Source organism: Trachurus trachurus (assembly GCF_905171665.1).
Source record: "Trachurus trachurus genome assembly, chromosome: 5".
Lineage (NCBI taxonomy): Eukaryota > Metazoa > Chordata > Actinopteri > Carangiformes > Carangidae > Trachurus > Trachurus trachurus.
In genome coordinates this window covers 27,357,107-27,645,464 of record NC_139896.1, presented here as the reverse complement: position 1 = coordinate 27,645,464, position 288,358 = coordinate 27,357,107, and the positions used below count along the sequence as shown (strand labels likewise).

The window sequence follows — 288,358 nt, the reverse complement described above, 5'->3', positions numbered from 1 at the left end:
TATAATTGTTAGTAACTCGCTGACAATGCCCACATCGATAATGCATTATAAATATAGTTATTATAATGTGTTATAATTGTCTTATAAATGTGTATAACTATCATTATAAACACTCATAAATTATAATAAGGCTTTATGACAATAAGCATTCCGCATCATAGAGCATTTTATAATGGTTTATAAGGTCAAGTATTATAATAGAGTTATAATGGTGATCATTTATGAGTGTTTATAACTGCATTATAACTCATTACTCATGTTTGACCTCCTTCCATCTCACTTTGACAGGGCCCGGCCTTGAAATGAATTCTCTCAGTCGTAGCCTATAGTCCTACATCAAGTCAGATTGACCTGGAATAAACAAAGAGACGTGATTTGGAGCTACATTTGTGGTTTTAGCGCAGACGGCACAGGAAACTATAATTTACAGTATTTTGTAAACTATCCAAAGATTTTAGGAAAAATCTTGATCTGATGCTCTAGTCGCCATTTTTCCATCAAATTCTTACCTGGTAAAGGACTCAGTGTCGCACAGAATGATAGGTTCATATAAAGTTTTAACAAGGCACAACACCAAAAGGTAGCAGTGTGCACGCAAACCCCAGTTCCTGGATGCATGTCATTGATTTTTCCATTAATAGAGCTCAGCTGCAGATGTTACAGATGTTGCTAGTGGTGTGCTATCCTCTCAGAGTAATGCCAGGGGCTATAGTGCTATACAATACACCACTGTCTTATGGATTCTCTGTGGAGATGGCTGTCATCCAGCTTTCCTTAAATTGTGTCCACATGCTGATGTGGTCGTTGGAACTGCTGGCTCTGAGAGAGTGATCATTATTTTCTCACTTAGCCAATAGTTGAACACTTTCAGAGATTCAACAAGGAAAGTTTTCCTCTCAGCCCCGGTCACAGATGCGCAGACAGAGTTACTTTCTGTCATTCTTTGTTTGTAGCTCGGCCACACTGGGTCCCAACTTTTTCTTTTTTTTTGTGACTCTCATAAGTCACAGATCCATGGATTCCATATAAAACAAATGCTACAAAGGAAAATCATTCAAGATTATCGTACAGATAAAGCTAACAAACCTTCCCCAAAAACCACAGTACTTCAAACAAGTTTAAACAGGGAGGAATTGTCATCATGGGGACATTATATTAAATCCATTCTGCTGAGTAAAGGAATCATTTTCAAACACAGTGAAAAATAGGCTGAAAACATGGAAACATTTTTATCATGGATATTCTCATATCAGGAAAGCCACGAGTCTAACTAATAACATTACATCTGGTGTTTCACTTACAGCATCCTGATTAAATGAGGGATGATTGCGTGTGTATATACATTATATATACATGTGTAGCCTACCTACATAATATGCTAACAAATGCAAAGCTAGTTGTACAAACTAGGGCTATCTATTTGTCAAATAATGATTAATCACATGGTTGTCCACAGATAATCACAATTAATCACATTCATTTCTTGATATCTTAACTTATACTCCTCAAAAATGTCATTATTTCAACCACTACTCAGTGTTTGACCATATTTGTAACAGGCAGTTTTCAGCCATAGCTTTTAAATAAACCCACACTCAGTTATTGCCCCTCAGGGATTCACAGGAAACGGTGCATGTGCGTATTGGATGTGATGTCAAAGACAAAAGCTGGTGCTTGTTCAAATTTCATGCAAAAACAGCCATTAATGATACATAATATAACAACATTGTTGAGCGCCGTCTTTATTAAAACAACATGAATTTCCAGTTGCCGTTCATCTGTTGCATTTCTGAGAGACCAGCAGCTGTAGGCAAGTTTGCTGCCCCCACTGGGAAATGCAAAGGTCATTTTACATGAAAATGTAAGTGAGCATCATATTTAATACAGAAAAGGCAACATTGGTAACCACAGATTTAATCAAATGAAGAATTGCAATATTAATTGTCGTTGTCCGTGCAGCTTTTCTTGTGGAAATGCAACAAAAGTGTTAAAGGGAGAAAAAGTGAGCACAATGCTTATGTCACAACATTCATATTTAAGAGAAAAGAGATAGAGATAGAGCTGTGGTTTGTTTTGGTTGGCAGTGTTCACACAAACCCTGCTTTTGTCACGCTAACATGATTTAGTTCTGCATGTGATTTCTGACCCCTCCACCACCACACACATGCTTCAGGTTAGGAACTAGAGAGTGACTGCTGGTTTATACCTGTGTGAGTGCACGGAAAGCACAGGGGCAGCTGTACCAACACACAGGTTTGTTATCCTTGTGTTGCAGTGACCCTCATGTGCTCCGACGTTCCCACAGCGGGGCTGCCTCCACACTTCACATCAGCGCGCCAAACGACTGTCACAACACTCTGACCTGATTTGAAAATATACCGATGAACTGATGATGTACATCGATGCTAAGTGAGCTTGAATCTGTGTCACACTCGGTGTATGTGTGGTCTGATGGATTGTAACACTGGATCCTTTCTCTGTCTCTGTTTACATGCCAGTCTCCGCACTGAAGAGACTTTCATCTGTTTCCTGTCGAGATATCTGTGTGGAACTAAGTTTCTTGTTTTGTTTTTTTTAAACAAAGAGAGAGAAGATACTCACACACTGATGTAACTGGGTGAAAAAGCCACAAAAATCACAAGCTGAGATAAATGCAAAACAGTCTCTTTATTTATAGTTTCTTCATCCTGGATGACTGAGTTGGGTCCCAAAATTGGGATTTTGGGGGGCACTATACCCACACATTTATCTTCTTGTTATCGTTGTTGCTCATTCCACAGATGCACTTACAAGTTGTACCTCATTCTCGTTGCAAAGGTGACGTTCATTCTTTCCAACAATATAAAATACAACACCAATTGGTATTATTAAAGGGGAGAAATGATTGACTGAATCGAATAATATTAGATTAGATTAGATAATATTATTATCTATAGATAGATAGATAGATAGATAGATAGATAGATAGATAGATAGATAGATAGATAGATAGATAGATAGATAGATAGATAGATAGATAGATAGATAGATAGATAGATAGATAGATAGTATTGTTGGCCCAGTTGGGAGATGATTTCAGCTAATTAACAGCAACAAGCAGCTGTCTGACTGATCACACCTTGTCTCTGCCTCTGTGTCTATCACCTTTTTGCACTTGTTTCATCAGAATGTCTTCATTAAAGAGGCTGTGTTGCATTTATCTCAGCCTGTGATTTTTGATAAGTGGGTGTGGGAGTATCTTCTCTCTCTGTTTGCTCATTTTTGTCCAGTCCCAACACACCCAAGTGTGCCGCAATGTGTGTAGATGCAGTTTTTAACCTTTAAAGTTTAAATTATGCCACTTCCAATAAAGGCTTTTTAACTTTTAGAACCCAAGAGTATAGTCATCTTCCTTTTTGTTACACCCAAGAGTTATTCTTTAATGCCTTGAGCAGGCCCAGTCTCACAGCATTGTGACAGTTTCTTTTTTAACCATCCAACTGTGCATTATATAGTATAGTCAGTATTGTAATTTGTCTGTGCTGCTGCTGAATGGGTTCCGGTGTGATAACCATGAAACGATTTATCCATTCATTTCTTGAGAACAGCCTGTCTTCAGTGCTCTGTCTGCAGCCTCACACCTATTGCTGCGTCACAGACATGCTGATATTCAGAGCATCACTCCCTCTCGTGTGATGTTGCCTAAATAACTTGCAAGAGTGGAATGTCCTCAAAAATCCCTGATGATTTGGTCAAAGGCGTCTTCGTTGTGGGAACATCATGACCCTGTCTGACCCGTCATCATAGTTCTGTTCCGGTTCGTTAACAATTTTAAACTTATGGTCTGATGGGGAATGTGTTTACTGGCTTCATTCATCTGGCATATATTTTTGGTAGAAGCCACAGCTGAGCTTGATTATTGACTGACAGGTGAGATCATACTGTAGGCAGATACTCAATTATCATGAGATTCGTGCATGTGTCCCTCTGAGGAAGAATCAAGTAGTTTAATGTGCAGTTGTACTGGACTTGGGTTTTCATGATTTTTCATTTCACTTTGTTATGGAAAATCTGGCTTTTGTTTAAAAAAAAATCAGTGAGTCATCATTCTCACTTATCCACTTTCATGGGCCTTGTTGTCATCTTTTTTTTTAACTACAGTCTCTGCAAAACACTGTAACACCTGTCCTTCTTATGTAATCATCATTAGATATGAATTAACTTCACAACAGACCATGAAGGAATACATCATCCTGCAGATTGAAATAATGTCTGACACATTATTATTATTATAGTCTTCATCTGTTGCTGCCAATACTTTAAGACGTGTTAGTTCCTATATAAAAAATAACTTCTTATACACACAGATATCTAATTTAACCCAGATCATTGCGTGGCACCTTTTCTTTTGTTACAGTAATGAGTACCAACCCCTGAGGTGAAAGGAAAGCAGCCAGGAGCTAAAAACAGAGAGAGTGAGCTGCCAGTTTTACCTCTTCATATCAGAAACATCCCATTGAATTTAAACGAATTCATTATTGTTGCATAAAAAGTGTTGTTTGTTTTTGTTTCAGATGTGTAAGCTGCGGTTTTATAACCCAAACCTTATTTACAATGAACATACATACCAGGTTCTATGTGAAACAACCTGTCGACCTTACTGTATCTCACAGGCATCTTAAAAATTAGCTGTTGGGGAGAACCCCCTGCTTGCCCAGCTGCTAATGCTTATTATGACAGTGTTACAGTGCATGTTGTTTAAAAATTAGTGGGGCCATGGTGCTACAAAAAAGTAATTAAATGCATGACATGATGTCTGACACTCAATACTGTATGTTAAAGCAGATTGATCAGTGATGTAGTTAGAAGTTTTTCTATAAATGATGAAAAAAATAACGTGTACAGACTTTTGGCTGATCCACTCGGAGCGAGCCTGAGGCATAAACAAACTGAGTGACTGCATGGGGCCATGCAGCCATTATACTTTAACACAACCAGCTTGATTTATTCCTCGATGACACTCAATCTGGTTTTGTTTTTTGCTTTTCCTTGCCTGTCCATGCTTCTTACATTATGTGTGAGTTATTTTTAAAACAACAGTGTGGATTTACATGAGAGGTTTCTGTATTTATGTTTTTATCTGAGCTCAGTTTGGAAACAGTACTGTTGTTGCACTGGGCTTCTGTGTACCAGTCAAGGCCTGACCACATGGGTTTGCTTATTCATACTGACAAAAAACTGTCCATGATCAAATATGATCAATCCACACTCACACACATACACTCACACACAGTAACACACTTTAAACTCCCAATTACAGAAGCGCCTAAGGGTGTTCTTGTCTAGATTTTTGGTTGTTGCTTGAAAGGCTTAGAACAGAATATGCTAAACATGCTGTATTTCTCAAAACATGCTTCTTCATAACATTTTTTCTACAATAAAATTAAAAGTTTGTCAATAATATTTTACACAGACTTTCAGCGAAAAGGCATATCTGGGATGAAATTTACTTGAGAAATGTGTCTTGCATCATGTTTCACCGGGAAAATGAAAGAATCTTGAACTGCTCTATATTAATGAATATTCTGAACAATTATTTGTACGATTTCTACATATTTATAGGTGCATTTGTCAACTTTCTTGTGTTTGGGTTCCTTGTTGTTTTGAAATTGAAACAATTATTTCTAAAAAAGAACCCCTGACATATCAGCTACCTGTGTTTGTGATGATGATCCCAGATGATGCTTAAAACAAAAACAGAAATGAATGAAAAAAAAGAGAGAAGAAGATTGCCTTAGATTTCTTTAATGACACCTTGTTTGACACATTTTGCATTCGACTGCTCCATCAACTAGAACTTGCGTTTGCTGGGTCTAGCTGTTCACACCCTTTACAGTATATTGACTCGGGAGAAAAAAGGCATGTCAGCCGTCTGGCATGCATCCAATACACTCCCACATGTCAGAATTTCTGTTTCTGTTCTTTTCACTGAAAGAAGAGGCTGGGGTGGGGAGTGTGTGTGTGTGTGTGTGTGTGTGTGTGTGGGGGGGGGGGGGGGGGGGGGGGGGGGGGTTGCAAAGTCAGACAGTTATGAGATGCTGTGCCATTATGTGCACTTTATTCTGCTCTCTGCAATTTCACTTGTGACATTCTTTTCAGGGAGATGTGAGGACCAATGACAGAGTGCAGAAATCCCCTTCTTTCTCTCTCTCTCTCTCTCTTTTTTTTTTTTTTTTTACTTTTTCAAACAATTTGTTTTCTTTTGTCCCAGATATCCTGGGTTACACATTTGAGAGACTTCCTTAACTTTTATACTGCAGTGCCAAAGCTTGTTCCTTACTGACAGCAAACAGGTAAACAGCAGGTCACCATGGCGACCCTGTTTCTTAACAAACAGATAACAATGATCTATAGGGAGCATGCAGTGATCATGCATAGCACTTATTTGAACGCTATGGCTGATCGGTGTACTGTATACACAGACTTAATCATCATGTCCCACCTAATTGAAAATGATAATAATTCCATAGATTTGCATACAGAACACTTTTTACAGTTCATGTTTGTGCAGCCAATCAAAACGGACTTAATCAGGTATGCAAATGATTTCTCCTGGGGGCAGCTTTGCATGAGCAAGGTTAAACTAAATTGATTCAAATGATTAATGATCATAGTAGTTTATGTAAAACCAGGACTACAAAATATAGCCTATTACCTTCTTTTAGGGAGATCACATCACTGTTGTTGGTTGCCAAGAACCGGCTCATGTATATTAGCAGTTCTCAAGGGAAAGAAGTGATCCATTTGTATCAATATGTTTTATTTATTTAACCTTTATTTGTCCAGGAAGGATCCGTTGAGATTTTACAATCTCCTTTTCAAGGATGTCCTGGTCAGGAAGGCAGTAGTACAAACAAAAGCAAACATACACAGCCAGATCAAGATAACAAGACACATCAGAAGTTAATTGTCAAAGGTGCAGCTGGTGACTTACAGTATAGTTCTGAGATTGTGTGTGAAGCCAGAAAGAGGGATCAGAGAGCCCAATCTCATCCCGACTGGTAGATCATTCCACGACCATGGCCCAAAGAAGGAGAGGGTCTTCATCCCTAACTCGGTCCTCATGAGGGGAACCGTAAATCGCAGCCAACTGATTGTGGGTCATCTGAACAGCAATAAAATTTGAGCAGATGTAGGACGGCAGCTTTCCTAGAGTGTGGTCAAATTGACGGTACATATTCAACAAGACATAAGGGCTATTCGGCTCAACAAAGGATGGACAATATACAGCACCTGCAAATCCCCCATCTCCCAGAGATTCTACCCTCACACATTAACCTTTAGCACAATTGTATTTGTACATTTTGTCATTCACTTACTTTGTATCATTATTAGTCTTTTTTTTTTTTTTTTTTACATCCCCTGCCACTGTGTGCTGTGCAGTTGTAACAAAACAATTTCCCCGTGGGGATCATTAAAGTGCCTTTTTGTGTGTCAGTAATTTTTAGTCTGAATGTGTTAAATGACTCAAAGGAACACATGTTTTTCACAGAGAACATGTGATGTTCGAGTACAAGTTCACAGTAAATCACTCTGCACAAAGTAGAGCAAAACTGAGTGCATTCTTTTCAAAACGGCTGAAGATAATAGATAATCACTAAAATGACTGATATCAGGTTAATGCTAAAAGATTTTCCATCAAGTCTATTGAAAATGAAAAAAAATGTATTAAGGCGAAGATGAAGTGGAAAGTTTTGTTCAAAAATGAGATATCTGTGAGCAGCAATTCTAACTGCTGAATGGAAGTAGAGCTGTCTTTGGATGCAGATTAATTATTGTGATTTTTTTTTTTGCAGTGACCTGAAAAAAAAGAAAGAATATTATTTAGAGTTAGGATGCAGAAATGCTTCCTTCATGACTTCCGGGGAGCATTTTTGAGAGAGAATATCACCCCTAGGGAATAAGTTATTTTTTACATCTGTTTGGTACGGTATGTTAAAATATAGCCACCATCAGCCCATTCTGGCTTGTTTGCTGTGAAACTGGATTGTCCTGTCACACTTCAATTATGTTTTTGTTGTTGTTGTTGTTTTACTTCACCTGCAGCTACCTCCTCTAGAGCCTGAACATGAAGTACCAGCCCACCATCTCGGTCTCAGTGGTAATTATATAGAACCAGAGCTCTTCCAGCTCCACATCTTTTTCCCATATTTGGTGGCTTCAGTTGAGAAGTGAGCCTAGAACAGAGCAGAGTTTTCTCTTTATTGGTTCAAGCAAGTGGTTTTCAGATAATTGAACTGCTAAAAGCATTGACTCAGAACTGCTCAATACCAGATAACATCTTGCTATTAAAGGACATTAGATTTTTTTTAAAAGCCCAATGCACCCCTCCAAGTCAAAAACCTCAAGTCAGTGTAGACCCACAGGGACAGAGAGAGTGAGAGAGAGAGAGAGAGAGAGAGAGAGAGAGAGAGAGAGAGAGAGAGAGAGAGAGAGAGAGAGAGAGAGAGAGAGAGAGAGAAAGAAATAGTCTGCTCATACGCAACAATTTCCTTCAGAGGAAAATAAAATGAGGGGAGGGGGTTACTGACATTGGTAGGATACAGAGCTCCAGCAAAGCACACATCAAACTGAACGCAGTGATGAGGACTGCGGTGCCTTGAGGTCCCACAGTAACAACGCAAAGGCTTGATTTAAAGGTAAGCTTCGTTTGGACAAGATCCCTTAGTTGATATGTTTATGCGGTTATGTTTGTTAAATAAAGTTTTAAGTTATAAGAAAAGCTAGTTCAAAGGACACAGATGTGTTTCTAGACAATAAGATAAAGATAAAGTGAAGACCTTCTGTTTTTTCTGCAGAATCTGAAACCAACTGGAGCAGAGCCACAGAGCGGTCCTCCGTCTGGGTCTGTGATGTGACCGCTGGCTGCGCCAAAAGTGGCGCTTTTACGCACGATGGAGGCACTTTTACGCGAGCAGGACAGTTGTGCGCAAAACGTTTCATGGAGCAACTCGAGTCTTGGAAACCAAAGCCACGTCGGGAACACCACGGTGAATCCTCTGAAGCGTAACGAAGAAGTGGCCAAAGTGGAAGTCACCGTCCTGGTCCTGGTGCTGCTGCTCGCTCTGACCGGGAACCTGTGCGTCCTGTGGGCGATCCACACCACCAAGCACAGCCAGTCTCGGATGTATTACTTCATGAAGCACCTGAGCATCGCGGACCTGGTCGTCGCGGTTTTCCAGGTCTTGCCGCAACTCATCTGGGACATCACCTTCCGCTTCTACGGGCCGGATCTGCTGTGCAGGCTGGTCAAATACCTCCAGGTCGTGGGGATGTTCGCCTCCACCTACATGCTCGTCCTGATGTCCGTGGACAGGTGCTTAGCCATCTGCCGGCCTCTGCGCTCCGTGCACAAGAGGAAGGATCGTTTCTGCGTGATCGCCTCGTGGGTGCTCAGCCTGGTATTCAGCACTCCTCAAGCCTATATATTTTCTCTACGGGAGGTCGGGAACGGTGTTTATGACTGCTGGGGGGACTTCGTGCAGCCGTGGGGCGCCAAAGCATACATTACATGGATGAGTCTCAGCATTTACATTTTCCCAGTGACAATTCTAAGCATCTGCTACGGTTTGATATGTTTTAAAATATGGCAGAATTTCAACTTAAAAACCAGGAGGGATCACTTCCTGGCTCTCACTCCCAGGGCCTCCAAAGCTGCTCACCCGCTCTCTCGCGTGAGCAGCGTGCGGCTGATCTCTAAAGCAAAGATCCGCACAGTGAAAATGACATTTGTGGTGGTTCTTGCCTACATTGTGTGCTGGACTCCCTTCTTCTTTGTCCAGATGTGGTCTGCGTGGGATCCAGCTGCACCAAGAGAAGGTAAAGACACTTTTATTTCTTTACTGGTGCAATTCTGAAGCATAAACATTCAAAAAAAAAAAAAAAAAAAAAAAAAAAACCCTGAGAGGTCCCTCTGTCCTTTTTATTTTTATTTTTTATTTTTACCTTTTTTCCCATTTTTCATTTTTTTCTGATTATTTTGGTTACAGCTTAAGATATGGGTTTCTGCAAGAAAGTTGACACATTTTTGAAATCTAATGTTGCTCTTACAGGTCATTTATACACTGGTAACACACACACAAAATATGAGATTTTTTACATAAAATGAATAGTGGAATAGTAGTCTTGGATAGGTCAAAATGTTTGACTCAAAAATGAGCACCAACATTGATTTCATTGTGTTACTAATTTTTATGTGGTGTCAGATTTTAATCACCCATTGGCCAAAAATGGACACACACAAGAACTGCTGTAAAATCATCATATAATGGATTACATTTATATAGCGCTTTTCTATTGTTACCCGATACCTAAAGCGCGTACAGTAACCATTATTCATTCATACACATTCACACCAGTAGCCTGGGGCAGACTGACGGAAGCGTGGCTGCCAATGTGCGCCAAACGGCCCCTCCGACCACCACCATGGTCATTCATGCGCATTCACACGAGGCAAGGCGGGTAATGTGTCTTAAGCCACTTCAGCTCTGCTAAAAACTACCAAACATTCAATCATTTACTGCAGTGAAGTTAGTTTGAAGTTGGATATTTGACAGACATTCGCTCACTCACTCGCTTCTCAATATATTAAAAATTCATATAAAATATTAGATGTGTTCAAATGCAATAAAAACAGGTGTGTCTCATAGAGGAGGCTTAGCCCTACCATCCTGTGTTGATTTTGAGCCAACAGGTCACATGACCTGAGAGTTATTGAGCTCTAATGCTCATATTTACAGTATAAAATACATAAAAAATTCATATAAAATATTAAATGTGTTTAAATACAATATAAACAGGTGTGTCTCATAGAGGAGGCTTAGCCCTACCATCCTGTGTTGATTTTGAGCCAACAGGTCACATGACCTAGGAGTTATTGAGCTATAATGCTCATATTTACAGTATAAAATAAATCAAAAATCCATATAAAATATTACATTCGTTTAAATGCAATAAAAACAGGTGTGTCTCATAGAGGAGGCTTAGCCCTACCATCCTATGTTGATTTTGAGCCAACAGGTCACATGACCTAGGAGTTATTGAGCTATAATGCTCATATTTACAGTATAAAATAAATCAAAAATCCATATAAAATATTACATTCGTTTAAATGCAATAAAAACAGGTGCGTGTCATAGAGGAGGCTTAGCTCTGCACCCTGTGTTGATTTTGAGCCAACAGGTCACATGACCTGGGAGTTATTGAGCTCTAATGCTCATATTTAGCCTACTGTATAAAATATATTAAAAATTCATATAAAATAGTAAATGTGTTTAAATGCAATAAAAACGGGTGTGTGTCATAGAGGAGACTTAGATCTTCTGTTCTGTGTTGATTTTGAGCCAACAGGTCACATGACCTAGGAGTTATTGAGCTCTAACACCCATATTTACTGTATAAAATATATAAAAAATTAATGTGACCTGTTGGCTCAAAATCAACACAGAATGGCAGATGTGAGCCTCCTCTATGACACACACCTGTTTATATTGCATTTAAACACATTTACTATTTTATATGAATATTTTATATATTTTATACAGTAAATATGAGCATTAATAGCTCAATAACTCCCAGGTCATGTGACCTGTTGGCTCAAAATCAACACAGGATGGTAGAGCTAAGCCTCTTCTATGACACATACACCTGTTTTTATTGTATTTAAACACATTTAATATTTTATATGAATTTTTAATGTATTTTATACTGTAAATATGAGCATTATAGCTCAATAACTCCTAGGTCATGGGACCTGTTGGCTCAAAATCAACATAGGATGGTAGGGCTAAGCCTCCTCTATGAGACACACCTGTTTTTATTGCATTTAAACGAATGTAATATTTTATATGGATTTTTGATTTATTTTATACTGTAAATATGAGCATTATAGCTCAATAACTCCTAGGTCATGGGACCTGTTGGCTCAAAATCAACACAGGATGGTAGAGCTAAGCCTCCTCTATGAGACACACCCGTTTTTATTGCATTTAAACACATTTACTATTTTATATGGATTTTTGATTTATTTTATACTGTAAATATGAGCATTATAGCTCAATAACTCCTAGGTCATGGGACCTGTTGGCTCAAAATCAACATAGGATGGTAGGGCTAAGCCTCCTCTATGAGACACACCTGTTTTTATTGCATTTAAACGAATGTAATATTTTATATGGATTTTTGATTTATTTTATACTGTAAATATGAGCATTATAGCTCAATAACTCCTAGGTCATGTGACCTGTTGGCTCAAAATCAACACAGGATGGTAGAGCTAAGCCTCCTCTATGACACACACCTGTTTTTATTGTATTTAAACACATTTAATATTTTATATGCATTTTTAATGTATTTTATACTGTAAATATGAGCATTAGAGCTCAATAACTCTCAGGTCATGTGACCTGTTGGCTCAAAATCAGCACAGGGTGGTAGAGCTAAGCCTCCTCTATGACACACACCTGTTTTTATTGCATTTAAACACATTTACTATTTTTTATGAATATTTTATATAGGCCTATTTTATACAGTAAATATGAGCATTAATAGCTCAATAACTCCCAGGTCATGTGACCTGTTGGCTCTAAATCAACACAGGATGGTAGAGCTAAGCCTCCTCTATGACACACACCTGTTTTTATTGTATTTAAACACATTTAATATTTTATATGAATTTTTAATGTATTTTATACTGTAAATATGAGCATTATAGCTCAATAACTCCTAGGTCATGTGACCTGTTGGCTCAAAATCAACACAGGATGGTAGGGCTAAGCCTCCTCTATGAGACACACCTGTTTTTATTGTATTTAAACACATTTAATATTTTATATGAATATTTTATATATTTTATACAGTAAATATGAGCATTATAGCTCAATAACTCCTAGGTCATGTGACCTGTTGACTCAGAATCAACACAGGATGGTAGGGCTAAGCCTCCTCTATGAGACACACCTGTTTTCATTGTATTTAAACACATTTAATATTTTATATGAATTTTTAATGTATTTTATACTGTAAATATGAGCATTAGAGCTCAATAACTCTCAGGTCATGTAACCTGTTGGCTCAAAATCAACACAGGATGGTAGGGCTAAGCCTCCTCTATGACACACACCTGTTTTTATTGCATTTAAACACATTAAATATTTTATATGAATTTTTAATGTATTTTATACTGTAAATATGAGCATTATAGCTCAATAACTCCTAGGTCATGTGACCTGTTGGCTCAAAATCGACACAGGATGGTAGAGCTAAGCCTCCTCTATGAGACACACCTGTTTTTATTGCATTTGAACACATCTAATATTTTATATGGATTTTTAATATATTGAGAAGCGAGTGAGTGAGCGAATGTCTGTCAAATATCCAACTTCAAACTAACTTCACTGCAGTCAATCATTTCTGGAATTTTAACCCTTTAAGTGCAAAAGAAAAGAGCAGAAAAAGAATATTGATATGTGATGATTTTATAGCAGTTCTTCTGATGGTCCATTTGTGGATATGAGGGTCCCAAAAGGATGAAAATTGAAGGACAAGGGTTAAAATAAAAGACTGCTATTTGCTCTGAGTCAGTCAGCACAGCATCACATCAAGATTGACACTGTTGTGTTCTCTGACATAACACAAAAACAGTTCTTCAGTAACACTAAGGGTCTTATACACACAAAGGGCATTCTCCCACCATACAATATGTCTGGGAATGCATAAGCAATCCTCCACTTTACTTCCAAGACAACACAATGGTGTTTAACTCCAGACTTCCCCCCAGAGTGAACACAGATGAATGGGAGTGTCATTTACAGTGGTTATCAGTTCAGAAAAAAAAGCCTCAGAGCCACTGGGAGAGCAAATGTACCGGGACATCAAAGAGCTTCTCTCTCTCTCTCCTCCCAGTGGTGGTTTATGTAATTTCCATTTAACTGCATAGTTTGTTCAGATTTATCCCTCGTATCTCTAGACATTAAAGGGGACAAGAGCAGCATGGCAGATATGCTCCATAAGCTTTAAAAGTGGTGTTATCCGGGTTAACATTGCATGAGCATTCAGTCTATAGACCTATCCTAAATAGTCTAGACTCTGGACTGAGCCCAGTTAATCGTCTTCCTGTTTTAGGCCTCTTCTGAGCAGTTTTGCACAACATGAGGAAAATAAACACATTAAAGGCAAGAATGCGTGTACCAATCTGGGGGCAATCTGGTTTAGATGGATGGACTCCATCACTACTGTATTTTCAGTCTAAACTTTGCTGTCCTTTAAAAACAACGTGTCACTGCAACGTTAACATTTCATTATCTATTTTCAGATACCACAACAGGCCTTTATTTGTTTGGTCTGTTAAATGGTGGGAGGAGTTCTATGAACTGAGAACAGGAACATCAGATCTTTGTTTATCAGGAAAACTCTACATTTCCATATCTGAAGATGTGTAGGCTACTTTTAATTGTAGATTAATCCAAGGTACATTATTGATGCAAATTCATTTTAAACAAGGTGAGCAAGAAAAGACAAATGTATGGTTTGCCTATGTGCAAGGGGGAAAGAAAGAAGAAAAGAGAGGGAAGAAGAACAGATACAATCAATTTGAAATCTCTCTATATTTTTTGGTATTTGGAGCAGTTGCAGGGAGGATGAACTGGTACAATGAATATAAATGAGCTGTTATGGATGCAATCCGTGATAACGACCTCTAGGTTTCAAAGAAAACTTTACAGAGGAAAAAAAGAAGCGTCTCTCCTGACCTCGGCACAAAAGTAAAGATAATTCAGATTTCGCTGAATCTATGCTCGGGACTTATTGCGCTCCCTTTGATTAATGCCACAGAGTTGGAACCCTGAACTTCATTAATATCATCACATTGTCCAACCTGCGGAGGATCCACCGACAGTGAAGCAGAATCTGAACCGTGCAGAAACCTTGTGCACTCACATCATGTTTGTTTAACCTTTTAGCTTCAGAATTATCTTCAACAGTGCGTGCTCTCTGCAAAATGATTGATGGCACTATTATCAAAGCCCTCCTCCTGATTGTCAACATCGCCGTCTTTCCCCATTTTTCCAACTTCAATCTCCAAAGAACAGTGCTGTACATCATGATATTATAGAGAAGGAGCCAAGCTTAATGTTTTTCTTTCATTTCTGGCAGCACAAAGGAAGTGGTGTGTTCACTGTGAGTCAAAGTCAAGTGTAGCGGGGTCAGAAAGAAGAGGTTTGAACGTTGTTACATAGTGGTATTTCACTTTGCGAGTGCAGTGGACCAGACTCCCTGCACCAAGCGATCTAGACGGGCCGCTTGACTTATCTGTTCCACAACTCTCATAACTTTGACGGGCCGTTTCTTTGACACCTCAGAGAATAAAGCAAAGAACTATAGGGAGTCAGAGCAGCATGAACAGAACAGCATTCTGACTGGAGGAGGGAAGAAGACAACATGCTTTAAATCTCTCTCACTCCATTAGGTTTAAGGAAAAAAAAAAAAAACTTGGACGCCTTCCACTTTCCACTGTTGAAATGGCGTGCTTCTTCAGTGTGCTCTGAGGCTGCAACAATTGGAAATTTAATCAACTGAATTAATGAGAAAATAAGGTGCATCCCAACCCCCCAAGGCAGCATCTTCTAATGGAGGCCATTTATCATAGTTGTGTCAAGCAACTTAAAATCCTATTAGTTTGGTGTCAGTCAAACTTCCATATATTTTCTTTATAGAATTCTAAATGTTCCATGGCTTGTCTGAAACACTTCAGCATGTCAGGTCATATAATTCTCTACAAATGGGGTGTAATGTAAGTGCAGCTGCCTCATACTGATGTAAAAGTAGAAGTAGAAAGCCAACCCCGCCCAGGGAGGAGTTTCATGTCACTTGGTGTGAACTTCTGTGTGAGTGATCTTTCATTTAAAAAAGAAAAAAAAGTGTTTGCACACTGGTAAATGCTCCCTAGGATTTAAAGCAGTACTAAAGAACTTTCAGTTTTGGTTGAGTTTGGCGGCGCCAGTGGCCCAAAGCGGTAGTGTTTTGCCTGAAGGAAGACTCCATTTCCCATGAGCACTAGCGCGTAGCGCCGTAAACATCCTGATCTCCCGGTGCATGGAAATGAACAGAAGATGTCCAAACTAAGTTTCTGTTACCAGCGTATCATTTCACAGTAAACACACATGCACAATCCAACGGAAAGGTGCCGCATTGCCTGCTCCCTCCTCGCCGTGACTCGCGAAAGTGAAAGTGAAACTTAAGTGAGAGCCAGTGTCCCGCCATGCTCCTCAAAGCTGTTTAGTGCCAGTGAAGGAGATACAGACACCCTCAGGCCATGACAGAGGTGTCATTCAACCTGTTGTAAGTCGTTTGTTGTAAGTTGTATGTACCATCACAGAAGTTATGAAAATATTATATGAAGGTTGAAAAGTTCCTTAGTGTTGGTTTAATGAGAGTGGAGGGTCAGTGTTTCAGTATTCAGTATATGGGACGCAAGACAAATTTCAGAGTGATCTGACAATAAAGTATTATCTTATCTTATTTACAGATCTTCTTCAGGACTAAACCAACAGGAAGTTAGTGGGAATGTCACACCATCATGCATCTGATTGGCTGGCACCGACTAAACTAAACTCAGTCTGAAGTCTCAGGGCCACCGTACGGTTGGATCGCTGCATCCAACACACCAAGTGGGTGCCAGCCAATCAGATGCATTGTGTGACATGCTCACTTCCTGTTAGTTTAGTCCTGCACTATTCTTGCACTATTCTTCTCTGTATTAATCTTTAATTTTAATTTAACATAGATAATTATAGATTTATTAACACAAGTGACCATTTGGGTGTTTTTTTTGTTGGTGTTTTTTGTTAAATAGTTACAATGGCCATAAATACCCATCTTATTGCTTCACTAATGTATAAACACAACACTGCTGAGTCTGGCTAATGCTGGAATTTTCACCTAATGATGCTGTTGATTAAGTGAAAAGTTGGAGGATCAGTGTCATTGTGCATTTATTAGACCAGGAATGGCTGGATTCCACCAAAGTAAACAAGTCATGTGATGTCTTAACAAAGGCTCATGGTAAACCATCCAATATTTATTCAGTCTGAACCAAAGCGTCACCAACATCCCCGTCCCTACAGAGCCGGGCTGCTCAACAGCACTTACAAGTGCTGTCTGAAAGAGACTCACTCGCACACTCACAAAAGCATAGAGTCTGGGCTCCAGCCCACCGAGGGATTACATCTTACTGGAACAGAGAGAAACGTGCTTCTTTAGTGGCTTTTTAAAGATCCACTCATCCACTCCTCTTCTAAACTGCTTAGTCTATTCTGAGCAGCAGGGGGTTGGAGCGGCTCCCAGCATGCATTTTTAGAGATCCACAGACACGGTGCACCCTTGACAGGCTGCAGGTGACTGATTCTCTTCTTTAAAAGGATAAGACTATAAGACTGGCTATATTCTATAAGGATAAATACAGCATATATTTAATCATTGTTTTGAATCCTTAAAAATGGTTCAAAATTGATTTTTTTCCCCCCTCAACAATACTCAAAGAGGAGTCAACTGTGTATTGGGACTGTTTCCATCAGAGCCCAAATGAATCATAATGAAGGTCACTGTCAGTGTGATGGTGTGGTTCGCTGAGGGGTTGTACTGACAGTAACTGACGCTTACTGTATGAGATGATGAAGATACAATGTAGAGGGAAAACCTACAGTAAGAAAGTATACGTACTGGTGCATCTCAATAAATGAGAATATCATGTAAAAGTCAAGATGCTGCTGATTAACTCCAAACACCTTCAAAGGTTTCCTGAGCCTTTAAAGGGACAACGAGAAGTTTGTATTTGGTTATAAAAAAGTCTCATATTAATGTTGATGAATCTACGTTACCCACACTTGCTAATGGCTCCATTTTCGATAAATATATCGTTTCATCGTTATTTTGTTATTATAATTTGAGTATCTTACTTTCGGTTTCGCGGACGCTGCCTGGCAGGTCATGATAATAACGCCGCCGAATTGCCGTTTATGGTTGGAACTACAACGGTATCTGATCATCTTCGAACCTCTGACTTTCATACTTGATGAATGAAAACATTCTTGGCAAGACGTCCGTCTTGCGCCGGTCCAAGAATTTCACTGTGCGCGCGGAGGCTCATGGTGTGAAAACACTTCGCTTTCCAAAACTCCTTGTTGTCCCTTTAAATGGTGTAGTCTGGTTCAGTAGCTCCACTATCATGACCTCCATCATATTCTACTTTATTCAGATGCGCCTGCAAGGAAATTAAATATTTTCAGCATGGAACACTTCCAAAAAATGTTCCCAGCCAACACTGCTGTAGTTTTCTTTATTTAGCACTGGCCTTCTCTGTCTCTCTCCACAGACATGGCCTTCATCATCGCCATGTTGCTGGCCAGCCTCAACAGCTGCTGCAACCCCTGGATCTACATGTTCTTTGCCGGTCACCTGTTCCACGACCTGACGCAGTGCTTCTTCTGCTGCTGCAGGCAGTATCTGACGGACCCGCCCTGCGGCTGCGATCGACAGTGCAGGCACAAGAGCAGCTCCTCCACCTACGTCATCAAGGACACCAGCAGCCAGCGGAGCCTCACGCACACGTCCAGCACAGGAGGCCCTGGACCCTGAGAAGCCAGCTGAAAGCCATCCAAAAGCTTCCTGCAGTCCAGTCATCTGGCAGTCACGCAAAGTTCCCACTCCCAGCCATTTGAATATCTGCAGCGCGGCTCCGCGGAGGCCGTTTCAACACGTTTGTTTTCAAATGTTTCAAAGGGAACCAGACAATAAACAGTAAAACTGTTTTACAGACAACACACACTGCAGCCAGTGATAACGCGAGCAGGACAAAATGTCATTGTGTCAGAGACGTGATGTGAAGTGAGACTTCTACACCAGTCACATTTGGCATCAGTTCCCAAAACATCACTTTCCTCCTGGACCACAGTCCTGCATAACTATTTTTTCTTCTGTTCTGCTTTTCTCTATAAACAACTGGGAGCATTTGGAAAGTTGTTTGCACACTCCTGTCCTTAAGTCCTGAATCTCAAAGTCTGTTTCCGATGGCTTGACCTTCAAAGGCAAATTATTATTATCACAGCAGCTACATCAGTGTTGTACAAGGACGTTCTAAAACTCTCAACTCCATTTGAAGATGCTGTTATTCAGTAGCCGTAATGACTGTTTACCCTTAAAAGCAGGATCACTTTGTGTACAAGCATCTTGTAGTCGTGTTATTCCAACGTGTGAGTGGCTGAATCAGAAATGTTGATATGCATGAACAACATCAAGGTTCCAGGAGTTAATTCCCGCTCTTGAGGTTCGGCTTAATGCAAAATATCTCCACTGCTAACGACACAAAAAAACAACTAATTCATCAACAAAGCAGAATCCACAAGGATGCATTTTACATCAAGGAGACTGGTTTCAGTGTTTCCAGCAGACTTTCTTGTATTATAGATCAAACAGTGTTTGTCCTTTTTGATGTAACATGAAATTCACTTTGTAAATACTTTCCACTGCTCCTCATACTGTACGTGTCTGCACATCATCATTTTGTATCGACTCCATCTCTGTTTTGTTTTAGATTTTGGGTGACTGGTGCAAATGGACTTCAGATTTCAGGCACTTTAAACCTGGTTGGGCTGTAGAACTAAAATAATGGTTCCCTCTTGTGGCAACATGTGATTATTCACACTGATGATCAGTGTCCTTGGTTTTAGGATCCGAGGAAATCTGGTGGGAGACTCTTATTCACATCCAATGTCACACAGTTTCAGTCATACAGATGATTTAAGAGATCTGTCATGCAGTACGGAATAAAAAAAACATTTCAGTTAAAACATTATTTATTTAAAGTTTGGCTGGCTTGTGCACAGGATTAGAAAAAGAGTAAAATTCATTGTTAGACGAGATTCAAACATCAGTGAAAACTTTGAGCTGGAATAAAGCGCTCATGTCTCTTTGCGTAGAACCACTTTGACCCCACTGTACATCTTCCCTATGGCCTCAAAGAACGGACTAATGAAGGTGTGGACGATGTTGAAGTACAGCTGACGCAGACAGTGGGTCTCGATCAGGCAGCTCTTAATGCACGGCACCACGGCCCAGATGTGGCAGAACGACAGACAGGCGAAATGGAAACCCCAGATCAGTGACAGAGGGATGGCAAAGATGGCCGTCAGGCAGCGATAACAGCAGTACTTGGACCCGATGAAAGCCATGTTGCTGCCTTCCCACACGCACTTCAGGCTGTGACTGCCTGCAGGCTCCGCGATGACATCATCAAAGTTCACCTAAAGCAGACGCAGAATTCTTTTGTTTAGTGATCAAAGCTCAAAGGGTCAAATTCTCTCCCCATAGCGCACAGAAACACTGATGGTATATTCATATCATGATGAAAACTCTTTAGGATGATGGCTCCTACAAGCTGGAAACAGACATTAATGTGTGTTTTTAGTGTTATTAATGAATTAATATGGTATGTGTATTTTTTCACTGTTATGGACAGAAGTAATAAGATAAGATAAGATGGTAACATTAACACATGAATACTCATTAGTATGTAGTTTATATACACAGTTAAAAATGTTTTACTCATCATTGATAAGCACTAACTGTATCATATACATACTACATACTAATGGGTATTCATGCATTATAAATGAAGAATTGAGTATTTATTAATGCTTAACTAATGCTTGATAGTGTGTACTTATGTTAAAGTGTTACCATCTTATCTTATCTTATTAAGTGTTACAGATAAGATAAGATAAGATAAGATAAGATAAGATAAGATAAGAGATAACTGATTGAACAACGTGTTAGTAGTCAGAGTCCTCTACTATCTTCAGTGTGTATCTCTCCACCACCTCCCCCAGTGTGTCCAACCTGGCTCCAATCACAGAGCCAGCTTTCCTAACTATCACATAACATAACACATAACTTGTGTTATGTGTTACATAAGTAACAGAAAACGTACGTATTAGATACATAAACCAAAGGACCTGTAATATTTTCTAACAGCAAAACATTGAATCATGGTAAAGGCATGATTGTTGCAGTATGTTGGAACCACTGCTTCAGCTATTTGCAGTAAACGCTCCCACATCATGATACTGCTGTCTTACATGTGTCCACTGCTGACTTTCTGTGATAGACAAAAGAGGATGGTTTGCACCTTGACCGTGTCCACGTTGATTCCCTTGGGGTCCCTGTTGATGAAATCGATCTCCCGGAAGAGGCTGTCCCCGGTAATCAACTCCTGCTGGCTGACGCTAGTCATGATCCCGTCCCTTAGACGGATGGAGCAGCTGAGGCTGAAGCTATGCAGAGGGCAAGGAGAGGCTGGATGAGAGGCTGGATGAGAGGCCGGCTGTGCTGTGGCTGCAGTCAGAGGCTCACAGGAGTGGCAAAGAATAAACTGAAACCTCACTCACTCTTAGTCCAACTCTGAAATCCCAGCGGGCAGCCGTCACTGATGACTACCTCAAACTGTCAGAAATACGGACTGACATATTGCTCACGCACTCACACACACAAACTCACACAGGCACATACACAATACCACAAACACCAGTGTTGTTCTGCAAATGTGACAACTCACACTGCCACTTAGCATTTTATAAAGAGGAAGCAGCCTCCTGTTGCATTTCACGCTGCCCTAAGGAAAAGCCATACGGAACAATAAATAGTCAGTGTCCCATTTGAAAAGACATTTAATCTTTTCCTTGCATATGAAGGAAGGCTATACTCATAAGCCAAGTAGCCAACATGGTATTTCATTATGAGCAGTTCAATGTAAGATTGCAGAAAAAAAACAGCACTCAAGTGTTGCCTGTATAAAACTATATAAAATACAAGTTATGAAATACACAGCTTGACCACAATGTTTGTTTTAAATCTTGAAAATCAATGTATAGATTTGTGAAGAAAATCGTATTGTATACAAGTACAAATCAGCATTGTGCTGAACTTCATGCATGCACTCGCACATAATGTAATAGACAATGGTTTCAATATCTGTTTCATTCTCAGTAATGAGTTGAAAGAGACACTGAGGTGTTTCTTCATCATGTTGCAGGGTGCTCTATTATTAAACTATTTGCCTCCCACTGGCCCTTCATTTCATTTAACAAAATAATGTGTTCTTGATCTCAAAACTCTATTCTCTGTCTTTTGTGCCATATCACCCCAGAAAACACTTCCAATATAATTTTACTACAAAACTAAATATTTCATATATTTTATTTACTTTGAATCAGGAACTTCTACAGTTAAAATTCAATCATCTAGTTGGATGTTTTTTGCTCTCAAAATTTTGTCAAACTACAAATTTAAGAAAATGTAAAACACAAATATTATGAGATTGTACAACATTCAGTTTGCCTAAAAGCAATTAATACTTGGAATCCTAAAAAGCATCCAGAGCCATAAACCCACTACAATATTAGTAAAAAATTCTGCAATCTCAATAAAAAGGTTCACCTTCATCAGTCACTGTAACATAAGCTATTAAGATACTAATGCTTAGTCACTGGTTATGTGGTTACAAACTTGAATCCTCTTTTCAGTCTCACTTCCCACTCTGAGGTTGAATTTTTTGAAAAATAGGCAGCTTGTTGAATTGCTGTGTCAAATCCAAATGATTCTCTGTCACATGCCTTGAGTATTAAAAACAAACCCAGTTGATACTGTCGAAGCTACACCGATCAGGCATAGCATTGTGACCACTGAGAGGTGAAGTGAATAACTCTTCATCATGACACCTAGTAGGTGGGATATATCAGGCAGCAGGTGAACATGTTCTCCTCAGAGTTGATGTGTTAGAAGCAGGAAAAATGTTCAGGTTAAGGATCTGATCCAGTTCTCCAAGGACGACTGGGTCTCTCTCTTGTGGCTGTTCCCAATCTGCAGTGGTCAGGATCTATCTAAAGTTGGTCCAAGGAAGGAAGAGTGGTGAAGCGGCCACAGGCTCATTGATACACGGGGGGAGAGAAGGCTGGCCCGTGTGCTCCCATCCAACAGACCAGATACTGTTGCTCAGACTGCTGAACAAGTTCATGCTGCTTCTGATAGAAAGCTGTCACAGCACACAGTGCAGAAGTGTGTTGTGTATTTGGCAGAAAAAGGGACCAACACAATATTAGACGGGTAGTCACAATGTTAGGCCTGATCGGTGTATATATTAACAGTGGTAAACTTTGTATGAAGTATTTAAGAATTAAACACCAATGCCCACTTGGGCTCAATCCACCAGTGCATTTCAGCACTTGATAAACAATCCCAGTCTGGATGTACAATGCATGTATGAGCCTCATTCTTTGGCCAGGTGAATGCTGAAGCCTCCACAGCATCTCCCAGCACTTGTGAACAAGGGACGCACAATGATGTCCAGCACAACACTCCACAGGCTCAGCAGCCAGCGGACGCCCATGCGGACACAGTGGACACAGGGAGAAACCATCCTGTCAAAGAGAGAAAAAAAACACACACACAAGAATAGGCGTTAGCTCAGTGAGTGATGCACTTATAGGAACTTTGTTATTTCTTAAAGGGATACTTAACCCAAAATCGATAATTCGCCAATTTTCTACTCACCGCCATTCAGCGGCGAATAGAACTCACTTTTGAAAATACCTCCATACTGCTCGTCCATACTGACCCAAGTGTCCTGAAGCTGCCACATGAAAAACTTGTTTGGAAAAAAAATGATTTGAGCTACTACTACAGAGCAGGGCCGGCCCTGTACATCTGGGGGCCCTAAGCAGGATAAAATTGGGGGCCCTGCCTCACAGTGTATATACCATCAAATATTCATAAAAACAGCTACCGTATGCAACCCTTGCATATTTTATTGTACCTCTATCAACATTATGGCGAGCAGATATTTTATTACTAATTAGAGTCACTGAAACACTTAAAGCTGTCTAATTGCACTTGTCATTTTTTCTTCTACTTTGTTTTTGTCTGAATGTTAATGTTAATATTGTGAATGGCAATAGGTGGCTCCAAACCTGCAGTATTAAATCACTACTTTTGATGTAGCAGAAAGATAAAAGATTCTACAAAAGATTACAGTTTGAACAGATTTATTCTCTTTAAATTATCTGTACAGCTAAATTCTAGAACCCTTAAAACAAAACTTCAGTTGAGAAGAAGATAGAGGATGTTGGTTGGTCAGCAGCATCATCAGCAGTAACCATTGGAGCTGTGGAGAAGATTAGTAGAATTTTTTAGCCACTTGTGTACACACAATTTAATTTTCCAACAGAGATAAACATATTGTGGCAACAAACAAGAAACTTACCAACTGTATGACTGGAACCAGCCACAGGGGAATGAGGATGTGGCAACATGACATATCTAATCAGCCATAAATAAATGGGTGATTGATCCTTTATCCCCTCACAGGAAAACAGCTGTTATCTTTTCACTGTAAACAGACCTTAAAATCAGCCAGGACATTGTGAACCATATGTTACCTGCAGCAGGCTGGTACATGTAGCAGCTAGCCAGCTAAGTGAGCTAACACAAGCACTGACATGTTTTTTGGCTAAACGTACATTTGGTAAACATAACATTAATTAGCCTTACCTTGTCCTTGTTTTTTTTTCATCCTCGGCCTTCTTCTTTTTCCTATTTTCTGCACCTGACGGATATGTCCTTTTGGACATCGTCACTGTTCAAAAGCTAATCACCTCCTCGCAAATCGCGATCTCAGTGAGTGAGGGAGGGAGGGGGCCAGGGGGGAGAGAAGGGGAAGGGGTGGTGCGCGCTCGTTACCGGACAACGGCCACAGTCTGCGTTACGTTTACGTATGCGTGTCACGATCATTGTTGCCAGTTGGGTCAAGAGTTACACGTTGCCGTTGTCAGAGACGGTTAGACAAATGATTGAGCAAAGTTTGGGGGCCCCCTAGTGGCTGCGGGGCCCTAAGCAGCTGCTTAGTTCGCTTATAGGGAGGGCCGGCTCTGCTACAGAGATCAGAACAGATATCAATTTTTTTGGGGGGGGAGGTATTTGGATGTTTCATAGTGTGTGTTTTGGACGATTCAAAAGTGAGCTCTACCCGCCACAATTATATGAAAATCTGTTGCTAGCCGGACCCCCCCTGGAACTCCAAAAGCGTTTTGATAACTCAGAAAATTCTCCAAACCCTTCCTTGGCATGACGGTGAATAAACATTTTGGGTGAAGTATCCCTTTAAGTGTTTAACAATCTGTCTTTTCATGCCAACTTAAGGGATAAAGATAGATAGAAGAGGAAGTTTTATAGGAACTTTGTTATTTGTTAACTGAGAGCATGTGCCTCTGTTTTTTAGCACCCACAGTTTCTCTTTATTTCAAAGGAGCATTATCGCAAATACAGCAGTAATAGCATAAAATAAGCTGAAATATGCAAAAGATGGGTCGGGGGGAGCCATAACTAAATTTACAAAAAAAATCGCCAACAGTATATAGTGTCCGTGGGGCAAATGCAGCATTTGCCTTTGTTATGATCCAAGCCGGCCCGGCGCTTGCTGCGTTCAATTGCACTCGGAACTCGCAAATCCGACCTCCGAACCGGGAAAATGCAACAGTAAATAGTAATGTAGCAGTGTCAGGCTGCTTACAGTCACTGAATCGCTCGGTAGAACACTTTGTCTCCACGTCCCTGTGTCTTTCTTCAGCTGTCCTCTCAGCGTTATTAAGGAGGAAGTTGCAGTTGCTGTTGTTGTCGTTGTTGTGCTTGTGCGCGACGTAGAGCTGCCGCTTCCACTAGCGAGTTTTCTTTTTCCCGCGATTGCACGTTCATTCAGCCTGGTGAGGGAGGAGGAGGGGGGAGGAGGGAGGAGGAGGAGGAGGAGGAGGAGGAGGGGGGGGGGGGGGGACGACAACGACGACGACTAAACGAGGCTGCTCTCTCTCTCTGACAGCTGCCCACTTGTTTATATCTGATATGCTCCGCCTGGCTCCATCTAGTGGCCGAATTAAGAATTTGGATTTGCGATAATGCTCCTTTAAAGCAGAAGTAAGCGATCCGGTCGTTTTGGCTAACTTCTTGTCAGCCGATGGAGTTAGCAGCCCCCGCCCTCGTCATGGATCTATTGGTCCTCGTTCCTACGTCACCACATTCACGCACATCCCTTAGCTGCACACACAGCCCTTCATGCCGTTCTCTCTCCTCATTGGATAAAGCTTGTAGGATACAAGGAATGTTTTCTCCTCGGCTCAGAGCAGAGCAGAGTGACTGACAGACCCGTGTTTCAGACCAAACACTCTATATAAGTGATTGCTGTCGGAAGATAGAACAATTTAAAGGGATAGTTCAACATTTTGGCAAATTGGCCCATTGCCATAATTGCTATAGTCATAGCAGTAGGTTCGTTACCTTTAATTTTAGGTGTAAGCTATTTTTAGTACAGCGGAGCGCAGCAGCAGGCTGCTCAGAGCTACGCTATGGAGGCTAAGGGAATTTCTTGGTTTCCCTCATCAAACTCATCAAATACAAAATCCCAAAACTCCACAGCGCTTTTGTAGACAAGTTGTGAGCTGCACAACCACCACGCTATGAGATAATGACGGAACGATACAAAACGGAGCCGTTTTCGAGGTAAATTCATACAAAACCGCTGATGCGCGTTGCGTTCAGGGACAGTTTTTCAGCAAGCAGTCTCCGTATTTACCCTGTATTTACCTCGAAAACGGCTCCGTTTCGTATCGTTCCGTCATTATCTCATAGCGTGGTGGTTGTACAGGTCACAACTTGTCTACAAAAGTGCTGTGGAGTTTTGGGATGTTGAATTTGATGAGTTTAATGAGGGAAACCAAGAAATTCCATTAGCCTCCATAGCGTAGCTCTGAGCAGCCAGCTGCTGCGCTCCGCCGTACTGAAAATAGCTTACACCTACAATTAAAGGTAATGGACCTACTGCTATGACTATAGCGATTATGGCAATGGGCCAATTTGCCAAAATGTTGAACTATCCCTTTAAGACATATTTATTATTTATTAACACAAACATTCCGCTTACTTCTGCTTTAACAAACTCTCATTTCAACATACTTTTGAATACAAAAGAATCTGAATTAAAATAATAATAATATAATAATAATAATAATGATGATGTTATGACTGTTAATTTATCAGAAACGTTCTTCTTAAATCAAAAATCTTTTGGGATGTTTTCACAAATCCCTGCAATGCACTTCTATGAATGTGGAGATCTCATCAGCGACAGTCTGAAAGAGTAATAATAAGTATCCGTCCAGCTGAGGCCTGACATATCTGGCATTTCCCATAATGCAGCTGGATAGCATCAACATAATTTCTGGTTCATTACTTAAAATATAATGCTGAGTGACAGATCTGTAGCATTAAGAAAAAGAAATATATAATAATAAGCTACTGAAATGAGATTGTATACCACTAAATTACATCTATATTTAATTATTCAAGTATGAATTAGGTTATTTAGTCAGGTGATTATTCATTTCATGAATCTTTTTATTATCAAACAATCAGAGTAGGTAACAGTGTTAACATGTGGAAGGCAGTGGGACCTAAACCTACCAGATGTGGAAACAGCTGAGGATGGCAAAGAGGAGACCGGATATGACCGACATGGGAATGGCCAGAAGCACCGTGAATATCCTGTAGATCCAAACCCGAGACACCTCGAACAGGGCGTGGCTCCAGATCCACACTCTGTCCCCGCTACGCACCGCTGGCGGCTCAGCGATCACATCCTCAAACGCCACCTGGTGATACAAGGAGAGAGTCGGTGCTGATGCTGCATAGGTGAAGGTTTACGTCATGCTCCTGTTTAGACTGATTTACTTCCAGCAAATATACATTATCCACTGGAGGGCAGTGCAATAAGCTCCTTTCTTCCATGTGCCAAAGACTGTGTGTGATTTTCTTTATCAGCTCTTTTTAATCAAGACATAAAACTCTGATAAAACAAAGATTAGAGTTCCAAGCAGGAGAATTCAGTACCTTGAGGCAGTCATTGATACCTCTGGGGTCTCTGACATTAATCAGAGGCTTGGTATCGCTGATTTCCACCAGGGTGGAAGTATGAATGTTCTCCTCTTCTTCCGGAGAGGGAGGGGCTCGCCACAGTGTCCGAGGTTCCTCCTCGTTATCAAATTCTTCAGGGCCGCTGGAATCTCCCAGGTCAATCTCTACCTCCTCTGAATCTTCCCCTTTCATCATGGTGTCCACCCAAACATGTAAAGAAAACACACGCCGAACAAGAGCAGAGTGTGTGTCAGAGCTCAGACTGAGGCTGCTGCCCGGACCCCTCAGCTGGCTCTGTGCACAGGGGGTTATATTGGGAACGTTACAGTGCCCTCGCTGGTATTCGCAGATGGTCTTTCAAGTCCAGATCATTTTCCTGCGCTGTGGGAGGACAGGAAGGATAGTAGGGGATATAAATACAGTGAGCATGGAGAGGACTCTGAATACACTGATACACCCCACTGGGAATGCAATCAGACTGACACACACACACAACATGAGACAGCTCTGCACATATGTGAGCAAAGATAGGGTGGGTCCCACCAGAATATTTGATTACTGAATATTTACTGGTATTTGTTGACCTTCATTCACTCCAGAGACTCAGGTGACTTACAGTAAACAAGGCATATCTTGTGCTCTTGTCTGGAAAGAGGTTGAGTTGTAAGACAATACTGCCTCCCTCTGGTCTCTGATTGACACTGAGATTCAATTATAATCATTTATCTTCACTGATAGAGTGGAATGTGTATGATTAACCCTGATGTAGTAAGATTTATTTCACCAAGAATCAGATGTAAAGATGTTCATGCATGGCCACATAGCCTATTTATGTCGGACTTTTCCCTTTTGGACCCTCTTTCAAAATATCAGGACGCTGTTGGATTGGGAAGACTCACTTTGTTATAACCTAAAGAGCCCAGAGATTTGATTATGACAAAATCAGTCTTGAAATACGGAAGCATTTTAGATTATGAAACGCAACTGAATGAGAAGCTCAGTCTCCTTCAACTAAAGCACATTTTCAGGTTTTAAATGCATAAAAGTACCACATCAAGACTTTTTGACTTTGTCAGGAACCTCTATTTAAACAAAATAAAACTTTTTTTTCACAAAATTCTAAAATGCTCTGGTTAAAATGATGACATTTGTGTTGTTAGGGTCAATTTTGACCCGGTTATAACGATAAGAACAATAATGAGAGTTAAAGCAGATATCAGCTTCACGGCCGTTTCGGCTAATGCTGCGTTCAAGGCAGGCTTTTGAAACCGTAAGTTACAGCTTCAAGTCACAACTACGACTTGGTAGCGTTCCAGGTAACCCGTAGCTCGTGTTTTTACCATCCTGTTGTCTGTGAAAGTTCCCTATAACGGCCACTCGTAACTTCCGACCCGTGAACTCGTACCAGATCGAACTGGTATGACTTCACAGGAAGGAAAAACACAAAGTACGAGTTTCTTTGAACGCACCATGAGTTAGCAGCCCCCGCCCTTGTCAGGCATCAATTGGTCCTCGTGCTACGTCACCACATTCACGCGCATCCCTTGGCTGCACACACAGCCCTTCATGCCGTTCTCTCTCCTCATTGGATAACACTTGTATCCCACAAGGAAAATTTTCTCCTCGGGTTACAGCAGAGCAGAGTGACGGAGAGACTCGTGTTTAGGCTGAAATACTTCATGTAAGTGATTGCTGACGGAAAATAGGACTATTTAGGACTTATATTAACAAAAACATTCCACTGATATCTGCTTTAAAACTGAAATCATAAGTGCAAAACCAAGCTTTTCATGGATAAGGAAGCCTAACAACCAAGAGATGAGAAACTAATGGGATGATAAATAATTGTTTTAGTGTGTTTTACAGCTGATTTAAGACTCGGGTCAAAACTGACCCTAACACCATAGATGGTAGCAGAAAGCTGACAAGAGGAAGGTTAAATTGAAGCCAAGTATACTGACAAAAAAGGCCCAGGGGGCCACACCAAAAAATATTGAAACCAGTGTTTTCATGGATAAGGAATCCTAACAATGTAACCAAGAGAAGAAAGTTTTAGTGTATTTTACAGCTGATTTAAAACAAAACCGACCCTAACCATAGATGGTAGCAGAAAGCTAACACAAGACGAGGGTTAATGACAACTATGACCGCGATGACAGCAAACCTACACAGCAAAACTAATTTGATGCAACATTAAAAAAAAAACATGTGTAACAGCATCCTGGCAACCTTAGTCAGACAAAAACAAGCCAGATTCTTGACTAAGATGATCCAGCGTCATGGTAGTCAAGATGACCCCTTATGGTATGTTTTCTTTTTTTCCACATTGGCCTTAATCCTCTTCTGTATCTTTATGACCTGTGTGACAAACCCTTTTTTTCATTGTAAATAAATGATCTGTTGAGATAATGGTATAATAATGATTTCATACAGTTCCTTTGCTGAGAGCACGTTGTACAGACTGAGAGACAGACATTGGCATTGGTGACCCAGAAACTTTTCACAAACTGTTTCTTCAACAAGCTAACCACTCACAATGCCTTAAATACCCGTTCATGCATGCATCCCCTCTCAGTCCCTACAACTTCATTTTGTGAGGCACGAGGATGAATCACTGCCTTGGTTTGCTCCGTCCATTATCCCGTGGAGGATATCCTGCATGCTGTCACAATATCCCCCTCTACAGGCCTGGATACTGTGAGGGGTTTGGTGTAAAGCGTCTCATTACAGGCGTTTATGGAAAAACCTCTCACCTCTGACGACCTTTGGACCCATTAACCAGACGAGACGTCCTCACTGCTATTAATAGGTCAGCTATAAATCCACAATCTCAGGTGTTATCAAAGTATTTTCAGCAACTCACCAGATCTTCAGCAGAATCCTCCTCCTCACCAAACAAGCCAGTGCAGTAGTCTGATAAAAAAAAAATAATAATAATAATAATTGAAAATTAGAAAAATTAACACACACCTGCACTTCAAATTTCACATGCAATGCTCTAACGTCGTGTAAAATAAATTGATGGAACATATAGCTTTTACTTTGTTTGACTGATGGTTGAGGCGAACACAATTAAACAGAGCTGAGAAAGAGAAATATAAATTCTTTCCTCCAATAAGCCAGTCTCCATGGTAATGAACATTTCTGCTGGATGAGGACAGAGAGAGAGAGAGAGAGAGAAAGAGCGCACACATGACAGAGAGCTTCCTGTGTCAGTGCAGGAGACCAGGGTATGCTAATGGACTGCACTCCCCTGGCAGATGGGCTTTGTTTGTGTCCGTGGCTGCACAGGTGAGGTCAGCAGCAGCAGGAGTGAGTGTGTGTGGAACAGAGGAAGAGAAAGACACATGTCACAGCTAATTGCGCCTTGGTGACATCACACAGGGGTCAAAGGGTTACAAGATCAGTTAGAGGACTTAGAATTTCAGCAATGATCTCTGTAGTTTTATGAAATTCTGAGCAGATTCAGCCTCGTAGGCTTGGCTTTGAAGAATCTTTCCACAACTATCTGACAAGACTAATGTGGATCAAAAAATGATCTGTTAACATTTTGCATTTCAAAGCATTTGTGTGTCTTGTCTTTTGTTTGGTTATTCTGGCTTTCACATAAAAATCAAAAATCACTTTTATATAGTAATAAATAGATCTATTTATTACTATATAAAAGTGATTTTTGATGTTTGATGTTTGATTTTTGATGAACTGATGTTCCATTCACAAGACCTGACTAAAACATCAGTTAGCTAATAAACTGTGTTGCTAAGCAAGAAGCAGTTTGCGGGATGCTGATGGCTTTTTTCAAAGATTGAAGTGACACTCACCTATGCATATGCAACAGAAAACAGATGGATGTGCAAATATTTTTTTTTGTAAACTTGAAACAATAAATAGCAATCCCATTTTCCAAATCCCTCAGCTTTATTAAATTGTACTTTATGTACATGAATGCTAAAAATAGATTCTAATATGCATTGAAGAAGCTTATGATATCCTTTTCCACCCACTTTAGACTAACAGAGACAGAAAATATTTGGGTCAAATAAACAGAAGCATCTTGTGACTTCAATATAATAATTAAAAATGTGAGCGATGTCAGGAAGTGTTCCTGTTTCAGCACCTGTCAGTCCAGCTGTTTTCAGTACAATAGGTCAGACTGATGATTTCACATATAGTTAACGACAGTCACTAATCTTCATGGGTCACATCCAACTCAACAACAGAAAAAAATGGGAATCATACAGTATATCTATCTTTATCTATTGGCAGACTGATTTTAGTGTTCCTCTGGTAACCACCATAATGTCATTCAATATATTAACAGGACGGGATATACAGTATTTACAATCCTCTCTGCAAAGGATTTATAAAGAAGAAATAAAAATATTTGGGCCTGGTATGAACAATGATCCAAATATAGGTGTGCCATGAATAATAAGATGGGTGTTATTCTTTTATCCTGTTACAGGCTGTGGAGGTGTTTAAAAATATTGTTGTTGTTGTTCCTACAAAACACGATTATCTGACTAAATTTATATAATTTGACCCAAATTTCCCCCTGATTTCCTCTCTCCATGGTGAAGCCTTATATTTACATAATGTAATAATATGATCCCATTTTCAATTGAATTGTTGTCAATTCAACAGAACTAAAACACTGTAGTAGCACAAAAGAGTCAATGCAAGTGACCAGAGATGGTCTGCAGGGTTGCGCACTATGGTGCTTTCTTTCCTGTCATTATAAGTTCTATGTGTAATATATGTTAATGGCACTTCTGTAATTCTGTAATGTGTTCTAGATGGCACTTTTGTGTTTATGTTTTATGTTATGTCGATTATATCTGTATCTGTGTGCTGTGGACGCATAAAAAAAAATGTATGGAGCACTGTGGGTCAGAGTACAAATTTCCCCAAGGGAACAATGTAGTGTATCATATCGTATTGTATCGTATCGTATCGTAGTGCACCGTATCGTATCATAGCTAATTGTGTCGTATCGTATATCATATCGTATTATCGTACCGTACTGTATCGTATCTTATTGTGTTGTATCGTATCGTATCGTTTTGTATCATATCGTATCGTATTGTATCGTATTAAAAATCCAGCCACAGTTTGGTGTTTGGTAGGGTTGATGTCTCATGTCAGTAGCCTACAGCAATGCTGGCAACCAGCCTGGTTAGCATAACCTAGTTCTGTCCAGGGGTAACATAATCTCTCTGCTCTCTCACTGACAAATTAACAAATGATATCTTGTTTGTTTTAATCCAGGACAAAATACTGAGTGTGAAAACAGAGGGTTGTGGTTTTGTTCTGGATCATTTCTGAGCCAGGAGCCTGTGATGTACACACCTCTGCCTCATCCTGGCTTTGGCTCTTTGTAGTGTGTGAACTCGGAGGATAGTTGAACAGTTGTCATGGTTTGCGTGTGCATGCAGCTCTCAGGAAGCTCATACTGTCACTGTTGGAGGGAGATTATGCGTTTCACTGTCAGTCATCAAGCCATCAGTCACACCTTCTCCCTTTGATTCCTTGGGAGTGTTTCTCTCATTATGACTGTGTGCAGCAGCAGATAGGCTCATCAAGTAGAATGTAAACAGACAGCTCCAGGTACAGCGCGGATGAGAACATTAGAAGTCTTTTCACCGGAGCTGCCATTAAGTGCAGACGAACAACAAAACTACCCTCGACCGAGCTCACAGCATGAAACCTCATTTTCTATAGAGAGCGGGCCCGTGTTTGATCTGTAATGAATATCCTTTCGAAAAGAGATGGACGGTGAGAGTGTGATTGTCTTGATTTAATAAAAGCATGCAGCGCCCTGAGGTGGGAGGTCTTTCACTTCAATTAGCAACTTATGAAGACCGCTCGGGCTCAAACACTCATCAGACACACTCTGGAAGCGGGGTGATGAAACAGGCTGCCAGCTCTTTGAAGTGTCTTTGTTATCACCTTATTTTGCATATATTTATTACACACAGTATGACATGTATATGTTAACTGTCTGAACCTGAAATCATTTTTGGAGAGCATTTTCAAGGCACAGCCCATGTTATGTATTTCTAATTCCTTAAATGTTGTTATTCCCTGCAGATTTCATAGAGGTGAGAAACTCGTCCTCCTCGGCTTTGTTTTTTTTTTTCTTTGGTTTTTTTTTTACTGTCTCTATTCTCCAGATGCAAAGATCCAGCCTGACATGTTTGGTAACATTTGCAAACAACTACTGGCTAATCAGTGAAAAAATAATCATTAACTTACAATGAATAAAGCTAAAACTGAGAGGATCACCATCAAAAAAGCGACCTGACATGATCCTTCTCTTTTAAACACCCCAGTTAAAAATCTTCTTTTAATTTATATTCTATATCTATTCTATTTCTATTGCGGTGGTGGTGATGATATCTTGTCGACTCAAGTGCTTTTTCATTCTCTTTCCGTGCATCACTGTTTGTTCTTGGCTCTGTTTTATCCTGTTGTTTTTTTGATAATAAAAGCAGTGCCATTATCAAAGTTGTTTTACATCTGGCACCTGAAGGTGTCCATGGCCAGAGACCATAAAGTGAGTCATATCTTGCTTTTAACATAATGGAGGGCTATAAATTGCTTTCCCTGATGTTTTTGGATGGCATTTTGTAAGTGTGTGTGTGTGTGTGTGTTTGTAGTGTGCATTTTATCCTTCTCATTCCTTCCCCTGACGTCCCAGTGTCAAGTAGTGTCAGTACTCGACAGCAAAACAGGGGTTATTTTTACACATTCTCCATCTCATCTGTTTATCTGTTTACTGATTTATTCCTCTAGATGGGATTTACAGATTTTGTGTAAATTTAGCTCAGTGTGCTCTTTTCACTTGCCACTCAGCATGTCCAACTAATGTCATCCCTTCTAATCTGTGATGGAGAGCTGTACCCTCATCATCAACAGTATATCATCATCAAACTGTCCCAATTGATAAATCTGTATAGAATAGACACAATTGACTTATTATAAACTGAACAAACTGCATACAGTAGGCTATATACCATAATTTGACAATTATATTTTTGGTAAGTACGTCATATTAACAGATGAATGCAAGGAAATATCATTTTTTTGTGGTTAATCTGCCAGCGTACACACATTAAGAGGGTCTTAGAGACAACCACTTCAGCTGTTATGAAATGGCATTTTCTCCTTATATAATCATGAGTTATGGCTCAGTCTTAGTCACATGGTTTTCATAAATGTATAGGGTCAAGCCTGAGAAATTCACAGAAACGAAATGTTACACTTGGACAAAAAAGGGATGCACATGCAGGTACCATTTTTTATAAGACTAATTTTAGTGTTCAGGGGGTGATTGCATTTTCACCTACTTACAGTGGGTGAGCTCAATGAGTTCTTGGACTGGACAGACTTTTATTTTGAAGGGCGGGTGTTGATCTAATGGTTGCAGGATGATGTTGCACCTTTAAATAAGTGATTCAACATGAACAGAGATAAAGTAATTGTGCTCTGCTGTCAGAATGTACAAAATCAACGATGACAAAAAAACTTTATATGATTGACTGGCCAGTGTGATATTTTTTGAATCATCTCTGTATACTCTGCAGCATCTGCTGGTGATTACGGCAGGATTAGTAAATGATTTCTTACCATGATTATAAATGACAAAAGTGACCAGTTTTTATTTGCACATTTAAAGCAATAATAAACAAGGAATTCTCAAACAGAAATGATGTGTCTCTTCTTTGAGCACAATAAATAAAGTTTACAGAAATTCCTGAAAAATAAATACAATATGAAAACATTGAATTGTTGAATATTTACCCATATGAGGATATTGCTGCTAAAATTACGTATAAAACAAGCGGCCACCTGAACTGATGGACATTGATAGTAAATAACTCTCATCCTCAGTAGATTGTAGATTCCTTCATTTTGAGATAACAGCCGGATATGTTGTTGTGACTCTTCAAGTATGATGTGATAACTTTTATTACTGTACGTGATTGTAGATAAACAGTAACTTTGCTTTAATATAGAAAGATTAGTGCTAGTTACACAATTAAAGAACTCTATCAGCTTTCTGTGTTTCTTATCTGTAGATAAAGGACAAGAGTCAAGTTTCAAACACCAAAGCTCAGAGTTTAATTCTGTCTCTAACTTTTTCTGTAACAGCTCTGCAGATGATTAAAGGAATAGTTCAACATTTTTTGCCATAATCCCTATAGTCATAGCAGTAGGTCTGTTACTTTTAATTGTCAGTGCAAGCTATTTTTAGAACGGTGGAGCAGAGCCACAAGCTGCTCAGAGCTACGCTAAAGAGGCTAATGGGATTTCTTGGTTTCCCTCATCCAGAGTTGTTTTCGAGGCAAATGCAGAGACTGCTTGCCAAAAAACTGCCCGCATCAGCGATTTTGCATGAATTTACCTCTAAAACAACTCCGTCTCGTAATATTCCGTTATTATTTCATAACGTGGTGAATGTGCAGGTCACAACTTGTCCACCAGAGCGTTTCGGAGTTGTTGGATTGTGTATTTGATGAGTTTGATGAGGGAAACGAAGAAATCCCATTAGCCTCCATAGCGTAGCTCTGAGCAGTTTGCGGCTCTGCTCCGCCATTCTAAAAAATAGCTTGCACCGACAAATAAAGGTAACAAACCTACTCCTAGGACTATAAGGATAATGGCAATGGGCCAATTTGCCAAAATGTCAAACTATAATCCTGTGGCACAGCACTGAGGTATATGACTAAGTGAACTCTTCTGGGATCTGCCCTGGTATCCTGAAGCCAGTCTGCCCATGATCCAGAGTACTTCTAGGACTGAACGTGGCAAAGCTCGCTTGTGTATCCAATGTGCAGCTGGTCCTGTGCAAGAACTGCAGGAAGTTCTCGTGTGCCGAGCCCTCGTGGCTGGAGACAGCCAGCTCCACCGGCCGGGCCGAGTAGCAGCGCCTCAGTTTGCACAGCTCCTCCCTGATCTGTCGGTTGAGAAGCCCGTAGAAAAACGGGTTGATAGCGAAGGAGGAGTACGCCAGCCAGGTGACTGCTTCCTCCAGGTCGTCGGGGACGTTGGGGTCTATTGTCAGATGGATATGGAAGGCAAAGTAAGGCAGCCAGCAGATGAGAAACTGGCCAACGATGACCACCAGGGTGAGAGCTGCTTTACCACCGCCAAAAGGCCGATCGCGCACAATCCTGCGCGGGGCGTTGCGTGTTGTGATGATGGTGGTCTGGCTGTTTATTGAGTCAGAGCGATGCTTCAGTTGACTGTGCGTCCACGAGGGCAGAGGTCCGTGCTGGCGGGCGGCCACACGGGCCACCTTATACACGTTACAGTAGACAGCAAATATGACCGCAGCAGGCAGGCAGAAGCAGGTGACACTGAAGAGAATGGAGAAAACTCGCCGGTGATCACTGTTGCTCCAGTGCAGAGAGCAGTGTGCCGCACTGATGGTGCTCAGGGTGCCATAAGACGGCCACCCAAACACCGTGGACAGGCCCAGCACGGCAGAGGCCACCCACACCATCGCCACGACAGCAGCGGTCAGCTTCAGAGTCATCTTTACCTCATAGCGCATAGGGTGGACGATGTAGTAGTAGCGCTCCACACTGATGGCTGTGATGGTGAAAATAGAGGCAGCTATGAGGATGACATTGAGGAACACGTAGACCTGACACTCCAGCACCGTGAACACGACGCCGGCAAAGTACGGAGAGCTGGACACGATCCCAAGAGGCATGAGCAGCATGGCACACAGCAGGTCCACTGCACACAGGTGACACACGAAGGCGAATTTCCTGAGGTGAGTGGCTTTCATCACAACGACTAGGACGGCCGTGTTGGCCAGAAGCGCCAGAACGTTCAGGGTCACCATGAAAAATATCCCCGTCAGGTCCTTGAAGTGCGTCTGGGGGTTGGGAAGGGTGCCCAGGTGTCTGCTGGGAGCTGAAGGCACCGGCGCCCAAGCGGTGGTGCTGTCATTGTAGTCAGGGGTCAGAAAGGAACTGTTTTCCTCCATGATTCATAATGAAGGTCTCAAAGTACACATATCTAGTCCAGTTCCTCCCATTGCTCAGTGGTGAGGTCAGAGGATCCTTCACACATCAGATGAGAGACTCCTCACACCTGTGGAGAGAAAATGAGCCCATTAAAACAGGATGTTTAACATTTATACATCTCGAATAAAAACATAATGAATTGTAATGGCCGATCAATTGATCACCACAGTTTTTTATTATATTATTTTACATGATGTCACCTTTAAGATGATATGGCTAACTTGTTGTTAAACTGCTATTAAACAGCACTGCATTTGAGAGTTTCTACCTTAATTTCATTATATTTGTGCAATGACAGTTGAGGGTTTCCAGTAGGTTAGGTTAGGTTAGGTTAAACTTTATTAATCCCTGATGGGAAATTAATTTGTCACAGTAGTATAAAACGAGAAACAGGTGATGAGTAAATACATATAATAAACTATATAAAATTAATATAGAATACATAATACATAAAAAATACTGTATCAGTATCTATATAATATTTTTTTGATATTCTTTTATATTATTGTTTTTGTCTCCACAAATATTGAGTGATTTGGCTCTTTAATGGCTAAATGCTCCATCTGTTCACCAGGTATCTGTGTCTGTTTAGTGCTGGGCAGGTACTATACAGCAAAGTCAGCAACACCTTCCAGTTGTTGATGAAAATAACACTGATGAGAGTGAAGACCATATAAACTACAGGCCATACAACCACAAAGATGAGCTGGATGTAAAGCTTAGTGGAGCCAGAGCTGGTTGATAAACCCTTAAGTGTTCATGGTAACTTTGTGACCTGTTGTTGATCTGGAAATCTTGATAATAACTGCTTTAAAGGAGACCATCAAACATTTAGATAAGGTCAAATTTAGCAATCAAAAAGTTGGGGTTTCATGAGAGACAGATTAGGGTCCAAATTAAAACAGCAGTGACTGTCACACAACATTTATAACAGAAAACCTGTGTTATTGAAGGTACGGAGTTTAAAACATGCTGAGATCCATAATTTTAGGGGCTTGATGTCTACTGGTCACTAAGAGTCAAGATCTCAGTCTAAAATGACATAACTTATGACATCACCATGACATCTTCTGGTTTGACAAAGCACCACCAGGTTTGTTGAAGACAATGTCACACTATGTAACTTTTTTTTTCATGCTGACTAAAACTAAACGTGACAAGTGAACTTTCCTGATCTAATCACATGTAGTAACTGTATTCATTACCTTTCATCCTACCATAGTGGAGATCCAGTGTCCACATATAAATATCTACAGATCCTCACCACATTGTCATAGCCGTAAAGAGGACAGATGCATGTATACCTTAGAGGTAGAGGAAAGTTAATCAATAACTGTTCTCATTAGTTGTGGGAATATTTTAGAGGTAATGCTCTCTCTCTCTTTCTCTGTCGTGAGGGAGAGGTTTGATCAATAGGAATAATTCATGGAGGACACCCTGTCTCTCCTCCATCCGTCCCCATCCTTTTGAAATGAAAGATAATGAGTGTGCTTGTTTTAGCCCAGCTGCAGGGAACTGGCTGGATTGATTAGTATGTGTTCAGTGTCACCGTGCACCACACCATCAAAGAAGAAACCTCTCACCAGGACAGGTCTGACACAACGTCACTGTGAAGTTACAAAAACTAAGAGGCCTGACACAGTCTGTTTTATTTAGGCTACTGTATCTACATGTCCATGAATCATCACACAGCAAATTAATCTAAAACATCTTTATGTGGTTGTATTGAAATGTGCCATCCCGTGCATGCAGGCCTATCCACCCATCTTGTCCTTATAATCATAATCAGGTTTTAAATGCATGAATGTGGAGGATGCTGTGTCCTAAATACATGTGCTTGGTCAGTGCCAGTGATCCACTGATGTTCTCCCCTGCTGTAATCTGCCGGTGCAGCTACAGTATTGGCATGCCACGTTCGCACTAAAATTTTATCCCCACGAAGGACTAGTACATGTACATTCTCATGCACATTATGTAAGGGTGTCCTCGTTTTCAGCATGTTCCAGTTGCAGCGCAGCATATGTTGCATCCTAAAAGTCCACCGTTTGCATTTGAAAGGGATCGTCGTTTACTTTACCACCAGTTTATTTAGTTATTTGAAGCCTTTTGTAATCATTAATGCAATATGAAATATAAATCCCCATTGCATAGTCCCTCTGCTGTTGCTCCTCTCTGTTATTAAAAGGAAATCAGCATCAGCAAATTATTTTTATACAGTACATTATAATGAGGATGAAGGAATTATGTGGGTCTTTTAATCCCCCATAAAATCTATGTTACTGTACGTTAAGTCTACACTGGGAAACCCCTTAATCCAACCCTCGGTGGTGACCTTTTTTTTTTATAATTATATTAATAATTTTAGTGCAATTACAAATATCATCATTACGATTAATTTGATATCAAATGAAAAGCATGTGAAGCATTAAACATTTCATAGATCAGTGTTGAATTGAGATTAAACAAAAGGAAATATAATTTAAATAGGTGTGTGATCTAAGTCACACAGAATTGAATGTAATAATAGCGACAGCACCTTTGAGGGGAAAAACAAATCAAACAAATATTGCATAAGTTGTGACCATATTTAATTGATATATTCTGATATTATAGTAATAGTGTCCTTTTATAGGAGATAAACCACACACTAGAAAATGAACAGTAGGTTCCACACTGTCCAAAAATCAGTGCAGAGTCGTTTTATTCAGCACATTTTTCTCAGCTTGTTATTCCTAATGCTGAAAAAAATCACACCTGTAATTATTGGATATTGATACCACTGGTCAATAATATCATCAGCTCCTTCTGAGTGTTCTTGGATGTTGCTAACCCCATGGACCAACTGTTTGCAAGTTGCTGCAATTTCACTAGACTGCAACATGACAGAGGTTTAGAGTCTAATGCACAGGGTAACTTTCACTACAGGATCACAACCACATACATATTTATTGCAATGTATTTAATTGCACTATACATCCTGTTGTGTATTACTGTCTATTTGTTTTTGTTTTAGTAGCATCATATTAATTGTCTCTCATTTATTGTCATTGTCTGCTGGTTTCTGTTTGGATATGTTCTATTCTTGCACTAATTTGTATGTCTCCTGTGTCCCTGTTTTAATGTATTATGATCTTTGTGTTCCTGTTGTATATTTTAATAGCTTTTTAATATCTTGCCGGAGGACTGCAGTTGAAAACTAGCCTCTGGCTAACACTGGCACTTTTACAGAAATGTTAATTAATGTGCACTGTCCTCTCCAAATAAAAAATGTTTTCTCTTCAGTAAACCTCTCAGGAAAAAAAAGCTGAGAATGGCCTAATACAGATTTCACATGTAGCCTAAATGTTATATAATGCTCACTGATAACCATCACAGATTGATACAACTGTAGAAAACTGGGTTTATCCTCTCATAACCACCGACTTAACTCCGTCTGACCGAGATAAAACAAGCAGCACTTACATGAAAAATTGGTTGAAGTTCCACCAAAAACTTTTTTCTCTCAACTTTGTGAAGTTGAGCAGCTCCAAAGCTTGTGTGACGTCTCATCACTGAAATCCTTGAAAAGCTCAGATGTTGTGTCCAGGTGTGTACAAGAGCTGGTCCACCTAACAGAGAAAAAAAAATAGTAAAAAAGGACCCCAGGGAATGCTGGTGCTGACAGGGAGAGAGGTGATGTGTTGAGTCCAGTGAGACAGCACAGCTGGCTCCAAGGGAAAGGAGGGGGAGGAGCCAGCAGGATGATTGTTCACATCACATCTTTCAAGAGAAGACGACTCTATCAAACCACCACACACACACCCACACACAGTCTTTCATCAGTCTGTATGTGGCAGTGACTGTCACACACTGTCACACATGCTCCTCTATTCTCCTCTTCAGAGCCTCAGAGAGAATGAAGACACTGGAGTATTGCATTCACAATTTCACACACACAACACACACTTTGTTCCTTCAATAGACTTAATCCTATTTCTTGATTTTGTAATGGCAACTTTCATTTCACAACAGTTGTGCCCGTTGGGGGGGGGGGGTGAATCAGGAGGAGCATGAAACAGAGCTCAGCACTGACATCTGTTGGTTGCTGGGAAACCAAAACCATTTTTCCAGGAAAGCACAGAGCATTGTGCGGCAAAGCAATGTGATGAAGGGGCCTGAGTAAGAAGAAGACAAGGATATCAGTTCAAAAGGTTTATTGGTCCTTACACAGTGAAGCACTACAAACAGATCAGGGGATGTAAGTGATGCTGTGGTACAGAAGGACATTACTACAGGATGGAATGCATGAACAACAAGGTACGAATGAGAGATCTGTTAGTTTAACAGTCTCCTACGTTCAAACACACAAACACCAGCTGACTAAAACGCAGTATAAATGTTTGACAGAGATCAACTTCACAAAGCTGTTAGACACAGCCACTCGCTACACTACCTCAGATTAAATAAGAACTCTTGTTTGTTTTTTACCACTGACAATTACACGTGACATTTTATAGTGCTGCTCTACTTCACACTTTTCGAAACATAAAATCCAAGAGACAAAAACGTCCAGGGTGAAAAAAGAGTTGATTAAATTACTGAAAAACAAGTTAATTAAATTATTGAAAAAAACTAAAAAAAAAAAAAAAAAAGGAACCTCTCTATCAGGAATGACAATCAACAAATGAAGGCAGACTTGAAATCCTATAAGCGAGAGTCATCTCTCATTGATTCATTTTCAGGCAGCAGTGAAGCCTCTTGGCAAAAGCTTTGATCAGCGCTGGGTTTGTTTTCAGCTTTACCCAAACCCAGCCTCTTCTTTAACAGTTTGTCCTCGTTATTCAACTTCGTCCGGATCGCCGTTTTTATTTGGCTGCAGTCCACACCGAACTTAGCCGCCACGTGATCTAGAAGAAGAGACAACATACCTCTTCATGAATTACGACGCCACGGCTGGTAATTCAGTGTTAAACTGTTGTCCTCAGACTGTTGAAATTAACACACACACCATACGGTACTCACACCACAGTATGCTGAGTAGATCGTAGCAAGACTGTGCAGTATTGTCTCACACCATGCAGTGCATTACGCAACACATCTTTTTATCTTCTTATTTTTGTTGTATTTATTTATACCTATTGCTCACAATGACACCTGTATTTGTATTTGTCATATTTATATATATTTTATTTTACAGTTGATCCAAGAGACAAAAACGTCCAAGGTGAAAAAAGAGTTGATTAAATTACTGAAAAACAAGTTAATTAAATTATTGAAAAAAAAAAAAAAAAAAATTGTGATGCTTTTGTGATGCTTTTAACTGCCACTTCATAAACTCTGGTAACCTCTTTGATCAATTGTATGATGGTGTGTCTATGGAGAATCTTGCTCCAAAAACTCTCCCTGAGAGCTCCCTCGAACTTTGTCCTCCCAACATAACATTTTCAATTACACCAGTTAATTGCATGGATGTTTTTGATGTACTCACAAGTTTAGGTATAAAGTCTAAAGGCGAAGACAATCTGGACCCCTATCTTTTACGGCTTAGTGCTACCTTGATTGCCTCTCCCATTGCTCATCTTTTTAATTTAACATTTGCTTCTGGCATAATCCCTGCTGTATGGAAGTCCGCACAAGTTGTACCCCTTTAAAGGTGGTGAGCCAGTTGTTCTCAATAACTACCGTCCAATCTCAAAGCTCTGTCATTTGGCTAAGGTTCTTGAATCCCTTGTTAATTCACAGTTACGGCATTTCCTGGAGGTAAACAACATTCTTCAGCCTCAACAATCCGGATTTAGGCCTGGACATAGTACCACAACAGCTGCAACACTGGTTGTCAATGACATACTCAATGCCCTTGATAATCGTTTGCACTGTGCGGCACTCTTTATCGATTTATCGAAAGCCTTTTACACTGTGGACCATAATATATTATTAAATAAACTGGTTTCTCTGGGTTTTGATAACTCCTCCATAAACTGGTTCAGTAATTATTTGTCTGGGAGGACTCAAACTGTTGTAGCGGATGGGTCTAGATCAAGTTTACTTAATGTGTACAAAGGTGTACCTCAAGGGTCAATTCTAGGCCCTCTTTTATTCACACTCTATATAAATAATATTGTTCCCTCTTTCGTGTCCTGTAATTTCCATTATTATGCGGATGACACGATTCTATATAGCATTGGCCCCACACCAGAAGCAACAGTCACAAATTTACAATCTGCTTTCAATATGTTTCAACAGGCTCTTGTTGAACATAAGCTTGTTTTAAACTCAGAAAAAACCAAATGCATGTTCTTTTCTAGGACTCAAGTAACTAATAATAACATTAGAATACACACCTTACAGAAAAACACACACATTGAGACTACTGATTCTTATAAGACTACTGATTCTTATAAATACTTAGGCATTTGGTTGGATAATAGGATGTCATTTCAAATTCATATAGAACAACTAATCAAAAAACTGAAAAAGAAACTTTGTTTCCTCTTTAGGAATAAATCATGTTTTTCTTTCACCAGTCGGAAAACAATAGTTCAATCTACAATTATGCCTGTCTTCGACTATGGGGACACTCTATATATGCATGCCTCTTCCTCCCTTCTGAGGCCTCTCGATGCAGTGTTTCATAGTGCCTTACGTTTTGTCACAGGCGATGGGTTCTCCACCCACCACTGTGTTTTATACGATAGAGTGGGTTGGTCCTCCCTCTCTTCTCGTAGAGAGCAACATTGCCTCTTGTTTATTTATAAAGCTTTGATTTGGGAAGCTCCCAACCTATTTGATGTCCTTGTTGCACTTGAGTCAACCTAGACCCACCCGCTCAGCATCATACATTAGGTTAGATATTCCACGGGTAAATACAGAGGGAGGAAAGAAAGCATTCAGTTTCTTTGCCCCAGACAAGTGGAATAAACTGCAGGACTCGCTAAAACTTAAACAGTTTTGTGGAGGCCTTCAGGAGTCTTTTAGACCTTGTCTTTCATATTGAATGTACTTGCTTTTCCTGATGTTGTTTTTCCTTGTGTCTGCTTAAGGTATCTTTAAATCTGACACCCGATGATTACACTGTGGACTGTTTATAATTGTGTCTTATTTTTGCTTTTATGCTTGATGCTTCGTTGGTGTCGCTGTTGTGTGTATTGATTGGTGTTGCTGTTGTGTGCGTTGTTCTATATTTGTGATCAGGGCGTCATTGTAAAAGAGAGCTTGCTCTCAATTGGCTTCCCTGAATAAATAAAGGTTTGAAAACAGTTCTTTTTAACCTGGTTAGTTTATCACAGTATTTTTATTTATTTGTGTTTATTGCGGCCTAATGCAATGTTCTACAGTACATTTTGGCATAATGTCCAAATGACAATAAACACTATCTATCTATCTATCTATCTATCTATCTATCTATCTATCTATCTATCTATCTATCTATCTATCTATCTATCTATCTATCTATCTACTAATGTTGATTTCTGAACTAAGTTTTAAAAAAAGAATGTTGTGAATGAATATGAACTTGTTTTCTTTGTATTATTCAAGGTCTGAAAACACTGCATCTTTTTTGGTATTTTATCAAGTTTTAATTTTCTGCAAATAAATGATAATATTTTTATTTTGGATTTGGGAGAAATGTTGTCCGTATTTCATGGAATAAAACAAAAGTGTTCATTTTACTCAAACACATAACCTATCATTTTGAAGAGGTCTCTTAACTTTTTCCAGAGCTGTATACTTATACACACACAGACACACACAATGCACACACATGTGTTGTGGTTTTGCTGCTACCTCTCAGTCATTACACCAAGAGTTCATTTCAGAGGATAGAAATCTCAAGTGGAGTCAAAATGACCTTTGTCTTACCGATTATACTTCTCAAGATGTCAGGCGGGAGTTGAGGCTTGTGACAGTCCTCTCCTGTGAAGGTGTTCCTCCGGCCTTGGAGAGAGTGTGTGGCCAGCGTTTCTCTGTCAAAAAGTATCATCAGCAGGGCTGAAGTGTACTTCTTGTAGTCTGCGATCTCTGAGATGCGCTCGTAAAGATTTTTTGGTACTCGGAGATTCTCAGCGAGAAACAGGAAGTTGAGGTCGTCCTGAGGGCAAAAAAAAAAAAGTTAGCTCCAAGTGATGATATTGAACCAGGTTAAACTTCACCGAGACTGAGCTGTTATTAGAAAACAACAAGTATATGAGGGCTGACCTCTGGGATATTATGGACCGCTCTCATCTCCGCCTCAGGCTCAGTCAGGAAAGAGAGGGCTTCCTCTTGAGAGTTTGGCGGTGCTACGGAGGGCTCGCCCCCCTGGAGGACGTGATCCAGGGTGACCCGGAGTTCATGTGCCGTGTGCCTCATCTGCATCATCAGAGTGTTCATCTCTGGAAAAATGTTGGGTTAGAAATGCCGACAATAGAACAGGAGTATTCTTTGAATGATTAAAGCTGGAGCACACAACATTTACTTTGTCTGTTAATGTGATTTAATATAAAACCTCTTTGTACGCCACAGTGTATCAGAGTTTTAATTCTGGTGTTGGCCAGTTATTATTCTAACTCAGCCAGCAATGACTGGTGTGCCAGAGCTGAAGAGGGAGGCAACTGTAGCAACAGTGGGATGTGAGTCTTTGGAGGATAAGCCAAAGAGGCATCCAAAAAATGTCTTAGGCTCTAAAAAAAATTAGCTGTTCAGAGGATGGATTACTGTATAAAGAAAAAAGTGATGAGAGGACCAACACTGACTAACATTAATGTCGTGTTTCCTCATTGGAGAGCACTGTTTGTGTAATTACTCTCACTGACTGAAGGGGGAGACAAAAGTCCCACAATGAAAGTTCATGGTCATATTGTCAGTGCACAGCCAAGACTCCCAGCTGCTGTCTGTTTTTGTTTTTGTTCGGAAAACCAACATCATAAATCTCCCCTTGTGACTATCACTATTCACATTATGTTTTTCACATGACTGTCCAATTTTTTTTTTATGGTATTGTCCAAATGTTATTCCTAAGCCTCCTCTGCACCTCATGGTTGTATTTTTGGCAGAGGATAATAAATCCTCTTTATCTAAATTGGGGAGTCACAAAACGAGTTTAACATTCCCTCGGAAAGTTTTGAGGGATGATCAATATAATTGAGTGCTGATTATAAAGAGAAATCCCCCATTGAAACACAGGCACATATTCATTTATCATTTATTTGAGACTTAATTATAAAAGTAAGTGTGTCACTGTGGAAACATTGTTATATTGTTGCATGTTCAGGTGACTTACACTACCCATTAATTATAACTTTTTAATTGTTAATGTAATTTTACATGTGCTGTCAGACCGTTCCTCACTGAATACACTTAGACCAATGTGCTGCTCTGCTCTATTCTAACATAACTTTAATCACAGCACTTAGTTTTTATTAGCTGATTTATTTATTGTCAATTATGTATTACTTATATACTTATTGATTATGTTTATTTAGGTATTATACTGCTTATTTTGATCTATGCATAGAAACTATAATTCTGTTATTGTATGCTGCTGGTCGTGGATATGAATTTCGTTTCATGTTTAAGCATGCAAACGACAATAAACGGAACCTTGAACCTTGAATTATGTAATTATGATAAGCATCAAATAACAGTGGACATTCCATCATTTTTGGAAATTATTCTGTATGGACATGTAAAATAAGGAAAATAAAGAATTAACTTTGTTTTATTTTATTTTTTGACAAGATGTTGAATCAAAAAATGTGACCTCTTCATTAATACGCCCATATTTAACAAAACCATGACCTCAGTGTGGGCTATGATCAGGATGAGGCACCTCCAGTGTGTGTGTGTGTGTGTGTGTGTGTGTGTGTGTGTGTGTGTGTGTGTGTGTGTGTGTGTGTGTGTGTGTGTGTGTGTGTGTTTGATGGGTAAAGCATGTTAATTAATAAACAATCATATTTTTCCACCCACCTTTCAGCTCCCTCAGCTCCCTCTCTGCCAATATTCTACATCTGCGTTCATACTTGAGTTGTGCCTGCAGTTGCTCTATTTTCATGAGGAGGCTGATGGTGTCTGTTCTGATGCCTGGACTTGCAACATTTTCATCGTCAAATTCAATGGTTTCATTCTGCCAAATGAGGAGGGAGGAGGGTTAGGGTTAGAAATCACATCAACGCTTCCCGTCCATGGAGAAGTAATCTGCTAGCATAATTGAATAATTGAACTGCCATCACCTCATTGTTGGGAAAAGGTGAGTAGTTGGACTCTTCAGCCAGTCTGTACTTATCCTCCATTGGATCACAGCCAAACTCCTGTCCCTCTGCGCCGATCTTGATCATCTTCATCGGCGGCAGTGCTGCTGAAGTCGCTGCTGCGTCTCTCTTGGGTGGCATGAGGGTAAAATGAATAAATAAAAAAAAAACTGGAGAGAGTAGAGATGCGGTCAGTTGACTCATCGGGTGCTGCTTCTCTGCACAGGGTGCACTTAAACTTTGACTCAAACTTTTTTTTCTTTCACTTTTCTTGTTTATTTACGGTTTCTTTCACAACTCAGTCATGCGACGCAATAATGGAAAGTTTAGTTCCCGTTACATCCCCCCACCCACCCCTGCCTCCTCCTCAACCCCACCTACCAGCGTCCAGATTGCCTCCACCTGAGTGACACAACCTGCCCCCTCACTACGTGATCAGTGCATGTGATGTGAGAAGATGGTCGAGGTGCTCAGAGGAGGCTCACCTGGCCGGTCAGCTCGACTTGAGGGATAAACTGTAACGCCACTCACTGAGGACAAAGACACAGCGCAGTAAATGGAAATACTGCGTAGTAGAGGAAGTAGTAGTACTACTGCAGTAGTACACTACATAGATCCTCATGCAGCGCCGGCTCCTTTTGAGCAGCCGCGCGAAACGTTTGCGGTTAAATATGTGTGAAATACTGCCTCCGCGTTTATCTTTTACTGTACACTGGTACACATATGTATAAGATCGCTGTGTTGAGAAATTTAGATTTTTACAATTATGTGCGGAACAAATCTGCGAAAAGTTTTTCCCCGAGGGAAGTATTTTCCTAAGTACAGTTTCCTGCTCATGCAAATTTTTGGCTTCAACCAATGGGAAATCGGAGTTTTAACAAAAGGCGGGACCAAGCGGGGCAGTCGTCGATATCAGCCAATCAGCGGCTGCGCTCGAACCTAACTTGACTATTGCAGCTGGGTTGGCGTGTACCTGTACCCATGTGGGGAAAGCAGTGTTGACTTGTGGCGTGAACTGGTTTACTTCGGTAACGCCGCGTTTAAGTGTTCAGTTATGTCGTCTTTTTTCATAAAGACGAAGGAAAAGCCCAAGTTGGCAAAGAAGGGGAAAAACACAGCGCTGACAAAACGGAAGGTGAGTTAGCGGGGTTGTTAGCAGGCTAAAAGCTAAACAGGAGGGTAACTCACGCGACTGAGCCGGTCCAACCTGGTGCTCTACCTCTACACGCTGCTTTCATTTCATTTTTATTTGTTCCATGCATTGACATTTTCGATTCATACATTACTGACAAAATGATAACAGAATATAATTTACATATTCCATGCATGGAAAGGAGCAGGGTGAAGAAAACGTATTTCTCCTTCCCCTTAATCAGTTCATGATGAAATAAGAACTAGATGGTCTGTTAAGTGCTTTATAATAAACATATCCGACAAAAAAAAGGAAAAAAGGTGGTAATGTAAGCTTTTTATAATTCGTCACAAACTTCAGGCTGATGGGGACTCTGCTGCGAAGAGCAAAGTGCGAGCTAAGAAACCGAACTCCAAATACAACGAAGAGATTTCCAGCGATTCCGAGGCAGAGGGGTGAGTGTCTGATGTGCCCACGTAGGTTTGTACTTTAAGAAACAAGGTTTTACCGAGCAGCTGTGAACCTGTCTGTCTGTCTGTGCTCAGACCCGTAGAGCCCAGGAAGAGACAGACACACGAGGAGCACGACTATGGGGAGACGCCGCAGGAGAAGAAGCTGAGATTAGCCAAACTTTACCTGGATCAGCTCAAGGACGAAGGTGAGCTGGTGCTACCTGACCGATTCAACTTCCACATGATCACATATTATATGTTGTAAACTGTTTTCTTGTCTGCCCGTCCTGGGTGAGGGATCCCTCCTCTGTCTCTCACCCTGAGCTTTCTCTTGTTTTTTCTATGGAGTTTTTCCTCAGTGGATGTGAGGGTCTAAGGACAGAGGATGTTGTTACGATGCAGTGTAAAGACCTTTGTGACAAACTGTTTGTGAAAATGAGCTGTACAAGTACACTTGCCTTATCCATGTCGGGCCAAAGTTACAGACAGTATGAGTGGGTACTGTATTTATTGTATGTCCGTTCTGTACAGAGGAACAGAAAGCAGAGGAGGACGAGTTTGAGACGGATCTGGTTGCAGGGAGACTTGAAGAAGAAGTGGTAAGAAGTATCTTTCATTGTAGACTAATAAGTAGATCATAAACCCGGGTACACTGATTTTGCTGTGAATTTAATTCTTGATAATATCAAGACAATTTACTTACTTAAGGATATATTTCATCTCTCCAGCTGGAACAGAAAGGAAAACTCCAGCGACTCGTTGCTAAAGATGTAAGTGTGGCATCTTTTAATCTCTAAGGTCACTATTACATTCATTCTAAACATATACAATATCATTGAATTTCAATCTCTGTTTCAGATCATACCACCAGATGCTTCAGAGATTCGAGTGTTGAGAGGACACAAACTACCCATCACCTGTCTGGTCATCTCCCCTGACGACAAGTACATCTTCTCTGCTGCCAAAGACTGCTCCATCATCAAGTGTTAGTGCACAGTGAAATACTGCAGAGCTGCTGTCTTATAGTTGCTAAAGCTGATCATATGATTGTTACGGTCTGAGATCTATTTTTTTCTTATCTTTAGGGGACATTGAGAGTGGGAAGAAACTGTATACGATACATGGTGGACGGAAAGGCACAGAGGACAGACATGTTGGACATACAGCCCACATCCTGTGCATGTCCATATCATCAGATGGAAAGTACTTGGTGAGTAGTGTGGTCTGCTCTTGTCAGTTTTGGAAAGAACCTTATAATTTTTAACAGCATTGACTTTCTCTACATTGTTTTAGGCCACTGGAGACATGAACAACCTGATTATGATTTGGGAGGCAGCAACATGTAAACATCTTTATAAATTCACTGGACACAAAGGCCCTGTGTCGGTATGCTCTTCTCTTTTCTCTCTCACATGTTTCTTTCTTCATATTTAGAAAATTACTGTATCTCCGAAGCCTTCCTGCGAATCATCATATGAATGTATTTGTCTTTTTCATTTTATTTTATTTCTTTATTAATAACAAACATAAAACACATATTCAACATAAAACTACAACAAAACACACATCCAACAACATAGAAATAGATCAAAACATATAATCAATATGTGCCCTCTATATCTCTCAACTTTTAATACACAAACCATAAATTCATATCGTAACTCTATCGTAAATAAATGATTAAGTAACTCACTATAGCCCCCCCCCCCCCCCCAAAAACATGTTAACCTATATAAAGGGATAGTTCAACATTTTGGCAAATTCGCTGTTTTTAGAATGGTGGAGCAGAGCCGTGAGCTGCTCAGAGCTACGCTACGGAGGCTCATGGAATTTCTTGGTTTCCCTCATCAAACTCATCAAATACATAATCCAACAACTCCAAAACACTCTGGTGGACAAGTTGTGACCTGCACATTCACCACGCTATGAGATGATAATAACAGAACGTTACGAGACAGAGGTATTTTAGAGGTAAATGCAGAGACTTCTTGCTGAAAAACCGCCCCGGACGGGAACGTGCATCAGAGGTTTTGCATGAATTTACCTCGTAAACAACTCTGTCTCGTAACGTTCTGTTATTATCATCTCATAGCGTGGTGAATGTGCAGGTCCCAACTTGTCCACCAGAGCGTTTTGGAGTTGTTGGATTGTGTATTTGATGAGTTTGATGAGGGAAACCAAGAAATTCCATTAGCGTAGCTCTGAGCAGCTCTGTTCCGCCGTTCTAAAAATAGCTTGCACCGACAATTAAAGGTAACGAACCTTCTCCTAAGACTAGGGATCTTGGCAATAGGCAAATTTGCCAAAATGTTGAACTATCCCTTTAAATCTTCATCCCAAGTTTTTGATATTGCCAAAACTTCCCATCTTTTTATCTCTGCACTGTTTTTCTTGTTTTTTGGCATTATCTTTGTTAGCAAATAATGATGTTTGATGAATCGTATAAAATATGGTATTGGTATAATGTATTTGTCTTCTCAGGGTCTGTCATTCAGGAAGGGAACTCACGATCTCTACAGCGCCTCTCATGACCGCTCGATCAAGGTGTGGAACGTGGACGAGAACGCATATGTGGAAACTCTGTGAGTAGAGGACGTCATTTGTGTGACAGCCAAATACATGCATTTGTTGTGAATGTTTGAATGTGACTTTGATCGTCCATCCGTGTAGTTTCGGGCACCAGGATGCCATCACGGGCCTGGACAGTCTGAGCCGCGAGCGCTGTGTGACCGCGGGAGGACGAGACCGCTCTGTGAGGGTGTGGAAGATAGCCGAGGAGTCCCAGCTCGTCTTCCACGGACACGAGTGAGTCTCCATCCGTCTCTTGCCCCTGAACCTCTGCTACTACTACTGCAGATGTGTAGAGTAGTGATAATATTGTAGCCTAGTATCTGTAAAAGTTCATTTATTGCAGTAGTTCAATTCAAATAGAGAAACTCATATTATTATATAGATTCATTACACACAGACCGACATATTTCATGTTTTTCTTTCTTTTAATTGTAACAATTATGGCTTACATGTAATGAAAACGCAAAATTCAGGATCTCAGAGAATTAGAATATAGTGAAAAAGTTCACTATTGTAACCTAATGATGTCTCACTTTAATCAGCTGATTAACTACAAAGGTTTCCTGAGCCTTTAAACGGTCTCTTAGTCTGGTTCAGTAGCTCCACTATCATGACCTCCATCATATTCTACTTTATTGAGATGCACCTGTTTATTTACTATGGCCACTATATTAGTCTGTGAGGTCAGCAGCTACAGTGTTTATAGATTTACCATTACCCCTCTATTAAACATCAACATGAAACCTTTAGTCTCCACTCTCCAGAGAAAACGGGGAGCAAGTCTGCATCTTTTCTTCACCAGCTTTGTTCATTTGAACAACAATCATTTTAATACATTAGATTTATTTTTATTTAATTAAGCGTTTTAATCTCAACCACTTCAAATCTCACGAAGTTCATTAGAGTGAGAGGTTACACTTAATATATCTCTGCTATGCTCGGCTAATTAGCTCTTAGCAGAAGTTATTATGGTGGTGGTGTTGCTCCTATTCTCCCCGGTGATGCATTTTAGCTCTTATTATGGAAACAAATTACAAACTCAGACACTAAGTTGGACTTGTGTTTTCTAGTTCTTAGTGGTTTTACATGTGCTTTTTTTTTTTTTGCGCACCAAATGTATAATTACATTTTAGGGCAGTATAGTAAAGCTCAGTGTATGTTTCCAGAGTAATGAAAAACTGATTTCTGTAACATGGTGTCATGGTTTTCCTACTGGGCTGTCATTTCTAAAGACTCCCACAACCTTGTGAAATCAGAATGGTTTTATTTGATTTTCTAATATTCAAGTATATGTCACAGCTTCCTACGATGTTTCCAGTCAACGACATCATCTGTAACTTCATGGTTGTGTCTTTCCACAGGGGTTCCATCGACTGTATCCAGCTGATAAACGAGGAGCACATGATAACAGGAGCCGACGACGGGTAAGACGCCGCCCACTCGTTTGGTTTCCTGGGATGTCTTTGTGCTCACAGATCCACTCATGTGTCTCCTCCTTGCCCCTTCCTCAATTTTTTTTTCTCAACGACCTCAGCTCCGTGTCTCTCTGGAGTGTGAACAAGAAGAAGCCTCTCAGCACCGTGAAGCAGGCCCACGGTTGCCATGGTGACACCGGGCTGCAGCAGCCCCATTGGGTCGCCTCGGTGGCGGCGCTTCACAACTCGGACACCGTCGCCTCAGGTGCCTCTGGCTGTGAGGGTCCTCCTTGCCATCTTCTTAGTGACACACACTTTAATATGAACAGGACACATGTTATTTTAAATAGCTTTCATATAAAGAGTTGATTTAATAAGTTATCCTGATATAAGTAACTGTGGTGTATATAAACCCTTTGGGGTTTCTTAGTTTTCTGCATGAATTGGTCATTATGTGATCCAATCTACATCTAAGTCACAAGTATTAACAAACACAATGTGCTTATAATATGTCATGTCTTTATTGAACATATCCATTAAACATTCACAGAGCAGGTGGAAAAGGGATTTAATAAGTGGTTGAAGCTCCTTTGGCAGCAACAACCTCAACCAAACATTTCCTGTAGCTGCAGATCAAACAGTACAACACTCAGGATGAATTCTGGACCATTGGTCCTGACAGAACTGCTTCAGCTCAGCCACGTTATTATAGGATGTCTGGTGTGAATGGCTCTCTGGGGGTCATTCCATAGCATCCTTATTGGATTCAGGTCTGGGCTCTGACTGGGCCGCTCCCAAAGGTGGATCTTCTTTTGTTGAAGCTACTCTAGATGAGATCGTAGATTTACTTAAATGTTTAGGCTCATTGTCCTGCTGAGTTTCATCTGATGCTGCTATGCAGAGCCATTTTACACCATATGTAAAAAAAAAAATACCAAAAAATTAAATTAGTTTCATCAGTCTACAAAACATTTCCCATTAGTGTTGTGGAGTGGCAAACGTCAGGCCTGCAATGGAAAGCAAAGCAACTAATGTAGAAAACTATGAAATTCCAAAGGGTTCACATACTTTTTCTTGCCACTGTACTCCCAGAAGCTCTACTTGAGATGCTCTGCAGTTCAATTAACAGTGATTCTTCTGCACAGGTTCACACAACTCACAGGTGCAGCTCTGGAAGTGTGCTCACAAATACCACGGACTGCAGCCTCTGTTCAGCATCCCAGTGGTGAGCTCTTAGCTGCTCCTCTCTCTTTTGTGAAAAGGTCACATCTGCATAAGACGCGCGTGTGTTCGTATTATTTCCGACAGCTTCAAAATATCTCACGTCGTCTCTCCCGTCTGCTTCCACCCTCAGCCCGGTTTCATCAACAGTCTGAAGTTTTCCAGCGCCGGTCAGTTCCTGGTGGCCGGAGTTGGACAGGAGCACAGGTAACTGAACTGACACTCATGTTTCCTGTTGAATCGCCATCAGCTAATTAACATCCATATGGTTTAATGTTCAATTAATGAAATGTCCACTAGATGACAGTGTTAATCCATTTATCAGCTTCTGCCACATGTGATGGAAATGCATTTATTTTTTTATTCCCAGTGCAGCATTGACATCAAGACAATAGTTGTTTACTTTAGGAGATGTATTTTTTTCCTTTTTTCATTTAGCTTAATACAAGAAAAATGACCATTAATGACACCATGCTGCATCCTCTACAAGATAAGCTGGATAATTAAAAACCTGCCCGGTACGGAAACGAAAACTGATATAATTGTCACCTTTTGACAGAACATTTTTAAGGACTTGTGATAAGCCTCAGATTTGAAGTGGTTGTTGAGATAACAGCCAATGACAGAGCTCACAAGCAGTTCTACTGGCTGTGGACGTCCGATGCCAGTTGTCCACAGCCAGCTCATCTCACTCTGAATGCACCATCTGTGATTTTTGGTGTTGGTGACCTTTAAGGACAGTTTCACATCTGATGCGATGAATAAATTGAGACGCCGTCCACAGAGAAATAACCTTTAATCTAATTCAAAACAACTCAAAAATGACAGTGCAAATCTGATTTTCAAATTCAATTTGTCCCAAAGCTGCAAGTTTAAAGCACTCTGGTCACAGATGACAAGTCTGACCCTAACCTGAAGGACAGTGACTCCAGTTAACTCCAGAAACTTTAGCAGTGGGAACTCCAGCAAGCGGTCTCATCAGGTCAAACCGGCTCCAGTGTCCTAACTTGACGTTTTTGTGTTGATATTTCCTCTGACGTCAGGGTCTGATGGACATGGATTCACTCTTTTCACACAGAACGTTTTGAGACTACATGAAGATGTTTAAGCAGCGGCATTAACACTCTGACATCTTGAGGATGTCAGATCAGTTGGAGTCTGCCAATAACACACCTAGATCAGTTCAAAATTGCGTCATGAAACAGGCTTTCATCCTTTTTATTTCCTGTTTCACATTTGGCGTCTCTTATCCTGATGTCACCTGTTTCACTTCTTACCATCACCTTTGATTTCTCTGTTTCTGTCTGCGTTTCCTCAGGTTGGGCCGATGGTGGAGGCTAAAAGACGCCAAGAACGGGATCTATGTTATTCCTCTGAAAAGGAGACCTCCTAATCCAGAGGAGGCAAAGCTGACTGAGTAGCAGTGGACTGTTAAATGTCTTTTTTCTTTTGTAAATTAAAGTTTTAAAAACTGCTCATGTATTTTTGTTTATCCACCAACTTATGTTGTAATAAAAAAGAGAACACCCTTTGTGGAGTGACTTCTAAAAACAGATATGGGCTGCAGTCTTTTGTTATTTGGAAGAAATTAGCAGCTGTTTGTGTGTGGTGGTCTTTCTTTGTCAATATCTGCTGACTGTTTCTCTACCAGAAGGAACAAAACCTAATGGGTTAAGTCAGAGCTTCAGCCTGTTGTCACTTCTCTGTAGGTAATTGCCAGCTCTGAGCCAGATGTAAAATTGCCATTAACTGAACAGAAGAATAGTTGATCTCAGTTGGTCGTGCACCTGCAGGGTCATTTAAATCTCACAAAAATGTAACTGCAACCAGAATATTAATAAGAACTAAAAGATGTTAAACAGTTGGACAGGAACAGGTTCCATCAGTTCGGAGGCAGTTTACCTCATCTGACTGGAGCTGTGACGAAGCGGAAGAAGTGTGCAAAACTCCTTTAATTACATCCAGTAGAGTGGTCATCAGGGTAACATAATTGGGGATGTAAAGCCATTAATGATATGTCATATGAAAGGCAACAATTACTGTTGCTGTATTATTATTATAGCCTGTTTAATTCCGTGCTGGCACATGAGTCGGCGTCCTGCAGGTGTCCTCCAGTGCAACTCCTCCTTTTAATGGTGTTTTTATTCGTTATATATGTCACGTACATAACAAATAATAGGGAGGGAAAAACATTTTCCATTTTTTTTACAGTCAAGCATATTGACAGCTACAGTTCACTGTAAAGTCTGATTGGACTACCTTAGTTAACTCAATGTACAATTAAACAGACAGACAGTGGGCACGTTGTTTACAGATGGTTATTACAATTTAATAATCAGGAATCTCCAGTCAGTATAAAATGTGATGAGAAAAGTCCAACTTGGGGGAATACTTTTTTTTTTTTTTTTATATAGACACTGTACATGTAGAATTCACATACTAACTCGGCTAGTAGTTACATCAGTAGTTATAACTTAGAGATCAGAGCACCAAATACATGTCTTGGTATTAGAGCAGAATTTAAAAAAAAAACATCATGCTGCACCAGTTGGAAAAAGAAAGTTAACACAAAAGTCCCATCAGCTGATTCCACCAAGACAACACACATTTGAATGTAAGTTCATTTGGTTTTGAAAAGGAAAACCTCGAACCCTGTGTGCAAAACACATGTTACCACTGTCTCTGAATAGCTGCATTTAGTTGGAGCAGTGTCAATGATTGCATGTGAGGTGTTGAAACCAAACACGTTCTTCACGATCATCTTTTAATATTAAAAAAGAACATTTTATTTACATAAATTACAAGAGCGAGCACATACTGTTACACCAGTCTACATTAACACATGTCCTTTATATTGTCTAGTTGCCTAGTTTCATCACATCCACTATGGTTAGTCACATATTTTGTTGAACAGAAATAGCTAAAATTCATTTCGTAGCATTTTTTTTTTCAACATTGTCTAAAACATTTGGATAGATTCACAGCACTCTAAGGACAAGATAAGAACAGCCTTTTGTTTGAGTGTAACACTATTGCTTCACAACCACCCATTTGACAACAAGACTCTTTAGGACAAGGCACGGTGCATGTAATCACATCTATCTGTAAACCAAAGAAATCACAGCATATTAAATCTATACAAAAAAAGGCTTTACATTTGATACACACTGCTCGCCGAAGGAATATCATTTAGCTTTCACAGTCAAAGTTACTCTAGCCACTTGTCAGGCGGTCTAACCCAGACAGTTTTATCTCTCCACAGCAGCATGTTGGATGGCATGGTGGGGGGTGGGGAGGGGGTCTGTGTCATTCACAGGCCTGTTTGATGAGGGGGAGATGGAGATGGTCTCTTGTGCTTAGAGAGAGGAACCTGTTTTCACAAAGAGGATGTTGTAGAGTCCACCACTTCACGGCCGTTGCAAACCGCTGGAACGTAGTTAGAGGCTGATCCTGGGAGAAGAAGACCAGCGGCGTTAGTAAGGGAACTGTTTTTCACTGTTTGGAGACAGGACTGTGAACCAGACATAAAGGCCTAGGCAGTGAGTCAGCAGAGTAGGGTGAAGCTCACGGTCCCAAACATGTTGAGAATAAATCTACTCAAATACTAAACTGAAGTACATTATAGATGAACTTCTACTCTGACTTTTCACTCTGTAATATTCTTTCAGAAACTCTGCTGATTTATTATGACACAATGGCATTAGCTTTACACTTTTTATGACCTCTATCTATCTATCTATCTATCTATCTATCTATCTATCTATCTATCTATCTATCTATCTATCTATCTATCTATATATATATATATATATATATATATATATATAGAGAGAGAGAGAGAGAGAGAGAGAGAGAGAGAGAATTCCAACAGAAGCACACCTGAACCAAAGCATATTTACTGTAACAAGGAAAACCATTGCTGTGATAAAAAAAAAGGGATTTTTCCACCAATGTTAATTTTCTGAACTAAGTTTAAAAAAAGGAATGTTGTGAATGAATATGAACTTGTTTTCTTTGCATTATTCAAGGTCTGAAAACACTGCATCTTTTGGGGTATTTTGTCAAGTTGTCATTTTCTGCAAATAAATGACAATATTTTTATTTCAGATTTGGGAGAAATGTTGTCGATATTTTATGGAATTAAAAAAAAGTGTTCATTTTACTCAAACACATACCTATAAATGGTAAAACCAGAGAATCTGATCATTTTGAAGAGGTCTCTTAATTTTTCCCAGAGCTGTATATACTTATATACACACAGACACAACACACACACACACACACACGTTGTGGTTTTGCTGCTACCTCTCAGTCTTTACACCAAGAGGATAGAAATATCAAGTGGAAGAGAAGAGGTAACAGGTAAATAAACGCAGATAAGCCTTTAAATGCTCAGTTCAAGCACACAGCATCTTACAATGGCACACTGAGCCTATGTAAACTTTGCATCTGTGTTTATGAATGAAGATGCTGTGTATTATTGGTCCGTTTAATAATAAGCTTTAGATAAGCCCGGCTCTTATCCAGTCTGAAAATAAACATAATGACTGGATTTTTAATTGCTTAACCATGGCTGATGTAAAATCAGAGAAACAAGCAGGCAGCAGATATCGTCCAGTTTCTATTCTCAGGTTTCTTTGCTCATGCTCTTGATTAATTAAACAGGCACATATAAAAAAGAGAATGCATTGCTGTAATACAACCAGAATTAAGGATTAAATTTCCAGTGGGTAACGTTTACTGGTGTTTGAAGCTATACCTTTAGAGTAGCTGGAGCTGGGAGCAGAAGCAGAGGCGGAGGCGGAGGCGGAGGCGGATGCAGAGGCAGAGGCAGACACCGTGGCACTGAAGCGGTTGGCCGTCACTCTGAGCGTGGCCACATTCTTCTGCGGCTGGAACAGGATGATGTGGACCTTGGGCGCGAAGAGGCAGCCGAGGACCACCGAACCACTCAGACTGACGGAGATGCACATGGTGGTGGTCTGCACCTGTCAGGGAGACGAGCACATTAGTCTGCACTTAGACGTCTGTTCCTTTTTGTCTACAAAGGACTAATGAAGTTTGTTCAAAGGCCCGTAGCTCCCCTCTCCCCTCACAAACACACACACACACACACACACCTGTTACCTCTCTAGTGTTTGATCAAACCAGTTCCACGTCTGGTGAATTTTGATGAATCTATTTTTCTTTGCTGCCTGTTCTGACAAATTTTGTTTTCTCTACAAATAGAGAAGAACTAGAGCTGAGAGAATGAATGGGTTGAGTTATTGGTCAAATAAAGGGACAATTAATCAGCAACTTGTTAAGTATAATCCTAATTGTTCTGCCATAATGTCAAACAGACACTGATTACAACTTCACTATTGTGAGATTTGTTTTCTTTTTCTTTTTTCATGTGAGAGTAAACACAACATATTTGAGTTTGGGGCTATTGACTGAACAAAATGAAAGATTCCTCAAGATGCCCCTTTGGGCTACTGTAATAAGAAAATTCACATTTCTTGACAAACAATAAATCATTTGCAGCCCTGTTGTATATTATGTACCATACATCATATGTACCTATTCAGATCAGTGTGTGTCAGCATCCTGAAAAAAACATTCCCTCATCATCCTCCCACCTCAGCTGGATCAGCTTGGGAGTGACAGGTTATTTTCAAGCCCACAAGAGGATGACTGAAGTAATAATGGATGTTGTCTTGTTCTGGTCTCAGGATACACCTTGACAACAGCTTTGATTTGGCTTCTCGAGTAAACATTAATAAGAATTTGGACAAAAATTGATGTTTTGTTTGACATATGATGATTACAATTTAGGTTGAAGGCAGCATAAACACGGCCCTGATGTGTTATTTAAACCTTTGGAATGTATTTATTAAAATGAGCAGAGGATTACTTGCATAAGCTTCATATATGGAGCAAAATTTACATTCATTTGGAGATTATTTTCAAAATGACAAGAGCAACAAGACTGAACCAAAGAAACCAAAGACAATAAAATGCTCCTTAGAGAACTGGGCTCATCTAACCTTGACCCAACCTTAACCCTACCCCAAACACCTAGTACCCCCCCTTTAACTGTACAACTGTAATTATTTTATTCTCAATGACAAAAATGCTCCTGGTGCATAATACTGCAGTCACCCCCCCAAAAAAATTTGTCTCACATTATTAGGCACATTTCCATTTTTAATTATGTATGCGCGTGTGAAGTTTTCAATTATGTATGTTAGCAATTCTAATTGTGTGTTTTTCTGTGCATGAATATGAGACAAGAAGAAGAAGGACGTGGGGAAAAGCACAGCTGGTTGTCCTGGAAAGTCAGCCTCTTGTTAGTCATATTTCAGCTGCTAATGTGAGCTGACTGCTGGGGTCATCTTCCTGAGCACCATCTCGTCCCTCCCTACCGGTTACCCCCGCAGCCCAGGAACTTCTATGTGCTTAATCGCAGCATGAAGTGAAATCCCTGCTAAGCACACCCCACAACGACAGTCCTCACACATTTTAGCTGCAAAAAAAAAAAGAAAGAAAAAGAAACCAGGACTGCAGGTAATATAACTTCAATTGCCTTTTGTCTGCAGCCCCTTATCTTGTTCGGCCATAACAGTGTCTTTCTAGCAGCTATTTCCATTTAACAGCTTTTGACACAAATAATTATCAAGCACCAAAAGGACATGCTGTGGCACCGACTGAACCCAACTGTGTTCCTACTTAAAAACCCGAAGCAAAGAGAATGAGGTTACCGTCCTCGCTTTAGTTAAAGCTTTATTTAGTTCCCCATTTAAAAGACTTTTACTGCATTTATATTACTGGCTTTATTATTAAATTGAGTTTTTCAGCAGATATTTGCATGGCCTTTCATAATTCAGAATTTTAATTTTCCTCAGGTAATCTTTAAAAAGTCCATTTAACAGTTAAAGTATGGCTGTACTATTAAACGGTGTATAGCGTGCATATTGCAGGAGAGGATTTATTTCTATAATGATAATCGAGTGCTGCAGGCTTGAGCCCTAAAACCTGCAAATTAGTTAGCAGCTTAGCACTTCCAGTTCCCTTGTTCAGAAGTCTGTAGATTTTTTGAGCCATATCAAACTACAAGTTGAAAAGTAAAGTAAAAGTGGTGCCGAAATCGTGTTCAATTGTGGAGGTTATTATGCTGCATTTAATGTGTAAAGCATCATAAACTTTTTTTTTTTTTTTTGGTGTTGTTGCAGAGTTTATTTTCTGTGGTTGCCTATGAAAAAAAAATCCCACATGTCTTTTGTCAAGAAAAACCAGGATGATGCCAAATTCTGTGTTGGCCTCCAAAAATAAGCCGTCCCCCAGGCGCTCCATATTGGCTTTTAAATAAAATAAAGTGAAGATTTTTCTGAATATATCTGCATCCATCTGTGAAACTTGGAGTTCATGATGAGTCTCTGGGCGAATAGGGCTTGTCTCTCATTAGAATATTTCTCTGCCATCCAACTGAAATTTGAAATGTGGCGACGGAACCCACAGCCATTATTACTGGTGTCACACAGAACCAAAGCGGTGAGGTTTCTGTTGCGGTGCCAAACCTCTTGTCTTTCAATTAGTCTCTGTGCTGCCTCTCCGGTGTTGGAGCCTTCCGTGTTCTACAGGGTTCAGCAGGTCTCGTAACTCCCACTGGGGGTCAGGGAAGGTAAAAGATCTGATCACTACAGACGTGCTAAGCCTGAGGTACCTCATGATGATCCAAAGCTTGTGTGATCCTAGACCCCCCCTCCCTCTGTTTGCACAATACAGGCCTTGTTGTATAACCCGGGCTAAATACTGAAGCAGTAGCCTTGAATTCACCTACGGCACCAGTGCTCAAAACTTACATGGTCTGTCAACTTCATGCCCAGTGTTTTGCCTTATTTGTCTTACTTTACACTGCATGGTGCAATGAATTGCCCTTGCAGCGGTATAATTTCTATTTGAGTTAAATAAAATGTCATTTTTTTATTTTTTGCTCTGCTGCAGCATTACAAACAATCCACTAATAGTTATGCATATTCATCCCATTCATTCATTGTTGCATTTACGTATTTTATGCAGGTTGCATTTAGCCTTTAGCCATTTGTGTAACGGCTAACGGGTGTAAAACTTTATCACCGTGTGTCAACGCTGCAGCCGACATGTAATGTTTCCTCTGACTATTAGGGAAGCAGCTAGGCCGTAAGCCAGTCAGCACTGTGTCCTTGCCTAAAATTATTTTTCTTCCCACAGGTCATGCTACTGTGTGGTTTTCAGCATTACCTTGGTTTTTAGTTCTTTAAACATTGAGTAATGCTGAGATTCATATAATCAGTTTGAAGGTCATGAATTATTTCCATCCGTACATTCAGGTTTCATCTGTCTCCTGGATCTTTGTTCTTGTCTTGAAAGATTCTCGAAGTCAGATGAAGAGAAAGCTCTTGTCTGTCATGAGTCTGGGCGGTGATCAAATGGAATGTGAAAGCAACACTTTCTTCCTTACACACAGCAAACACACAGGGGATATTCATTTATAGACATTGTTTACATTTCTGCACCACGGGGGTTTGAGAAGTTTCTAGAAATAAAGTACCAGTCAAAAGTTTGGACACAGTGCTTTTTCTTTATTTTCATTATTTCATTTTTTTTTAGCAGTCCACCACAGTGTGCATGGCATGAGTGAATGTATTTGTTTGCTGCTGTAACTGCTGGATAAATAAAGGCATACTTTACTTTACTTTATTACTTTCTACATTGTAGATTCAAACTGAAGACATCAAAACTATGAAAGAACACATTTGCAATTATGTAGTAAAAAAAAAAAAAAAGTTAAGCAAAGCAGAGTACTGTATGTTTTAGATTATTTGAAGTATCCATATTTTTGCTTTGATGCCAGCTTTGCACACTCTCGACCTTCTGTCATCAGCTTCATGAGCTTCATTAGTTTGCCTTCAGCATCTCAGTTGGGTTTAGGTCAGGTGACAGATAACACTTTGGTTTCAATTAAAACTTTTGTGTTTACAACATAACTCCATACAGTGCATGTTCCTTCATAGTTTTGATGTCTCCAGTATGAATCTACAATGTATACAGTGATAAAAAATAAAGACAAACCATTGATTGAGAAGGTGTGTCCAAACTTTTGACTGGTAGTGTATATCAGAAATACTTCATAAAAACAATTCCGGAGATGTAGTTACCCTGTAGTCACTGGCAGTGACGTAGAAGATGGGCTGGAAAGCGAGCCAGATGATGCAGGTCGTGTACATGGTGAACCCAATGAACTTGGCCTCATTGAAGTTCTCGGGGCACTTCCGTGTCTTGAAAGCGTAGACAGTGCACAGGATGATGAGGAGGCAGTTGTAGGCGAGTGACATGAGCATGCTGGAGTCCCTGCTGTTGCATTTGAGGGTCACCACGTCTCGCCTCTCCAGGCTCACCTCCTTCCGAACGCCCGGCACCTCCACCAGCAGCCAGGTGAGGGCCACCAGCAGCTGGCAGGAGATGAGGGCGCTGCAGATGGCCACCTGGGAGGCCGGGCTGATGAAGCGCGGCCGCTGGGCTCCGTCCTTCACCCCGCTGAAGATCCGGGCGATGCGGTTGGTCTTGGTGAGCAGGGCGGAGTAACACACGGCAAACGAGGTGCCCAGGCCCAGCCGACGTAGAGTGCAAACGGCGGTGGAGGGTTTGGCGATGTAGATGAAGGTCATACTGTAGCACATCAGCACCCCCAGCAAGAGGATGTAGGAGAGTTCACGTCCGCTTGCTTTAACCACAGGTGTCTCATTGTGCTTGAAGAACAGGCCCACTACCGACAGAGTGCACAGTATACCCAGGCAGGAGATGGTAACAGGCCCGATGGCCCAGGCGTCCTCCCACCGGATGTACTCTTCGGGCAGATCGTAGCAGCCGGTCAGGTTAGCCAGGGGCCACAGGCCGAAGCTGCAGTCAGCACAGGTGAACTCGTCCTGCAGGTACTGGTAGGGCTGACAGGGGATACAGATCCAGCAGCACACGTCTCCGGGTTGCATGCTCTTTATTTCGTTCTTCCTGCAGGGGTCGCTGCACTGGGAGGTGGGCGGCACGAGGCCCCGCCAGGACACCATGCTGTTGTTCAGGGTCAGGTTCTGGTCCCAGTAGCCCACCTTCCTGTAGACGAACTTACCCTCCTCTTTGTGGTAGTGGAAGATGTTGTAACGGCTGATGCTGTCCCCAACTGGGTTGAAGCGCACCATGTTTTCTGTCTCTGCAGGTCTGAATGGAGCTGGTGAGAAGCACAAATACAGCGATATTTATATGTCTTACATTATTAATGAGTATAAAAGTTACATCATTATCAGAACGAGTTACGTTATTTGGTGTCATATGCTACCAGACATCTTTGGGGTAGTAGTCCTTTTTTATTAATGATTATGAAATACATCAATCTGGCTCAAATAAATTGAAAATGCTGTTTCCAGGCATTTCATTGATTCTCAGAATAGTATGTCCTAGATAGCTTCCCCTCCCACTGATTTCTCCATGCTAATTCATGGATCATTTTTGCTAATTGAATAATTATAAAGCTTGTTTCAATGTGGAATGCAGAGGAAATGGATTTGAAGTCTAAATCCAGTGCAATGCCTATTTGCAACCTGCTTCACATTCAAACATTCTCAATTATTTCAAGCCCATTCAGAGCCATTTAAAAATAATTCACATTTCAGAATAGTATAACGTAAGAACTTCTGTTTCCTTTTGGTTGGTGTTCCTACCTTCAAACTTGGTCTTCAGGATGAACTCCTTGTAGAACCGTTTGCCGTTACCTGGTTTCATGGCATCGCAGACCTTGGATGTGTTGGAGCACACGGCTTGTCTCATGTTGTGCAGAGCGTAGGCCATGGCATAGACGGCGTTCACCACGAACATGATCTTGGACTCCTGCTCAAACGTTCCATCTCGCAGGTTGTGTTCGCTGCAGCCGTGCTCTTGGAGGCTGCAACTAAACCGGTGCTCCCAAAACTCCTTGAACCACGGGTTCCTTGTGTTGGTGTACGGGTTCAGCTTGGTGAAGTAGTCTTCAAACTCTCTGATCGTGTAGGAGGCCAGCTCGATGGTGAAAGCACCGTCTGCCGCGGTCTCGCTGCTCCTCACCACGCTCTCCTGCGCTCCCCACCCGTCGCTGGCCACCCAGATGAAGGAGACGTTCATGCGAGCGGCCGAGACCAGCAGCTCACGGGCGTCCTCGCTGCGCGTGAACAGGATGACCACCCTGGCGTTGGACTTCTGCTGCAGGGAGCGGATGACGTTGTCGTAGCCTTGGCGGTTCATCGAGCGACTCACCTTGGCCGAGGTGGCGATGCAGATTTGGCGGGTCCGGGCCTCCTGCTGGAAGGCGTCGATGCCGGTCTCGCCGTAGTCGCCCTCCGATGCCACCGTGGACACATAGGTCCAGTTGTAGTAGCGCAGGATCTCAGCCATGGCCTTGGCCTGGTAGAAGTCGGGGGGCACGGTGCGGGCAAAGTAGTCGTAGCGGGTTTTATCGCTGAGCTTCGCACTGGTGGAGGCATAGCTGATCTGAGGGATCTGGAACAGTCGCAGCAGGTTGGCGACCTGGAGAACAAATAGGAAATGTTAAGAGATTTAATTTCATACTTCAAAATACTTGATCATATACAGTATTCTTAGATATTAATACCCTGATATATAATTTCCCTTTATTGGGTCTCATTTCAAAATAGGCAGTGAATGGAATCATGGTGAGAAATAACAAACATAAGGTTTTCCTAACTGGTATCAAAATGAAAACATGGAAAGCATTAGTACTACCACTCAGACAATTGCCCTGGGAAACCATTATAGGATTAGACACCATGAGTTTCCACATGTATTTTAACTCCTGAGATCCAGCAATACATTTTTTACAGTGTAGTGCACAGCATGCGGCAGTGGCTCAGGAGGTAGAGCGGGTCGTTTGGCGCACATTGGCAGCCACGCTTCCGCCAGTCTGCCCCAGGGCAGCTGTGGCTGCAGTTGTAGCTTACCAGTTACCACCAGTGAATGTGGTATGAATGAATAATGTTTTTTTGTATGTGCTTTGGGTTTCAATAGAAAAGTGCTAATGTAAACCATCATGTTCCTTAAAGAGGACAACTAGCCCTTTACAATGATATCTTGTGTGTAGGGGTGTGACCTTTCAAACTCCTCTTATTAAAATGGTCGACATCTCAACAAGCACATTTTATGGGAAAAGTAAGTGAGCATGACAATTTTTGAATCCTATATTTTGATTGTTTATTATAAGTACTGTGGTGGACATCTGTACTTGGGTCAAAACCAAAACATAGGGGTTTGAGGTTTTTAACGAGCGTAAAATGATTTCCCATAGAAATATTTTCCCTTACATAGAGCCCATGATTTAATTCCTGACTCTAAATAATGATGAATCAATGAAAAATCTTAATGGATGGACAACAAGTCATTATGGTATCAAGCATACTATAGGAGCATAAGATGCAGCCTGTTTCTTTGTGTCTAAAAAGTCTGAATGCTCTATGAAATACCAACCCAGGATAAATATCTAATGATGAAATCACAAAAGTAATAGTAAAAAATCGACATTATTTTTTTTATGTTACTGTATTTTACTGGATAATTCTAGTCTTTTAATAAACATCAAAATATTGCATGTTTGAGAACAATATACAGTAGTCCTGTTGTCCACTAAGGCATGTAGACATGTACAATTTGAATGAAATTAAGTTTTCATTTTATTTTCTTTGCAGTTTGTTCTTCACCACCCCAACACTTAAAGCAGAAGTAAGCGGAATGTTTGTGTTAATCTAAGTCTTAAATAGTTATATCTTCCGACAGCAATCACCCGAAACACGGGTCTGTCAGTCACTCTGCTCTGCTCTGAGAAAACTTTCCTTGTATCCTACAACCTTTATCCAATGAGGAGAGAGAACGGCATAAAGGGGCGGTCCTCTCTGTGTGTGCAGCCAAGGGATGCGCGTGAATGTGGTGACGTAGGGATGAGGGCGGGGACTGCTAACTTTTTTTTAAGCAGTTGATACTAGGTTAGTTAATACATACAAGCTACTGTCAATTGTAGTAATTAAATGCTAGAGCTGGATGTTGAGGATTCTTGCTCTCAGTGATTTAGTTGCATAAAAAGTGCTCAGTCATAACATGACTGGTTTAAAGGGCACCTACAGCTGGACAGTTTTCAGCCCAATAAGGTCACATCTTCCCTTGTAATGAAGGTCATCATCTGAGGAGGTGCTATAATTGTGATAAAGATCTATAAAGTTGACATTAAAAAAAAAAGAAATATTTTAAAACTTGCTTGTTTGTTGTTTGGCCTTTTAACTTACAGATATCCATCTGGTCATAGGTGAAGTGGTGCCATTCGAGCTCAGGGCTCCTGTCTGATGTGCTTGATGTGCAGAGACCGGCAGAAGAAAACAGCTACGATTCAATGTTCCTCTATCTTCAACCTCTTTACTCTATTGCGGATTCATATCAGCAGCCAGTGCCACAAATCCCCTCAGATAGCAGTGGCAGATAACAACAGCAACAATGACACAGAGATAAGACTTCCATCAGTGCGTTATGCTGTCAAAGCAGTTCCGTCAAGTCATTTAAGTCTCCTGACAGATTCTGCCAGAAGTTTCAATTGCACCTATATCTAGACAAATATATTGATTTCTTTGCGGAGGTGATAACTGGTGATACTGAGCTGAACGGGGGCGGGTAATAATTTTTTAACTGAAAACCCCAAGCAGAGCATCCAGGTCAGACACAACCCTGTTGCAATAATTCTGTTGGAGTCGTATCATGAAATCATAGCAATTATTTTCCCCACACGTCATTACAGAGCCAACTCTGACAGGGAGCTGGTGAAAACTTGTCATTCTGCAGGATCATCCCATGAGACAGTGGGGTGATTAGTAAATACCCATGAGCTTCAAGATGACTATCTCCTCCCTCAGGCATCATGGTATGCCTGGAGGCTTCCCAAACAATGGCCTCCCCATGGATGTAGTAGCAACATTCAACTCTTCTTCAACCGTTCTGTCTAACAACTCACTCACTCCAACCCACGAGACCCTAAACAGCAATCAGTGCTTTCTGTCTTGTTGTAATTTATACATATACAGTACACGTTCTGTATAAGCACTAGCATACTAATTTTTAGCATGTGGTCAAGACCCCAAATCTTTTTTTAGCCCATCGCCAGCAGCTTGACTCCAGGGATGGAAATGTTGGTTGTTAGAGGCGACCCGGTGGCTCACCTGATAGAGGGCTTAGTCCTAATGGCAGCAGCTACCGTATGTGTTTGGATCCAACCTGTGGCCCTTTGCCGTATGTCATCTTCTCTCTCTCTCTCTCTCTCAACCTGACCTTCTCTGACCTATCTAAATAAAGGTCTACACAAAAAAATGCCCCCTCAATAAATAACTAGAAAAAATGGCCTGTAAGTGTGGAAAAGAAAAATGTCTGCAGTTCAGTCAGTCAGTTGTTCGATCAGTCCACCATTTAGATTCAGACTAAAATCTATAGCTTATACTATATCTATCTACTACTTGTCAGTTTTGGCGGTGGTGGATTTTAGTGGTTTTTGATTATTATGTTTTGCTATCAATGCACTGCAGTATTGAAAATATATTCTTACGGACGGAAAAGTTTATGTAGCATATAGGGCCCATGCCATTAGACCTACCGATCAGGCCTAACATTGTGACCACCTTCCTAATATTGTGTTGGTCCCTTTTGCTGCCAAATACACAACAAACTGCTGCACTGTGTGTTGTGACAGCTTTCTATCAGAAGCAGCATTAACTTGTTCAGCAGTCTGAGCAACAGTAGCTGGTCTGTTGGATGGGAGCACGGGCCAGCCTTTTCTCCCTACGTGTATCAATGAGCCTGTGGCCGCTTCACCACTCTTCCTTCCTCGGACGAGATAGTTCCTGACCACTGCAGACCGGGAACAGCCACAAGAGAGAGACCCAGTCGTCCTTGGAGAACTGGATCAGATCTTTACACTGAAGATTGTTCCTGCTTCTAACACATCAACTCTGAGGACATGTTCACATGCTGCCTGATATATCCCACCTACTAACAGGTGCCATGATGAAGTGTTACTCACTTCACCTGTCAGTGGTCCTATTGTTGTGCCTGATTGATGTATATATAGAATTTATACCTGTGTGCTGGTATGTTTGTGATGTGCTGTGATTATATGACCAAATCGATGATTGGTGAGGTTTCTGTGTCACTGTGTTTCAGTGTCTTTCTCTGTACTTGACTGAACCTGATCATGTTGAACAGTCACTTTTACTACTGCTTCAACCCAGAAAAGAGGGAAGACATCAGAGGAGATGATGTGAGTATATCCAGAGGGAGGGTCATTTTTTGTCTGACCATTAAAGGGATATTTCAACTTTTTGGCAAATTCGCCTATTGCCATAATCCCTATAGTCATAGGAGTAGGTTCATTACCTTTAATTGTTGGTGCAAGCTGTTTTTCGATCGGCGGGGCAGAGACGTGAGCTGCTCAGCTAACACAGCGGAGGCGCACGGTACTTCCACCTTTCCCTCATCAACTCATCAAATACACAATCGAACAACTCCAAAACACTATCGTGAAGTTGTGACCTGCACATTCACTAGCTATAAATAATAACATATAACATTACGACACATAAAGCAAATACTCCGAACTATTTGCGCTTTTGAAGTCACTCTGCCAAGGGGCCGTGTCTGGAAATGTAGTTCCCGCTTCGCATTTGCCTTGAAAACAACTCCGTCTCATAATGTTCCATTATCATTTAGTGTGGCGAACGTGCAGGTCACAACTTGTCCACGAGAGTGTTTTGGAATTGTTGGATTGTGTATTTAGTTTGATGAGGGAAAGGCAGAAATACCACGCGCCGTGCAGAGCTCACGTCTCTGCCCCGCCGATCTAAAAACAGCTTGCACTGACAATTAAAGGTAATGAACCTACTGCTAAGACTATAGAGATCATGGCAATTTGCCAAAAATGTTGAAATATCCATGCCAGTCACACCTTATAATGTGGTTGCATGTCTACTGGTGTGTACCTACAGCATCAATCCTCCATGCGATGGAGCATCTTAATATAAAGCAATACAATTGTAAACATGCATTACTGGACTGACACAAGCAGTAAAGACGACTTGGCATTGAAAAGGCAATACACATTACGTTTTTCATCAGAAATTACTAACATTAGCCTTCATCTGCGAGTGCCAGTGTGCTTAACCTCCTTTAGTTAAAACACCCTAAAGACATGAGTAGAAAATGCAGGCACAGTACAAGCTCTTGAGGGGATGAATGGAGTAAATATGATGTATTTAGACAAGTGCACAGCACCCAGCAGTAGTCCTCTCCACTGTCTCTAGTAGAATATAGGGCAGAGGTCTCATCACATTACCCACTGAGAGATGTGATTTCTGCTGAAAATGTACGGGCAAGCCTGATGAAAGCCGCTGCTTGATTTATGTGGTCTGCTGCTGAATATGCAGGGTTTCGTATGTGGCAGGGTAACGTATGCCACTGACAGTCAGTCAGTCACACTTGCATGGTGAGAAGGTAGTTTCCTCTTGCAGGCTTTACAGCCAGTTGGTCCTCATCGATAGATTCCTGGAGAAGCTTGACAGTGCACCTTTCAGGACGGCACTGGAGTGTGTGACAGTGACCGTCTGTTCGTCCTTGCGCTGTATTTTCCCTCTCACTCTTTCCATCAACAAGTCAGATGAACACTCACAGCACAGGCTCTGGAGTGTCATGCTGTGAATTAGCTCTCAGCGCATCAGGCTCCAAACACTCCAAATGTATTAATTAGGCTAAGTCCCACCGCTGTAGCACTACAGGCGCCTTGCTGACACTACTGTATGTTAAGACGAACCAATACCCTTACACCTATATACAGTACATACCCATAATCCTTTGTGAAGAAAAGGGCCGTAACAGCAAACAAATGAGGCACCACTCAAAAAGTCTGCTATAGGACATGGTACAGTGCAGTAATATGTGAATGCATTATATTTTATACAGGGACTCATTTTATATTTATACTCATTTTATATTTATAATGAGTATATTTTTTTGAGCTTTTGACACTGGACACTATAGAGAGGGGGGGAATTACATGCAGCAAAGGGCCACTGGATTCAGGATTCGAACCGGAGCCACTGCAGCAAGGAGTGTAGCCTCTGCATATGGGCACCTGCTCAACCCACTGAGCCATATGGCGCCCCATACAGGGACGAATATTACTGCACATTACCATATATGACCATATGGCATTTTTTTTATATGCAAATAATAATAAAGTGCAAATAAATGAAAAATCTAAATCAGTGGTTCCCAACTTGTGGGCTGAAGATTTGGGGAGAAAAATAGAAACAGTACAATTGAGTACAAATAATGTTTGAAAATGACTTCATATAGAATGATCTTTAACGGTAACCCTTTTTTTTCTCCTTCTCATATTAAGGCCTGTCACTGTACCAGTATATAAGTGTATAACTGTTTTGTTACAGGGTTCGAGGTGGGCCACACTCTCAAGAATTGATTTCTAGACAGAACAAACTCTTAACAAACTTTATAATTGTTGCCAGGGGGCTGGAACAAGCCAGCATGTGGTTAGTCCATAGCAACAAATTGTAATCAATATACACAAGGGTTGGCAGTTATTCTTTAAAGATCTTGGTCTTAAGACTCTACTGCATAGCTGGCAGTTGGTGCCGTGAGCCATGGCAACAGTATTACGGGATTTCAGACCGGTGTTCATTTAGAAGAGCAGAAATATGGAGGGAAAACATAAGACAGCTGGAACACAGGCAGCCTCTTACTCATGTGTCTGTCATGATTTCTTTCAACGTGGAAAGTCCCTTTCTGTTTCCCCAAGGTGCCTGTCAAGCTGAGCCCTACAGTAGATACAGTACATGACATGCAGAGTGAAACTTCAGGATGTACAATGCACCAGCCTGGCCACTCACCAAAGGTCTAGAAACACGTGCAGTGAATAATACATAGGAGTGCACAGGACTGATGGGTTAAATATAATATATTTAAACTGTAAAAGAGAGATGTCACTTTCAACATGTGACATTATCTCTCTGTGACTGAACATAATGTTTCTTTTTCATTGTAGTGCTCTCAAAATATCTAATTCCACAGATCTCGAATGAGGCGACCAAATGATCTGTGCCAGGCTCGTGTTAGGTTCAATTTGTGCAGACGAGAAATTATTCCTGAGCAAAAAATACAGCAAGGAGAGAAATAATAAACATGCTGATAAAGCTAAACACACACAAAAACCTGCAACATTCCATTTGAAGTAGTATTCAAATTTACACTTTACACTTTACTTGGCGGGTGGGCGCATAGCACATTCATAAAACCTTTTATAAGGTGTATGTATGTATTCTCGGCGGTTTCATGAGGCACAACTCATACAGCGGGTTGCATTTCTATGGAATAATGAACTTTTTTTCAAAATAAAAGTCCCCTAATGCACCTGATAATACAAGAACACACACAGTACAATACAGTCAGTGAAGGCTTCATAAGGGCTAGGAGTTATTTGTAAATCTTTCATGGATGGTTTATGAATGTTACTCTGCATGTCACTTTACTAAACAGAAGGGTTCATAACTGAATTACAAATGATGCTCTCGCTGGAATGGTTCAGTGTCTGGGCAACTTTGGGCGACAGGAACAAATAAAAGCAAACAATGCTTAAATTCTGCATACATGACTTTAACAAAGTCTTTGTATGAGTTGGCATTTTATTCCAGTAGGCCTTATTCCAGGTGCAATAAAGGGACTTTGATGAAACATCTGGGTAACACACTATGCATTTTGTGTCTGTCTTATGAGGCCTTCATGAACTGTTGCAATAGAATGCTGAATTATATTTTGTTCCCAGATTTCGAAGTGCAATTAGGGGATTTTTATTTTGAAAAACAATCCCAGTTTGTTATTCCATAGCAATGTAACCCAACATATAAATGATGAGTCATGCCTTATGAAGCCGTCGTGAATGCATTACGAACACCTTATGAAAGGTCTAATGAATGTGCTGTGCACCCATCCATCGAGTGAAGTGTTACCAAAATGTTACAATCTGTGCATTATAGTTCCATCATAGCAGGCTGGATCCAATCATTTGAATGTGATTGATTATTTGTGTGATGTACAGTCAAAGGCAATGACAGTTTTAGATGGTTTCATTTCTAATGTATGCAACAGTCTAAGCTTTGATCCCAACATTCATCAGGTGCAAGCAGCACCCAGGCTAAATCAGGCTGCAGTGGAGAGAGGCAGCTTGCCGGAGTGATTTGACTGATCCTGCAATATCACAAACAAACACGCCCTAAACTAAAGGTGCATTTTTCCGTGCTCATCCACTTGGATCCACTTTGTCCTCTCTGACATAATTTGAGCTCAGGCACGGAGAATGAGCCCTGTGTTCTTCAGTATGATTGCAGAGCCTCTCCTCCATCCAAGGCTTGTTCATCCAAATTGGATGAAATTGGAGAACAGCAAATTTCGCACTGCTGTACATCTCTGGCACATTCGCTACTTTGCATACTTTCTCCCACCTGATCTCTCAGCTCCAGGTTCATCTTAATATTTTCTTGTTTGCGCCCACTGCCAGTGAGGGAAAATCAGATCAATGGCCATGTATTATACTGTCCACCACCAACAGGCTGCTAACAAGGGCATGTTTTTTTTAATGAAAATAGAGAAACATGTTAATGCCATTCATTTAACAGTCAACCCTGTCCCCTAGAAATAACATCAACAATGGTAGAATGTTGATTGGACTGTGTTATCTCGCAGCATGATGATAAAATGTTAACAAACCTCATCAGTAAAATGTCCAATAATCATGTATTTTCCACAAAAATGTCAGATTTTGTGCAACAGTATAGTGAGTGCAGTGTTATTTGAATTTTAATGCTCATGTTTAGGCACTGGCGGCCAGGAGAGGGAAAGAACACGATTAGAGGTTTTCTACTAAAAAAGACAAACAATCTTACCTTTGCCAAAGAGCTTTTGTCGTCTACACCTAACAGCAGATGGGACTTGGGATGTGAACCCACGCCTGCCGTTCCCACCATGCACCTCTCTACTTCACCTCCTTCATTAAAAATAACACTGCATAATTGGCAACAACTGTTTTGTATATTCTGGGAGACAGGTTGGGCAATCCACAATACTGCATATTGATTTAAGAATAAGGGAAACCTTACAGTGGTTTTTATTTTCTTTCTTTTTTAGCAGATTTTGATGTGATCTCATTAGTGGAGGTAACACTACTGTAGGCACGACAAGATATTAATACATCCTTATTTTTTCCCTTTTTAAAAAAAAAAGCAAACCCAGTGTGCTTCATGAGAACTGCCTGCACCTGCACACACTGACACACAAACATAAAAAACTCACACAGAACAAAGACTCAAATGCTAAGACTCTAAGAACAGCAGGTGCACACGTAAACCAACATGTTTCCCACATAAGACCATATACTGCATGCTGATATATCGGGTGGTGGAGGTGAGGGGGGGGCGGGGGGTCAGAGCTCGTGTGATAAAAACTAATCATTAGCACGTGGAGAGCTCTGGAAGCAGAAGGAGAAATAAATATGTGTCGATACGTGTGCTTACGTGCATTATTTTTAGGGGGGGGGGGTGCAGTTCTTGTTATTGAACCTGCCCAGCAGAACAAAGCTGCTTACCAGAGAAACCTTCACATAGAGTTCAGGGACACATCTGAGAAAAATGCTGCTCTTTATCATCCGCTGTGTTTAACGCCTTTTAAATATTACTTCTAGCCTGCGGCAGTTTTGAAATAAGCTTGATAACTCCAACAGGTTCAACTGTTATTGAGACCGGAGAGCGATTCTCCCAACCACGGCGCTCTGGATAACAGCCACAGGTCCTGAGTAAAAGATTGAGTAATTTATTCCTGTGAAGATGCAGACGGACGGACAATATGGAGAGTGGGGTGTGCATGTGAAAATCGATAAGCTTGTATTATTATCGACCACGTGGGGTCCTGACTCCAAACCAACCTCCCAGCCAATACTGTGTTTCCCATCACTCTGAATGACATTCGCATGGTGCTAATTAAGGAGACGAGATGTGTTCACCAAACGTGCTAAAATTTCAAGCTTGGAAAATAACAGTTTCTGGAAGAGGAGGGGAAGAAAAGGGGTTGGGGGGGGTTCAACCATAATATCACATGATAAACAAGACCCTTTTGAAGATAACACCAAAGCAGGATTTTTTTTTTCTTTCCCACCCGATGCACTCTGTGAAGATGGAAACACAATAAAGACAAAGCCCTCGCTAGTTCCTCCGCGCGACGTATCAACACAATAAACCACCGCAAACCAAAAATATATTAAACATCAATATACAGCGTGGCAGGGCCGATATGAACTTATAACCTCTAATTACTGAGGACCTTCCCAGCAGCTGCAGCAGCGGTTAGACAGAGTTTGTCTAATAGTCTTGAAGGATTGTAGTGGGTGGTTTTTGGAGTTCAATTTTTAGTTTATTAAATTTTTACCATGCCACAGTCTCAGTAGCTGTCATGAGGGGAGAAGAAGTTTATAAAGTGCCACATTTTATGTTTATTTTATAGAAGAAGAGAGACTGAACCAGGATTTCATAGTTTCTATCGACACAAAAAACCAATTGATTTTTCCTCTTGTGCATCTTCTTGTTTAGTTTTAGAGATTTATGAAGAGAAAAAAATCTATATTGAAGTTGTGATTATGCCTCTAAGCAAATTCCAGCTTATTATTTTTGCAGTTGTGAAAGCTCAGGAACTTGAGGATTTGAAGATACAGATCTTTTATTAATGTTATTTTCCCAGAAAAGTGTGTTTTCATTCATTTTGACAATAATTTATGTATAATGTTGTCTTGTATTCACAGTGAAGAGACTGTGAGGAAGTGAGTCATCATCATCACACACGGTCAAGTCTATAGGTAACATCCCAGATGGCAATTAAGAGTATTTTCAAAAAACATTAACAGCAACCAGACAGAAAAAGGAGGAAAAACATATATCAGGACGAGCAAGGCGATGATGAAAGCCTCCTGAATGTTGCCGGGCTAATTACTAAAGAACCCCCTTTGATGCTGAGGAGAAACTGGCTCCGGCTCTCTCACCATCTTTCCCACATCTCGTCCTTGGCCCCTGTCACAAGCAGCCATCAGCCGCCTCTCCACACGCAGGTGGATGCGTCCTTGCCAGCCAATGGAGATGCACCCCACAGATGGGAAAAAGCAGCTCCTCTCAAAAACTTCCCCAGGACCATCGCTGGCACTTCTCCTCTTTTTTTATTTATTACACAAAGCTCTTCTCTGGGATGAAAAAAAAGGCTGTTTAAACCAGCAATCCTTCAAAAAAACATCCCACCACGGGCTCCTCGCCGCTCTCACGGCTCGATTCATTATAGTGACTGAATGTGGTATAACAAAGAGACGGTTGGGCACGGTGACAGTAGAGGTATGTATTCAAATTTGCATAAAAAAACTCAAAAGCTCCGAGTTTCTTTTGAATCCGTGCGAGTGTGTGGTCACTGAAGACTCATTCACTCGGGGAGATGCACAGGCAGTCCTTTTCATGCCTCTTGAAAACACGCTGTTCTTTTGTCAAATCATCATCAACGCCGCGAGAGAAGACACTCAATATCATCTGCCTCTTTTTAGGTGAAGAAGCCCCCCCCCCCCCCCCCCCCCGCTGTTTAACAGATTCAAAATGACTCCAACGTGGAAAGGTGGACATCCTCAGCCCAGTGTGAGTGACTCTCCTTTCAGCAGCAACGCACTGACATGAAGCATTCATCACTCCTAGAGAGAGCTAAATTATTCAGGCCTGGCTTGTACTCTGGTGTTGTTTTAACAGAAAATTAGCACAGGGCGAGGGGCGAGAGGCGTCAGCAGTCGACTTATTCAAAGAAGATGTGCGTCCCATTACATACTACACTGTGTGGAGGGATGTGGAGTTATGAACGATACCAATCTAATTTTCATGCTTCCAAAGGGAGAGCCATGAAAGTGACAAACACAGCGGGGGAGCGAGAGCCGACCAGCTCACTCCTCATCAAGGTTATGGCACAATGTCCAGAGGCTTTGATGCTGCATGTGTGGACTAAAAACACCACTTAAAAGGATTCAAAGGTTGTTTGAAAAGGTCAACACACTCATGTCTGACATTAATATATGAGGCTACTGTCAGGGGATATTTACATTAGGCAGTCAAGGCATGGTAATACCCCATACCACCTCAGCTTGTTTTCTTTGGTTTTATGCATGGGTTTAACCAATTAGATCAAATGTGTGAATCTGCAAATATTTTTGACCTTCTTTTATCTTAAGTTAAGAGCCTCTGTTACAGAAGTGCATTGCATTCACTTGAAATTCACTCTTTTTCTCAGAGTATTGTTCCGTATTTCAGATTATTAATTTCTTTTTCTGTAATTGATTTCTGTTTTTCTGTAATTTTAACCACTACAGCCAAGCCAGCCTCCACCATGGATGTAAGACTTCATATAAAACATCCATGGAGGCTGGCTTAATGTAAATTTGGATTAATATTAAAGGGAAACTGTTAATACAAAACAATGCTGACCCTGAGAAACTGGTTGTCTGGTCCATCATGCTCCACCTATGATGACCTCTGAAATGCACCCTGGGGTGGGGTATTATCGGTCTGAAGTGGAATTGTTCAGTAATAACGGGAAGTTCATTCTGAATATACGGGGAATACCATTTAAATATATACATATTTATAGGGCTTTTATTCTGAAATGCTACCAGATTGCTCTGATATTTTCTGAGTGAGGCAGGCAGGCAGGGTTATCTTGTTAATTCAGGAAAAAAAAAACTGAAGAAAAAAAACTGGAAAAAAAACCTCTAAAAAACGGAAAAGTAAATTACTCAGCCAAAAAAAATATATATATTACTCAGAAAAACTGAAAAAAAATGTCAAATTACTTTCAAGTGAGTGCAATATGCTTCCGTACTTTTTCTATAGTTGAGTATTGATTTTTGTCCTCATTTCACTTCATCAAATGGAAAATAATTTGTCACATTTATTAACTCTGGATTTCTTTAAACATATATATTCTGTCTCTCTCTGTTAAAATGAATTTACAATAAAAACTATAGACCGCCCATTTCTTTGTGGGGGAGCAAACTTAAAAGATCAGCAGGGGATCAAATACTTATTTACCCCACTGTATCTTATTCCAACTTCATGGGCAACACTGTGTATAAAAATGTTTCCTACATTGTTGAACCACCTCAATAATACAATAAGGCTATAGGATTATTTGAGGGGAATGTGAAAAGCTGGAGCACACCACAAGCCTAAAGTGGCTATACTGAATATTTGAATAATCACAATGAAGCTAACCTGGAAAACTCACTCAGTTTATCGAACCTTCAGAGAATCCTCACTCGGAGCTGTGTAGTGAGTTTCAGTGTAGTTTACTGTTTTGATGCACAGGAGGCATTTGATTTGCTCAGCATGTAACATCGGGCAGACACAGTTGGAGAGGAGCTGGCGTGGAACATTTAGCTGCTGAAGAGCCAGATATTTCCCCGAGGAGCGGGTAGAGACCAAAAACAGAGCTCAGATGGAGTTAACGTTGGACTTGTTTTCATCAAGTGGACACTGACAAGACTCCATATGAATGATAATGTGCCTCAGTAGCTGCTGGAAGTAAACAACAGTTTCCTAACAAGGCTGCAATCAAGATCATCAGCATTATATCTTACTGGTGTTAGTGTGTACTGTACCAATGTGGACTTCTTTGAAATGTTTTTCTCAACTGAACATTTGCAGCTGCTTTGCACATGGCTTGCATCTTCATACGGTGGCGTGCAGACTGATTAGAATGCATAAACACTGCTCCATATTCATGACTAGTGATTCAACCATCGACAGTTTTTTCCAGGTATAACATTAAATATTCATGGAGTGCTTAGTTTATATCATGTGTAAAATCGCCAGCATTAGTCACACTGTATGTGTATTGTGTAACTGTTGCAGGCAGGACATGTTTTCTCAAAGGTTACTTCTTTTCAATAAGCTTCTATACAGGGATGTGTTTCTTTAATGTGATACCTGGGGGTGGACTTTGTTTTCAAAGGTGTTTAAACTCTGTTAAAGCACGACCCCGCTGATCCTTGCTGTTTCACAAACTTTTTAATGAGATTAAATTTTTTATCATTTGAACGAGCCAAACTTAACGAGGACCCCTCAGTGTGATGTCACAAGTGGAGGAAAATTAATTACAAGGCAGGATCGATGATATTACAGGACAGGGAAAATAAGTGGTTTCATCAGAGCTCAAAACAAGTAGGCTAGATGTTTGATATTGGGGGGAAAAAAACACTTTGGATTCTTTGCATTATTAGCTATTAAGCCATATCAGGCACATTAGAGATACCATGTGTTCTTCAAAGAACTACTAAATCAGCATAATTCTGACATCTTTTCTGTTTAAATACATGAATAAGCTCATTAGTTTCACCAATAGTCAACCAAACAGACCAGAGGTCGTCCTGAGGGATGAAAATCTGGTATCATTGGACTGTAAACTGCTCCCTAAGCAAATTAATTGTACATCCACATGAGTGAACCAAACATTAAGTAGGACCTACAGCTACACACTTGGCTTTATATGCATAGAGTTTACTGTTTCCTTTCCAGGCTGTCACAAATAAAAAGGTTACGTTTTTGTATGTGTGTGTATGTGTGTGTGTATAAATAAATGTGTTAACTGCAGTTAGTGGAAAGTGTAGCCACATTTTATCTCACTAAAACCCTTAGTATCATAATTACGGCATGTGATGCCAATCAGAATTAATTAATTATGCTCAGATGCATCGCCTCTGGCAACCTTTCATACGTGTGTGAAAGGTCAGTTTTCTTTGCAAGGCGGAAATGAAGTCGCTGACAAAGTGACGGATGCCTCTGTGAATGTTGATGCTTCAAACAGAATCATCCCAGGTGGATTCATGCTCTTACAACTAAAGCAAAATCCCCTCCACTGAAGGCTGTGTCCTCAGGCTCAGTAAAACAGAGACGCAAGGCATTCATGGTTGTTTTCTGTATTTGTGGAAAGGAGGAGGAGTGTGTATAGGTAATGCAAGTTTATCCATCCCCTACTAACAGAATGCATACTGAATATGAATTAAACCATTTCACAGTTTACCTTAAGGCACTATATAAACATACAACATAAGGATTTGACTTGACGGGTTTGAATTGAACAGAAACATGTGAAGATACTGCACAGTACTGAGCTGAAACACCATTTAAATCTGCACCTGTACGTCTGTTTTAATTTACACAATTTATGCGAATTGCAATATGGTATTGTTAACGTTAAAGAAAGTTGTGGTCATGGTTAGGTGACAAGAAACTCTGTCAGGGTTTGGGAATAATAGCTGCCAGTTTATTGGCTACAACTAGAATGGAACAGTGTTCAATTTGGTTGAAACTGTTTTATAGAGACGTAATAAAACTTCACGGTTGTTTGGTGCTATTGAACTGCATCACATTATAGAGATGTGACTTGGTAATATTATATCAGGGGTGGACAAAATAATAGAAACACTTCTCATAGGCCTATAACAGTACAACTAGAACAACAGCTCCACACATTACTTTTTACCTCACCCTTTGCTTTTTACCTCACTAAATCGCCTCATCATCCAATGAGAACGTAATTGACCTATGGCTAAGCCCCGCCCTCAAACATAATGAGCCAATCATAGTGCATACACGGTACCCATTCCCATAAACCCGGACAGTCTCTGCCTGCACGTCCACTGAAACGCATTAGAGGAAGTCAGTTTCGTTCAGTTTTATGAGCTTTTTTTTTAAAGATTTGAAGTTTAAAAAATGATCAAACAGTGTGCATAGGGTAAATGCTTCTCAGACACAAGGTATCCTAACAGGCTGGACCAATGGGAGCCAGCACAATGATGTTACTGAAGCTCAGCCTGCCTGCCATGAGGACTACAGTAGCTAGTCCTTTGTTAGTTTGGCAAAACAACGTCATCCAACATCTACACTCACCGACATTTCAGATATTTATTATTGATGACACCGAATCGGGGTGTGTGTGTGACTCTGGTGTTAGCTCCAGCTAACGCTAGGTTGAGAAGCAAAAGTTAAAGCAGAAGTAAGCGATCCGGTCGTTTTGGCTAACTTTCTGTCAGCGGATGGAGTTAGCAGTCCCCGCCCTCGTCCCTACGTCACCACATTCGCACGCATCCCTTGGCTGCACACACAGAGAGGACTGCCCCTTTATGCCGTTCTCTCTCCTCATTGGATAAAGGTTGTAGGATACAAGGAAAGTTTTCTCCTCGGCTTACAGCAGAGCAGAGTGACTGACAGACCCGTGTTTCAGACCAAACACTCTATGTGATTCCCGTCGGAAGATATGACTATTTAAGACTTATATTAACACAAATATTCCGCTTACTTCTGCTTTAAGAGAAAACTTTTTATGAATCCTAAAAGGTATAAAAAATACGCTGCGTCTAGCCCACCCGTAAACATCTCTGGATAGAGCAACACTTGGTGTGGTGGCCCGGTGTCAGTTTATTCCTCCAGGAGCAACATGCTAGCTGGTTCTCAGCAGCTGTCTCTCAGCCACAGTGTCATTTGGGCTTTCAGCAGGACACTCCGCTGCTGTGAGATTTTGCCATATAAAGCCAACAAGGTCATTCTGTACATCAAGACTAGACAATAGCTAATAAATGTGCCCAGCCAGGAACAAGTCTCCCAAGGGGCATTTTGAGATATTTACAGATTCTGAATGTGTAGTTTCTAAGCTTCCAACCATGTCTAACACGGAATATATGTGCACTTGCCACCAACTGGGCAGGGGTGTTGATTGAAATGACAGACAAATGAGATGCGGTTTATCATGTCTGCAGTAGGAGCTTTAAATTTTGGTTTCAATTTGGTAATTGAAACATTTTGTTGACATTCTTTACAATAAAATGATTAATATATCCATCCAATGCCTAATCTTGATCATTTTGGTGACTTCACAATGACTTCTGAATTTTATGTTCACAAAAATCATCAATGATCCATCCGTAAAATGTCCATGTGAGTGGAGGGGGCGGGGCTTAGCCATAGGTCAATTCCTAGAGATACTGGGTTAAAGGGATACTTCACCCAAAATCGATAATAAATATATTAAATAAATTCTCCAATTTTCTACTCAGCGTCATGCCAAGGAAGGGTTTGGAGAACTTTTGGAGTCACCAAAACGCTTTTGGAGTTGCAGGGGGATCCGGCTGGCAACAGATTTTCATATGGCGGATAGTGCTCAATTTTGAATTGTCCAAAACACACACTTGGGTCATCAGTACGGACGACCAGTATGGAGGTATTTGGATGTTTCATAGTGTGTGTTATGGACGATTCAAAATAGTAGAAAATTGGTGAATTTATTTAATATTTATAATCGATTTTGGGTGAAGTATCCCTTTAATATCTAATTTTCCTTCATTGTAAATGTAGCATTGTAAACAGTGTACATGTCACTTACCTGGATGGAGACGTCACTGTACGACCCTCCGATGACCCCAGAGATGGCCAGCGGGACCTCGTTTTGGACGGGTCTGGATCCGTCCGGGCAGATGAAGCCTGGATCTTGCACCTTGGTGAGGGAGGCCCTGACGAAGTCCAGAGACTGCTCCAGAGCGTAGGTGTCCTTCGAGCACGTGTCCAGGATGTGGGCCCCCAGCTGGAGCCCGGGAAGGATGCGATCGCTGGAGTTGATCTCATCGAGCGCCAGCAGCATGGCCTCCAGTCTCTGGATCCCCCTCTCCTCGTTGATCTTCCCGCAGTCCTCCGTCCCGTCGCCTTTGTGGTGCACGGGGAACAGGCCTCCAATCACCAAATCCCCATCCATGATGATCTCGCGTTTGGCCGGGGGGGGCAATCTGGACATGCTGGGTAGGACCCCCGGTATCAAGAGCTCCAGCAGGACCATGTGGAGAGGCCAATAATAGGCCAAAGACCCGGGGCAGAGCATTACGCTCAGCATGGCAGGATCAGGTAGCGGGGTTCAGCTGGTCAGAGCGGAGCGGAGCAGAGGCTCACAAAGTCTGGAGGTGGATCACTTCAGAGTCTTCTCTCAGCGGGTGCAGCATGATTGATATTTCCTGAATGAATCAAAGGAGAAACTAATTACCCAATTAAGCCTATTTCATTATGATCTATCCACCCAGCTCTCCATCTATCCATCTATCCATCCATCCATCCATCCATCTATCTGTGTAGAATATCATCTATGGGGGATGATACTAATTAAATAGGAAAAGACTGAGCTGAGTAATAACATGATCATTATGTCTCAGACTGTGCGTTACTGCCGCCCACTGACAGCTTATATTTTTGTCCTTTGTCACTGATTGTCATTAGTACCATTACTCTTCTTCAGCTTTTCGCCCACATGGTTATTGGGGGATCTGAACAATCACACTAAGATAACTGTGTAAAAACAAGCAGATTATAGAAAAACTTTTTTTCCTTCCCTACATTTTTTCTTATTGATTCTTACTAATCTAATTAAGTTTTCCTCATCTTATTGTCAGGTAACAGACAAATCATCCTATCACTAGACAGTCCTAAACCTGAGAGTGTTTTGTCAGGAGGCTGAGATCACGCTCTGAATCTTATGAGTTGTTTTCTGAGGTGAGACAGAAGTAGATAATATTCCAACCCATCTCTCTGTGGTTGTGTGGGGTGAAATATAACCGCTGCAGTTTTTTATCTAACCGGCAAAACTCGGAGTCGCCTCCGTGGAATGACCACATCAGGCATTTATAGATATTTAAGGCAGCTCTCGAGTGAAGCGTAATTTCCAAGCTTACAACCCAGATATCACATAGATGGTGGTTCTCCTCAATAGTTGGGGTTGCCATGGAAACATGGTGGGTAAAAAAGAAATAAGGGTTGGACTGCAGGGAAGTGGGCAGTGAGACATGTATGCTAATATAGATTCACATCGTAGCAAGGTTACAGGTTTCGATCTCAGCAGGACTTGCGTTGATTAGGGGAGTGGGCCGCCTCAGCCAGACAAACAGAGGCACCAATCATGTTTCTTTAAACACACGGCCATACATCACATTCAGCAAACATACAAATAAGTTCAGCAACTCTATCGATTTACACGGTGACTCACATCTACAGTATTTTCAAGATCATTGTCAACATATCTGATGAAAGACAGAACAAGCAACAGGGAGCTTATTACTGACTTCTCTCCTGTTCCCTCGCACTGTGTTGTTGCCGATATTGTGATATTACGTACAAATGTCACTTGTAAGGACCCAAATGTACCATCAGTTCTATTATTAGTAGATATCTTCCTGACATTTTATTCAACCCGAGTGTGTCCTGTTTTTCCATGCTCACAGAAGCAGAAAACCCCTCACAGTGGGGTTTGCAGGGGTAGGCTACGAAAACACCAGATTCTGCAGCTACACCCAGATAAGTTCATCTGGTGTGTGTGTGTGTGTGTGTGTGTGTGTGTGTGTGTGTGTGTGTGTGTGTGTGTGTGTGTGCGTGTGCATGCGTGCGTGTGTGTGTGTGAGAGAGAGAGAGAGAGAGAGAAAGGGAGAGATAGAGAAAGCTTGTTTATGCACGGACATTTGAAGAATATCCAGCCGTATCCCAGGAGCAGTAGGGGCAACATGGAGGAAACAAGGAGGAAAAAGTGGAATGAATGCCGAATTTTCCAATCGGGTAAATATTACATTGGGCTGTGGATGGATAATGAATGCGCTATCCTCTGTTTTGCAAAGAGAATCACACGTTGTAGCTGATCAGATCTTGCGGGTGTCCTGGGCAGCAGGTGAAGTCATACAGGTGTTTGGTGTTGCTCCCTGTGCAACACCTTACCCTATTAATAGAGCCAAGGTGAGAAAGTAACTTGCGGAGTTCAACATTAAAGAGCCTAATTGCTCCTCTGTGCTGTCTGTTAGAGCAGATGGGAGCTTTCTAGCTGCAAAGACTGGGTCAAAGTGTGAATTAATGGTGCAATAAGGAAAAGCCAATTAGACGGGCATAATGCAAACTAGGCCAAAGTGAGGTTGGAGGTCCAGAGGAGCCTCTCCAAAACCTTTAAGAAGTGCTAATAAACGCCGGAGAGTCTGACGTGGACATTAAACATGCCTATCAAAACCTTATCCCACCAATTACTTGAAAACGCTATTATCAGCTGGCACGAGAGTTAAATCTCAGGCTGTGCTTAGTTGTGGAGAAGCTTCTATCAGGCCATCATTAAGACTATCTTGATGTGGAAACGGCTGTCACCCGCGCACGCCGCAGCCAAGAAAGTGGCTCGCTCCCCCAGCTGTCTTTGCACAAAATTCCCTCTGAAAGACGAGTTCAAAAAGGAAACGGCAGCGTTGCTTTACTCAGCTTTGAACCGTCGGCTAATGCATTTCCAGCGCAGGGGGAAGATTTCTCCAACATTAGCATAACGATGCTTTTGAGAACACCATTTCTCATTGTCTTATTATCCATACATACTACATGTGTAATGTGTGACTCACTGCACAGTCGCTCGCAGCAGTGATGGTGAGTGGCACGAACAGTGGTTACATGTAGTCTGCATGCGCTTTAAGGAGAAACACAGTGATATTCATGTATGGACAATGAGTTAAAGAGACAGCGCTAAAGACTGACCAACTGTTTCTAACAGTCATCAAGGTCCTCTATGATCAGGCAGGGGGGAAAAAAAGAATCTAACCGGTGTGTTATTTAATAGTGTTTTGTATAATGTGGTTACATAAAGCAGTGATCATGTCAGTATCATCACCTCAAGCATTTATAGACTTTTCTATCAGCTTTGTGTGGCACGTAGCCATGTGCACTTTTGTTGAATACTTGAACCTACATGACATGACATTTAATTTAGTATCTAATCCACTACACATGAATCATTGAGCCTGCTGAGTAATAACAGCCTCAACACAGCGCTCGTCCCTTGAGATAAGACTGAAGGGAGTTTAAAAAAGAAAAAATCTTTTTCTGACTTTTCATTGTTGACAAAAATCCACAAGATGGATAAATGGGCCGAGTGTCATCCCTGTGTTTCTCTTGGGGTTAGGCAATTTTACACTGTGCTGAAGGAATGTGGCTTTATAAAGGAACATCATGACATTTGATGATCCTCAATCTGAAGTTAACTGGCTCCTGAAAGCAGGAGACCTTTATCGACCAATAATGGTGAACAAAAATAGAGAAAAAACAACAACGCTGCACAACAATCTCCCTCATCATCCTCTCGAGTGGGGAACACTCGCTTTATCCCTCCACCTGGATTTGTCAGCCGGAGGAATTAGGCTGCCTCTGTGGTGGCCGGCAGCCAGTTGATAGTGAGTTTGAACACAGATCTAATGCGTCCGTTTGTTAAAATAGCACTGAGGGAAATCTGATCAAGAGTCTGTTCAAGCTTCTGGTGATTTCACTGAGCTAATAGACCACCTGGAATTTTTTATAGAATAAAATATATTGTCTCGATCATATAACTGAGTCTGAGAGACAAAGTGAAGCTCTGAGAGTGAGACAACAGGTTCTTTGTTGACTGTTGTTGGCCACCGTCTAATGACAAAATGACAACACCATTCATCCAGACATGGCATGTCTCCTTTAACTTACAACTCCTGCTGCTACATCCCATCCCATCTGATTAACTAACAACAATCTGATGCGTGCCACGGTGAATTTAAAATCACCCTCTGCCAAATCTTTTTTTTATTATTGATTATTATTACTCTCCACTGAATAAATACTTTCACAAACCTTTCAAACTGCAAAAACAGTCCAATTAATTTTCATAGCAGGATGCAATTATTTTGTTTAGGGCTGTGTATGAAAACAAAAGCTGGGGCTGCTGGAAAGGAACCAGTGCGATATTAGATTATGCAATTTTCATTAAGGGAAAACTGTGAGCTTGCTGAAGACTGTCTGGTAGACAGGAAGAAAAACAACAACTTTGCATATTAACAGTGAAACTCAGGTTTCCTGATGATAAAGTAGGCTGCCATAATAACATCAGATCAAGTTCAGCTCAATTTGTTTGGAGGCATGTCCATGGTGGGTGAGGTGTGTCAGAGATGGCAGGTGATATTTAAGTGGAATAAAGAGACATAGGAAATATTCCTCCATTGATAAGTGACGGACAATGCATTTCGTCTGTTTAAATGATGCTGTGGGGGGCTATGTTATAAGGAGAAGGTGGATTCGGCTGTAAACAGTTAAACAATGCACATGCAGGCACGTCGGGCATGAAAATACAGAGACAAAGTCATTTCTGTGATTAAAAAAAAAAGAAAAATCACCTTCATATCAAAGTTCTCATTCCTTACCTGTCCGTAGCTGCAGGTGGATCTCTCCGGATGCAAATGAAGCCCAAGGTGTTTTTTCCTCGCTCATAAGCTGCAGCCTACAACGCGGCAACACACAGACACACAACAGCGGGGAGCTTCATGTGACGAGTGGAGTCCAGATGTTGTTCACTTGGAGCATGTTTGCCAGCCGGTGCTGTTATTGGATCTGTCCTTGGTTCTGAAGTGTCGCTCACAACTGGCAAGTCGGACCAAACTCTCCTTCCGTCGGTAGTCTCTCTCTCTCTCTCTCTCTCTCTCTCTCTCTCTCTCTCTCTCTCTCTCTCTCTCTCTCTCTCTCCCAACTTGAGCCGTGCTGTGCTGTGCTGACCGACTCTCACCTACAGACCGGAGCGCAGCAGCAGCAGCAGCCCCCTCCGCCCAAGCGGCTCATACAATATGTCCACAAGCATCGGCAGCAGCGATGATGCTCCTGTGATTCTCTATGTGCGTGTCACAGGCGGCGGGAGTGGGAGTGGGAGGCGAGAGGAGAGAGGAGTGTCGGTTCAATAGTAGATGACACTTTGTTGTTGTTGTTGTTGTTGTCGTTGTTGTCGTTGTTGTCTCCTGCTCAGAGTCGCGTCCGCTCCCAAAGTTAATCAAATCTGCTTCAAACAAAAAACAGTGGAGAGATGATGTTGTGGCGCGCGCACGTGCAGTTTCTCTCGACGCTGCCCCCCCCCCCCCCCCCCCCCCCCGCCTCCAAAAAAAAAAACACAGCCGACCCCTGCGCTCCATGTGGGGTTTGTTTGCGAGTTTCGTTACAGAGGACAAGTGGAGTAATGGAATCGAACTCACGGCGGAGCGACGTGCGCTGTTTGCTGAGCTGGGAGCGGAGGGTGAGGAAACAAAGACGCGCTGATCAAACAAAAATCGCGTTAACGCAACTTCTCTCAGGTGTTTCTGCGTGACTCCCACAATGCACCTGTCTGCGTGTGTGTGTCAGTCTCACGTTTAATGATAAAGTGAAAGGGGGGAAAAAGACAGATCGCTGCCTCTGCCTCCAGCTAAATTTAGGAGGATGATGAAAGAGAAATGAGCATCAACTTTACTTTTTTTTTTTTTGTAGCTGTGTTTTGTTGTTCCCCTGTATGAAGGCCACTTCCTCATTCACCTCCATCTCATTAAAACTGAATCACACTCCAGTTGAGTGGCGTAACACTTCACAGAGAGGTAGGATGCACACTTTGTTTTTCACTGTAAAGGAGAGAGACACACACACACAACCTACAAGAGCTCATATCATTTAAGCAGTTGTTCAGTCATATCCAGGCTCACAGGGCAGAGGCCTTATAACCAGCTGCACACTGAAACAAAACATCAAAATCTCGTTTTTGAACATTTTCTGGCCAATAGAAATGACCCTCACTGGATTGGTTCAGCCCATTAAAACAACCATGCAGCCAGCTGTGGGACACAGGAGAGTCTCCATATGTTATCTTTCTCTCTATATAGTATAGGCTATATATATGAGGTATTTTGTAGAGACAAAAATTCCATGCTCCAAATTGTGCAATTTTTTCCTCCCCTCTCTCATTCACAACAATATTACATCATCAACATTCCTGCTGTATAATTAGCGGAGAGTGCAGAAGAGGTCTGCTGCACCAGTTTGCTTTGCAGTCCGACTTTGCCCGGCTGCACAACCAGTCACAATTAAAACCTGGAAATAGTCAAAGCAACAAACAAGTTAATTCCGTATGAATCATTCAGCTTCGTTACTCACCCATTTCTGTCACCTTCCAATCCTTAAGCACCACCACCGCCACCTCCTCCCGCCTCCTCTCACCCACACTTCCAGAACACCACCTCGCCATTTTCAGATGTTTCATTTCCAGACTAACAATAGCTGCTTTGCAGTCAGAGGTTGGGGGAAAGAAGAACTTTTCTGTGTACAGTAGCAATTAAAATGACGAGCGAGTCCTGCTTGTTGCATAATTCCCTCAGCTAACACAAAGGGACCAATTTCCTCCTGAAACAGAATTGTAGTTTACATTACAATAGTTGAGGGCATGTGGGTGGAATACAGAGTTTAGATAGGAACATGCCAATTAATGTCGAGGGGAAATTACAGAGGACAGAAACAAAGTGTTGGTATAGCCAGTGGTCAGGGCACATCAGCCTGACTGCTGCTTCCTCTGGGCCTCTCTGACTAATTTGACTTTATTGAATGACAGCAAAGCCACCAGCCCCTCTCTGTGTTCTTCTTTTGTTGATATCATTGAGTGATAAGTACAGAAATGTGTGGTCTTGTTATAAAAAAAAAAAAAGGCATGAAGTCCACCAGTGTGGACAGCACAAAGAGGAAGTTGCAGAATATCTTATGATCACAGAGCTTCTATGAGTCACTGCTTTGTGCTTTCAAGTACCTACGACTATTCCTCCACAACACAGTATCTACTGTGTATCAGCAGGGGGATTCGGTGTGAGCAGAATTAACTATTAAAAGGGTTAGTTCAACCAAATCACAACAGAAAAAGGTTTTCTCTTGTAGTTTCTAGCCATGTACGCTTATTCTACTTTCATTTTATGTTGTGGATGAGATGTAGTTTCTCTAGAATATGCAGAGACCTCAGTGTGAACCATCTCTTTTTGAAGCTGCTGAATTCAGCATGTTAGTAATAGTTTTTCCTGTTCAGATTTTCTATTTTCTATAGTTTTAGCACAGGCATGGATGGGCTTTTTAACCCGACTCGTCAAATATTGGGACAAAATTGTCCAAATTATAGCAAAGACCACAGACTTTGATGCAGTGGCAAAAAGGGAGACCAACAACCCTGCTCTCACTGAGACTGAATGTAATTTGAATACAAGTTGTCTTTTACTTTTAGGTGATGGCTTTTACATGTCACCCTCCATCCACCTGATACTGGTCATCAAATTTTAAAACTCATTGTGGCCCCTGAGCCAAAAAAGTTTGCCAACCCCTGGTTAAGCAGCACAAACTAAACTTATCTCACATTGTTTTGTTTAATCTGGGTGAACTTTACCACTTTAAGCAGCACTAAATAACCAGAGTCATGGCTTTAACTTTCCACCTGTGTTTAATTCTCTTTTATTATAGCTTGGTTGTAACAGGTCACTAAATTAACTGCTTGCAAAATGACTTCATGTGCATGGCACAGTCAAAGCAGGTAAGACAGAGCAGCCAGAGAGTCATCTGTAAATTGTGATGGATTTTTTAGACATCCAGCAATTACTTTGATGAGTGTAGTGGTATTATCACTAATGGGAATTATCATCGCAAAAATAAATGAACAAATGGTAATCAAGTGCAATTATCTTTTAAGTGAGCATCAATATAACACAATTTCACAGCCAGCTCCAGCTGACCTTATAGACGAGAGGCAGAGTTGAGCAAGTTACTGAGGCAGACCATGGACCAGCCACTGCTGCTGCAGAGGATTCATAATTATACATACGGTACAAAAAGCACCTCAGTGCTTCACTCTCACTCTTAAAGCCCACCCATCTTCTTTAACTTTCTCCTCTGGGAACTTAAGTAATCAGCATTTAGATTAAAAATGTAAAGACCGTTTATAGATCTTTTTCATTTGTAGTGTATTTGTCAGGTCAAAGCTCAGCATTCGGCCAATTAAGTCTGAGGCAACTCCAATTTAGAGTAAATTAATGAGTAATGAGACTGGGTTTGCTTGTTTGCTTTGGGTTTTTTTCCCCCACATCTGCGTGTTCCCTGACAAGCAAATGTCAACAAAATCACTCTAATGAGCAAGTAGGCAGCTAAAGAGCTATCTGACTGCAACGTTGAAACTGATCCCTGGACAGATCAGCAGAGAGAGGAGCAGTGGAGTTCAGTTAAAAATAATGAATCAACTTAATGTCTTGATTTTGCATTATCTAGTTTTTTGCTATAATTATATGTTGTGTAATGACTTTATTACAGGGGTGGGCAAACATTTTGGCCCAGGGGCCACAATGAGTTTTAAAGGAGACATATTCTGCCCCTTTTCCTCAAATTAAAATAGCTCCCAGGTGTCTTAAAGACACGTCTGTGACATGCTTTGGTCAAAATACCCCAAGGATCAAACATCACAGCACTTTTTTATCGGCCCAAAATAGCTGATAGTAGTAATAGTACAGAACGGCTGGTTTCAGTGCCTGTCCCTTTAAATGCAAATGTACCACTGCTCACCCAGCCAGCCACCTCTACCGGTACCAGTACTCACAGGTAGGGGTGGTATTATGCAAATTTGAAAACTAATTACATCATTGGATGACAACTGAGGGAACAGCTCGTAAAACCACATGGATTTCAACATAGGGAGCCTGAAAATCTGAGATTTTTTTTGGTCAACTCTCACTTTTTGGGGCCCAGAAGGCAAGACAAACACCCAAATAAAAAAGAGCCTTCAAAAAGTGATATTTCCATAATATGTCCCCTTTAAAATTTGATGGCTGGGTCAGTGTCAGATGCATGGAGCGTGTACTGTGAACTAATCTAAATGACGTGTACCTCAAAGTATAGGAAAATTTACATTTAAATTGCATTCAGTTTCAGTGGGAGCAGTGTTGTTGTTGGTCACCCTTTTTTACCAGTGCCTCAAAGTTTGAGGTCTTATCATTTGGACAATTTTGAACCAATATTTGATGGGCCGGATTAAAAAGCCCAACAGGCCGTAATTGGCCCGTGGGACCTGGATTGTTTGCCCATGCCTGCTCTATTATGAATGTGTAAAGAAGTTTTTAGATTAATAGAAAACTGTCTCCACTGAAGGTTTTCACTCCACTGAACCACAGTGTGATGGGTGAACATGTAGCCTTTACAGGATGACCCCCCATGCAGCAACAGCATAACTAAGAATCTGATGCTGAAGTTGCAGTTAAGGATCTCCTCTATAGTCAGAAAAAACAACAGGATGTGAGAGGCAGGATGACTCATTTCTGTCAAAGTGAAAATCATTATCTGGAAAATCTCAAATCCACATCCACGAGCTTTGACTATGCAAAAAAGCTTGTTTGTTTATGGCTCCTCTCTCACTTGACTTCACACATGCACATCCTTTCTGTGCTGCCAACACCTGAGCGTGGCTTGCTGTGAGAAGCTCTGTGTGATCTCTTGTTTGTTGGGAGATAAAGGATATGGATAAGACTGGACATACATTACAGGCCGAGGGTCATGAGGTGGTCTTTGAGGCTGCAGCTGCCATATTTATTTCAAAGAGTAGACAGAGAGCCAGAGCAAAAAGGTGAAAAAAACAAACAGGAATTTGCCTGTGCACAGAGACGGCATGACTGGAGAAAGGTTGGGAGAGGGAAAACAACAGGATTTGACATCTAAACAGAAAATGAAGAATCTTGGAATCAATGTGGGGAGGGTGTGTGTGTGTGTTGGGGGATAAATCAAGGATGCTGGAATGACTGTAAATACAAGGCAGATCCACAGGGCTTTGGTTGAGTCACAGTGAAATGAATATTAAGGGTCGGCCCACTTGTCACACACTCACCATAATCGTGTCCGAGCTCTCAGAGGTAGTCAGGGGGCTGACAGGGAGAAAGGAATCTTATCATATTCATTCACACCCTCTCTCTTTGGAAATCAGAGACAGAATTATGCCAATACACAACCTGGGAAAAACATACTTTTTTAAAAATGTATAATAAAAATATCCATAACGCAAGAAAACAACAACAGTACAGAATACTTTGTGAGGTCTATGTGCTTGTATCAATTCCAATGCCTTGTTTCAGTTACTAATGAATGAGACTTCTGTGTAAACAAGTCATTAAATATACTTGAAATGAACAGAATTTGCAGTATAGATTTTTTTTTGTAACAATCCCTTAAACAAATTCCTCATTAGAAAATAGAGGCCTGTCAGTCCAGCACAATAAAACATCTCTATAACATAACAGCTTTGATCATTCATTTCAAATAGAAATAGTTACAGATATTCAAGTAAAATATTCAGTTCAGTCATCTTGTATCATTTTTGACAAACAGCGTCACTTCTGTAAAAATGTTTCAAGAAACTCAGGCTACCTGAATATGATGTTCTGTTTTCTGACAACAAAATTGAACTGGTTTGAACACTTCCAACTGTGCAGTTTAAGGTTTCAAAGATAAAGTCTGGTGTTATTCTGTATTTTCCTTTTGCATATGTGGTCCAGAAATCCCACAAAAAGACCAAAATTAACAGTGAATTGAAATGTAATCTGCAAAGGCAAAGGCAGATCGCCTCATTCACAGACCTCCGCTGTTGACCAATAACTAATACAATCACACCAGTGAGACATGTTTCCTCATAACTATACATGCCTTCATTTATTTTCTATTGATCAATGTTGCTGCCATAAACACTGACTGGCACTCCAGATATGGATTAATCCACTGCTAAAAATAGTCCCAGACTAATGCTGTTTTACTCCAGTTTGGTTTAAATTCACTAAATTAAAAATAAAATAAAAACTGGCTGTTTTAGGGAATATCTTTGATCTTAATCTACAATAAAGTCATATTTTCATGGTCTGTTTTTAACAATTAACATCTTATTCTGTGGAGAATCCAATTACCGGTAAGCCATTGTTAGTTTTGATCTTTTCATGGATATAGAGATATTAGGATAAATAGGTAATAGCCTATTACCCATCATTTCCTTTATTCTCTCATTCTTAACCAATATGTCTCACTGAATTTTTACTCCTCCCCACCAACAACGCCCCACCACCTCGGAGCGGGAACCTCTGGGCTCTTCTGGCCACCGTGAGGCCACTCCTCTCCCTCCTCCTGCTGTCCACCAGCCTCTTCCCCCAAGTCCAGTTCTTTAAATGAGTTTCCCCCGGAGCTGCCGCCTCTGTGGTCTCTATCCTCTTGATCCCGGGTAAGCACAGAGGAGTGGACAGAGGAGGCCGCCAGGGACGTCTCTCTGCTGTCTGACAGGAGAACCCCACTCCCCGAGCTGTATTCACTGTTTGAGTCTGCACCTAGAGCAGTGATAAAACAAAGGGAGGGAGAGGACAGATGGTGAGAGGGCTTCTATAAACAAACGCCACATGAGAAAAGCCTGGCTGCCCAAAAAATCCACGGCTGGGATTCAACCAGAAATCTGCATGATGGTATTTGAGCTGCGCAGTGTTTTTTTTTTTTTGGCACAAAACGACTATTATCTCCTCCATTATGTTTCCTTTATTTTACACCAATATTATGAGTCATGTCTACCTCACATGCATGGAATCAAACATCTGAATATTCCCCTATGAAATCAAATGCTGTCATTTTATTGTAGTTGGCATGCTGCATGTTTTAGAGAGATTATTAAAATAGTCCAGGGCCACCAAAGTCACTGCCAGTGACAGAGGCAAGATAACAAATGACCTAAAGTGATAAAAGTCCTATAATTAATAGGATGACCCTGGCTTACAATGTCATTGAATGCATCCAACTGGTTTCCTCTGATGCAGTGGTTTAAAATAGAAAACCACTGCTGCATCTAGTTCATTCAGTCTGATTTGGTGTGACTGTTTTTTTATTTATTTATTTAGCGTTTCTCTGATGACAGTACACACACATTTTTCTGCTTGTTAATGAACTATGAGATTAGCAGCAACACTTCATGCTGCGACTTGAAGTTAATTAGAAACTCCTGGAAGCTAAAGGTCTTGTGCTCTCTAATTGGACGGCATTCAGATACGCGGCTCGGCTCCTTCTCCCCCTCAGTGTTTTCTGAGCTTGTGCTTCGCAGGTTAATAGGATCAATGTCGTACTGGCATGCTCCGGTCACTCGACCTTTTGTCTTTTTGGATGCGAGTGTTTGCATATAACGTTCTTCTCCAATCAATACGTGCTAACGCTAAGTCAGCCTGTCATCAACTGCAGAGCTGATGATGATAGTGATGATGATGATGATGATGATACACATGGATGGCAAGAACTAACCTTTCCTATGAAACAGTGGACGGGAGCCAGGAGGGGGCTAATCGTCATGTTGCAGGTGATAAATACTTTATGACATGGGGCAAGCTGGAGCTGAAGGTTGTTCTGTTCAGAGATCAGTCAGCTGACCGACTCCAAAACTGTATCCTAATGTCACAGGGCTTCACTGTTCAGAGTCGCCAATTATCAGTCAACTAAATGCACTTAACATTTCCATCCATGCATTCGCTATACCATTTATTCTTATAGGGTCACAGGATGGCTGGAGCCAAGCTGACAGTGGCTGAGGGCGGGGTACATCGTGGACAGGTCACATTTAGCATTTCATTGGGAAAACACAAATCAAACACACATTTCAAGATGCTTATAGCATGAGCTCTTTTTAAGAACTTTAAACTTTATCTGTTTTCTTTTATTTTACTTTTATTTGCTCTTGCTTTTAACTGTTTTATGCTTCTCTTTTTTTATGTTTTGTCTTTATGTAAAGCACATTGAGTTGCCTTGGTATGAAATGTGCTATATACATTGACAGAGACGAAGGCGGAGAAACCCAATGTAATGCCAATGTGACACTGAACAAGCGTTGCAGGTTCCTGTGCTCTGGAGGCGTGGCTTCAGAGAGAAGTCTGAGGAAAGGGGCTTGTTGACTTGTGTCTTTTCAAAATGTAGCCTGCTCAAACCGTTTTTACAGCATCTCCTACCCTACCTTCCTTTAACAAGACATTATGGATTACGGGGCATGTTTGTGACGTCGTGTCCATGTTTCTTGCAAGACGAGATATTGTAAGGTTGGTTTTCGGCCAAGAGATGGTAGGTGGAAGGCAGAGAGCCTCCATTGTCCAAGTCATTTAACCATCACAATTACTCCAAAACTGCTAAATGATGGTGAAAATCTCGCAGACACGTTGAATATCAGATGTTGATGTTAAGAGACTTTCAGTCCTAGAGGCAAAATGCAAACATAGAAAATAAAATACAAAACACACACTATGTTAATTACACTGACAACACTGAAAATTGTATCAGCAGTAACTGGCATTTCATGAAGAGATACCATATGTTTACGTGGGCTTACCCTGCATGCCATGTGTGCTGTGTTGCACTCGGTCAAAAGCACTAGAGGCTCATGTTGTGTCACACCATCCCCAAAATATGATATTAGAAAATAAGATGGTGAGGCAGGAGAGAGATATTGGAGTGGAAATGACCCAATGTTGACAGAGAATATGAGACTGGGGCTGGGATGGAGCACACGCCGGAGTTGGAACGTGAGGTGAAGCACAAGAATTCAAACCAACAGCATGTTAGCTGAAGGGCTAAGTGAATTATAAATCATTTATTACACTCCACAAATTCCATTAAAGTGGTGCTATGATTATTATCACCTGTTGGAAGAAAAGATGACTAGAATCAGGGCTAAATATGATGTACAGTAGAGAATTTACTCCAATTTATCTTCATGAACGTGCATTCAAAATTCTTTTTTAAATTAAAAAAACAAATTTCATTGTAGCCACGAGCTCTCTGATTAATTTACACCCACCTCGCGTGCATGTGATTGATGGAGGGGAGAGAAACATGAAAAAAGAGCATACTACGAAAGAGCAATGAGTTTGGGCTCATGTTGGTTTCTCCTCAGCTGCTTGAACGCCTAAAGCAAGTCACAAAATGTAATCAGTCTATGGGGAAGAAAAAATCCTGTTTGGATTGGAAGACACATTAGACATGATGTGTTCATCTTTTAAAGGTTAAATCTCTCTCTACGTTTGATTGGAGGGGTTTAGCGGTGCCTACAGGCATCGGTCGCTACATACAGTCAGACTGACGGTTGATGCGTTTTTGGAACATGAGCGTATAGATTTAATGTGCTGCACTCAACTTCCTTTACAGAAGGGTAATCATTTAGAACTTGTTATCAGTTCATGTACACGGTGACTGGCCAAGATATGGACTTGAAGACTTGGGCTCTCACTCCACTAAAGCTTGAACTTTTGTGAGATTGGGAGAGCAAAAATATTCAGCTGACAATGTTCAGGTGCATCTGAATAAAGTAGAATATGATGGAGGTCATGATAGTGGAGCTACTGAACCAGACTAAGAGACCGTTTAAAGGCTCAGGAAACCTTTGCAGAGTTAATCAGCTGGTAAGAGTGTGACACTATAGTGAACTTTTTCATTATTCTAGTTTTTTGATTTGGGTTTTTTTATTAAATGTAAGCCACAATCATTACACTTAAAATAAATAAAGAATAATTAACTTCCATGATATTCCAAATTATTGAGATGCACCTGTAAAAGCACAGTCTGACATCCAAACATTTTAGCAGCTATGGTCTTATTGTTTATTTGCTTTGCTGTTTTTATCTGTTCTGCTTTTTTACTTAATGTTGATTTTGTTCACTTTTTTCTGTGTAAAGCACTTTGGTCAACTTGGTTGTTTTTAAATGTGCTCTATAAATAAATTGGTTTGGATTGGATTGAAAAGCAATAAGAATAATTTTTAAGGGTTTTTAAGAAGTGGTCTCAACTCAAAAGAAAAAAAAAACTTGACAGGCTTGTCAGCATTCTTCAGCTGATGTCAGTGTAACGCTTTCCACTTCATGCAGCAGTTGGCTGGATGCGCAGAAATGAAGCGGTGGTTTGCACTCTTCCTCCAGGGCAGGTTTTTCACTTTAATTTTTCACACTTGCTTGTGTTACTTCAGAGAAACAACTCGAGTTTAATGCATCTGTGAAAGGCTTCATCTGACAGTGTGCACCATTACCATGAAAGACTACTGCATGGCTCCTCTCTTTGATGGGGGGCCTCCCTTCTCACCTTCCTCCAGTGTGGTCGTATAGAGCAGCCATAAACACTTTGACCTCACATCTAGCCGCAGCATGAGCTTAATTTATACTCGTGTGTTAAGGTGCGGAGACTACACTATAGCCTTCACACTGTGGTTAATGTGCACCCCTGTGGGCTACTGAGGTACAATGTATAGCGGTATAGGGACTGCAGCAGCCCCACCTTGTTTTCCCCTTCATGTTTGTGATGCTGTTGGAAACGTAAAGCAAGTTTCAAACCGTCTTTACACTGCATGGTTCAAGTGACACAATTCCAATTTTTCCCTCTCGAATGGCGCAGATCGGATCTGTAACATGAACGTGTAATTGTCAGATCCGATTCAGGCCTCCTCCATGTGGGAATAAACTGGATATGAAACGCCAATACGCCTGTGATCTAAACAGACAGACCAGATATTTCCTGGCATTGTGACTCATACATCATCAATAATGTGATGGTAGCGCATTTTGACGATAGCGTTGATAACCAATGTTGCAGCTATCACTGCTGCATACACCCAGGCCTTAAAGGGATATTCCAGCATAAGTTTAACCCATGATCTAATTAAAGCACTGTGAGGCCGAGTAGAATACCTCCTCCAGAGATCAAGTTTGCCGACCGCAAACTTCTCCAGTTGTAGCGACTTCAGCACAGACGGCCAGATAGCAAAATACTGCTGTCTTTGTAGCCAAGAGCCAACCGTGATCAAAAAAAGCCACTCATAGTCACAAATAATGCTCAGAACAGCACCAATCTCTTATGCCAGAAAATCCCTTCTTTCTCTTCCACCTTAAAATGCGACCAATATTCTGTGCACCTTCAAAAGTGCAATGTACAATGTCCATTTCGTCAGCGTTCCACGTTGATAGCCAAACCATGTCTGTGCATACGGGTTGTTTCACACAAGCCAAGCAGGTGTGAATGCAGATATCAGATATTGGTAACATCTAGACAACATGTAGACAAGGCATGTCCAAACCATTCGACAAAGGGCCGTGGCCGTGTGGCTGGAGGTTTTTGTACCAACAGCTTCTTTCCCACAGCCATTCAGACCCTCAACACAAACCGTCACTTTGTTTTCTTAAAGATGTGAAATTCTGGCTCATGCAATATGACAGAGAGGTTTTATCTCTGTGTTTCCTGACACTTTTAATTTGGTGTGTTTTATTCTACAATTCCTTTTATTCTTACATTAAAGAGTCTATAAAGGGTCTATTCCCAGACTCTTTAATCAACTGATCTCAGTCTTCAGACAGCTGATTGGTCGAACTGTTTGCTCTTGATTGGTTGCAAAAAAAACTTGCAGCCACACAGCCGTTCAGTGGAATATTTAGGACATGCCGGATTGAAAAAAGACAGTCAAGAAAAATCGTGTATAGGCAACATATTGGAATTGGGCATCAAGACCTGTAGTGTAAAGACAGCCAAGGCTTGTTATGTCTCCCTATCAAAGCCACTGTCACTGCTCTACATGGCACTGAATGACAGACTGTAAATATGACAACAACACTGGCATCCGTCTGGTGTTGTGGTGAAAAAATGGTATAACTTCTATTTGCCCCCAAAGAGTTAAAAACAGCTCCGGAAGCTGCGACGCAACCGAGAAAGAGAGTGACAGCACCATTTTTTTTGACAGCTGTCTGACAGAGTGAGGAGCCATGTGCTGAGGGGCCGGAGGTTTAATCCGGCCACTAATGAGTATGGAGGAGTGATTGGTCCATTGATTCCCAACCCATCCATCCGCTTCTCCAGAGAAGCCTCCGGTGTCCCAAATGCTCCACTGACCTGGGTAAGTTGATACCAGTGTGACAGGAGCATGGCTACCTGTCACATTATCATTCACAGTCATGGAGCAGAGTGGTACCTCTCCTCATGCACTGCGCTCGTGACACATGGAGAGCGGTGGATTTGTCAGCGTCGCTCAATTTCACTTTTTTTTTTCGCAGCAGAGATCCAGAGGGGAACTTCTGAGGCATGATGGGAGAAAGATGTGACACTAGATACCAGATACATATTCTAATCATGTGCTGGAAGTCCTGTGGCATGTGACGGGGTAATTGAGGGACTTCAAAGAAAAATAAGGAACCAAAATGAATATATATAAATTTGTTATATAATGATAATAATGAAATACATTTTTATAGAATCATCATTTCAAATATCAGATTTGACTGACAACACATCCCAGACCAAACCACGGAGGCTCACTTACGGCTTTATGCATCTTAGACAGTTTGGTTATACATATCCTGACAATATTTTAGACATTTTAGATAAAACCATTAATCACACTGTTCATAAAGTGACAAGGAAAAAAGAAAAAGAAAACTGTCATAAATTCATACAGAACACAATATTACATCTTTACATAGTTTTGTCCGTCCAACTGTCCAAAATCCTAAGATATTCCGTTTAGTTATGTTTCAAAACAGCCAAAAGCAGCAGCTTCTCATTGTTCAGAAGCTGGAACCAGAGCGGATATTTGGCATTAATTCATGATGGATGAGTTAAATAAATAATTAGAATTGAACAGTGTAGCTGATTAATTTTCTGTCAGTCTAAAAATTGCTTCAGAGCCAGTGATTTTCTATATAAGTCTAAACAACCAATTCAATCTTTTGCATGTGCACATTTAAATAAATTGTCTTGTGTATAGCCTATACTCATGTTCCTTCATATTGATTTGTGTCCTTTATCTTCCAACTGGGCTATATCTGTATTCACTGTGGCTCTATTGAATTTAACTGAATTGTAACAATAGGGCCTCTGTCACAATGCCGTAGCAATTAGGTGCAATGAAGCTCTTATCATCAAATGGGCTTATTTTAATTCTTCCATGTGAGCTCATCCCTTCATCTCCCTTCATCCACTTCTGACTCGTCCAAACACTCCTCCACCAGCTTTTATGTCTCCTGATGATAAGTTAGTGTCAAGTGGAATTGTGTTTTAAGGATTTGTGCTTCTTTTACAGCGAGGGGGGGCGTTTCCATATGGCGCCCACATAGCTGTGGACAGCCCCCGTGCCGAGTGTAAACACACTTCCACCAGAGGCCGTTGTGTCTGGCCTTTTCATTAACACCTACGAAGGTGTCAATCACAGTTTTTTTTGTGTGTCGGGGCTGCTCATAAACAAAACAGCAGTAGAAATAAGAGCCGATTCCCCTGGGTCCGACCCGAGTGGAAACATCCAACAGCTGAATGTTGAAGCTAAAAACACAGGCATCCTGACATTGAGGGCCCAAGGTGGCCACCAGGAACTCATGTTTTTTACTGTGTTGTTTTAAAGGCCTTTCTGTAGGAGCAACCAAAATATAAAGGCTAGGTCCAATCTAGACCGCCTGTGGTCAGGCGCTGTTTTTTTTAACTCTTTGGAGGCAAGTTCAAGTCAAATCAAAACTCAAGTCCATGGGAGCAAATCACAGTATGAGTCAAAAAGCATTCAGAATCCATCTGAGATCCGATCAGTCATTTCACATCCCTTTGTGTTTTGCAGTGTGAAAGAAAAAGTGTCCTGGTCACACTGAAGGAACTCTCACAGTCTAATTAGCCCCACCATAGTTTCATGATGAGTTTTTAGATGTGCATCCTAAATCGGTATTGGTGAGGGACAACTTTTAACCTTTAGAGTCTCTGTTAATCGGCAAGGCAAGGCACGTTTATTTGTATAGCCCATTTTTACAAATAGTTTGTCTCAAAGGGCTTTACACAGCATCATAACAACATCCTCTGCCCTTAGACCCTCACATCCACTGAGGAAAAACTCCCAGGAAAACAAAACAAAACAGGAGAAACCTCAGGGTGAGAGACAGAGGAATATGGAAAACATGGAGATGAAATTGTTACAATAATATGAGCCCAGGATAATATCCTAATGGTTAAAATTCATTAAGAGTTACCTCCACTATGTATCCTGTGTATCTTTGTTTTAAATTGTATATGTGGAATATGCAAATGTGTTTATTTTGCTGTTATGGGGTTTATCTACAGTATATAGCGGTAGGGTATTATTTTTATTTTATTTTAGAATTTTTTTTATCTACAGTAGTAGTAATAGTAGTAATAGTAGTTTATTCAGTCGTCATTACACTAGGGGTGGGCTAAAATATCGATATGGCGATATATCGCGATACTTTATGCCGCGATACGATATCGATATTCAATATTTAAATATCGATTTTTTTTTTCAATTTTTTTTTTCAAATAATAAATCATGTTTCAGACCTAAATCCAATTGAAATATGTTGTTGTAACTTGCACTTGTATAAAATGGCATGGATAATTTGAATTACATTGTTTTGACTCAGTTTGTCCCATGAATTATCACTATCATCTGATGTACATACAACTCGGATTTTAAGATGCATAACAAGTAAAATAAAGTAACAGTGTGCAGTACACTTTATTTTACTTGTTTTTTCTTGATTCTTGATTTGTAATTCATGTGAAATGGATTCAGTGCAATTAATAAATTCTGAATTTCTTCAGTGACACAGATATCGTGATGTATCGTGGATGAAATTTCTTGCAATATATCGATAATCGCAGAATCGCTGTACCGTGATATTATCGTTATCGTGGGTAAAATATCGTGATAGTATCGTATCGTGGGGTACCTAGTGATACCCAGCCCTACATTACACACAACCTAAAATTATACACTGATTTTTACATTAATAATGAATATATATAGCTAGATAGATAGATAGCTAGATAGATAGATAGCTAGATAGATAGCTAGATAGATAGATAGATAGATAGATAGATAGATAGATAGATAGATAGATAGATAGATAGATAGATAGATAGATAGATAGATAGATAGATAGATAGATAGATAGATAGATAGATAGATAGATACATAAATTTATTTTTAATTTATTTAATTAAAGCAGAAGTAAGCGATCCGGTCGTTTTGGCTAATGCTGCGTTCCAGGCCGGCTTTTGAAACCGTAAATTACAGCTTCAAGTCACAACTTACGACTTTGTAGCGTTCCAGGCAACCCACTCGTGTTTTTCCGACCTGTTTTACCGGTGAAAGTCACTATAACGGCCACTCGTAACTTCCGACCCGTGAACTCGTACCAGATCGAACTGGTACGACTTCACAGGTCGGAAAAACACGAGTTACGAGTTGCCTTGAACGCACCATAACAGTCCTCGTCCCTACGTCACCACATTCACGGCGTTCCTTGGCTGCACACACAGCCCTGCATGCTGTTCTCTCTCCTCATTGGATAAAAACTGTGGGATACGAGAAATGTTTTCTCCTCGGCTCAGAGCAGAGTGACTGGGAGACCCGTGTTTCGGTCCAAACACTCTATATAAGTGATTGCTGTCGGAAGATATAACTATTTAAGACTTATATTAACACAAATATATCACTTACTTCTGCTTTAATGTATGATGTTAATGACTGAAAAGGTATAGGCTGAAGCATACTGCTTTAATTTACCTATCTCTTATATTACATTTCATTGGTTCATTCTTCTATTTGGGAATTATTTCCCTTCAGGGATCAATAAAGTAATGCTGATTGTGAACAACCTCCCTTTAACTGTGTAGGGGAAATATAATCACTGAGCATGTTAAATTTAGATTTGCTGGCCCTCTCCTGTGCTGTATTGGTGATGGGACTTTGGGACATTACATCCCATCAGTCTTCCCTCAGCAGTAACACCAGTAAGCCTGTGGGCTTTGATTACTTCCCTGGTTACCTCAAAGTTCAACAATGAAGAACATGTACCTGAGATGTCTGTGTCACTGTCTAATTCCTCTTCTCCTGAGAGCCTCCTCTCCGCCTGCCGGGCCTCAGGCACATAGAAATCTCCCTGTCGAGCCAAGGGAGCCATGAAGTGGACCCGACCCCCCCTGTAGATCTCAAGGAACGGGTGTGCACACAGCCTCCTTTCCTGCAATACATCAAAATTCACACTTAATTCAAAATTACACACAATATAGTGTTGTTGATAGATATGCACCGATCAGGCCTAACATTATGACCACATTTCTCATCCTTTTGTCTGGTTTTAAATGTAAAATATCAGAGTTTTTAATCATGTGACTCTCAGCTGTGCAAGATCATTGTTATTTTGTTATTTTTATTTTGGTGTTTTACTGCTAGAATTTTTTTATTGATTGTAATTTTTAGTTAATCTGTTTGTATTCATGCACAATGGTCTGCTGCTCATCTTGGCCAGGACTTCCCTGAAAAAGAAATTGTTAATCTCAATGGATGTCTTCCTGGATAAATAAAGGTTACAGAAATTAAAAAAAAAAAAGAAAGACAACAAAGTGTTTTTCAGTGTTATTCATGTCATTTGTCATGATGTCATGCCTGATTGTTGAAATGTCACAAACAGTTGATTGTGTGTATACCTAGAAACACTTTGTGGTGATTGAATTCCCAGTGCAAAGATGAGTCATGTCACTAATTAACACATGAATTACATGTTCACATACATGTAATGCAAAGAGGAAACACCACGGTGGAATACAAGTGGAGACGTGCTAACACAAGTCTGAGAAAGCTGAAAACGGTACGTGGGAACCTCGCTGTTGGACTCAGATGAATTATTCTCTCTCTCTCTTCACACCCAACATGCAGCACATGCTGGCTCTGTATAATCTCCCTCCACACATGCTGGCCCGTCATGGCTGCCTCTGTCGAAGCCGCTGTCCTCTCTCCGTTACCCGCCTCACTCCTCCAGAGACAGGAAGTCTCACACGACCACTTCACTTCTTGCGGGCTCATTAACCTTTCATAAACCGTGCTTTGTTATTCCACTCATACGATGCCCGATGTCTGTTGCTTTCACAACATTCGGCATATGCTAAATGTCGAGCAATACTAGAAACTACTAGAAACTGTCAATGTTACTGTTAATGATTTGAATTTAATTAGTTTTAATTTGCTAAAATTGATGTCAGTTTTAACTTTGACTACTGTTTGATCTGATGTAACATTAAATAAAAAAACATTTAATACAGTTTGATATGAAGTTATTGCTTTAATTGAAAGAGCCTATAGCATTGGTTCAGTAAAACTGAGAATAAAAGCACTGTATTATGGTAATGCAGACCTCCGCCGCATTTAATTCCTTGCACTCTCCATCCATTTCCCTGAACCGTGTGTTTCATCACTCACTTGCACCACATTAGCCCGAGCCTTTTTAGACCATGAATCATTTCTTATACTTTGGCAAATGCATGACAACCAAGAAGAGTTGAAACCGTTGAGATTACTATAGTTTCTTGACAGATCCTGCGAGCACGGCGTCCCCGCGCCCCCCTCGCTGACGTGCCACTTCCAAGCAAAGCGGATGTCAACTGACAGGTAGATACTGTTTAATGGAACAACAGGAACGTCACACACGCAGGATATGATAATCAGGCTAGCAGGAACACACACACACTTCTGAGACACCCTTTGGAGGAGACAGCTAACTTCTTTTCAAACTCCGTCCTATCATCTCTCTCACCATCTGTCTCTCGGCCCAATTATGACAGCAGCAACACTCCTCGTGCTGCCGCGGAAACAACGTTGTCAGTTTTAGTGATTTCAGCAACATCAATTATTGGTGCACATTTTTCCTTCAGAAACATCTGTGTACCCTTCATTGGTTTGGCTCATCATCAGCCGGAGTCAGACGCAGGCTGCTACATATTGCATATTGACGTGCACGTATGCATGACGACATACACACAGCAGTTTAACGCCGCGTGTTCAGGTGCCATCAATAAATGATCAAATGGGGAAGAAACGGGAGTACGGCGCAGACACGTTGTCAATACAACGCCGACACACAGGGATTCAGAGTTGATACATTCTGATTTGTCAAGATTATCTTTGCTTTCACTTACAGAGGAAAATGGATGAGGCATTTCATTTGGCTTGTTGGTGTTTCATAACAAAAGGTTTGAGAGGACCTGACAGATACAATACTGTAGACAAGATGTACTAAATAAGAGGAGTCTCAACAGTCCAGTGGCACACTTTAAAAAGACCCAAGCATAAAAGCATTACAAGCCAGATGAGCAGAGTAAGAGTGGGTTTTTAAAAGCACTGCATTTACCCCGAGAAGAAAATAATGGTAACACCTACAAATGAATATAATGGACCTAAAATAGAGAGGAGCCACTCTGGACTGCTCTATTCTTGCTTCACTTCTTTCATATAAATCCCAGACTGTTTGAAAGGGAACAATCGAAGGAGCAGTGAGGGATGGAGGAGAAGTGGACACGTGCTTGCTTCACTACATCAGTGATCCCCAACCAGGGCTACGCAAGCACATTGCAGGAGGTACATGGAAACAATTATTCATTTATTTCCAAGATGATAAGTAAATATTCCAAGTCATTCCATAAGCTCATAAGTACGTGCACGCCACAACTAGTTTCCCCTTGAAGACAATAAGCTGTGGAACAACTCTGTAAAGACACATGTCAAGGCCACAGCAAACACCAAAACAACCAAATATAGGCTAGCTGCAAGCTAACAAGGATGAATGGCTCACATGTCCAGTTATTTTTGCTCTGGACTCAGGAGATGGTGGGGAGCCTGCTGATAAACAGAAGACAGAAGCCAGACTTAAAGTAACATTGCGGAGTTTTTCGGCCTTAAAATAATGTTTCCAGACTCATTGCAGTGATAGAAAAATGGTTAATAAGATGAATGGTGCTGCCGCCGCAGCCTGAGCCGGGTCACGTCGGCTGAAACTGCACTATGTAACTTCCCTGCACGGGTACGAAACACCGCCCCCCCTCCTCCCCCCTCCCCTCTGCGTCGAGGGAGAGACGTGGTGGGTAAAAGCGAAACTTACGGTTCTCCTCCGGTCGTCGCGGCCGCCCCCACACACCCCCTCCCCCCCTCCCCCGACCACCCGCCACACAGTCTCCTTGCAAACATGTGGGAAATACTGTCCTTTATTAATGGGAATAGACGCTGGATGCGCTGGCTGATAAGTTTCGTTTTCGTTTTTCCCCCCAGACGATAGCGCTTCTCAACCAGATGGTGGGAGCACTGAGCTGAAACTCTGCAATGTTGCTTTAAAGCAACACTATTTAGTGTTTTGACCTTAAAGGGATAGTTCAACATTTTTGAAAATTGGCCCATCGCCATGATCCCCCTAGTAATAGCGGTAGGTTCGTTACCTTTAATTGTTGGTCCAAGCTGCTTTTAGATCGGGGGAGAAGAATACCGAGCGGCGCAGCTACACTACGGAGGCTAATGGAATTTCTTGGTTTTGCTCATCAAACTCAGCAAATACACAACCAAAAAACTCAAAAACGCTGTGGTGGACAAGTTGTGACCTGCACATTTACCACGCTATGAGATAATAGCGGAAAGTTAAGAGAAGTGAAGCAAATACTCGGAACTACTTTCTTCAGTGAACCACTGGTCGGAGGGACACAGTGTGCGCACCTCAGCCAGTGCCGTAGTATACGGACGTATCTGCAGTAAACAGGCGCTTTTGAAATCACTCCGCCGAGCAGCCGTCTAGAGTGTAAAGTCCGACTTTGCCTCTAAAACAACTCCATCTCGCAACTTTCCGCTATTATCTCATAGCGTGGTGAATGTGCAGGTCACAACTTGTCCACCACAGCGTTTTTGAGTTTTTTGGTTGTGTATTTGCTGAGTTTGATGAGCAAAACCAAGAAATTCCATTAACCTCCGTAGTGTAGCTGCGCCGCTCGGTATTCTTCTCCCCCGATCTAAAAGCAGCTTGGACCAACAATTAAAGGTAACGAACCTACTGCTATTACTAGGGGGATCATGGCGATGGGCCAATTTTCAAAAATGTTGAACTATCCCTTTAAAGCTGTACAGAAAAGAAAATTTAATTTGAGCCCACTGTGGGTCTTAAAGCAGATATCAGCTTCACGGCCGTTTCGGCTAATGCTGCGTTCAAGGCAGGCTTTTGAAACCGTAAGTTACAACTTCAAGTCACAACTACGACTTGGTAGCGTTCCAGGTAACCCGTAGCTCGTGTTTTTACCATCCTGTTGTCTGTGAAAGTTCCCTATAACGGCCACTCGTAACTTCCGACCCGTGAACTCGTACCAGATCGAACTGGTATGACTTCACAGGAAGGAAAAACACAAAGTACGAGTTTCTTTGAACGCACCATGAGTTAGCAGCCCCCGCCCTTGTCAGGCATCAATTGGTCCTCGTGCTACGTCACCACATTCACGCGCATCCCTTGGCTGCACACACAGCCCTTCATGCCGTTCTCTCTCCTCATTGGATAACACTTGTATCCCACAAGGAAAATTTTCTCCTCGGGTTACAGCAGAGCAGAGTGACGGAGAGACTCGTGTTTAGGCTGAAATACTTCATGTAAGTGATTGCTGACGGAAAATAGGACTATTTAGGACTTATATTAACAAAAACATTCCACTGATATCTGCTTTAACATTAGTCTAATAACTCATCTATCAGACGATGGAGCCCAAACTTTGTGCAAAATTCTATTTTCGAGGAAAACCGGGATGAAAGTGTGTTTTTGTTTTTTTTCGCATTGGATAATGCAGGCGCACGGATTATACGTCACGCTGCTCATGATTCATCCACTGATATTGGATCCGTCATCCGTCAATCAAACGTCTGAGACACACACACACACACACCCAAGCTTTGAATATCCTGCCCCCTCGATAACGACCAATCAAATTTGTTTTCCTTACTCGGGTAAACTCGCGTGGAAACTCGGCGCGACAAACGGCCATTTCTGAACACCTTTAAAATAATGTTTCCAAACTCATTTAAGTGGTAGAAAAGAGGATGAATTGTGGCAATGGTATCTGTACCAGCAACGGCACCGGTACCGACGACGATGGTACCGGCAACAGCATCGTTACTGGCAACGCCAACAAATTCACACAGGCTACCGTGCTTCTCCCAGAAAGACACAGGTAGCAGATAGTTGCCCTTCTCAACCAGAGTACCAGCACCACTAATACTACATAGTGTTGTTTACACAGACAAAGGGGAACAATGCAAGTCCGGTCACCTTTCCTCTGTTTTGTTAACCCTCCTCCCAGCATGTGCATTTGTTTTTAACGAAGCTGACAAGAAAGCAATCCATGGAGCGGTGGATTACATTATTTAGGCTTGTCACGATATAGTTTCAGTAGTCGATAATACCAGTGAATTTTCACGATTCTTATACTCATTCGATACCACAAATTAAAAAAAATAAATTCACTACTTTATTAAAAACTGTTTCACATCAAACTAATATTTAATATAAGTATTTAAACTCTAATGTGCTTATTAATCTATTTATCAATCTGCACAGAATTTAAAGAGCAACCGAGGGTGAAAATGATATATTGTTTAGTTTTTCAGCTCGTACGTTTCGCATTGTTTTCACTCTGGTCCAAATGTCACACCACTGGCAGCATATAATTCCTCTTTTCACACAAGCAGGTCAGTGAAAACTGCATTTTGTATGGATTCACTGCATTTGCGGATCCACCACAGCCTCAGTGTGTCTTTTTGCTGTGAATGCAGACAGATTCTTATTTAATTTTATGTTTAATTTGTGTCTTTGTACAAATGAAAGTAAGAAATTAAAATGATTTTCATTTCATAATCAGTTGTGTTCCACCTTTAGGGAATCATCACAATGTAGGAGTGAGGGGGTTCTCATGGTCTGACAAATAGGCTCAGGGGGTACACAAGACAAAAAAGGTTGGCAAACAAGTGGACTACATCATGCAAAAAGAACGACAGGTTCAGGTGTGATGATACAGAACGATGCATTGGTAAGAGCGATTGTAAAATTTGCCGTACACACTGTACTAACGGGACCCTGCCTCTGGTGTAATGTCATCGAGACATTAGGGTTTTTGGGGGAATGGAAACATTGTGAGAAACCTGTGTTTACAAGGGAAATTATGGGGTATCACAGTCCTGCTGAGTGGCTCCGTATACCTCAGCAATTATGTGAAGGTGCAGAGAGAGAAAGCATCGAGATCTAATGGGTTCTGCAAGATGGTAAAAAAAAGACACTTCGGGTTAAAAACATGTTTTTGCTTTGCTCAAAATGTAAACAAAACTGAAAGCAGACAAAAAAAAACAGTCACCAGAGATCTAACTGCTCAGCCACTTTGACCTGAATGTAAGTCATTCTGGCTGCATCCTCACAGAAACACGCTTTTAACCAAGTGCACGTTCTATTCTATTAAATTATTACTCTTCTCGCCACATGTGCGTGTTTTAGGTTCTGCGACTGGTGCATTTTATAATTAGGACTTTATCGACACACTGGTGTCTTGTTTCTCTTGCTGCTACTTACAGTGTCTTTCTTCAGTTTTTTTTTTCATAAAAGCATCAGCTTTCTGTTCAAAGCTGAATGACTCATCTGTGCACCTTTTGTAATTATGTGAAGTTTTTTTTTTTTTAATATCTTATTGCTATTTTTTTTTTGTTAGATTTTGCCCACACACTGAACTTTTCCTTAAAATGAATTCCACCTGAAATTAATACTTTGAAGGCAAAAGCTCCCTCAGCAGACAGAAGTTGATGATGATTAATGAAAATCATTAATTAGTAATGTACAGTAAAAAAAAAAAAAAAAAAAAAAATCTGTTGTTCAGCAGGGGGTGGAGAGGTAAGCACCTCTGACTTGAAGGCCAGACATGTGTGGGTGGCTGCTGATTCACTCACTGTGGATTAATATTCAACAATAAGATCCAGCCTCTCCATGTGTGCTCTAACAGCCGCACTCCTTCAAAATAAAAGACTTTCAATAGATTTAAGTATAACCTAGATGAAGGTTTCAGCATTCAACAACCCCAGTCTGTCTCAGAGGCTTAGCCATTGAATACGTTTCATGTCCCACCTTATGCGTCAGCTGCACTGAAACGCAGATGAAATAGTGATCTACAAAGACAACAGGGCACAGAAAAGGGCAAAGTTTAGAGTATCTAATTAAGCAGTTTTCCAAATGAAAAAATAAAATACATGTTTTCTGCTTTTAGAGTGCTGGTCTAAGAATACAATCAATCACGCTGGGCTTTACAAAAACTGTGTTTTTTTTTGGAAAAAAAGCATATTTGTATAAAATATTTCAACCAAGAGACACATATGAAATGCAGAGAACCTCCATTCTCCCTGTAACAAGTTATATGTCATTTATTACTCAATTACTCTGACGCTGTTTAATTAAGGTAAAAATCCTGCATAGTTCCTCTTTTAGATCGGATATTAGCCCAATTGACTAAATAGCTGGATTGGGTATCAGATAATGGGGCTGATCCATGATGCCGATCTATTCACAAAGTTAGGAAAGTAATGTTTAAGTCTGAAAAAAGCGGATGAGTGCATCCCTCTTCACTGCTCGGTGCAAACTAACCCATGAAGCCGCGCAGACACAGTTATGTCAGTTGTGCTGTGTCTCATAAACCTGGGACAGAGGACAGGCTAATAATTAGACCTGATGTGGACTGTGCTCTGAACGCCTTTAGTAATAATTGGTATTGGGGAATGTGGCTAGCGTACTTATTGATTTTTGTTTGATTTTCTCCATAATCTCCTCCTACAGTATCAGGGGCCACAGAGACCCAGGAGAGCACTTAAGGCGGTCCAGAGCATCAGGGTCACAATGGGGCCATGTTTCCTTCACATCCTCCACTGCACAGAAATGGCAAGATTTTTGGACAGAAAGATATCTGTTATGTTGCTTCTCTGGCATGAAAACACCATTACACTGTGGTGTTATTAAGAAAACAGACATGGGAAATTACAGGGGGGCAGCAGAACGTGACCGCATCTTTGATTAAATTGATTAATCAAATAAAGAAAATAATAAAAACTGTAGAGGCAGGTCGGGATGTATCAATTTCAGCTCCTGTCGCTTGTTTTCTTGCTGTTGTTTTTTTATTTATTTTTGTCACTACTAGTTCACTCTTGCCAACCATGATTGCAAATGCAGAGTAGGTCATGAATTATAAATGGGTAAACGCAATCATCCTGGCCATCCCCAATACTTTGAAGTAGATTCTCCCCTTCACAAGCCTCACAAGTACGTATCAGCGCGTGCCAAAGCTGCTTCATTCAAAAGGTGCCACGGAAGCAATGTTAATCGTTATAGTGAGTTTAATTATTCAGCTAATTCACATGTCACAGTTAAATAAACCTTGTAATTGCGGCGCTTTGTTGTACTGAGGCTCTGCGAAAGGAAATCTGCATCAACAAGGATTAAAGACGAATGAAATTAGCCGGGGTGTCGGAGAATGTCCAAAAACATCCTGTGCAGGTGTGTGCGGCTCTGTAATCACCTCTCATACTTTCTCATGCTAGTTGTGTATAGCCACTCTGTACAGGCCCCGGAGGGAATATAGGGGAAGAATAGATGATGTTCATTAAGAATGAGGATGTGCTGCCGTCCTCCCTCTCCAGGTTTCTAGCCTGGAGACCAACATCTGCATGGAATCCCTGTGCAAACACATCACATGTGGCCTTGGATAAATAAATTAAAACTGTACGGGGTATTTTTAGAGCTCTAAAACAAGATATCCGGTCCCCACTTATACATTCAGACTACATTCTAGTTTGATGACTTACTCTTTCCTGGAAAGTCATAAAAGTTGCACACCAATTCATTACATGAAATGGCACATAAATGTTTGATTTTGAATGACAGTCTTTTTCTTCTTTTTTTTCTTCAGTGTTTACCACTAGATTTAGACACAGGTCGCATTATGGGCTAGATATACATGCATGCACTATAATCTGAGAACTAAGAGCATAGTTTGGAGTTAACAGGTTATAAATGAATGATTAGAGTGAGTTCTTCTCCGGCCCATGTTTTATCCTAGCCACAGCACTTCATTTCATTTGTGCAAAGCGACTGGCCACTCACCATTGATAAAACGTTTACTTCCTGGTAGGTGGAGAATCTGCTGAAGTTACTCTGTTTAAAGTTTAAAACTGTTGGATCTGCCTTTACCCAAACGTTAAGTTCCCACAGCCCTATGTTCCCTCAGCCCTATGTTCTCTCATTTCTAACTTTTGTTGTCACTGAAAATTAGGCCCTATGTTCCCTCAGCCCTTTGGTCCCACCATTGGTTGGGTTTAGGCAATGAAGAAAGGAGTTGGTTAAGTTTAGTAAAAAGACCAGGTAGAGGCTAGACAGGCCAGATAGGTAGAGTCCAGATAGGTAGAGAGAGTCCAGAGGGAACATAGGGCTGAGGGAACATAGGAATGACCCCATGTAGGTCATGCGCCAGAACACAATGAAGCCAAAGATACTACAAGATGGCCCATTACAAGCTGCGCCAATGATATGAAATGGTTAACACTTCCTGCCTCCTATGTGCGCGTCCTGTACCCCGCCTCGTTTCTGAGTGTTGTGAGTGTGGCTGGATAAAAGTTGTCAGCAGAGGTAAGGGAGCTATTTATTCTTTCTTCTGCTAACATTATATTTACACAGTTAACAGTCATGTAGCATTAGAAAAAATTTGTGAGCGAGGGCGTTCGTGAATGTTAGTTGATGTTACCTTGGAGATCTGTGCCAGATCTGGTGGTAGTGGGTTTTCTCTGTCTGAAATTTGCCATTTTAACATCAGAATGTTCAAAAGATGAAAAATGAGTCCAATGTTTACTTCTGTGACTGTGGGGCGACAGAATCAATCACATGTCTATTGGTTTATAGATGAGGGGTGTCAAATGTGTGACCCGCAGGCCAAAACCGGCCCACCAGAGGCTCCAATCCGGCCTGCAGGTTGAATTGTGTGAAAAAAATGTGAAGATTATAAGAAGACAGAAGAGGTATAATATTAATACTGCACGTATATTTCTCAAGAAATTTCAGGTTGTTCATAATATGTTTTGTTAAAGAGAGTTTATTAAAGGGACATTTCGACATTTTGGCAACTCTGCCCATTGCCATAATCCCTGCAGTAGGTTTCTTACCTTTAATTGTCGGTGCAAGCTGTTTTTAGATTAATGGGGCAGAGATACCTGAACATTCACCACGATATGAAATATGGAATGTTACGGGACAGAGTTGTTTTTGAGGTAAATGCAAAGGGTTAGGTGTTGTGCCTAAAAGAGACTGCTTGCCGAAAAACGACTGCCATCAACAGGAACGCACATCGGCGGCTTTGCATTTGCCTCGAAAACAACTCTGTCTCATAACGTTCGACTATTATTTCATAGCGTGGTGAATGTGCAGGTCACAACTTGTCCATCAGACCGTTTTGGAGTTGTTGGATTGTGTATTTGATGAGTTTTGAGGGAAAGCAGGAGGAATACTATGAGCCTCCGTAGCGCTAGCTGAGAAGCTCGTATCTCTGCCCCGCAGATCTCAAAATAGCTTGCACCGACAATTCAAGGTAATGAACCTACTCCTAAAACTGTAGGGATTATGGCAATGGGCCAATTTGCCAAAATGTTGAAATATCCCTTTAAATGTAATCCTCTTTATAAAATACTTGTACTTCTTTGCACTAAAACAAAGGGAAAATTTTAGAGTTCTTATTATTTGTGGGTCAAGCTATTACTAAACTGGTCTGGCCCACTTGAGATCAAATTGAGCTGTATGTTGCCCCTGAGCTAAAATGAGTTAGACGCCCCTGATATAGACCAACCTGCTGCAGTTCACAGACACTGAAGAAAGGAAGAGTAGCTACTAAGCAGCCGACAGTCATTACCAATGAAACCATTTCACCATAATGTTTCACTATATCAGCTCCTGTCAACATGCTAGCTTGGCAGTTATTAGCTTTATATGGGGAAAAATGGCATCGTTAGATTAAATAATTGAATACCATAATCATGTCTTGTCAAGAAATACCAGCTCTACCATTAGGCTCTGTGTGTCAAGACAAAAAGGGAAGGTTAAATACTTGTATTTATCTTTTGACCCGAGGAGCTGATTTGAATTGTTTATAATTATGGATTTTTTCCCCCATGACTATTCTTTTCTTTATTTATATTTTTAATTTTTTTTCTCTAAAGAAAGGTTGGGTGTGTACATCTTCCTTATCTGTTTTAACCAAGACATACTGTATATACTTTTTAAATGACATCTTGCTGCAATTTTCCTCACAAGCAAGCAATTCAACGATAAACAAAAGGAGGAGTAAATTTTTTTTCCAGTGTAGAGCTGCGAGTGTTAGTGGAGGAGATGCCCAGAGGCACTCTGGGACAACATAACAAACAGAGAATACATTTTACAGCAGACGAGTGATTTCAACAAGGAATAAAAGCAGTGGTGCTGTAGAGGAAGAATAACCAAAGTCAAGCCTGACACAAACAAAGCCTGTGAACAAGCTGCCAGAGGAGCCATTAAGTCCAAACACACAGAGAAATGAGACATGCTTTTTCCCAGGTGGCTTTGATGAATCACACCCTACTTTGAATTTTCATGAATCCCTACCTTCATCTGGCGGCTCGCATTATGGTGCAACCTCAGATTCATGTCAGACTGGTCCTAAATCCAAATAACAGGGTGACCTTAATGGACCACACAACCATACCAGTGCACATGGGGTTTCTGAAAGCAATAGAACGTGTCAACAATTTCCTATCAGCCAATCTTTATTAACGATAAATCTGTTGTATAATTTTATCATTGACTAATTAATATTTTAGTCTTTTTTAATACTGAAAATGTTGTTTCTTTGAGCTCTAATGTTCATAAGGTGTCACTGCCAGTTTAGCGTCTTGTGTTTTTATTAGCTAATTAACTCTACAGTAAACTAAATTGTATATATATGAAAAATGTACAACAGAGGCTGCTGTAATGGTCATAAACATGAGTAGTGAGAAAATGAAATGTTTGAATGGATGATGATGCCAGGTTACAACCACTCCCAGGGGCGAGGCTGATGAACTTTTTTTTTTTTTTTTTTTTTTACAACCAAACAGTCTAAAAAAGCAAAGCAAAGTAAATCTGTAAGTGTCGATAAGAATCACCTCTCCACCCAGCTGCCTGCCAAATGGAAAACAACAGACAACATGCCTGAATTGTCTACCATAGCCTGTAGGTTTCCACAGAACCTTGTCCCTTTGCAGATAATGGTGATAACACCGCAGCTGTTATGCTATCCAAGCTGGGCACAGTGCACACAGCAGTAACACAGGGAGAAATGAAGAGGCAATGCATCAGGCTGAGTGGGTGGAAGAAAATGCTACATAGGAATAGTAAATCAAATATAATGAAGAGCAAGTAAATGTAAGAATTTTAGTTGAGATTATATCAGTATTGAAGCATCTTTTTCACTGTTTTGTGCAAAATGTTTTGCAAGAATATACCAAAAACTGACTTGTACTGGAAGGAAGAAAAACAGATGTTACATTCAGAGGAAAACAGCCAACAAATGATCATCGCGAGCACTGAGTGAGACACAAACAGCATGGCCCCTGGTCTCCTGAGGAGAACAGCACAAAGAACCGAACACTACTATCAGCAGTGAAGAGGACGGCTGGTGGAAGAAAGTAGCAGATAAGTGCTGCCAACCATTGTACTGGACTGAGATAATGTGCAAACAGGGCTTCTTTTAAATACATCCAGTGTAATTTACCATTTCCTGGTGGGCGACAAGAATTGCAACACCAAGACCACCGCTTGAGCCATTTGGATTTAACTGTCAGTGTAACAAAACGACACGCAAGTAAACAAAATGCACCAGCGACACAACTGCCGACCCCCTGCTGAACCAACAAAAAAGGAAAAAAAGAAGGCACAAGTTGAGAATGAATAATAATCAAATTCGTTCTAAAAGGAATTTAATTCATTATCTTGAAAAGTCCACATAGTCAGCTTAGTGCTGTTCATTATACGACTTTTGGATTTGGAAAGTGGTAGAATTTTGTTTTGTTTTCTAAAAAAAAAAAAAAGCCAATCTGTATCCTGGAGGATGAGCAACTTTGTTTTACTTAGAAAGGCAGGAAAGACTTTGTCTCTGGGGATCTACTATACAAGTAAAAGTAGCCAGAGACAAGCAGACTGCATGCAAGATGGGTTTAGAAGGCTAGCAGAATTAAATGCATAATGTTATTCCTTCAGGGAAACTCTGCTGTGACATCTTTCAAAGGTGATCAGAAGCAAACTGGAGGCATTTTTCCCTCACTCCAGTGAGATCTCAAAGGGTGGTTTCACAATACAGAGATACATTTACATGAGACAACTATTAAGTTCTTTTATGGTGGGTCCCCTATAAGAGGACACACTGTGCCTGTTCAGCTCTACATGCTACATCCACTATATACTGTATATCCTCTGTTATAAGCTAAAATGACAAAAAGGACATAATTGACTTTTTCCAGCCCAGTCGTCATTTCAGGGTTATTCAGGTCATAATTTCTGAGGCATGTCTGGGTCCAAGATGTTGCCCACATATATCCAGTGAATATGAATTTAAGATTTCTCTTGCATAATACTTACAGCAGAGAAAGCATAGGGAGAACAGAAAAATTGCATCCATCAGTTGATATTCTCCCTTGAGCTTTAAAAAGAAATAAAAATTGAGAGCTGAGACATATTTGGGTGCTAAATGCTGCAGGAACACTACCAACTTAGGCTGCAGTAACTTCAAATGACTTCAAAAAGGTAATATTCACCTGATGGTTGATAATGACAGCAAGCTTTCACAGGCTGTAGGGCACAGAGACCGTCTCTGCTACAGATAATACGACCACTGGACCCAGCCTTCTATCTCACAACCAAAGGACATCAGGGGTTTTTTTTTCTCAACAGAGAGAAAATTTGAAGTTTGAAATTTGGATTGAGGCATAAATAAAAAATACTTGCGGAATGAAAAGGGTGCAGCAGCTGATGAAAACTGCTCTGGACTGGGTAAGAGGAAATAAAAGGATCAACATTAATAGTAAGTGTGTTCTTCCTTTGCACATTTTAGATGTCAGCTCTCTTATAATGTAGTTGAATGTACCGTATATGAACAAAAAGGATCTAAACTGTAGCTCTCAGCAGCAACTTAGAACATGTAATTGAGGGGACAGTGGTAGTTGACTGCTTCCTGTAGCGGGTTTGTTAATGACAGTAATCTGTGAGATTATGGAGGATACGGTTCTGTCGGAGGCGTACGACCCTCCTCTTCCTACCGAGTACCGACTTTACTTTCCCATCATTTCTCCTCTTTAACTTCTCTAATCGCATCCAGTCAACCTTTTTGATGTTTCGTTCTGTTACCGCTGTTTCGACATTCAAAATAACCAACTCGCAACGTTTCCTCCACAATGGAACAGTCTTTTCTTCTCGGTATCTCGTCCCCTTCACGCAGAGGAGGGGATGATGGAACGTGGTATCTCTACAGCCCTTTATAATCTACATTTCATTTCAAAGCCCAGAGGGGAGAGAAGTGGTTCAAAGGGACCGAGGGCATAATGAGTGACAGTAGTCGCTGCCGGTACGAACAATCCAGGTGTCACTCAAGCAACAACGCTCTTTACACAGACTTATTCAGCCCTGACAAATGAACAAGGACTGTTTGAAAGTCACTGAGCTGTACAAAGCAGTTAAGTCCTAAGCCGCTTTTTTTTCTTCTTCTTCTTTATCTTTCCCAGTTTTTTAACTTGGCTCACTTAGGTCTCAAACCTCTGCACCTTAGTGGCACCCTGTGGTCGGACTCATACTCGAATGGTTCTGAATTGGCCGTTGGATTGCTTTTCCCCTCCAGAGGAGATTGGAACAAATTCATTTCATTAGCACATTGGTGTCAGCAGAAAGACACCACCAAATTGTAGGAATATTTCAGCTGACACACAGGAATAAGTGTGTGTATTCTTCTTTTCTCAACCTATTATAAAGCAGGCTTCACAGATAAACAAACCGACCAGGTGTTCGTAAAGCGCCTCAGAAATGAAACTGATAATAAAGCAGAACGTCCACAATTTGTGAAAGGCTTTCCAGGCCGTTTCCCACCTGAAAGCGAGCGGACCAAAGAACTTTTTTATGACATATTGACATCCTGTCCTCGTCTCCCTACACTTGACATTAATTGGTTTGTAAACAGGCATGTGTATGACAGGGCTGGGCAGTTATGGCAAATATCAAAATCATGATTAACTGAGCTTTTTACCTCGATTACGATTAATGACCAATTACAACAACAGCTGTAAAAAGGAATATTTAAAAATTTTGGCAAATGTGCCCATTGCCATAATCTCTATAGTTTTAGGAGTAGGTTCGTTACCTTTAATTGTCGGTGCAAGCTGTTTTTAGATCGGCGGGGCAGAGACGTGAGCTGCATGGTATTTCCACGCTCTCATGGACAAGTTGTGACCTGCACATTCACCACGCTATGAGATAATAACTTTATGTAACATTACGACACATGAAGCAAATACTCGGAACTACTTCCTCTAAAACAACTCTGTCTCGTAACGTTCCATTGTTATTTCATAGCGTGACGAATGTGCAGGTCACAACTTGTCCACAAGAGTGTTTTGGAGTTGTTGGATTGTGTATTTGATGAGTTTGATGAGAGAAAGTACCGTGCACCATGCAGAGCTTGCGTCTCTGCCACAGTGATCTCAAAACAGCTTGCACCGATAATTAAATATAACCTACCCCTAAGACTGTAGGGATTATGGCAATAGGCTAATTTCCAAAAATGTTGAACTAACTACCGCGTTTGGTTGCAGCACCATCGCCATGTGTGTTTATGACAACAAAATAGCATGTAGTGAGAACATGAGCGCTGAAGGAGAGGAGATTATAAACAAAAAAGGACATGTTAGCTGGTGTTCGTCTTGTGCGCTTGCTCCAATTCTGAAGCGGACCGAATAGGGTGGTGTCACGTGACTACACAGCCAGCAGTGTGTTTTTGTGGTGATGGTGCATTAGGGAGAGACTTAAAGGGGGGAAAACCAAAATAACCGAGACGGGCAGGATTTCGTCGGTTAGAGGCTCTAAATGTCGGTTTTGATTATTCTTTGATTAACTGCCCAGCCCCATGTACCAAAGCTCTACTCAAATTAGCCAGTTAGCAAAGTAGCAATTTAGGAAAATGAATGGACAAGTTTGCATCGTAGCAACGATACTGTTATGGCTTTGCTACCATTAGCATCAACGCCATGCCCAATATGTGAGCCAAGTTCAGATTCAGATGAAAGTCCTCGTCATACTTCTTCTTGTGGCTAAACAACAGGACCTCCTGTTAAACCAACACTAAGTAACTTTTCAACATTCACATAATATTTTAAGAACAGGTTGAATGACACCTCTGTCATGGCCTGAGGGCGTCTGTATCGCCTTTACTGGCACTAAACAGCTTTGAGGTGGATGGTAGGAACCCCAAACTACAAATGTGCTGACTGCTTTACGGCATAAGTCTTAACCCTTAGTCATAACCCTTTCCCCATTCGTTATAAATACGAAAGTCGGCGTGAACGCTTATGTGGGATTACTGCTATCATGGCAGAAGCAGCAAGAAAACCAAAGAAATTAAAAGTTTTGTCTGAGGAGACTTAAAAAACAAAAGAGGGAGAGTTATGCGGAATGGCTGCAGCTCGGCAGCGGAGCCGATGTGTTTCTATCATAGTCAATGTGTGAGCTTCCACCGGCTGCTGCTCCACTGTGCAACACTGGACACTGGTGCACGGCGCATAAATTCAGCACAGAGCAGCCTGTGCAAGACAGGAAATTGTGTACAAAATACAAAACAAAACAGCCGGTTATTTTTCAAAATAAAATACACCGTGTTTACGGCGGATCATATTTCCCGCACTACACCTTTAAAACGTTGTAATGGGCTGAGGCCGGTCTGAAGTCAACAGGTCAGAGGTTTTCAGACACCATTTTACCCCGTTGGCACCGTGAAGGAGGAAACACTGATTGTAAAATCACAAAATAGGCAGATCAACAGGTCAGCACCGAGTTGTTGCACGCGACCAGGAGATCAGGATGTTTTTGACGCTACGCGCTGGTGCTCGTGGGAAATGGGGTCTTCCTTCAGGCAAAACACTACCGCTTTGGTCCACTGGCGCCGCCAAACTCAACCAAAACTGAAAGTTCTTAAGTATTGCTTAAAGGTTCAAAAGTCCGAACCATCAGGAAAAAAAAGCTTCGACACCACAACAGTCCAAACCATGGTTTGGTTTGGTTCCGACCGAGGCCACCTCTTTTGGTCGGACCAAATTTGGGGTCTCTGGTCAGGACCATGGTCCGGGGGAGCTTTCACACCTGTAAATTTGGTTTGGATCAAACGGACTGAACCAAACGAGGTAGGTGGGGGTGTAAAGGCCCCTTTAACTTTGTTTGGTAAATCAACCAATCACAGATAAGTCAGCAGTTGAAGCTTACTTTACTGATGCATCAATGGATTAGCAGGATTTTATTCTGTGGAGCTAGTTTTAAATGTGAATTCTGTTTCATATTCCTAAAAATATATACTTTACTTACTTTTTTGAAGGATGGATTTAGGAAATAATAATGATAATAAAATTTACATTGACTACTATACAATAGCATTCTTTGATGTCTACAAATCATTATATCAACACTGCTGATAGTGGACGAGGCATGGTATAAATTCAACAACACAATCACAGACCAATAACATCAAATCAGACAGCACACATCTTGAAAGCATTTGGTCGATATTCACATCCTAAGTGATTGATAAGATGGCCAATGGCACCAAGCAGTTTGTCCCATATCTAAAAATAACCATCCTTCTTAAATAGTAATCACACCCCCCTGCCTGATCTTGATTCAGAGTGACAGTGCAATAGAGAATAAAGTTTAAATCAGATCAATCATGTAGAAGTGACATTTAACACCAACAGTAGATTCCCAGCTTCTGGAGGATGAAAGTCATGTTTGAACATTTGAGAGACAAACTCCACAGAGCTTTGTGCGGGGAGACTTAGCTTGCAGGGTCATGACGCAACCTCCCTAATAAGGGGCCAAGTGATTTTGTACATCGATTTTTGTATTATGACAATTTTTTGACAATATTGCATTATAATTCAGAAATGTTCTCATTTTCAGAAGAAATAACATCTTATAGAAATGTTAAGGTCTTCAGCTAAGCTTATCAAGTACATAAGGAGTAATTAAGCATCTGCTTTCTCCAAACAGGCCTCTTGCTTAGGATAATAAGACACTGGAAGAGAATTAGGAATAAGAAAAAAAAAAAGCTTGACTGTATTGTCAATGCACAAAATTGAGGACATATTGAAAACTGTAGTCCATTGCATTCCTCTCTGCTTTAAGCCATTTATCTGTTTGCTCAAAATACAGCCAACCCCACAATAAAGATGTTCTCATTACATTTTTTTTTTATGTCTCTGTTGTTGGACAGCAGAATGGGCATGAAATACAGACTAAAGTACAGCCCATTAAGACCAGAAGTCATTTCCAAGTCATTTCCAAGCTGCTGCGTCACCTGTCAAAGTCACCATGAGTTAAACACAAAGACTGTGCTGTGATTTAGGCCCATTTACTTATTAAATTATTACTCAGAGATAAAGTTAGAAGTAACAAAGTATGCCTCTTATTTTGTCTTGAACTCCATGTGTAACAAACTGTTGCTCTATGTCTCTGCCTCTCACTGAACAGAGTAGATGTCGCTTAAAGACCCACTCCCGTGAAAATCGTGTTTTTTGAGCTTTTCACATGTTCCTGTGGCATTTTTCTTGTGTTAGAGCACATATCAGCAGAAAAGAAGTGCAAAATTGCATTTCTGAGTTTTTCTGCCTTCAAACTGCTGTGAACCAATGGCAGACGCAAACTGGCAGTTTCAGGGAGACTGGAGTTGAGGGTGTCACAGCTCCAGGGGAGGGCACTAGTGCTACAAGCTCCGCCCCACTCTGCATCTGGCTCAGAGGTGAAAGGCTTAACAGCTCGGTGTAGCTGTGAAAGTATAACAGGTATAGCTCACCTGGTAGAGCAGCTTTCACCGTGAGCAAGGACTATGTTCCAGTCTGGGATCGAATCCCAGTGTGGAGTTTTATGCTAAACGCGCTGAATCTGTAATTGTACAATGTTCAGCTGTCAGCGAGCGGGGAGGTGGCTGGGCGGGTGCAGAGCAGCGCAGTCTCCGCCCACCCTCCAGAGGTGCATTGCTAATGTGCATGGCTAATGAGCTGCTTTTAAAATGGCCGAAAAGGGTCGCGGGAGTGGGACTTTAAGCAAATTGTACTTTCTTGTCTGGAAAGCATCTAATCATTGTCATGCAGCTTCATTCGTCACTAAGCTTTTTTATTGATGTGTTTTTTATTGTTATACAGTTGAATTGTGTTGTGTTTATTAACCATACATTTTCCTATGACCTGTCCACATGTAGTATTATTGTCACAAAACATTTGCTTCCTACTTCCTGATTTTTCAAAACACTTTACCTCTGTCAATTAGCATTTCTGTGCAGTGCATTGTTCACATTCAACACTTCAAGCACCAGTTATTCTACAGAACACTTAAATTAAATGCAATGCTTAATTTATTCAAATGTATTTATTTATATTTATTCATGATTAATTTATATTCATCCAAGTCAGGGTTAAAACATAATTATCTTTGCTGATTGTTTTTTTTTGTTTTTTTCTAACTAGGTAGTGCTGCCACAAACCTCAGACAATAGACAGGAAACTGCAAATGCTTGTAACATTTTGACATTGCCGTCTACATCTTGGAGCTCTTTTAAGTTAGCATTCAAAATATATACAAATTAGTGACATGTCCATTTTATTTTTGAATGTATCTACCGTTATTATGTTACTAACACTTGCTTTTAGCATTACTATTGGCAAACATACCTAAATAAGACCTTAATAACAAAGGCAAGATTCTGTTTCATCTCATTTGTAACAGGTAACTAAAAACTATACATTTAGTCAAGTGTATTTTGTTAAAGATTTAAGAGGCTTGTATACTTATACTTGCTCGTATACTACAAGCAGATCGTACTATCCTTCATTCATAAATACTTGACTTTCACTCCATATCTTTTCATGTAAATTAGTTAATTGCAGATTAAGGTTGAAAATAACATGATCAATATTCAACAAGACAAGTATGATTAGAGAACATTATTATATCTATGCCATATTATTGTCAGCTCTTCTTAGATCATATTAAAGGAGAAGTTCTTTAAAAATTGTCATCGAACATTTTTTTGTTTTCCAATTAAATTATTTTGTCCAATAAGTGTGTGAAGTTACTGGAGCAGCAGAAAACCAATGCCATCACATTGATGGACTGAGCTCAGCGGTAGCCCTGGCCTTGTTGCTATACGGAGGCCTGTCTTCGTCCTGAGCCCCTGTGTGTGGCCCTGTGTGAACCTCCGACAGTGGACAAGCAACAGTGCGAGCTGCTGCACCACCTGCAACTCTCATTAGTTACCAAGATTGCAGCCAGGATGGCCCAGATGGTGCAGATTCCCACGACGTGCAGCACTGGCCAGACGTGCTCTCTCTACATCCAGATCTCATCTTTTTTGGGGGGGTTTGCAGAGCCGGCAGAGTGCTCTGTGATGTGGGCCTGCAGGGATTTAACAATGGACGCAACAACAGCTGATCTGACAGGATCACACACTCCCAAACTTCCTCGGTAGGCCTGCTATCACGGCCCTGCAGATCATCCTGATGTCCCTGCCGCTGGGGCAGGAACCGTCTCTCTCAGCGAGTCCCTGTGTTTGGTTCACCAGATGTTTAGTATGGGAGACCAAATCATGCTTTGTCTACACAACCAGAACATGGCATTTCCCAGATGTCGTCGTCTTGGCCTCACAGACAGAAGAAGGAAAATCTCTCGGTTTGTTGACTCAATCTCTTTGATTTTCTTCACTGGTTCCAGGTCTTCAGTGTCCTCTAGAATCAGCCTTTGGCCCTTTTCCCTGACATGAATTCATAATACACCTCTAGGAAAAGAGGGGGGGATCCACTGGGACTGTGGGTTGTTGATGTCCCCTCCATGTTCAAAGAATAGTCTCCCATCTCAGTGTTGACGTTGGAGTAAAAGGAAAAGAGTGCTGCTGATGCCGAACAAGTGCAGTGTCCATCTTTTAGAAATTTTCTCTGGTTCTTGAAATCTGGTCATTCATTTATCCTGCTCTGACAGTCTGTCAGCCAGTGTCTGTTTCTTGAAGCTGCTTTAAGTCAGTGCATTCAAAATTTAACACAATCCAGATACACATGTCTGCTACTAAATGGTGTTATCTCTGCAACACAAACAGAACAAGTCCTGAACACAAGGAGTGAAATGTTGCAGTTGTCCACAGCCTGGGTTATTTGTAAAATGTGTTCTTTTGTGTTTATATCCTGAAGTGCAACATTTTATCTTTACTGTTTTTGTTAAGTTAAAATTGTTACATTTATTTATCTATCTCTTCATGAATTTATTCATTTTTGCTTGAAGGATATTCATGCATTGGTTAGTTGTGAAAAACCTTACATTTGCAACACTTTTTGACTGACAGAAATTACCAAATTTTTATAGCAACTAAGGGCTGAAATTGTTTGATACATCTACTGTGAAAAACATTCTCTTCTCCTCCTCCTCCTCATCAGAAATAAAAAGAGAGAGGAAAAGTAGAACATTTTATAATGTTTAAGTTGCACAAGTATGTGAATTGCGTAATAGTTCTGTAGGTGACTGATATCTATACTTTTTAAATACAAATAATAATCATATCACAGAGTTAAGTGTGCAACAAAAAGGGTTTTGACTTTGTCTAATGTCACTTGGAGAGTTGCTGACAGAGAGCAGTGGGTACAGATGGTAAGTTTGTGCACAGACGGAATGTGAGATTTTGATGAATCCTAACTCCACCATTTGGGAATAAATGATGTATTAATGCAATCATGAAATCATAACCCCCAGATGTACAGTTATAATTACAGGCTTTCCCCTCTAAGTCTTCCAGCATATGACACTACCTCCATGACTTTGTCTGGTGTATAATCCCTATGACCTTTACTGACCTTTCGGATTGTACATCAGTTAGTTAAATGTCTGCGTGTTCAACAGGCCCTGCGGACTAGCATCTGTGCTCTGCTCTGCATCACTCTCGCCTATGCAGACAACACTAACAGAATTGGAAGAAACGGCACCTTCTGTCCCAAAAAACAGGGCTTCGTTTTTTCCACTGTGCTGAGGAAGACTTCATGATCACTTTACCATGTGTGTCAGTTGCTAAAAAAAAGGCCATTTCCCAAGAACAAAGGAAAACTTGCTTTATATTCAGCTCAGAACCTCTGTGCTGGCAAGAAATTTTGGTGCCCTCAAGCAAACAAATGTTCCATCGTCTGCCTTTCACAAACCTTTAGATCTTGGTGAATGTCAGCAATATTATCCTCCTACCCCAGTCCCCAATCCAGTCTGAAGGCCTGGCCACCGTGCTCGGATCAAATCTCAAGATGCCAAGGTGTCTGTGATGTAGCCCGGCACTAAAAAGCCAAGGCACAGAAGAAAAACACTGGGGCCGATCGATGGTCTAACTAGGCAAATATCAAGCCCAGCCATGGGGCAGCGACTCAAAGTGTCTGACAGACAGAAATCATTGTGCCATGACAAGCTGGGCATGCTAAATGCTGATGAGCTTGTTTGAAAAGGTCTCACCACTTGGGATATTTCAAGTGTCAGCGATCAACAGCATGCTTTATTCACAAAGAGAGAGAGGGGGAGCCATGGAGGACTGGCTGTGCTGTTGGGTTGGCTTCTGTTAAATGTGAGCCAAACTTCACTTGAAATATTGTTCTTGAATTAGAGATGCTGATAAACTATTTATAGAAGTCAAATGCTAATTTGGTTCTACTTGTAAGATTTCCAGGGAATTTGCTTTTCCCACAGATTCGAAATACGGTTAAAATATTCGATGATGAGGTGTCATCCCCGGTCAGCATTTAAGCCAGGAACACACCGGCCCGACCGTCGGGCGTCGGGGAGAGTCGGACGGCGTCGGGTCCGGTCTGTTTGGTGTGTTCATCTGCGTTGGAACGATGATTTTGCTGCCAAGCTTTGGTTTCCAAAACATTCAAAACGTCTTCTCAAAACTAATAACAAGCTAATGTTGTGTGCACTTTGTTTTTAAGCTCCATGGTTTCTTCTATGGTTTCTCCGTTACGGCATTTCCTGTTTTCATGTTTGGGATTACTGGCACGAGACTAGCGCTGCTCGTTGTTGGGGAGACTTTGCATTTCGCGCAAGCGTAGAACGTACAGGCTGCTGTGTAGTCGGCAGTAGTCAGGGCGGTGTGTTTCACTGCTTCCTTTCTCCTGACTGTGTCTGACGAGAGGCGACAGACTCGTCGGACAAAAGGCCGCCAGGGTCAGGTCGCGTCGGGGCGGTGTGTGTGGGGGCCTTTAGACACTAGACAATGCATGTGCGCATGCTTCACAGTAGAGACGGCACAAAGTGTAGCATCGATTGACAAAAGGGCCTGGCCGGAGTCAGGCCACTTTTTTTGGCCCGAACTCGGCCAAAAGAAAACAGCGACTGGGCTGATGCGTCCAGTGCATTTCATACAGTATAGTGACCAATGACAAAATGCTCAACAAAATAGCTATAACGTAGGGCTGGACGGTGACCTTAAATTCGTATAAATCGAAACCCTTCATGGTAACAGTATCGCGGTATAAATTTCAGCATAAAAATTATAATGGACATGTTTCTGAATGGGTTTGTAGCCCCTTAGCAAAGCTAAACTGATTTTGGGATTTTAGATTTTTTTTTAAGCAATAATGTAATTTTTAGAGTATTTATTGTGCAGAAAGTAGATCTCAAAACTCAAAATTAAAACCAGCACTTTATGGTGCAAATAGTGCAAACAAACACAAATAACAAAGCCATAAATAGTCAAATAAATTGCTCGTGTTGCCTTTGTTTGCTGTCACTGTCACTCCACACATCTTGCAAATTATCTTTTTCCACACACACACACACACACACACACACACACACACACACACACACACACACACACACACACACACACACACACACACACACACACACACACACACACACACACACACACACACACACACACACACACACACACACACACACACACACACACACACACAAGAAGTCTCCGGTTGCTAAGGTATGTCTTCTCTCTAAGAGGTTCATAAAGTTGCGGACTTTACTTTTTTCGTCAACTTACCAACTGTAGCTTTACAGCCGAACCGAGACCAAATCACGGACGCAGCAGCACCGTTTTTTTTTAACAAGCTCTCCTGCTCCGCTGTCTCTGAGGCAGGTGCGATGATGTCATCGACGATAGGACATTAGAGCGCAAATCCATACTGTGTACCAAATTTATATCATTTCTACCGTCTACCACGTATACCACGTAGCCCTACTATAACAGTGATTTTTTATTGGATTGGGCTAGGTGGGCCATGCCCACCCAAGCCCACCTGTAGACTCAAGCCATGTTAACTCCTTTTATACTTGGATTTCATTCTTACCGATACTTGAGCTACTTACTTTTTCTTTTCATTTTAAAAATCTTTCAATTCACTTTCTGACAGAATTAATTCTGACACACTTAAGCCCCTTTAACTTAACAATCACTCTAATATGAGGATATTTCATATCAAGGGTTCCAAAGACTTAATGGGTGAGTTATTGCAACAGTGTTCAGGTGCAGGTACACAACGTAAAGCATCTTTGCAAATTTTCATTTTTGTTTGACCTCCAAATGTGGTGTCGGTCAGTTTTCAGTGCCCACTGGTTGGAAAAGGAAGCACCAATGTGGACTATTGATTGTGGTTCACAGTATACATAAATATGACTATTTTAAATGCTCTAACACCTTCAAAATACAGTTTGTTTAGTCCATGGCTGACATTTTCTTGACAGTATATTTTAGCTGTTACTCTTTAACAGTTCCTGTGTAAACATATCAGTTTTATAAAAGTTAATTTCTCTGCCTTACGGGGCAACACTGCTTCTAAGAGAACAACGGGTCAATGTTTCATTCTGGGTGAATCTCTAAGAATCAACAAGCCATTGGATTATGCAAGGAGCACAAAATGAATTCCAACAAAACTGACTCAATTTAGGTGTTGTACAGCATCAGAGGAGAAACAGCTGCAAACTGCAACCTGCAAGCTTCAGCATGCATGCATTTAATAACTAAAATAGGTTCCTCTTAACATAACCAAATGATTTGGAACCAAATCCCTGGATCAGTTTGAGTTTCTGAGGCCAGCTGACAAGTTTTATTCCATCTTTTTTGCCTGTCTTCCTCCAGAAACATCGATATGAACAGAATTCTGTATGTGGGATTTTTTTTTCTTTACAGCAGTTGCATATCAATAATAGCTGGAGGGGAAATAATGGATGGAGGATAGAAATCCACCCACATGAGACACACATAACTAGAACAACTACTGGTTAGGGTGCTTGTCATACTATCACATTGTATTAGCAGGTTTTGTCCATCCCAACTCTTTTGTGGGGGTGTAGTAGTGTCCGACTCAAGATACTTAAATGATACTTGAAGTTCATAACTTTTATATTTAAAGTATGCCTCGTCTGTATGGATAGAAAACTCAGCAAAAATAATATCTTTCCATAACCAAAGACACAAATTCATAAAGGCTTCTCAGAGGTTATTCAATATGCAATATTATACCTAATATAATCTCTCTCTAACAAGTCACAATGGTAGAAAAATAGAATATAAAAAAAAAGAAAACCTCTGGAATAAAATGAAAGTAGAAAAACTTCTGTATTAGAAAAATCAACCTACAACAAATTTGTCCCGACCAAAAGGTAGGGTTGGAGATCCTGGAAAAATCTGTTGGAGCAGGCCACATTTTGAAAATACACGATTCAAAAGGCTTGGAGCCCCTTTCTTCAGACTTCTCTCTTAAGCAACGCCTCCAGAGCGCAGGAACGCGCAATGCTTGTTCTTTTCTGCCATAATGTTGCCTGACTGCACCTGAATGCAACATCAGTGCCTCCGTCCTTCTCACACTACACAGTGGTGACAGTTTTAACAGGCGCTACCTCAAAAAGTTTCTCCCCGAGCCGACAGCTCCGTGAGTTTCTGTGGTTACCTACGGTCACGCTGCCACTGAACGTAAAAAATGGCGATGCAACATGGCAGGAAAGGTTCGGTGCGCCCCCCCTGTATATTTGTAACGACTTGTAACAACTCATTCTAAGGTACGAGAAAGCTTTCATTTGTATGCGGGTGTGATTCGACTATAGTGAAATAGGTATTTATGAAAGTTATATTTAGATTTTTGCTAATAAAAAGCCATAAGTTACATACTGGGGCTTTAAAAAAAACAACAACAACAACAACAAAAAAAAACAGAAGTGCAGATTGGACATGTCCGGGCAAAAGAGGATGTTTGGTCACCCTAACGTATCAATACTCTAATAGCTATTGTTTCCTCTATCTCAGTGGTTCTCAAAGTGGGGTCCGGGGACCCCCAGCGGTCCTTGAGAGGGTTCAAGGGGATCCTCAACTTTTTTTTTCCAGAAATTTCTTGAACTCTCTCCAAAAATTCATGCCACTGGCAGTAATTTGAACACACATTGACAAAAAAAAAAAAAGTAACGTCATTCAGTCTCAGAACAAATATGTGTGTATTTCTGTTTTGTTTGTTTTTTTCCAAAATTGTGTCCAAAGGGGGGTCCGTGGTCTAATTTGTTTAGGGGTCCTTGATGTAAAAAGGTTTGAGAACCATCTACGTCTGATTCAACAAGTGTTGAGTCTTCAAACATGACAGTGAATATAGAGCAAGTGTAGAAAGACAGAAAAGAAGAAAAGAAGGTTTAATATTGTTGGTGAAGGAGACTGATGCCCAGTTTCATGCCTGTGGAAGCTGACCTTTCAGACAGGCTAAAGTGCCGCTGGAGCAGAGCCAGGCTCAACAGCGTCCAAGCAGATGGTAGAGCCGGCCAGACAGGACACACAAACACATTCCTCCTGAAGAGTGATTGAGGCGACCTGCCGTGTCGCCACCTATTTTCACACACTCCATAATGAAATCATATCTTCGAAAATTCTCTGCCCCATCGCAGTGACTCACTTTCCCAGCATCCCTCGAGCAGCACTCGGTGAGCTCATTCATCACGAAGTACCAAAAAGGTTCTCAACGTGTCCTCCTCTTTTCTCCTCTGTCTTCAAGTTCACTCCACGTCTCCATCTCCTCTCTAACCATCAATCGCTTCCCGCTGTACCGACCCAACACACACCCACCTGCCCTCCGAGGGATGCCGCAAAGAAGGTGAAAAGAAAAGAACGCACTTGTGCGGCTTTTCACAAATTACACCTTCGTGAAGCCTGAAAACAAACAGTGTGACTCAGATGCGCACGTGACGATCGTGAGGTTAAATATCGATCATGTGCTTGCAAGTGTTTGACGTAGTATCACCTCAGACTCAGCAATGATTCAATCTGCACACACATGAACACAAACACACACACACACACACTCACACATTTCCTTTCCCATTTTTGCACCTCTAAAATAAGCATACAAGCAGCTCACAATAGTTATTTACACCACCTGCTCCCATTTCCAAGAGGAAATAACTGGAAATAGTGTTTGAGTTTTTTTTTACAAATGCTCAGGATCTGAGTCCAAACAGAAACAGTGAAAGTTCACAGAAGATGTTCTAATGGTGCTCTGTGTGCTGACTCAGTGTGCGGCTAAGACACTGTGTGGGAAAGCTGAGGCCCATGGGACATCTATGTGATGGGCTTAAGATGCTGGTTGTTGTTTGCTTCACAGTAATGCAGAGTGGTTAGTGCACTCTCTCTTTACCCTAACATTTGGTTTACTTAGGGATTAAGTTCATACCTGAACCCACACAAGCAGGCATAGAAAACATCTGTCAGTGCATAGTGTACATGCATAATGTATGCTGCCATTAAATGATAGCCAAATCTATTACAGGTGCAATCTCAATAAATGAGAATAACACTGTCATGTGATAACTGACGATATCCTTTAAAATTTAATTATTTTTTACATTTTGTAAAACTGGGACATTTATGGATGGACACATCTCTTATTTATTTTCTCTGAACTTAAAGGGATAGTTCAATATTTTGGCAAATTGGCCCATTGCCATAATCGCTATAGTCTTAGCAGTAGGTTCGTTACCTTCAATTGTCGGTGTAAGCTGTTCTTAGAACGGCGGAGCAGAGCCGTGAGCTTTTCAGAGCTACACTACGGAGGTTAATGGGATTTCTTGGTTTCCCTCCAAAACGCTCTGGTGGACAAGTTGTGAACTGTACATTCACCACGCTATGAGATAATAATGGAACGCCACGAGACGGAGTCGTTTTCGATGTAAATTCATGCAAAACCACTGATGCACGCTCCTGTAAGGGGCAGTTTTTCGGCAAGCAGTCTCTGTATTTGCCTCGAAAACAACTCTGTCTCATAACGATTCGTTATTATCTCATAGCGTGGTGAATGTGCAGGTCACAACTTGTCTACGAGAGCATTTTGGAGTTGTCGGATTGTGTATTTGATGAGTTTGATGAGGGAAACCAAGAAATCCCATTAGCCTCTGTAGCATAGCTCTGAACAGCTCTGCTCAGCTCTGCTCCGCCATTCTAAAAATAGCTTGCACCGACAATTACCGGTAACAAACCTACTGCTATGACTATAGGGACTATGGCAATGAGCCAATTTGCCAAAATGTTGAACTATCCCTTTAAGCATTCAAGAGACTCCCAATTAAACTCCACTGTGGAGACATTAAATGAGTAAACATTCAGGTTCTCTGTTCTGAGCCTCAGAGACATTGTTGTGTTACAGTTGCTGGCTGATTGGCTTCCGACGCAGGAATCGGATACACAATATCTTCACAGGAATCATCTGATCAGAATCTGATTTTACTCACTGATTACATTACGTTACATATTGCAAGTGGTCAGATCCAATCAGCGTGTGTCTATATTGCATCTTTTGTCTTATCCACCATGATAACAGGCTATGCCCAGAAAAAAACAAACCGGACGACAGTGAACTGTGCTTGTTTCTGTCTCAATTCATCATGTGGAGCTGCAGCATAAATAGTCTGTTAATTGCAAAGAAGCGCCAGCAACCGAGGGCCTGCTGAGGTGTGCTGCCATCACCGCTGGAATGACAGGGGAAAGGGTGGACTGGTGCAGGCAGGCTGGTGGAATCGTGTGGTGGGGACGTTTGTTGATGGAGTGTGGCGCTTACATTTCTGGATGCCAGATCAGACATTCCGCATGATTTAATGCGCCTTGAATTAACGTCTGTCTCTTTGGCACTACGTTGTTGTTGTTGTTGTTGTTATTTGGTTCATGTCGCGCTGTGAGTGACGCAGGAGACACTTGGAGATCCTATCGAGCAACTGAGCTGTTCACATTGGAATAGATCTGTACAAATCTGATGAGAATCGCATTTGAAACCACCTCCGTATGGGGTTTGAATCAGATTTGTAAAAATCGGATCTCATGTGGTGTTTGGCTGTCAAAAACTTAAAATTTACCCTGTTTTTCCTTTGCTGAGGGTTTCCCTGCACAGCAGGTTCTCTGAATAAGGCAGGTCTTAGACCTTTATTGTAAACTTGATTCGTACTGTGGTGTGCTTCTATGAAATTATGTACAGTACTTGAATGGGTGATGTGTGAAGTACAGTGTTGTTGTGAGACATGTCTATGGTGACACCAAAGAGGAATTTCCACTCAGTGGATAATAAAATTTTCGTAATTCGTAATCGTAAAACTAGATACAGTCTGGATTATGCTACAAATCTGATTTGGAGTGGCAGTGTGAGCAAGGCCTAAGAGACCATTTAAAGGCTCAGGAAACCTTTGCAGGTGTCTGGATTTAATGAGTTTCACTTTTTGAATTGAACTACTGAAATAAATGAACTTTTCCATGATATTCTCATGCACGGTATATAGTAAACCAGTTATGACTTAGTCAAAGTTGAAAACTTAAAATTTCACAAAACATTTGTATTGATGGCGATATAGAAATATGATTGAAAGTGGTTTTGCAGAAAAGATTGTAAATTCATAATACCTTGATGTAGAGCTCCAGCCGTGGGTAGACTCTGTTCATTCTCATGAGAATAGAGAAGAGCGTCCTGTGGGGGAACGAGGTAGTGACCACGTGTGTGACTTCGGGAAAGGAAAAGACATTAAAGCCAGATGTTTCATAGAGTTTTAGAAACTCCTCATCGACCTGGTTTTCCCCCTCGCTCAGAATACTGCCGACGGCGTAGCGGCACTGCGGTCCAGGCACCTGCAAGAACAAAAGTTAGAACTGGTAAACAAGACAGACTGAGAGATTTATCAGATAGAAAACATGCCCACATTCTAATCTTACCAGCATTTAACCTTTTCCTCTTTTTTCCTTCACCCATTACAGTGATTTCAAATGTCACACAGAGACAACAGCACTGGCAGATTAATGCTATCGAGCAAAAAAAAAAGTTATCTGTCCGTTTCCAATATATAATCCTCAATGTTTACTTGTGTTTCAGAGATGGATGATGACTGCACATAACCATCTTTACTCGATCAATCATTCAGCCACCTGCCATCAACATTTACACGTTTTAAAAGGTTTACATTTTAGTTCCTAAGGACTGCTGAGCCATAAAAATAAGGCTATGTAACACAATTTCACAAGTAGGGGATATAGCTACACATTAGAAGAAAAACAATGAGGCGTTAGCTGAAAAAAGGATGTCTTCTGTGATGTCAGCTAGGCTCCAAAGTTAAAGAGGAGATATGCTCATTAATAGGAGCTCTAATTGGAGCATTTGGCAGCGCAGCAATTATTGCTCCTTCTTCCATTCTGAGCACCCTGGTGCCCATTAAAAAATAAGAAAAAGGAGACACTTTTTACAAATGAATGCTCCTGGGACATCTCTGACTTTCTCCCCACTGTGCTGAGCAGTGCACCACTGAAGGCTCGTGGAATAAATAAGCTGGAATGTTCCAATTTGTTCATAAACCTATCAATGCTACGCTTCAAGCACAGCCAGTGTGTCTGAGAATTGCCCATTTTCTCCTCTGTTCCTCAACACGTAAAGTCAGTGATGGATACAGTTGTGGTGTTCACCAAGCTCTGCAGACTAAGATTTTTTATTTTTTTTCAAACGCATACATCCTCAGAAGATGTGTGCAATCCTCATTAATTTATGATCTTAAGCCTTGTTTGATACCAGCACATGAACGACAAATGATCCTGTTCCCAGTATTATTATAATATGAAGATAAGATAAGATAAGATAAGATGAGATAAGATAAGATAAGATATTTATTAAGCCCCAAAGGGAAATTCAATACTGTAAGACTAAGCAATACAATAGGCAGATGGCCATGATGTTATATGTTATAATTCTATAATATACTATTCTAATCTACTTAATTAGAGGCTGGTAGAGTCATGATGAATTCTGATTATCAGATTATCAGATTATATGGAGCGATCACCATCGTCATCTGACCCTGTGACCATTTAACGGACTCACCCTCAGGGTACAGCCAGGACCGTGAATCAATTACCCAATTCATTGAGCAAGTTAAGTGTAATCAGCCACTAATCAGGAAGTGATCAAATATTTGCAACAGCAACAAATGCCAACAATTATCTGGAAGCAGCTTCTGCCAAGGTCCAAAAAAAAGAAGAGAAAACAAACAAACAAGTAAATTGCTTTTCTCCCTTCTTGTGTCAGCTCTGGTGTCAAGCATGGAGCAGCACACATGCATTATCAAGATCTGCTATTTGTGGCTGTGATATTTCAGAGATGAGAGTTAAACCGCACCAAGACTCTAGTGAGCATTGTTCTAAAATACACTGGTGGCATGAAGGCTAGGTTTAATAAGGACTCAGAAAAGGAAAGACGGATCACCCCCACCATCATCGCTAACAGTGTTTGTCACTATAGTTAAAGGAAGAGGATGGTCAACATCAAACACTCGGCTCAAAACAAACCAGATGGATTCTAAATGTCTAGTTTACGGCTCGTCTGATCTTAAGCTTTACTGCAAGTGCATCTGAGAAACTTTACACATGAGGATATTTCCAACACTTTGGATGTTTGTGGGGGTTCGCAGTGGGAAGTCTGAGCCGAGTGGATTTATTAATCATCACAGGACTCCAAGCGGGGAGTCCAGAACAAAGAGCCAGCGCCAAAAGCACCAAGCCTCTGTCCACACAGTGTTTTTTTTTTGTTTTTGTTTTGCCTCTCTGCACTCATCAAGGCACAAGAGTGCTGTCTTTTTAATGTTTTCTTCAATGGGCCGACAGCTCATCTGAAGCAAACGGCTCAGATATTCAATCGGAGGGATCCCTTCTTCTCGTCTCTGTAGCCGATCATCTGATCTGCAACGCAACACGAAAGACAAGCTACCTTCAGCTGCATGTTAAGTGTTTTATCCCCCCCCCTCCCCTCCCTCACCCGCACGCAGACCACACTCTGTGAGGTGGCTACAAATTTTTAAATGTTCTTCCGTGACTTTCTGAAAAAGGAACTTTATACTATTTCATCATTTTCTACAAAGACGGAGATTCAAAAGACATACGCAATATCTCCTGACTGGTCCCTCCCCCATGCAGCTGCCGTGCCCTCCAAGATCATCCGACACATGTGTCATTGCAGCTACTCCACTTGTCATCTGGGCTTTTTTTATTTAGACAATCCCTGTCTCCAGGGGCCACACACCCCCTGACCCCCGGTTGCCTACTTGGAAGATGGAGTTTGACAGAATACCACATGATCTGCCCATCTTATACCTCCCTCTGATGTTTACTGGATGCAGAGTGGGGGGTGGGGGGGTGGACGATGGAGAAGAAGGGAGCTGGATGATGAAGGTGAAGTGGGCACACCAGGTCAGAAACACAACAACCCCCCCCACACACACACACACACACAAATGGCTTTGAAACTGTGAGAAGGCTGGTGGAGGGCTCAGTGAGTGGAGCGCAGAAATTTGGTGTTGGCCGTTTGAAGGAACAGACAGAGCTGCCGCTGCCATGTCTCCATGGCAACCGTCTGAGGACCGACTCGAGTCCTCGTCGAGGTCTTTTGTTTCTCCAGAGGAAGTGATTAAAGGAGGTAAAAGTGAGAAAAGCGAGAACAGAGGGTGACTCCAGCCTCCGCACCGCTGACACTTCTCCTCTGTCAGTTGCACTTCTGAAAATCCTTCTCTTTGCAAATATCAATGGACAGTGTGTCCCACTATTTATCCACCAAATACCAGTCCTCCTATCTACCCGAGAGCAGTCTGGGGCTCCTGATGCGGGGACTGAATGGCATCCTGAGGCTCGGACGCTAATGAGCTGAGATCATTACACCAATTATTTTAACTTAGATCAGGACTTGGCTGTGACTGTGCGGAGGAACGAGGACCCACAGCTAGACTAATTGCTGGCTTGGGAAAAAGAGGATGAGCATAACAAAGGGGGTTCTGAAGCAAAGCTGGGACGGGTCTGTCGCTGAACTCTGGTTATACTCCATCAGGTTGTCGTGGATCAGGCTATGGCAGGTTCAAGCAGCGCCACTTAAGTCAATACCATTGAAAGCCAGTTCTCTAGTCTGAAGAGAGCGTTACTGTGAATATTACAGATAAGTCAAGCTGACAGAGGTAATATCACAGTATGGTTGACTCAATACTGATATGAAAGTTGGCTCTGACTATTGAGAGTTCCACAGTTTAATAATAGTATGAGGGAAGTGATCATTTCACTTCTCAATAAAGCTAATGTCATTATTATCTAAACTAGATGTACTGCGATTATACTAATTTGTTCAGATTATGGTAGAGTGCTAAATTTCTTTTTAGCCTCTCCACACAAAAGATTGCTCTATTACTATAACAATATGGCACAAAAATACTGTTCAGATTGATATTACAATAATTAGATGGTATCTAGTTTGATATGGGCCCCATCTCTCAGTTTCCATTAAAAACCATCTACACTCTCCGTTTTCCCTCTAGATACCCGGACCTCCAAACTGCTTGACCATTCTGTGTTCCGTTCCTTCTTGGTCTGTTTGGTCAAAGCCTTTTGAAAATGAACTCATGCTACTCACTTTAAAATGTGAGAACCAGCACCACATGATTTTTTGAGACCCCACTGAGTGAGCAGGATTAGGTATCAGGAAAACAGATCCAGCAGATTTTATTTCCTGCTGCTTATAGACACTCAGGTTTGGATGGATGAGTTCACACAGAGAACAGTTGATAGTGTGGGAAAACATCTCGAGAAGACAGCCAACCCACCAATTGTGTTTTTAGCCACAGTGGCCGAGAACCACAACAGTTGAAATGCTGGGAGCGTCTCTTGCTCAGTTTTGACCGTTGATCTTCATGCATTTTACGTCGTGAGATAATATCAAAACTTAGGTTTCATCATTATTTCCACTCCTGCGGTTGATTTTTATTTCACAATTAGCATTCTTTTTTTATAATTCTTCATTTAAATGCATTAAAATGACTAAGCTATAGTCAGAGGGTGAATGCAATAAACAGCTTGGAACTTAATCATTGATTATTCAAATTACACTATAACTAACAGTCACATGGCTGGTGTGCAATCCACCTGAGACTCTCTAGATAATTGCTCATTAGCATACAAGGATGCTATTGCAAAACCTTAGGTTGTTATCCTAGTAGCCTAGTTTAACACAACAGACAACATGTAAACTATAAAAGTAGACACATGGGGATTCATTTCAATAATGCAATAGAAAATTTAAATCCATGCCATAAAATTAAATTGCATAAGCCTATAGGCCTACTTCATAAGGCTACTTCATATACATTGTGATTCGTGTTATTACTGGGAAACAACTTTGAATGATTCAACATGCTTTGGTTTTATGTAGTCAGTATTCTTAAAGCTGAGAACTGCTGGATGTCAAGATGTCAACATGAAAAGCCATTAAACTAAACTGACCATCACATGTAGACCTCCTGCTGAGAACCGGGGATAGCCTACATCTTTCAGAGAATGGCGCTGTGGCCATCTAGCGGTGAACTGCGTTTCCTTATGTATTCTGTTAGATTTTTATGTGAAATTATTGCTCAAAGTGTGTGTAAACACCCTTGAAAAAGACTACTGTCCTATTACGAGTGCAGTGTGATGGATGTTTTACCTTTTTGGGATCGTCGTAAAATACTCCGATGCGTGACAGCGTTGGTCCAATACTCTGAGACTCCTTGAAAAGTTGTCCACAGTTTCTGTACGGTCCCTCTTGAAATTTATATGCGAAAGTAATTTTCTTAATGGGAGGAGAGCCGGTGAGCACGATAATGTCTGTGAGGAGTCCCGAGTAGAAGAAGATGTAAGCGGCTACTGACAGAAGACTGAACAACAGGCTGAGGACACAGAGACAGAGCCAGTCTGTCATGGTAGCTGCTAACAGGAGGAGCAGGTACCGTTATTCAGCCCCGGCAGCTGAGCGGATAAACACACAGTACCGTTGTTTATAAGATACCGTTTTGTTGTATTTCGGCGGGAACACAACTGTGCGATACTTGACTCAATTTAGATTTATTTCCCCCGAACGACAAAGCGCCAAAGATTACACGCTGCTCAGGACTTCCTGGAAGGTACCATTACTGCCGACCAACGGGGTGGTATTTCTACAAATCAACTGGTTAAAGGCAAATTCGCGGGGGGGAAGCACGTTCCTTTTAAATATATTATAATAATTCAGATTTTAAAATAGTTCAGATACTCGCGAAGTGTGTGTGTAAATATGGATAGGGCCTAATTAACTTTTCTATCAAGCTGTTTAGGCTATGGCTATCCTACTCATGTTAGTAACTTATTTATGGCAATTACAACAGTAAAGATTAATCATCATAGGTGAAGTGCATGTGAGAGATCGGCTACTTCCTCACTGTTCTGCTTTTAATGTGAGTTCCACATGGGATTTTGAACCCCATCTGGATAGCCTACCACAAAAAAAGTAAAATGAAATACTGAAATTGCAAGGTCACGTTTAGGCCTCGGGGTTGTGTACCTTATACAGTCATGCCCCGCCCCTTAAATTAAGTGAAGGCTGGACCTGTTGACACAGCAGCACCGTTTGGATAAATAACTTACAGTGTGACTTCCTAAAAGTGCAAACGTCTAGTAGTGCTACACCAGGGAGTCAGGACGATGGCGAAGACTGCGAAAAGGTTTTATGATCTGACGGCGAAGCTGCTGTCTGGAGAAACCTTCAGCTTCGCTTCACTGAAGGGGAAAGTTGTTCTCATTGAGAATGTGGCGTCTCTTTGAGGAACAACAGTCAGGGATTACACTCAGATGAACGAGCTCCACTCAACTTATTCTGACAAGGGACTTGTTATCCTGGGTGTACCCTGCAATCAGTTTGGTCATCAGGTAAGTCATGTGAATCCAGAGGTGGTCTTACTTATTTCTTTACAATTTAGTGTGCTATTTAATGAGAGGATACAGATCTAGCATTGGGGTTTGAAATTGTACTTTTTGATACTGTTGTCAGTCACTTTGGAATTCAAATATATCAAAACTAAAATCAAACTACTCATTAGAGTGCTCCATATAAAATTATAATAATGTTTTAAATATTAAGATATAGTTGTACGCTAAAGCTGGAGCAAGTCACTATTTGGCCAGATATTTAAAAATTTGCATTTGAAAATTTGAATGTAGGCCTACAACGCAGTCGGCTGACAACCTGTGTCACTAAAGTTACTAAAATATAGTGAAGTAAGTATGTAGTTATATTAGATGAACACACAATCATCTCCATGTTAAGCACTGCAGGAATGTACCACCAGGCCTCATTTTGTACATTTACATGAAAACCTCCAGTGACTGTTGATCATTTGAAACTGTCCATCTGCTCAACAATATCTTTATCTTTCTGTCTCTTTCATTACAGGAGAATGACAACAATGATGAAATCCTAAGATCTCTCAAGTATGTCCGTCCAGGGGATGGCTTTGAACCAAAGTTCCCACTCCTCGAAAAGGTTGATGTGAATGGAAAGGATGCACACCCCTTGTTTGTCCACCTCAAGGAAAATCTGCCATTTCCCAGTGATGATACCATGGCTCTCATGAGTGATCCAAAGTTCATCATTTGGAGTCCAGTGTGCAGGAATGATGTCTCCTGGAATTTTGAGAAGTTCCTGGTTAGTCCTGATGGAGAGCCCTACAAACGCTACAGCAGGCATTTCTTGACCAAAGATATTGAGGCTGATATTAAAGAGCTACTCAAGAGAGTTAAGTAACGTTTGTTACGACACACCCTGAGTGGCAGGAATTATCAGTTACATGCAGCTTGTCCATATTGAATAATCAGTAGTCATACATCTGTTTGGGGTATTTTATCACATTTTACACTTTCACTGCGCTAATCAGCTGCAGTAGGCCTACTACAAAGTAGCCACTGTGGAATTTCCAATGAAGTACATATGTATGTTCAGTCAGGTTTACTGAATGAAGACACTCCTTAAAACCTTTTTGTGAGGGGAGTTTCTGATGAACATGTAAAAAGGCTGACACAGCCATGTGTATAAGTCATAGAAATATACTGAGAGAAGAATTAAACATTTAATGTCAAAAAAAGTGCTCCTGTCGTATTTATACAATGCATACAAATTCTTAACAATCATGGAAATCTGTTTTGTGTTTGACAAAATCTAAAACCTGACTCAACAGGAATTATATTTTAGATGTTTGACTTTAGAAGTTGTTTAACATGAAGTTTCACATCTCCTACATGCAAATAATAATTTTATGATTTAGACTATTGCCCAAAAGCCTGGCACTGGGACATGGGACATAAATTCAAGCACTAGGCTATAGCATTGCTTAATTTCTTCCATTAATTAAACTATGGTGGCAGTTTGATACCAATGACTTAGATTGGCTTATTAGCAACGATTAAGATGAGACATTACTTAAATAGTAATAATAAATAATTCATTTTTGAATGAGTTTAAATAACATTACATACACTTAGCTCAGTTATAACAGCATCAAACAGGTTCATGTAGCTACGCCACACTTCCTGTAAGGGCGCAGGGAGCTATCCTTGACTGAACGCTACGCCGGGCTGCGACTCGTCCAACATGGCTGGCCAAGAAGACCCGGTGCAGAGAGAGATCCACCAAGACTGGGCGAATCGCGAGTACATAGAAGTAATTACGAGCAGTATCAAAAAAATCGCCGACTTCCTTAACTCATTTGGTAAGTTTTTATTGACAAATTTTACCGATGAGGTCACCAGTAATGCGGATGTTTTGTATTCACGGCTAGCTGCTCGAGCTAGCCATCCTGCTGTGGCTAGCACTGGTGTTGATGTTTTAAACGGCCACTCCCAGTTAGCAATTAGCTTTATGGTTAGCTGCGGGTTTGTTATTGTTTCCTCGTTAAACTATCTAAACAGTAAGGTGTAGGACATGCTTACACTTGTGTTTTGCTCGATAAGAAGTGTTGGCTGTGTAACAAATGTCGAATTATCGTAAGAGACGACAGACTCTTACGATTAGAGTACTGAAACAGCTGAGGCCAATGTTTTAGCCACTGCTAACGCTATTCTGCTGTCAGAATAATTACAGCAGCAGCTGCATCATTATGAATGCGTACGTACTGATGTTTGGTATTGATAGTACGGATACGTTGCAACACGTAGATTAAAATGGCATAACTGTTACAAAATGCAACTTATTTCCAACAGATATGTCGTGTCGATCCCGTTTGGCTACTCTCAATGAGAAGCTGACAGCGTTGGAGAGGAGGATTGAATACATTGAGGCGAGAGTAAGTGGGATATATTCTAATGAAATAATACGACGGTGTTTTTGTTTGTCTATTCTAACTAACATAACTATGATATGAATGTGTGTCTCATTTCAGGTGACAAAAGGAGAGACCTTGACCTAGGAATCATCGTTGTAATGCATAGCATCCTGGATCGACCTGCCCATCCCCCCCACCAAGAATCCTCGGAATCAGTGTGATGGATTTCACCCTACTTTTTGGGGCCATGTGGACCATTTTTATATTAAATGGCTGAATTTTGTGTTATTTTGTTTATCTCATGATGCATTTGTATAGAAGATAAGGCCCTTTTTTGGGCTTCAGTGAATCAAGCATCATCAATTTTACGAAATAAAAATGTGCAAAAAATGTTGTGGAGCTAAATTATGAATCTGGTATCAGCACAATTTATTGACCACCTGTGTTGTATACAGTATCATTACCACATCAGAGATTTATGAAAGGGAACTTTCTTGTGTGCCATGTTGAACAAGTAAATCTGTTGTCATCTTTATTAAGGACCTGCTTGTACAGTGAATTGTTTGGTGATGTTTCAGGATTTAAATACTGTAATAAATGATAAACTATGACTTTGTTTCATGTTGTAGCTTACAGACAGATTTAACTTAACTGATTAGAAAAAATGACAGAAGAAAACTGAACCAGTTTTCAGTAGCCCGTTTTTGCACTTAACAAAGCAGAGGTTTACAGACAAATTCAAACAGATGAGTGAACAGTGAAATATTTCTACTTTATTATACAAATTGTTACAAGGTTGCACACAAAGACATTGGTAGAATGCTATAATACAAGTTATAATATTCTGAATGAATAAGTTATATAGTAATAGGTTTATCAGCACACCATATATAAAACCATATTAAATGTATCCACACTGCCTTAACCCACTGATACATCAGTTAGCATGGTGTGAATAACATGCTAGAAGTAAAAATAATTATATCTCTACTGTGAAATCTTCAAAGTCCTGCAGTCCTTATGTGCTTCTCATCTTACAAAACTAAGCAGGCTTATATTACAAAGAGACTAGGTTTAAATCCTTATTTTTATTTTATTTTTTAAAGAGCCAGTGAGTCAGGCCCCCAGATCGATCAATATCTTACAATATTCCAATCATGATCTTGAAGATATGATTTATTCATGCTTTACTTTTTATAATAGTTTTACATATTTGTTCGCCGAAAAAAGTCACCACTTTACGTTAAACAGTAAGAGGGATTCGGCACCAGTAACCTGTTTAATTTAAAGGTGTCGAGTGAACATAATCAATTGATTTTTAATCCGTACGCTACGTTCAAGTCTTGGATGATTGCAGACAACATTGTGCAAATATGGCAAGCCAAAAAGGCTATGTCCTGCAAAATGGCGGAACTCTAACAGTCTTTTTGTTTGCCCTCCGAATAGGCTTTCAGGCAGTATTTCAACCATGGATCTATTGATTTCAACCAATTCACCATGTTCTACACATCTGAGTAAGTTACCCTACGATGTGTTCATTTTAAACATTGGTGAAGACACAGCTGTCACCAACTGTAATATCGACATAAACACTATTGAGTGTGAAACCTGAACTACATTCCTCCTGTGAGGTGAACTCTGGGCGAAATGTAACTCTTTACCCACAATGCACCATGTTATACACCAATGCATCCTGGGACAAAGAAAGTCCAGCCGTAGTGTTGTTGAAAGTCCTTGAGCGTGAGATGAATTTTCAGGCACAAAAATCGTCAATATAGTTTTGAAAATCTAACAGTGTGCAACAGTATTGTTGACAGACAACACCGGTGAGTTTATGATTATACAAATTTGAAACTGAAACGTCGAATAGCTTCTTATTTTTGTCGCTGTTTTTGGCATATGCTAACGTTAGACCGGGTTCATGTAACGTTAATGCGTTGCAAACATATGATGTGCTCTCTGCAGTCCGTGTAAAGTGGCCATAGGAGAGCTGGTCGGTGTCTGAGCGTGTTGATAGCTGAAAATATGATATTATGAGTGTATTAATAGAGGACTCGGCATTTTTGCTCTCTGTAGGTCCTGTGAGTGCCGAGGAAGAGAGAAAAATGGGGGCTGATAAAAGGTGAGTTGCAGCTAACGTTAGCGAAGTTCACCATGGTAGGTGTGGCTAACTATAATGACAGTGTTTTTTAATCACATTTTCGTTATTTTAAGGCTTTAAAGGTATGATACCTAAAACTAAAATAATTAGGTATAACCTGTGTATTCGGAATGTGCCACTTCCCTAGAGGTAATTCAGAGGAAGTGGCTAGGATTTTCTCTTAACAATGCAAATCATGTAGGACACTTCAGGGCAGTTATTTTACTGTCAAAATACCTGGTCATAATGACTGCCGCTTCATTGCCTCCATCAACCTGAACTGAAAAAACTGAAAAATAAAACTAGTCCAGCAGCCTTGATGTCTGATAGTGCTTTTTATGTAACGTTAATGATTAGGCCTAATACCATCTTTATAGCGTGAGGCCAAACAATCTTTATATAAGATGATTATTAGAACAGTGTGCTTGTTGAGAGTGATATAATAAAATGGGCCTTTGACCACTCTAATATACTTAATCCTGTTTAGAAGAGCTAGGCGTCTATTCAACCACTGAAATGCAGTGATCAACTCCGTGACGTCTTCATCACACAGTAGATCAAGCTTCTCTCTGTTCACATCACATAGTAAATCAAGGCTGACTGTAAAAATCCTTAGATCCTGATGCATCATATTTGAAGAAATAGTCATGGTTGTGCTAATTTTATTTCCTTGAATGTGTTCCTCAACAGGATTAGCCGGACAGAACGCAGTGGAAGATATGGCTCTGACCAGCCCCGTGATGAGTCAGACTGGCGTGACAGAAGAGAGAGGGATCAAGAGCGTGATCACAACATGCGCCGCTGGGGGGAAGATAGACGTGACCGTTATGAAGGAGGAGATCGTCGAGGATCAAGAGACAGTCCAGAGGTAGTTATTTTAATATCCAGCGATGTTGATAATGGTGCTGTGATGTGTTGGTGAAATGCTTTGATGTTTGTTGACATTGACACTGATACAAAACTGAACCATTTGTTTTAAAGCACCGAGAGAGGAAACGACGCAACAGCGATAGATCAGAAGATGGTTATCACTCTGATGGCGACTACCCTGAGCAGGATTATAGAAGGGACTCTGGGGAGGAGAAGAAGAGTAAGACCATCATGCTCTGGGGCCTGTCGCCTCATGTCACCGAGGATGATGTAAGTCTTTAGTTTTCTCTTGCACTTATAAACCCCTTTTTGCCTACCGTTAGTTTCTTTCTTTCCGAACTGAGCCGCTTTAGAACAATAACATTCTGTGTCTATGTTGTTATATAGATCCGGTTCGCCATAGACCAACTGGAGGGACCCCAGCCAGTGGATGTCAGGCTGATGAAAAAGAAAACAGGTGAGGGCCACCTATGAGGCGGATCCCAACCTTTCCCCCCAGTGTTTGACCACAGGGCCAATCTGCTGTCACTCGACCCATTTTCCCATAGCAACTAGGAGAAAATTTGTTACTAGGAAGGCGTTTTTAAATGTTAATTTTTACTTTCAGTTCATTAAGGATTCCTTTTTCAAGGTAAGTAACAGCAGCAATACTAGTTTTTGAGAAAGTCAATTGGCAGACACACACACTCTGTTGTTGAGTGTGGCTCAAACAGTGATATCCAGCAGGACTTTTTTTTGCTATGGTAAAACCCCTAAGGAGTGTGGCCCATTGTGTACCAAAAAGGGCCTGGGTTGTGAAGCAGTTTGTGGAAGAGTTTGAATAATATGCCCATGGACTCTTAACTAACACGCCTCCCGTCTATATTTGAATGCTGTCTCTAGGTATAAGCCGTGGTTTCGCCTTCGTGGACTTTTATCACTTGCAAGATGCTACCCGATGGATGGAGACCAATCAGGTTGCTTCACAATCGCCAAGTCTAGTTTTAATCTTGGGGTTCTGGAAAAATAACCCAAAAGGCAACCAAAGTGCATTGAATAAGTAGTGTGTAAACTGTCCAGATCTTTAAAAAAAAAAAATCATGGATTGTGTATTACAGAGCTAGATTAATAGAGATTATTGAGAGTATATTTATGGTTTCTGTTTTTAACAAGCATTTTAAAGTTTATTTTACTGTAAGGGCAGTAGCATCTAGGCTAAACTGCAGATCAGAGTTTATCATCTCCTTAACGAATTTGCTTTTAAGATGATGAACACATTACTCATAGAGGCATTATCAATGCTATGTCAGAGTTGAATGAAACCTCAGACAAGTCTGTTTCTGAGCCCCCTTTCAGTAAATGGGTTAGTTTTTTTTTTCTCCTTTTTTTTTCTCAAAGAAAACCCCTCCTGAACATGTTTATGGGAAACCAGTCAAACAATGTCTGTTAGGGTCACATTATACACACTGCTCCAGCTCAGTCTGGGCACACGGGTCCCAAACACCTAAAGAACCCTGCATACACCATGCTCACACATATATCCATGTGCCTGTCTTTAACACAAAGGCTATCTGTTGGGGGGAGGGTCCCTCTTCCCCTTCTCTCCCTTCCAACACTGCTTGCTCTGTTTGAGACGAACGCCCGCCACGAACACTTGACTGATTTTTTCCCCTCCTCTTTCAGAAACGTCTGACCATCCAAGGCAAAAATGTGGACATGCATTACAGTCACCCCAGAAACAAGTATGAAGACTGGCTCTGCAACACTGTAAGTTCATCATCCGTCTTGTTTTCACAGTCGCAATATCCAAACAAAGCTACTGCAGAACATTGCGCGCACACACGCACACTCACACTCAACAAGTTAGGTCTTTAAATTAAAATTGTCGCAGTCTTGTTAGCTCATTCTTTGGCACACCTGCATTTGAATAAGAGGTAAAGGTTAGATTGTGTCTCGGGTAAGTATGGTATGCTGCACCAATATAGACTCACTGCCTGTTCTCTGAGGCAGCACTGTGAAGGGCTTTAGTAGGTGTATAATAAAAATGATGTGAACGGTTACTTGCAGTGTGGCCTGTACAATTTCCGGAGGAGGCTGAAGTGCTTCAGGTGTGGAGCAGCCAAAGCTGGTAAGTAGTTAAATCAACAAAAGGCCACTGACAGACATCCGGGCTGCCTGACGCAGCAGTCCTCTGGGATGCAACGCAAATGTTGTGTTTTTTGGGGGTTATGGAGGCCAAGTAAAACAAAAAAACATGGACATGAGTGTTGTCACTGTCAGATGTAAGCAAAGAGCATAGATTTGAGAAATGGCATGCATCCGCCCTACACAAAATGGAGACAAAACACAACACAGTTTATGAACTGATACTGTAAACACAGACTCATTTTTAGCAGGTTTTTGACACTTATCACTTACCTAATACCTCGTCTCCACTTCTCTGATTTCCACTTTTCTGAAGGTTATGTTAATGCACCTCTTACCTCTGTCACTCTCTCAACAGAAGGTGAAACCAGCAGTAATACCGGAGTCTCTGAAACTCAACCTGGTGGAGATTTCTACGGTGACAGTAAGGACTGCTGTTTTATCAGATTTACATACATGGCTAATATTCTACCTTAGAGTGAGAAATATTTCACACACAATGGGTGGTTCTAAAATATAGACCTCTCTCCTTTGACAGCGATCATCCTGAGAAATATTGCCCCCCTGACCACCGTGGAAGCCATCATGACCGCCCTGGCGCCGTATGCTAATCTCTCATCCAACAACATTCGCCTCATCAAGGACAAGCAGACAGGCCAGAACAGAGGCTTTGCCTTTGTACAGCTGTCTTCTCCTCTGGTAAATCTACCAACCAACCACTTATCAATGCATTCTATTGGGATTCTCTGCCAATGTCTTAAAGGGATATTTCAACATTTTGGCAAATTTGCCTATTGCCATAATCCCTATAGTTTTAGGAGTAGGTTCATTACCTTAAATTGTCGGTGCAAGCTGTTTTTAGATCGGCGGGGCGGGGCGTGAGCTCTGCACGGCGCGCAGTATTTCCAGCTTTCCCTCATTAGACTCATCAAATACACAATCCAACAACTCCAAAATGCTCTCCTGGACAAGTTGGGACCTGAACATTCACCACGCTATGAAATAATAATAGAACGTTACAAGACAGAGTTGTTTTCGAGGTAAATACCTAACCGGAACTACATTCCAGACACAGCTGCTCGGCAGAGTGACTTGAATAGCGAAAGTAGTTCAGAGTATTTGCTTCATGTGTTGTAATGTTACATAATAATATGTTATTTTTTCATAGCATGGTGAATGTGCAGGTCACAACTTGTCCACAAGAGCGTTTTGGAGTTGTTGGATTGTGTATTTAGTTTGATTAGGGAAACGTAGAAATACCATTAGCCTCCGTTGCGTTAGCTGAGCAGCTCACATCTCTGCCCTGTCTATCTAAAAACAGCTTGCAATGACAATTAAAGGTAATGAACCTACTGCTATGACTATAGGTATTATGGCAATAGGCGAATTTGCCAAAATGTTGAAACATCCCTTTAAATTATTCTCCTGGACGAACTCGCCAATTCACTTCAAATTCAATATTGCTCTTCTTTCACAGGAGGCCTCTCAGCTGCTGACCATCTTACAAGGACTGCAGCCGCCTCTTAAACTGGATGGCAAAACAATTGGGGTGGATTATGCCAAGAGCGCTAGAAAGTGAGTGTAACAATAGTGTTATTGTGTGTGTACAGTGTAATGGTAGGAGAACCCAGCAGCTGTGATATAAAAAATGAAACATTTGTCTGTTTTAGGGACCTATTACTACCAGATGGGAATCGTGTCAGTGCCTTCTCTGTGGCCAGCACAGCCATTGCTGCAGCTCAGTGGTCTTCAAGTCAGGTGAGACCACGTACGCTCATTGTCACGTAATATGTCACACAGTAATTCATCCCCATGACGTTGCAGTGACACAGAATCCTTAATTCATGCTTTTACCTTTGTCCAATCCCAACAGAGCTCAGAGGGAATGTCAGAGTACAGCTACCTGCAAGAAGGCTACACTCCAATGTCACAGGTTAGTCGAGGGAAATAAACCATTAAGCTGCTTGAGATAAGATCATTTCTGATAGCTTTACATCAGTTTGATTTACTGTAGCAAATCACCACTGATGACATCACAGAAGATACGAGGTTGGGATGTGTATTTCATAGAAATGTTAAAAAACTTGAGCCACAATAGTAATTTTCTGCGTCATCCCAGGGTATGAGCTTAGATGAAGTAGTTTCACACCTTGAGCAAATTAATCTTTGTATCGTAATGATTGATTTTTTTCAATAGGAGTACCAGACATACTATCAGCAAGGAGCAGGAGCCAGCACCTCACAGGGAAATGGAATCCTTGGAGGTATATAATACTCTAGATGTTTGTTTGTTTGTTTTTGTCATCAAATTTTTTATTTTATTTATTCAGTGAAAATATAAACTTACAAAAAATGAAAAATACACATATGTGCACATATTACAATAATACAATGCAATGAGGAAATTATGATGTATCAATTTGAAGAAACAAAACAAAAAATAAATATTGAATGATTCAGATAATGAATATCTGACCATTTAATATCAGTATTGCATTGTTGTGAGGATACACAGCTGAAGTTACAAGATACTTAATTGTACTCACTCGACTTTTATTTGCTCACACTAAGCCTGGAGGAACAACAAACACAGACATGGTGGATTGGATAAAGCCTGTTTTTAGAGTCAACAGACACACACATCTCTGCTACATCTTCCACCATATGTTGTGATTTGGTTTTGTTTGCATACTGATGTTACACATTGGGAAAAAAATAGTTCCGATCTCTACCTATCCAATTTCAGCTGCCCCGGGTATCAAGATTGTTCCAACTGCAGCCGGAGTAGTAATCTCACAGAGCGCACAAGTCTACCAACCTCATGTAATTGCTCAGTCTGCAGTTCAGGTAACACACTGTTTTGTGTACACCTCGCGTTTTAACATTCACAGTTGAACAGTCCTAAAATAACACTTCCTTTGATTTCAGGTGTTGCCCCTTGCTCAGCAACTGGACACAAAGCCCCAGATGGGACACCTCCCTGGCATGGAAGCTGCATCTGTTCCTGTTCCTGTAGTTGTTGCCACTACCAGTACATTAATAGCTCCTGGACAGACAGCTGACACCACTGGTATGAGCACACAGGATCCCTGTAAAATCCGTTCTGTTCATGTACAATGTCTTTTATCGTCCTGAGGTCACTGTCACGCACATCGTTCCAAAGTGTTTCCCTGGACACAGATTGAACCTGCAAGGCTTTACAGGCTGCTTCTGTAGATTAGACAGCCATTACTAGCCTGTTATTACTTGAATCACTGCTGAAGCTGAGCTGTGTGTATGAAACAGTTATTCAAATGCTGTGGGTGTATTTTCTTTCTTATGTTTCTAAAAGAAGAAGCCCTAACGCCACTAAGACAACACTTAAAATGCATTTTGTCAAAACAGTATTTGGCCAAATGGAGAGTCCGCCTGGTACTGTCCTCCCTATAACCTTTATAAAATCTATATGCTTCGTCATAATCTCATCTACTTTGGTACAGGAGTGCTTGTAGAGTGATGTCAGAAGGCAAGCTTAGTTAACGTTAGTGCTGGGAACCTTCAGTTATTTCTGAAAGATGCACTTCTATCAATAGCTAAATGGTCCTTCGAGTTAAGTATGTATTTCTTAACCGACTACACTGCAAAAACTCAAAATCTTTCCAAGATTATTTGTCTTATTTTTTGTCCAGACGTCTCATTTCTAGTGAAAACTAATCTCTTTCCACTTAAGATAAGACTCATCACCTAACAATTAACTTGTTTTTAGATCATTTTCACTTGTTTGAAACAAATTTTCACTTGAAACTTGTAATAAGAAAGATAAACTTGCTCCACTATCAGATTCTTCTACTTACTTCAAGTGGAATAACAAAAAATGTCTAAAACAAGCTACTTTTTATGTGATGAGTCTTATTTTAAGCATAATGAGATTTGTTTTGACTAGAAATGACATTTTGACTAAAAATAAGACAAATATTTTTGGTAAGATTTTGAGTTTTTGCATTGTAACAAGGTGTACTGCCACCTGTTAATGGTGTAATGTTGTTTAATTGACAGCTGTTCCTGATACATCCACTTATCAGTATGATGAGTCCTCTGGCTACTACTATGATCCTCAAACTGGCCTCTACTACGATCCCACCACACATGTGAGTTAGTATGCACAGCCATTTAGTTTCCAGTCCTGCTGGTGCCAGTCAGAGGAGGTGACATTGTTTTCACTCTGTGCATTGTTTATGTCCTTTCAGTATTACTACAACTCTCAGACCCAGCAGTATCTGTACTGGGACAGTGAGAAGCAGGCATACGTACCCGCCCCGTCAGATGCATATGCCGGACAAAACGATTACGCAACAGCTTCGGCGATGGCGGGAGGCAAAGAAGCAAGAGAAGGCAAGGAGAAGAAGGAAAAGCCCAAAAGCAAGACGGCTCAGCAGGTCAGTGTCAACACATCCCATCCCAGCTCATATTGTCTGTTATACACATTCTGCTTCTACTTTATGAAACATTGTTTTATTGTTATGTATTTGAGTTCATCTTCAAATCTGTTTGACACTTTCAGATTGCTAAAGACATGGAGCGCTGGGCTAAAAGTCTTAACAAGCAGAAGGAGAACTTTAGGAGCAGCTTCCAGCCCATTAGTCATGAGGAGAGGAGGGAGGCAGCGGCTGCTGATGCTGGCTTCACACTGTTTGAAAAGAAGGTAATCCAGTGGTATTTAATACGTGAAAAAGTGTACATGCCTGTACCTTACACCTTAATGTACTAAATAGATTCTTTTGATTTTCTTTCTTTATAGCAGGCAGGAGCTCTTGAAAGACTCATGCCAGAGATGCCAAGGGCCCCCGAGGAGGAGCCACAAACCAGCTCAGTCAACCCCTCCAGGGTGAGTGTCTGCATCCCTGATTTTAGGGGGGTGGACTTTTATTTCATCAGTTGTGTTACAAGAGTCTGTGTCATCTGTATTTCATTGGGAATGTATGTGCTCTTCAGGTGGTATTTAGTTGAGCACTGTTTAAACCTGTTTTTATTCATCCATGTTGTGGTCAGTGTGGCCTTGTGGCAGCCTACAGTGGAGACAGCGACCCCGAGGAGGGAGTGGCGGAGGCAGATGGAGGCGACGGAATCCAGGACAAGATGACAGACTGGAAAAAGTTGGCCTGCTTGTTGTGTAGGAGACAGTTTCCCAATAAAGAGGGTCTTGTTCGCCACCAGCAACTCTCTGACCTCCACAAGGTAATATCGTGTCAACGACATGTCTACAGACTGAAGTACGGGTCTAGAGCGTCTTGTTGAGGTATTCATCTGTACACTCGCTTCTTTTTCCAGAAAAACCTGGAGGTTCACCGCAGATCCCAGATGACTGAAGCAGAGCTGGAAGAGCTGGAGAGGAAAGAGACCGAGGTTCGACCCCACACTGAATCACCCAGCTGCTGCTGTCAGACTGTTCCTCTTTCGCTGGCTTTAAAATTCCAATTGTTTTTATCCCTCCTGTGAACAGATGAAATACAGAGACAGAGCAGCTGAAAGAAGAGAAAAATACGGTATCCCTGAACCCCCAGCACCCAAAAAGAAGAAATTTAGCCAACCAGCCCAAGTCATGTAAGCAATTTGGTTTTTCAGATGTTTGTATCTTGCTGTTTTCCAGACTTTGCAGAGCTGACGTTGTTTATGTTGAATCTTTTCAGTAACGTAAAAAATGTCTCTCTTTTTCTTCCCTTTACAGTAACTATGAGCAGCCCACTAAGGACGGCCTCAACAGTGACAACATAGGGAACAAAATGCTGCAAGCTATGGGCTGGAAGGAGGGGAAAGGCCTGGGCCGCAACCAACAGGGCATCACTACGCCCATTGAGGTATTTACAGCAGCCAGGGTTACATGCTTAATCTCATACCAACTGTTTACGGAACGGATGTTTTACAGCCGTGTGACATAAGATCTCAATGGGTTCGGGCCGGGTTCAGGCTGAAATTTCATGCAAATGACTCGGGTTTTCTTTTTTGGCCAGGTTTGGGCTGAGAATTAATGCTAGTAAGGCGAGGTTGAGTTTTTTCACATGACTGATCAAAGCTGGAGGTCTGTCATCTGATTAGCACAGTAGTAGTCATTGTTTTGACACTTTTATTCAAGCATTTGCAAGTGAAGACACATCGAGACGGAGCATGTGCACGCACTTCACCGTTTACACGATACAATTTTACTTTGATTGGTTTGGGGGATGGAATATTCAACCCTTTCGAAACTGAATGGAATTCCATTGGTGTTGGACCTGTTTATTCTAGTTGAGATGTTTATGTGGAGCATTTTTATTTGGTTTGGACATCTGAACTGATTGTTATTGGAATATTTGGCTCCATGTAAACTGAGCTAATAACTGTAGATCACTTGCTTAAAACAAGTGCTGAAGTGTGTTGGTTGTCCTCCGCAGGCCCAGATGAGGACAAAAGGAGCTGGACTTGGCACTAAAGGCACCAACTACACCCTCTCTGCCTCAGACACGTACAAGGACGCAGTCCGCAAAGCCATGTTCGCTCGTTTCACTGAGTTGGAATGAGTCCAGTGACTCCACCTGCAGACGACCTGCTCCCTTCATGAGGAGGAGCCTCCACCACGTCCACATCAACAGGGACAACAGATCTGGCATGGGAGCGAAAGACTAGTTTTACTTCAGTGGTTTCACTCCTTGTATCATCCATGCCTTCTGCCATAAACCAGACCATAGACAAAACCTTAATTGAGGTATATCAAGATAGTGAATGACATAATTTATAAGTTGTACATATGCACAGTGAATTGACTTCCCTAGCTTACAGATTTCTTTTGTATTTCTTCTGTGGTAATGCCTTTTTTGTCCTGGAATGTTTAAAAGATTGTACAGTTTATACAAAATCTTTTGTTTGTACATTAAATAAATTACATAAGAGGTTACTGGTTGTGTTTGATGACTCATACAGTGGGAATGTACATTTTTATGCCAATGGCAGCAAGAGCCGGAGGGATATTACTGTCAGGTTGTCTGTCGGACCCATTCTCGTACTCAAAATAGCTGCGTTACGACTTGGTGGAGTTTCTTCAAGCTCGGCATGAACATTCACCAGTACTCAAGGATGAACTGATAACACTTGGTGGTCAAATTTCAAATCATATTGTCTTGGCCTTGTAAAATGCAATATCTCAAAGACAAAAGGTTGGGGAGGAAAAAGTACAAAGCCTTTAATGAGAACTATCAGTACCACCACACAGTCATTCTTGTATTTCTTTAAAGGTTCCTGCCAAGAGTTCCTTATCTTTGCGTAAGTCTTATTTACAATCATCTTGATGTGCTTCAGAGCACTCCAAGTTGTATACATAAAATTTGGCATAGCTGTCTTTCTATTAAGACATATCAGGTCATGCAACAAAGCTAATATGATAAGAGTTTACAGTGAACCACCAAACACATAAACTAGGCCAGAAAAGAAGTGAATCCACGGTGAAAAAGCTTCGATCATAATGCTAGTTCATAATGGAACAGATAAAATCAGCCAACATGTTTCAGCCACAGCAGCTTAACGATAAAGGACCCTGCACTACTCAAAAGGTTAATGATATTGGGCTTTCACATGGTATTTCAGTGCACTGTAACCTTTACAGGTGAACTTGGTGTGACCTCTAAACTTTTTAATAAATAAATCAGTCATAACATAACATGCTGTTCTCTAACAGGGTGATTCACCACAAACATCACAACAAGTGTCTGATCCACCCACCACTAAGTGTTCTGCTTCAGTGACACTTTACATTGAAACAGTCCCCTTCATCATGCTGTTCACACAGACAGAGACACACAGAGAGACAGAGAAGTGGACGTCCTCTGGGCAGTGGCCATGACAACTTATTCAGACATGGATGTGTTTTGTTGTGGTACACCCACTGTTGTTAGCTTTGGTTTCAATACGTTGTTTGAGATGAAGAAATGACCATTCCATACTTCTATTTAAATGCCCTATATCATGATATAATATCACTTTAGCATGAGCTTTTGACATTTTCCATAAAAACACCCAGAAGTCGAATATCCCTAAATTTCTGTGAGTAGTGTATAACACAGGTAGACAAATAAGACAGCCAGGTGAGGACTTCTCCACCAGAGGTCAGTGCAAACATCGGAGTGTTGAAAACACAGATTCTGTTTATGGTGAAACAAATATATCAGAAGCATCTACAGAAAAGCAACCATGTCAACACTGTCATTCACATCAGGAAATACCAACGCCTGGAGCTTATGGACCCGGCTGCTCTCTTTTTGGTTGAATGTTCTCTGTCTATCTCCTCTTCTAGGGGTTAAGGTCCAAGATCTGTACCAATAGCTGAAAAAGAGTCATCATTATGAGTAACCCTAAAATGTTTCACCATAACGTACTCACAATTACCGGTTTTGACAGCATATTTATGTTCGGCCAATCAAGGCTGCATGAGTCAAATGGGGAAAAAAACATTTTAGAAACCAAAGTTATATAAAGAAAGCCTGACTCACTGTTAACCATGTGTATCTTTTGTGATTTTTGATTGTGAAAAAAATTGCATGTCCTCATTTAGTGGGGGATTTGGTATTGTAGTGTGATTGTCTGTCCACTAGAGGACCCAGAGCTAAAGCCATGAGCCGACCGGTCCAACCTGCTGAGGTGTCCTCCAGCAGGACACCCAGTGTTTCCCAGTTCCAGGAGTTAAGTTGTTGTCTTAACTCCTTGTGAAAGTGACAGTAGAAATGTATTTCTCCAGTGAGACAAGACCTAACAGATAAATAGAGGGATGGGTTCTGAAGGGTTCTCCCAGCACATGTGGTCCAGGTCCAGCTGTCAGTAGCCTGTCCCATGCAGGCTCTTTCCTGTGCCTGATGTGCTCTCATCTGGTTGGAGCTTTAACTGTTGCAAATCAAGACACGGTGCAATGTAAAGGGGTTTTTCTCAGCTGTCTTGCAGGGTTGTGGACTGACTGACCAGAATAAAAAAAATAACACTGTATTAATACATACAGAGAGTGTGGGAACACCACGGAGGAGTTATTGCCTCATTACTACAGGGTGGCAGAAGTATTTGATCAGGGAAAATGTGGTTTCTAGAAATATTCTTCACCAAAGTTTGAAACATCAAGCAGAATATCGAATGCAGTATTTTAAATATCACGTCCTTCTTTGTTAGGGGCCGACAGAACATGACGTACAGTCTGTTTCAAATAACTATGTAATGCAAGGGTGGTTTTCCTTGTTGCTGTTCCAATAAACACTCCTGTGGAGTCTCTCTCTTATTTACACACGTGACCAGTGGAAGTATTGTATGTACAAATATGGACGTGAGCATGAATAAATTCTTTGTGTTGTCACAGTGGGACGTTTCTCAGGCTCAGAGAAAATACAGCGCCCAAGAACAAGTGGACATTCAGAAATTAACAACCTGTATTTCCTGTCATTTCCAGTGCATATTTGCAATTTGTCTCAGTAGTTTGCACTTGGAGTCCAAAAAGCCCTTTGTGATCATCCGCTGAAGGCCATTAACTTGAATACATATGAGCCAATCTTTAAACAGTGTATATACCAGTACATAAAGGCTATAGCCGGGGTGTGTAAATTATAAACAGATATTGTTCCTTCATACAAAGACGTGGTCGGTTTACGTGTCTCCCTGCTGGCGCTCCTTATGTAAACAGTGTGTTACACAATGAAACATAATACACTACATCCCTTGGGTTTGTTTCATGGGGTTCAGGGTTCCCCGGCCTTTGATTTTTCCACCTCTTGGGGAGAAATGTTCTGAACCTCACATCCACCTCTGTTACATAAATATACTGTAGTGATACGTCTTGACTCCCGTGGTCTTAGAAGAAATCGCTGCTGTTATACTCCCATCTTGCATTCTTGGAAAAAAACACAAAAATCAGACATCAATCCGCAGTGTGAGAAAGACAAGCCGTATCCCTCTCTCTATGAATGGCCTTACGTAATTCCTTTGAATAAATAAACTGTAAATTAATAAAGAGCTGTGGCATGATCAGGTTCTGCTCATTGCTTAATTGAGGTGTTGTGTAAGGCTGGAGTTCAGGGCAACATTTTGGAGTTTGATTCCACTCAATGTGATTTAAATGATTATGGAAACAATGGACCTCAAATATCAGTCAGGATTCCCAGCAGACAGAACCAGGAGAGTTTGTTTTTTTAAGGATCCTTAAACCCAAAGGCAGAGTAGAGTTTAGTTTCATGTTCATTCTTTGTTCTGTGAACGCTGTTATCTGTTCTTTGTAGTCAACATACCGTCAAACACCACACCTCAAAACCCTGCTGAGCGGTAGAAAAAGAAACAGTGTCCAGTATGTTAGCGATTGTCTTCGAGTCCTAGAGCTCGACATCCATTTCTTTCTGAAGGTATTGTCCAAATCCTAAAAGGCTCTTTTAACATCTGAATAAAAATATTTCTCAAGTTGCAACTAAATCCCCTGTCCTGCTACTGGAAATCTGCTTGTTCCTTTTTGTACAACACATCAATCAGAAATTATTTTAGATGGAAGTTCAAAATATTAGAAAAAATAGACAAACAGAACAGATTTGTACATTTTGCTATGGCCAGTGAAAACGTACATTGTTTTCAGTTTATCTCTTGTACACACTGAGCACAATGGCGGAGAGATTTTCAGGTGTGACTGTGGGTTTGTGGAATGCATGATTCATATCATCAGCAGGTGAAACCTGGTCTTATGTTGCTTACCTTGTTGGTTCCTTTCCTAACCAGGGAAGGGACAGACAGCTGAACTAATGAGTTAACTTACATAATATGTAAAGATGCAGTGGGAAGTTTTTATCAAATCACAATCACTTTCCTTTAAATATGTTTATTATTGTTTTAGGATGTCTTTTATGACTCATTAGTTTATTCAGCCATAGTAATTGTCACAAAATGTAGCTGTAGCTTATAACTGTAACATAAAACATATGGTATTAACTGGTTTACTTATGCTTTGTTCCAAGCTGTTTTCAGCCAGTCTACAGCACCATGTGAAATGTTTAGAAGTTGATATGTAGTATGTCTTTATTATCATTTATCAACAGCGCTTTGACAGGTGACACCTGATGTACATTTAAAGCCATTATAAGCAATATCACCTTCTTAAAGGGACATTTGGCACATTCACCTATTGCCATAATCCCTAAAGTCTTAGCAGTAGGTTCATTATAATTGTCAGTGCAAGCTGTTTTTAGATCGGCGGGGCAGAGCTGCATGGTATTTCCATGTTCCCCTCATCAAACTAAATACACAATACACAACAACTCCAACAACAAAACACTCTGGTGGTCGAGTTGTGCCAAAATTTGGCAAAATGTTGAAATATCCCTTTAACAGAGATCTAATGAATATTCAAAACCATTTCTTATACTATAGTACTATAAAGGAGCATGTACAGTCAAATGTTTCGCTCCGGTGGAGACCAACCAGTCATGAGTCCAGATGAAAGCTAATGTTGCTCCAGCCACTTTTTGTCACACAACTGTATGTCAGTGAGTGTTGCATTACCTACAGTTTAACGAATAACCACTAACTGGCAACCCTGAAATCAGAATCACACACCTCCCACAGGATCAGCTGTGTTTATAGGCTATTAATAATTATTGACATGGTTTTCAGTAGATTAATGCCCAAACCCAAAAAAACAAATATAAGAAAGAAAGAAAGAAAGAAAGAAAGAAAGAACCAGGTTGCTGTTGAACTGAGCAATTGACATCAGTTATGAGTCCCAGCAGTATTTTCTTTGCATCAGGTGTTGGATCACCCACTGCCAGCCTCGTGCGTCACTGTGTAGTGCCATTTATGCGCAGCTGGTCGGTGCCAAAGACAAGAGCAGCGTGACTCCGACTACATCTGCTTCTCCCAACACCTACTACTACGACGGAGTGCTGAAACGTGTGGCTGCGAGCATGAGGAGGAGGAGGAGGAGGAGGAGGAGGAGGTGGAGGGGCTGTGGGTGCGAAGGAGGCGGGTCTAGTGCGACCCCCACAGTTGAGCTCTGGAGGCTTTTACAATGCCCGACCATTTCTCAAAGCGCGTGTTATAGCTGCTGGACTGAAGAGCGACGGTCCGAGCGCGCGTGTAGATAGACAGAGGCAGAGTGGATCAGTGAGGAGAAAGAGACATCGAGCATCACATTGCTGCCACTCAGCAGAGGAATTAACGCTGAAGCTTCGTGGGCAGAGGCTTTGGTAAGACTCGAACAAACCTCATCTATTTCTCTTCACCAGGGGGAAAAAAAAACTGCTTTTGTTGCAGTCACGACGCAGCTGTGATTGACTTGACGTTTATAGCTTATTGAAGTGGTTTATGTGAAAGACTGAGGCTCGGGAATAATAATTGAAAACAATGGAACTAGTAGTAGGCTATGATTGCTTTTTTTCCCCCTCCCACCAACCACACAAGGAGCCCAGAGGGGACAGAATGAAAACACACAGCCGACAGTGGATATTGAAGATCCCATGGCACACTATAGTCAGGGATATATGGCTTTGTTTCCTATGAGTGGGTGATCGATACAGACAGAGCAGCGCTGTGTGGTCTCCCTGCAGTGAGCGCCAAGTCCAGATGTCACGACCATGTGGCTGGAGGAGAAGGAGTCGGTGACAGATCGTTGTTCATCTGTCGTGCGTGGGCTACGACTCGTTGCGCGTTTTCGGTCTTTCTCATTACTACACGTGTGAGTGTGAGAGTTTCAAGTGAAAGTCGTCCTGCAACAGGTCCAACAGAAATCTGGCTACTAGACCTTTGTGATCAGAGTGCAGCACAACCTGATTTTTTTTTTTTTTTTGTCTCAGTTTGGTCCAAGTGTCTCCAAATGTTTCCAAGCAAGTAATCCTTGGTTGTGATTGTGATAGTTGATTTCCAATCTATAGACTGCACCTCACCTCACTGTGTCCATGCCACATGACACCGTCTAAAGACAGCTTCCTTTCTCCTCCTGCCTGCCTCCGGTGGGGTTTCCCAGGCTGAGTGGTCTTTTCTCTGAACAGCACATTTCTAACACATTGACTCTGCATTAAGACAGTTTGTTGTGGCAGTTGTGGCCTTTTAAAGCACTCTGCCTCTGTTATTGTATTCTAAATATACCCATGTGGAGGAAGAGCACCCTGTGTGGGAATCTGCTGCCTGTTATCACCCGGCACTGACTGAGCCTGGTTCATGTGCTGCAGCCTTATTGTTGTGAGTCTGACAACTGGGGCTTGAAGGAGTGACACTTTTTTTTCCCCTTAACTCACTATAGTGTTTGTGGTTTTGCAGTTTTCTTTGGCAGGGAGTGTTAGATTTGTATTATAGATTCTTGAATTGTGTTGCTTCTTTTGACTTAGTTGGCAGTAAATTGAACATATTTGGATTCTGAACCACCGGTCAGACAGAATAAGAGATTTGGAGATTGATATTTCATTCACTAAATGACAAGCTGACCAACTGAGAGGATAATCACTTGTTAAAATCATTAGTTGTAACCTTTATTTACTTCAAAATCTATGTTAGATTGTTCATTTACTGTATATCCTGCAGTAACCCCAGGTTTCCACTGTTATAATCACAAGCGTTCTTCAAATTTTGTGTCTGACATGATGTTTTCCGGGAATAGAGTTCATTATACAGAAGAGTTTTTGGAACCATCGTGGTGGTTTTTAGTTTGTGTTAAAGGTTGAAACAGTTTCCGAGCGTGTTGCAGGTTACTGGTCTCAATCTCAAATGTGATCACTGCTGCGCCTCAACCGCTCAGATGACGTGAACTTCTCTCTGAGGGTTCAAGTTGGCGTGGGTGAGGCAGCACGTTTTTGACTTTGGCCTCTATCTAAACACCAACACCCTACATGGGTTTTCATGCTGGGGTTCATCACAGCGGAGACTGAGCAGATAAGACTGACCGCGGTCATGTGCTGGGAGTTTGAGCCGGACAGGTGCGGCGTGTGTGAGGGAACGAGGGGGGGGGGGGGGGGGGGGGTTGCTGTGTGTGTGTTTTATCTATGTGGGAAGCAGCCAGCTGTGTTCCTCTGTCACTCTGTAGAGACCTGTGAATATCTGCATTTGAGTCAGCCCAGAGTGTTAAGTATCAGCCACTCCAGAGGTTATTATTATCGGCGTCATTGGGCTCATAATCTGTAAGGGGGGGTGGGGGCGGTGGGGGGGCTGGGGTGAACCTGACCCCATCATGTGCTGCTGTCTATTTATATTGAAGTCGCTGGAAAGTCATTGTCCTTTGTTGACATTGTGTATTCAAACTGATTCATGTATGGAGGTATAAACTCTGAGTGAACCCAGTGAAAATATTCTTCCTGCAGTCCTTTCATCTTAAAGATTTTTTTCTTTTTTTTCTTTTTTTTTTTGGGGGGGGGGGGGGAGGAAAATTGTCCTGACAATTTATGCTTTGTTCCCTCTGGTGCAATCACTGCCAAAACATATGATGTTAAGCTGATGTATTCCGCTTTAAAGAATTCCACACAGAGCCACTTGTCATTGTGTTTGAACACTCATAAAACATGAATCATCATGTACTTGGCTGAATTAGACCCAAGGGGGGGGGGGGACCAAAACAGTGGCTGGCCGGAGAGGAGGGAATGTTGTTGTACTTCCTTATCATGACCATTGCCCCCACTCGCTTGTACACACAGGAATCTGTAAAACAACAAAAACATCACCGGCCCAGTTCTACACACTGAGTCATCACTGGCATCCTCATATACCTGTATTGATTAAATGTTGTTCCGGCAAATGTTTACCACCACACCTGACACCATGGTGCAGCCGGTGCGGAGGTGGGGAGTGGGGGGGGGGGGGTTGTTGTTGCTCTGCAAATCATCTTTGAAATGAGAGTGGAGCTTAATATTCTCAGTGAAACTCCTGTGTAAACAAAGATTGCGCTGGCTGCTTGTAAAAACAGCATGCAAAATTATGTCTTGGCTCTTTGTGCGCTCCACAAGTGCGGCTTCCCTTTACGTTCCCTTTAACGACGCAGTCGGTCAGTGTGTGTGTGTGTGTGAGGCAGAGGAGATGGTCTGTGTGTGAAGCCAAACACCCTGCAGCAGTCTCAGTGGGTTGAAATGATGGTTTATTAATCATTCTGTTAACTTTTATTATACTGGATATCACCTGTTTGTGATGTGCCCTCTTCCCTATTCAATAAAACATCTAGTCAAGGCTGCCTGAAAGCTGCTTCAGTGCAGATTTGTAATTGCTTTTAAATCTGGTGTTGAAAGCTGCAACACCAGAATGATCTCAGATATGGGACACCAATAACACACAGACTTTATGTTTTTATTCACTGGATATTATAATTGGTGGATACTTTTGGCTTTATTTGTTTCTGACGTATGTTTGTATTTAACATTCAGAGGACACTTCACAAGCATCCAGTAAACTCAATAAGTGTAAGTGTAAGATCAGGAACCTTTTACTGTCCAAGGTATAGATCAACGAATTTTGCAATTGGATTTTTTCATCCTGTTCCTAATTGTTACTTGTGCATTGTCTAAGAGACTGCAGCAGATGTTGTATGTGCATGGTAGGTAGACACACAGTAGCACCATATACACAAATTTGCTAAGATTTAAAACTGCTTTGCAGTCATTCTGTAGATTAAACATGAAACTTCTTCCTTTGTTGAAAAAAGCTTGTTTTGCCTGTGGCTCAGGAGCTGCCTTGTGATGTAGTTAAATCATTAGTGACTGTGTGTGCTTGGTCACGGGTAGTGATGCAGATAGAAGGTGAAAGGCTAATGCATGAATGTCACAGATAATGTCTTGTTGTGGGTATTTGAACATGGATGATAGCAGATTATCATGATGGCTGAGGGCCAGAGGAATATGTCTGATTTGCCATATCAATTCATTTAAAGGGTCAGTTTGTTATAGGTATAGTTCTGATATATTTTTTAAGCTGTTTTATACTGCAGGCAGTAGATGGTATATTTTATATATTTTCTTTACTGTACTTGAAAACATCGTAATTAATCTAGCTCAATAGCATGGAAAGAGAAGTAGTTTATTGTGAATTAAAGATTTATTCTTTACCTTTCTCTCACGATAACGGGTTGGTCATCAGTTGCATCATGTAGATTCAGTTTATAGCAATTAAAAAACTTTCAATTTTAGTTGTTAAAAGTTACTTTAGGGTTTAAAAAGAGATACTAATCCTAAGAGATTTACCATAATAAAAGCCCACATTGCCACAAAGTGGTGCTTTCAGGTGGTGGCCGATATGGCAGGACATGAGCATGTGTTCCTCTGTCCCCAGCAGAGCACGTGTCTGTGGATGAGCTGGTGCTGCCAGGCGCTCTTGGCTGAACCTCGTGCCTGTTCCTGATGCACCACCACATGGGCATCTCCTCATCTACATGTGCTCACCCATCCACTGTCCCCCACTTGTCCCGAGCCTCTGTCTGTTTCATGTCCAGCTGGCCCAACAAGACATGGGAAATAATTGCAGCATTTACAGTTTTTTTTTTTTTTGAGAGTAAAATGTTTTAGAAATATTTGCTGTCTTAATGGAAAAAGAAAGCTCAAGCAGCTAGTGGTAATTCACCCGCCCATCTGTTCGAACATTTCAAATGTCACGCAAGTCCAGTCACTCAGAATGGGACTTTACTTTTCACTCTCATGGCTCTTTGTGGCCCGATTTGTTGCGTAACAGGACTCACTGGGGCCTCCAGTAGACGTCTCAGTGTAATGTGACCCACCCGCCCCGTGGGGCTCGGGGCAAAACCATATGAAGAGTTCATTCGCAAAAGCAGATAAACACCATTTTGAAAAAAATGAGCTGATGCTTGTGAATTATTCTTTGCATGGTGTTGTTTTCAACAAAGCTTTATTTTTTTTCGAGATTTGTTTTATGCTTCATCTCCTTGGTCAAAGCCACTCAACTTTGGTTTGATATCACCTGGTGTAAATAACAGCGGTATCTGCTTTTGAAAATGAACTCTTCATATGCTCATAGGGCGTTTTCTCATATTGACAGAGATAAGTGTTAATTAACAGTAAGTAAGTATTAATAGGTTTAGAGAATGAATAATTTGAGGGTTTGGACATGCTCGTTTTTCATTGGCTTGGATACAGAGGCCAACCAGGACATGACCCAGGTCAGTCAGAAAGAGCAATATCAAGTTTTATCTCATCCATAACCTTTGCATCTCTTGACACAAACAATAAATGTATGTGCTCGGAGTTTGCACGACTGCTACAACATGGAGCTGCAACAATGTCAATTTTGTGCAGCACGCTCATCACCAGTCTTCATCTGAAATATTTGTTTTTAATCTTTTTTTACTGTGGATTAATTTATACAAATAATTTAATAATATAAATAAAATACTGTGACACTAAAGCTTGTTTGAAGAAATGTATTTTTCAATGAAAGAAGGAGACTGTAGCAGTAAAATTTAACCACATCTGTCAAGTCCCTAACAAGCTGCCCTGGGTCATCTTGACAGACACGTTAATGGACGCACATATGGTTAAAGTGTTTGGTCTGCCATCCACCCAGCACCAGATAATGTTACGCAGCAGAAATACAAGCAGCAGTAGCCATGTCTGTGTAAAGAACCAATTTAGCAAGCGGCTACCTGATCTCAGATCTGTTCTGTCCTTGGTCACTCAGTACACATCATGCTGTACAAACGCATGTGCCATGTCTCAGATCCGTCAGCTTGTTTTCCATGGTGCTGACTAATAGCAGGTGTTTTGGGTGAGATCAGTGCGGTGTAGTTGGTCTGGGTTTACCGGTGGTTGTTGTACCTTGATACTTTTACACAGAACTGCGGCAGGTTGAAACGGCCACACAGCCTTTATTGGTACTTCCTGGAAGCCAAACACCTGGCTGGAACATCAAAATAAAATAAAAGAAGCTGAAAGTTTCCCTGAAAGAACATTTATTATGTGGTTGTTATATTTAGGAAACCAGGGACATCCTGGGAAAAAGGTAAAATTTTAACTCAAGTAAATGTCCATTCATAATAATATTAATTGTAGGGGTCTCTACTGCCCACACACTATATTTTGAATTGTATTATTGCTGTGCTCTGAATATAAGATTTATTAGCACAGTGGCTCTCAAAGTAAAGTAGGCTACATCATAATGGATGGCTATTTTGCTCATTGTGTATTAAAATACCTAAAAGAAAAAAATGGAATGGGAGTCTAGTTTGTTTCACTTAGATTAAAATGTAAGAACATTAAATTGGAGTCAATTAGCAGGAAGTCCACCAGCGGAACACTGTCACGACCAAGGAGTGGTTTGGTTTCTTTGTGTAGAATCACATTCAATAGAGCTGCATTTTTCTTTTTTCTCAATATCACTGTCCCAAGCCAAGACCATATTTGTGTGATCTGTGACTTCTGTGGTTAATGGCTTTATATCACAATATCTACCTTACTGCCTCCTACTGACTTTGCTTTGACAAAAAAGTTGGTAAAAGTACAGTGCCTGCTTTTACCTGAATTATCCTGAAAATGTTCCAGGATACTGAAAGTGTAAACAACATCTTTCGATAGCCTAAACTTGATCAACACCAAGCTCTCTTCATTGCTTATGTCATTAATGAAATCTAGTTTTCAAATGTCATGAGACACACAGTATGTTTGCAAACACGTAGCCTACCGCATTGACGTACTGTTAATGATGTATAACATGACGCTAACTTACTGGGGTGTATTGTGAGGATACAACAGCAGGGTGAACATATGGGTGGAAAAATATGGCCATTGTCAGTAATGGGCCTCCTGCTGTATTTACTGTAAATGCAGCGGCTCCCGTTATGTTGCTGCTGGTGAGAAGAAGCCCTGATCCTCTGTTTTCTGGTTGCTCGTGAACAAAAACAGCGAGCGGACCCTGCATGGGCTGTGGTAACACAATATTCTATTCTATAACTTCTGCAAAAGTGTGTCACTCTACCTGTTTCTGATGTATAAAAGTGAAGTCTCGACCTGACCTCTCTATTGAAGTTGTGTGTTGCAACAGGAAGCACTGACATCAGGGTTTTTTTTCCAGATAGTGACGTTAGGGACGTGTTACCCCAAGGTAAATAGAACAGCTCTGTAGATGAAGCAATGTGAGGTTAACTGTAGGTTTAGACAAGATGCAGATTTCAACAATAATTTAAACATTCACTCCTTTATAAGCTGATTACTATGTGGAGTAGTATCATGCTGCGTGACTTGATGCTACTCCTGTCAGGTTCCCTTTGTAGCCGCAGCGGCTCGTGTCAATGACCCTCTTCAGCTGTACAGTATGAATAGCAGTATCAGTGATAGTCGGACACTGTGAACACTATTGAGCTGCTCACTGGTCACAGCGGAAGCTTCAAACAACACACTATTGTCTCTTTAATAGTGAAGAGGATTCATCGGGGTCATGGTGGGCTATGACAACTTTTGAGGTTTTACTCAGTAACAATAGTTGTCGGTTAACAAACCTAGCTGTACCGCTACAGAAATGCTTTAAACTCTATAATTATGGGATGACAGTAATAACTGTTTGGCATACTGCTTCCTCAGTAATTTAGGCGACTCTTGTTGTTAGTGATTTGGTTATTTTGTTTATCACACTGAGCTGATTCATTGTGTGGGATCTAGGACTTACTACACAAAATCAAAAAAAAAAATCAAAAAGACCTTGATCTTTGACCTGGTGCTTTGAACTTATTTGTCTTTGCTCAACACTGAAGTTCTGGAAAAGCATGAGAGAAACTTTGTCATGGTTTCCTGCCTTTTAAAAAAAAAATCTCAACCTGCCATCAGCGCACGCGCTGCAGATTCAGTGAATGAACTGAAGGAGGTCAGGTCTGGGGTGTTGGAAGTCACCGTGTCAACAGCAGAAGTTAGTCATCGCTGTACATTTGTTACATGGACAAATATTGAATAAAAGAAGCTGTGACGTCTGTCGCTGATTGCAGGATTTCTGAAAGCTGACATGTCCGTAGATAAATGCTAAACTCTGTAGGACACTATCAACTCCTTTTACAATACAGTTAGAAAAAGATTATCTAAATATGGTCCTACAAAATTGTGCAATTGGAGAGTGATTCACAATGTGGGCTGAGGTTTTGAGTCACACTCATAGAAAACTAAAATGATTAAATCCTTGCCACAATTAATGTGAAACTAGCTTTATTTGATCATAATGTTACCTATGGAGGTGGGCTGTGCTGAAATGACAGCTGGATAGCAACACAGAGAGAGCACTTTTAAATTTGACAGCTAACGACTGAACAACTGAACTTTCACTAAGCTTCATTAAATATTTAATGGTTGGAAATGGAAAACATCGTTAGCTGTTATTTGTCCAGAGTTTCCGACTCAGAGTGAGTGGGTGTTATTTAATCAGATTTGATCGATGGCCTTACTCTACATATTATCGCCAGGCGCTGATGAGTTCATGGAAAAAACATTTTATCGGCTTTTTCCAACCCAGTGGCAGCCACCTCAGACCAGTGACTAGAGGAAAGAAAAAAAAAAGCAGAAATCTTTCATGTGAAAAAACAAAAGTGTTGTTCTTGGGCAGAAAACTTCAATAGGACGCCATCTTGAATAGGAAGCTAAGTCATGCTTTCAGGGCCTTTCAAAGTGTGCTACACAATGAAACAAACTAAAAGTTAAACAAACGTGTGTCTTTTCTGTCTTTGCTCTATAGGTATTCAAGACACTGCGTGACTTTAAAGGATCACCTTCATTGAGCACATTTACAAAACAAAAAACAAAAAAAAGGTTGGATCATGGAGCCTTCTCAGTCAGAGATGAACATCCTATCCAACGGGAAAAGTCACGACCTCGGGGACGACATGGGCGTCCCAATGAAGACGTTGATGGAGGACGATCAGTGAGTATCCTCCCATTGTTCCACGTACAGATAAATGGCTGCTCTGTGGTGCTTATTTACTTGTAATGGCATTTAACACAGCATGTGTTAAAGTCCCTTTGACTTGAATTGGATTATTCATAATTCTAAAAAGTGAGATTTTGAATTATACACTATTTACCATTCCCATAAATTTTAACCAGGAGGTGGATGTGGTGAGCGACAGACAGTATGACTTACTTCTTGCATAATCTTGCTTTTTTTTAAATGCATGTTTACCTTGTTTTTGTGTTCGCATCAACGGACGGATCCTTATACAGAAATGGCACTCAAACAGTCAGGTATGTGCATGATCATTTGTATGAGGGGATTTTCCCTATGCATATGTGTTTTCATGCATATTGTGATGCAAAAAAATGAAAAATATGATGTGATATGTTGACTAACTGCACCACATCTGTGTGAAGTGTTTGGAGGTAGATAGAGAGACAATCATGTAACAGGCACAAATTCCTCCTCTAGATTTGATGATCCTGATGGAGGACTGGAGAATGAGGAATTCTTGCCCTCAGATGGAAAGAAACCTTTGCGCTTCACAGATGTGAGTGTAAAAGCCTAAATTTACAGAATCGAGACCAAGAAAGCATTACGTATTGTCATTTTTTTGTTTGTTTGTTTGCTTTATAAAACATGTTTAAGATTTTGTATTCTCTTTTTCGTTTTTTCCAAACAGTTTGAAGGAAAGACCTCCTTTGGCATGTCTGTCTTCAACCTGGGTAATGCTATTATGGGCAGTGGGATCCTGGGCTTGGCCTATGCCATGGCCAACACTGGCATCCTCCTCTTCTTGTAAGTAAATTAAAAAAACATGTTTTGCTTCTCAGACAGAGATGTAAATGGTTGGGCCACTGATTCCCTGACACAGTCTTTCCATGGACCTTTAGCTACGGTGGTGCACTCCATCACTGTAGCAGAGTGCGCCCAAAGCACTGCCAAGTCTTGAGTATCAAGTGTGAGGGACGTGCAGGTTTACATTGAGTGATTTGTCATCTGGAAACACGTCATGTACCACGATCTGATCACGCCTACACGTGACGTTTTGCTCAGCCCCCCCTTCTGTTCCACAAGGAGACCCCAGAAAGGCCAGAGCCCAGAATAACTGATCCTCCACACCCTGTATAGAGGCATCTGGATTGCTCATTTAGTTCCTATGACCCGGTGGTCTCTGCTGCAAGGAAGCCAGTAGCAGGACTGGAATAGGTTGTGGCTTCAACTGTGTAAAAAGGAAGTCAGATCTTTGCAAGAGCTTGTGGAGAAAAGCTCTTCTTATGAAATATCTGTAAGGAATGAGGTCGTGTTGTGACCTCTGTAACTGAATCATGGCTGTTTAGTGTAGGTAGTGAGAGAAGTTTCAGTTACATCTTAAGGCTTTCAAAGCAAACTGTAGGTTAACACATGATGGCACGTGTCGTGAATAGGCAGCATTTTTACTGTATACAGGGCCGTTGCTAGGAATTCAGGGCCCCCTGAAACAATACTAAAATGGGCCCCTGCTCCCTGACTTTTCCCCTTCTTTCTTAGACTACGTATGTATTGTCATTTTTTATTTACTTTGTTTGACGCTAATGCAGAGTATTAGTCAGGGTCATATGCAGAATAATTCAGTCATACAAAGATTAGACTATTGGGGTTTTTTGTGGGCCCTACTGGGCCCTGGGCCCCTAGAATTATCATCACCTTTCTCCCCTATACAACAGCCCTGACCGATATCAGAGTTTACAAATGGGCGTCACCTCCCGCTGTATGCCAGATTATGTAATCCTCCTACATGTTTAGATATACATGAAATGAAATGTACCCTTTTATTAGAATTCTTCAACATCATACATTAAATATTCTTGCTGAAACATAAAAAGACAATGGATTATTTGGAGAGACGACCAGTTTAATTTTATTTCAATATGAAGATTTGAGATTTCAATTCTAACAGTTTCAGCAATTTACATGTTTTGTATTCACACTCACTGTAAACTGGTCTATGCACGAAACGGAACCTTTTGCAAAAACCTTCCATAAAACACAATCTGCTTTTTAAAAATCTGTGTAATCCCTGATGTGTATGGCATGAAAGCCATGTGACTCTTGTATAAGGAACAGGATGTTTGAATTTAAAAAGCTTAATTCTTAGAAAGAAAACAAAAGAGCTTACTATGCACAGGAGCTTAATTATTTGGGTGGGTGAAAAACCTTGTGGGGTGCATATTGCTATTGGAGCACCTAATCAGAGGAGCATTGATAAAAGCTTTCAGGGAGACTGAATAATTATGTTGACTCTTTCATCAGAGCAGATCTGTTAAGAACACGTCCACTACAGTAATTACTCACATGTTCTTTCTTTCTATCTGGATTTGCTCTCGTCCCTCGTTGCCTCAGCGACATCGTCATTCGCCGGCTGCGATGCAAATAGACATTCTGAGTCCTCGTCAGCATATTTCCAGCGGCACACAGAAATAGAGCAGTTATGAAAAGCCAGGCGCCTTGCTGAATATTTGACCAGGGTGTGAGGACCCAGAGAAGGATACTTCTTCATTTAGACAAGGCATCAAATGTGGCTTTTCTGACAGACACAAATAAACACTAGTTTGTGAGTTGAGGGGGTTTGGGACAGTTCACACAGCCTTTGTAACAGTGGGATTTCAGGGCTTGATCTCTCATACCTTAGAGTCCCACTTTGTGGCTACAAGTAATGGTGGGAAAAAAGTCTGAGAAAGGTGATGGATCTGAGATCAGCCTCTGACTCTTCAGGAATGCTGGCCTGAAAGCCCCTGCCCAGGGCTCAGTTCCTCTGTAGGAGGAGGACCACCATAACTATGGGGTTATGGGAAATAGCATTTTCATCATTTTGGAAGACTACTGACCTTCATGAAAGGAGCAGAAGTCTAGAAAGACTTGCTCTTTCAAGAACACAATGTCTCCTCCTCATTATTTGGTTGAGCTGCTGATATTATGTTACAGTGATACAATTAACATTTTTGCAGCAATGACAGTGGTATTATGTTGTTTTTTTTTATGGCAGGTTTCTTCTGACTGCAGTAGCAGCCCTGTCGTGTTACTCCATCCACCTGCTGCTCAAATCCTCTGGCATTGTGGGTAAGCATTGTGCCATGTGCATGTTGAAATTGTGCAACTACTGTACAGTAGCTACATGTTTTAAGGTTTTGCTACCAAAATGCCAATGAATCAATGAACCAATGAATGATGTTGATCCATAGTCATTCCAAAAAAGGGCAAGGTTAACAGTCATATAGTTCACTGTTTAAGCAAATTAGGCAGTTAATTGAGTTGTAATGAAATGATTATTAAAGGGACAACGAGGAGTTTGTATTTGGTTATAAAAAAGTCTCATATTAATGTGGATGAATCTACGTTACACACTTGTTAATGGGTCCATTTTCGAAAAATATATCGTTTTGTCTTTATCGTTATTTTGTTATTATTATTAGTGGTGGAAACGCTGGGCAAGCCGACCAGCGTTTCATTACTTTCGGTTTAACGGATGCTGCCCGGCGGGTCATGGAAATAACGGCACTGAATCTCCGTTTATGGTCGGAACTACGACGGTATCTGATCGTCTTCGAACCTCTGACTTTCATTCTTGATGAATGAAAACATTCTTGGCAAGACGGACGTCTTGTCCAAGAATTTCACCGTTTTCACTGTGAAAACTACTTGTTGTCCCTTTAACGTTTCAGGTCCATATAGTTTCTTAAATTGTATTCAGACTGTTTAATCGAGTTAGTTAATCCTATAATCTGGTGTGTGGTAAGTTTTACAGTGTCTAGAAAGACTAATATTAAAAATGTTGTAATGACGGGTTCTTGGCCCACCAAACACACATTGGTCTGTTTTGACAGTGTTTCATTGTGAAAGGTATTGTTTTCTAATCTCTTTACAGGTATTCGTGCTTATGAGCAGCTGGGGTACAGAGCCTTTGGCACTCCTGGAAAAATGGCTGCTGGAATAGCAATTACCCTGCAGAATATTGGAGGTGAGGAGACACTGTGTGGTTAATATGTGACCTGTCTGTAAACTGCCTGTAGCAGAAAACATGAATTACACACCATTAAATGGATTAAAGTTTATAACCCCTTGTTACCCAGACCACCACACATCGATATTGATTCATACCACTAGCATTACGTTGGCTTGTTGTTGTTGGCTTGTTCTGTGAAATCCGGGTTTGTATAAAGGGCAAAGACCAGTAGAAACAGCTGTGTTCTCTGAGACTCACTGAGCAGCATCTGCGGTTGAGTTTTCTCTGAACAAAGATTTGTTGATCAGACTGTCATCTGCTAATTCAGTGGCACGACAGGTTAGATTCGCGGAGTTCAATGAAACGCTTTTCATTTTAATTTGCTTTTTTTCAGTCTGAAAGTCAGTCCGGGTACGAATGAAATACGGGTCAGGTACCAGGTGCTTCACATTTCCCAGAAGTATGCCATTAAGTAGCCTGACAGTGCCGTCAGTGGAGTTTCACATCAGACAGAAAAACAAGTCCTCACACTAGATAAGCTTAAACTTGATGCCACTTGATATTTTTGCTTGAAAAATGACTTTGCTGCTTTTGCAAGTGTTTCCATCAAATCAGTTAAACTCTGACGGAGGATATGTGTCTTCTCTGTGTAGTTCAAATGATTTATTTTTTGTCAAATAATCATTTTTAAAAAAGCATGGTAAACAAAAATGCCCTAATTCCCAGAAAAAAATATCCCAGAGGGCACGACCCCGGTGTCCTCAGTCATATCCTCTGCCACGTCACGTGATGCATGTTGTTGTGACACGGTGGTGTTTCCGACATTTGTTTGCCTGCGTGTCAGTCACCCTGGCGCGCTCGTTCACGCCCCCCGTCTGTCTCGTCTCGTTGCAGCCATGTCCAGCTACCTGTACATTGTTAAATCTGAGTTACCACTGGTCATCCAAGCTTTCCTGAAGGCAGATCCCAACTCTGAGTGAGTATTATCAATATTATTATTATTATGGTTGCTCTTCTTTTTTTTAAAGTATATTTTTGGGGCATTTTTGCCTTTATTGGATAGTATAGTAGCGAGAGACAGGAAATGGGGCGGCAGAGAGAGGGAATGACATGCAGTAAAGGGCATCAATGTGGCATCTGAACCGGGGGCGCCTGCTCTGCCAACTGTGCCACATGTGCCCCATTATTATGGTTGCTCTTCCTGATACCATCATCCGTGCCCTATTCATATAAATCACATGGTTCCTGTCTGCCGTTGGCCCAGAGCTCTGACACTGTGCTCAGGGGTCACGGGGGCCTGGCGGACTCTGTGGGCAGTGAATATGTCAGTTTGCACCATTCATTGATTCAGTCGGCGTGGGGGTGTGATGAGAATGGCAACCTGTAATTGGCTGAACACTGGAGGTTTGTGGAGGGAGGGATGGAGGGGGGTTACAGTTGGGCATCTGTCAGTTATGCATACACACAAGGTAAACCCTCAGCGCTGTCAGGCACCGCATACGTCGCAGTCATGCCACTCTGGCAGACACTCTGCATAAGGCCATGGAGGACTCGAGTGGATTCCAGCTGCCCGATGATTTCTATAAACAAACCTTGTGCTCTGGAGGCATCGCAGCGACTGCAGCCACTTCCCCTTTTCAAAACATCTCGCAGGCCTGAAAGATAAACTTTGCAGAAATGTCAGCAACCCTGTGTTTTTAAAAAATTCGGGGCAGAACAGACGGAACCAGACGGTCCTCTCAAGAAAGCTCACATTCAGAGCGATACACAATAAGCTAAGATACAAGGTTGTGGCCTGACCTGCCCCCTAATTGTGTAACTGCTGTTCTTATCCTGACAGGGCATGTCATCACTCTGTCATTGATCGGTTTTGAATCGGGATAAACTGATACCCTTCTATCTGTCTGTCTGTGTATTCCTGTCAGGGTCAGAGGCTTAGCTACAATCAAAATGGTATTATGACTCCTGCACTTTCTTTCTGTCTTTCTCTCTCTCTCACACACACACACACACACACACACACACACACACACACACACACACACACACACACACACACACACACACACACACACACTAATGACAGCAGCAGGTGGTGTAACATTGGTTGCCAAATTCCGAGGGCTGTGCATAAGGACAGGTCAGCTTAGGGCCGACTCTCAACAACCGATAAACACACACACACACACACACACATACTGTTGGTTTCCACTTGACGCACCCCCTGCTGTTCAGACCGTGGCGTCAGGAGGGCACAGTGGAATGAGGGGCGGCGGGTGGCAGGACTGTGGCTTTATTTATGACCCGTGGCTCTCTAAATATAGACAGCAAGGATGAGCAGCAGACAGACAGACAAGTATCTTTCACTTAAGATCGCCTGAGAGATGATAAAAATATATTTCCAAACTCAAATTTCCAAACATCAGGCTTTGACACTGCTGTGACTTGTGATATCTGATGATATAAATTATATAACAATACCGATATTCAACATTTTTCATAAAAAATAAGAAGGATGTATTGACTTTTGCTTTGTTTTGGTTGTTAAAGTCAAGTCAAGCTTTATTTATTTAGCACCTTTAGCCAAGGCGCTTTACAATTAAAAACAAATACAGTTACAGTTAAAGCAGATATCAGTGGAATGTTTTTGTTAATATAAGTCCTAAATAGTCCTATTTTCCGTCAGCAATCACTTACATGAAGTATTTCAGCCTAAACACGAGTCTCTCCGTCACTCTGCTCTGCTGTAACCCGAGGAGAAAATTTTCCTTGTGGGATACAAGTGTTATCCAATGAGGAGAGAGAACGGCATGAAGGGCTGTGTGTGCAGCCAAGGGATGCGCGTGAATGTGGTGACGTAGCACGAGGACCAATTGATGCCTGACAAGGGCGGGGGCTGCTAACTCATGGTGCGTTCAAAGAAACTCGTACTTTGTGTTTTTCCTTCCTGTGAAGTCATACCAGTTCGATCTGGTACGAGTTCACGGGTCGGAAGTTACGAGTGGCCGTTATAGGGAACTTTCACAGACAACAGGATGGTAAAAACACGAGCTACGGGTTACCTGGAACGCTACCAAGTCGTAGTTGTGACTTGAAGCTGTAACTTACGGTTTCAAAAGCCTGCCTTGAACGCAGCATTAGCCGAAACGGCCGTGAAGCTGATATCTGCTTTAAATACATCAGATAAAAGCACAATAAAATAAACGTAAAATCTAAGAAACAATAAGAACTGTCATAATAAAACAGTCAGTCAGTTAGGAGTGTTAAAAGCCAGGGAGAAGAGGTCAGTTTTGAGCAGGGATTTAAAATTTTCTACATTTGGAGCTGTTCTAATGCAGAATGGCAAGAGAGCTGAGATCAAGAGAGGTGCAAATGTTTCTCAGACATCATTGATCTTGTAAAAGTTTACCCCAAAAAGAAATGAAACATCTTCAATATTCATCATTATAAGACCAGTGTTTTGCAAAGTCATCCTCAACTATTCATAAACACAATCTCACGGAAGAATGTTCATATGCAAGACTTGCAATGTTCTTATGCGATCTTGGTAAACTGAAACGGGACTTGGATCTGGATCAACCTGTCCTGGGATGTGACTTTCCCTAAAGGGCTTTGGATCCACAGAAGCCACGAGAGAAAGGTGATCATCAGATGTGACCTACTGACAAGAAGTCCAAAGAGGACGTGACCTGTGACTCGTGTGACTTTTACTTCCCGTGCTTTCAAGGAAGAGACGCTGCCAGTCTGGTAGATCACTGGCTGTTACAGGCCTGTTGGCAGTGCTACATCCCACATTGTAGGATATATTTTATTATATATTTCTGTCTTATTCTTAGCCCTTTCTTCTCTTTGTATTTTATTTCCTATGCACATTTACTTTTGGAGCAACCTGGCATAAGAATTTCCTTCAGGATGAGTAAAGCTCTATCTAATCTAAAATAAAAACATCAGTTTGAATAGCTTGTAATGATTATCATGCAGTTGACAGACATTGTTGATATTGGCATGGTATCAGGTTTATAAACGGCAGTGGCACAGCCCCCTCTTTACTCTACCGGTGTATTATTTGAATATCTTAGTACTAAATGCACAATAACAAGGTAGGTTTATACATGGCACTATACCCAGTTTAATATAAAACACAGTTTTATACAGTAGGGGTCCCTGCTCCATCTCTCCATCAGTTCCGGGGTCCTTGGTCTGGTCTAACAGCTTGAAAAAAGAAGGTGTAGGCCACAAAGACCTTTCTATCGGAGGATTTAGGAGACAGTGGTCTTTAAAGGTTTATGTGATGTGTAAGATTTATGGTCGATATGTTCTCCTGAGCAAGACATGTGAGGGAAAACTAAACGTAGAACGGATTGATGGATGACTTGGACAAGTCTTCTATTTACATGACAATAAAAAAAAAACGGATTACTGTATACTGTCTGTTTACTATAAACGCTGATGGTCCTGTCTCACAGGAGTAGGTCACTGTGACAGATCAACACAGAACACAATGACACCAAGCTGCCGACATGTCCCCATGCGCTAAGGGCTCGCGTATGTATGTGCTGTCGGCTATTTAGGTTATACGAGGGTGTTTTACAGCGGGCATTCACAGGATGTCTGTGGCATGGGAGGAAATGTTTGGTGCCCACATATAGCGCATGATAATGCAGTGGCAAGGTCTCCTATTGGATTATAGGAGAAGCTAAGGGCTAACATTGGATGTGTCCTTCCATCCACATATGTTTCTCAGCCTTGATCCGAAAGCCTTTTATGTAAGCGATGCCTTTTTTTTTTTTTTTTTACAAGGGAACTGTTTTCAGATGTTAACAGAGCTGAGAAACAAAACCTGAAGGACAGAGATAGCAGGGTTGTGAGGCTGACACAGGCAACACACACTGACTTCTTCGGCGCTTTGTGTTGTATAGGTTTCCACTGTGTCCTCTTCCTCCTCCTGTCACATACACCATCTGTTATGTAAGGCTCTATTCCAGTGCTACTGTGGAGAGCAACGCAAGCACACATGCGTTTTTTCCACAATCTTGAGACCAGAGATGTTCCCAGCAGGCCGATGCTGTCCTCACTAAACCCAACACATCAGTCACTTGGCTGAAGTCGACTGTTCACAACCTGCTGACATTCAAACAGGTGCTCTCAGGTTATTTTCAGATTACTTAGAAAAAAGTAGTGCCGCCAGTTCTTTACCAAACGAATAAACCGAGTTCTCACCATCCAGATCCTCGGTCTATTTTTGTCTGTGTGTCTCTCTGTGTGTGCTGTGTCTGTGTGCCAGTGTTTGAAATATTGAGCTCACAAAAGTAAACTGGACTTTTTTTTCTCCAAACAGTCTGTGGTACATGAATGGAAACTACCTGGTCATCATGGTATCCGCCAGCGTCATCCTGCCCCTGGCTTTAATGAAGCAGCTCGGTGAGTATAGCAGTACTCTCAGGTATTCCTTCCCGTGCCCCTCTCCCTGACGTTTTCCTTTGAAACATCCACATCTAACATAACGGATGCTGGTGTAGCAGATGTGAATGAGACATTTAATATGTATTTTCCCTCTCCACGGTCTCAAGCTGTGAGCAGCGGTGGAAACCTTTTCAGCCGAGAGAAGCTTTATTGAATTCTTTATTCTGTTATTGTATTCCTTTTTCGCCCCTATCCCTATCCCTCTCCCTTTTGCAAGAGTGCCATTGTAAATGAGAATTTGTTCGTAATGACTTACCTAGTTCGATGAAATGAAATAGATACATTTATTGTCATCATATAAACACAGTGCATCAACATGATGGAATTCAAGGTGCATCTCCAGGTCAGTGCGATAAAAACACTCAGCTACAAAAGTAAATTCACTCAGGGTCACTTCATCAAAAGTGTAATTCCAAGTTGATAATGGTGATGACTTACTAAATAAAAGTGGGTTTTAGGTCATGACCAAACTGGGAGTAGGCCTGGAATCAAAAAAGATCCCTGTGCCCTGTTTTCTACTGGGTCGACTTCAGACTGAGTGACTCTCAGAAGTCTGAAATCCAGATTTATTGGCTCACATCAGGAGCTGAGAGGCTGGACATGACCAGCAGGATCCCCAGCTCCGGTCTGTCTGGGAACCTTTGTTTCATTGACGTCTTTCAAAAGTCTCCCATATAAAGGCTTAAAATGGCTATAGGCCCTTTTTATTATTATTATTGAAATTGCTAGATATTTAATAATAATTAAAATATCATAAATGTCATAATTCAGATGTATTCATAAATCATGCTGCATCTACTGGAAACTGGCTTCCATAAGTTTCTCCTGGAGTCTCTGGCACAGCTCCTGTTTCCCAAACGTCAAGTGACCATTAATCAATGATGTCCCTGCACTTCACTGCTTCTGTGGAACATTTTCTGTTTTTGCTCAAGCTTTGTTGTGCAGCTTGTATCTTGGCTCTACCGTCCAGACCCTTTAAGCTTTAGTTAGCTCTCTCTCTCTGTGTTTTGGCTCTTGGTCTTTACGTTTCAGAACGGCACGCTTATCTGTCTTATGCATGTACTTGTTTTGTTTTTTTCCCGGTGAAACATTTTTCTCTCTTTAATTAAGATGTGTTTTCCTCTGACCTCAGACCATCTTACATAAATAATGACGTTCTGACTGGGACTTTTACCTCAAAGTCAAGTCATTAGTGTGTTTTCATCCCACCGCTGGCTGTGGAAACAGCAGGAGCCCAATTAGACTCTATTTTTTTTTTGTTCTGAAATGATCACACTCTCTGAGCCACTCACTGCAACATGTAATAAACCTGCCCGTTCTGTTCCCATTGTGTTGTCAGGTCAAAATGGCAAATTTTAGGGATGTTTCATCATAAGACAAATCCTCCTCCTCCACTCTGTGTGTGACTAATGAGGCCTGTAAAGTCCTGAAGAACACATAAAGAGCTCCGTTCATTTAAAGAAGCCGTCTCCTTCACTGTCTTGTTCTCCTTCTTTTCAGGTTACCTGGGTTACACTAGTGGATTTTCTCTCAGCTGCATGGTGTTCTTTCTCAGCGCAGTAAGTTGGCCCCCACTCACATAGCGGCACATCATCGCTGTGACTCTTCACAAGGAGCCTCATTTGTTCTGGCATGTCATCTTGGCACATACGTTACTTGCTTTCCCACCCTCGTCCCTTTTCCCACACTCGTCTCTATTTTCAGTGGTATGTGGCTATGTTTGATAAGGCAAATTTAAGAGCTACTTACAGACATCAAAGGATGAGAGTAAAAAGCTAAGCACTTTAGAGGCTGAGTCACACTAATCTGATCCTTTCTTTGATTATATACCCCTGCTTTTCTTCCCTCCTTCTTCTGCGTCTCTCTGCAGGTTACCTATAAGAAGTTTCAGATCCCGTGCCCGTTCGAGGAGTTCTCGGCTAACAGCACCGCCGCCGCCGCCCACCTCGGCGTCAACGTCTCAAGCCACGGCCACGAGTACAGCAACGGTCTGGTCCACGCGGCTGACGACGACTCTCACTGCTACCCGCGCATGATCACCATCAACTCACAGGTATTCATAGGAGGCCGCCGTGAAGATTCAGTCGCTTTGAGCGCCGAGTTCTGCAGGTGTTCCCACATTTGGTCTTGAGAGGCGGCGGTTAGAAGAAGTCATGAGTTGACGTGTTTCTTCACAGACGGCGTACACCATCCCCATCTTGGCTTTCGCCTTCGTGTGCCACCCTGAGGTTCTGCCCATTTACACCGAGCTCCGCAAGTAAGACAGCCGCCACACTGTGACCTGCGGTGTTTGATAGCGCGTCGGTGCAGAATGTGGCGCTCACATAACCATAAAACTGTCTCTGATTTCAGTCCAACACAGAAGAAGATGCAGAAGGTGTCCAACCTCTCCATCCTTGTCATGTACACCATGTACTTTCTGGCCGCTCTCTTCGGCTACCTGACGTTTTACGGTGAGAACAGCTGTCTGTGCCGCTTCTTAGTTAGTTAGTTTAGAAACAGTGGGTTTTCTTTATTTTTTATCACTTTCTACATTGTAGATTGTAAACTGAAGACATCAAAACTGTGAAGGAACACATATGGAGTATTGTAGTAAAAAAAAGTGTTAATAAGTAAGATTTTTTGAAGTATCCACCTTTTGCTTTGATGCCAGCTTTAACAACTGTTGACCTTCTGTCATCAGCTTCATGAGGTCGTCATCTGGAACGGTTTTCCAACAGTCTTAAATGAGTTCCCAGAGGAGCTGAGAACTTGCTGGGTTTAGGTCAGGTGACAGATAACACTTTGGTTTTAAAAATAATAATACATTTAATTTATAATGCACTTTACATTTAAGCAATCTCAAAATGCTACAGTACAAGCTTGATTAAAAGGGACACATGTTAAGAAAAGTTAAGAAAAGACAATAAAAGGTGTACTAAAATTTAGCAGAAAGCTTTCTTTTCGTTTTAATGAACACTTTTGTGTTTACAACGTAACTCTATGCAGTGCATGTTCCTTCATAGTTTTGATGTCTCCAAACTTTTGACTTGTATTGTAGATGAATGCAGCTGTGTAAACCCAAATCAGTTATGGTTACAATTTACTTGAAGGTATCATCATAACAGGGACATGACACAGTCATGAACGTGTCATAAACATTATGTCAATGTCATAACGTTGTCATTAAGTGTCATTCTGTTTTGGTAGGGTTAGGGTTAACTGATTGACACTTAATGACAATGTTATGACGTTGACATAATGTTTAAATTGTTACCTTCAAAGGGTAAAGAACCATATGTAGACTTTACTGACTTTACTGACTTTAACTCTAATACCCTCTAATAATGCCCTGTAAAGGGTTAAAAAAAAAGGAAACGTCTACATGGTTGATGATAAATCTGTGACTGAGCCTGGAACAGAGTTGACTTATCTACTTTTCTATATGCGGTGTTGAAGCTCCCTCCTGTGGCAATGATGCATAATGATGTTGTGTGACATTCACATTGTATTAATCAAAATGATGTTCTCTTCATATTCCTGCAGACAAAGTGGAGCCTGAGCTGCTGCACACTTACAGCAGGATTGATCCTTATGACACTTTGATCCTGTGTGTGCGAGTGGCCGTCCTCACCGCCGTCACACTGACCGTCCCCATCGTGCTGTTCCCTGTAAGTCTGTAGTCCATCTGTCCGCTGCAGTCAATCTTACACTTACATTATTTCCTCATTAAATGCTCTGTTTGTGTGTGTCCACAGGTGCGCAGAGCCATCCAGCATATGCTGTTCCCCACCAAGGCTTTCAGCTGGTTGAATCACATCGGCATTGCTCTCGTTCTGCTCACGATCATCAACATGCTAGTGATATTTGCTCCAAACATTCTGGGCATCTTCGGCATCATTGGTTAGTTGCTACATTATCTAACATCTGCATTAACTGCTGTTTGGAAATGTTGTGTGTTCAAGCATCAAACTTCATTCCTTTACTCAACCAGAGCGAGCACAGCAACATTGACTGTTGTCTCTAACACGTCTTTTCCTCTACTGAAGTTACAGGAGTATGTTGACTAACTAGCCTTGGCCTGTTTTCCCAGTTTCTGAAAGCAATTAGTTAACAATGGCTGGAAGTCTTGTCAGAGAAAACTGAACTTGACATTTCTAGCAGCACAAATCTGAAAAGTACTGGTCTAGTCCCATTCAAGGGCTGTAACATGTAAAACTGTAGGAAGCACAGACCTCTTATGTCATTAGCTACTCCTGTTTATGTTTTATTTATTTTTTTCCAAATGGGACAGAACATATTAATGAAGATTCAGGATGTAAATATATGAGATTGTAGCCACGTGGCTAATATCCATCTCTTGTCCCATTGGCAGGCAGGTGTTAGATAAAACAATGAGAACAAACAAATTCAAAGGAAGAAGAAGAAAATTACAACAGACCATCAGAAAAAAAACAAAAACAAATATAGACTACGAGTTAATTTGAAAATACATATTTTTACTCTTAAAACTAATATATTATGGGAAAACTAGATTAAAACTAGATGAGAATAGAAAAATCCCTGACATTCTTAGAGAGAGGAAGTCTCATCTTATCCATATGCCTGGGTGTGTTTGAGCATAGGTTACATTCTACATACAGTGTGATGGTTGGTTACTTATTCTGTCTCTGTTGGCAGACTGAACCTCCTGTTTGGCATGGCAGTGTCGGTATGTTTCAGGCCCTCACAAGCAAAACTGAAAAACATGACTAGTGCGTGTTTGCTCAGGGATAAACCGACGGCCTCTGTCAATATTATTGTCGTGTTCTGTCGTCGGATTGGAGGCAACGATTCATAGGTCAGAGGTGAAAGTTGAAAAGATTTAAGTTAAAGCGCCACCAAGGACATCTTCAAAGCAGCGGCTCCTGCTTTGACAAACATGTGGATGCATTTAGGTACACATGGTACATGCGGAGCGGACATCATGTTACGGAAGCATGCAAACACCGCTCACACTGTCAGGTGATGCAACAGGCCAGGTTGGAACAACCCAGAGCTCACAATCTGAGCTGAAAAGCAGAAGCAAACAAAAAGATAAAAATAATCTTGGCAGTGCTTGTTACTATTTCTCTTAATTATTATTATTAAATCTCAGTCTGTGGTAGTATAGTAGTTAGTATATATCAGTTAGATTGGAGCTATATGTACATTCTTCTGTCACTACCCAGCAAATGTTCATTAACAGTTTAGGGAGGATAAGCGACTTCTGACTTCAAGTCATGATGCAAAGGTCCCCTTTGGCATGGAAGTACCTTAGGGTCATACAAATAAATCTATCCTAAGACACAAGTGAGATCACACTTTGTATCCGAAAAAAACATGTTTTTTTTAAATTGGCTGCCGACCATACTTGAGAGGCCCATGTCTTTGCTTCTGTTGTAGCTATAATAACAAATTTGGTGTCAAACTGTACATTTTCGGAGTCAAGGAATCCAATAAAATAGGTTCCAAGACTTAAAAAAAACGATGTTCTCCTTATTATGACAATTTGAGCCAATTCATTTTTTTTAAATTAAGAAAACACATTCCAAAAACACATTCCATTTAGAATGTCCAATATTTGTTTAGTCTTTAAAAAAAAAAATAATAATAATAATTCATTGCGGCCTTCAGTCCTCCCTGTGGCTCAGCATATTGTCCTCCTGGCAAGAGAACACTGGAAAGAGAAACAATGTACATTCTCCTAGAAAACCCCCAAATAAAGCATTTATTCCCTAATGACCCCTCCCTCTAATGTAAACATAGTTTAGATTAATTATTCTCTATATTTGATTGAATCGGATTTATCATCATGGAAACCAGGACGGACTAATATATATTTTCAGTGTTTGCATGTAGTCATTGATTTGAAACATTCTGTATTGATACTTTTAATGAATGTCATAGATTTTGTGCAGCTCAGTTAAACACACTATATGATGCACAAGGATCCAAAGTCTGGTCGAGAATATGCTGAAAGCAGATCTGAACCTCATAAAAGAAAACTGTTTTTATCACTGCATGCTTTGTTTCTCATTAGTCCTCTCTCTATTTGCCTTCCAGGTGCCACGTCGGCTCCGTGTCTCATTTTCATCTTCCCTGCTGTGTTCTACATCCGCATCGTCCCCAAAGAGGACGAACCCATGAGCTCTGTTCCTAAGATTGTGGTGAGCTATTAGAAACGTCATAGATTGTACTGATTGGGTGATCAACAGATGCTTTTGGTGCTATGAGTACTTGATAATTAAGCCTCTGTTCCACTGGTGTGTTGTCTACTTTTTCTCAGGCTGTCTGTTTTGCTGTTATGGGCGTCTCCTTCATGGTGATGAGTCTGAGCTTCATATTCTCTGACTGGATATCGGGGACCAGCCGTGCCGCCGGAGGCCACTAGAGGCCACTCCAGCGAGTGTGGGGGTTAGGAAACGGGGAAAAAGAACTGGTTAGTGTTAAGGGAGCACTTCCACCTCAGTGGACACACAACTGTTCAGCACACAGCCTGGGGTTTGTAACGGTGATATCCAGTAATACACAGTATCATGCGTGGGTTGGAATCACACCTCGTCTAATCCACGTCAAATTCACTTTTTGACTGTAACTTAACACATATCAGAACTAAACCCTTTCACAACACTTATAATTTAACGTAACATATTGCCATGATAATGTAATTTATATAAACGGAACAGGGTCTTTTATTTATCACCATATGTTTGTGTGTCCACATCCATGATAGTGAAATGGTCCTTTCCTGTTGCTTCCTCTTTATTTACACACAAAACAGCTGCAGCTGGTACTGTAAAGAAGCTTGGTCTGATTGTCTTACAGCCTGGGGACAGGAAGACATGAAGATTGCTAAATCACACAGAAGCTATTTTCACAAAAAATGTTAATTAATTGCCAGGAGACGCACAAAACAGGACTCATCCTGAACCAGCAGCACTTGCAACGTTGTGTAACATAAGACAGAAAGTGCTTCAAAGCCTTAAAGCGCGGTGAAATTTCGTTTTCATGAATTGTCAAGTGCTGAAGTTGTTATGTAGTGTTAGTATCATGCAGTCTGAGCTTTCGTTCCATTATGCACAAATCAGCATGATCATCACAAACCCTGGTGCCTTTCTGCATTTGGAACAGCACACAAACATACAGTATAAACAGGAGTGTATATTTATTTAGCTACTGTAACTTACTATAACTGTGTTTTTAATTTTAAATGGACTCTATTTAACTACTGTATATGATGACTTTAATCATCCAAAAAAACACTATGTATGATTTCTAGCTTTTTGTTTCGCTTTCAGTATGTAGTTAATGAAGTGTTACAGACAGACTATACTTTGGATGTTTGATGAAATAGAAAAGCTCAATTTAAGGATCTGATACCTCCCTTTTGTAAAACTTTAAGCACATACATGCCAAACTGTGACCTTGAATATAAACAAGCAGAAATCCTGACAGTCCACCTTTGAGTCTAGCTCCATAACCTCTTCTATTCTTGATTATTTCCCACCTTTTAAATTCCCCAACCAATCAGATTGAATTTAATTCATTTGTACCATAATGATGTAATAATAACACAGGCTCTGTCCACAATGTCCCAAATCATGCAGTTTTCCTCACTTATGTGAGGAAAATATGATAACATTGGTCTTTATGAGTCCCACAGGAATTCCCAATGTTTAAAATTAAACACTTAGAAATGATAAATAGTTAGTATGATATGTATTCTCCAATGTACATATCACAAAACGTATATAACAAACCCCAAATAATCATGGTTAGATATGACGAACTCACAAAGGTGAGATAGAAAACATGATTCTTTTTTTTTTTGTAATTTGTAAATTGGGTGAGCCAACCCTTTAAATCAGATTTTTGAGGGTATGATCAACACCCAGCCAAGCGATATGAACCCGTATAGATACACCCACTGGTGGGTCTGGCAGAATTGTCCTCGTTGGAGGATGTTTTAATGTGTTGTGGTTCGTGCTGTCCTGCTGGAGGGCTCTGATCTACTCTCACTCTCGTATTTAGACTTGAGGTTAATGTTGTGCATGTTGTTCTGTCCTGTCCGTCCTGTAGTTGGTATAGTGAACTGCACACACTGTCGTACATGGATGTTATTGTAATACTGTACAATTTGCATCTTGTAGTGATGTGTATTGAAGCTATATTTCTTATAATGTTATATTAGTATTATGAAGCCCTTCTTAAACATTGAGATGTTTCACATATTGCTGCTTCGATGTTTAGTCAGTGATGTCACATTCAATTATGAGATTACTTTTATGGATGTGGGTGATTCCTTCACATGTTTGTTGTCCCATAATAGCACTGACAAACTGCATATGAGTTCACTTTTTTTTTTTTTTTTTTACAGAGTACAGGTACATTTCTTCTAATAGAAAAAAAAAATATATATATATCACAAGTTAAGTTAAGACTAAAAAGAATGCAAAGTTTTGAATTTACAACTCAGAGAAATGTTATGACAAATACATTGTAACCAAAGAAGGTTTTATATTATATCACAACTCTCAGGCTTCAGAGAAGTCCAGTGTAAATCCTCACTTCTCTCAATTTATTTATGTTTTCCTCTATTGTGTGTTTCATTGAGTAGTTCTGATTTCCTGATCAAAGGTGTTCTGTTATTAGGGACAAATAATGAAGAAGAGCAGGAGAGATAACTAGTGCACGTATTGACCTCTGTCCCTTTGCTTTTCCACGTATTCACAGTGACTGTTGTGGTGCAGATGAAGGGTTAGTATTGTCATGTTTAGTGAACAGAGTTTGTATTCATTGCCTAAATAACTACCTACCTACTGCTTTGAGATGAATTTAACTTTTAAACAGGTACCACAGTTTAAATACCAGATACATTATATTCAATATACATTTTCATGTACCCAAACAAATAAATGTGATATTTTATTATAGCTGTTATTCAAGATGTGAGTCTATGAAATGACACAACTATAAGTAAGTAACAAGGTATATGAATTTTGGTTAATAAGATGTGGCTTTATATAAATAATGTATATAAATGTAAACCTTTTATATTTGTGATGCATATTTACAGTAGCTTATAAAGTGTAAATAGCTGGGACAGTTTTAGTTTGGCAATAAAATAATTGTAGATGTTTTTACATCGTCTGTGTTGTCGTCATTTCTTCTTCCCTGAAACTAATCCTGATTTAAGCAGCACGTACAAGCCTGTGAATATTCTCATTCATCCAGGTCATAGTTTTCAATTTCCTTGAGGCAGCACATACAAGTGTTAAATGAAATAAATTGACTATTTTTGTCTGTTGCTGTTTAGATTTGTGATTTTAATACACATGCACACATTTGACTATTGCATTATAGTAACCCCCTGAAAGATACACACACAAACATAGGTGGTCAGTGTCCTTCTCATCTCTGGCATGGCTAAGCTGTGTTTACCAAAACAGTCAGGGTCAGTGTGATCCCTGCCTGCTGACCTTGTTGTGTCAACACTGCAATAGTTTACTGTAACACAGCTTAACAAATTGATTTAGATTTGTTTGTTGTCAAAACTCCAAATGAGACATAGGCTTGTTTATTTCTGACACTCTGATAGGAATTGCTTGTTACTACATAACAACTCCATTAACCACAAGTAAACAGAAGCATCAACATTAACAGTAAAATGACACATTGCAGCTGAATTAGAAATCATTTTGTGGCCTATAGTCAAGTGTGCACTAGAGTCTTAATATATGAAGCTTTTATCAGCATCTTATCAGCAACGCTGTGTTGTACAAATGGAAACAAATACTACATATGACCTCAGTGTAGGACCACAGAGTGCTGCTGCTGTGACTGAAGTGGATGAAATCATGTTTTCATAGTTTAACAATGGAAGAAACAGTTTTAAAAGGCAAATTTGCTATTTTCATGGTGATTTTATTCGTTTTTTCCTCAATATTTATCATGTAGGCCTACTTCCCTCTGTTTGGGGTGTATTTGCATTATTCAAATTGATTACTTTAATGATTGTTTGGTGTAAAACTTTACTTTCTTAGACATAGTGCCATATAAATGAAGGATATTGTTACTTATCACGCATCACGTCCTCGTGTCTTCAAATAGAATGCAGAGGGAACAGGTGGACCTGTGTCCATTAGGCGGCGCTGTCCACCAACTCTTAAATCGGCCTAATTAACAGCAGTGCCAATGGTATTTTTTAGAAACATGGCACAAAGCAAAGGCTGAGATGTATAGCCATTAGGCCACTGTAGCATTGGCTGCTCCTGTGCAGCTCGTCCAGACACCGACGACAGCTCCGTCCACCCCAATGCTGTTGTGTTTACGGTCTGAGAGCTGCAGAGGAATGAGGCTGGCATAGCGCCCACTGCAGTCCCACACACACACACACACACACACACACACACACACACACACGGCTGGCTTTCCTCTCTCTTAATTGGTGACCAGCCGCGCACGAGCCACGGCGGAGGGCTCACCTGTTTTAATTGAACTATCGCGACAAGTTGTCCAAGTGACGTCGACAGGACTTATCGTTTGCCTTCAGTTGTGTCAGGGATAACTGAGGAGTTCCTAATTGAACACAGGTCGGAGGTGGTAAAAACAACAACACACTCACACACTGCAGCAGCCGCCGCTCCACCAGGCCGACGGACAGAAGCAGTAGCAGCGGAGCAGCGGCAGTGTTGTGCAGCGGAGCAGCGGAGCAGCGGAGCAGCCAGCACAGGCATCCGAGCCCGGTGCGTGCACGCAGGACTGAGAGGCTGAGGGGCTGTGGACGCTTTCGACATGGACCACCGGTAACAGCCTGAGAGTCGGTGAATAAAATTAAAAAAATTAATCAAAAAAAAACAACACATGATTCCGATGCAGCTGCTTCATCTGTGAGCTTCATCTTTTTTCGGACGGGGAGCGCAGGGATATTGACTTTAGACTGGGTGAGAACTCCACACTGTGCTTTCCCTCATTTGAAGCAAGAATCTGCTCTATCGTTTTCATTCCTGGCATCTGAGACGATCTTTTCTTTCTTTTTTAAAATTATATATATATACACTATATATATTTTTTATTTTTTATTTTTTTTGCACAAGTGGTCGGTGCGCCCCCGCGTTTGGAGCCATGGGTTGTACGGTGAGCGCCGAGGATAAGGCTGCAGCTGAGAGGTCAAAGATGATCGACAAAAACCTCCGAGAAGACGGAGAGAAGGCGGCCAGAGAAGTCAAACTGCTCTTATTAGGTAGGTGCCAGCGGGAGACACGCTCCTCTGCACACTTGAAGCACGACTATTAAAAGTAGCCGTTTGTCTCTGGAGAGATGTCTCCAGTGTTATGGAGTGAAATCCCCTAAGAAACCACCTGATTGATGATTAGGAGCTGGTCTGATCAGTGTGGACACAGCAATGTGAGGCAAATATGGAAAGCACTAAAGTTTGAAATCATATGACAAACTACCAGTTGGGAAACCACACTTCATGTGATGATGACAGGGCCCTGTGGGAATCATATGGAGGACAGAAAAAGGCAATTTCACTGCTTATGCACGGTATCCAGAAGTGAAAGTGTCTGTAATGCTGTCAGTAATTACCCAGCCCAAGTGTCTTCTACTCAGAGCTGAGTCAGATATCATCATGTCAACATGTCTGTGTTGGCTTCCTGCCCAGAAAGCTTTAATCCACTATATCAAAAGCTGTGGACCAGGACTAAACATTAACAGGGTTTCACTTCGGCACTACCAATCATAAATCCACATCAGTGTCTTCCTACAGCAAAACAATTCCTGTTTGTCTGCTGACAACAGTGGAAAAAAGGGGCAGGTTTTTTTTATTGAATAGACTCTGATGCAGGAAAAAACACTGTCTTCCTTCTTCTTTTGCCTTTCACTCTCTCTCTCACACACACACACACACGCACGCACACACACTCTAACAACAAACACAGCCTCCCACTCACTACACCAATGTCTCACTTCCCCTCTCATCCACTTGCGCTGTTTTTATTTGCCGTCGTCGTCTTCCTCTTGATTTGTCGTCCTCCTTCTCATCATTTCAACGCGCACTGAGCTCAGTGTGTGTGTGTTGCGGGATGGAGTGCAGTGTGTGATGGAGATGGGTGGCTGGGTGGGGTTGGATGGGTGTCATCTCACTGAGAGGAGCTATTAATAGAGGACAGGATCAGGCTAAGTGCTGGGGAGCTTGCTGGTTGTTAAGTTTTGATAACCTGAAGTCAGGCCTTCTTAATCATCAGCCTTGAAAGGATTCTGAGTGTTATGTCCTTAATTTCATCCTTCAACGAAACAGCTATTTTTTTTATTGGGAGGGAGAAGAGAAAATCTTCAAAAGAGCTGGAGGGGGAATCAAGCAGTGTTTGCGATATAAAAGCTCCTGATGTCACGTTCAGCTCTAATGCTACATGACCCATTAAATACAAACTTGTCTTTTATGTGACTATTTTATGCAGCAAAAAGAAAAACCCATCTGTCTGGTAAATTCTGAATCATTTTAATGGCTGATCATCACGTCCTCCTCTTCTGCTCTTTATCACACACAACCCCATGCTTTTTATTTTATTTTATTCTACATAGGGCGTGTATCTATGAAACTTTGTGTGTCAGGTCAACACAGTACAGCTGCTGTTGCGGAGGAACAATGAGAGACAATGACAGTTGACTGACATCACTGTGAGCCGGCAGAGCACAAGAGAAAAAAAAACATCATTAAAGGAGATATAAGAAAGAGAAACAGGAAGTGGAGACACGGTGTAGTGTTTGTGAGAACATCTGAATAGGTCACAGTTGGAAAGGCAGAGGTGTGAATTAAAAAAAGGGAAGGATGGCTGGATTCACTTGAGCTGCTGTAGATTTGAGACTCCTGGTAAAGTAAGTGCACTCTGGCTCACTGTTAGTGCTCACTGTTCATTTTGACAAATTGACCCATTGCCATAATCCCTATAGTTTTAGCAGTAGGTTCGTTACCTTTAATTGTCGGTGCAAGCTGTTTTTATAACAGCGGAGCAGAGCCGCGAGCTGCTCAGAGCTACGCTACGGAGGCAAATGGGATTTCTTGGTTTCCCTCATCAAACTCATCAAATACACAGTCCAACAACTCCAAAACGCTCTCATGGACAAGTTGTGAACCTGCACATTCACCACACTATGAGATAATAACAGAATGTTACGAGACTGAGTCGTTTTTGAGGTAAATTCATGCAAAGCTGCTGATGCGCGTTCACGGCGGGGGCAGTTTTTCTGCAAGCAGTCTCTGCATTTGCCTCGAAAACAACTCTGTCTCGTAATTTTCCGTTATTATCTCATAGCGTGGTGAATGTGCAGGTCACAACTTGTCCACGAGAGCGTTTTGGAGTTGTTGGATTGTGTATTTGATGAGTTTGATGAGGGAAACCAAGAAAGAAGGAATGTTGAACTATGCCTTTTAATGTGTATGTGTATCATGTACACTGATGTGTTTCTTGATATGATTGAACAGATGTTATCACAAATCTCTTTACAGTTGTTGTCCAGAACAATGAGGTCTCTAAGAAATAGACATAGTTTAGTATAGTAGGCTATTCATTTCTTTACATTGTAATTGTCATGCGACATTTTATTTTTATTTTTATTAGGGATACATGATGAACTGAGTTGATTTGGAGCAATAATATTGATTTTTGAAGGGACATAACTGTTTTTTGTTTTGTTGTGATTACAATTGTGATGTTGGTTATATTATTTTGTTAAGTCATGACAGAGGCAGAGCTATAATGTAAAATTCGTCTTAGTCTTTCTTCACATCAGGTGTGAATATATAAACTATTAAAAATGAGATTGGTTATCTGTAGCAACATTGGTTATGAGAAGCAGGAAGCTATCGGTTATAAAAAGGAAAAAAAAGGGTTATCATGCATCTCTGTTTTTTATCAAGATCAATCTATTGATTATTTTGATTGTAAAAAATGTCCCAATACCCCAATCTCCAAGGGCCCAAGATGATTGGTTTCAGCTTACCACCATAGAAGAAAACTACCACCAAAGAAAATTAGAAAATTTGCACATGACATGTAATTAAAAATGATGAATTATTATTAATCATCAAAATCGTTGCTTGTTGTTAGGGTTAGGGTTAGGGGTTAACCCTGACTCTATCAAGTTACCACTGTGGTGCGTGAGGTTTAATTTACTAGTTATGAAAGTTTATTCAGATGAGTTTGGTCTCATATAATCCATAACAACATCAGCTTTGATATTATATGAATACCATGGCAATTTTAACATAACTGTGCACCAATATTCAAAATGTCTTTATTACATTTCAAAACAAGGACCGGGATGATCAGGATATATTGTTATATATCCAACGAGACCGATGCGTTGCAAACTGCGGCGAAACGTCTTCCTCGACAAATACAAGTCAAGTTGCCTTTGATTCAATTTGTTGCCCACAGATCCAACAAAATAACAAATAATCAAGGATGCTCTGATCATCAATATCAATGGTCAGTGAGTGAGAATAGCTGATGCTGATTGTGTTGTTATGTTGTGGTGGACTGTTACATGTCAGTGCAGTGGACAAGGTGGGAGGTGGGCAGCACCTAGTGTTTCTTTTAGCGTTAACCCACAGATAATCAATTTTAAGTTGATCGGTTACTAGAAGCATTAATGATGATCTATTCAGTTTAAATGAAAGTCAGTGAATTGTGATCAACTAGAGCATCCTGATATAAACAATATAGTTGTTTATGTTTTGTTTCCATGCTTCACTTCAGTTATTGATTATCAGTACAATCATATCTGATTGAATCTGTGTTAGCAGCACTGCGACTGAATCCCCTCTGGTGACAGCCGAGCATCTGGTCCTAATGTTCTAACAAACAAAAACCATGGCGACCAATGAGTCAGGAGTCACACTGATAGATTTCAGAGAACCGAGAGCTCGCATGGTGTTATGCTTTCATAGTTGGCCTCAGTCCTTTTACAAAATGACCAGAGGAATCGTATGACATCATTCTGACCATGGGTGGCTCCATACGTGACTGTTTGTTGGCCAGGTGCTGCAGAGTCGCCTCACCCCGGGAAATCACTGCCTGACAGCAACGGTTCTTCTGACACAAGAGGACATGATGATGCAGATAACATAATGAGAAGATACAGAGTTGTTTTGGCAAAGAGAAGATGAGTCACTTGATGGTAGCCAGTGAAGCATGAAAGGGCTGCATTAGAAAAAAAAAATGTAATAGCTTTGCAGCATTTTGAAAATGTTTTTATTTTCTTCACTACAAGTTCTCAAGCCTCTTCTCTCTCTTTGTCTTGCAGAATGTAGAAGTTGTGCCTTTGCCAGCAGCACAGTGCATAGTAAACCAGATTACTCCTTAGCTGATTTTGCAGTTGATGGTACATTTTAGTAAGAAACCAATAACGTGGAGGGAATGAAGCTGATGAGCATTTTCCTATGTCCTTTAAGCGGCTGTGCTGATATATAAAGTCATATTTCAGCACAAGACACAAAGAAAACTTGACAGGTCTGTAGGAAATGCTTCTCTTGCTGCTCTCAATGTTGTAAGAAAACACTGATTTCACCATGTTGCACCATACTGGAGAGCACTCTGTGCAAGCGAGTGACTGGATGGCACGTCTTTATCACTGCTGGAGCCACACAAAAAAACCATGTTGCATAAATCTGTGATGCAACATCCAGGAAGTGAGGACCATCAGTGCTGGACATGTCTGTACTGATGAGTCATTTCCAGATGTTTACTTCCGATAATTAGATTTTGTGAAGTGGAACTTGTAAATGTTTTTTTTTAAGGAGCTTTGCTTTGTACCTTGAGAAGTGAAACCCAGGGCAGAGAGAGTGTGCTTGCAGAGGCTGGACAGGAAGGAGACTCTGTTTACAGAGGTTTCATTGGGTCAATCAGACAGACACCGACAAAACAAATTGCAGTGGAGACACGCCATTACCTGTGGAAATTACACCCAGCTTATTGGAACGTTTAAAGAAGTTGTAATTGTGGTGGCGATCGATAACAACCTACTGAGCCGCATCCCGTTATAACCGCCGAGTCTATAGCAACTGTTGTGCGGGCCCCCGGGAGGTACGGAGCCTCAGAGGAGGAAGACAGCTTGTCTAGCTGGATTATTTTCAGGTCCTGACTGTGAAGCAGTGGTAACACTGCTCTGCAGCCAAAAGTAGAGTGCACTCATGGATTGAGATGCAGACAGAAGTTTAAGCCATCAGAGAAATGAAATTTGTCAGTGCATGTGGAAATGCTGCAGTCGGATACAGGATTGTCACAGAGGCAATATCTGATCTGACGACAAATCTGCTTCTTAAGATGAGGTGTCAAAGATGATGATTCATATTTCTAATAATTATTCCAGCACATTTAGAGCCGTACTGTAGATATGATCTGTTATTACAGTTAGTCAGGTGGGAGTTTTACATTTAAAAGGGCACTGCTCTATCTAAGGGAGGGTTTCAGCTTCCCTTTTGCCCAAAAATGTCAAGTTATACTGTACATCTATCTATATATATATATCCAACTTATTTCTTTTGTGCTCCTCTTAAAATCAGCCTCCACTGCAGCTTATCTCTGATTCCTGCCCTGGGCAGAAGATAATAATAGTGCTTCACAGACATGACTCACTTCTCATGACAGAGAGAGGGGCTCAGGGTGAGGCTGTCTATCCAGAGATGACAACTTCACAACTACCCACTAACTGAAAGAATATACTTATGTACTGTTAGTCACGTCTCTGGTGAACGCCGCTAAGTCCTCGGTAAATCCATTTGTATCTGCGTGCTGAATCAGCAAGAAATGGCTCCTCGCTGCTGCAGTCATCCAGGACGCCCTGTTTCTGATGGAGATTCTTTGCACCTATGGGTGGTTCAGTAAGAGCAGAGAGGTAACAATGAGCTTCTCCCCGTGAAGAAAGTAAAATGGCTGAGCCCCTGCTCAGAGACCATCAGGGGCGATTTAAGGATTCCTCCTAATGAGGCGGCTTGGCTCAGGGTCACAGTGGACTAATGAGCAGGGGGCGGCACATCTTTCAGGCCGTGTGTGTGTGTGTGTGTCTGATTCTGGACATGGGTGAGATAATCCTTGTCTATACAAGACAGTGTGTACACAAGTCTGCTTTGGTTGAGGTGAGACCTGAATGTTTCCTGAGGCAGGATGGTGGATGGAGATCCTGTAAGAGTCTGCAAGAATTCTGACTTTAAAGGGAAATTGACTTTTTTTTTTTTTTTTACAATCTGGACCTTATTTCTAGCATAAAATATGATCATTTACTCACCCAGATAACTTTGGTTCATTACAAGTTGTTCCAGCGAAATTAGATCCAGCCGAGAGCCGCGTAGATATAATGCGAGTCTATAGGGCAGCGGAATGCAGCCTCTATAACACATTATCCGCCGCGAAACTCGTTCATTTCACCAATATTTTGTAATGATACGCTAGTGCTAGTCCCCTCTGAGTCCGGGGTTAGCTGTTATCAACATCCAGGGTCTGTAGGTTGACCTACTAACCTCTGACCTGGATGATGTCATCTCTGAGCGCCACGCCGCCCGGCGTGTTGCTACCGCTAATGCTACGGTTCGTTTCTGCGTGTTTCTGACTCAGAACAAAATGAGCAGCTGGGCGAAGTTCAGCTTCCACAGGCTTCCTCTCCACAGCATGGACTCATTAAAGCTCCAGCTAGTTGAGCTAAAAATGGACCCGAATGCCGAAGCAGAATGATTATTATCAGAATGAGGCGTGCAGTTGAGAGATGATATCATCCAGGTCAGAGGTTAGTAGGTCAACCTACAGACCCTGGATGTTGATAACAGTTCACCCCTCATAACAATATGACCCCCCCCCCCCCCCCCCAAAAAAAAAAAAAAAAATCAAATTCAAAGTATTCTGAGAAAAAAGTCAGAATACACAGTGGCCCTTATATCTCTAACAAAATTAGCTGCAGATTAAATATACCAATATGCAGTTGCCTGTGAACTAAGAAAAACTGTTGTGTAATATGGAATAGCATAATGAGATGGAATGCAAAGTATGTAATTTAGCACACAGAATACCTGCTGTATAACCTTTACCTTTTCGTTGTCCAATGTAATGAGAAACTATTTCTACTGATAATATACTGTAAATCTGTCTGCCCATTCATCATCCCACAGTTTATTATCCTCAAAGCACTGCATATGGAAGCGGGTGAATTAAGATAGTGTCCCCAGTCCTTTTGTGTGATTTTTGAAGCCATTTATATAAAGTTCGGCATTTTCCATCGCTGCAGTAGGAGGAAATGTGTCTTTCGACTGACTCGACTCTGTGATACCTGCAGTTCGTTATCCTGCAGCTTCTGCATTCCCTGAAGTTACAGTTGAAGTTCTAGCAGCAGAGGCATGTTTAATTAAATGCTATGTTTGCCACAGCGAGAGAGAATATGCAAAATAACGCTCCGCTCCCTGGGTCTATTCTCGGCCCTCGTCTTATGTTGGGTGCAGATGACAAACCTGATCCTTCCCAATCTTTCATTTTCCAATCACATTTCAGTTATGAGCCCCATTCATAATTTAAGCAGCTTCTCTAATCGCTCTCCCTCCTCTTCTTTTCACATGGACTCAGCCTCTTTCATACAGTAGGTGAAGAGTGCACAAGGAACTCAGATAAGACCGAGGTTTGTTACCTGAGTCAACAGCGGCCCGTCACATTAGTCATCTTGTCTGGGAAGCCAGCTGACGTTGGAGGTGCCGAGTGTTGACCTCATAATTGGTTTTTCAAAAAGAACAATGTCAGTTGGATGCAGGGTGGAGAGCATTAGTGTGATGGAGGAGGAGAGACAGTGGTAATAGGGAGAATAAACAGAGCGAGGGAGAGAGGCATTAACCTCACTGCCTGATTAAATTGAGATATTTATGATTCCCTTTAATAATTTAGACTAAGAAATGACCTTCTGACAATGCTGATAAAGAAATTAACAATATCAAATAACTATGACTGTTAAACCTAAGCTGTATTCACATAGATAGCTAAGGCTAAAAGCACAATAATCTCATAACTAGATACAGTAAAGCTTATTTATGATGTTAATGTTACTTCTCTACTCAATTAATTTGCTGATAGTACAAGTTGTCTGATAATCACTTCATCATAAAGTCAAAAAATGTAAAAAACAAAAACAAAAAAAAAACAAGTTTAAGTGGCACAGTACAGCAGCAAATCCTCATGTTTGGAAACTTGAACCACAGGATGTTTGGCACCTTTGCTTGATAATAGCTTATTGCATTATCTGATTTATCTGAGATTTTCCTTGATGTTTCAAATGACTGATCATGAGTGCTCAGTGGACTCCAGCTGCAGGTCCTGGACTGTAAACAAAATGGTGAACCAGGAGTTTCTCAGTTGGGGAAAAAAAGTGTCAGAATACTTTAAAGGGCAGAGGCCATGTGAAATGTCAGTGGGATTTGATTTATGAACCTCTCCACCAACATTCCTGTATTCATCATTTGTTCACTGGTACAGTGAAACCTCCTGGAGGCGAGAACAAATGCTCTCTCTCTCGCTCCCTCTCTCTCTCCTCTTCTACTGTGCTCACACTTTTCTACCAAACACAATGGCCCAGAGGGAAACAGGTGACTGTGCTGGTATATTACACTTGCATATAATCACCTATTAGTCACACACTTCCAATTCCCATATTCTTCCGAAGTACTGTTAATTAAAAGAACTGCAGGCACCATCTTCATCTTCGGTGGCAGCAGGTAAATCACAAGTGGAGCTGATTGTGCTCACGGACGGGGCATCCGAGGTTTAGCTTCGGATTCAGCCCTCAGACCTGTTCACCGACTGATAAAAGCCGGTGCCATTTGAAATCATCTGAATGTAGAAGCAGGAGTGGATACTTAAAATAAAAGTTGCCATAGCAGCCATTAGAAGTTGCTGCATGAACACACCTCAGCTACAGCAAGTGGAAATCAAAGCTCTGGATCTCTGCAGTGGTGAGTGAGATTTTCAGTGTTGCACTGAGCATCCCAAATGAATGATTTATTTGTAGCTGTTTTTGGCTAAAAGTGTGCTGTGGGTCAGACCAGACCATCCAGATAAAGCGTTTAGCCCGGGGACATCTGCTGAAGTTTTCACTTTGTTATTAACATGAAAACTCTCCCATGGATTTCCCGACACACAAATCTATTGTGTGCAAATCCAAATTAATACAATATTGTAACATCTTGCACATGAACCACTTGCACCCTAGGCTGTTTTTGACAATTTCAGCCTGATATGACATGCCCAAAGTAGATCAGTAGTTGCTCAACAACTGGAGTATCAATCAATCTTGGTGTCTATAGAAAGGTAACAGATTTTGTCTACTTTCCTGAAGCTGGAGGGACGTTTATACATTGTAGGGAGGTTTTATTTGAAAGGGGAGAATGTCCTCATGTGTTTTGAAGTATAATATGCAGTATAAAGTTACAGGACCGCTTTTCTAGCTCCCTTTTGTTGCCGTGGCCACTCATGCTGGAGGTGCTAATAAATAATACATAAAATGTTTTTTATTCTTGAAATCAGACAAAACCTTTGGTGGAATATTCAGTCACAGATGTTTAGACACAGTCCAGCACCCTCTAGCAGAATTATTATCAGTTTGAAAAGAGAGGGAAACTCTATGAAACATGGAACTGAATCAAGCTTTTAGATCAACAAATAATTGTGAAAATAATGTAAATCTAATATCATACAATATTTTTAGTTGCTCAGAACTAGGGGATGATAGGAGTGTTACCACATATCCTACAAAGACCTCTGTAGACTCTCAAAATAGTGCAATAAATAACCAGGGACGGGCGTGCAAAGGTCTTCCCAGTGCTCTACCTTCCTTCAACATTTTTGGGGCAGTAATTAGTTCACATTACCGACATCACCTGTGGCTCCTGCTGCTGCTGCATTAAAGGTCACTCATCGATCTAGCTGGGAGTTAATTCCTGGCATAGCCATCAGCTCCTCCCCTACACACACCACACCCATAAATTCATAAAAAATAGAGCAGGGATCACTTTGGTATTACCACATTGACTGAATAACACAATCTAAGTTTCTGCAGTGTTATTCAGCAGCTTTATCCGAACTTTTGAAGTTGTTAGGAAAGCTAATGAAAACTCCATAGGAGGGACCACTGCTGTCAAAAACAGCCCAGGGTGCACTTTTAAATCCAGGTTAAAAACATTTCTCTTTTCATGTGCTTATGTGCTCTTTTAAATCATAATCTTGGATTTGCACTGTAAGTCCTGTTATTTGTTTTATTTTTTATTTTTTGTATATATATACATACACACACACACACACACACACACACACACACACACACACACACACACACACACACACACACACACACACACACACACACACACACACACACACACACACTATTCTTTTTGTTTGTTTGTTTGGAGCACCTATTGTTCACAGAAGCAAACTGAAAAGTGAAGACAGAAGTCTCAGTAGATTCTGTGATAGAGCCTCTACATTAGTTTCCAGGATGGCAACACTATAATGAGGCACAAGCCAATAGATGATGTGATTTGCGCCTACGTAGAGGCAGGAGTTGCATTGCCAGGAGGAGCACTGTGTTGGCGAGATGGTGTCATCTGCAGAAACACAGGCACAGCACCTGCATTGCAGAGCCACTGTGTCTGTGTGTTTTTTTTGGGGGGTTAAAGGCACAAAAAGTTAGCTAAATGTGTATTAAGGCAGTGCAGAATCCTTCCTTTTGCCGTGTGTGAACCTTTATCTTGTTTTCTGTGAGATTAAAAAATGTGTGCATTTGTATCCAAAAGAGCAGAGCCAGAGAAAGTGTCATTATGGGTTTACTCAGTGTGTGAAATCTTTTGGTGAATGAAGTTAAAATAGTTATCTCAGTTCTTCCAGTTGACAAAAACGAACCAACCTTGCCTCCAGTGCTCTTTGCCTGGTTGCTATGGTTATATCCGTACTGAATGATGCTTTTAATATATGTTTTTTTAATCCTGTTCCACTCTGCAGGAGCAGCAGCCACAAAAATGCTTTCACTTGTTTTGTTTTTTACCCTACCTGAATGTAAAACCAGTCCACACTTACTGCTTTTTGAAACAGACTTGTTCACTTAACAGGAGGAACAGATATTATATATTCTGGCCATGACAGCTTTAAATGAGGGTTTTGGTAAATTGACTTTTTTATTATCCTATGAGAAAAGTTTAATTATTATTCTGTTAGAAATAAATTCTAAAAAGACTTCTCCTGCAGAACATTCATGCATTCAGCTGTTGAATATTCAGCTGTTTTACAGAGTTTTCCAAAGTATTAAAAGTCCAATCTTACCACTGAGAGAACTTTACACCTCCAGCTCCTCTCCTTTCAAGCGTATGATGATAAAAATCAGGAGGCACCTCCTGATGGTGACCTCAATATTTCTTGCCACCACGGGGCATCAGCCATTTCTTTTGAGTCTATCACAGATTCAAGTCTTTTCAGAGATTTCAGAAGTTGTTTTAAAGGGGACATATTATGGAATTATCACTTTTTGAAGGCTCTTTAACATATTTGATGTTTGTCTTGCCTTCCGGCCCCCAAAATGTGAGAATTGACAAATCTGTAATTTTCAGGCTCCCTAGGTTGAAATCCATGTGGTTTTACGAGCTGTTCCCTCAGTTGACCTCCAGTGATGTAACTAGGATTTGAATTTGCATAATACCACCCCTACCTGGGACCAGTAAAAAGAGCTGTGATGTTTGATGCTTGGGGTATTTTGACAAAAGTCTGTCACAGACATGTCTTTAAGACGCCTGGGAACTATTTTAATTTGTGGAAAGGGGGCAGAATATGTCTCCTTTAACTATTATTTCTAATATCTTATGTTATTTAGCTGCGGGCATGTGCTCTCAGCTCAAACAGCAACTTAAGTAATATTTACGTGAGTGATTATTGTGTTTAATTGATAGCCTATCGGTTGCATGACCAAGAGTCATAAATCAGCATTATGCGTCAAAGCTAATGAGTCATTAATGTATTCTACCTTAGATGATGTGCATGGACCATCGACACATCATTTTGCTTTAACAGGCAGGTTTCTGTTGCAGCTGGGCAGATTTTGATTTTCCCTCTGTTATTTCTTACTTGAGTCACTTTAAAGTCTACAGTAGCAGCCAGGGAGAAGCCTGGAGAGTTTCCATAAACTAATTTGACAAAGTTTTACTCCCACAGAGAGGAAGCTGAAATGTGAAGCAATAAAATGGAACCTTATTAAATTCATATCCATAGACTTTGGAGTTTTTGCTACCAATCTCTTTGGTCAGGTCTTTAACAGTAGTTTATTTTTGCTAATACTGGCAAATCATTAGATTGATGTAACTAATTGGTGTTATTATTTTATGTCACAGACTTTATGATTCTTGTCTGCTTCTCCTCAGTTTACTGTGCAGGAGAATAATAATATGTAATGCAAAACTTAATATATTCATATAAAATGCAACACAATAAGACCTACAAAGTCAGTATGGGAAATGGTATCAGAATGTCTCTACATTAAAGTAAGATGGAGAATCTTCCTGTAAGTGCCACTTGTGGCCACTTTTCAGTCAAATTTGCATAGTTTTTATTTAACGTCCTTACAGTATCAATCATCTTGACATACATGCCAGATATGGAAATTCTGCAGCCAACAATGGGAAATCTGAAGGTTTTAGGAATTAATGAAAATAAAATTAAAAAAAGGAAACAGAAGCCACTAAAATATGACAGAAATTCTTAGGTAACGTTAGCTCAGATGGCAAAAGCAAATTAAAGCAGAAGTGAGTGATATATTTGTGTTAATATAAGTCTTAAATAGTTATATCTTCCGACAGCAATCACTTACATAGAGTGTTTGGTCTGAAACACGGGTCTGTCAGTCACTCTGCTCTGCTCTGAGCCGAAGAGAAAACATTTATCGTATCCTACAGTTTTTATCCAATGAGGAGAGAGAACGGCATGCAGGGCTGTGTGTGCAGCCAAGGAACGCCGTGAATGTGGTGACGTAGCGACGAGGACTGTTATGGTGCGTTCAAGGAAACTCGTATTTTTCCGACCGTGAAGTGGTACCAGTTCGATCTGGTACGAGTTCACCGGTCGGAAGTTACGAGTGGCCGTTATAGTGACTTTCACCGGTAAAACAGGTCGGAAAAACACGAGTGGGTTGCCTGGAACGCTACAAAGTCGTAAGTTGTGACTTGAAGCTGTAATTTACGATTTCAAAAGCCTGCCTGGAACGCAGCATTAGCGAAAACGACCGGATCACTCACTTCTGCTTTAATCGTGATTAAAAGAGATGACATGATGGAGTTTCTCAAAGGCAGAGTGATCTCATTGCCCTGTGAGTTTTCCTCTGTGAAACATCACTTAAATGTATAACCTATACTGGAAAATGATAGGGGGTACAATTTTAAACATAGTTTATTTCCTACCACTTCTGTCAGATTAATTATGATATAAAAAGTGTCCATTCACATTAGCATTGTCAGCATTTGCAGCTCAGAACAGGAGGGAGAGCAACAGTCTGTTTGAACTGCATTTAGTTTTACAGTCAACTATTCTAACTATGCTGGATCTGCCCTGCCTCCCTCTCCTTGTCCTCTCTCTGGATAGCATAAAAATAAAGTGGCCATGCACATTTTTTAATTGCTCTACTTTGTTTAAAAGTTCATGTGGGACCTACTTTGGTTGGATCCACTCTGAATGAAGGTACCATTAATTTGACAGTTACCCATGAGTTATATACTATGCAGCAGCATGGTTGTATCATTAATGCCACGGGGCTAGCACTGCCAGGCACTGACCTCTACAACTAGCTTTTATAGTTTTTGATCAATCACTATTCATGATCATTTTTGGAAATGTTGAGATTGGTGATGGGTGTGCAGTGTTTCCCATTCATTCACGAGACTATGGGTCCGCCATAGTCTCTCACAGAAAAAAAAAATAATTATGTTTTTTTAACAGCTTTTCACCAAAGCACTCTCCCTTGCGCGCTGGCGCACACACACAAACACGGGTGCATGGACAGGTAACGCTATAACAGTAATAAACACTAAATGCGCTAAATTGCGCTATGTTCAAATTACACCGTGATCGTGATGACCAACAGGTTGACAGCTCCTCAATGTCAGTGCTCAGAGAAAAATTATCATGTGTCTGTCTGATTAGCTTTTTCTTGATTTTAATATACATACAGTGTACAGTGTGTGTGTGTGTGTGTATGTATATATATATATATATATATATATATATATATATATATATATACACATATACACACATTTGAATATAGGGTAACACTTTATAATAAGCACACACTATTAAGCATTAATTTAGCATTAAATACTGAATTCATCATTTATAACGCATGAATACTCATTAGTATGTCGTCAACACAACACAGTTAAAAATGTTAAACTACATACTAATGAGTATTCATGCATTATAAATGAAGAATTCAGTATTTATTATTGCTTAACTAATGCTTAATAGTGTGTAGTTAAAGTGTTACCGAATATAGACGCATGAACAGATGAGATTATCATGTCAACTTGTCTCAGCTTTGACTTGTCATTGACTCCTGTTTTGCTGAGAGTGGAGTGAGACCTGGGACTAATCAGTGATATACATCCTTCACTGCTCCTCACTAAACAACCCACAAATCCAGTTAAGAGTTTATTGATCTCCAGCTCTCTCTGCAATTCACATGAGATTTAAGGGGGCCCTATTCCTCAGATTAATGAACAAGCTAGGTGTTTAAGTCAAAGCTGCCAGTACAGCATGCACGCTGTCTGAATGTTTATTAGCATGTCAGTGCCCTTAAGCGTTCATGTTAAGGTGTGTGTCTCTCCATTTTTCATGGCATGAGAAACATGAAAATTCAGTTTCACAATATGGTGACGACATGATATGCTGAGCAGTGGATCTTGTAAAACATGCTAAATAAATTTGCTCAGTGGGAAATCGATGCGCGTGATGGAATGATGGCGTCAATTTCTGTTTTACATCGTCTCTAAAGGAATCGTCCCTTTTGTTGCAAAGAATTAGATGAACCGATCAATACCACTCTTGAATAAGAAGCTACCACCAGCAGCTAGTTATTAGTTATCTTGGCGCAATGACTGGAAATTGATTGATTTTTTTTTTAAAGAAAGAAAAAAAAAAAAACTTAGCAAGCTAAACTTTGTATTACACAAACAAGAAATAACTTGTGCTTTAATGAGCTTTTCTTACCTTACAGACTCATATTAGCTCCATTTTCATTTTCCCCATGCCTCCATAGCTAGCTGGCAGCTGGTAGAAACGATATTGAAGTGGTATCGATCTTACCAAAGTGAATACGCTTATTTCCCAAAAACAGTTGACTCCCTTCAGAGAAGAATCCATTAGTCGGTTAATCCTTAATTGATAAGTATTATAAGCACTAAATAATGAAAAACTGAAAATTGTTTCATCATCAAACATTTACTGGTATAGCCTACTGCTCATCATGTGTTTATTTCCGGCCATCATAACTTCAATTTTGCCAACGCCAAAGATGCTGCACAAGAATACTGATACAATACTGTGGCTTTTGTCATTGAGGAACCATTAATGGCAAAACGCCGTATCAAATAGAAATGGAGATACCGGTAGTCAAAACAGCCTTGTTGATAGTAACTTGTGCTTCCTGTGACCTGCAGGGTTTGGTATATTCCATTGTTCCTTGATTTCATTGGACACATTTTACTTAGACCTGATTAGCTTTGAAAGTGGATTTGCAAAAAGCGAAAGCGTGCTAGACCATTAGTGGTAAGGTATCAGTTATTATGACAGTCAGAATGAATAAATAAGTAATTTCATTGCCACATAAGAAAGTTCAATTGTCGGTCTTATAGCTATAGCCTAACATAATGATAAATGACTATTATTACTATAATTTGACAAAACAAGCAGTGGATAAATACTGCTGGTGCCCTTTATATCACTGTTCAACCAAAACACAACAAATTGACTTTAAAATATGGCACAAAAAACTTAATAACTTACTTAATGAGTTTTTGGTTTGAGAGTGTTGTGGTTTTCTACAGTTGACCCTCACAAATGTGTGAATGAGTTGATGTTTTTTTTGGTGTGGCTGTGGTGCTGTAACCATGGCAACAAATCCAGTGCATGCAGGCCACCCCTGGTTTCATTGGCTCCTCTGCCAGGTCCATCCCAAATGCTAACATTTAGACATGTTTTCTTTCCATTTGGAAGCAGCACAGTGTCTCACTTCTCTCCCAGAATATGACACCCATCAGGTCAGATGAAATGAGACAGCATGCACCCCATGGCCATGTGGAAGTTAAATTGTTTTAGGTTTAACAGATACGGTGTCATCCCATACAAATACACAGCAAAGGTGAGTTCAATAAATTGTCCTGCACATACTTTAAAAGTTTGATGTACTCTCCTCCTTTTCTGTACTTCACCTTTAGATTTGACTTCCTGGTTCTTTGAAAGATAATTTACCTGTTTAACCAAATTTGTAAAATTATCCCATAAGATGTTGTCAGCTGTACCCAATGGTCTGCGCCATTAATTTGAGTAAACACTCCACACTAACCCTGACAGTGTAGTTTTGTAGAGTGCCTCGAACGCTGCAGCCAAATCAGCCAGACAGTGTCTCATCTGTTTGCTGACGTGTATGTGGGACCATAAAGTAAAAGCTTACCAGCCAGTAAGCATCATCATGAGGAGTGGGAGAGTAGTAGAGTGATTGGCAGGGAAACACCAGCTGTGATGGGTTGAAATATATGAAACTGTATGTCATAGTCACACGTATGGGCCATCATAGGAGATGGGATATTTTTCAGAGAGAATTTACTTGTGATGCAGAACAAGAGATGAGAAAGAAAGAGAACATTTTACTTTGAATATGAGCAGAGGGAAACTGGCTGTTAGTGTAATGTGTTGGCTCAGTCCAGACTTGTTTTGATGATACTTTCTGTCATTAAACAAATGGAATCTTTGTTTTAGCTCTGTTTGATGTGTGTCCATGTTGGCTTGATAGCAAATTGCTGGCACATCTGCTGTGTACTCAGTATTACGTATGTTAAAATTTGAATATTATCCTGTGATTGAATAGTAATATTGCCATATACACCCACAATACTAGATAATAGTCTTTCACTGAACACTTCCTGGACTGGAAGTATATGGAACTGACTTTTAGCTTAGCCAGTCCATCTGTGGTCCAAGTATCTAAATAGTGGTATAACATCTAGCTAAGTAAGGGATAATGTATAGTTCGAAGGTTGTCATACAACCTGAAGGGGTTTATTTCTCCATAACAACCGACCAACTATACATTATCCAGCTTATTACACGGTTTACGAGTGAAATAATTAATTTGAAACATAATGTTGATCAAAATACGACTTTCATCGATTTATAATTGCATCATTTAGCACATCTACAACACTGGAAAAACTCAACAACTGCTGATAAATGATCTTTGAAAATAGAAAAAAATATTGTTTTGCCTGAAAACCACTGGACAGCAGGTGCATGAAGGATTTGCTCCAATCGTTTTGCTACAGACATCGCTACGCAACATCGCTCTCTGCAATCATCTTTTAACTCCTGAACAAGGAAGGGGTGTTAGGTTAAAGAGCTTCTACATTTCAAGTTGTCATTGCTAATCAATACACATTCACTTGATTGTTGTAATTAATATGGTCTCCAGCAGGGCTGAGGACATATCGATCTTGTTATATAAGACCCAGCTGATTGGCATCTACCAATGTGCAATCAGCTCTCCTGACAGATTCTTTGTGCACTTAACATATATTAACATATATATTTATAGACCTAGGAAGGGAAAATAGGTGATCATCTTTCAACATATAATTCTGTTGAATAGTCCATGCCATCAACAGCTAATAGGTCTTGAGACATCTTAAAATTTCAAGGTCAAATTCCAATTTTAGTTATACCAGGTCTTAAATTTATTCTTAGATGATGCTTATATAGACCTATTTGAAATGATATAGACCCACAGTTGTTGAAATAGGGCTTTAAATTCTCTTTATCGAGGTCTTAAAGTGCAGCGACCCTGAATTACTGCTACATTTTCAGCACTGTATCCTCTAATGGTTACAAGTCTCTCTGTCTGCACTATTAAAACAAATGTAATGAAGTGTAGTAGTAGTAAAAGTCCATAAAAACATAGTTCACTTAGAATGTGTGGGTGTCAAATATGTTATAATAATAAATCAGTCTGTACAATGAGAATTTGGTATATCCATTTGCTAAATTAGCTCCTTATCCATGAATTTCCCATTCTTTTCCTTTAATTCAATGAAAAAAAAGGTATGTAGGCAAAAAATGACATGTAATTTTAATAGTTTCTGAGGGAATATGAGTCTTACATTTTCTCCTCGCCAATGTGTTTGAGCCAAGGATTAATAACATGACGAGACCAGAAAGCAAGTCAAGTAGAAACCTGTCCAACTGTCTGAATATGACATTATCAATGTAGCTCACTATAATAATGGAATTGTCTGTCGTTGAGGTTTGTTAAGGGAGTTTAATGAATTTCAAAATTGACCATTGGCATGCACTTGTTGCCACTGCAAATTAAATGATTCATTACTTGCAAGACAAAAATGTCAAATGTTAATGAGTGAGTGAGTTATAAAAAAAAAAAAAAAAAGAACCCCTGCAGTTGTCGTAAAGGGAATTTTTTGGGGGGGATGTTGACCTTTGGTTAAAACTCAAACACTAGGACTATAACATTGTTAATATATACTATTTATTTTTTAACCAGTGACAGCTTTAACCAGTGCAGCCAAATGCAAAATTGAGTCTTAAGGTTTTCTTGTGAAGCACTGATAACAGTAACATGAAATATTCCAAAGTTAGCTGAGAAAAAAAAGAGCAATTTATGATATATTACCAAATGTAAGAAGCAGGGCAGTGCCATACAGATAAATCTAATTAAAGCATGACATCACTGAGAAGAATTACCCACAAATGTGCTAATGTTGGCAGATAGAGTTATTTGTTGGAAATGGCAAAGTATTACTTCAGACTCCTTATCTCTGGGTGTCATACATTTTGAGATCTAACACTTGACATCATGAAGTCACTTTCCGAAAATGTCAAGAGTGGATGGATCATTGGCTTTTTAGGAGGAGACGCAGTCGGGAGTCAGTGGTGTAGTACTGAAATGATGCATTTCAACTGTGTGTTACACCGCCATGGGGGAGCATTTAGAAAGAAATGGATTAGACCGACAATGGCGCCTTGTGGCATGGCACGTGTGATGTTTGCTGAAGAGGAGGAGGAGGAGGAGGAGGAGGAGCAGCATTTGTCAGAGGAGGCTAATAAGGTTGCATTGATAGGTATGAACCAGTGAACAGCAGTGGCAACTGCCCACTATTTATTGGCATTCATTTCAAACGTGGTGATCAATGGTCCTGAAGGCAACACTGAGGTCTAAAAGGATTAAAAGAGGAAGCGCCTCTGTTATTAGCAGATGGTAATGAAGTGTGTCTGCTGTATTCCTCTCATGAGTTCAGTGCTCTTCCTCAGGCAGCAGGGATTGATCGTGTAGCATCCACTCAGCATCTGTACGTTGTGTAACAGCCACTCTTATGACTTATGCTCTGAGTGTAGTCTCAGTCTTTGATTTGTGTGCAGCAGCATGAGCTTCTAGTTGTCTTTCAGTTGTTCCTCCTTGATCCTTTCTTTCCCCAGACTGTTTTTGACATGAGTCTTGACAAGCTGCGCCTGTTTATTTTTCACCTGCTTTGCTTTCATTGATACAAGCTGCAGCTGCAGAGGTGGATCACGTGACTGCACCACACATAGAAACCAGAAAATACCGCCTCACAGCCGTGTTCCTCTGCCAAAACACATCTTGTGTTCTCGAGACACTGTGTTCTCGAGGCCAAAATTGTGTTTTGTGATGTCACCGGGACTTTCGCCCCTTGTCCAGCAAAATCTGATTACTGCATCCTTGAGTCCAAGGGAATGTTTGTGCCAAATTTGAAGGGATTGTCTTGAGGCCAAAATCATGTTTTGTGAGGTCACTCTGACCTTGACCATTGACCTTTGACTAGCAAAATTAAATCAGTTTGTCCATGTGTCAAGATGAAGATTTGTTCTAAATTTGAAGAAATTCCCTAGAAGCATAGATAGATATCACATCACAAACCCAAAATGATTTGTGAGTTCACTCTGACCAAAATCCAATCAGCTCATCCGTGAGTCCAATTGAATGTTTGTGCCAAATGAAGAAGTTCTGTCAAGACGTCACTGAGACATTCCGTCCATGAGGACGAGACGGGCAGACGGACAGGAGACATGAAAACAATCCGCCTCTGGCTCCGGCTGTCACAGGAGTGGAGACATGAAAAGGTGTTTCCTTCCAGTCTGAGGAGCTGCTGTCACTTTCTTTGTGTCTTCACTGTCTGACACACAATGCTCTACTCTGTCATTTTATATAAACTGTCATTTTATCATGTTCAAATGCAGAATTGTGGTCTTTACAATAAACATCCAGGTCACATCATGAATGTGTCGATGCTGCTTGTGTTCACACATAAAAAGGGATTAAACACTGTTAACACTGGCTGTACAGTCTGAGTGCAGTGAGCATCCGACTCTGCAGAGCAGTGAAGCTCCACTGCTCGCTACCAGGCTGATGACCTACTTTTCCACTCCAGGCGATAACATACTGTAATGTATCTAGCCATGCAAAATTCCTCAGTTGCTCTCCCCTCTGCATGTGAAATGGGTTGGGGTGGTGGTAGTGGTGGTAGTGGTGGTGGAGGAGGGGGCTGGCTGCCTGCCTGACTGCCTGCCTGACTGGCAGAAACACCTGTGCTGCTACTGATGCTGGTTTGTAGGCGTGCACCCACCAGAGCCTGCATGTAGAGATACAGTAAGCTAATCTGGGTCTTTGTTCTTTATCCCCCCCCCTCCCGGCACAGTGGTGGCATGAAATAATTCAAATGCTGCTGCTGTCCCCAGGTCAGCGGCATTAGGTGACTTCTAAAGACAGGCTGAAGGAGCCAGAGAACTGTCAGCAAAGAAATAACACGTGAAGTATAGATGAAAAATATGTGCAGTTTTACAGCAACCAATTAACTGACAATGACACACTCCAGTGACAATGCAGAAGCCTGTGTGCAGTCTCACACTTACTGCAGATCCTTCAGAGCAGAATTAAACAGTTTTGGATATTATGTTACACGATCAACTGTAAGGATGTAAATAAAATATCCGTCCAATAAACTTTAAAGAGGAACTATGCAAGATTTTTACCCTAATTAAACAGCTTCAGAGTGATTGTGATGGTTAAATGACTTGTAACAAGGAGAATGGAGGCTCTCTGCCGTCCACCCAGCAGCTCTGCAAGTTTTCAAACCCAGTGCTTCAAGTGGGCCGGTACGCACCGGCACTTCTAGATCTTAACCCTTGGCGTGCCGGGACTTTTTACGGCATACCAGGACTTCTCATGAGCTCATAGTACCCTGTCCTGTTCTTTTTCTCGCTCAGTGATTCGTGATGGTTACACTCCTATGGCTATACTACATTACCCAGTGTGCACTAGTACGCCTGTCCTTTTGCTCGCGAGACGTTCACTCGCAGGTCTCGTGGAGTCGAGTCTTCCAAAAAGGACGTGAAAAAGAAGAATGTCACATAAATGCGAGTCGCAACTGAAAGTTACATTTGATTCAGTACCAGTTGGAGTGGCCTTGTTCAACAACCTCCTGTCCAGTCGATTCCTCCAGTGATGTGAACTGTGAGGTGCCCTGCAGTCACAGTGTAGTTGGACACATTTGCATACAATGTTTATCATGTGTGTGTAATGTCATAACTGATCTCACAACAGTGGGAGCTGAGGGCAGTTTGACGTTGTCCACTTGTCTGTAGCTAGCTGTAGTAATTCAGATGACAAATATTCTACAATTATTAGTGAAAGGCCAAAAAATGGAGCCCTCCTCTTCGTTTGACAAACCTCAGCCTATGTCAACACCACACAGCCCCCACCACCCATGAAAATCTAAGAAATGTCTGGTGCAACGGCCGGTAGCTGATCCAGCTTTACTTCAGCTGCTGCCACCACAAGTGGGCAATAAATTGCATGATGGATGCAAACAGGCAATAGCACATCCTTTATGTGTCATAACACTGTTTAGATTAAGGAGAGATATTGCCTCCACTCAGAATTCCTCAGTCTCCTTGATGTCTATTTGTAACTTTAACTAGTCAAACACTTCTTGCTGTGGCATGCCGCCGCTGCTTCTGCTACGGGTCAAAACAAAGAGAGATAAAGGCTTGATTTCAGGCTGGATGGAAAAATAGGAGGCTGTTAATAATAGCCTGCTGATAGAGTGCAATGTACTAGAACCAAGTGAAACAGCAACAACAAAAAAACAGCTGCATTTATTCATGCAGGCCTTGAACTGAGTCTCGCATGTATACACATAATCAATGTCCAATTTCATATACAATCAGAAAGTGTGTTTAGGAACTGAGGCTGGACAACAGTATGTGTTATAGTTTCAAACTGTTAAAGGGACAACGAGGAGTTTTGGAAAGCGAAGTGTTTTCACATTACATTTCCGATGAGCGTCAACGGGCACGATGAAATTCTTTGACCGGCGCAAGACGGACGAAAGAGCGCTTTGTGGAGATGAATGAATGGAACGATATTGCGCTGGTCAAGCCAAAAGACGAAAAATGTATTTGTGGTGGACGTAAATTAGTTGGGAACGAATGAATGAACATATGGGGAAAAAAATTAATGAATAACAAAATAACTATAAAGACAAAACGATATATTTATCGAAAACTGACCCACTAACATGTGTGGGTAATGTAGATTCATCCACATTAATATGAGACTTTTTTATAACCAAAAGCAACCTCCTCATTGTCCCTTTAACTCAGTTATAGACCAGGGCCACTTCACTTTGTTACTGGCTGACACTACAATAATGAAGCCAAAACAGGTGAGATAAAGAGTTGGGCAGTAACTCCCTGCCGGTTCATCACTACGAGCAGCACTTTTCAAATTACACGGATCCATTTGATCCATTGTTCATATAAAAATGATTGGTAATAAGGAAAGTGCAGAACCCACTGCTCAAGTATGCCAATAAAATATAGAGCAAGGGATACTTGGTTATTTATGGGTAATGTCGGCATGTGACCGACTAAGGGAGCAGCAGTACCAATACCGACCAGTCTCACCAGTGTATTATTCACAAGTGATTGGCGACTAGAAGCTTTGCTGATCGTGTATTTTTAATGAGAATTAGTCTGCGGCTGATCAGACTGGACATCAGTCAGATAAAGCTTTGTCACTGAGTGACAAGGTTGATACTGGGTGGCCGGCCGGCCGAGTGTCTCTATAGTTTCTCAACTCTCTCTAGAACGGCGGAGCAGAGACGCGAGCTGCTCAGAGCTACACTATGGAGGCTAATGGGATGGTTTCCCTCATCAAACTCATCAAATACACAATCCAACAACTCCAAAACGCTCTGGTGGACAAGTTGTGACCTGCACATTTACCACACTATGAGATAATAACAGAACATTACAAGACAGAGTTGTTTTCGAGGTAAATTCATGCAAAACGGCTGATGCGCGTTCCTGTCAGGGGCAGTTTTTCGGCAAGCAGTCTCTGCATTTGCCTCGAAAACAACTCCGTCTCGTAAGTAATGTTCCGCGGTCAGCTCGCGGTTCAAAAAATAGTTTACACCGACAATTAAAGGTAACGAACCTAGAGATTATGGAAATGGGACAATTTTCCAAAATGTTGAACTATCCCTTTAAGGTTCAATACTGGAGTTAATAAATAAAATAGATAAATGCCACTGAAACCCATCCATACACTCACACACCAGCTACAGCAGGTGTCAGGAGGAAAAAAAAACTGTTAATTACAAAACATATTTGCTCAAAATAGCGTCACGTCTGCTGGTGTCCGTCTTCTCCCCCTGTACACTGCGACATTGGCTTTAAATAGCCACGGCATCATTGTTCTGTATTCTGCTCAGTGTCATCAGCGCCCAGAGGAGTTTAACCTTTAAATGGCTGTAAAAGCTGGTCGGATGCGAGCAGCCGTGACACCAATGGGTGGAGACGGGAGTCGTGTCACAGCCAGGCCAGTGAGTCATTCTCCCATGGCAGTGGCGTCGACAATAGATGGCCCATGACGCTACCATATGTTTAGACGTGTTACATGTCTCTACAGTAGAGATGCTGTAGCAGTGGGCCGTGTGACATAGAAATGTGAAACGCAGTGTTTGTGTCGAAGCCTCCTGAGGATGCGGTTATGTTGTGTTGAGATAGCAGAATGGATTTTTGATGTTGCTTGTTTCTAGAAGTGTGTGTGTTTGTCATTTCACAAATCCTCTACTGAGTTGTTTCTCCACTTCAGCAGCAGTGAATTTCTGCAGATTTTTTTTTTTTACCAGTGTTAGTGGTAAGGCTCCTGGGATGCCAGCCAGTTCACCACTTTGATCCAGACTGCACCACTATTGGATAGAAAGCCATGCAATTTTATACAAAGCATTCATGGAATCCAGAGGATAAATCTGACTTAACCTGTCCTTTCCTCTGGAGGCACCATGCAGTTTAAAAAAATATATGATTTGGGTCAGATATCCACAGTGGCCAGATGAATTCTAATGGTCTGTATGACCTGCTGACTTTGTATCTGGTACCATAGGACGGTCAAAGTTTTCTTCAGTGAAACTGCTCTGATAGATCGCCACTGAATTTTAATGATTCCAGATGAGTCCTCAGAAAATAGATCTCATCAGCTTTCACCTTGCACCACTAAGAGGGAGTCATTGTGGTTCTGAATTAGATATTTCAATGACTATTGGATGCATTTCCCCCCCCAAAAAAGCCGATGCACATTTGATTCCTCCCAAACAGGAAGTGTAACTCTGGCTGGTGGTGATCCCCTGACTTTTCATCTCATGCTACACTTCCGTTTGTCCACCACTTTTGGTTTATGATGAAATGTTTGCGTGTCTAATGAAATTCCTATCAGGCTGAGCAAACACTGGCATGCTACCACTGAGATGGTGAACATGGCAAACATTACACCTGTTTAACATGTAAGCAGTGTTGGTCGTGAGCTTGTTTGCGTGCTGCCTTCAGCGTGGCCGTAGTCTTTATTTCTATCCTCTATCCATCCTTTGCAAAGCAGAGTTGAGTTCCAAAGAGAGTACAGAGTGTGTTTTGCCTGCAGCCAGAGCAGAACCTCACTTACTCCTCCTGTAAGTCCAATGAGCCAGGACGGGCTTCATTTTTCAGAGACAGCTGCCTTTTTTTTTAATTAGCCTTTCCTGGATGGTTTCCCCTTGGCTTGTGGGACATAAGTGGACAGTCTTGTCCACTGAATTGCAAAATGAAAAATGTCAAACACAGTGTCCTGGAGCCCTGAAAGAAGCGTGCCATTTTGTCCACAAAGACTCTTTAACCTGGGTCTCACACTGTAAGAAGAGTCTCTATAACATACAGGAAATTGGTTTGTGTTGGAAATAAGTAAAGTAGGCTACAAAACAATATATATAAAATATTTTGCTTTTGTATTTTGAATATGGGCATGTAAATCTGTATCACTTTACTAGGGAAGCACTTGACTGATTAATAATTAATTTCTTTTCCCCCCTTTTCTTTCTTTCTTTCTTTTTTATAAATAATCAAAACAGTTAATAATTGATACTTCCATCTTCCATGGGTCAAAAATAATTTGTTAGATGTAAAAGTTACTAGAGCACAAAAGTAATATCTTTATATTTAACCAAGAGGCAACCCAATCCCAGTAAACGGAGCATGATAATAATTAGATTTTGTTCAAATCAAGTAGCCTAATGGGTTAACAAAGAAGCTGTTGCAACATTCAGCTCCCCCAACCCCCACCTGAGCTGCACTGCACTGTGTGTTACTTGTGGTATACGTTAGCTATGCTAATGCTACACCAGGATGGTTGATATGGTAAACTTTATAGGCTACCTGTCTAACATTTTGTCATTATGGCCATGGTTAGCATGCTAACACTATCACCTTGTTCTAAGAACTAAGTTCAGACTGCTACCACATCTATAGGTTCAGTCTTGATTAGTTTCCATCACACCACCAAAGGGGATTTTGGGTAATTTTGCTGCTGATCCTGCACTCTCACTTCTCACTGCTGCTGCCTTTTCTGTTTTTCTGTAGGTACACAAAAGAACATGCTAAACTTAAAGACTACATGCTTTATCACACTCCCCAATTTGATTAGACAGTGATGCCATAAATGCACAAAATATTTGTTCATAAACTTGTGTGCCCAACCAACAAATGTGAACTAATAATGCAATACAAGAGCGAGAAATTCTGTATCAAATATCTCTTAAAAGAGTTCATGGCCAACTACTGTAGATAAGGACGTCTTCATAATTACCTCACTTCTTCCTATTCATAACCAGTCATTGTGTTTTTCTAATTGACAGACAGCTTATAATGTGTTTCCCTTTCATTTCTGTGTTGCAAATTTTTTATTACGGGATAAATTTCAGGATCTAAAGCCAAAAATAAGTAACCTAACATTGTAAATTAACAACCTATAAAGGCGATACACTAATTCTGGTTTTAGTGCCATAATTAGTGAAGGTTCTTGGGAAGTAATTATATTAAGTGGGTCATTTAGTGGGGAGGTTGGTCTGTGCTGAAGTGGGAGTTTTAGGGCTCTTTGTAAGACACTCTGCTGGCTTGTGACTAACTCGTTTTTGCTGTTGCATGTAGTTTAGCAAAACCACTAAGCTGCTGCCAGTAAAGTGATGCAGAAAGCACCAAACAAGTGATTGCCTGCTGATGCTCACTGAATGCTCTCCAGCTCTCACTTGAACGGTACTCACTCCAACACTAAACATTAAGCCTCCATCCCTGACGTCGCTCTCAATTTTTGCTTGTAGTTGCTGAATATTGTATTTATCTATTTATTTATTTATTTATTTGGAGAGGACAGTGCACATTAATAAACATGTCTGTAAAAGTGCCAGTGTTAGCTAGAGGCTAATTTTTTAACTGTAGTCCTCTGGCAAGATGTTAAAATCCATTAAAATATACAATAAGGACACAAGGAACATAATACATAAAAACAGGGACACAAGAAACACAAAAATCAGCGCAAGAATAGAATGTATCCCAACAGAAAATTGGGCGAGAAAAAACTGTCAGGGATGGATCGATGAGATGGGGGTGCAGCAATGCAAGAACCAGAGCAGGGTTTCTTGTTGGAGTTGTGCTGAGATGGATTGAGAATCACAACGAAACTAAGAACATACAATGTAATAAAGTCTGCAACTGAGGCCCATTTTCCCCTGGTCAAAAGACCTGTGTCTAAGACCTGCACCTTCCATTGGCAATGCAAAAAATAGTTCAATCAGCATTCACATCTGGGTGAAATGACTCTGCAGTAGAAGTGAGTATTTATCAGCTCCACTGGTGTGAAAGCATCACCTGACTCTCACACATTCCCAGTCTCTCCGCATTATCATCCTCCTCCTCCTCCTCCTCCTCCTTTGTCGATGCTGTCCACCTCTACTCCCAGTGCCTCCATGTTCTCTTATTCAACTGCCCAATAATTACAGGGCTTTCTCTTCTCCAGCCTCCCCTCAATATCTCTACACCACACAGGGTTAACGTGGTAGGCCACTGTGTTAGCTCCTCTGAAGGGAATCTGTGCCCTGTGAGCTACACCAGAGCAAATTTGCCATCTCCCTGAGGTATGGAGTATTCTCAGCAAGTTTGTAATGTGACTTATCTTGGCCTCAAGCTCATAATTAAAGCACATTAATCAAATACAGAGCAGAGGAAGCCAGGTGTCACTGATACATTATGGATTTTTACTATTTCTGTTTTTTTTTTTTTTTTTCGTCTACATCCATTTTGGAGGAATAGCTCGTTTTTACTATTTCTGTTTTTTTTTTCGTCTACATCCATTTTGGAGGAATAGCTCCCTCTCTGACCGTTGCCATTGTCTCTTGGCCTGGGGAGGATGTAGACAACCATGAGAGCCACAGCAGCCACGTCTTTTTACCTGAAGACAAGTATGTTCACTGGTGTTGAACCCAAAGATCTGACACTCAACACTAAACAGTGTGTTGAAGTCACTATATTACAGTGATGGACACTCATGAACATAGTGGGAATGCCAGTTACACTAATTCATTAATTTACAGTTATCATCCATTTTCTTTTATATACTTTATTGTGAGATACAAGACAAACAACATAGCGGACATACATCATTGCATACACAAAGTGTGAACACGGTGTGCGTGTGTGTGTAATTCAGGTGGATGGTGATTGTAATAGTGCAGGAACTAGTGCAGTAAAGAAATTAAAGAATAATGATAGTAACATTGGTCATAATAATAATAACAACAGTATAAATGGTATTAAGGATAACAGTTGTGATAGCATTAGCTACACATAACTCGATAATAACAGTAATAATTCTTAAGAGAAAGAAAAATAGGAACAATAAGAACAAAGGATGAAAGACGGGAGGGAGCGGGGAGGATGGATGTTTAAATGGAATTTTTAAGAGAAAGAAAATAAATAAATAAATGAAATGAGTAAATGAAGCTGTGAGAACAGGAAAACAAAAATCATCCATTTTTGTCAACCAACAGTCCGAAGCAAATATTAAAAGTAGCAACAAAAAGCATTTTTTTCATATTTAAGAAGATGAAAACATATCACATGTCACATTGTTGTTTGATTTAAAGAAAGAAAGTTAAAACAATCAAGTAATTATCAAAATTGTGGTTGTGAATTTCCTAACGTAATAACAAACCACCAACCAATTGATTGCCCCCGTGTCCAGCTCAGGTGTAAATGAGGGTGGCTCTAGTTGACAGGTGGGGAGATTATGTGTGGATCTTTGTGCTTTTGCCAGGATCTGGGTGTCACATTGGACCATGAATGGAGACTTTGTGCCATCATCATCAGTGGTCGACTGAGACTGCGGCCGGGCTGTCATCGATTTGAGTGGCCTGTGAGAGCACTGGATGTGTAAAGAGAAACTATTCTGTTTTCTGTAGCCGGGGCCACTTGTGATCACCATGCTACAAATCATGTTGTTATCTTTGTTGTGTGCTCTGGTGCTCTCTGAAAAACCAACTGGGGAACAGCTATGAATAGTTGGGGTTGAAGAAGCTGAAAAAGGGAGGGGGGGGGGGGGTGAGGGGGTGGCATCGTCTTCTTGTTGCCAGAAAGTGATTCTGCTTCTCTTGTAACGGCACTAAATAGAAAGCGCTTGTCTGCTCTGCCAGCACACAACACAGAGGGGTCTTTGTAATTCTGATCAGTCCTCATTACTGCTCCAACTCCGTAGAATCACAGGCCTTCGTGTTCGATGGATACATCTGCTCAGTTGGAAGATACTGCAGATCAACCTCTAATTAGATGCTACTGCAGAATTAAATGTTTGTTTGTCCTCAGCTGAGTGGACACTCCCTGATATACCACTGTAGGAAATATCTGAGCTCAACATGAGTCAAGTATGCGTCTACTTGTTTTCTCACCACATAATGCTCTGTCGGTGTCCTGCTCTACTGAATAATCATGTGCAGGACAGTCCTTGTCCCCTGGTGATGGATTGTTTAGATTGTCAGCAACATCTGCACCTGAATTAACAATGTGACAATTTGATGGCGTCCCATCGGGACAAATGAATTGTTCTGCTGGTTTGTTCGTATGAGTAATTTGATTGGCGACGCTCTTTGTCGATTTCACGCCTGTGTTTCTCTCAGCACAGGTGGGCATCATTTCCTTTTTGTCCCTCGCCGTGCTATTTACAGCTGTGTGTGGACTGTAGTATGGTCATGGACTGTGTTGTGATCATGATACAGGTTCCTATGACATCATTGGATCAAGAGGTGAGAGGCCACCAAGCTACTCATCCTGCCAGGCCAGTCACAGCTGTCAAAGTGTTGACCATGGTCAAAGTCAGAGATACAGACACTGTGTCTCAATTCAGGGGCTGCAGCCTTCGGAGGACCCAGCCTACGCGGTCTCCGGAGGCAACGGCTTCGGGGGCTCCTCCGGGGGCCGCATCAACCGTCGGTAAATGGGACGGTCTAGCCTTCGGAGCATTTCCTGATCCGAACGTAAACAACGTCCTAACGTAAATAACGGCCGAACGTTAAACATTTAAAAGTGGCGCTTAGTTACAATGGCTCTACCGCTCCTCTGCCCCTCACTTTTTTTTTTTTTTAAGAAGTAGAATCAATACAAGGGCAGTTATCATTAATATACTAATAAACAAACCATTGAACAGCAGCCAGGGGGGTAGGCTGTTAAGTGAATAGAGAATAAAGAGCACAAGTAATGTGTTTTCATAGCTTTATTATTAAAAGTTGTCACACACAAGATGCTTTGCCTCCGCTCCTCACCTGTGCAGCCAGAGCAGAGCTCAGCAGTGGGCAGCCACACCTCCGAGCCGGCCGCACAGCCGGGTTACCGTGGCTACAGCACAGAGCTGCTACCGTTCGATAGCTAACGGCTAGGTTGCTAATAACAACAACGGTGCAGCAAAGCATCTTGGGATACGGGAGGCCGCGAAGGATAGTAGCGATGCATCCTCCGAATGCAGGGGAAAGGAGGACGCATTTGTAGGATGCATTTGGAGGACCCTTCGAATTTAGACGAATTGGGACAGCCTTCGCGCAGCGCTGTGACGTAATCGGCCTTCAAATCCACCCTCCGAAGGATGCAGCCCCTGAATTGGGACACAGCTACTGTCTACTCTAGCCTGACTCCGCCCACTTACACGCTTCCACTCAATTTTCAGCCAAGAGACGCTAGGTGGAAGGGAGAGAGACTCCATTCTCCCTGGAACAAGTCATAAACTGTTTAATTAGGGTATAAATCTTGCCTTGTTCCTGTTTAAGAATGGTTTGTGAATGAGGCTCATTGACGAGGTTATGCGCTAAGTTTGAAGTTGTAGTTCAGTTCAGCCGTGGAGATGGATGTTTGCGAAGCGATTTGTTCTGTTGTGGCAACTCTGCTGTCCTTGATGGACATCATTGTGTTACAGCCGGTTCCAGCGCATGATGTCACAACCAAACGTTTGGGTAAAGGCAGATCTTTACCTTCTTCTTTTAACAGTTTTAAACTTTTTTTTTTTTTTTGCTCCAAGTCTTTTTATTTATATTTGTACATACAAAGATAATGTACAGAGTACATAAATTCAAAAGTATAAATGATCAGGAGTAATACAAATATAAACAACAACCCCCACCCACCCCACCCCCACCCGCTCCAACGGAGCCCCATCCCTGCAACAATATTACTGCACCATTTTTACAATCTTGTGTTGAGTTGGTATGCAATTACTTGTATTACATGCATCACATACATATCAATATTTATATAAATAAAAAAGTGACACAATTAGAATAGTAAGAAAAATAGTCGTTAATTAAACCAAAACAGCATGATAAACAAGTAAATAAAAGAAAATAAATAATAAATAAAAAATCAACAAGTGATTGAGAGTGGTCCTTATGGGTTTCAAATTGTACATAATACAGTATCAGTCATATAAAACACCAAAATTAGTGACATCTTATTTCTCTATATAACTTAAAAACGGTCTCCATGTAGCATGAAATTTTTGAATACATCCTCTTGTAGAGTAACGAATCTTCTCTAGTACCAAATGATGTAGAAGGTCATTAATCCACATCTTAAAGGTTGGGGGAAGTTTCTCCTTCCACTTAAAAAGTATTAATCGCCTAGCTATAAGAGATGCAAAAGCTATCATATTCTGTGCCTGGCGGTTAAGGTGAGAATCTTGTTGAGTTATTCCAAATATGGCAGTAATGGCAGAAAGTTCAATAGGTACTTGTAAAACATCTGAAAAAGTTTTAAATATTGACTGCCAGAAGTTGACTAGTTTTGAACAAAACCAGAACATATGCGAGAGGGTAGCTGGTGCTTGCCTGCATCGATCACAAATGGGATCGACGTCAGGTGCAAACTTTGCTAGTCTCACTTTAGACCAATGAAGACGATGCATGACCTTGAACTGGATAACTGTGTGTCGTAAGCAGATTGAAGAGGAATGTATTCTATCTAAAGCTCTTTCCCAAATCTCCTCAGGAAGTTCAAACCCCAAATCGTCCTCCCACTGAATCTTTAATGATGTCAAAGGTTCCAAATTATATGTATTTAGTAAGGAATATACGTTCCCAATATTCCCTTTGGAACCTGAATTAAGCTTAAGAATGGAATTTAGGAGGGTATTGGGTGGTTGGGATGGGAAGTGAGTAAATGATGTTGATATGAAACTACGGAGCTGCAAAAATCTAAAAAGATGGGAGTTTGGGATGTTAAATTTTAATTTTAATTGATCAAAAGATGCAAAAATATTATCAATAAATAGATTCTCTATTGTGGCAACTCCTCTATTAGCCCATTCATGAAAAGCACCGTCTATGATTGATGGCATGAACTGGTGGTTTTTTGTTATAGGAGCACAAGTGGGCAGGTCCTTGAGAGAAAAACTCCGTCTGAACTGTGTCAGAATTTTAAAAGATTGTTTCACAATTGGATTTAAGGTGAATTTAGATATGGAATCCAAAAGAGGAAGTTTTGAGCATAGAAGTGAGTGTAAAGAAGCATGAAGACAAGAGGAGTTTTCCATTCGTAACCACTCAGGGGTGGTGTCACCATATGGAGAGTCTTTCCAAAACAACATAGACCTAATATTGGCAGCCCAATAGTAAAACTGGAAGTTAGGGAGGGATAGTCCTCCATGTTTACGATGTTGTTGTAAGATCTTTTTCCGTATTCGGGGGTTTTTCTTGTTCCATATAAATCCCGACACCAAATTGTCCACTGACATGAAAAAGGATTTAGATAGGTATAGGGGAATGCACTGAAATATGTACAGGAATTTGGGCAAAACATTCATTTTAATTATGTTAATTCTGCCTCCTAGTGACAGGGGGAGTAGACTCCAACGTTCCATATCTCGCTTAAGGTTAGCCAATAGTGGTGAAAAATTTGCTTTGAATATGTCTTTAAAGGCATGTGTTATCCAGATTCCTAAATATTTAAATTTTTGTGGACTGACTTTAAGCGGGAATAAACTAAAGTCAATTTGCTTAGCTGCTATATTCACTGGCATAATTTCACACTTCTGTAGGTTAATTTTATATCCTGATATTTTGCCGAATTCTTCAAGCAGGTTGAGAGTATTTGGTAGGCTAGTTAAAGGATGAGAGAGATATAAAAGCATATCATCAGCATATAAGGATACCTTATTATCCGAGTCATATCTCCGAATTCCCTTTATATTGATTTCACCACGTAACGCTAGAGCCAGTGGCTCAATCGCAATAGCGAACAGGAGTGGCGACAGAGGACAACCCTGTCGGGTGCCACGGTGGAGAGGGAAGTAGGAGGAGAGGTTATTGTTTGTTCGAACAGCTGCAAGTGGAGACGAATACAGAACTTTAATCCAGGAAATTAATTTTTCACCAAAACCAAATTGTTTGAGAGTGTAGAAGAGATAATCCCACTCCACCCGATCAAACGCCTTCTCTGCGTCAAGTGATAGTAATATTTCTGGAATGTCGGGTGGAGTGGGACCATAAAGAATATTAAATAGGCGTCTAATGTTAAAAAAGGAGTGGCGACCTTTAATAAAGCCAGTTTGGTCATCGGCTACAATTGAGGGCAAGACCACTTCTAAGCGGCAGGCCAGCATTTTGGAAAGGATTTTACTGTCTACATTTAAGAGTGAAATGGGACGATATGAGCCACAATCTAGAAGGTTTTTATCTTTTTTAGGAATAAGGGAGATGGTCGCTTGTCGCATAGTTAGAGGAAGAGAACCAGTGGCAAGTGACTCCTCGAATACAGAAAGCAGGATAGGAGACAGCTGGTCTGCAAATTTTTTAAAGAATTCGCTCGGGAACCCATCGGGTCCTGGGGACTTTCCAGCTTGCATGAGCTTAATTGCATTCATAAGTTCCTGTACAGAAAATGGTTTATCTAGCTCGGATGCAGTATTGTTATTAATTGTGGGGACATTTATTTTCCTGAAAAATGAATCAAGTAGGACATGGTCGCCAAGAGATTCACTATCATACAGCTTGGAGTAAAATCTATGAAAACATGAATTAATTTCAGAGTGATCTATATGCTTAGTGCCCGATTCATCATTTATCTCAGCTATAGTTCTATCCACAGTTTTCTGGTGGAGCTGATGGGCTAAAATCTTCCCTATCTTTTCACCACATTCGTATGTTTTACTCTGTGATTTATTTATTAGGTTTTCAATTTGTCTTGTTGATAGCAGATTGAACTCTGTTTGAAGAGTCAATCGCAGTTTGAATAAATCATCAGATGGGGTGACAGCAAGTGTAGTATCTAATTTGAGAATATCATTTGTTAGCTGTTCAAGTTTCATATTGTGACGTTTTCTTTGTTGTGCGCTATATGATATTATTTGACCCCTCAGGTACGCCTTCATGGATTCCCACACTATTAAAGGAGACATTCCTGGAGTCTGGTTATGCTCGAGGAAGAAAGTTATTTCAGAAGAGATACATTTAATAAAGTCTTCATCTGAAAGTAATAAAGTATTAAGACGCCAGGGGTGATAGTTGGCATGGGAAATTGGTATACATAAAGTCATCAACAGGGGAGCGTGATCTGAGATAATTATGGCTTGATACTCACACTTTCTTATTAATGGAAGAAGCCTTTTATCCAAAAAGAAATAATCTATGCGTGAGTATGTTCCGTGGACCGGTGAAAAGAAGGAATAGCTTCTAGCCGTAGGATTTTGAAAGCGCCATGTATCAACTATACCATTCGTATTAAGAAAAAGCTGCAGTTGAGACGCTGCACTGGATTTGGACGCAGTCCTAGACGAGCTACGGTCCAGAGTAGGTGATAATGTGCAGTTCATATCCCCTCCGAGGATAAGATGATGTGTGTCCATGTTGGGGATATGAGCAAAGAAATTTATAAAAAAAGAACTGTCATCCCAATGTGGTGCGTATACGTTCGCTAGTACAACTGGTGTATTATACAGTCTGCCCACCACAATTACATAACGCCCTGAGGAGTCTGTTTCAACCTTTGACATAACAAATGGGATGTTCTTATCAACAAGGATGGCCACACCTCTAGATTTGGAATGAAAATTAGAATGATATGATTGCCCAATCCATCCTCCCCTGAGTCGAAAATGGTCAAAGGTTCGGAGATGCGTCTCCTGGAGAAAGGCAATTCCCACCTTTAATTTTCTCAAATGAGTCAATACTTTCTTTCGTTTAGTGGGGTGGTTCAAGGATTTTACATTCCAGCTTATAAAGGTTACGTCACAATTAGTTGATTTGTTTGAAAAGTCTGTGTTAGTCGTAGCCATATTCAAAATAGGGAAAGATTAGCGATGCACTAAGTCTGCCTGTATGTATAGTTTCAAAAATGTTGAAAGGACCTTTAAAATATAAGTAAACATGACCAATGGACCAAGAGAAAAAGAAAAGAAAACCGATTGTAAACCCAGGTACAGCAAATCCCCAACCCTCACCTGAAAGAACTAGGTGACTCCCAAACCCCTCGCAACAGTATCTACACATTTAAGTGCTTGTATGAGGATACACTAGCTCTAAAAGAACAAACTCTGCTGTAGAACATAGTTTTGTATAAGGCACCTTAGAAAATGTTTTAAATTCAAAAGTTTTTTTTTTTTTCTTTTCTTTTTTTTTTTTCCTTTAAAGACAAAAAAAAATATTTCTTCTGTTGTCTAAGTGCTGAGTAAACAGAAAAGAAAATGATACTGACGGTGACACAACAGTATACTGACCATTCAAATTATTATCTGTTGTAAACAAAAACAAAAGAGTGAAAAACAGCACAGTTTTGATACCTTGGGTCTTCATCTGGAACAAACTGGAGCCATTTGGCTCTGTAGAGTGTATCAGTCAAGGTGATGTGTTTGCGTGACAGGATGGACAGCACCAACCTTATTCAGACGTAGAATTTAGCTATTCTCACTCATTTCAAGTCCTGGTCAGTCTTTGGAAGAGTCCGGTAGGATTCTGGTTTTCACATAGGTCATGGCTTCTCCCGCGTTTTGAAACTGCTTCTCAGTTCCGTTATGCGTGATCCGGAGCCGTGCTGGGTAGAGAAGACCGTATTTAACACCGTCTCGTCCACGTAGTAGTCGTCTCACCTCGCTGAAGGCGGATCTGGCCTGCACGACGCTCGGGGGGTAGTCCGGGAAGATGGAGATGTCGGTCCCTTTGAACCGGAGCGGCCCGGGCTCCCTGGCGCGGCGGAGGATGTCAGCACAATCTTGGTAGTAGTGGACTTTTGCCACGATGACACGGGGTTTACCGTCTTGGTTTCTCGGCTGTAGACCTCTGTGGGACCGATCGATCAGGACTTCTTTGTCTATTTTTAGCACTTCTTTTAATAATTTGGAGACAGCTGCCGGTGTGCTGGAGCCTGGAGTCTCTGGGACATTTAGTATGCGGATGTTGGAGCGTCTCATTCTTCCTTCCATATCAAGACATTTCTCCCGCAGGCTGCCGACCTCTGTCTCGAGTTTCCCCACTTTTGTTAACAATGTAGTCACGTCGTCTGAGCATGACGAGAGCCCCTGCTCCATGTGTGCCACTGTTGTTTTCATCGTCTCCACGTCGGAGCGAATAGCCGCGGTGTTGTTTGCTAGCTCCGTTTTTACTGCCTGTAGCTCGTACTTAATGTTTTCAAAATCTTCGGCCAGAGCGGTCTTGAGTTCCGACCTGAGCAGCATAGCTATGTCCATTTTCAACTCTGTGAGGATTTCTGCTTTCAGGTCCGCGGCATCCATTTGGTCTTCAGGCTCAGGTGTGTTACACCTGGGTGGTGAATCACTCGGGCTTGAGGCTTTGGGCCCAGTTGCGTTAGCTCCTCTGGTGAACTCAAATTTTCGCAAATTGTAGGCCATTCGCGCTGCGGCGTCACAATAAAAATGATTTACTGAAAAATAATTAACTCAGAACGATGTGTCGTAGTTTTCTGTTGGTATAAGGTGCCTAAAAAATAACTTTTAACCGAAATTCAGCAGAGCATGTTGCTTGTGCTGCCTACTCCATTGCCTGCTCGCTAGCGCCCCCAACAGTTTTAAACTTTAAAGGGGACATATTATGGAAATATCCCTAGGTTGAAATCTACGTTGTTTCATGAACTGTTCCCTCGGTTGTCTTCCAGTGATGTAACTAGGATTTGAATTTGCATAACCCCACCCCTACCTGGGACCAGTAGAAGGGGCGGGGCAAGCAGTGGTTCATTTGCATTTAAAGGGACAGGCACTGAAACCAGCCGTTCTGAACAGGGCTGTTTAGAGAGGATGAAAAGAGCTGTGATGTTTGATCCTTGGGGTATTTTGATCAAAGCATCACAGACATGTCTTCAAGACACCTGTGAACTATTTTTAATTTGTGGAAAGGAAGCAGAGTATGTCTCCTTTAACAGAGTATCCACCTACCAGGAGTAAATATCTCTCGATGGAGTGGTCAGTCTCTTTGCACAAATGAAGTGCAAGCAACTGGTTGGGACCAGGCTTTATCACCACAAAGTGGGCAGAGAGCATGCTGAAGTTGAAGTACTTCAGGAACAGGTGTATGGGGAGGCAAGGACTCACCCACTTCCAGCCCTCGGGAGAAGAGGAACCTGGGCAGATCAGATCAGAGCACCCACCCGTGAAGGACGGACAAAAGTTACAGGTACATACCATGGAACTTGTAAGGGTTCAAAGAGATGATTAAACAGGACTGACACTTCCAGTAACTAGTAAACCTGCACATCTGGGGGATGAGGGCGGACCCACTCTGGAAGTTCGTGTATAGAGATGCACACACTGGTATGGTGCGAGACTGCACTTAGCCAGGTGAGATACAAACATCATGACAAGGTCCTCAGAGCACCGGCTGACATGTTAAAGCAAGAGAGGGGTAAAAGTGTCAGACGCACATGAGACCAGCACCGCCCATATAGGTCATCAACAAGGGGAAGCAGTCCAGGAAGAGTCAGTGTCAGTGTGATGAAGGTGGACCTGTTGTCATCCAGATCCCCCGAGCCCCCCGAGGCCTGACAGAGTCTTCATCCTGATTGAGTCAGTACAGACAGAATCCTAACTTAACAAAAACTTTACCTGAGCTCTACAGTAACATGAGAGTGATACTGATCTTAATAAATATTGATATTGTGTTTTTGCTGAAAAGCTCCACAGTCAGGCCAGGTCTAGTCTATATATTTGTATTTCTCTGTGCAACATGGAGTAAAAGAGATGTGATGATCCATGCTGTTTATTTTGTATCACGATCAGGGTCAGCCTGGAGATGAATTCCAAACAGAGATTTTTTCTGTAGCAGTCTTTAGATTTTGGATTTTCTGCTGCTGTAAAATTTAAAGGTTTTCCCTTGAAGCAGCACAACAACACTGTCCGTCCCTCTCTTCTGTAACACCCTGAGCATGAAGAATGAGGATGCTGTCTTCTTTCTCTCTTCTGTTCACAAGTGTTCACCTCCCTTCAGGCTGAAATATTAATGGATGATTTTTATTCTGGAGTGAGGAAGGTGACCTTCACGCATGTGTGTGTCCACAGAGAGACTGAGATTCCACTTTCCATCACCTGCCTATTTTTAACGGGATATTTTTATACATGCCTATAAATCTGATGTATATTATTTTCTTTGTGTTTATCTCCCCAAAGTCAGACTTTGAAGTTTGGAAGTGAACTGTAGGCTAAGAGAAGAGACTTAACCCGCCCTGTCTTAAAACATTGTTTTCAGTGAGCGAGGCTGGCGAATGAATCGTAGCAGCAGCCTGATTACATAATCTTGATCAGCCTTAAGTAAGATTAAAAAGTTTCTGCCTCAGGATTCAGGTGTGGGTATTGAACAAAAAAAGGATCAAAGGGAAAGAAAAGCTTAGAGTGAAACTGAAGATTTTGGAACAAGAAAAAAGAACCCCATAATTGTATTAAATATAAAAAATACATCTTGTTTTCTGTGCACACTGGACTGTTTTTGTTCTAGTATATTTTTGTGCTTGAGACGCACCACCTGGACCTGGAGATCTGTCCAGCCCCCTCTCTCTGCCTTTGTTCCCAAGACGTGAGTGACAGCTCTTACGAAGGCGAGCGTAGCCCCAGACCTTGCTTTTACACCCCTCCCTCTGCCCTGGGTTCCTGCCTCTCTCTCAGAAAAGTGCTGGATGCCTGTGAATATGATGAATGTTGACAGCGCGAGGAGGAAGGAGGGAGCACCGCTGCTCCCACTTGCTCCATCAGCTTCAGCAAGGCTAATGTTTTTTGGCAGGGCTGGGTCAGGTGGCGTGATGGGACAGTTCATGGTGGCATGGTCCTGACAGCACAGTGGACGTGCCCAAGGCTTCTTTTTTTTCATTTAAACAAGCCTTTAGTGTTGAAGCACAGCTCACTGTAGATTTCTTTTGGGGGGGAGGGGCTTGGCTGTCAGAGCATTAATGCTCTTCATTTTTAATCCTAATGGATCTTTAATTCTTTACTTTTAATCTACAGAGTTTGGACTTTTCTGGCCCTTTAGGTCTTAAGTGTTTCCTGTGTCATATCTTTCTGGAGATTTCAGCTCATACACTATAGATACTCTATTATTTCCCAGACTGTATAAAATTCAGATTCTTCCATTCTGTTGATTGCAGTTGATACTCAGACACACTAAAGTAGGAATTTCCCTGTACACAAGGTAATGTTTACATTCCTTATGGTCAGATAAATGTGTTGCATGCATTTCCTTCCCTCTAAGACACTTACAAAATTGATGCTTAAAACTTCCCTTGAGTCAGGAATAGCATAACAAACAGTGGTAGTTTCTTGCATCCTCATGCACACGCTATACAAACAATACAGGGATTTGCTGATGATAACATTCCCTCATGAAGACATTGCTCTATTGTGCAACTAGTGGTCAAATACACCACGAAATTGCACAATTAATGGTTTCTTTTTGGTTTCAGTTTTTCACATATTATTGTGCCGTGGTATTTAGTAAATGGTTTCTGTCTGCCAGTTGACTCTTACACTCTCTTACTGTAGTTGTTGGTACATCTGATGGAGTTGGTTTCACTGCTTACAGCAACATTGCCATGAGGTGATGAGTGTGATGAAATAATAGGCTGTGAATAGTTAGTAGGTGATGTTTTCCTACCTTTGCAGAAGGTACTGGTGTGAGTGGAAACCAATGGCTGTCAAGACAGTGTTAAATCCAACTATATCTGTGGTGTGCTACACTTATTAGTTTATATTCAGTAAAGAAAAATATTCAAAACCACATTTAAATGATCTTTTATCATTATGCTTTTACCATAAGTTGGAAAAAGCATTAAATAATCAGTAGCCATGAATATAACGTTGACCATCTGTCATCTTCCCTGCACGCTTCTTCTACTACATTACAAAATAAACATGACTACAGGAAGTCCTCGTGCATATCTGTACATCAATCCCTAAAAATGGAAACATAAATAAACCAGACAACCCAGAGGACGAAATGTGATGTTGGCCTCAGGTCATCACTGGGTCTCTCATGCTTTTAAAGCTGAATCTAATGTTCATCTTTATTCCACTCAACAGCAACATGTTTGTGAAGTTTCTTTTGTAACTTGTGATCTTTTAATGTCCCAACAGGTGCTGGGGAGTCTGGGAAAAGCACCATTGTAAAGCAAATGAAGTAAGTTACAGAAGCAAATCCTTTCTTCTTATCTTTTAATATTTAATATTTAAACCTATAAATAGATTTTCCATTTCTCTGAGGTCATGGTGGTAGGCTGTGTGTTGGTTGAGCATTTGAAGAAGATAAACCAGCTGAATTTAACCAAATCTGGTTATATAGAAGAAAATATAAAGTGCAACATGTTACATGTGTCTCTCCTTTTTTATGTTTTTCCCTCTCTAGCTGTAGGTGATGAAAGCTTGTGATGAACCATCGTACTTGTCATGTTTCAGGAGCCAAATGTCCTAACTGCTGAGCTTAAAGGGATAGTTCAAACATTTTGGCAAATTGGCCCATTGCCATAATCCCTATAGTCATATCAGTAGGTTTGTTACCTTTATTTGTTGGTGCAAGCTATTTTTAGAACAGCGGAGCAGAGCCGTGAGCTGCTCAGAGCTATGCTACGGAGGCTAATGGGATTTCTTGGTTTTCCTTATCAAACTCATCAAATACACAATCCAACAACTCCAAAACACTCTGGTGGACAAGTTGTGACCTGCACATTCACCACGCTATGAAATAATAACGGAACTTTACAAGACAGAGTTGCTTTCAAGGTAAATTCTTGCAAAACCACTGATGCGTCTTCCTGTCGGGGGCAGTTTTCCGGCAAGCAGTCTCTGCATTTGCCTCTAAAACAACTCTGTCCCGTAACGTTCAGTTACGACATCCACGAGAGTGTTTTGGAGTTGTTGGATTGTGTATTTGATGAATTTGATGAGTTTGATGAGGGAAACCAAGAAATCCCATGAGCCTCTGTAGCGTAGCTCTGAGCAGCTCATGGCTCTGCTCCGCCGTTCTAAAAACAGCTAGTGTACCGACAATTAAAGGTAACAAACCTACTGCTATGACTATAGGGATTATGGCAATGGGCCAATTTGCCAAAATGTTGAAGTACAAATTAAAACTGTGTAATGCCGCCCACTTGTGAAGGTCATCTTCCTTCCAGAGCCTTTTTAAACCCAAACTAAACTCTTGCAACTGCTACATTTCTAAATAAGGATATTGCCAGTGGGACGGGAGCACCTTTGTGAAGATCATGTCTGGTACTAAATCCTAAATGATATATCACACTCTCCTAAGTCACATTGCAAGTTTTTAAGCAGTACTTTCCCAAGGGCCGCTGTGTTAGGAGCACTCGCCCCCTCCACCAGAGGCTCGGTCCATGATACTTTACGACCTTGGTTGTTATGACAGTGGCCATTGGGGACTGGGGTATCTTGACTCTCTCTCTCTGTGTCTTCACAGCTCCCCTTCACAATGAGCTATTCTTTAGGGCCTGTTTGTAAGTGAGACACTGCCGCAGCTACATCTGATTATTCCCTGCTACCGCACTTTGCTGATATTTTCCTCGGCTCAGGCACCGACCGTGAGGCAGATTAAATCAGAAGTTTGAGCTCAGTCGTTTACAATAGTAACCATGTCATTCTTAGATAAGATACATTTGAGTTTCCTCTATGTGGTTTCTAGGGGACGTCATGGCCTCCCCTGTTTGTTCTAGTCTTTTACTGCTCCTAGCTGCAAGAATAGCATGAAGGGTTTCTGAATACAGGACGATGTTGTAATGCCTGTGTATCAGTCTGACACACACACACACACACACACACACACACACACACACACACACACACACACACACACACACACACACAGGACCCTAAATGGCTTAATTATTCACATTCCTCTGGGCTAGCCAGGCATTGAATCCATTTTTTATGAGCTTGGAGCAGGAACAGTCTGGCTTTTTGAAGGCAGGTTATTAACACGTACAGGCATACAGATAAATCAGCCAGTAAGACTGAAACACTCACAACACTGGCCTGTTATGTAACATTACACATCCAAGCATCCTGTGTGAACTAGGCTTGGGCGGTATCCAAATTTTGATACCGTCAAACTTCCTCCACATTTTACCACGGTATAAGGTATTACCGTGACTAATTAAAAATGATGACGTAAGTGGCATTCGCTTGTGTCTTCACCATTCAGAAACTGAATACTAGGGCTAAACATTAGCAGACCAAAATCTCATTGGTCGATTGGTCGCAGGAAAAAAAACAAACATTTGTAGCCCTGTCTTGTCAAAATTAAGTCAAAATCAATATGACCGAACTGTATATGAAAGGCTATAGGGTGTGGGGTGTAAAAGTAGGCTAAAACATATTAAACTAACTGGAAATTCAACCACACATAAGTGCTACTGGACATATAATCAATTTTAGACATTAAATTACTTTTATTTAATATTTAATCCTTATCTCCTGTATAAGTGCATTGCATTTTTTCATGACGGTATTGAAACTGATACCGTTGCTATTTTTAAATACCTGCAGTATACGGTATTACCGCAATACCGCCCAAGCCTAGTGTGAACACAACATTACAGCAGAGAAAGTTAGGGAGACGTGACTGCATTCAAAACACCTCAAAATGTAGCTGCCATGTATCTGTGAAGCCGCTCCTGTTTGCATCAACACAATTATTTTAAAAGCTGTAGGCGGTTTTACTGTAACAATTGAAGTGAACTAGTCTCTGTTTTCTCTCTGTGCACTTTCCTAATGAAGTCTTGATGATTGCATCTCATGACAGGATGCACTCTTGTACATGCACAGACAATTAGTTTCCTCACTCTCAGGTCCAGAGTGATAATGTTATTAGAGGTAAACTCAGGATACTGCATCAAATGGATGCTGCAGCATTGAGGCAGCTCCAGTGTGTATGTGTGTGTGTATTAACCCCACTGCATCATCCTACACAGCATGCTGGTATGATAGATGTAATGCAGAGTGCATAGAATGTGCTTCTCAGGCATTGCACACAAACAGAAAAAGCAGCCTTTTCAGATGTGTATGTGTTGTAGCCAGTGGAACATTTAGCTCCCGAGTGGCAAAAAAAAAAATCTCCTTACTGCAGATTTAATGTCTACACCTTAATAAATGCTGCATGTTGTTGATATCCACAGAATCATCCATGAAGATGGCTACTCCGAAGACGAGTGTAAGCAGTACCGTGCAGTGGTTTACAGTAATACCATCCAGTCTATTATGGCCATTGTGAAAGCTATGGCCAGTCTCAAGATAGACTACAGCGCCCCTTCCAGAGTGGTAAGATGCACACCACACTTAAAAAATACAATGTTCTATGTAATATGTCTGTATATCATTATATCACTATGCATTATTTTCACCCCATAGTCTTATATCGGATGGAAGAAGCCTGGTTTGACCACAAACAAGAAAGACTTATCCCATGCTTAAAACTAGGCTGAATAGAGCTTCAGCTTATGCACCAGATACTAACTAACTAAACATACTGTCATACTAATGCAAAATATGCAGAGATTCACATAAGAGCAGCAAAGCCACAATCAGTGTGAGAGAATGCAGGATTCATCGGGCTGTATCCATCATGGACAGATCAGGATCTCCCTCAGGCCACAACAGAACAGAGGCTGTTTCATCAACAGCCTCTTAAAGCAAAGTACAACTTTACTGTCCCTGAAGGGAAATGTGTCTCGGGGACAGTGATAACGATCTGGCTGCTCACACGTCTCCGCTGCAGTCTTCTACTCAGGAAAGTGTGATGTCAGTGCAGGTAAAAACCCAAGTTCATCTTTTTAATCTGCATTAAAGTAATAGTTGTAGATGCATCTACTGCTCATTACCTCTCATCACAGAAATTGTTGCAGGACCGTGTTGGGTCAATAACATTGGTGAGTCGTGCCGGTGTTTTTAAAACAAATGAGGAATCGTCGTGTAATTTCTACATTCACCTATTCACAGCAGCCCTTTGTGTCGGCAGTGAAACTGCAGCAGCACTCTGAAACACTAATCTGATCCATTTCTGTAACATGCAGGGGAAACAGCGCTCGTCTTTTACAGACTTCACCTCCACCATCTTTTATCTGCTCTCTCCTCAGAGCTGTAATAGACAGAGAGGAGGCTGAGAGTGTGTCTAGCAGCAGCAGATAGGCCAATGAGGGCTGTGTTTTTTTCAGGAACTGAATTTATTCAAAATTATTGGCAGGACATATTTTAACAGCACACCTAGTTTGCCAGACTATGCAGCCTCAGCAGTGACAAATGAATTCCTTGTTCTGAAGGTTAACATCGAAAGTGAAGTCACAGCCGGCCCCGAATGGTCTGGTTTGTGTTTTTTAAGCAGCTGTGGTGTATCATTAGAATGAATATATGTCCCTCCTTTTTGTCTGGAGTAATATTACACTCTGTTCACACTGTTTTGAACAGTTGGACTTAATGACACTCCAGGGTGAACTTTGATTGGCTTTTGGGACAATATTGACATTTATTATTTGTGAAACGCTTCATCAATTATTCACAACAATTTGCTTAATCCATAATAAAGATAATCATTAACAGCTCTATCAGGCCCAATTAACGTACAGTCAGAGTATTCATTGATACAGAAACAGACCCACCCTGCACACACACACACACACACACACACACACACACACACACAGACACACACACAAAGACATGCACCACCATCAACAACAATAAGCAGCCTGCTGCTCCCTGTGAGCACTTATCAGCCGATGAAGGAGCTGCCACCGAGGTCCAACAGTGTCTGAACTTAATTCCTGTGGTGGAACGTGTGTCAGTGAGATTTTACACTGCAGTCGGCCTGTGTGCTCTGTGAGTGAAGCTGTAATAGAAGGATGGAGGACTCTGCTGCGGTCATTAGAGTGGGATGGATAGATGTTTCTGTTTTTTTGTTTTTTCTCCTCCCCCCTCACCGACAAATCTGTCAAATGGCTGTGTGTACGTGACAATACTCTCACACACTCCCACACATGGCAATTAGCGCAGCAGCCTGCCCATTCTTGCACACAGCAGCCCCTGTGGAAATGCACTCGTGTGTACACACACACACACACGTACAGATTGTGCTTGTGTGCACACATGCACAAACACGCATGAAACCAAAACACGCAGAGTTACACATTATCCAGGATATTGGTTGTTTGCTTTGGTTAAAGGAGCAGAATGAGCTCCGACAAACACCTCACGTTCTCCCAGAATCTCTGGTAGTTGAACAGCTGTATTTAAAGAAAAAAACAGCTGTTTCATTGGTGGTGTGTAAGCTCACCAGCCAGAATAAAACACACAAAATCCGAGTAAACTGGACTGTGAATGGCAATGGACAAGGCAAATAAATATCAATCAGCTGTTAAAAATATGAAAATGTGGCTGCACTACAAGGGGAGCATAGCTGTAGCAGTTGCATGGCAGGGAAGCAAAATGGATTTCTCCTCAAATGTGACCAACACTGTTATTGCAAGTGAATTTTTTATTTTTTATTTTAACGTTGACTACACAGCCCCTCCACAACCACTGCTACGCTGATATACAGTCAAGTCCAAGGATTAATTACTACTTTTTTGCGTTTTTATCATATCCCTCACCGTGACTAAAGCTCACAGAGAGGATGATTGGTTTCATGCCAACAGGAAAATGGAGTATAGAGAGAGAAAGATGAGCAACATGGCAAACGGCAGGAAATTTAAAACCACAGCCTGTTACAGCAACATAGCACCTTGAGTCACACCAACATATCTCACCTATCGCGCTCGGCCCAGACTGGTTTGGCATGGGCTTATTGGAGAATTGGGTGATATCATCATCACATTATATTGCTACTATCACAACCTTTGCTTCCTTGGCAGTAGTTCACAGATACAGCAATTACTTTGCCTTATGTGTCTAAAACGACCAGGGGATTCTTGCTGTATCATTTCTCACAGCCCAACAGATGATGCACAGGTTGCACTGATGTAAATGACAAATACTGTATATATTTTTTGTTTCACACTCCCACTGTGTAGATTTTTGCAGTTAACATTTTGCATCTGGATGTGTCATTGCAACAACCTCTGTGTCCTTACCGCCCCCTGCAGGACGACGCCCAGCAGCTCTTCGCCCTGTCTGCGGCCGCCGAGGAGCAGGGCGTCCTCCCCGACGACCTGGCCAACGTGATCAGGCGATTGTGGGGCGACAGCGGCATACAGAGCTGCTTCGCCAGGTCGCGAGAATACCAACTCAATGACTCTGCAGCATAGTGAGTGTGAATATGTGTGTGTGTGTGTGTGTGTGTGTGTGCGTTTTCTTGTGTGATCCTGCGTAGGAATCTAATAAGCGCCGACTATCACCTTAACAAGGTAATACCTTCCAGCAAATGGGCAAGCTAGATGAAATCTGTGATTTTCAATATCCTGCTCACTTTTGTAATAGCTACTCTGACTTTATCAGCATTGTCCCTACATATCCTCCACTACTTGTACATCAATCAATAGGCAATCTTCTCCCTAACACACTGCTGTGTTAACCCACTGTAACTGTAGCCAAGTGAGAAACTTCATACCCACCAGATAGATGAGCTCTTTGTCTGCTCCTGCATACCTGCTTGTAATTCATATTTGAAAAACAATTTTGCATAAGAAGCTGAAAGTGAGGCACTGTGCTTTATTATGATTTAAATAAGAATATTAAAAGAATATAAAACAGCTGGAGAGCGACAGTCAAGAGGTATTTTGGTGTTCATTTGCTTTTTTGCTTCTTTTTTTTTTCATTGGCTGCACTGATGACTTTTATGTTAGTGTCACATTGACGGCTGTTTATGTGACTGCCATTAGGGATGCTGTCAGTGTCGTGATGGATCTAATGGCATAGAGCTGTCAGTCTCTCCTATGTGCTGCCGTGACAAACCCCGACTTCTCTGGGGTTCTATAGAGACTGGAGGGATGGAAAAATGAGATGCAGAAAAAGTGTGTGTACTTGAAGTAAACTTAATCCAAATAAGCTTTGTGACACGAGACGATAGTAGAACCGCAAGGTGAACCTTTGGTTTTATCAGCCAGCAGAAATGTTGTTTTGGATGATCCTTATGACTCTGTCCTCACATTTGGAAATGTTTTGTAAAGGCTGCTTTGATTTGACGGGAAAAAATAGTTTATTTTATAATTTATGGTTTTATTCATCAAAATAAATTATTATTATTTGACATTCATTTATGTCACATCCACTGAAATGCTGGACATAACTCTTTCTGTCTGTGAAGTGTAGGTTGGCTGGACCACTAAAGCTCCCATCTGGCCTTGGGTGGTTATGCAATGCTTGTGTAAGTGGGGCAAGCTGTGTCAAGCATGGTGAAGATGCTTCCACACTCCCCTACTGACCAACAGTCTGTCAGAGAATAAGGGACAAACAGATAAGGGGCAGAAAGTGGGAAAAGAGAGTTATGAATGAAGAAACTGTGAAAAAGATGAATGCATTTTACCCATTTTTACCCATTTTACCCTTTGTGTGTTCTGTCCAAGACCCTGTGTGTAATGTTCTCTGGCATTTTCTCACAGTTCAAGTAACAACGTCTGCCTCTTTATAAGAGGAAAATCATCTGTACAAATTGATCTCACAGCCCTATTGATTGTATTTATAGAAAATAAAAGCAACAGCAAATACTCATATTTTTCACTATTAGCACACATCAAATTGACTTAAGTAGAGCAAATCAGTGAAGAATATGCACGTTGCCATAGAAATCCTCCCACTAAGGATAGGACGTAGTACTAGTGGGTCTGGTGGTAATCCCTTAGGGGTCTCATAGACATTTCAGTCAGCCATTTCACATTAGAATTTATTATGACTACAGAGTTGATACTTGGCATCCACACTCTGACCTCATCTCACTCCCCACGAACATACAGCGAGCTCAGCAGAGGCTGGAGTGATGATGAAAAATGAATCCCCAAGAAACTCCATTTGAGCCTTACACCGGTGTGTTGCCTGCATGCGAGGCAGGAGATGTAATATGAAGAGAACAGAAAGGGACAAAGTGAAACTCAGCAAGCCCACCTGATAGCAGCAAGCTGAAAATAATTAACCTCAGGAAATTCAAGACATCTCAAACGGGCAAATCATTCCTTAACAAATGTTTCTTTTTTTAAGGTAGCAGATGAGCAGAAATACACACGTTTTTGTAGATATTAGCAGTGAGTGCAGATGACTACCTACAGTATCTTGTATGCCTCAGTTTTCGGTAATGGCATTAGTACAGACAAATGATAATGTGAATGGGCTGCATAGATAACAGCCATGTTTCCATTACCAGAGCCAATATACAATATCACTCTCTACTAGAGACCTGATCAACAATGAGCTATTCAAACCCTCACAACAACAAAATCATCATGTAACCATGGCGATGGTGCAATAAACGTCGCCTAAGGTGATTAGAGAAGATAACTCGTCATTTTTATAGCAAGAATGTATCAATGACATGATGTGAAAGCAACGTGACCATTAATTGTACCCACTGTGCACGGTTTACTCAGCACCAAATGACAGAGAGACACAGTTAGCAACTAGCTGGTGCAGCATTTAAAGGGATAGTTCAACATTTTGGCAAATTGGCCCATTGCCATAAACCCATGGCAGTAGGTTCGTTACCTTTAATTGTCGATGCAAGCTATTTATAGAACGGCAGAGCAGAGCCGCGAGTTGCTCAGAGCTAGGCTACAGAGGCTCATGGGATTTTTTGGTTTCCCTCATCAAACTTATCAAATACACAATCCAACAACTCCAAAACGCTCTCATGGACATGTTGTGACCTGCACATTCACCACGCTATGAGATAATAACAGAACGTTATGAGACGGAGTTGTTTTTAGAGGTAAATTCCTGCAAAACCGCTGATGCACGTTCCCATCGGGGGCAGTTTGCATTTGCCTCGAAAACAACTCTGTCTCATAACATTCCGTTATTATCTCATAGCGTGGTGAATATCCAGATGACAACTTGTCCATGAGAGTGTTTTGGAGTTGTTGGATTGTGTATTTGATGACGAGTTTGATGAGGGAAACCAAGAAATCCCATGAGCCTCCGTAGCGTAGCTCTGAGCAGCTGGTGGTTCTGCCCTGCCATTCTAAAAACAGCTTGCACTGACAAAAAAAGGTAACGAACCTACTGCTTTGACTACAGGGATTATGGCAATGGGCCAATTTGCCAAAATGTTGAACTATACCTTTAACAATCTATGTTCCTTCAGGAGTCGGTGGTGGAGGCCAAACGGAGCTAAAAATGGGAAACTGTTTGACTTGCATTCACTAAGTGGCCATGGATACCAGGTGTTAGAAGGTCATAAGATGTCAGTGTTGCATCCATAACCTTTTTTCACTGCCAAATGATGTCTCTCATTACAGGCTTGTTCCTTGGTGACCCCTGGAAGGTCTTGAGGAACTCGGGACATAGCTTAGGAACCATTAATCAGCCTGTGTTCATGGCTGCTGCTGCTAATGCTGTGTTCACGTATATGTTCATGTCCATCGAACTGATTTCTCTCAACCCCAGTTGCGAGCTGTGGTTTTGAAAGGCGAAAGTCCGAGATAGAATAGATTCTGACCTGCATAATGCATTTGGTTATAACTTGACTAATTACCAAATCCTGGAGAGTACAATTCCTTGTAAGGCTTGAAAACCAATGAAATGCTTCGTGTGAAGTTTTGCAGTCAGATTAATGACTCAAGGTTCATTGCAGTTCAAAGCAGTTCAGTAAAATGCAGACTGATTTATGTTAATGCACCGCAAGTGCAGCAGTGACCTGTGTGTCCATGTGCTGTGTTGGCCTCTTTGTTTTCACTTGCTGTTTTGCAAGTTGAAAATCACACTGATCACTTTCTTTCACTCTGTCTCTGTCTCTGTCTCCGTCTCTGTCTCAGTTACCTGAACGACCTGGAGAGGATAGCTAAAGCAGATTATATCCCCAGCCAGCAGGATGTGCTGCGAACTCGGGTCAAGACCACCGGCATCGTGGAGACTCACTTCACTTTCAAGGAACTGCACTTCAAGTAAGGTCGAACCGCCCTTGCCCGTGGTGTGTCCATAACAAGCCATTCAGATATTTGCAACCAATGAGAGTGTCCGGAGAGATTATTTGACATTTAGTAACCTGAGTGGTTACATGACTCCTTTAGTTTTCACTCACCTCTCTAACTGTCCACACAACAGCACATGAACAGAAAGAGTAGAGTAAAATGTAACTGTCCTTGCTATTAAGTAGCAGTGTGGATACCGTTACATCAGCACAGTTGTTTTCATTGGTCCCATCAGTGGAGGCAGTGACACTGCAGTTCCAGCCTCCTCTGCACCTGCTTTGAACACTAAGCAATAGCATATAGCTATATACATAGTGCACACCGCGGTTGCTAGACTTAGTTGTGGTCCCAACATTAAAAGCATGAAGGGGCAACTGAACCTGCTGCCATAAAAAGTACATCTCTATTACACAGACGCCAAATTATACTAGTAATTAAAAGGCTAATTATCACAATTGCACCGAGAGCTGAATAAATAAATTAGACCCACCCACTCCTCACTTGTTCAATAACACTGGAGCTTTCTTTAATGTTAATGTTTCAGTGTGTCCTCAGTGGCATAGCACTGTAGATCTTACATAAAATATGCTCTTACCCAGTCTGAGCACTCATGTGTGGGACAGTAATGGATGTATAGATATAACTCTCGACAGAGGTGAACATGTGATATCAGGACCTACATGGAATATGTAAAAAGAAATCTATTATGTAAAAGTGCAGCAAGGAAAGATATGAAGGTATGTTTATGGAGCAGTGTATGAAATACTCAACCCTTGTGTTTTATAATGGTTGAGCCAAAGAGATCAGACTAATAATAATAATAATAATATATAACAAAAAAGGCAGCAACAGCCACATGGCTCTGGTGTGACCTGTTTCCTGATAAACTCTCTGATATTTACCTTCTGTCACTGCCTCAATATTTGGCCTGAATAATACATGCAGGCAATCAATAAGAAGAAAGTCACATTTTTATAATTCGGCCCGGTTTGCCATAATAAGTATGAAAAGAAAATACGTATAGATACAGAGAAATGTCATCTTTTGACAGTGGTTTTCGTTTCGATGCGTCAGAGCGGTGCTTGGTGGGCGTCGGCCGACCTAAACAGACTGTGCTCTCTCAAAAAAAAAAAAAAAACTAAACCTGGTGTATCTGAGTCTGTGTCTGAACATGGCAGCTGTCCTGGATGTTGTAGACTATTATCACTTCTGCGGGGTTTTTGCTCACACCTCTCTAACAGCTTCGATCACAGCACTTCAGCTTAGCCGGGGCCTTTGCTCTGGACGTATCCTGCCTGGTGTGGCCCGCTATGACCTTGCAATCTTTTATCAGCTTTCTGACGGACACCCCTCCGCCCCCTCGCCGCCACTTTTTTTTGTTCTGTGAGTGGCCTCATGAAAACTTAATGCACGTCCAGGGATGATGTGTCACTTTTAACTTTCTCCTTCCCTCTTCACTGTCGTTCTTCCCGAAGCGTCCTCTTCGACACCCTGTTCACCTTACTGTCTTTCATTGTGACCTCCTTCCACCCCTACTTGTGCACACACACACGCACACACACACACTGATACACACAGTGTGACTCCTGTCCCTCGTTTCCCTTTGCAGAATGTTTGATGTGGGAGGCCAACGCTCGGAGAGAAAGAAGTGGATTCACTGTTTTGAAGGAGTCACGGCCATCATCTTCTGTGTTGCACTGAGCGCTTACGACCTGGTGCTGGCTGAGGATGAGGAGATGGTGAGGAAGAAACCATCCTCTGATGCCTTTGCCTTCATTAGCATGGATGAATTTGATAAGCTGCGTAAATCTGCTCCTCTGCTCATTTGCAGTATAAGGTTTGTTTAGATTGTACGGCATTAGAAGGCAATTTAACATCACTCATCGCTTCTTATTATGGCTTAATGGTACTGAGCTCCAGGTGGTAAAATTGACTCATTGGAGTTTAATGATACATCTACAGCTGAACCAATGGAGAGCAATTATATAATAAAAGTCCTTATAGCTAATTCTTCGAGTGATTTGAACCGTGGGACCTCAATTTCTTGAACTTCTTATCAATTTAACAAGAGTGCTCAAGAGAGACAGGAGCAAACCACGCTCTGAGGAACACACCGGTTACTCCTCACATTTAAAATGCTACACAACATTGTCCCCTGGTGGCAGCTCTGTTGTGTTGTTGTGCTGCAGGCCGTATGTCATGACCACTCTTGACTCCTCTCTAGAATCGAATGCATGAGAGCATGAAGCTGTTCGACTCCATCTGCAACAACAAGTGGTTCACCGAGACCTCCATCATCCTCTTCCTCAACAAGAAGGATCTCTTTGAGGAGAAGATCACACGCAGTCCCTTATCCATCTGCTTCCCCGAGTACACAGGTATGGAGGGGGAGGGGGGTCATCAGTGGCCCAGTCGGCGTTGTACTGGCTCAAATCACAATTTAAGAAAATGTAACACATTTTCTAACACCACCTGCTCATCTCACCAGGAGCCAACAAGTTTGACGAAGCAGCCAGTTACATTCAGACCAAGTTCGAGGACCTGAACAAGAAGAAGGACACCAAGGAGATCTACACCCACTTCACCTGTGCCACTGACACCAAGAACGTGCAGTTTGTCTTTGACGCCGTCACTGACGTCATCATTAAGAACAACCTGAAAGACTGCGGTCTTTTCTAAAGGTAGGACAGAGGAAAGATGGCCGAGTATAATAGAATCTCATTGAACCTATGACTTGTATTTTCTTTAAGTGATGTATTGATTATACCCAATGATTGTACAGTTGTTCATTCATAAATAATATATGTAATAGTCCACAATGCACGCTTCAATCTGGAGATGAAACAATGAATCTATTAGTTCATGGACTAAAATTAATTGGCACCAATTTTTCAAATTTTAAATTGTTGGTGAAGGGAGCAAACCAAGTTATGTTGAGCTGTGGAAAATGCTAATGGTCATTTTAATTGTATTCTGACATTTTAAATAAGTAATTGATTTATCAAGAAATTGATTCATCAATAATGTAACAGGTACTTTCAACCACAAAGAAAATTAGAAACTCTAGCTGCTTTATTTTGGGTGGTTGGCAAATTTGAATTACTGCATCAATTTCTGGTAGGTTTGTACATTAGATGGTGAACAGGCAGAAATAATGCACTGTGGTCATGGTTACTTATCTTTTTGGTGCAACCTGACAGGACACATTAACTCTCAGGTTTTGTGAACGCTAAAGTCAGATCTTCAGGTCAGATTCAGTTGTACGATGCACTTTCTAATTGTCCTTGTCTGTCAATTACATAAATGACATTTTGAATAAATTCCACTGCCTCATGGTGGGTCAGCATGTCAGATTTAACTATCAGATTATGAATGGGACTACTTTTTGAGCTCCAACCCTGTCCCTGGCTCTAACTGTTTGTCATCTTTCTCTTCATGCAGGACGATGCCTGACGCACACAGACTGCATGAGAGACTGCAACAGCCATGTGATGATTACTGCTTTTCATAATGAAAACCATAACAGACTTGATTCCTAGGGGGGAAACCTCAAAGAACTTAAACAATCACTGATTTGCAACCATCACGTTCTCTGTCTAATGTGTTGTTATTATTATTTTATTTTTTTTATACATAATATTTCCTACTGCGCTTAATCAGGGGTTCTCATATTCATCCTGAGTTCCAATTAAACACTGGGCACATAGATATTTCACCTAGAACCCCCTCACTGGAAATCGACCACTAACAGTTCAGGCACTCACCTGAGAAATGGCTGTTTTTTTAATTAGAAGTAGAACATAAATTATATTAGCTGACTGGCTGAAGTGGAAAATGACTGTTGGAGGTAAAACTTATAATAATAACATTATCTTATCATGCCACATGGCAAATGAAAATACAGTAAAAATTAAAGTACTGTTCTTCCTCTATAAGCCTTTAAGGACCAGATAGGAAACCAATTTTAAAGGCTAGTTGCTTTGTATTCAGATTTGTGTTTGAGTTTTTTTTTTTAGGTATTTGTTTCCCTTTCCTTTTTGTTTTTGAGGTTTAATAAGAGGATACAGTACAAAAACAAGTTTTTATAAAACTCACATTAACTTATGTTAACTAATGTTGGCATTTTATGAACCTTTTGACTGCACAGAGCTTATTTTTTAGAAGAAAACAAACAAGCATGGAGAACGGAGATGGATTAAGGGAAAATGTTTTTTGTACAATGTTTACACAGAATCAATATTCAAAGTTGTATTATAGTGCATTGTTCTGCATGACTGTCCATAGATTAGCCTGTACCCCCCCACAAACTGAATAACATTCCTTAAGTAACTTCTTTAAAGAAACAAAAGAGAAATGGTTGTGTCACTTTTAAGATATCTGCAAGATTTTTAAGTGGTCATGTCTGTTCCTAACATGGATTGTTCTGTACTATTTGTTTCATTCCAAGTCTTTCTCCATATGTTTGTGCCTTGATATCTGTTTACACTTGTTCTTTAGAGACATGCTATCTTCATAGTGTGAATTAGGGCTATTTCTACTCCACTTCAGTTCACATAACCAATGATTTAAGATGCACCATGCCACTGAGACAAATGGATGATGGTCGTTCATTAATAATGTTCAATGTAAATAAAAGTTTGGTCACATTACCTTTTATTCTGTGGTGTGATGTGTCACGAGAAAATGCGCAAACACTATATAAATCTGTTCCTAAACTGTACTGAGGACCAACAAAAAAAAATACAATTGATAGAATAGAAATAGAAATGTACGATGAGTCAATCCTCCAGTCTGTGTGTTCATGTGTCCTTAGGCAAGATACTGAGCCCCAGTCTGTTCCATGTACAGGTGTGATGCATGAATGTGTGGCAGCGTTGAGTCTGAGTGGCCTTGAACACAAGAAAAGCACAATCCATAAGTGCAGTGCATGAGAATGCACAAGTGTGGTTTGTTCACTCAAAGCCCACACATATACTGATATTCTCCCTGAGATCTATAGGAAATAGATGTTTACTTGGCCATTTCCACTATAACCCTTTTTAATTTCACACTCCTGTATACTTATTTGATATACAGGTACATCTCAATAGGCCTAAATGAGAATATGATGGAGGTCATGATAGTGGAGCTTCTGAACCAGACAGATAATTTAAAGGCTCAGGAAACCTTCATATGTGTTTGGAGTTAATCAGATGATCAAGGTTAGACATCATTAGGTTACAAAATAGTCAATTTTTCCACTAAATTCTAATTAGGCTATTGATTTACAGAATTTGGGAGTTTTCATTAAATGTAAGCCAATCATTACAATTAAAAGAAATAAAGACATTGAATATTTTAGTCTATGTGTCATGAATGTATATTATATGTGTATTATTGTATTATTATTATTACTATTTTTATTGTTCTTTTGAGGTACTGTGCCTAACAACATCTGGCAGGGGGACTGCCAATGTAAATCAGCCCTGGCTGCAGTTGGGTACAGCCACATCCCTTCCTCTTTAGAAGGGAATGCTTAATACTGTACACAGTCCTCCAGAAAATAAATTAATTGAATTAAATTGAATTGCATATAATATATGAGTTTCACTATTTGAATTTAACTTTTCCATTATATTCTTTTTTATTGAGATGCACCTGTATTTACCAGCACTGATTAGATTGAGACTAAAAACATGATACGCTTAAAAATAAACTCCAACAAAACTAATGACAATCATCTGGTGTTTTATTGCATGACTACCAAATAAGGTAAAATTATCATTATATTATTAGTATTTCATTAAAAGGATGATAACCATGGGACTAAACCAGCTCCCTATATCCTTCATTGTATCAAGACTTTTTATTGATCCCACTTGCAACAGTAGCATAGACGTACTGGACATGTAAAGTAATAGTAACTTTACTATATACAAAAATATATATAAAACAAAATATGCTACACAATATTATTTAAGGAAAAAAACTAGCCTATATAGCTACATGTTGTTTGGTCAGAGATATTGCACAGTGTAGGTGGGCATGAATACATTTAAGTGTACAGCTTGTATGAACTGAGCAAGGTACAAATACACAAGGATAAATTATACAGAAGAGAAAAACTTTATAAATACAACTGGGTGAGGATTTTGACTTTGGCCTGTAGGCTAATGGATTTTTTTTTTTTTTTTTTTTTTGACATCTTAGAATTGGGGATTTAGCTCTAGTAAAGGCCATGGGCAATTCTCTCCCCATTGAATTACAATACAAAGTGTAATCAACATCCAAAGAGGTGAGGTGAGGAGGTGTAGTCATGCAGGCTTTGCTCATCTCCAAATGAAATGAATCTTTGCTTGATCCCTGAAGCATGTTTTGCATTTGTATGTCATAGGGGTGAACGGTGAATGGGCCGTTTGCAGCTTTGAAAAAGAGGCTGTGAAAAGGTTTATATTCAGGGACAATGAAGAATGGTAATAAGGGAGGTCCTGTTTACAAAGATCCACAAGAGGGCGTCATGCAGGCCCGGGTCTCAGTAGACCTGCACATGTGTGCAGTGCAACAGATTCACAGCATTTGTCCAAGGCAAGACAACTTATTGTGCATCGTATCAGATTCTGCATAAAAACGCACAAGAAATTGCACTGAAGAGCTGGTCTTCACAATCAAGTCAAATAAACTTCATAAAAATCAAATTTGTTTTTATTTTATAGTTTTTGAAAAAGTCAGCACGGGTTGAAAAGACTTTCAAAAGCCCTTGTGACAATTTATTTATAGTCCCACTGAAAGAAAATGGAATTATCCACCTCCAGATGTTGAGCGTGAACAGACAACACAACACAGTTACAGTACGGGCCACTGTAATGACTCGGGGGAGGGGTATGTGTGTGTGTGTGTGTGTGTGTGTGGGGGGGGGGGGGGGGGGGGGGGGGGGGGCGGTATCTCGTTTGAGGCTACTTGCTATTGGCTGATATTCTGCCGCTCTGCGCTGATTTGCTGCAGAGAAAAGCTGAGCATCGTCAAAGTCCCGCTGTCAGCCCCTCATCTGGCTCAGAGCGCAGGAGACTCACACACACACAGGCATCAGCTGGAGCTGCTCAACGTGTTGGGACTAATGTGTTAAAACCGATGCAAAGGTGAGTGTTATAACTTACTGCATCTGTGTAAATAATGAAGCTAACGAGAGAAGCACTGACCACTCACCTATGCTATGCCACGTGTTCTTCTGTTGCAGAAATAACTGACAAGATCCTGAACTTCACTTGAGACGTTTCCTCAAAAGCAATGGTGAGTTTTTTTTTCTTCCTTTTCTCTCACGTGCTTACAGGTAGTCAGTTTTTGCACAAACTGAAACTATAGAGTTCATCTTGCTCTTAAACTTTTTTTTTTCCCACCTAATTACTGTTTGAATAGTTGGTTTGTAAAGAAAGTGTGTCTCAGCCACAAAGTCACACTTAATTCAGACCAAACTGTCCTTGGCAAATGTACACAACTGAGTGAGTCACTTCTCCCTGTTGTGCGAAAGCGGCCAAGGGGAACAAGGTATTTTAAAAGTGGCAGACTGACCACAGAGCCCCACTGAGGATGTCTCTGTATGTCTGATAAGCCCCCCCCTCTCTCTTCCACAACCCCAAATGGTTCAGCACCCACAGCTGTGATAACACCATGGCATTGTGGTGTCCTTACAACTCCAACTCACAGGGGAGACTCAACTAATTGAATGTTACAGTAAATGGAAAAGAAAACAGAAAACTCTTCATCCTCTGGTTGTGCTTGAACTGATTTCACTCTCCCTAAAAAGCTTGATGATGATGTGACTCATAATTAAAACACGATCGCTGTGTAACTCAGGAAAGTTAAGAAGTCAACATCCTGTGAGTTAGAGGTGTCCAGAGAGGATATCGGAGCCTCTGCACTCCTCCATGATTCATACTTTGTTCAGACTTCCCCTCCTGCTTTAGGCCGGGTGCTTTCCCCAGTTTTAAAATGTGCATCCTGTCCTCAGAGTCCGCGGCTGTTCCATTTTCATACTGCATGGGATGGTCTCTACATAAAGCTGCTCTGAGGTTTTGTCAGGAATTCTTCACTTGTTGCATGGTCGCAGAGCGGAGTGATCTCAGCCTTGAAAAATCTTATTGGCCCAGTTGTGGAAATAACAGAGGGAGCCGTTGAAGCCTTGGCTCCAGAGGCCAGAAGCTCTGCTGTAAAAGTTGACCACAGCTCTTCTTAGTTTAGTTTGTTTTTGTACAAGTGTTCATTTTGAATGCCCACTAAATTTTTGTGTCTTCCTCCCTGTGTAGCTGTGTTTAGGCGATTCTACAGACTGCCTCCGGGACCAGATGCAGTACATGATGAGATCCCTGCAGGACCTGAAGGAGATGGGGAGGCCCAGGCCGCTGAGCGAACCGTGCGTCCGCTCCTTCGCTGCCACACGGCTGTGCAGACAGAGGGCACAGCAGGAGAGACTCACCCGGCTGCGAGCTTCCGACGCCAGTGACGCCAGCACGTACGACTCGGCCTGCTGCCTGGCGAGCCCCCTGGAAGAGGACGAAGAGCAGCAGGAGCACGAACGACTGGCCCGAGGCTCCCCGGCCAGCGAGAAGAGCGTGGACTTTGACTCGGGTTACTCTGAGGCTTCGTGGCACGATGAAGGTGTGGTGCTGAGGAGGACCAGGAACGTCAGGGTCTCCTCCTCGGCCTGCCTCCGCACAAACAGAGGACCCTCTCGCCGCATCCGTCCCAAATCCACCTCGGACGCTTGCCTGGAGCGCTGGACGTCGTTTGAGGCCAGCGACCCCGAGGACTGGACCACGTCGCTGCTGAGCCGCAGCAGGAACAGACAGCCTCTGGTTCTGGGGGACAACAGCTTTGCTGACCTTATAAAGAACTGGATGGACCTACCGGAGTGTCCCGAGCCGACGCAACTGAAGCCCAGCGGCGGCCGGCGTCTTGCCAAAGACATTTTGGTCAACATGCGCAAGAGACTGAGTGGGATGTCTAAAAGTGTGGAGGTGAGGCCGCGGCCGGCGGACTCGTCCAGGGTCAGCAGGGACGCAGGAGCTCCCAAACGGCTGTCCTGCCCCGTGGGACTCCAGGCTCTCAAGCCTTTTTTTCACCAGTCCCACACAGGACTGCATCAGCCGGACTCTGACTTCTACCGGTTCACAGCTCTGATGAAGACTGGCAGCCGACAGCCCATCATATGCAACGACATCATTGGATACATTTGAGAAAGGACTGACCCCTAAAGAGACATTAAGACGGTTCTATTTTCGTAACAGGATCTTGTCCATAGTGTTGATACGCCTGGAATAAATATTTTTTTGTGTGTATTTATGAAAATGTGTTCTATTCCTTCCTTGCTTTGAGAAAACCAAATGACTTTAGTCAGTTGCCATTTTATTTCTAACTCTTTATTTCCAATAACCATCTTTATACTTTGTCTGAGCTCAGTTTGGCAGAGTTAAAATAAAATACCATGGGAGTTTTCAGAAACATAAATTCAGCAGCTATCAACATTAAACCAGTTCAAAAACCACAGTATAACTCGATGGAAAGTGGGTGTTTGGGTGTGGCCAGCACAGCAGAGTATGTTTGTGTAAAAGATAGTAAGAGCAGAAGTGTTTTACTGAAGGACAATGATAGAACACGGTTCCTCATATATTTGGTTTATTGTTCAAACAGCACTTAATCACAGTCAGTGTCCTCAACTACAAGGGTTAAAAGCACAACTGTAAGCAGTTTTAGAATAAATGCAAGATAATTAATCATGACATGATTCAAATATAGTCAACAGAGACAATAGAACAGCTTAACAACAAGGTTTAAATGTGTGGGTGTGAGGTGAAGCAACTTGCAGTAAAGGGTTGGATATGCAGCTATCCAGGCAGACACATTTCCTTACAGATGAAGAAAACTGTTCTGACCAGCTGAGGGATGGAGGGAAGGAGGGAAAGAGGGGTGCACGTGTGCATTTGGAACAGGATTTATACAGGACAGCTGAGTCCAGATGGCAGCAAAAGTAAACCAACCAACCAGCAGCACCCTGAGTCGTCAAAGCACTTGGACCTGCTGTGCCAGCTGACTGGTCTGACTGCGCCCCTTCAACACCAAGCTCAGCCTGACCCAAATTAGTCCTGGAAACCAGTCCAGCGATGCCCCACCAGTGCCAGGTCGGCTAATCCATATGCTTTGGCAAAGATCTTAATAACCTCTTAGCTTGACCCCTCGAAAGACACAATTATCATGTTAACGTAAACTAATAGTCAGCAAACGGTCCTTTCTGCAATACATCTCTAGTTCTAATTATAAGGACATCAGAGGTTACCATGGTTTTTCTTGGGATGTAATGCAGTGACAAAAAAAGACCAAAAAGACACGACTCTTTCAGCATTTTGTCCTATTAAATGATGAAACTGTGATAATGGAATTGTTCATTTTGCATAGTTGAACAGTGATTAGTTAAAAGTCATATCAATATAAAGTGAAAGGAAGAGAAAGTCATACTGGAAGAAATCAGCTAAGGAACCAACATTCAGCTTGTTTTTAAAGTAAAGAATGTCACAGGAGTGTCGAAGTTTGCTTTTTTCACATTGATGCAGATCCACTGAGTTACAGGGTTTTCACTGGAACTCTGTGGAAACTTCCTGTCGATGGCGTCACACGAGCAGGTACCTGATGGGTGGGACCGACTCACAGTCTTCATCCTCTTCAAACGAGGGGATCAGCTCCAGCATCTTCTTGTGTGGAGGGATGTCTGCTTTGGTCACCTTTCTCACCAATTCAGACACTCTACAAAGAAAATACATCTAGTATGAAGATAGTGTGAATACGCTCATCAGTTAAACAAACATTTGAGCTCAGTTATCAATAGATCCAATTCATGTCATTTCAATGATTCCAATAAATCTTCTCGGTAACACTTTACAATAAGGGTCCCTTAATTAACGTTAGTTAGTACATTATTAAGCATTAATATATAAACTAACGTGTTAATTAATGCTGAGTAATGCATACATAATAACTAATTACATTATTCAACTTTTACATTGATTAACTAACTTTGAGTAGTAAACATTAATTAACTGCTTACTAATAGGTTACATTAATTAATGTGTTTCCTAATCCTAAATAATACATAATAATGATTGTTAATATATCTGTAAACAGTTAATTAATGCTTAATAATGTACTAACTAACATTAATTAAGGAGCCCTTATTGTAAAGTGTTACCACCTTCTCTTACCTAAACCTATATGTTCTTCAAGTTTTTGAACCAACATAAAAAACCAAATGTGTTAATAATCCACAGCTTAAAGTCCTGAACAAATCCACAGTTCTCTCTTCTTAGAAAACGAACTATTAAAACTACATATCTGTGACCTTGATTAAAGATTCGGGGCCTGCAGCCACAAACAGGCAGACTAATCAAAAATCAAAACAAAAAGGGATTATGGGAATTTTGGACAATAATAAAAACAGAGTTGGCCCAACACAGGAAGCTCTGCACAGGACGAGTGCACAGGAAGTCAGGAGTGGAGCAATCATTTGTCATGTGCAGCCTGCTGTCCACAGCACTCTGCCTGTAGCTTCATCTACACATAACACCAGCACCGGCTCCCAGGAGATTTCAACACAGACAGCAGAGAGGGACACGCATACACACAGCAAGTTGCAGGCACAGAGTGATTAGAATCAAATATTTCACTTTAACCAATAATTGACTTGCTATAAACTTTTCCCTGTCAAACCTGATTTATTGTCCTCACGTGTTTAATTGAAGGGGAGATATATGATTTACCTCAAATGGCCCGCGGCTTATAAAAACATGCCTTTAATGTGCTGCAGTGTTGAACAGGCCCAAACAGCATCCCAGGAAAAAAAAAAAAAAGTTCTGACTAATTTAACTCTTTAACTCTTCCTCAACAAACAGATGGAAACCTGAGCAGGAGCAGTCTCAATCATCAGTGCTCAGTGATGCATGTGAGTGTCAACAGGCTCTCTCCTCACAGGCTGAGAGGAAACACCTCATCCTGCCATTAGCCTCTAAACAAACAATGGGAGGCTGCTTATTGTGATTGTTTACATGTGCTATATGAGGTTTGTACTGTATCTTTGTCAGTGATAGACATACCTCTGCTGAAGCCGCTCCTCTTGCCCCATGTATAAGACAGCCGGTCCGTAGAAGAGGCCGCAGACAGTCAAGTTGTATTGTTCCTGCACAAACAATACATCATTTGGTTAAATCTGCAATAAAGTATCATTTTTCTTAATGAGCCATCATCAAATAAATAAATGCAGAGAATGCGGTTTCTATAAAGAATGTGGTCTACAGAGCTCAAAGGTCTGATGATGACCTGTGGAGGAAGCTCTGCTGTGTCTCCACAAACAAACCGGCCAGTCAAAGGTTAAACAAAACCTGGAGCAAATAAGAACACTTGCCAATTTATTTTCCCTTTGCCTCCTCAGAACAAACTCCAGCAGAATCAATAAACCAACTGTCTGTTCAGGGCGAGAAGGTGTGTGCATGAAAGAAATGGACTGAGAGTCATGTGCTGCTGCAAGCACAGACATCTTACCGATACTGTCCTACAGAGCTGGTAAGGTGTGGATTTGTGAGTTCTTGTCTTTTGGGTGATGACCTAGATTAACTAGATTCCTAGCCACAATACAGAAGTTATGAACTGATGTTTACCTATAAAATGGAACTGCAACTTGTGTATCTTCACATCTACAGTATTTAACCAGTACTTCTGTGTGTATTTTTTTTAAAAGGAGGAAGATGAAGTTTTCTCTAGTTTATTAACTTGAGACCTATTTTACTGATCATAAGAGAAGAAGTTAGTGCCTTAAAGGAAAGGTTTGACATTTTTGTAAAAAAACAAAACAAACATGATGGCAGAACAGAGTCCTGAAGTTGTGAATGGTGAGGTGTAAAACGCTCAGTCATTCCAAACAATGGCCATTGTGTGCATTAAATAAAATATGCACTCATTAGCACCGGGTGTGAAGAGAGTGTTTATTTCCTGTCTGTGTGGAATACGATAGTTGTACCTTGATATGCTGGAATAGATCTGCCAAGGTCATTTCCTGCTGATCGCGGCGTCTGCTCTCAACACGGAAGTCGTCCCACATGGTGTATTTCTGTCCTGCAACCTGCCGATGGACACGGTACATACAGCAACACACACACACACACACACACACACACACACACACACAGAGACAAAGTTGACAGATGGAGTACCACTTGCCGTGAGGGATGTGCAGAAGATGTCTGTGTCCATAACAAAAGTCCGAGACACATTAAGACACAGACCGACTGCATTTTTCATCACTGTGCTGTAAAGCAGCTGAGAACAATCAGCAGCAGTGTAGTAGACCCCGACTAGCTACCATGAGGTCAAGAAGGTGCTTCCTCCTATGTGATGGAGTGGCTCCTACTTTTTTTCAAGTTTCCACCTACAGGACTTACTTCTCACAGTTTTATAACCATCCTGCACTAGTAAAAAAAAAAAAAAACCCAGTCTCCATGTCAGTGTCTTGTGCAATTTGGGGTACATAATTTTAGAGCAACTTGAGAAAAAGCCTTATAAACCTGCATCTGCCTGAATATGTGTTGCTCCAGGCAGTGAAATAACAACATAGGAATTTTTCCAGACACCTTGCCAGACTGCACTTCAAGTAGCTGAAGTTTGAGCTGCAAGGGGCCGTTTCCTCTCTGCGTTTCCTGCAGATCTGTGAGTCCTGAGCGTTAAAGAAACACACCTGAAATCTGGCTGTGTAAACAGGCTTAAACTGTTGAGTCAAAACAGGGGATGATAGTCTATCTCTATCATAGCAGCTCTAGCACCCTGATATATATGGAGTATTTTCTTTTCAGTGTGATCTCATCACAAGATGACGTAGCTGGATTTATATTTGGACTATAATAAAATAAGCTTTCTGGACACACCGCTTTGTAATAAGTTAAACAAAACATTAGTAATAGATTGCTATGAAAAATCATTAGGTTTTGATTTTAAATGTGTCTATGAAACAAGACAAAGAGGCATTTAGTATGTTTACTGTTACATTCTGAGATTTGTTAGTGCTAAATACAAAATACAGCTGAGGCTGATGGGAATCTCATGAGTTTTTGCACACATCTGGTCATAAACCAAAGTATTGAACATACTGAAACTCTAACATGATGATGAATCTGGATGAAAAGTAAAAGCATCACCAAAGACACGAGCATCTGTTCAAAGTTTTATGGTAATCCAGTTCAATAGCTTTCTCTAAAAACAGAGACCGGGACATATCGTTGGCATCAGTGCAGACAAGATGCCTCAATCTTTATACAACATTAAATGGCAATACATTGAATAGTGTTGCAGTTTTTGACCATCTGACAATGCTGCTCAGCCAGTATGTGAACACGTCTACTATGACTGTGTCCTTTGCTATTTAAGAACCGCACACATTAAGACAAAGGAGTCATGTTTTCCAGTCTGCGTGTGCAGTGCATGTGATGATCGAGTCTCGTGAGGCTGAATAAAGCTCCGCTGTCATCCTCACACTCTGCTTGTCATGCCGCTCACATCTCACGGGATGGATGACCCCAGAGCAACTCCTCTACGCCACTATCCCTATAGGATCGACCTCTGGCCCCCAAACAGAGACAGAACAGCAGCAGAACCTCAGACAGATCAACTGAAACCCTACAAACACAAACACTGTTGTTTCTGCCGCCACTGCACAGATATCTTCACATGACACCATGTGTTTACCATTAACATCAGCATCCACACAGCTGAGACTTTAAGAAAAAAACAAACATCATCTGACCTGAAACGGGTCAGGATTCCTCACGTGCATAAAGAAAACGTGTCAACATTATGTTACAGGCAAATCCATCATCTGCTCCACACATTGCCGTCTGAATGACAAATGAAGTTTAAACTTCCCCCTTAAACATGACACAGCTGGTTCCGAAGAACGAGGGAACACGTTGACATTTAGAATCTGCTTCTCATCACAGAATGCATCAACGGAATACAATACAGTACAATACAATACATGTACCAGGTTCAGTCAGTCATATTTGAAAACACCACCATGTGTTAAGACCTGAAGAAAAAAAGGATCACCTGACCTGCTATGGGTCAGGATTCCTCACATGAGGGAAAGAAATGTCAAAACTTGTCACTTTGGTTGGACGGACCTGCTCATGCAGGCGCTGTCTCGTAAGAGGAGTCGTGAAGAGCAAAACTTGGCCCGAGATGTGAATACCAAAACTCCAGCTAAACCTGGCTCCAATTATCTCTGCTCCGGCAGCCAAGGGGAACTTTTTCGACTAGCCCTCGCGACTCCCACCACTCGTGGGTTTTGGGGGTTATGGAGACACACTCGAGGCATACCTCTCCCAAAGTCTGACTGGGTGTCTTGGTCCTTTGTCCCAGTTTTTCTGGACAAAGCATGTTTTGTCTTCTACGATGCACGTTTCATCCCTGGTCACGTTGGCTCCTTTAATATTGATGCAGTGTGAACTATCGGTGCAAATGTCAATTTTCCATGCAACTTCAGCACACAATGAACAGCGCACAAAACACTTTCCGCTTTTAAATGATCTTGCAAATGCAGTGTCATTGTAGGACTGTGAAACGGGGCCTTGTTTTTCATGGCGCAGTGCCAGGGATTCTCATAAACACTTAATGTGTGTTGCGGTAGATGCTGATTTTACACAATGCAAAGCGAGCATACAAGCTATTTTTACTCCCTCTCCTCCCTTCCCCTCTCTCTCATATCTGTCGCACAACTGTGGCAGGAACATGAAGCCCCGTCAGGACGTATGTAGGGTGACGTGAGCCCTTCAACGCTACAGCAGGGGAGAGAAGAAAAAAAAAAACATAAATGAGAATGCTGGAACCGAACTGGCTGCTGGAAACAATTACAAATGGTTTCCCACAAGCACAACTACAGTATCTCTTTGTCATGGAACTTCCACAAAAAAACAAAAAATGCCCCCAACAAAACAGTTATCTCTGGGGAAAGAGAAGAAATGAAATGGAAAGCAGAGTTTTTTTTTTTTTTTCCCCTCTGAGTGAAACAGTGAACAAAATCAGTACGGAAAATGACAAATGTTGATTCAACGTGCAGTTCTCACTATATACTTTTATTAATGTTTTTGACAAATACTTGACTTTAAAAAATATCTTAATAGACTCAATTATTGCTGGGTAATGTTGTCTTGTCACCTGTAAACTGACAACGATCACAAAGGACCAATCTGTGCCCAGTGTTGCTGAGCAACTGATAACATCTGCACAAGAGCTGTGACTTTTCACTGGTCTCAGTCTGAACACATAAAAAAAATATGTTTCTAATGTGGCAAAGAAAACAGAAATAGACATAAGAGGTTAAAACTGCAACGACAAAGGAGTCACATAACTTCCTCTAAATGCTGAAGTTGTGGCCTCCAGTGTGCCGTGTTGTCTTCTACCACTGTCCCCTCTCTCTGGGTGTCTGTGGATCCTGAGGTCTGTTTGGACATAAAGCAGAGCTGGCAGTCAGGATTCAGCGCTCAAGTTTTCGACTTCAGAGGATCGGTTCGAGACAAACGGCCACTTCACGAGCCCGAGCGAGGCAAAGCCACAGCGGTGCACTTATATAAGTTTATACTCTGTCTGCTCTTGCTGTTGGAGGACGGCCAAATCTCTCATCTGCTCCATATATTGTAGCCGGTATTATAAATGGAGCTTTAAACTTCCCCCTAAAACATGACACAGCTGCTCTTTCCAAAACAATAAAGGAACACAATGACATTTCAACTCAGTGTATACTGTCCTGAGTGGGGACCCTGGTTGTATCAGTTTCATTTATAATTTGGAAACACCATTATTTCACTGTAACAGCTAGACAAATCATTTTAATGATCACTAATGTAATGGTCCAAGTCTTAAATCAAAAGTTTGTCTCTTCTCATCTTCTTGTCCTGAGGGGAAAAGTCAAACTGTTCCTATCTCCTTACAATAATCTGTGTCTGTGTCTCCTGAAAAGGAGCCCAAGTCCTTCTACATGTTCTGTCTGTCTCTGGCCTCAGTCTTATTAAATACTGTGCAGGTTATGAATTCTCCCTGCCTCTGTTCCCAGTTCAGATTATGAAGTTATCGTCTTGCACGAACACCCGAAAATATCAGGCTGCTTCCTCTTGTTGACAGGAAGCCTGACAAGCTTCTCTGCTCTTCCTGAAAAATCTGAATATAGACAATAAAAGCTGACAGAAATGAAAACAATTATAACCACACACCTTTACTTCTTCTAATTTTAAACTGTTGCTTTATCACATATTTTCTCTCTGACAAAACTGTGAATGTGAAAATGGTTTCAATAACACAATGACCTATTTTTTCATTTATTTTCATCAGTTATGAAAACTGTACAAGATTTGACATTTTACCATACAGACACTGAAATATACTTAAAACACACACACACAACATCTTTGATATTGAACTCCATCAAGACCAAGGACCTTTAAAGGTCCAGTCTGTAAAATGGGGGTAAAACCTTGATATCTAGCGTTCAGATTTTAGATCGCAGCGCTCACTCGCTCGCTCGCATTCACCCCTCCCGTTGGCAAAGTGATGGTGGCCTAATATAGTATATTCCGATTTTGCTAATAAACCTCGACAATTATTACACACTGGACCTTTAAGATAAATGACCTTTTAGCAGATGTAGATGTAGATGTGAGCCGTTCACCTGGCCCCACAGTTCAACTTTACAGAATTACCTGATGAAAAAGGTCAAACAAATCTGACTTCATCATCACCAGGTATTATTTCCAGTAAGTCAGAGCTCAGTCTGCAATGTCTCTGAAAAGGTAATACTAATACGGCCTCAGTCTGGATCCACGATCATTTTTGCTTTAAATCTACTCTAATATTACAAATTTTGTCTTCACATTTAGTCTTATTTACATTTTAAAATGAGCCATGTCTCAAATACTTTCATTTTTCAAAATTACTATAAACAGATTTGCAAGGTTACGAGTAAGACATGTTATTCTTATTCTATTCTCTCTGTGTCCCAGAAAACCCCACTGGGCCAGTTAACAACACAGTGCCTGACAAACAATAAAGTCTCCTCTGATTGATGGAACCCAAAAATAGACGCCTCTGGCTGCAGATATACGTGAGGGCATGGGAATGCAGCGCAGTCGGAGGAAGTTCAGCCAAGTCGACTTGATAAGGAGGTAAAATGAATCCCAGTCTGATTGTGATCCCCCCCCTTCAGCACAACACAATCCCGCTGGTCATATTTTGCACCGGTCACTGCGTTCCGAGTGTAAGCAACTAAGCATAACGTTTTTCAGTCTTGCCCTTTAAGACAATGGAGCATTTCTGGAAACAGGAAGGGTTTCAGTAGGCAAAACCTCCATAAGTCCTCCTCCCTGCAGTCTGCCGCAAGAAATAGCACTGCTGAGGCACGCTCCTGCCTCAGCTTCATTATCTGGCCAGAATCCCAACAGTGGAAACATTTTTACAGCCCACTGTGGCTAGAGGCCTGTTTCTTCAAAGGCAACTCTGTTCCTTTGGTGTGCTTCAAAGTGAGCTTTAGGGGAGGCAGATGGAGGATCTGTGTGGTCTTTTTGGATCATATTTTCATCTTAATCCCTTTTAGCTTCCCTTAGCCTTCCTTTTGTAGACAATCTGGTAACTTCTCAGTAAGGCCCTGTGTCGCAGTCAAGTCCTCAACCAAGCCTCCAAAGTCAAGTACTTCACAGACTCCATGGCAGTGATGCTGCAGACTGCTAGACACAGGCGAGGTTCTACTTCTACATTCAGTATAATCAGATGTTTGAATTACCTTGCATAATATTGTAATGATTAAGATGACACTTTATCCTCATTAAAATGTAAAAAAAAAAACATTCATATACTGTATATTATTGCTAAGTGTTGCAGGAAACCGATTTTTTAAATGTATTCATTCCATTGGCTGCACTGGAGGCATAAATGGACAGTCAATATGCCTTGGCTTGTTTTACGTCAGAAATGAGCCAAAGGTGTTAGGTAGTAACGTCACAACATCAATGGATGGATGATCACAGCTGTAAACGGTCAGCAAGGTCACAGAGTGCCCCTGGAAATAACAGCACATGTAATGTGACTGTGTGTGTGCGTAACATTAACAGTGTAGTGATGTAATGAGCAGTGTGATCTGCAATAACCTTCCGCAACTGATAAACTACATCACCACATACTCTTTCTTCCTATTATCACAAAATGATGTTTTATTATTATAATTTTGACCATTGTTGTGAGGTCGGACACACCTGGATTAATCAATTGGTCCAATAATGTAAGACAGGAAATAAACAAGCTGTCTTATTTCAGGAAGTAGTGGAGCTGTGCATAAAGCCCATTGGACACCTTTGTTTTATAGTCTTAGTCTTAATTGCTTTGTGGAATCGGAAAATGTATTATGCCCTGATGCAAGAGTCTTTTAGAGTCTGTATATCAACAGCATCCTTTTCAGATGGGCATAAAAGCCTCTGCTGACCAAAGTGAGCTAGACATGCTTTATTTAATCTAATCTAGACAAAACCACCTAAAATCATTGTGATGTCACATGCGAACGCAGCCTCCAAATAGATTAAACTACATTAAAAATTCTGCTGATGCGGGAGCGGGCGAACTCCGTCGCCAGGAACATGTTTGTTTGTGTTTTGGTGTCTGGCGTTTATACAAAGGGACCAACAGTACTGTCATGTAAAAAGCACCCTTTGTCTGATGGAGAGTGTCATCTGCTACCTGATCACCGCTGATCAACACTGCAGCAAAGAAGCAGATGGCCTGGACCTCCAACCGCTCACTCCAGCCCTCTGCAATTATCTGCCAAACACCCCAGAGAATTGACAGAATACCAGTCTTACACACACACCTATAGATACATTAAGAAACTGGACAACCTGCTCTAAAGATTATTCAAATGTAAGACTGTGAACCATATGCTTTGAAGGATGACCTGCGGAGGGGGGGGAGCAGACACGTCTCAGCAGAGTGCCCAGTTTGACACACGCACTGAAAGCAGCCCGTTGCTTCTGAAAGGCTTCCATTGACGTGTAAAACTGCAAACAGAGTCTCAATGTGATTGTCTTTCAAATGAGAAGATAACAGCCCCTCCATCTGACTGAAAATGACCTGGGGCAGGAGGTCTGAGTCAATAAAAACACTCCTCTTTACAAATGGGCCACTGACACGTTGGAGCCTGCAGAGACAACTCAAACAGCACAAAGCTGATAAATGCTGCGGTTATAAAGCCTCAAGTTTCATCAAAATCCCTCCATGTGATTCATCTGATGCCCTAAATGCATGTCCCAGAAAAGTGCAATCCCATTTTTTTTCTTCTAATAAAACAGATGTCCCGTCAGCTTAAGTATTTTCTAAGTGCCCTTCGATGGTTGACTCTTTTATCTCCTGTGCAAAGTGGTAAACAGCATTGATTTCTTGTATACTGCCTGCGCACAAATGACCTCTCTGGTTACTTAAGCACATATTGGTATATAAAGTGGAATGGGGGGTCAATTATCTCTCCAAATACTTCATTGACCTGGAGCAATCCAGCATCAGTGTGTAACTCAGACTGTAAACTGATCAATGTGCCCTGTGCCACTTTAGCGATCAGAGGTCACAAAAGCTGATGTAATACAATATGGAATGATGCAACCTTTCCATGTATTGGTCACTGGAGCAAGTTATTGGTCTGCTTCTGTATTTGTAGGTCAATATGCTGTTCAGTTCTTGTCAGCAGTTAATAGACTGTTACTCTATCAGAAGCTGGACACAAACAAGGAAGATTGTGTAACATGACACTTACATGTTGCCCACTCACTAAATGTGGCAGAATAAATACAGCAGAGAAAATATTCCATCATTTCAGGTTTATTATAGTCTTAAATGTTGTTTTAGCTCATTCCAGAAGGGATAGTTCAACATTTTGGCAAATTGGCCCATTGCCATAATCCCTATAGTCATAGTAATAAGTTTGTTATCTTTATTTGTCGATGCGAGCTATTTTTAGAACGGCAGAGCCGCGAGCTGCTCAGAGCTATGCTACGTAGGCTAACGGAACGTTACGAGTTTTCCAGGTAAATTCATGCAAAACAGTTGATGCACGTTCCCGTCAGGGACAGTTTTTCAGCAAGCAGTCTCTGTATTTCCCTCGAAAACAACTCCAACTCGTAACGTTCCGTTATTATCTCATAGCGTGGTGAATGTGCAGGTCACAACTTGTCCAGGAGAGCGTTTTGGAGTTGTTGGATTGTGTATTTGATGAGTTTGATGAGGGAAACCAAGAAATCCCATTAGCCTCTGTAGCGTAGCTCTGAGCATCTCGCAGCTCTGCTCCACCGTTCTAAAAATAGCTCACACCGATAAATAAAGGTAACAAACCTACTGCTATGACTATTAGGGTTATGGCAATGGGCCAATTTGCCAAAATGTTGAACTATCCCTTTAATAAATTAAAAACTGAAGAACAACATCATCTAAGAGTCATTTTCTTTTACTGAACAAACTGAGTTGTCAAAACAACTAATGGAAAGTACATCTATTATACATGTTGTGGCTGTGGAAGCCAAGTGCACACGAATGTCACCAACTAGCCCTGCTCCAGGCATTTTAAAGGGAAATGAAATAAAAAGTACATCAAATTTTTTTATTAAGGCATAAGATTAGCACAAAATCCTTGACAATAACCCTTTCATCACGTATTTGCCACAGTCTTGCAGCCATAGTCTGTGCATTTCCATTCAATTATGAGCACATTCAAATTCTATTTCTATTTCCATTACAGAACATGGACATGTGTATATGGTTGGTCAGTGCCTCGTGTACTCTGCAGAAAACACAGTATGCACACAGGCAGTGCCTCACATAGCAAAGGACACAATTAAGCAGGTGTAAAACACCAACTGTGACATTCCTATTACATACAGTAAACTGAGCTGGGGGGGTTGGGGGCGGTGGTGTGGGCGTATGAGGTATAACGTTCGTGTTGGTAGAGAAATGAAGAAAAAAGGGAAGCAGGATGTGACAGAATGCCTTTAGAATTCAGAGTTAATGGGTAAATTTGTAAACTCATGACATCAGGAACGGCCCAGAAAGGTAAATTTAATGTCACTAATGAGAAGCCTGCAGCTCGTCTCCTGCCAGCCCTGCTGCTTTAATGAGAGAAAAGTGAAGCTGGGGGGACAGAGACCTCTAATAACTTCCACATGGTTCAACAGGCCTGAAGAAAAGAAGTTACTCGATTGCAACCACAGGTAGCGAGCCGAGCTTACATCTGCCCATTACATTAGAGCACTCATGCATACTGTTTACTCCGACCCTTAATGCTCCTGCTGTTTATTTTTATTTTTGGAAAAGTTAAAGAGAGATACCATCCTCCAAACCTAGAAGCCCGTCCTCTGCCCGTCTACGAAAGAACAGGCCAGGATCCAATGCCTTGCTCAAGGACCCTTCAGGGAAGTGATTACCGTCTCTGTGTTTTGTGTTCACACTGAGCCAGAGTGAATTAGCTGAAGGGCAGTTTATTGTGTCTCTCTCACACTCTGGCCTCTGGCTTTTTATGAGATGAGGAGATATGATTGAAGATGATTTGAAAGAGCTGCTAACTAACCAAACGCCTCTGGCTTTTTGACTTCAGCTTAATGAGGAGCATGTGTTCTGAGTTTATGAGGCACAGCGTACATGCTCCAAAATTAAAGCTGTGGATAGATCACTCATCTGATCGTACCTGTAACCTGTCTTGTAAACAGCCACCGCACACACTCGATGACAGCACAAATTGTGAAGAACTAAAGAATAGCGGTAGCGGAACAATGTGACGTAAAACGACAGATGACTTGACAACACAAGACCAAACACACAATGCCACCTATAACAACAACAACAAAAAAAAAGTGAAAACAACAGAGGGCACAGGCCGCCTATGTTCATCACAGATTACTCATTATCCTGTGAGCACTATTCATGTCTGGGTCTTGAGTTACAAACTGCACAATGCAGCTCCATGCAGCAGCTCCCAGAGGAGCAGTGGGGGCCTTGGATCATGTTCACCCTGTTTCTTTACCGGCACAGTCCAAGGAAACAACACAGATTTAACCACATGCAGGGTAAATCTCCCCCCTTTGTTGTTCTCTTGCCCAGCCTCTGTTATTTGTGTGACAGATGTGTGATCTTTAATCACATAAGTGCTCAAATCACAAATTCAATAGCTGCCGGTTTTACTGTCCACCTGTAAATGGATACATAACGCTGAATGAACACTTTGTCTTCTTCCTAACTTATCACTGCACATGAAGGCAACACCATGTCGGGTCTGATGAAGCAGAAGAACCCCCCCCCCTCCGCGCCTCCTCCTGGACCATACAGCAAGATCACCCAGCGCTCCCTTTGGAAATCTGGTTTCAATACATTGCTTCCTGTGAAGGCAGGAAATAGCCGTCATTTCTGCAGGCAATTAACAAAGAACCAGTGTGTGCATCGACTTTGGAGCGGCTTCCTTGAGATCAGGAGCCTTCCCTCCAACGCTGCTAATTCAATTAGAGGCTGAAAGGGCAAGTTGGGAAAGAGGGGCACCGGGGGAGCGTGAAAGGGCAAGAAGTTAAGACCAGGGTGTGGAGGATGTGTGTCCAGACATGGAAGAGGGAGTGCCTCCATGGCACACAACAGGCAGGGCAAAGTAAAGGCAGCATGCAGTGGGAGCATTTGGCAAACTGCAGGAGAGAGAGAAAGGGGGGGGGGGGGGGGGTAGATGGAGCTATTTAATACCCAGCTGACACATCCTCCTCTGTCCTGGCCTTGCTGATGTTTCTCTGTGTTCCAGCTCAGTTACAGCTGCAGGAGCACAACACACATTCATCTCTGCTGCTCTTGAATCTCCTTTAATGTCTTGTGGGGGTTTGTTTTCTGCAATAACATGCCTCTCTCTGCTCCGTCTGCTATCTGAGGTGAACTTAGGCCTACTTTACTGTGCAGCCACTTCCAACTTCCTACTGCACTGTACAACAACAAAGCTACTCTTAAATTTTAACACTTTTTTAAAACTGCAATACTGCAAACAACAACTCTCTGTCTGTCTAATATTACACACCTACAGCCCAGCCTGGGAGTTTTCAAAATGAAACAGGGTCAGCTAAGTTTCCATATATTTATCCAATGTTTGGAAAACTCCTAGTTACTGTAGAAGGGAGGCAAAATTGTAGCAAAAGGCATTTATTTTTAAACAGAAACATAGTAGTCTGGACTCTCTGAAAGAGTGTAACTAATCAAATAATGAATCTTTAGCTTCTGAATGATTCTCAGTGGTTCTACCAGTCACCCACTTTTGTAGAAAATAACTGCAGACAACCAGGTTAATATGTAAACTAAACACACTGTAACCCAGAACACTGAGCCGAAAGATGCTACTCCTTCAGTTAATGCTTTAGAGCTGAGGAACTTCAGCAATTTTTTATAATTATAACTAACTGCAGTCATACCATATCAGCTGGAAAGTTTCAACACTTAGAACATCAATATTCTTTTAGTATAAGATGACAGTAATGACAAGTATAGTGGCAACAGCATTGAAGGATATATTAGCTTATAACAGCCTCTCTACTGATATGTAATGGTATCTGTGCAGATTTTGTGCAAGCCATATTCAGGGATTTTTATTTCTGGGAGATTGCAAAACCTGCTCCTCCTTTAATGGTGTCTGCCTTGGCCTCCTCAACTGAAGAACATAAACACAGCAAGGAATCTGATACGTAGAAGTCACAGTGTTGAGCAGACAAGGACAACCTCCAGTTTGTTTACATATTTCTGCCTTCATACAGAGGAGAGAAGCAGCAGAGCGACACAAGAGGAACTTCCTATCTGGGGAACCAGCTTAGCTAAAGCAACAACCTCTGGTTGAGTGTAGTGGGAAAATGAGCGACCATTTATTTTAGTTATACGGTAGAGTGGGAAAATGGTGGTGTATGGACACGTTTACAACTCTTCTTCCATAAGGCTTCACTCACAACAATCATCTCACTCACTCACATATTTTTTGGCCCAGCGAGCGTTGCATGACGTGGACCGGCAAACATCTGGTTGATGCTGTGATGTGGTAAACTTTGGCCGAACACTGGGTGGGCCACCGGTGCTGCCACTGAGCTCCGAGTGTTGTTACTTGATATTAATGAACTGAGACTGATCTCGTGTAGGGAGAGGCCTAAGTCATTGCAAAAGTAAGCTGAGCTCTTGATACTGCATGTCTGATCAGTGATATTTAACAGCTGCACGTCTGCAGTTGCCTCAAAAGCTGCGTGATGAAGCCTTCATGCTGACGGGCACGCTCCTTCTTCTCTCTGCCTTCATTGCTGCAGGCTCATTTCTGCCATTATACCCTTCATTTGCTTTTATTAACACATCAGCAGAGCACAGAAAGAGTGGCATGACAGGGAGGACTGCCATGGACTAAATAAATGTATGAAGGGTTATAGCCTTGTATCATTCCATCCATTTGTTTTTGTGTTTCTGTGATTTATGTTCTTGTCTTGTCGTTGTTATGTATTTTCCCTTAGCCGCTGCTTGTGACATTTAAAATTTCCCCTTGGGGATTAAATAAAGTTATCTATCTATCTATCTATCTATCTATCTATCTATCTATCTATCTATCTATCTATCTATCTATCTATCTATCTATCTATCTATCTATCTATCTATCTATCTATCTATCTATCTATCTATCTATATATCTAAGACTGACACAGGAGATCTTTGGAGTACTGGATACAACTCTAAAATATCAATAAGCATCATCCAAGAATATTTGTATTTTGATTGAAATATTGTTACATGCTGCAGATCATGGTCAGATGTTACCAGCATTTATTTAAAAATCTGATTATAGTGGCCTTAGTCCTTTTATTTTTAGATAAAGATTAGATAAATATACTGTATATAGGGTGGTGTATATTAGCCTATGTGATGAGTATGGGAATGTACAAAACATTGTGTGAAATTTTATGTTTTATGGACTACAGATGGAAATGCACATTGTAATATATAATTATTAAATTATTAATAAAATCTATCTATCTATTAATCAATCATGAATAACAAAAATAAACTGTCAGTGCTCGGTGTATGTATGTATTTGGTACATAAATGGAGGGTTGGCATAATAACACTGCCCTGGCTTGGCCTGGAATATGAACTGCTATTGAACTGCTCAGATGCTATTTGACGGTTAACTCTGCCTTATCATCATTTTGTTACGTGTTTCAGATTGAAAATGTGGGTCATGCTCTAAATAGAGGAGAGGGAATGTATTTAAGACAAGATTATCAATCACTGCAGTGAGCAGATCTTTTCGCTCGAAGGTATCAACAGACAAGCTTAAACTTATCATGAAAACTAAAGACTGAGATGTTTTCTTTGGCAGACAGCAGAGAATCTCCCACTCAAACGGCTGAAGGTTTGGCAGCCGACCACCTCTCTCTCCTTCTCCCTCTGTGAGCGAGCGAACCCGCACGTGTGTGCGCCTCGCTTTCTAAGATTTGTCCCCGACTCTCAAAAACACTGACCCAGAGCCTCTGTTGGTGTCCTATCTCTGCTCTGTCTCCTCTGCTGAATAGCTCAGAGCTTAAAAGCTGATGCTGCAGCACTATAAGCCTCACTAAAAAAGCCTGGGTCTGGAAAATCTAATGTGTGCCCATCCCTCCGACTAAATGATTCAACGCTGGAATATAAACCTCTCCGGCTGGGATGATGTCATAAACTGTGAGTCCGCGTGAGTGCAATCACTCACTGACCAATGTTGCAACCTTAAGAAGACATTAAAAAAATGATAAAAGTACATGTAAAACATGCTGACTGACCAAGTCTGCCAACAACAACTGTGGGAACACCGGGGTCTTTGTACATAAGAGAAAGGGCATGTGTGGAACTTCAGGACTGCACTGAAAGTCACAGCTGCCTCTGTCTCTGTCATCGCAGCAGCCTTTTATGCAGCTGCAGCATTTTTGCCTGTAACTAAAGCTGAAACCAGACCCACACTGTCTCAGAGCCCCCCCCCCCCGTCACTGCACCCTCACGTCCCGCAGGACAGGGTTACCCCACACGCCGCCCCCCGGTGACCCCTGTCTGTCAGAGGTTCAACGCCCTGAGTGAGAGAGCCGGGCAGGGCAGCTCCAGTGTCTGATTCCCCACAGAGGTGAGATATCTCCAGGTCTGTAGGAGGCCTGTGGAATAGTCTGACTGGGCATCCGCTCAGATTTGATCTGTGACCCCAGGAGTTGTGTCTGTGTTTTAAAGCTGTAGTGCACCAGATGATGTTTTCCACATTCTGTGTTATAAACGCTTTTTTCGTCTGTATACAACATCTATTGCACATCTGCCCGTCCTGGGTGAGGGATCCCTCCTCTGTTGCTCACCCTGAGGTTTCTCCTGTTTTTCCCTGTTAAGGGTTCCCGGGAGTTTTCCCTCAGTGGATGTGAGGGTCTAAGGACAGAGGATGTTGTTATGATGCTGTGTAAAGCCCTTTGAGACAAACTGTTTGTAAAAATGGGCTATAGAAATAAAATTGCCAAAATGAACCTTGTATGACCTTATAAAGTCATGAATATCAAACATTATGGTCCATCTGATCCTCTGTCTTCAGAGAATAGGCTCCTTTTTTCCCTTTGAACAACAGTTACTTTGAATTCACTTCATTTGTGCAAACACAGAAGCAGACATGGATCTGTTTGTGTCGTACCTACGCTGAAACACCCAGAGGATCATAGTGAGCTGGCTGAAGACTGGGCTTATATGCAAGAGACTGGCAGTCAGCAGCGGTCTCTTACACTGAGAGCACTGATTCATGACTTAATGCTCTGCAGCAAGTGAGGAAAGACATAAATCTACAAAGGACTCACCAGATTTATCCCCAAAGCAGACGGGCTTAAATTATAAATGCATATACAGTAGGAGTCTGTCAGGCTGTATAAAGTGCCTTATACTCCGGTCCTGTAGGTGACTGACTGCTCCATAGATCCCTAAACCCCCTCAATCCCTATAGAATAACAAAAAGCGGCTGTGGGCGTACAGAGCTGTTACTCACCTCGAAGCCCGGGGGCCGAGACGGCTGGGACAGGACAAAGTACTGCACGGCCAGGTTGATGTAAGCTGTGCGGTAAGAGCTGATGTCCTGGTGACCCAGCACCAGTTTATACAGCTCCACACACATCAGGCCGGCCACTGCAGCTGTTGTGGTAGCTATGGCAGGGATGATCCTCCCAGCAATGCGCTTACTCTGAGGAGGAGATAAAGGGAAATTACTTTAAAAATGTAGAGAAGGTAATGAAGAGCTGAACAAGGATGTCATCCATTCATTATATTATCATTTATATAGACCATTAAATAAAAATCATACTGTGATGACCAGTGAGGAGTAACTAGATCATTTACTGAAGTACCTGCACTTTACTCCACTGCTTTTATTCTATGGTGTGCAACATCTTATTGCTATTTTATAGGCAGATGTTGTGATTCAGCATCAGTTCAGTTGAAATGACATGCCCCTTATGTCTTGAGAATATGATTTGCTGGTCTAAGCATCTCTGCAGCAAAGCAACACTTGAAAATAATGCTAATTTTACCTTTATCAAAAAAATTGCAACTCCAGCTATTTGGATATTGCACTTGGCTATGTTAGGATTTTGATTATATCGTGCAGCTTTGCTCTAAAGCTGTGGCTAGTTCAAGTTTATTTTAACAGAGCACACACAAGCTTTTAAAGTACAAGGAAACTACTCAACAGTGTATGATGTAGTAAACAACATAAGACTGACAGGAATCACAGTGCTGCATAGTGTGTTCTTTTACCTTTTGATAACTGAGGTACGTTTGGCTGCTTTTGTGCCTGTACTTCAGTAAAGATCTGAATCCAGGCTCCACAGGCTAGTAATGTTCTTGAAGTTTGTAAATTATCTGCATTTGATTCTGCAGAAATGCAGATTTCTAACAAACAGTGACCAGGGTTAAACAGAGGTAATGTTATTGAACACGTGGTCTCTGTGTGGTTACACAGAGGTAACCCTCTTTTGTCTCCTCTCCCTCAGCTCAGGTACCCATCCCCCCACCCTCCATCCTTCTTGGCCTTGTGTGTGTCTGCAGCAGCAGCAGCAGCAGCGGCAGCGGCTGCTACAAGGCCTGGCTCAGGTGTCACCTCCCAGGCGACAGGTAAAGTGCTGTGATTAGTTCTGCTCCTGGAACAATAGGTGAGTGGGCTGCTGCTGTGGCTTTAGGGCAGGTGTGTGCAGCGCCAACTAAAAACATGACCCCAAGGGAGGGGGGGCGGTGGCCTGTGGTATTTTTTTCTGATCTATACCACCTCTTACCTCAGCTTTCATTGCTTTGATTTTCCTGTAAATTTAGTTGAACCCTTCAGAGATTCATTACATAGATGATGCATTTAGTGAAAATGTTGACCTGCAGGTGATCGGCTGGAGGAATGTGGTAGTTATCTGCCCTCAGGTTGGAAGCAGCCACAATGTAGTCCATGTGGAAGTTACTGTCGTCATCCTGTGCCAGGGGAGATGTCAAGAGAAAAAAAAACACTAAATAAACAGAAATATATTACGGTAATATATGTATATTAATATATTCTTCTTATCACTAATATTTACTTATGTTTTAATGTTTTCCTTTTTTGTTGTTGTTGTATTTCAATATAAAATACAACAATTTTGAGGGCTTTCTCTAATTCCTAAAAAGAGATATGTGAATCAATTATTTGTGAAGTCCTGCAATAAAGTATATAAAAAAGGGGAGATGTCAAGCATGTACCACAGATGCATATAAATAACAAGAGCAATCCATAACGTTCTATGTATGACAAGAGGCAAATACACATAAAAACTCCATCAGAGGTTTGAAACTCTACATTCAGAGTTACCATAAGTGAACAAACTGCTACGAGGCTTGTGCATGCCAAGTGGATCTCTCAGTGATGCAGTTCTGAAGCTTTTACCCCTTTCCCACTGGCCAAAAAACCCGTTTAAACCCGCTAACAATCGGCTTTTGGTGGCAGTGGGAAAGGCGCACCGAGCCGAGTCGACCCGCGTCGACGCGGGTCAAACGACTCGGCAAGCGACGCGGGTTAAAATCGCCTTTAATCGGCTCGGCTCCGAACGGCTTGCAGTGGGAACGCCAGACCCGCGTCAACCCGCTAATTTACGTGATGACACTGAACGTTACGTGACGCTACGTCATCGCGCCGGTCGCGTCTCATATCACGTACCAAAACAAAGCTCTGCTCCGCTCTGCTCTCACTCGAGACTGGGATCAAAACATCAGAGAACACTGACCGAAAACGATAGAAAAAAAGAAAAGAAAAGAAGCGACAGTCTGTTTAACTGACGTGTTGTGCCACGGACGTCCGTCATCCGGCCGCAGCAGACTCTCTGTCCTCCGCGGTCCTGGTGCTCCAGGTCAGCCAGCCAGAGAGTCTGCCTCGGCGGACGGACACTCCGCGGCGGGCGGCTGTGGCATGACTGTGTGTGTCTCTTGCACCGCGGATGAGAGCGGGGCGACTGGTTTATGCTCTGTCTGATCCCTCAGCGGGGGGTCAGACTCGGCTCATTTTGGTCAATGGGAAAGGGGCCAAATGCCGATTGTTAGCGGGTCGACCCGCGTTTAAAAAACCCGCGTCGACCCGCTAATTTTAGTGGGAAAACGGCTTTTGAAGGCTTTGTTGTTGTTGTCCCTTTCATCCCCCCCCCAATGCGTGACTCTGTCATCCCATCGAATGCAGTGGAAATCAGATTTCTGTTTGATCGACATGGACAGTGAGGTCATGCTGCTGCTACCGCGGCCGCTACAAAGGCAAGCCAGGCGACTGTCACTCAGGGACGGCTTCAGGGGTTGTGAGGAAGCTCAGAGCGGGCAACCTGATGCCTCTGAAACCCTCCTACACACATTCCATCCATCCACAGCATGACCTGGGCACGTAGGGATAAAAATGAGGAGGAGGAGGAGGACTGCAGTAGTATGGGGAGGGGGGGGTCTCATTCTTATTCAAGATGACATTCGATATAGTCCCGACTGACCTCATACACCTTCATTACAGCTTCACCTGAGTCACTGAATGCTTCACCAGAGTCTGATCCGATCTTTCCACAGCCTCTCAAAGTCAAAGTGCTCACTCCTGCAGTCACAGCTACTGTGTCCCTTCTATAGGATACATGTTGTTGCACGTGGAGAACCTCACACTTGTAGTAAAGGCTTTCTCCTGTGAACTATTGCTCACCATGATTTGAGCAGCTACCTTCTAGCCACTCCCTCTTGTAACCACTTCCAGAAAGAGACCTTGAGGAGGCTTCATTGCTCCCATACTCCTTGTAAATGGAAAAAAAAAATCTTGAGGGTGGTGAGAAGTGAGAGGTGAGAAATTCAATCACTTAAAAATTCCCAAGGTTTCTCTAGGAACTCACCGGAGGGTCAATAGGTCAAGAGGAACAATTTTCCCCTTGGACAAAATTCAGTATAATTTAGAACCTGCGTTTGGATGGTCTTATACCATGTTGACTTATGATGAAAAATGAGAGACACAAACAATTTGGTGTCAATGTTATTGCACAGGATAATCTGACTGACACCATCGACCTTGTGTTTAAAAAATGCCCAGTCTAGAAATTTGACATAATTGGACCTAAAGTGTAACAACTGTACTCAAACCTGTGATGTTGTGGTTCATGGTCATGGACTTTCATACATCGTTTAGGTCTTGAGAATTTACCAGGGGACCATAATTTAGAATTAGTTGAAGAAATGTGTGTGTGGACTTTCAGTGCCAGATACCTCAGCTTTACTGTGTGGACCCGGCAGACACAGACACAGGCACAGACACGTGAATTGCCAACCAAGCGCTAAACCTGATTTAAAGTCCAGGCAGAGGGTGATGACTTGTTGAGAGGTGGTGTGAAAGAGTGTGAGGACAGACTGCGACGGCGGCTAAACGCACAATGGACGTGTTACAGAGAGGAAACCTGCCTCCAGGGTTCAGAGTGTGCCACTTCAAAGGCTTGCGTCGACACAGTTGAAGGGAAAATGTCTCTGTCCCAGGTTGTTAAAGGGATAGTTCAACATTTTGGCAAATTGGCCCATTGCCATAATCGCTATAGTCATAGCAGTAGGTTCGTTACCTTTATTTGTCGATGCAAGCTATTTTTAGAATGGCCGAGCCGAGCAGCGAGCTGCTCAGAGCTACGCTACGGAGGCTAAAGGGATTTCTTGGTTTCCCTCATCAAACTCAACAATACACAATCCAACAACTCCAAAACGCTCTGGTGGACAAGTTGTGACCTGCACATTCACCACGCTATGAGATAATAATGGTACCTTACGAGACAGAGTTGTTTTAGAGGTAAATTCATGCAAAACTGCTGATGCGCGTTGCCTTCAGGGACAGTTTTTCAGCAAGCAGACTCTGTATTTACCTCGAAAACAACTCTGTCTCGTAACGTTCCGTTACTATGTTTGTATGTTGATAAGTTTGATGAGGGAAACCAAGAAATCCCATGAGCCTCTGTAGCGTAGCTCTGAGCTGCTCGCGGCTCGGCTCGGTTGTTCTAAAAATAGCTTGCACCGACAAATGAAGCTAAGCGAAAGTTCAGACAGTTCTCTTTAAGCACGCCTCAAAGCCCTTTCCTTGTTTTCCCACTATCCTCTCGCTCCACCCTTATTCTCATAATTCAACCAATCACAGTCTCATTTCAGCAAAACTCTCAGCCCACCTCCACCCCTGCACCACCTCCATCACGATACAGTGGATCTTCAACCGAGAAGTCCCCTCATCAGACGACTTCAAGCTTCCCTACCACCACCAGTGTCTAAGCCCGGGGGGGAAATAACTTCTTCAGATGCAAGCTTCTCATCCCCAGATCAGTTTACTCAGCTGGTCTACACCCCGTGGTCTAAGCGCCAAAGTTTATTTTGTGCACAATAAATGCAATTTCATCTTCATCTTCAAACTTGGCTCTCTTGTTGTAAATAGTCTGTCCTGATTGAAAAAAGGGTTACGAACTGCTATAGGGATTATGGCAATGGGCCAATTTGCCAAAATGTTGAACTATCCCTTTAAGAGCACCGCATTTCACCAGGAGTGTTCTAATGCTAGACTCTGTTCCGTTCCAGCGGCCCTGTGAACCGTTCCTCTTACTATTTTTGCAAACAGGATGCACAGTCGTCAAATATACATCTTAGCTCCAAGGCGTTATAACAGTGAGCACAGACAAGTAGGTTCTGTTTGATGGGTGTGTTTGGGAACGGCTCAGATTCGGGTCACTGAGAATCCAAAGATCAGAGGGGAAAAAAAGAGACATATTCTAAAAGCACCTATAGATTGGAGTGTGGTTCCCCGCTAAGTCTGAGCCGCCACTCTGTCTGTGGCCTCTGCAGTGAGTGCAGCAGAGAAGTCCCTGCCCTCCTGCCTTACCTTCTCAAAGTCAATGGGGTTCATCCGCATGGCTGAGCTTTTCAGAGACGGTGAGGCCAACTTCCCTTTCAGCTCCTCGAGTCGAGCTTTTTCTGGTGCGGAGACACAGAGACGATAAATAAAAGATGGTGAGGTAATAACAGACAATAAAAAGCAACCTGAAATAACTCACCTGCGTCATCGCTGTCCTTCTCTCTGTCCTCCTTCATCTCTTCATCAGTGACGTGGACCTTCACAGAGGAGCTGGGAGTGAAAGCTGGAACATCAACTGTCTCTAAGATTGTTCTGATGGAAGCGCCGTCCCTCGTCCCTTTGATGTTGTAGATCTGTCCATACAGATTAGCTGCTGCCACCACATAGCCCATGTGGGTAGCCTGGAAGACAGGACCAAAATACAGACTCTGAACAGAGAACACATATAGCACAATGAAACAAACACTTTCAAATGTTAAATACTGGATTGTTCCAAAGGGATTTTTTTTTTCATCCCTAATAGAATGGCGCTCTGGATCTTATTCAACTCGTTCCAGTAGTTTGATTTCTCTTAAGGTCCCGTTTGTACATTCGGAGCTTGGTAAATCAGCCTTTTCTTTTGATGCTCCAAATTCATGGAATATTCTTCCACATGCTTTGGGGCTGGAGAATATTCCCTCTCTTCCTGATTTTAAATGTTTGGTGTCTGATTTTTGATAAATCGCCCTGTGATTGTTTATGCTCTGTTGTTGTTGTTGTTGTTGTTGTTGTTGTACTCTGCTGTTTTTTATGCTCTGTTGCTGCTGTAAACTCGTCGTCCCTGTAAATGAGGGAGACCTCAGTGACCGAGTTAAATAAAGGTTTAAATAAAAAATAAATAAATAGTGCACATACATGAAAAAGATAATGTTAAAGGTAAAATGCAAACAAGACCGAACATAAGAATTAAAAAGTTTGATTTGAATTTCTCTCTGCAGGGTGAAACCATAGAGGGGAAATTAAAAAACAAAGGGAGGGGGCAGAGAGATATTGAGGTAGTGCATTAAGGGCAAATTACTTCCCTGACACAATAGGAAGCTGATACAAAGGCTATTTCAATCATTTCCACACCTTAGTCTCATTGTTACTGTTGCATTTTACTTCTCCACAATAAAGCACTCTGTATTCAATTCACTGATTAGCACAGAGACCTGCTGAGATTCACAATACATAAGTAGAACCTGAGAGTCTGCCTGTCGTACAGACAATACTGCAGGAATTACTTATAATATTATATACATGTTTTTATTAAGCTCACATTTCTCCAGCTGTGTCCACACACCTACTGTACCAATACCTGAAAACAATCAGTATTTTAGTCTACACTTTCTAAATGAGAGTTCTTTGGTATTTGGTAACCGTCTGTGAAAAGTGATGATGAAGATGAACAGACACAGGGAAGCAGTGTGTTTCTTCTGGCTGCACTGTTCCAACCTTCTGTATTGTCAGTTTAATATCAGCTTATTGCCTCTTTTATTACCTAATGTGCAGCCATTGTTAGAGAGATTATTATCTGCTTTTCATTGTCCATATGCAGGTGAAGCTGCTTTCATGGCTCAGATAAGAATCTAGTATATGGTCAGAGTGAGGAAGGACTATCAGACCAGATAAAGAAGGAATGTGAGAGATCATCATGGCATACTGTGGCGTTCCTCAGTTACTCATGTTTAAGGCTGAGGAAAACTGGACCAGACACTACTCACATTGTCGGGGTCAAAGGTGAGTGGGTGAGGGCATCTCTTCGATCCAGACCAAAAGGGAAGCCCAGTGGGGGTCACCTAAAGTGAAGCAGGAGAAAATCCCTTTTATCACAATGATATGCAGCTGTATAAATCTCAGTTAAACACAACACTACCCTGATACAGCTCAACATAGCTCAGCATGAACAGTTTCCCTGATTTTAAAGTATCAGTATTATATTCTAATGTATTTGACAGGAGTGTCACAAGATCATCTCACATCATATCCAATGCATGACTGCCACAGTGTCAATAAGGTTTCATTGTTTCTGTTCTCTGGGACAGCAGGAGGCCTGCAGAATTTTCCATTGCAGACTCAGAGCCAGAGTAATATTGTTATCAGCTGTGTGTTGACTACACAATTTGTATGTCTGATAAAGGAACAAAGGGTCTGAGAGCTTTGATGTTGCCAAATGGTCCATATGTTGGGAAAGAGAGAGTCTCCTAGTGGTGATGCCAGTCTTCACTCTAGGGGAGTTTTCTACAGCAGCCAAAAGGCGTCAACAAAGATTTCACAGTCGGCCCTCGGGCCACAGAATGCAGCAGAGACAATAGTTCGTCCTTACAAAGGTTGATCAGTTTTTGCTCTTGTAAATCAGAGTTCTACAGACAGAAGGTGTCATATACTGTAAAGCCCTTCAAGGCAAATTTATCATTTTGGTCAACATAAAGAAAACAGATTTGAATTCTATAGAACTTTTTCATAATCAATCAATAATTTAGTCTATAAAACATTTATAGATAATCAACAACAAGATAATCAGCCAAAATGTGGTCTCATAAACAATTTGCATAAAATTTACATACGTATGTATGAAAACACTTACTTAGTTACAACATCATTACTTTGTGGTATTAAAAATATGACACTTGAAATCTAATTTTAGCTACATCTATATCTTATTCTGATTCAGATGGCCCCATAACGTCTCCAGCCGTTGGTCTGCATGTCAAACACTATGTAAACACACATGCAGAAGTACATGCACTTCAACAAGTAGCCGTTACGTCAAATGTGTGGTCACCTGTCAGGTCTGTGACAGTTAACCGACGGCGATCAGCTGCCTTATCATAGTTCCTCAGAAACTCTGTGGTCAACTGTGACGTTACAACACAACGAAACCACGACTTTCTGATCAGGTAACGAGGACAAAGAATTTCTCTTTCACTTTTCCTGTGGTGTGAGGATGGAAATGTTATCACACTTCCCAGGTTAGCTTGAAGGGCAATGGTTGTATTGTCATAGTAATACCAAAAGTTGTGTTTGTCTCAATAATTGTACAGGGAATTTAATTCCCTTCTATAAACATTTATACGACCGGAGGAAAACCAAAGGGGTTTCTCCAGCCCTGTGGGGACAGCCAGTCTCTGGACTGGGACTGGGGTTAATGGGGGTCTGTTTGGGTTGATATTGAGCCGTGGTCTCCCCGCCAGATGTGACAGCAACATATGACATCACTCTGTCTGCATGCTTCAACAGATTACAACCCCTCAGAGCTGCTCACAGATATTTATCAGCAAGGTCTTTAAGTGGCTCAGATTTCAGGCCTCTGAGCCTGGGGAAATGAGCTGCAGAAAGGAAACTTTTTGCAGTCCTTTTGTGCTAATGCCTCATTACAGTGTTAAACTAATTTGAATGAAAATATCTTACATGCACAACAGTGCCTCTCTGTGTCTGTAATTGTTAATTACAGCTTTTCAATAATTGATTTAAGGGACAGTGTGAGGGATTTCACCTGTTCAGGAGGAAAACAGTGCAGAAGCTGCCGGACATCGTTGTTAAACAGAGTCTCCCATTTGCAGCGTGCCCATCTCACACAGTCCTCCCAGCTGGTTGGACGGTGTCCTCCGCTTTGCATGTCCCGCAGGCTGCCCCACACCCCACCGAGAATCTCTAAAGCCTCGACATCTCCATGGCCAAGAGTCTTCTCCACAAAGCCTGCATCCCTACAGGAAACAGTGCAGATTCCTTTTGATTTAATGACAGACATACAGTATAGTACACAGGAGGTAATAAACACTAGCTGTGGGGAAAAAAGACCACACAGGTTTCATCTATACACTTCTCGCTCTGATATGAATGTTTGAGGTGGTCTAACTTGTGATTTGCAGCACTATTGAGCTACTAGTTTAAAAAATTGGGAAAGTCCTGAGAGGAAAACATTTATCCTGTCAAGCAGGGACAAGAATGACTAAAGTGGTCTTTCAGAATAAGGGCGTAGCCATGACTCAGATGGAATTTCTCTGATATTTGGCCGTGGACTCATAGGAGGGGTAGTGAGGTATTTTGTAAGTTTGTATTGTGCTGGTCCGTGCAACTCCATAAGCGCATGCCTGGGCAGTTTTTTGCGCTACAATCGCGTGCCAGCTCACGGCACACGCCATTATGCTGTGTAAAAAGAGGGATCTGCATGTTGTCACACACCTCAACAGGTCTAAACAGGACAATTAAGAGTCATAGTTCTGCACGGAGCTGCACGAGTGGAAGACAAACACAACAACAACGTTCCACGACCTCATTAAGCATGACTTCAGATTTACTGGCCTGTGACACGTAGCTGACCCGCCTCATGAAAATGTCCAGAAAGTTTTTCGATGACTGCACAATAGTCTGGCTACAGAACACTACAGTAAAGACAAATACATCTCTCTCAGTTCCCCTATATGTCTAAACTTTAATGGCTGTGTGGAACTGACAAGCACAATTACTGCTCAAGTCACAACTTTATGTTTCTGTGTAAAGACACAACACAGTGTACTAGTGCTTTACAAATACAGGGATTATTTCTGATCTCCCCACAACAACCAGAGAGACATCCCAAGACACAGCTGGATTAGAACGGCTCCGAGGCTCAAAGGTAGGACTAGAGGCGCTGGTGTTGTCACATCATAATCAGGTTAAAGCTTTCCAGTGCTTCATAGAGTAACAAACACACAAATTAGATATGAATATCACCGGTACAGTCTTTGACTTGATATAGTACTTTTCCTGCATTAATGCAATCTGTTTTTTCTAGCAGATGTTTCTAAAGTAATCTAATTAGCTGAGAGTCTTAATCTATTATTTGGAGAAACTAGTGGGCCAGAGCTGCTGTGAAAGAAACATTACAGAGCACAGCCTCTGGCAGAACACACTGTTTATATTATTTTTTACTTGAGATTTACTGCTAAAAGCCAACCACATGTTTTCCTCTTAATAAAACAAAATAATGAGCTTGGACTACTTCATTAGCTCTGTAGGTTCACTGGAACGCTTTATAAGAGAGTGGAAAAAACACTGTAAACCTGTGGTTATTAAGTGACAGCTGATTGGCAACAGATTGGTGTTTGTATTCTTTCCACGTTTCTTGGAGTCAACATTTGTTGTGGAAAAAGAGAAATCACATGAGGATAGAAAGATATCTTACCCCAGGAAGAGATTCGCATTTTCAGGTGTTTGTTTAAATAGTCCTTCAAACTGGTCTCTGGCCCACTGGAGGAATTCAAATGCCAAGTTAGTAACATGTATATTCCTCTAAATAAAATAATCAGTAAAAAGACGATTTTTTCTAATTCTGTATAAGAATACACTGTGACCAGAAAAATAGAAAGCCCTGTATACCATAATAACACAAAAGAGCAATTCAGAAATACAGTATATATTATTTATATGTTTGTTATTGTTGTAGACAGTGTCGGGAGTGTGGACTGGCAATGCTGTGAATGCTTTATAAGAGAGAGTTCGGTTCAGTCACTTTGATCCAGACTAAAATGTCCACAGCTATAAGATTCCTATGATATTTTGTACAGTCATGGTCCTCAGAGGATGAATCCAATGACTTTGGAGATTCTTTTATTTTATTTTTTGCCTTTCAATGACTTGATGTTTTTTATATATTTATAGAGAAATATCTTGACAACTTTTGGATGGATTGGTGTTAAATTTGGTGTGAGCATTCATGTCCATCCTCAGGATCAGTTGAAGTGACTTTTGAGATCCCTTAAATTTAATTTAGCAACATCAGCTGTTCAGAATTCAGACTTGTTTTATGACCGAATACCTGCAAAACTAAGGCCAATCCCACAACCCTCAACCTGAATTAGCATTAACAGCTAATTAGCTAATCTTAATTTATCAAAACACTGAATTTACATGGTGAACAACTGAATGGTAAACCTGCTAAACATTATATTACCATTGTCATAGTGAGTAAGGACTTTGCTCCTGATAGCAGCCTCAGAACTGCCTGCACAGCTGCAGATAAAACTACTATGATAGACTGCATTCTACATGAAAATATTTCTATTATTTTGAGTCATAGTATATGTAAATGAGCTGGATAAATGATTATAAACACTTTTCAGTATAATCCAGACCAACGCAACTTCTCCATAAAGTACTATAAAAACCTGGCTGCCAATGAAAACAATGTAGTGGTCTTGATAACACATTCTCATGTTTCAGGACATTCGGCATAGAGTTTGAATCCATCTGTGGCTGCAGTTCATTTTTTGTTTTATGTCCAGGGCAAACAAAAAGTTTAACCAGACTTTAGTCTATGTCTACATCCAACCTGTAGAGTGTGCTCGATGCGGTGAGGGAAGTTCTTGAGTGTGCAGAGTGGGATGGCGTTAGCAGAACTTGACTTGGCAGGTCCATAAGACTCTGTGAGGTGAGGCACCACCACCAGAGTGTGACCTTTGCTTCCTAGGGTTCCTCCCTCCAGCAGCGGTCTCTGGTGCTGAACGCAGCGTCCATCCAGATAGACCCCTGGGTCGGAAAAAGAAGCATTAAACATCAAATATGTGCTGTAAATACATGATAACTGTTGTAAGAGAACTGTATATATATATACATACAAATAAGTGAATATAAAAAAGGTTTAAGTAAGTATTCTCACTGGCTTCCACGTTATCAAGAGCTGCAGCCACTCCATCAAGAGCACTGAAGAAGTCATATCCGTACACTCCTTCACTGTCAGGGTCCAGACGATTCTGGTGAGCGATGATTTTCATCTGTGGGTTCATCTCTCTCACTGCTTTGGCTGCAATTTCTGATTTTGGTTTCTGTTAATGCACAAATGTGAAAATCGTCCCAATTACTCAATATCCAGATTTGTAAATGGATCTTTCTATGAAAATGTTTCATGAGGACACATTTGGCTGTTCATGTTCTTGCAGTATATCTACTGTCCTATCAGGACACTGTCTTCTCAGTGTGTATTCCTCTCTAATACAACGGAAGAATCAGCACATTTCTATTCAGAGCAGTTGAGGACATTTGTCAACATACCCACTAATTGCACTAAACTGTGTTATGTAAGTTGTTTGGACGTCAGTAGACATGTCAGAGATCAGCTGCCCGATATAGTCCAGAACAGCCAAAGATTACAAAACCATGGTGTGTGTAGTCTGACAGAAGCTGTCTCAGACCCGTCCCAGTAGACCCGTGACCCCTCCACTTAACCAGGCCAGACAAGAGCCAGTAGGACATGATGGCATGTAAGAGTCCCTGCAGGGAGCTGTGCTGTGATGTGCTGTGCAGGCTGTTTTCTCACCCCAATATCCTGAGACCTGAAGAGGAACTGGCGGTTCAAGTTGGATCTTTCTATGAAGTCCATGTCCGTCACGGTGATTTGACCTTCATCTCCTGCGCCGAGGCCAATGAGGGCAAAGTTCTTAAGAAGTTCACATCCGATAGCACCGGCTCCAACCTTGAAATAAAATAGGAATCAGACAACTAATCCAGATTGTGCTAGTTCATTTTGCTAAATTTCAACACTTAATAAAATATTGGAAATATTGTAAATGTTTTGAAAATTCTGTTTATACGCCATTCCAGTGAAAAACTAATCTAGTGTAGTCAGTTGTTTTGCTGCATGATAAACCACTTTGTGTTGTGTTTTTACAGCGGGGGAAAAAAAAACAAATGATTGCACTTTTTCTGTCAAACACACACACGTAGCTAGTAAACAGCAGTAAAAAATAACACTGCTAAAGGAAACAGAGAAAGGCTTGGCGCTGCTGAACGGCCCCTGTGCACCAAGAGGTCAACACAGGCAGGAAATGCCACCTGAATCACAGCCGTTTCCTGCATGTGCCATCATTAACACCAGACAACATCAAAGAAAAACACAGATGGAGCTCCCAGCTTCCCAGTGCAGAGAGCGCCCCCTGCTGGACGAACGTCAACCCACACACCACCTCACCAGAAAATACTTCTGCCTCTCAAGCTTCTCCTGGAAGGCCGACCCGAACACGGCGATCTGTCCGTCGTACCTTGTGCCTTTCTGTCAGAGAAAGAAGAGAGAGAAAAAAAAAGCAAAAATAGTTCAGTTAAACATAAATCTGATTAGTTTTAGTTCAAATTATAGAATATGTTTGTCTTACTGCTGAAAAAGAGCTCTCTTCCAGTCCCTCCCCTTCAGGCAGACACTCCAGTGCATCAAAATAGAACCACTGCCGCAGAGGCATAAATTTCCGACTACATGCCTGCAGGAATATTATAGAGGGCACAGAGCAGAGTACAGTCAGATATCCACTCCACATCCACGCAATAAATGCTAATTTATGTATATCTAGCACACACGGTTATAATAGAAGTGTGAACATTCATCATCAAAAACCAAAGGATGAAACCAATGACCTTACCTTTATAACTTCCTGGGCAGCCAGGCCTCCGATGAAAGCGTTGACAGGAGCCAAGTCGCCCCGGGCTGTGTAGGACAGGTGTCGCACAGCAGCTTCATCCAGTTGTTCCAGCTGAGCAACTTCATTCAGCTCGTTCACCATGGAAACCAGGGTATCTGCATCTGACTATACAGGAGTAATCCCCAAAAAGAGAGACAACCCGATTAACTATTGATTCACTTTTAACTTCTCATACAGCTTCTTGTGTAAAATCAATTGACTTATTGGTTTATTCTGTAACCTTTACTGACCTGAGACCTGGTATGAGGGAGTCGTCGTTCTTTCTTCACAAAGCTATGCAGAGCTTGGAAAGCCAAGTGCAGGGTTTTATGCCGCACTATTTTTCCAAAGTCATTCAGTTTTAGGAGAGTAAGATCCAGCAGAGCCTCACTCAGTGGTTTCTGGAATTGATTTTTTTTTTAATTAACAGGGTATTTATTGATTGTCAGAAGCAGAAAATGAGAAAAAAAAGTCTGATACTTACAAAACTTTTGTTACAGGACTGTTTAACCTCAGTCACCATTCCACCACGTTCATACATGGAAAAGGCCGAAGTGTCGCAAATGCTGAAGGAGTGAGGGTCTGTTGATAGAGGTAACTATTATATTCTACCAGGATGGTCATAGGAAGGTGGAAAATGCTGAGGGCTGAGTTTAGTTGGCTCATGACTATGCAGTCTAAAGAGCAGAGGACAGACACTTGTTACAGACTAGTCAGGTCTAGGGCGTTTTAAGTGCTGACAACTTACACTTACGAGTATAAGTTAAGTAGGGGGAGGGAGGGCAACCTATTACTTATTAGTTTTCTTGGCCAACCTGTTATGTCCTATTTCTGTCAATTCATTTCATTCTTTATTTATTTTTGATTGGTCCCATTATTTCATTTATTTGTTCTTTGTGGTCTATAATCAATGTGTGTGTTTTACAAATGCCCAATAAAAAGACATGGGAAAAAGAGTTTTCTGTTTATCAATCCAGCTACGTCTGGAGACCTCAGGCAGTTCAGGATTGTCATAATAAAACCAGGCTGCTTCTCAGAAGTGTAAGGTGTGTGTGTGTGTGTGTGTGTGTGTGTGTGTGTGTGTGTGTGTGTGTGTGTGTGTGTGTGTGTGTGTGTGTGTGTGTGTGTGTGTGTGTGTGTGTGTGTGTGTGTGTGTGTGTGTGCGTGCGTGTGTGTGTGTGTGTGTGTGTGCCTGTGGTCCTAGCACTCAGTCAAGCTGCAGCTGCGCTCACCACACTGGTAAGTCTCATCACCTCGTTAACTCCAGTGGATGCATACACCTCTCACAGTGACATCATCTTATTAACACAGCTGAACCACAACTCTTTACTATTTCTCAATGAAAAACCAGACCAAAGTGTTTAGGAAAAGCAGAAAGAAGAGAAATGGAGGATCTATAACCCCTCTACTCCTGTAACACTCAAAATAGTAATCATAGTAAATTATCACCAACTTAACCCAATGTGTTAATTTCAATCATTCTTTCTTTGAATGCATTAATGTGATATCTGGTGTGCCCCAAGGTTCTGTCCTTTGCCATCTTGTTTTTAGTATTTTCTTCCTCCCTCTTGGAAGGATCATCTAAGAATGTGGCATAAAGTACTGTATCACTGCTATGCTGATGACATCCAGCTGTACATGCTGCTGCAGCCAAATGACCTTTTGCATGTGTGTGCAAAATCAAACTCTGGATGAGTCAAAACTTTCTCATGTTAAACACTGCTGCTATGATTGACATAATTGTGATCAAGCCTTCCAATTATAAGCACTTGTTTAAAAATGTTTGTTTGAAGATTGATGAGTGCACAATCACGGAAAACACCTGCATAAATAATTTAGGAGTCACCTTTGATTCTACTTCATCTTTTCAGCCTCACTTCAGGAAAATCATCATTTTTGAGTTTCTAATTATTCTATCCTTGTCTGTTTTTTCCTCTGCCTTTTTGTGTGTTCTTTTGCTTATTTGGCCTGTCTACTTTTTTCCCTTGATTGTTTTTATTGGTACTGATTTTGTAAAGTGTATTTAGACCATGTAGCTACCATGGTGATTTTACACTCTAAATAGACTGAACTGATCGGAACTGGACTAACCTCGGACGGTGATCTCAACAGGGCTGTGGCTGTTCAGCTCCGTCATGCCTTGAACTTCAGAGAAACACACTGTGGTGCCATCTGAAAATCCATGCTTCTGGTCATCTGTGCAGAGCACCACTCCAGGGTTGTCCTAAAATAAAGACAATAGCATTTAACAGAACTAGGGATGTCACAATTACTTGTTTTCATAATAAATTGTGGTATTAAAAGCTACAATTAATTTATCATAAAGATTTCTAACTACTGTCACTTTTCAAAAAAGATTATGTCGGAACCATATCGACAGATGTGCACCAAAGTAAAGGTACATACACAGAACTGAACTGGTAAGAATTTAAATGTTAGCCTGTCATTTGTAATTAAAAAAGAACAAACAATTAAAATAAACTTGTTGTGGATGACAATTTATGACTTATGACTGGGATTAATAATTGGTCCTAGTTAGGCTATATTTTGAATATATTTTATTTTACACATTCATCGTTGTGAAAAGTATTTCTCTGACAATAATCGAACCAAGAAAATCTATAATCGTGACATCCCTAAACAAAACAGATCTTAATAGGCCACTCACATGAAACAGATGGAAGGCCTTACCTTAGTGACACCTTGTATCATTGCTGACACTGGCATCTCTCCATCCTGGTCCAAAACCTCAAACTCCTCCCCAAAGTCACAGAACAGCTGACTGTAGAAAAACCACAAGGTTTTCACTTTCTGTTTGTCTGCATTTTTAAGTACATCAAATCAGTTTTTGACAGTTTGACATGCCTTCTTACCCACAGAGTCCTCTGGTGTCTGCTACAATGAACTTTATTCCGTGCGAATGGCAGAGCTCACCGAAACGCCTCTGATCATCCAGCGAGGAGTCAGTGACGACCACCACCTGCAAAGTGACAGGATTCCTCCACTCAGAGAGGTCTTTGCTCTGTTTGGATGTTTGAGCTTTACTGTGCAGAATGATGAGCACAGAGTTTGACACTAGAAGAGTGTTTTCACATTCATCTCTGTTGCTTAAGCTTCATGTTGGACGTAAAGGAAGTACCTGATGTTCCAGCAGCAGATTCTCATCCAGCGGTCCGGTGTGTGCTGACACACGCACATGTGGGTTCAGGGCCGACAGCTGCTGTAGCGAGCATGTGGCTCGGTTCTGACCAAGGTGGGATTCCTTGAGGAAAAACTGGTGGGGAAATGCAGTCAAGAGTGAACCTGCGTGCTTAGTTCAGTTGACGGCCAAGAATTTAAATACTGATATTCAATATTATAAATGTTCAAATAATAAGCCTAAAGTTGTTTAGAATCGCTTTATTAGGGGTGAGGGGTGAGTGTTGAAGTGTATTAAAACCCTGTGATCTGTTTACCCCCTGAACTATTTGTCTTCTTTGTGTTGGATGTATTTCTGAGTTCCCATTTCCTGCTAATAATGTTTGTATGGGTGTAATGTTAATTAATGTTTTCCTGTACATTAGAGGTTAAAAAGTTCAGAGGATATGTATGGAGCATCTGGACAGAGGCTCCTCTCTGTCTGGAGAAGGTGTGGTTCTGGAGATCAGCCAACATAATATATAGAGGTGGTTTGGGCTGAGGCAGGAGAGGATCTCATATTGGCACCAGAGACTTTCTCAGATTCTGTATTTTTGTGATATTGTTCTTTCTTGTAATAAAGTATTTTTGAATGCAAGCAAGGGCGTGTCAGCGGTGACCACTTCTTTCAATCAACACATCCATATACAACAGTGTAGTTGATAGTGAAAGTAAATCTGACTTCCTGCTGATTTCCAGTAAACACCCATGTAGTTATACAGTATCTGCTTTTTGCACATGCAAAACCATAGTTATTACATGTTTACTATATGCTTAATTTAGATTATTTCATTATATTATGTAGCAGGTGAAATGAGATTTAAATAGTTTAACAATATGGTTTGAAGAATGTACCACTGTGTTATTATTAGTGTCTATAAATGATCCCAAATCACTGTAAAATGTTTTGCTGTAGATTTACAGTAAATCACTGGCTAATAATTGCATTACTTCCACAGTAATTTACTGGAAATATATCACAATATTTTACTGTAAATATTTCACAGTAACTTATTGTGAATATTTCACAGTAATTTCCACTAAAATTACAGCTATAAGCTATACTGTAACTTCACAGCTACCATGCCCATGGAAGTGTAATGTTAATTAATGTTCCGTGAACTGCATATGTGGCTGTTACAGTATCTTGCTTTATATAAATCACAGTATTTTTACATTGTTACTGTAAAAGTAAAACAACTCATTAGCCAGTAATTTACTACAATTTAAATAATACGGTAAAATATTGTAGCTACAGTACATTTGATTTTTTTTTTTTTTTCACTGGTGTATGACATAGACAAGCGACAGAAGGACGCCTCAGAGACATAGCCTACCTGTGAGGACAGGTCGGTCCACTCAGTCTGACCCTCGTCCTGAACCGTGACGCGCTTGACTCCGGACAGAATCACATTTTTAGCTATTTCCACTCCAAGACCACGCATGCCCGCGATGAGGACGCTGGCTGTGCCCATCCGCTGCATGGCCTCATGACCCAGGACATACCTGTGTGTGCAGGTGGGAGACAGTCACGGTGACTCTGTGGGACAGGACAGCGGTATGTGCAGTTGAACTTGACATCAAAACACGGTGTACTACTCACAGCTGTCTGGAGTAGAAGCCTTCATCGATCTCACAGGACTCTGACATGATGTTGCAGCAGCTGCAGGTAACAACAGGGTCCAAGCTGAAGTGAGTTGGTTCTGACCGAGGGGCTCAGATGGACCGACACCAGAGAGGTGAACAGAAAGTGACCAGGACCAACTAAGAAGAAAGTGCAAGCACGGTGAGCCGGTGTGGCAGTGACGAGGCTGGAATGACTTGTTTAAATGGATGTATATTTCACTTTCGTTTCTGATCTCTCTGAGCAAGGTCTTTAAATCACTTTCTACCTCGGCCACTAGAGGGCGACACGGGACTATTTCTCAACAGCTCCTGTTTGGAGGTTGGAAAGTAGGCCTCAGTCTATAGCTGAGAGATTTGAGAGTGTACGTGATTTAAAATGTAACCTGTTAAACCTGATACCTGTCACAGCGGAAACACTTAAGGATTCTAGAATAAATCAGAACTTTCCAGTCAAATGTAACCTGACTGTTGTGTTTGACCTGACAGTGTGTAATGATGTAAGCACTTTGTTTCACTCAAGTAATTACGAGAAAAGATCTCGCAATCCTACGAGATCAGGATCAGGA

At 41.2% G+C, this 288,358-nt stretch overlaps 15 protein-coding genes across 21 annotated transcripts; 8 read left to right on the top strand and 7 right to left on the bottom strand.

Moving 5' to 3' along the window:
* Nucleotides 1-8,933: 8,933 nt before the first annotated feature.
* On the top strand, nucleotides 8,934-18,669 carry oxtrb (oxytocin receptor b; the record flags this gene model as incomplete). Its single annotated transcript, XM_083972718.1, has 2 exons — nucleotides 8,934-9,858; nucleotides 18,407-18,669. The coding sequence occupies 2 exons, from the start codon at nucleotides 8,934-8,936 to the stop codon at nucleotides 18,667-18,669; spliced, it is 1,188 nt and encodes a 395-aa protein (XP_083828844.1).
* Nucleotides 18,670-19,991: 1,322 nt separating this feature from the next.
* On the bottom strand, nucleotides 19,992-21,322 carry LOC310986320 (caveolin-3-like; the record flags this gene model as incomplete). Its single annotated transcript, XM_083972168.1, has 2 exons — nucleotides 19,992-20,333; nucleotides 21,218-21,322. 2 exons carry the CDS (start codon nucleotides 21,320-21,322, stop codon nucleotides 19,992-19,994), a joined length of 447 nt encoding a protein of 148 aa, XP_083828294.1.
* A 1,230-nt stretch (nucleotides 21,323-22,552) lies between these two features.
* On the bottom strand, nucleotides 22,553-28,324 carry cav4a (caveolin 4a). Its single transcript, XM_083971473.1, has 4 exons — nucleotides 28,018-28,324; nucleotides 27,592-27,779; nucleotides 23,173-23,504; nucleotides 22,553-23,119 (listed from the first exon to the last, which is right to left on the bottom strand). The coding sequence occupies exons 1-3, from the start codon at nucleotides 28,234-28,236 to the stop codon at nucleotides 23,354-23,356; spliced, it is 558 nt and encodes a 185-aa protein (XP_083827599.1). The 5' UTR covers nucleotides 28,237-28,324; the 3' UTR covers nucleotides 22,553-23,119; nucleotides 23,173-23,353.
* An 8,445-nt stretch (nucleotides 28,325-36,769) lies between these two features.
* LOC310986521 (putative G-protein coupled receptor) lies at nucleotides 36,770-38,041 on the bottom strand (the record flags this gene model as incomplete). The annotated part of the gene is made up of 1 exon (XM_083972457.1): nucleotides 36,770-38,041. The coding sequence occupies one exon, from the start codon at nucleotides 38,039-38,041 to the stop codon at nucleotides 36,770-36,772; it is 1,272 nt and encodes a 423-aa protein (XP_083828583.1).
* Nucleotides 38,042-42,294: 4,253 nt separating this feature from the next.
* LOC310985534 (uncharacterized protein) lies at nucleotides 42,295-49,074 on the bottom strand. 3 transcript variants are annotated; one of them, XM_083971147.1, is made up of 6 exons: nucleotides 48,772-49,074; nucleotides 48,269-48,456; nucleotides 48,006-48,162; nucleotides 46,257-46,432; nucleotides 45,921-46,149; nucleotides 42,295-42,967 (listed from the first exon to the last, which is right to left on the bottom strand). In XM_083971147.1, the coding sequence occupies exons 2-6, from the start codon at nucleotides 48,425-48,427 to the stop codon at nucleotides 42,765-42,767; spliced, it is 924 nt and encodes a 307-aa protein (XP_083827273.1). In that variant the 5' UTR covers nucleotides 48,428-48,456; nucleotides 48,772-49,074; the 3' UTR covers nucleotides 42,295-42,764. The 3 variants fall into 3 exon arrangements, with proteins under 3 accessions (XP_083827273.1, XP_083827274.1, XP_083827272.1); XM_083971148.1 differs by having other exon boundaries at nucleotides 48,269-48,415; XM_083971146.1 differs by lacking the exon at nucleotides 48,772-49,074 and having other exon boundaries at nucleotides 48,269-48,591.
* A 138-nt stretch (nucleotides 49,075-49,212) lies between these two features.
* Nucleotides 49,213-56,606, top strand: rrp9 (ribosomal RNA processing 9, U3 small nucleolar RNA binding protein). 3 transcript variants are annotated; one of them, XM_083971399.1, is made up of 15 exons: nucleotides 49,213-49,421; nucleotides 49,779-49,873; nucleotides 49,964-50,076; nucleotides 50,402-50,469; nucleotides 50,599-50,640; nucleotides 50,729-50,855; nucleotides 50,956-51,080; nucleotides 51,164-51,256; nucleotides 52,352-52,452; nucleotides 52,541-52,675; nucleotides 53,803-53,865; nucleotides 53,976-54,121; nucleotides 55,002-55,081; nucleotides 55,211-55,284; nucleotides 56,396-56,606. In XM_083971399.1, exons 1-15 carry the CDS (start codon nucleotides 49,341-49,343, stop codon nucleotides 56,496-56,498), a joined length of 1,446 nt encoding a protein of 481 aa, XP_083827525.1. In that variant the 5' UTR covers nucleotides 49,213-49,340; the 3' UTR covers nucleotides 56,499-56,606. The 3 variants fall into 3 exon arrangements, with proteins under 3 accessions (XP_083827525.1, XP_083827524.1, XP_083827526.1); XM_083971398.1 differs by having other exon boundaries at nucleotides 53,976-54,133; XM_083971400.1 differs by lacking the exon at nucleotides 51,164-51,256 and having other exon boundaries at nucleotides 53,976-54,133.
* A 1,847-nt stretch (nucleotides 56,607-58,453) lies between these two features.
* grm2b (glutamate receptor, metabotropic 2b) lies at nucleotides 58,454-84,171 on the bottom strand (the record flags this gene model as incomplete). Its single annotated transcript, XM_083972042.1, has 5 exons — nucleotides 58,454-58,527; nucleotides 59,837-60,065; nucleotides 64,257-65,320; nucleotides 65,811-66,648; nucleotides 83,671-84,171. The coding sequence occupies 5 exons, from the start codon at nucleotides 84,169-84,171 to the stop codon at nucleotides 58,454-58,456; spliced, it is 2,706 nt and encodes a 901-aa protein (XP_083828168.1).
* Nucleotides 84,172-95,177: 11,006 nt separating this feature from the next.
* On the bottom strand, nucleotides 95,178-140,686 carry tex264b (testis expressed 264, ER-phagy receptor b; the record flags this gene model as incomplete). The annotated part of the gene is made up of 4 exons (XM_083971374.1): nucleotides 140,284-140,686; nucleotides 135,195-135,416; nucleotides 104,983-105,148; nucleotides 95,178-95,464 (listed from the first exon to the last, which is right to left on the bottom strand). Exons 1-4 carry the CDS (start codon nucleotides 140,536-140,538, stop codon nucleotides 95,178-95,180), a joined length of 930 nt encoding a protein of 309 aa, XP_083827500.1. The 5' UTR covers nucleotides 140,539-140,686.
* A 536-nt stretch (nucleotides 140,687-141,222) lies between these two features.
* On the top strand, nucleotides 141,223-142,708 carry gpx1a (glutathione peroxidase 1a). Its single transcript, XM_083971482.1, has 2 exons — nucleotides 141,223-141,521; nucleotides 142,045-142,708. Exons 1-2 carry the CDS (start codon nucleotides 141,297-141,299, stop codon nucleotides 142,393-142,395), a joined length of 576 nt encoding a protein of 191 aa, XP_083827608.1. The 5' UTR covers nucleotides 141,223-141,296; the 3' UTR covers nucleotides 142,396-142,708.
* Nucleotides 142,709-143,183: 475 nt separating this feature from the next.
* brk1 (BRICK1 subunit of SCAR/WAVE actin nucleating complex) lies at nucleotides 143,184-144,519 on the top strand. The gene is made up of 3 exons (XM_083971527.1): nucleotides 143,184-143,356; nucleotides 143,847-143,929; nucleotides 144,026-144,519. The coding sequence occupies exons 1-3, from the start codon at nucleotides 143,239-143,241 to the stop codon at nucleotides 144,050-144,052; spliced, it is 228 nt and encodes a 75-aa protein (XP_083827653.1). The 5' UTR covers nucleotides 143,184-143,238; the 3' UTR covers nucleotides 144,053-144,519.
* Nucleotides 144,520-145,602: 1,083 nt separating this feature from the next.
* rbm5 (RNA binding motif protein 5) lies at nucleotides 145,603-155,949 on the top strand. Its single transcript, XM_083971373.1, has 25 exons — nucleotides 145,603-145,734; nucleotides 145,985-146,030; nucleotides 146,739-146,916; nucleotides 147,030-147,188; nucleotides 147,306-147,375; nucleotides 147,801-147,874; nucleotides 148,581-148,664; nucleotides 148,965-149,025; nucleotides 149,401-149,466; nucleotides 149,581-149,741; nucleotides 150,520-150,617; nucleotides 150,713-150,800; nucleotides 150,916-150,975; nucleotides 151,240-151,306; nucleotides 151,789-151,889; nucleotides 151,971-152,112; nucleotides 153,078-153,169; nucleotides 153,269-153,457; nucleotides 153,583-153,723; nucleotides 153,820-153,906; nucleotides 154,071-154,256; nucleotides 154,350-154,424; nucleotides 154,522-154,622; nucleotides 154,747-154,876; nucleotides 155,450-155,949. The coding sequence occupies exons 2-25, from the start codon at nucleotides 146,014-146,016 to the stop codon at nucleotides 155,573-155,575; spliced, it is 2,553 nt and encodes an 850-aa protein (XP_083827499.1). The 5' UTR covers nucleotides 145,603-145,734; nucleotides 145,985-146,013; the 3' UTR covers nucleotides 155,576-155,949.
* Nucleotides 155,950-160,942: 4,993 nt separating this feature from the next.
* slc38a3b (solute carrier family 38 member 3b) lies at nucleotides 160,943-188,488 on the top strand. Of its 2 annotated transcripts, XM_083972005.1 has the most exons (17): nucleotides 160,949-161,245; nucleotides 169,689-169,874; nucleotides 170,174-170,194; nucleotides 170,376-170,454; nucleotides 170,587-170,702; nucleotides 172,930-173,003; nucleotides 173,809-173,901; nucleotides 174,781-174,862; nucleotides 179,225-179,307; nucleotides 180,850-180,908; nucleotides 181,220-181,402; nucleotides 181,527-181,606; nucleotides 181,702-181,802; nucleotides 182,875-182,999; nucleotides 183,087-183,231; nucleotides 185,413-185,516; nucleotides 185,636-188,488. In XM_083972005.1, the coding sequence occupies exons 2-17, from the start codon at nucleotides 169,771-169,773 to the stop codon at nucleotides 185,738-185,740; spliced, it is 1,554 nt and encodes a 517-aa protein (XP_083828131.1). In that variant the 5' UTR covers nucleotides 160,949-161,245; nucleotides 169,689-169,770; the 3' UTR covers nucleotides 185,741-188,488. The 2 variants fall into 2 exon arrangements, with proteins under 2 accessions (XP_083828132.1, XP_083828131.1); XM_083972006.1 differs by lacking the exon at nucleotides 170,174-170,194 and having other exon boundaries at nucleotides 160,943-161,245.
* Nucleotides 188,489-189,768: 1,280 nt separating this feature from the next.
* Nucleotides 189,769-245,796, top strand: gnai2b (guanine nucleotide binding protein (G protein), alpha inhibiting activity polypeptide 2b). Its single transcript, XM_083972007.1, has 10 exons — nucleotides 189,769-190,292; nucleotides 190,446-190,591; nucleotides 231,112-231,154; nucleotides 234,159-234,300; nucleotides 237,117-237,277; nucleotides 240,933-241,061; nucleotides 242,698-242,827; nucleotides 243,313-243,466; nucleotides 243,577-243,769; nucleotides 244,530-245,796. Exons 2-9 carry the CDS (start codon nucleotides 190,474-190,476, stop codon nucleotides 243,765-243,767), a joined length of 1,068 nt encoding a protein of 355 aa, XP_083828133.1. The 5' UTR covers nucleotides 189,769-190,292; nucleotides 190,446-190,473; the 3' UTR covers nucleotides 243,768-243,769; nucleotides 244,530-245,796.
* A 2,335-nt stretch (nucleotides 245,797-248,131) lies between these two features.
* inka1b (inka box actin regulator 1b) lies at nucleotides 248,132-250,352 on the top strand. The gene is made up of 3 exons (XM_083972061.1): nucleotides 248,132-248,203; nucleotides 248,302-248,354; nucleotides 249,368-250,352. The coding sequence occupies exons 2-3, from the start codon at nucleotides 248,352-248,354 to the stop codon at nucleotides 250,295-250,297; spliced, it is 933 nt and encodes a 310-aa protein (XP_083828187.1). The 5' UTR covers nucleotides 248,132-248,203; nucleotides 248,302-248,351; the 3' UTR covers nucleotides 250,298-250,352.
* Nucleotides 250,353-250,748: 396 nt separating this feature from the next.
* uba7 (ubiquitin-like modifier activating enzyme 7) lies at nucleotides 250,749-287,965 on the bottom strand. Of its 2 annotated transcripts, XM_083972312.1 has the most exons (24): nucleotides 287,770-287,965; nucleotides 287,504-287,672; nucleotides 286,129-286,263; nucleotides 285,863-285,969; nucleotides 285,681-285,771; nucleotides 285,081-285,213; nucleotides 283,474-283,571; nucleotides 283,241-283,390; nucleotides 282,951-283,115; nucleotides 282,690-282,791; nucleotides 282,509-282,589; nucleotides 281,858-282,013; nucleotides 281,201-281,366; nucleotides 280,874-281,070; nucleotides 279,728-279,792; nucleotides 278,057-278,267; nucleotides 276,285-276,359; nucleotides 274,742-274,943; nucleotides 274,570-274,661; nucleotides 270,564-270,656; nucleotides 269,194-269,385; nucleotides 254,122-254,223; nucleotides 253,202-253,284; nucleotides 250,749-251,858 (listed from the first exon to the last, which is right to left on the bottom strand). In XM_083972312.1, exons 1-24 carry the CDS (start codon nucleotides 287,814-287,816, stop codon nucleotides 251,726-251,728), a joined length of 3,045 nt encoding a protein of 1,014 aa, XP_083828438.1. In that variant the 5' UTR covers nucleotides 287,817-287,965; the 3' UTR covers nucleotides 250,749-251,725. The 2 variants fall into 2 exon arrangements, with proteins under 2 accessions (XP_083828438.1, XP_083828439.1); XM_083972313.1 differs by lacking the exon at nucleotides 287,770-287,965 and having other exon boundaries at nucleotides 285,863-286,033; nucleotides 287,504-287,640.
* Between the last annotated feature and the right edge of the window lie 393 nt (nucleotides 287,966-288,358).

Excerpts from the sequence above, each read along its gene's own strand:
- rbm5 (XM_083971373.1), top strand. Across the intron at positions 147,376-147,800 it reads GCTGATGAAAAAGAAAACAG|GTATAAGCCGTGGTTTCGCC; the intron begins GTGAGGGCCACC and ends TGCTGTCTCTAG. Across the intron at positions 151,890-151,970 it reads TTGCTCAGTCTGCAGTTCAG|GTGTTGCCCCTTGCTCAGCA; the intron begins GTAACACACTGT and ends CTTTGATTTCAG.
- gnai2b (XM_083972007.1), top strand. The coding sequence starts at position 190,474 with ATGGGTTGTACGGTGAGCGCCGAGGATAAGGCTGCAGCTGAGAGGTCA. Across the intron at positions 190,592-231,111 it reads AGTCAAACTGCTCTTATTAG|GTGCTGGGGAGTCTGGGAAA; the intron begins GTAGGTGCCAGC and ends ATGTCCCAACAG. Across the intron at positions 242,828-243,312 it reads TGGCTGAGGATGAGGAGATG|AATCGAATGCATGAGAGCAT; the intron begins GTGAGGAAGAAA and ends ACTCCTCTCTAG.
- rrp9 (XM_083971398.1), top strand. The coding sequence starts at position 49,341 with ATGTCGTCTTTTTTCATAAAGACGAAGGAAAAGCCCAAGTTGGCAAAG. Across the intron at positions 50,077-50,401 it reads GGATCAGCTCAAGGACGAAG|AGGAACAGAAAGCAGAGGAG; the intron begins GTGAGCTGGTGC and ends CGTTCTGTACAG. Across the intron at positions 50,856-50,955 it reads AGACTGCTCCATCATCAAGT|GGGACATTGAGAGTGGGAAG; the intron begins GTTAGTGCACAG and ends TCTTATCTTTAG.
- cav4a (XM_083971473.1), bottom strand. The coding sequence starts at position 28,236 with ATGATGAAAGGGGAAGATTCAGAGGAGGTAGAGATTGACCTGGGAGAT. Across the intron at positions 27,780-28,017 it reads GTATCAATGACTGCCTCAAG|GTGGCGTTTGAGGATGTGAT; the intron begins GTACTGAATTCT and ends TTGTATCACCAG. Across the intron at positions 23,505-27,591 it reads CTCAGCTGTTTCCACATCTG|GATGGTTTCTCCCTGTGTCC; the intron begins GTAGGTTTAGGT and ends TCTCTTTGACAG.
- brk1 (XM_083971527.1), top strand. The coding sequence starts at position 143,239 with ATGGCTGGCCAAGAAGACCCGGTGCAGAGAGAGATCCACCAAGACTGG. Across the intron at positions 143,357-143,846 it reads CGACTTCCTTAACTCATTTG|ATATGTCGTGTCGATCCCGT; the intron begins GTAAGTTTTTAT and ends TATTTCCAACAG. Across the intron at positions 143,930-144,025 it reads TTGAATACATTGAGGCGAGA|GTGACAAAAGGAGAGACCTT; the intron begins GTAAGTGGGATA and ends GTCTCATTTCAG.
- slc38a3b (XM_083972005.1), top strand. The coding sequence starts at position 169,771 with ATGGAGCCTTCTCAGTCAGAGATGAACATCCTATCCAACGGGAAAAGT. Across the intron at positions 170,455-170,586 it reads AACCTTTGCGCTTCACAGAT|TTTGAAGGAAAGACCTCCTT; the intron begins GTGAGTGTAAAA and ends TTTTCCAAACAG. Across the intron at positions 173,902-174,780 it reads TACCCTGCAGAATATTGGAG|CCATGTCCAGCTACCTGTAC; the intron begins GTGAGGAGACAC and ends GTCTCGTTGCAG.
- LOC310985534 (XM_083971146.1), bottom strand. The coding sequence starts at position 48,490 with ATGAGTCAACTGACCGCATCTCTACTCTCTCCAGTTTTTTTTTTATTT. Across the intron at positions 48,163-48,268 it reads CACCTTTTCCCAACAATGAG|AATGAAACCATTGAATTTGA; the intron begins GTGATGGCAGTT and ends CTCATTTGGCAG. Across the intron at positions 46,433-48,005 it reads GGAGCTGAGGGAGCTGAAAG|AGATGAACACTCTGATGATG; the intron begins GTGGGTGGAAAA and ends ACATTTTTCCAG.
- uba7 (XM_083972312.1), bottom strand. The coding sequence starts at position 287,816 with ATGTCAGAGTCCTGTGAGATCGATGAAGGCTTCTACTCCAGACAGCT. Across the intron at positions 282,014-282,508 it reads AGAGGCAGAAGTATTTTCTG|GTTGGAGCCGGTGCTATCGG; the intron begins GTGAGGTGGTGT and ends TTTTATTTCAAG. Across the intron at positions 274,662-274,741 it reads GAAGGACAGCGATGACGCAG|AAAAAGCTCGACTCGAGGAG; the intron begins GTGAGTTATTTC and ends TCTCCGCACCAG.